The sequence below is a fragment of the Labrus mixtus genome, chromosome 8 (assembly GCF_963584025.1).
Source record: "Labrus mixtus chromosome 8, fLabMix1.1, whole genome shotgun sequence".
Classification (NCBI taxonomy): Eukaryota; Metazoa; Chordata; class Actinopteri; order Labriformes; family Labridae; genus Labrus; species Labrus mixtus.
The window spans coordinates 12,579,012-12,812,854 of NC_083619.1; the positions used below are offsets into that span (position 1 = coordinate 12,579,012).

At 39.2% G+C, this 233,843-nt stretch overlaps 8 protein-coding genes across 12 annotated transcripts in view; 6 read left to right on the plus strand and 2 right to left on the minus strand.

Moving 5' to 3' along the window:
* The window catches only part of LOC132978976 (SPRY domain-containing SOCS box protein 4-like), a 72,576-nt gene extending 67,742 nt beyond the window's left edge, over positions 1-4,834 (plus strand). For all 4 annotated transcript variants that reach the window (XM_061044387.1, XM_061044385.1, XM_061044384.1 and 1 more), the window contains exon 3: positions 2,399-4,834. In XM_061044387.1, the coding sequence (XP_060900370.1) occupies positions 2,399-2,526 (128 nt within the window). In that variant the 3' untranslated portion in view covers positions 2,527-4,834. The remainder of the gene's footprint in view (positions 1-2,398) is intronic.
* Positions 4,835-15,173: 10,339 nt separating this feature from the next.
* clstn2a (calsyntenin 2a) lies at positions 15,174-161,579 on the minus strand. The gene is made up of 18 exons (XM_061044412.1): positions 161,399-161,579; positions 91,711-91,833; positions 60,200-60,395; positions 55,985-56,096; positions 55,710-55,806; positions 47,063-47,212; positions 43,562-43,747; positions 41,703-41,960; positions 39,209-39,330; positions 26,663-26,825; positions 21,445-21,611; positions 20,629-20,777; positions 17,637-17,842; positions 17,241-17,408; positions 16,904-17,049; positions 16,626-16,746; positions 15,592-15,782; positions 15,174-15,443 (listed from the first exon to the last, which is right to left on the minus strand). Exons 1-18 carry the CDS (start codon positions 161,469-161,471, stop codon positions 15,225-15,227), a joined length of 2,847 nt encoding a protein of 948 aa, XP_060900395.1. The 5' UTR covers positions 161,472-161,579; the 3' UTR covers positions 15,174-15,224.
* Positions 161,580-164,270: 2,691 nt separating this feature from the next.
* nmnat3 (nicotinamide nucleotide adenylyltransferase 3) lies at positions 164,271-180,457 on the plus strand. Its single transcript, XM_061043728.1, has 11 exons — positions 164,271-164,392; positions 165,849-165,995; positions 168,031-168,214; positions 169,358-169,440; positions 170,635-171,048; positions 173,256-173,452; positions 174,071-174,172; positions 178,450-178,669; positions 179,077-179,255; positions 180,026-180,127; positions 180,291-180,457. Exons 2-11 carry the CDS (start codon positions 165,884-165,886, stop codon positions 180,342-180,344), a joined length of 1,647 nt encoding a protein of 548 aa, XP_060899711.1. The 5' UTR covers positions 164,271-164,392; positions 165,849-165,883; the 3' UTR covers positions 180,345-180,457.
* On the plus strand, positions 172,699-175,863 carry rbp1.1 (retinol binding protein 1, cellular, tandem duplicate 1). Its single transcript, XM_061044388.1, has 4 exons — positions 172,699-172,856; positions 173,256-173,434; positions 174,071-174,172; positions 175,264-175,863. Exons 1-4 carry the CDS (start codon positions 172,784-172,786, stop codon positions 175,312-175,314), a joined length of 405 nt encoding a protein of 134 aa, XP_060900371.1. The 5' UTR covers positions 172,699-172,783; the 3' UTR covers positions 175,315-175,863.
* Positions 180,458-181,335: 878 nt separating the features above from the next.
* copb2 (COPI coat complex subunit beta 2) lies at positions 181,336-188,402 on the plus strand. The gene is made up of 22 exons (XM_061044389.1): positions 181,336-181,462; positions 181,898-182,035; positions 182,206-182,292; positions 182,586-182,712; positions 182,822-182,970; positions 183,161-183,307; positions 183,529-183,628; positions 183,742-183,884; positions 183,977-184,176; positions 184,276-184,386; positions 184,475-184,563; positions 184,658-184,764; positions 184,971-185,114; positions 185,336-185,466; positions 185,602-185,809; positions 185,929-186,039; positions 186,202-186,416; positions 186,534-186,672; positions 187,018-187,155; positions 187,270-187,347; positions 187,477-187,671; positions 187,912-188,402. Exons 1-22 carry the CDS (start codon positions 181,460-181,462, stop codon positions 188,005-188,007), a joined length of 2,856 nt encoding a protein of 951 aa, XP_060900372.1. The 5' UTR covers positions 181,336-181,459; the 3' UTR covers positions 188,008-188,402.
* Positions 188,403-189,024: 622 nt separating this feature from the next.
* LOC132978980 (segment polarity protein dishevelled homolog DVL-3-like) lies at positions 189,025-203,242 on the plus strand. Of its 2 annotated transcripts, none has more exons than XM_061044390.1 (15): positions 189,025-189,645; positions 191,285-191,354; positions 193,878-193,993; positions 194,531-194,646; positions 195,020-195,155; positions 195,999-196,089; positions 196,184-196,253; positions 196,475-196,614; positions 196,851-196,927; positions 197,050-197,117; positions 197,227-197,376; positions 199,352-199,483; positions 200,383-200,550; positions 200,770-200,973; positions 201,947-203,242. In XM_061044390.1, the coding sequence occupies exons 1-15, from the start codon at positions 189,485-189,487 to the stop codon at positions 202,303-202,305; spliced, it is 2,058 nt and encodes a 685-aa protein (XP_060900373.1). In that variant the 5' UTR covers positions 189,025-189,484; the 3' UTR covers positions 202,306-203,242. The 2 variants fall into 2 exon arrangements, with proteins under 2 accessions (XP_060900373.1, XP_060900374.1); XM_061044391.1 differs by having other exon boundaries at positions 189,026-189,645; positions 194,534-194,646.
* Positions 203,243-203,937: 695 nt separating this feature from the next.
* On the plus strand, positions 203,938-216,689 carry LOC132978981 (AP-2 complex subunit mu-A-like). Its single transcript, XM_061044392.1, has 13 exons — positions 203,938-204,098; positions 205,492-205,613; positions 210,247-210,512; positions 211,491-211,573; positions 212,271-212,276; positions 212,457-212,592; positions 213,164-213,308; positions 213,638-213,655; positions 214,130-214,249; positions 214,450-214,585; positions 214,720-214,817; positions 215,005-215,116; positions 215,531-216,689. Exons 2-13 carry the CDS (start codon positions 205,540-205,542, stop codon positions 215,663-215,665), a joined length of 1,329 nt encoding a protein of 442 aa, XP_060900375.1. The 5' UTR covers positions 203,938-204,098; positions 205,492-205,539; the 3' UTR covers positions 215,666-216,689.
* A 449-nt stretch (positions 216,690-217,138) lies between these two features.
* On the minus strand, positions 217,139-226,593 carry pcyt1aa (phosphate cytidylyltransferase 1A, choline a). The gene is made up of 9 exons (XM_061044394.1): positions 226,249-226,593; positions 223,640-223,753; positions 223,223-223,322; positions 222,785-222,901; positions 221,819-221,970; positions 221,542-221,620; positions 220,926-221,068; positions 220,543-220,731; positions 217,139-219,517 (listed from the first exon to the last, which is right to left on the minus strand). Exons 2-9 carry the CDS (start codon positions 223,751-223,753, stop codon positions 219,296-219,298), a joined length of 1,116 nt encoding a protein of 371 aa, XP_060900377.1. The 5' UTR covers positions 226,249-226,593; the 3' UTR covers positions 217,139-219,295.
* Between the last annotated feature and the right edge of the window lie 7,250 nt (positions 226,594-233,843).

Sequence of the window (233,843 nt, forward strand, 5' to 3'; positions counted from 1 at the left end):
ACGCATCTTTTCCCTCTCTCCTCTTCCATCTGACTGACTTCTGTTGTTGCTGTCCTGCCTCACTGACCTGCAGTTTCTCCCGCCTGGTGCTCGGGTGATTGGGTGCCTTTGTATTGGTGGGGTCACTAGGTTCTGAAGCTCGACATATAAAGTGCAGTTCAGTAAGCTGTGCGTGTGTGTGTGTGTGTGGTGGAAGGGGTGATATAGGATCATGGAGGTCATTACGTAACATACAGGTCCCTCCCACTCCGCTGTTTTTTGTAGTAATATAGACCAATCAGATGTGATGTGTTTGTGTGTTTGTTATGTGTGTTCACACTGAAGCTAGAAGGACACAGAGGAGACTATTGGCGTTTGATGAGCATGTTTACAGTCTGTTTGTTTCCTTTGTTTGTTTACTGGGTTCGATTGTAAAAAAAAAAAAACTTTACGTAAGAGTTTGATCCAACACATGAAAGAATCAACCACACACTTCCTTACAATCACCAAAGGGTTATAAAATAATCCATAACAAGTTTAGTTTTCATTATTTTGTCAGTCATATCCTTCTCATGTCTTCCTTAAAGTTCTAGCTGACCAGGCTGTTTTTTTAACTTTGTCTGCAGATGAAACATTAACACTTTAGGGCTTAGATCCCGTCTCACTGGTAAAAAAAAAAAAAAAAACATATTTTAGAACTTTTCTTTTGGACCCAGACAAAATCATTAACTTTTCATCGAATAATTAAAATAATGAAAAAACCTTTAAATATCTTACATTTGGTATCTTCAGAAGTGTGTCAGAAGTATGTAAAGCTAGTGTGACATTTTATAGTTTTTAAATTGAATTTGTCAGTGCTCTGTGTTCATTAAAATTTGTCGTAATGACACCTAATTTAAAGTTACGCGAAGAAAGAGCTGCTCTCTTGTAAAAGTTGCTGAACGTATGGCAATCCTGAAAAAACCTGCGTTCAGTTCTTGAACGTTTAACCTGCTGCTGAGTCCTGTCAAATATCCTGATGAGTTTAATTGAGATTTTCTTGACATGTAACAGATCTGTAAGCAGTTTTTGTTGTCAGCAGAAGATGTGAAAAGTTAATTAAATACGACAACATGAAATAACAGCTGCAGCAAACTCACAAAAGCACAACGTTCCAATGCAAACTGTAAGCCCCATGAGCTTCTCATATTCCTCTAAAATTGGCATGAAGGGATCAGAAAGATCATATCTGTCGAGAAGAATCGTCGCTCTGTGTGAAAAATGTTGAGCAACAAACTCAGTCCTCTCACTTTCTGCACTCCCAAATGAAGAGCTTTACTAGACAGAAGGTAGCTGAAACTTTCATTTGAGCTGATATGAAAAAATATGTTGAATTAGCTGGTAAAAACAAACAGCTTGTTTCCTTTTTTTTTTACATTGCAAAGAAGGACTTGTTAGCATCACAGCTCAGATAATCTGGTTCTTTTGTTACACTAGAACCAGACCCGAAAAGGAACAATAATCCACTCCACATCTGCTAAGCTAAAAGAGCCTGACTGGGGCGCTGGTGGCGCAGTGGTTAGTGTGCATATGGAAGCTATAGTCCTCAAAGCGGGCGGCCCAGGTTTGAATCCAGCCTGTGGCTCCTTTCCCGCATGTCATTCCCCTCTCTCTCTCTCCCTGATTTCAAACTCTATCCACTGTCCTATCTCTACAATAAAGGCACAAAAAGCACAAAAATAAAGCTTTAAAAAAAAGAGCCTGACTTATTGTTTAGCCTTTATTTTTTCAAAAGAAAATTCTGAAACAGAAACTACTTTGAGTTTGCATCTATGGTGGAGTATTGACTGAGAGACAACATCCCTCCACCTGCTCTCCTCTGCAGTGTGTGTGTCCTGCGGCTCAGGCCGCAGCCTCATGTATCAGTTTCCTCCTTAACCCTGGTGTGAAGATGAAGGTCGAAGAGAGCATGTAACACAAATAAGAGATCTCTTTATCACAAGTTTTTTAAATGTCATGTTTTAAAGAGTGACAAATAGTATTTGTGTTCAAGTGGACTCAAAGTCATGTGACTTTAAGTTGATACAAGCAGGTTTCATTGGTGTGTGTGTGTGTGTGTGTGTGTGTGTGTGTGTGTGTGTGTGTGTGTGTGTGTGTGTGTGTGTGTGTGTGTGTGTGTGTGTGTGTGTGTGTGTGTGTGTGTGTGTGTGTGTGTGTGTGTGTGTGTGTCTGTTTGTGTGTGTAAAGAGGAGGTTTAAATATTTAAAGGTGTCTACTATCACTCTCTTTACCGCTCTACTTCTGTTTCTTTTTCCTTCATGCACAAGAAATGTTAACATGTTTTATGTACGATTTAAAGGCTGAGGTTCAAATTTCAACTCAAACTAACTTATTCTCTCTCTCTCTCTCTCTCTCTCTCTCTGTCTATCTCTCTCTGCAGCCGAGCCTCTTCCTCTCATGGACCTGTGTCGGCGTGCGGCCCGTCTTGCGTTAGGTCGGGAGCGTCTGCAGGAGATCGAGAGCCTCCCTCTGCCCCAGTCCCTGAAAAGTTACCTCCAATACCAGTGACTGACACCAGCAGAGCACACTGGGAACACAAGGACACACACCAGAACACCTGAAAGTCTGAAGAAAGGAATGAAATAAAGAAAGCAGAAAGAAAGAGCGTAGCTGCATAGCGGAAGCTCTACAATAGATGGATTAATGAAAGGATGATAGTGGATGAACAGCACCAGCTTCTTTTTGATCTCCAGCTGCTTTTTCTTTAGTTTGGACTTGAAATAAATTATTGACGATGGTATCACATCAGTGTCTCACTCACCCTGGAAGAAAACCCATCCTGTGAGGGGCATGGTGCGGTTTAGAGGGTGACAGAGACAGTGAAAAGACAGACACCCCCACCTAGTGGTGACAGTAAGAACTGCAACGAGAAAGCACACCCATCTTTCCCTGGAGGCCTTTCTGATACTCAGTGATCATTTCAATGCTGTTGTATGCTAAAGTGTGTATTCATGGTCTCCTCTGGCACAGGTGACAGGCTACAACAGTATCTTAGCACTGAGTTTTTGTTCTGTTGACCTCGGCACAAACAAGACCCCACATCTCACACAGAATAGATGAAAACATGGCTGCAGAGTCATTTATCTCCTTACTTCATGCAGACATTTAGTCCGAGTAAAGCCCTTTTCAGTCACAACTAAATGAACAGTACACTGATAAATTGAAGATTGATGTAATTCAGAGTTTGTTGTATAAAACGTTAGTAGTCTAAATGCATTGGACAATAATGAGACTTTGGAGTGTTAGAAGGAATGGAACAGAAATAGTTTTATGAAGGAAGAAAAATGTGTCGGTGTGGATTTAAAAAATGTTGTCTTCCTTTTAAGTCTCCATCAGGGACCATCGTCAGTGAGCAGGATGCTCAGAATTAGCTCCCAATCATCAATTTATTTCAAATCTTCCTCAATCCTGATTGGCGGAGGGAAAAATATAAAAATGACATTTTTCTAAATGAGGACCACCCACTTAAAACTACAAAACACACATATCACTATTGTGTTATAACAAAAACTGTTCTAACTTTGCATAAATTAATTTTCTTTTAGGACCTCATAAATGAAAGTAAGAAGCTTAAGTTGATTTTTTTTTTTGTACGGGCCTTTAATAAAGAAGCACTACAGCATTTAATCCCTTAATGTGCATGCGTTAATCTGCTGCAGCCTTAATTTGACTGTGATTAGATTCAGTTCAAACTTTCACTTTGTGGGAAGTGTTGTGGAAATGTTGCCAGGTCTTAAATACTGGTCAGGACTTTATCATAACAAGCTGCATGTGTGGAAAGGGCTTTATGAAAGAAACAAACAGCTGTGCAACATTTACTGAGAAGCATTCCTAACAGGACATAAGTCATGTTAAATGATGGTGAGGTGTGTGTGTGTGTGTGTGTGTGTGTGTGTGTGTGTGTGTGTGTGTGTGTGTGTGTGTGTGTGTGTGTGTGTGTGTGTGTGTGTGTGTGTGTGTGTGTGTGTGTGTGTGTGTGTGTGTGTGTGTGTGTGTGAGAGAGAGAGCAGTGTGTTGCCATCACAGTGAAACCAGTGCTAACATGCTGTGCTAAGAAGAGCCTCACCTGCTGCTGTAGCACCCTGTGTAGCTCACCGGTACCAGACAGTATCTGTCTGCTTCCCCACATTTGTCTTAATGACCACAACAAACAAACAAACAAACAAACACAAACAAACAAACAAACGGAACAGAGCAGATCAAGTGTCGCTTGATCTGTATTAGAGGCTGGAGCAGGGTTTGGGAACATCTGCCAGGACAGATGTGTTTCTGGCCCAGAATAGAATTGCACACACACACACACACACACACACACACACTGTAGACCAATCATGTTTTCTTTCCTAAAAAGGCTTGAGTCACTTTTTTTTACGTCTGAGTTTGTATCTTACATTATAAATATTATTATTATTATTATTATTATTACTGTTGTTGTGAGTGTCTGACGATGATGATGATGATGATGATGATGATGATGATGGCAGGATGATGATGATTATTTATCACGAGCTGGTTCTATGTACATTTTTTTTAACGATCATTGATGGTTACATTCAGGTAAACATGATACAAAGATCCTGGTGATGAAGAGCGAAATCAAGAGTTGTATCTTCAATGCTGCTTTTACCTTGTTATTATTTTATTATAATTATTATTGTTATAATTATTATTATTTGTAATGGTGGTGTTTTAACCTCCTGTTTTCATCAGTTAGGATGGAGAGAGAAGGACCGTTCAGAGAAGTAGTGGAATGTACTAACAGACGGTGCAGTTGAGATGAAATGTGAATAAAAGCCAAGTGAATTTGAAAAATGTCTCTAAAGTGTCCCCCGTGTTTCTTTTTCTTCATTTCCATTCAACCTTAATAGATTTAACACTAGGCCTGAGCCTCCTTTGTGTCCAAACACAACACTGCTGACATTTTAAAATACATCTGACACTAACAAAGTAGTCCAAGCTGCAGTAAGATGCAGAAAGTCCTGATAATCGAGCTGGGAGGGACTCTTTTTCAGCATGTTTAAATGTGCCTGAGGAGCGTTTAATATACCGAGGGACACCTTGGCAAGGATATAGGGTCGTAAAGTATTTGGCTGTAAGCTCTCCTCATTGTCAAGTGTGCAGTTTCCAGTTCAGAAAAGAAAGTGCTAATGCTCCGCTCATCAGCTGCTGCAGCTGTAAATACAGCTCACACTCACACTCAGCAAGGAAGATATTGACACTTTGAAAGACTACAAGTGAAAACTGCAGGGGTCTGCAGAGAGGAGAAACAGACATCAGAAGAGACCTGATGTGGACATAGAGTTCTTGTTTCCTATGCACAATGTGGGAACACACTCATTAGGTCCAAACACACACACAGACACAAACACAGTGATTTGTGAGAGATCAATAGCAGACAGACCGTGTAATGAAGCTCCTGCATCTCTGGGATGGATTTGCACACACACCCACACAGACATACGCACATGCGCACACACACACACACACACAGACATACGCACACGCGCACACCCACACAGACATACGCACACGCGCACACACACACACACACAGACATACGCACACACGCACACACACGATAATCTACAGTTGTATTTGTTTTATAAGCCTAAACAGCCGGCCACAAAGGTGTAATTTAGACAGCAACAGTCTGCACACAGCCCACTGTGGGTTCAATCTGATCGTCCTTATGTCTCCCAATAAGAACTGTTCCCAAAGTTTGTCATTTAAGAAATGTTTTTAACATAAATCTTCTCAAGGTAACAATGTGAATTCAAAGCCATAAAACTTAACAAGGGTTGTTACATCTATAATAATCATTTATTTGTGTCTCAAATGAAATAATGTGCTTAAAATAGATTTTACACAGCCACAACATCAACAGCACCGTCATCCAACGATCAATCAAACAGGTGAATGTCAAATTAACATGAAGAGTAAAGTCTTTGCTAGGAAGTTTTTATTGTAACTGAATGCAATATAATCTCATTTAAATCTCTTACTGTAATTTAACACTTAAAAAAACCTTAACATGATGAATAGATTTAATGACTGCTCAAAGAACCTTTCATATAAAATCATCAGTAACTAGCAAAAGAACGTTCATGCGGCTCACACTTTGTGGACATGGTGTTACATAAAGATTTGAAAGTGAAGGGTCAAAGGTCAGTAAAAGAAAGCAGTCAATGATGAATACAATAAGCAACCAACCATCTGAAATATCATACCTGAGATCTGAAAGATTCACTGAAGAGTGTATTAATGTTCAAGATGAAGGGGAGTCAGTTGCGCTGGTGGCGCAGTGGCGCAGTGGTTTGTGCGCGCACCCCATGAATGGAGGCTATAGTCTTCCAAGCGGGCGGCCCAGGTTAAAATCCCACCTGTGGCTCCTTTCCTGCATGTCATTCTCCACTCTCTCTCCCTGATCTCCGACTCTATCCACTGACCTATCTCTTCATTAAAGGCACAAAAAGCCCAAAAATAAATCTTTTAAGAAAAAGAAAAGATGAAGGGGAGTCAACATTGAGCTCTCTGACAAATGTGTGGCCAAATCTCCGCTCTGATGTTGTAAAGGTCTGAAGAGAAAGTTGACATATCTCTGGTTAAAATTAAGAACTAAACTTAAATCCAATTCCGAGATTATCAATTAATCAATCAAACTTTATTTGTATAGCTCTTTTGATACAATGCTGTATCACAAAGAGAAGGAAGGACAGATAGAGTGACTTCATGTCTGTGTGAGGCTGTGTGTAGTTCTGTGCAGGGTGGGTCCATTAGAGGGTGATCGAACATGTAACATCAGTTAAAAACGCACATTAAGCTACTAATTAGCTGATTGTATTTCTTCATCCTCGGGGAGCGTCTGAGTGAAGAGTCAGCAGTGTGAGAGCAGGAGGCCAGAGCGAAGCTGCTTCACACTTTATCTTCACAAACACCCGACGATAAATGACGGTCAATTAAAGGCTTTGTTCCATCGATTGAAAATACACACACTGAAGTTAATACAAAAGCAGTTATTTATTTATTTTTAACTTGCGGATTCTTCAAAACAGGAAATACTTGAAATACGTGTCAGTGCAATGAAAAGACTAACCATTGTATGAAATACACATGTTCAAATAAAGTAGAATAAACATAGTTCCTAAAGATTTGTCCTCTATTTTTGTTAAGTTTTTCTTTACTTGAGATTGTGTTTACTTCCCTTTAGATTTATTTTTTGGGCCTTTTCCGAACAGTGGAACATCGAGGAGAGAGTGTTGGGAGTGACAACTTGGGAAAGGGGCTGAAGGTCAGAGAGGAACCAGGTCACCTTTTATGAGGACTACATCCTCTGTACACTAAGTGACCATCATAACTGCTAAGACCACTGATACCCCAATCTGCCTTTGAAGAAAAGCAGAAAATTAAATATCATTAGAATCTACAAAGCTACCATCTTCATGTCCAAAACCCTGAAGATGACTTTTAAAAACTAAAACTGTAACCCGACTTGAATACACAACATGTTTATTTTATTTCAGATATGTGATGCAGTGAATGCATTTACTCACCAAAAGCTAATATTTGATATTTTAGGGACTCTTAATCATTCCAACAGCACGGTTCAGCAATAGAAAAAAATTGAATGATCGACTATCACCCTGTTACAATAACTCAAAGATGAAATTGATATTGTCCTATACGAGTTAAAACAAACACATTTTCCCAAAATTGTATTTTTACAGTTGATTATTATTTGAGTACTTAATTTGAGCCGTGTTTGCCTCTGATGATCATGCATTTTAAAATAAAGCCTGTTATCCAAAACTCTCTCAATCACTTCATTTAATTGAGCATTCGATTTCTTGATCTTAAAATAAATGATATTTATGTTAATGCATCTGTGACAGACCTCACCATGTTTGTTGTTTTCCTCACACCACCCACATCACTCTGATAAACGATCCAGACACCCACAGTGGACTTGTTTCTTTATGGCTCTGTTGGCCAAACTGTTGCAAAATGTGACATCATCAAATGTGTCAGTGTGTATTTTACAAGAACTCTCTTTCAATAATGCACTAGTTTTTATAAACATATTTGTAATATGTTTTTCACTGTGGGTCTGATGCTGTCCTCTGTTTCTTTTTTCATCATTCCTACCCAGAGACTCAAGTCATCACTGATAATGTCATCTCATAACTTTGACTGATGAGCCATGTGAACAAAATCTATCACTAGACACAGAATCCTGAATTACATATTCAGATGTATGAATGTTTGTTGCTGAAATGCTCAAAATGAGAAAATGACTGAGTCTAATGATATTTATGTCTTTTCACCCGAGAATTAATGATCTAATTTACTTGATGCCAAGACTTCAAGATTGACCACTTGTTGGCCTGATGTTTTTACACTTCACTTTTGTTATGAATGAAGTTCTTAAGTAAAGTAGAGAGTAGGTCTACATAAGTTGGAGATTTATATTTTCAGATTTCATCAGAGGAGCCTTCAACATCCTCACAGGAGGGAACTGATCCAAAACTTTAAACTAAATAACAAATCATAAGAATTCTTGAAAGAAATGGTGTACTTTGAGGTAGATTTCATTTTCATTATGTTGATTTCCACCATCTAACTATATAAATCTTTTATTTTTCACCTGTCACAGATCTCACACTTGTACACATACATTACCGTGTTGCATATTCATTTTGTCACTTATTTAAAGGTAATGACTTGAGAACAAATGCTTCTAAGTAAAGTTGCCTGATCCTCATGCAGTCCTGCAGGGGAACCTTTTGATAAACTCTGGCTGCACTCTAAAATACACAATTTTCCTTTCTTTGTGCTCATACTGCTCTCTACAGTGTTTCCCCTACCAACGGTGTGGCGATACTTTTACTTAAAACTATTCCTTTTGTTCATATTAAAACAATATCTGATCCCACAGGCAGGTTCATTATTGTCGTTGGCCATATTTATGAGGTCAAGGTAGTCCTTGCGAATATATATGCACCTAACTGGGACGATGAAGCCTTCTTTAAACGGGTATTTTCAATGTTGCCGGATTTGTCACAACATAACTTAATTTTGGGTGGAGACTTTAATTGCTGGTTGAACCCTTCATTAGACCGCTCCTCCTCAACCTTAGTGCCACAATCTAAATCTGCCAAAGTGATTGAAGCTTTCATGGAGGAGTTCAATGTTATTGATCCTTGGCATTATTTTAACCCAGGCAAAAGGGAATTCTCTTTTTTTTCTCATGTACACCGGACTTTTACACGTATTGATTTCTTTTTGGTAGACAGCTCACTGCTTACTGCAGTTTCTGGCTGTAAATATGATCCAATAATTGTGTCAGATCACGCATCAGTCTCCACAAATATATACTTTCAGAAATTCACAAGCACACGGCCACCATGGCGCCTTAACACACGACTTCTCTTGGATAAAGATTTTGTCGAACTTATGTCGAAGCGTTTGGATTTTTTCTTCCAAATTAATAAAACTCCAGATATTTCGGCTTCTGTGTTATGGGAATCGATGAAGGCCTTTATAAGGGGGGAAATTATCTCCTATGAGGTACACCAAAAGAGATCTATGAGATTGAAATTGGCCGAACTGTCCCAGCGTATAGCAGCATTAGATTCTCAGTATGCTGCTTCAAAATTACCAGAAATCTATAAGGAGCTGGTGTCTTTACAAACAGAATATAATCTTACTACCTCTCAACATACCACCAGGCTTCTACTTCTTTCAAGGTCAAAGTTTTATGAGCAGGGAGATAAAACTAGTAAACTACTGGCTCACTGATTGCGTCAAATGTCTACATCCCAGTTAATCCCACAAGTGGAAACAGATTCAGGTGTCAAAAGTGGCAAAAGCCCAGGTCCGGACGGCTTTCCGTCTGAGTTTTATAAAACATTTTGGAAACAGTTAGCCCCATATTTGTTAGAGATGTTTATTGAAGCTTCTGTTCTTGGTGCGCTCCCTCAAACTTTAAATCAGGCATGTATTTCTTTGCTTCTGAAGAAAGGCAAGGATCCACTACAATGCAGCTCCTATCGCCCTATCAGTTTGTTAAATGTGGATTTTAAACTCTTATCTAAACTTCTAGCTCTTCGTTTAGAGGGTGTCCTACCGTCAATTATCTCACATGACCAAACTGGATTTATTCGCAACAGACACTCCCTTTTCAATCTGAGAAGGGTATTTAATGTAGTATATAACCCTCCTTCAAAAACTCTTCCCGAAGCCTTGTTAGCTCTTGATGCCGAAAAGGCTTTTGATAGAGTATAGTGGGATTACTTGTTTTTTATTTTGAAAAAATTTGGTTTTGGGGCAAAATTTGGTTCTTGGGTAAAGTTATTATATTCATCTCCACAAGCCTCTGTTAGAACAAATAGCACAAACTTGGAATACTTACGACTGTTTCGCTCCACTAGACAAGGCTGTCTGTTAAGCTCTTTTCTATTTGCCATGGTTATGGAGCCTTTATCAGCTGCTCTAAAGTCTCACCCCGATCTCTGTGGTATAATAAGAAATGGGGTGGAGCTGAAAGTCGCCCTTTACGCGGATGACCTTTTATTGTTCTTGTCCGACTTATCTCGCTCCATTCCTGCAGTCCTCTCAATCTTAGATACTTTTAGTGAGATTTCAGGATATAAATTAAACTTGGGAAAGAGTGAAATTTTTCCTGTGAATAAATTATCCAAGGAATATTCACTAAAGAAATTTCCATTCAAAATATCTAAATCAGGCTTTGTCTATCTGGGAGTATACGTGGCTGACACATTGGCTAACCTTCGTAAGTTGAATTTTGTCGCCCTGCTTAAACAAATCAAGCAAGATTTTGAAAGATGGTCCTTACTTAATCTTTCCGTTGCTGCTAGAATTAATTCCGTTAAGATGAATGTTCTTCCATGCTTCTTGTATTTGTTACAGTGCGTTCCAATTTTTCTTCCTCTTTCCTTTTTCAAAACAGTAGATAGCCTTATTATAGATTTTATCTGGAACAAAAAACAACCCAGGTTGCGATGTCAGATCCTACAGTGACCCAAAGAGTTAGGTGGAATGGCTCTACCAAACATTTTATTTTATTATTGAACTTCTGGCTTTGCTATGAGAATATTGAGAACCCTCCATTGTGGCTGGTTGTCGAAGCAAATTCAGCTCATCCGGTGACTTTGAAATCCTTACTATATTCGCCTCTTTTGTCTTCCACTTCCCCTTATTCAAAAAATGTTATTGTTGCCTCCTGCCTTAAAATTTGGACCCAATTCAATCTTTGGGCTTCAAACCTTTTCTTTCCAGGCTCCAGTCTCAGCGAATCATGTCTTTCCTCCGTCCTTGTTAGACAGTACATTTTCTATGTGGGCTAGGCTGGGCCTAAAAACCTTTAAAGATTTCTATATAGACTCAACATTTGCGTCTTTTCAACAGTTGGTTGAAAAGTTTTCATTACCTCAAGGCCATTTTTTTAGGTACCTCCAGATTCGTAATTTTGTTCGCTCTTTGCGTCTGAATTTCCCTACCCTCCCTCCCACCTCAGATTTGGATATGTTTCTGGAGCCTCTTCCATCATTGAAGGGTGTAATATCTGTCATTTATTCAAATATTCATAAAATCAGCTCAAACTCTTCTTTGGATACCCTCAAAGCTGTTTGGGAGGCTGATTTGGGACAGAAAATTTCAGATGGCGCTTGGGAGGGAATCCTGCAGAGGGTACACAAATCATCTATTTGTGCTAAACACAGCTTTGCTCAGTGCAGGATTTTACATCGAGCCCACTACACTAAAGTGAGGCTGTCCAAAATATTTAATACAGTTTCTTCTCTTTGTGATCGGTGCAAACAGGCTCCAGCTGACTGTATACATACGTTCTGGCACTGCTCTTCGTTGAATACATATTGGTCTGAAATTTTTGTTGTGTTATCCAAGGTCACAGGGAAAACTATTGTTCCAAATGCTTTAACTGCTCTGTTTGGTGTGTTGCCCTCTGCACTTTGTCTTCTCTCAAATAAAAAAGACCTGGTAGCATTCTCAACCCTGCTGGCCAGGAGGCTGATTCTGCTGAGATGGAAATCCTCTGCCCCACCTACACATGTGTACTGGATTAAAGAGGTGCTTCACTTTCTTAAACTGGAAAAAATCAGGTTAACCCTGTCTGGATCTGAGAGGTCCTGAGAGGAAAAACTTGGAACCCTTTTTTGTCATATGTCAAAAGCACAGAATGTCACTTTAATCTAGACTGAGAACCTACTTTTTGTTATTATCAACCCTGTTTGTTTTTTTTTCTCTTTAGGGGATATGTGCCAGGGGAGGGGAGGGGGTGAGGGGTCTAATGTATGTATCTAACATACAATGTATCTGTTTGTTTATCTTGTTCTTGTTGGAAAAAAACACACACATTCTGTATGGACATTGCTAAGTGGAAATGTTGTTAATATGTAAAAGCAATAAAGAAAGTTTATAAATAAATAAAAAGTTTTATATATATATATATATATATAGAGAGAGAGAGAGAGAGATATTTTTTTTTTTAAGATTTATTTTTGGGCTTTTTGTGCCTTTATTGCAGGGATAGGATAGTGGATAGAGTCGGAAATCAGGGAAAGAAGTCATTTAAGGATACCTGTCCGATAGAAAAGGATATCTGTCATTAAAAGTAACACATGAACACCAAGATTTCTTCAAGTGTGTCGTCGTGTCGGCTTGTCCCCACCCCCCCAACGCTGTAAACCTAGGGGAAACACTGCTCTATATGTTTATTATGTAAACACATAAATCAACCAGTCAGCATTCTCCAACATGTGATGAATGCACGCAGCTTTGCAAACCTCCACATTGGTTTGTGCACAAGAAGACAGAGAGTGGTGTAGAGTCTAAAACAAGTCTTTATTGGTCAATATACAGAGAGCAGTGGGATGACCACTAAAGAGAGGGATATCCCAACTGTTTTGTTTACAAAAAGAAAAAGAAACGGATATATAAAATAACTGTCTTGAACATTTTTACAGGGTTTGTTTTTATATGTAAAAGAATCTTTTTTCTCTTTAAACTTTCTGAAGCACAATATGACAAAGGTTGACGAGGGAAACGAGGCAGTTGTTTCACAATGATGACATCACAATCACAGGAGGTCAAAGGTCAACAGAGGGAGGGGGAGAAAGTGAACAGGAGACGTATCAGTCACTGATGCTGTATGGATATGAACAGGTGAGTTGAAAAGGGAACGTGGAGTTACATTTAGGTCATTTGAATGTGGACAAACTCTTGGAAATGTCTGAACAAGTTCAATTCAATCTGCAATTCAGATGGTTCAAGGTTTATTTATTATAAATGGATGATTTATTATTCATCTTGATGACTTTCTAACACAGGGGAAATAGACCACCAATCTGCTTCTTTATTCCGACATGCAGCTCTGTGAGTCCTCACCTTTCTTTAAAGGGTCACTCCGCCAATATGACACAAGAAGGTCAGTTCACTTGTCAGAGTAGCAGTGCATGATAATGTCATCAGGCCCCTGGAGTTTTTATTGATTATATAAAATTTCCTGTGGAGCTGAACTCAATGGACCAGTTCTAACAGGTGCAATGTTTTATGTTGAGTCTTTATCTTCCCAGAATTCAAAGCAAATTCATCTTAAGATGCTAAAGAACCACACAGCTTTAGGTGTCTGTCTTCAGCCTGACTGTCAGAAGAAACTACAGGTGAAGTCTGAGTGAAAGATTTGGCTGTTTGCGTTCACATACACAGCTCCTCCGGGAAATATCCTGAGTTTTTCAGGCGATTTCTGCAAGTGTGAAAGCCCTATAATAAGATTGTAGTCATAGTCTGTTTCAATCTCTGTCAAACCAGCCCACAGGCTTTGTTTCAAAGAAGGGAGAGTTGCATGAGGAGAAGAGTAGGATGCAGTGTTTTTGGTAGATATAACTAAAATATATCTCCCTGTGTTACTTTTTTATTACACTTTTGAGAAACATGCCACTCACAAGTGAGTCAAATGTATTCAAACAATAAAATCTCTTGACTACCCTTGTTTATGTCTTTTTTCTTAAAGAGGACTCCGTTTACTATGACGGAAAAAAACAAAACAAAGAAAATATGAGATATGCTTTCAGCAACATGTTTGTATGACTTCATCTGTTGAAAATGAATAAAGATAACTGATCAGACCTGAAACAGTGCAGGCTACAATAGGCCACAGTATGGATTGATGTGCTACACAGACAGATGTTGTGCAGATGTTGTGTCTCAAAAGTATTTGAACAATAATGAACTTTTTTTAATTAGTTCATTGGCTTATGGAGCAGCGATCATATTAGCTTTAAAATATTTTTGAGGGACCACAGATGAACGATATTAAACGGTTAATTTACCTGATTGGTACATAAATCTAGACTAATGTGAAAGGTTTATGACAAGAGACAACAGATCTATAACATATCTCTTCAGTGTCCAGGCAATAGAAGTTACGCACTGTGATACATGGAGAAACTCTGGACGAGAGAGATGACAGTAGAGGACACACACTGAGTGAAAGTACAGTTATGTTACACCTACTTTACTTCATAGGCTGAAGAATTAGTGTATGAATACATTAACTAATAAATATGTGTATAGATGCTATTTTTTTCAGTAACCCCTCATATTGCAGATCTTTGTTTTAAAATAAAAAAATACAAAAGTAATCTGAAGACATGTGTATAAAGGTTCAGCTAAAAGTTCACGTCTTTGAGTCAATGTGAGAAACTGAGAGAATTGAAATGTAGTCGCTAAGTTTCAGCCAATTCTGCACATGTACTTAGAAACTGTGCTTCTTTCATATTTACCATATATATTTATTTTGTTTTATTGACTGTGATATGGCTAATAATGGATGTACAGACAAAATGTTTGCCAGCACTGTTGGACTGCAGATGATTCTGTAGTTCTGACTTTGTCCAGCAGAGGGAGACATTTACTAAATAATGACGACGTGAGAAGTTTCAGAATGTTTTTTTTTTTCTTCCAGCAACCGATTGTAAAGATTTTTTTCAGAGCTTTGTGCATGTGTTTATGTACTTGTGGTGAGCTTGCAAAGGTGTCTGCATGACAGGTGTGTGTCTGTGTATGTGTGTGTGTATTAGTGTGTGTGTGTTTTGTTTGATAAAGATAGAAGATGTTAGAGTGTTTGTTCAGAAGTGCAGGTTTTGTTGATAATGCGTGTGCATATTGGGTCAGTATGTTATGGATGAACTGTCCCACACAAGCTTTCCCTTCTGCTTCCTCTTTTTCACCTCCTCTTTTTCCTCCACTTCATCTTCATCACTGTTGTCTGACTCAGCACTTGTCATTCCTCCCACTTGTTCCTCCTCCTCCTCTTCTTCCTCCTCCTCCTCCGCCTCATGTTCTTCTTCTTTTACTTCTTCATCAAGCGCCTGAGCTCCTTGTACGTTCTAGAATACAAGCACATGATTCGATAAAAGACCACACAGATCCAGTTTCTCTTCTACCCTTCCCTGTCCTCCTGTCTTTAGACTGATTCACTTTTGGTATACTAAAAGAATAAAAAACACAATAATTCTGATTGAAATGTCTTCAAACCTCCATGGGGTTGATGGTTATAGTGAGTGCAGAGTTGTTCCAGTCTTCCTCAGGATCTTTGATGCCCTCTTCATCTTCTCTGGACCCTTCCTGATGTGTGGCATGGATCCTGTAAACGCCAATCACTACAATCACCACCAGTGCGGCGATACAGACAACAATTATGACTGTGGCTGCTGGAGGGGCTGCTCCTGGAGGAGAAGAAGAGGACAAATAAAACATATTAACTTGTATTATTTTGTATTGTAGTTTGTTAACATATGCCTGTTTTAGACTTTTTCAACTTATATAATATAATACAGCCATGGATGCAACAATGGAACAATCTCCAGTTATAAAAAGTTGCCTAGGATGGTGATTCAAAACAAGAAACAAATACATACAAAACTAGATCTCAGATATAATCATCCCCTACTGTGTGGGATCACAATACGAGTCTGAATATTGTGCAGTGAGAACATTGTAGTGAGTCTTAACTAGTGCTCCTCCATAAATCACAATCTCATCATAATTAAAACATGAGCGTTCACAACAAACACATCGTTAAAGTCTTAATTCACTGCAATGAATATGTTTTTTTTTTTTATGTAAGCAAGCAATGTTGCTAGCTCAATGTGTGTACATTTGAGCTGTTTGGTTGAAGGCCTGAGTATAATGGCCATGCTTTCACAATATTTTGATGCAGTCATATGAAGCTCATCTAGCTGTCAGCTACGCTTAGATTAGTTGACACCAATTAAGTGGTGATAAAAAAAACAAACCTTTTGGATTATTTTTGATTCAGCAGGGACATGTTGCAACACAGGTATTGTGTAACACCTGAGAAACTGAGAATTATACTTAAAACACTCTTTAATATCGCACTTCATATCTGCATTCTAATATCACAGATTTAAATCATACATCTCCAATTTAGTTTCATATTGTGAAGTCAGAGTTTTAAAACCTTACTAAGCACTAAGTAGATCTAATTGAGACACTAGTCTGCCCTATACCTACATCATGACATGTTGATCATAGGATTTGATGGGTACCTGACATGTGTGAGTTGGGAGTGTGTATCATGAGCGGGTGATGGACAGGTCTCAGGTACTGAGGTTGAGCAGCCATGTGATTGACATGTTCCACAGGTGCTGACCGGTGCAGAACGCTGACCTGCAGAGACAAGACACAAGCCAATATAATCCTCAAGAGAAAGTCCAACAAGAAAAAGAAATAAAGAATGTGGTATAAATGATTTAAAAAAAGGATAAAAAAGCAAGAGAAAGAAGAGAAAAAGTGAGTAAGAGGAGGTGAAAGATGTCAAACTGACCTCCAAATTGAACTCGTTGCTTGTGTAACGTCCGTTGAGTTCGGAGCAGGTGAGTCTAAATCTTCTGTCGCTCAGGGTGGCCGGACGCCAGTTCCTGTAGCGCAGCTGTCTGAGCGCCTGCTCATAGTGGACCATGGAGTCCACACCTTGTTACACAGGAAAAGTATGCTATACAAAAGTCTAAAATATGTCAACAGCACTGTGTGTTGGTTTGTAACTCTGATAGATTATGAGTCATTTTTAGAGACCTCTCCAGAGTGTGGATGTTAATCTTACTGTTGTAGGAAGCCTCAGTAACATTCATCGTCCCTCTTATCAGAGTGTTAGCACTTCCTACCGTATATAGATATTCCAGAGGTGGAGTTGGTGGCATCCAGGTGTTTTCCCAGTAAAGCACTGTGATGAATCTCCAGACTTTCTCTCTCAGGATTGAGCTCTTCCCCGATGACCAGCACATCGCAGTAGTCCAGGTTATGCATCACCTCCGTCACACCTGGTCTGCGGGCTGGGCACAACAAATTATAGGTGAAAAAAAAAAAAAGTAAACTAAATGTGTACCAATGTTTGCTGCATAAAGAGTAAAAGAAATCCCCCCTTGGTTACAAAACTTCCAGTTCGAATAAGATTTCTAGTTCAAGGGGAATTTAAAAAAAAAACTTGTTCCGTGATAAAGACTGAAACATTGCATGGCTGGTCTGACATGAGAGCATGATAGCAACACCCGTTCACTCACAGCCACCAAAGCTGTCTCCCTTCATCACTGTGCTGGTGATGTGAAGTTCCTTGAAGGGGGCCACACCCAGCGGGCCCCGCAGGTCACCAGCAGGCCTGACGAGTCGATTAGATCCTACGAGGGTGATTCTGGGTTCACTGGGCGGCAGGACCATGACTACTGACTTGATGTCTGGAACGGAGAGACATGTGTCGTCCCCGAAACACCTGACACACACACACACACACACACACACACACACACACACACACACACACACGTTTTACTGCTTGACTGCTGATATTGCATTGATAGTAGATAAGAAACATGAGCACAGTACACTTTCCGATGTGAGATTCTGATTCAGATGTTGCTAAACCTGCCAGGATAGAGCATGCTCATGTCTCTGCTTTAAGGGATTTCAGTTGTATGAGGTGTGGTGCATGAATTCATCTTTACCCAGCACAGTGTGATCATCAAAACCACTTCCAAAATGAAGAGTGTTACAATTTTAATTTCCTTTTTATTCCCCTACTCACAACATTTGATGTCTTTGAAGTATACTGTTCCCATACCTGCTAATTCAGTTACTTAGCTACTAATTTTGATGGTTCTGGATAACGTAAATACTACTTTCTAGTTTCTAAACAAAATTACATGATTTTTTACTGTGTGTTAAAACTTTCACTCTGTGATAATTATACATTAAAGGAAATGAGTTGCAGAAAACAAAAGTTCCCCGACCATGAGAAAATGATCCTCTTTGTTTAACATCATCTCTCCCAAAGTTTGTCCTAAAAGAAATGGTCTTGTTCTAAGTCATGCAGAGAAAATGTTGATGAGAATGTTATTTAATGGACCCTGAAATTATTTGGTGATCACTTTTTTTTATACTCCCCTTTATTGAAGAGTGAAATGCATACAGAGTAAATGTTGGTTATTTCGTCAAACACATTGCTCGTAGTTAGTTATATTCTTTCCCCATCTTTTTAAAACAATAACAAAGACCCCTCTTTTCTATATTTCAAAAAAGATTTTCTTTTAATATGAATCTGAAAGGTTTGATTCAAACTGAATCATCCTTTCTAAAAATGAGTCGTTATATAACATTTCAGAATAAAACAACCTTGAACTGTTAAGTTAAATAAAATGTCGCAATAAAGTGAAGAATCAGTTCAAAGTTTGAGCTGAGAGAAATATGACCTCCACTTTCACTCCAACAGGAATAAATGTCTCAAAGTAAAAATACTCATATTTAAAAGAAGTGAGTCAGATGTTGGTGTAACCTCCGTCTGATTGAATAACACTGACCCTGTGAAGACTGACGTGGTAATAATCACTGAACTCCTCCTGCTACTATCAGGCGCTTTAAAACAACGCAACACTAGAAGACAAATGTTAAAAGCATCAACAATGCGTAAATGCACTAACTATTATCTTTTTTTTGGCTCCACAAGCAGCAGATTGAATTTATCTGCTGAGTGTTAAGGCGGATCTATCTGTCTTTATCTGGAGGGGGAGCGCTGAAGTGTTGTTCAGACAGCCTCCTCGAGCTCGCCTCACTTTATCGACCCGCGCACGTCTAAGCTGATCTGACCTGCCTGCTCGACAAATGAACAGACTCTGGCTGAGTGTGGAGACGGGAGCAGACACATTAAGTATACACATTCAGACACTCATGCGTCGTACAAGTACACACTCTACAAACTCACAAACACATGCACAAGTTACACGAGGAACAAGGAACACTTTAAGAGAGAGGAGAAGAAAGCAGAGGCAGACAAAGTTATCGGTTCCTGTTTATGCTATGCTAGTCAATAATTATCTGTCTATTACATGTTCATATTTCCTTTGTGTTAATGTGGCTGTAGCATTAGAGAAAGTATCAGGGGTCCACAGAAAGATTAGCATTAATCCCTGAATATACAAAACAAATATAGAGGAAATCCAGCTGTTTCTAAAACAAGTTGGAGTGGATCAAAGTGTTAATTTCATTTCATTGTAATTAGCTGTTCTAAATATATATTTAAATTTGGACTCCATCATCTATAAAATCTGTGATTATTGGGGAAATCAGACAAAGTCGTTAGAAAATGATTAAAACCAGAGATAGAAACTCACAAAGAGGAATATGAGATGAAAATGAAAGAAAGAACTGAAGACAAAACCAGAAAGAAGGAAGTGGACACAAGCGAGACGGTCTTTTGTTCATCATAAGATTTAATGTCCTCAATGTCCAGCTGCACTGAAGCTTCATTTACCATCTACTGGGCTAAAGTTTATGTTTTTTTTAGGTTGTATGTATGCAAGCACTATTTTACATTCATGTTCCAGGGATACATATAGACCTCAAACTTACAATAATAACTCATTAATAGCTAAAAACATCTGCTGAATATGTAAAATACCAAATAACATCCTCACAAAACACAAATTATGCTGCTAAAAATGTTCACTCATCTTATAAAAAGCAAAGGAAAAATGAATTGTCAAATATGAGCTAATGCATTAGGACATAAAAGATATGTAATGATTCTTTGCACTGTGAAATAAAGTCACTCAGGTTTAATCTACTGAAGTCTCTTTAACCTAAGTATGGAACAGCTACAGTTTGACCCACAACAATCTGAAGCAGCAGATTCATAGTTCACATAATTATATTTAGTTAAATTCATGTTTTTTTCCTTTTGTTTTCAGTTGTAAATGAATAATTATATTAAACAATGAAGATGGTGAAATGATATAAAACTGAAGTGTCTCCTCTGCTGTTTTATTTTCACCAGTTTGGATGAAACTATTAATGGTATTTTCTGTTGGAGAAGCTCATTTCTAAAGACTATTCTTCATTTTATAGCTGCTCACATTATCGGCAGCTTCATTTACAGAGTAAACTTCAAGGTCTCTGATTCTAGTCAAAATATGACCGAAGCAGAAAATCTGGAAGTCTTATAAATTGGTAATAAATCAGAGAAAAAGAAAAAAAGAAACATCAACCAAGTCTATTAGCACTTACTGCACTGAGGTGGTGATGTGCACACGTCTGAGCCCCGGCGTGGGGAACTGGCGAGAGTTGATATAGGACACTTTGGTCATAGCTGTGTTGATGCTGTCCACATCCTCTCCCTCCACCACCAGCACAGACTGGGCTGGGTTAAAGTGGAACTGGAAACAAATACAAACAGTTTACATGGTCATATGAAAGTCTAGAGACACAAATACAAACAAGATAAGATCGGAAAAAACCTTAGTGAGCCCACAATGGGGACATTTTCATTGTTGAACAGCAGCGAATGAACTACAAAAAAAGAAAAACATTGTGCCATAGTGCAAAAAAAAGGTCAACAGTCAAAGAGCAGCAACAGAATAGTAATTGTTGCATTTGAAGTTTTGCACATTTACAGAAAAACACAGTGCACAATGAGTTCAACATGGTATGGCATATTGGAAGTTTTTTATATTATTGCATTAAGTAAGACGTTTTTATTATATTAAAACCCCATGGTATATTATTCACCCAAACTACTGGGTTATGTTGTACCTTAATGACTCAATTATTAATGTCTTGGCTTGAGTAGGAAATGTGAGCTAATGGCAAAGTGTAATTGGACTTTCTTTAATATCAGGATATCATGTGTTAGGACTAATATGGGAATATCACTTCAAAATCATCCCGTAGTGATTTAAAATTAGATACATATTCTGCACAGAGCACATTTGCATATTTCTTTTATAGTCTGGTTAACAGTTACTGATCAACTAACCAACCATTGAAAGTCTGTGGGTACATTTTGGCGTTAAACAAACGCTGTCTGTCATTCTCCCCACAAACCTTGATGTCCTTAGCGAGGCTCTCCAGGGAGTTGATATCCAGACCTTCTTTGCACGCCTGCAAACAAGAGATAACCTTCTGGGTTTCGATGCGGCCCGGTCGGATTGTCAGACCTGACAGGCTGCCGTGAAAATACTGGGTGAATCTTGGGGTCGCGACCTCACCACCTAAAGGGAGAGGAGAAGAGAAGAAGAGAAGTGAGACGTGTGACGGTTTCATTCATACCTGCATGATTGTCTACTGGGCTGCTGCTATACCAGCTGGGGTTTTATTGACTGTAATGACCTTTTTCCTGCCTTTTGTTCTCCCTCTCTCAAGCTGATCCCTTTTCTTGATTTGCTCCAGCTCCCCTGAATGCCTGCTTTTGACTTTCGCCTTTTTTCAACCTCCTGTTAACTGAAATTGTTTAATTTTGTCAGGCTTTGGGGATCTAACCTGTTTTTGCAGAGCCTAAAGATACAACAACATGTATTATGAATGTTTCCAAGGGAGAAGCACACACAGTTTGCTGAAAATAACATCGGAGAATCTGCTTCACAAAAAGCTTACACGACCCAACGGAAGGCTGGCAATGAAGAATTTAGAGGTTATTTTCCCACTTCCATGACAGAGGGAAGAGAAGGAACATTGAAACCACTCTGAACATCAGTTTAGACAGGGTCTAAATGTAACTGGATGTCTTCGAAACTAAGATTGTGTTGTCACAGCTGTATCACGTCTAGCAGCATTTTTATCAACATCATTGTTTGAAATCTAATTATAAAAAAAGCACATTTTAAATAAGGGAGCAGGTGTTGTGCGATATAGCTGAATAAAAACAAAAAGCCACCTAAGAATTACTACCATCACATAAATATGACTCAGTCTGCAACACGCACACACACACACGCGCACACACACACGTAACATGATAAACTTCCACACCTAGCACCACTGTAGATATTTGGACACTTCCTGTCAGCTTTACGCTTTGGATTTGATATATGACTCTGACGGATATAATATGTGCTTGACCTGAAAAGTTCTGCAGCTTCAACAGAGAGGGGGGAAAACATCCTTTCATGCGAAATAAATGTAACCTCTACTGTAACACAGTTAGTGTGTGTGTGTGTGTGTGTGTGTGAGAGAGTGAATGAGTGAGAGAGAGAGTGTCCTATAAGAGCAGTGCATTGTGGGGTCAGCTCCATCACAAATTCAGCCAAACCCTGACATCCTCTTTCTTTAAAACATAGCACCAGATTTCCTGGAGAACGAGCCCAGTGTTTCAATGTTCACCACTTTTGATTCAAGTGCTAATACTCACCATATTGAATAGTCCTTATAGACAAACTTCATCCTGTGTGAGTATTTGTAGATAACATAAGGATGGAATGTATCTGAGAATGCATTTTTACTCTCTAACTGATTCAGTCAAGGGCACGTAGAAATAAGTCACAGAGGTGTAATTAAAGCTCCTGGAAAACACAGTCTTTCATGCAATTGCACATTTTCATGATCCTTACAGTAGATGGATTGAAGATGTAATTTTGAAGTTCACATAGTGTGTTGTATTCAGGCTTTTCTGTTGACTTTAATATTTGTTTTTGAAAAGAATGATCAATGATCAATCACTATATCATACTTGTGATTTCCTTCTGATTCACATTGGCATCACTGTTTGTACCCATGAGCTAACACACAATAAACTGCAGTACTCTGCTGTAAACCTGAATACATTTTCTACAAAGTGCCTGAATGGCGACTAAATAATCTTGTTGTTTGACCCACATACTGTAATGCAGACTGCATGTTCTCCTTGTACTGAACTATTTGGAACAGTGAGACTGAGGGGGAATGATGGACAGTAACAGCAGATATTATTGTGAACAGAAGCTACAAGCCAGTATAAGACTGAATGAATGAATTCTCACAGCTCTGTCAGTGTGGATCATGTAGAGGTGAAGACATAAAGAGTGAAAAGATGCTGGAGCGGTGACAACAAAGAGCTGTCTTCAGCATGCAAGGTCATACAAACTGCACTTTACAATGTACAAAAGGTGACTTTACAGTTCAGTAATATCTTCCCGAACAGACACATTTCAATTCACAATTCTTATTGTTTAACTTAACAGATAATTTTTCCTCTTCTTGATCACGACAAGAGCTACAACATATTAAAATAGTGAAGTGTGTAGTTAAGCTTAGTCATTAACTGATTACTGAAATACATTGGTTACTCTTAAGTATTACAGAACTAAATCACATGCATATCAGTCGAAGTGGCAGCCCAAAGTAAGGATATGTCAGGAGGTGTGAGACTGCGCCTACTCAGGGCATCAAAGAAGTTACACTTGGGTGCGTTGGAACTGGAGAAAATTTAGTAAAATCTCAGAGGAGATACTGACAAAAGAGCACTGTACTGTAGCACCTTTATTTTTAATTTCAGAGACTATTTTTGCATCTATCTCACTCTGTGGAGTTTTTTTGTGGCTTTTTAGCTCAGTTAAAATGTGCTGGGTATCTCCTCTGCAAATAGCCCAAATAAAGGAAAATCTACACCTTCTTTATATCGGTTTTGTCTTTGATGTTTGTGGTTTCCTGAAAAATCCTGTTGAAACACTATATAAGTACTACTACTTTGTCGGTAAGATTGCAGCTGCTGTCTTGTGTCAAACTTGCACATATACAATAACAAAAGATGATTGCAAAGCTCTTTGGTTTCATTTAGACTAAAATAAAATGTGTCAATCAGACACTGTGTGCTCCAAAGTGGCACAACAACAAATGGCATGAATAAAGAACAGTCTTATTATATGCAGTATTATTCTGTTTTTTTTATACTTGTCCATGCGTTAGGTAGAGACATGGTAAAGTGAGTGTTTGTGATGACAATAGCTGTAAGAAGTAGCACGGTGAGAGAGAGAAAATAAATGTCATTAAACTTTCTGTCTGAATGTAGAAAAAGTCGTCATTACGATGCCCTTTAGTCTCCTCCTTCATCTCTCTGACTAATGCATTGTTAAAGGATCTCTAGTCAAACAAAGTCTTTGTGATTCAGTGGCAAAGTGCAAACAAATATTTTTAGAGTGCCTGTGTAGTGGGTATATGTATTTTTACAGATCCATTAAAGAGCGACTTGAATAAAAGTACAGAAGAAGAGGAAGGGGAGAGGTCTCGTGTTGTCTGCAGATCTTAAATTAAGAAATTAACAAACAGGAAGCAAACCACAAAAAAGAGCCAAAAACTTTATATACATAGTGCATTGTGGTATCCAATGTGAACATCTTTTTCTCTGTTAAATTTGTGCTTAAAGAATACTGAAGCAGCACATTCTGTTTAAGCTGCACATTAGTTAAAACTTACTGGTGGTATGTGTCGACTGATGATGACTCTCATTATCTAAAAAATATCACCTGAGGCTCTTTCTGCCTCCTCTGTGCTCAGTTTGTTAAGTATTTGTATACTGTGTGCTGTGAGGGTTGCTTTGAAATTACACAACCACTTTTCCTGTTCCTGTTTTCCTGTTGCACAAAAATAAGATGGGAAAAAGATCGCTGTACATCAAAACTCAAGAACAGCTGATGGCTGCAGAAAACTGCTAAAAAACAACGATCCCCAAGTGTTTTTTTGTCTTATATGGTGACAACACACGTCTTCTTTTCTGCTCTCAGGGCAGTGAAAGTACAGTCTGAATGTCTTTCATTCCACATGTCGCATCATTACGTTGTTGATTGTGGTGAAAAAGAGGGGAAGGAGAAATGAGAGGCTGAAAGGCAATCTTGCTCACTAATGGCCTGCAAAGTTATCAGTTGCGGCTTAGTGAAGCTTAAAGCGGCTTCATTGGGATGTAATAGCTTGCAAAGTTGTCCTCCATTCACTCTCACTAATCCCTCCTTCAGGGCTTTCTCTCACAATCACAGATTCATGGAAAGAGGCAGAAAGAGAGGCCTGTGTGATGCTAAGGAAGAAAATGATGACGACAAAAAGAAAATTTGCAATAGGGCACAGGATGAAAAGAAATTTAAACGGGAACCCAAATGTCCTCAGGATTGGAGCTTTGGATGATGCTGGCGGGTGTTATGATTTAGTCAAGCTGCAGAACGGATCACTCCTGTCTCATTCTGCCCTCCCATAAGGCACATTTGTGTAATTATTCAAGTCATAAACATGGCAGCAGGGTAGCTCCTACTCATTCAAATGTGATCTCTACCCGCTCTTGTTCCCTGCCGCTGGAACTGACACACAGAATTCCGGTTTGATACCCACTTAGCTAGCTCCTCTCCATTTCAAAGAAAAATACTTGTAGCCCCAGGGCATAAATCTTAATCTCTTTATTTATCTTAACACTACGACTTGTGCTTTACTCTCTCTCTCTCTCTCTCTCTCTGTGCTTCAAGTGTAATTTTCCACATCTTTTGAGGCTGCTGAGCCTCTTTGTTGATGCAATTTGCCATATGTTGCTTTTGTCTATATATATATGTGTGTGTGTGTGTGTGTGTGTGTGTGTGTGTGTGTGTGTGTGTGTGTGTGTGTGTGTGTGTGTGTGTGTGTGTGTGTGTTACAAAAGTAGATTCAAATGACTGATTATTCAAACAAATTGTTGATGAGAAAAAAAGCTCCCCCCCTTAGAAATAAATCAATCGTGCAAATGAGTCCCTCGTGAACAAAAGGTTACTTGTAACCTTGAATTGTGCATACACACATAACGTAAGGTAACACTTAAACAGAAAACAGCTTAAATGGTTTTCTTTATATTTTCACTACATTCAGAAGCCACTCTTCCAAAATGAACATCCTGGGTTGGTGTTTTTTGATTTCTTTCATTAAAGCTTGTTTTTATTTTATATTAACAAACATCTTTTACACTGACTAAAGCAGTCTCAACAGCCAGTCTGTGTGTATAAACTGTAATAGAATAGACTACACTGGTGGAAATGAAGTGGTAAAAATGATGTACTGATGTTAGTCCCTTTGTTAAAAAATAGGTCTATAAATAACTGTTTGCATCATTTAATGCAGAGCAAATAAAAACCAGAACCTGAACCCTGCTGAAAAGTCTGCTGCATATAAAACAAGTGTCAGATTATAGTGTGGCTGTAAACAAGCCCAACACCAGAATGTAATTGCACCGGTGTCCTTTTCCTGTCTGGTTTCAGTCCCTTTAATGCTTTGAAAGAATATCTGCATTGAAGCTACTCTGTATTTATAGACACACAAACACACACACACATTCACTGACCTTGCCAGCAGGCGCCCACAGTCAGCTGCGTATCAATCTTTGCTGTGTGGATCGGCCAGTCATCCGTCACCAGATAGGGCTCATAGGTCACACCGTCCACGAACAGAGTGACTGCAGGGAACTCAACGTTGATCACATAATAGTGCCATTCTTTGTCACAGATCTGTGAAGGGGAGAGCAGTTGATGCCATTAAGCCACAATACTTTCCTTAATGTGTCCACTTATTATGCATTCAACTGAGAAAATATTCCAGGCTCTCATATACATGGAAATAAGGCAGCTTTAAAAACACATTAGTGTCGTAACTGCGTCCCTTTTTAAGGGTCTTATTTAGGTTGGGAGTGTTTATTTTTTTCTTCCTGTGGAGGATTATGTTTATGTCATTATGAAGATGATGTTTACTGCAATCATGCAGCAGGGACCGAAGGCGAATCCTTGAACATTCTTCAATACCTTCAATGGAAGAGACGCAGCAAGTTCCTCTCTTCATCTCTGCATCATTTGCTCTCTGTCGTCAGATGGCTAATGAGGTTCCTGTCTAATGAGCTGTTCATTAAAGGCACACGATGAGTGACAAACACAGCTATAGAGGACCCCAGTCTCTTTGATTATTCCTGGAACTTGAAAGCACACATACTTTTCTCTCTTTCTCCCCGGCTGTCTACCAACACAAACACTCCCACATGTTCCCCCACCATGGTCTCAACTGCAAGTTAGAGAAATGTATGCTGCTTTGCCTAAAAAGGCTTGTGGGGACAAAATCAATTTGTTTTATTATTAATTGAGCCACAGATTGTTTCTTTGATTTATAAACTATTGATCTATAAATGATTGCCTACACTGTGTCATCCGTTTTGGGAATAATTCCCCTTAGAATTTCCTCAGGTTCATCTAGCCACCTGAGGAAGCTGCAGGCGAAAAGCATTATTCACTCACAATAAAATGCAGTACAGTTATTTTCAGTGTGCCACGGAGTGTTAATTATTTTTTCATGGTATGTTCCTGCAACCTAGCGCACCTGAGAGAACTGTGCACGGGGTACCCAGTTGTCCATTTAAACCGTGAATCATGTCAATAAGATTGGAAAGCAGCATTTGCCATGTGATTGACTGTTGGCCAGCCAAAGGCTCAGAATAGTTTCTGCAGTACCCATTAATAAGATTAACAGATGTAGATCATGGTGAAAGTAAGGGAGAAACTATTATAATTTAAGCATCCAGTGGAGACTGCAGGAAATACATGATGTTATAGTTTAGATTCAATACGCTGTGAAGATGCTATGCAGAAAGAAGTTCTGTTTTCATGTGTTTGGCCCACCGGAGGATAAATGACATACTCAACACAGCATGGGATCCTGAAAGCAACAACACATCAGTCTGATAATACAGCACCTGTGCTACAGTGCCTGTTATCTCAACCACAGGAATGCATGAAAATATTCTGGACTCAAACTACAAGTTTACTTCCTTTAAAAGTAATAGCCAGAGTTTTAATGTCTTTAGCCCCTTGGTGAAGCCTTTAAGGATTTATAAGTCTTCACTTTATTGTTCCAGCTCTCATAGCCACAACATCTGTTTTTTTTCTCCTGTAATAAGTCTGGTGTGCAGGGTTCGGCTGAATGTGCTGTAAGTAATTTATATGCACTGAAGAGGAGAAAATCTGCTTACTTGAAATGCACAGAGAACAGCAGGGAATGATACAACATTCAGATAGATTTTCATTTTTTGAGATTTCTCTCCAAGGCTCAGTGGCTGGCCACACAAACACACACACACAGGCATACCGCACACACAAACAGGAGGTTTATTCAAGCTTTTATATGAACTAATGGGGTTGAGACCTGTGTTAGTGCAACTAGGAATCCCCTGGGATGTTCAATTTAGAGCAGGGAGTCTCACTTAGAGTACGAGAGACAGAAATTCCCCCAGGAGCTCCCAGATACCCTTCCTACACAACACAATGTCTCTCACAAGATACCAGAATACGTATGGATAGTTACTATGCTTTTGCACTGATTGTGTACTGTGAACAGAAGTAAATTAAAAACCTCACTATACAAATTTCTGACAGAATCATTTGGTTGTAGCTTCAGTCCTTTAGTGCTACATTAACATCTGACAACTCTCTTGGTTAAGTGTGAAGTTTTCCCTACAATCCTTTCGGGCCACAATAATGCTGCTCAAATGAAAAATTGATATCATCATGTATAAAACAGGAATAACAGTTTGCATCCACGCGAGCAGTTCTGTGAGGCTGTGCCGACACTTGCTCCGACATCTCCCTTCATTTCTAATTCCATGACAGCAGCAAAGAGCAGTAACTGCTGTCATGGAGATAGTAAGTGATGCAATGACAAAGTGGATGCCAAAATCAATGGAGCTGCCCTTTTTTTCTTATCAATTAGTCAAAGGTTTTTGATACTGTTGATGGCATTTTGTGCCAGAGTTGTCAGAAATGGACCTGTAAGGTGTGTTGGTTTGATGTCAATTTATCTCTACAATTAACGTTTGCAACTTAGTCTTTCCTCGCGCTTTCCTAATGTCACCAAATGTGTGCCACAAGGTTCATTTTGACCCATCCTTCTTCTCATGTATTGATGTGATATGTTGATGTAAATGTACATCCTTGTGCAGATACCACTGTATATCGCAGGACAAGCGCTGTTGCCCTGACACGGACATCCGTACAGTGTAATCTGTATTTGACATAGTTAGGTTCCACCTGTCCATCCGCAGAACAGCTTTAAAGCAACAAAAGTTGTCAGGAATGTGATTGATTTGGCAAGGGAATATGTGTGTAACATTTAAGGCAACGTCATAGTGACATTTCAATCTTTACCAAAATCAGGGGATCATCAAAAGTCATTGGGATTATTCCTCTGAAGATCAATAATGTCGGCACAAATATTACTGCAATCCATTCAGTACATGTTTAAATATTCATTAACATTATTGAAGTTGACGACTGACGATGATGGACAGGCACAGATAACTATAGAGCCACACAGTTCGCAGGGTAAAAGACTCTTTGGGAAATGAAAAAACAAACAAACTATAAAGTTTTCCATTAAAATAAACCATAAGAAAGATTATCATGGAGCCGGGCAGTATGGAAATATGACAACAACAAAGTGAGTTACTTTGTTTCTCCCACACAGGGAGTCTGATTGTTTTTCCATTGATCTTTTATCTTATTGTCCCTCATTGTCTCTGTGTTTGTGTCTTCTGACTGATAACTGGGGCTGGACCGAATAGCAGAAATAGATGACATGAACAAACAGTTTGCTCTATTTCTATATGCTCTTTTAGAAATGCATGCTGGGTGATTGCATGTTTAACACTATACCAGGAAGGCTTTTCTGTGCATGTCTATTAGATTATAATGCGTGACACTTGAAGAGATACTTCATATAATTTTATGATGTACACAGTAACTTGTAAGTATTACACACATTGTTGGCGAAGATACACGTCCTCTTGTTGGAGATTCATTTTATTGAGTGGCTTGCAGTGCAGTTATTTATGTGCAGACACTGTGCCTGACTACTGCAGTTAAAGCCCTGAATCCAATCTAGCAGTCAATTTGTTAACCATACTGACGGTGTGAACTTGACTAATCTAACCTCCACATTTACAAACGCACACACAGGCCAGCACATGGACGCACACACATCATTAGTCCATACCATCAGCAGTACACTTAAGATTTCGGAGGCATGTTTGTTTATACATTGCATGTCTAAAGGGACATCAGTCAGGGGGAATTTGAAAGTATTTCTCCTCTGCAACTAGACAATGAAACACTGTAATGAGCAGGTCCCCGAGCAGGCTGCAGGCCTGTTTACAATGAACTGAATCCCATAACAGTGAACGAGAGAGAAACAGCTGTAGCAGTAAAGAGACTCTGAGGCCATGTTCCTGCAAATAAACATGCATTTCAAAATACATGTTTTGCCCCTTCCATTTCCCTAAAATTGCTGTTTTCCAACACGATAAATGAAATATTTTGAAAACTAGTTCATGGAAGGACACATGATGTGCTAATATGGAGAATAGGGATATTTGGCACAAGCACTTCCAAAGTATTTCTTCTTTATGGATACATAACAGTAATTAATGGAAGGAAAATCTTTGAAGCCAAAAAGGTAAACATAACGTGCCTTCAGAGAAATGTGGAAAATGGCAACAGCAATTTCCCTCTACAGCTGAATGCTACAGTTCACTGAAGGAGCAAAATATTCAGCTATATCCAACTACAACTGAATGAGCAGCTGCTTTTCAGAAAATACCAAAAGGATTACTGAATTGAAAGATTTCAGCAGGTGAATCACAACAGCCTCTCCAGGGCGAGCAAACCTGCTTCCTGACTGATACTCAAATATTTAACCAACAACACTCCCACACAGAAGCCATAAACTGACCTTTTCTGAAGACTATGTTGCACATTTAAGGCCACTACTCACAGCAAACACATTTGACTTGTCAGAGAAAAGCACAGGTATTACTTCTAACACCAAGACCCTGAGACTGAAAAAGGTAAAGGGAATTCAACATTTCATTTATTGAGTTCTATATAGCTGTCCATCCAACTTTGACTTGTCAACAAAGCTTTCTGTGAAATAGAAAACATGTGTAATTGCTGTATTTAAAAAAATACTTTTTTAAAACAGACAATTTGGCATTTAATCCAAAGAATAGCAAAGGATTATTTATCTTTTGTTTTGTGAGCCAGATCCAGCATCTAGTGTTGATGTCGTGTGCGTGCTGCTCACAATGGAACAGAGCCACCTTTAATAGAGTTTGTTAAACCTGTGCTTTTACCGTTTTTACAGGTCAACAACGTCTGCTGTGAAAAGGTCAACTTTGAAGGAGATAGCCAGGTGAGGAGTTTCCCTGAGGCATCCTCAAACTCCAAAAGTGCGAGGGCAAATGTTAACACAATTGATTCTTTTTTTTTTTTTTATCTTGGATAAAACACAAACAGAGAAGAGACAGCTGTGTACTTCCTCCACAGGGGAAAAGGCCATTCTGCAATGTTTTTACATTTGAATATTTCACATATAGAATCGTTTTTCCATCATTTTCCTCCAGACCTTACTGTGTTGCTCTCTTATTATATTCATTTATTAAAGTTTGTATTGACATGTCACTGGTCAGCTCCACTTCAAATTTAGTAATTTGTTGATGATCTAGATTGTGCAAAGTTTTAAGTATATTGGACAGGGTTTAGCACTGTGAAGTTGATATCCAGACACTATGATCATTTGATTCATTACAGTAAACACATGAAAATTCTACTTGCAGATGCTGGTGATTAAACCCCACCTTATCACGAGTGAGAGTTCCTCTGTTGAGTATATTACCATGCAATACCAGTGTTTTATTGCTGAGAGTAAACACAAGAGATAAGCCTGTCTATCTAGTGGTTAATCTGCCACAGTGTACTTACGAGAGGCTATTACATCGGTACAAAAGACAGAAGATAAGAGCCAATCGGACCCGTAAAATACTGTGGAGTCTGGAGGCAGAATTAAGTTTCTTTTAACAAGTTTATCTCTGGATAAACAATTAGACTCTGCCTGCTGCTAATGAAACGATTACAAAACTTACTTTGAGCAAACATAAGTTATACAATTCAGATATACATAATACATCCCTTTTTCACAGACAGCCACGAGGCATTTACATCTGCTGACCTAAGCAGAATAATGAGGACACTCTGCTGGCTGTGGAGAAGCCCTTTAACAGGGTAAGGTTTATTTTGATGCACTGGAGAGATTTGGGTTGGAAGGAGACTTCTTCATATGAATACAAACAATATATAAAGGTCTTACCATCTGTTTTATATGATAAACACCACTCAACAGTTTTTACAAGCCCTGATCTTTGCTCGTCACTAGAAGAATCAATCATGACGATTAGTTTTTTATACCTGAAGTATGAAGTCTGTTTACTAACATATTGACAGCCTTCTTTGTGCAAATTTAGGGAGATAATTCAACTGAATCTGAAGATTTGGCTTTAGCCTCCATTATCCTCCTTTTCTACTCTTCTCATCTATTCATGCTCTTTGGTATGAACGTATTTCTTCAGCTTCTCCATCTCCTGCCACACCACACCTTCATATCACTGCTCCTTCCTAACATGCACCTCTCCTCTCTTCCTTTTCTCATGTTATTTGTTCCTATTCTCATTCCTCTCCTGTCCTCTGCTTTGCTGTCTTCTGCTCATGCTATGTCATTGCATTATTGATGCCAGCCTATAAGTTGTCACCGTGGAGGCAGGGAATAACAGGGATTTTTAAAGAAAGGAAAGAAAACTAAAAGAAAAACTGAGAGAGAGAGAGAGAGAGAGAGAGAGAGAGAGAGAGAGAGAGGAAAAACAAGATACTGCATGTTCAACATAAAATACGCTAACCAAAAGCAGAGTCTTTCTGAGTTATAGTGGTGTAGGGCAATAAGATGCTGTAAACTTTTTATATAGACTCTGTTACACCTATAACTGTAATATATAAGAGTTTGGTACATGTAAAATAGTATTTCTGTATCAAGGTCTCCATGTAGGAGTTTGAGCCTAATGTGTGGACAAAGAGATTCTATCACAACTGAAAAATGAAATAAAGAAAGATGTGAAGAATAGGATTAAATAAGAACCAAGCTGGAGGTGTGCTTTGAAATGTTTCTGTTCTCTTTGTCTGTTCGACCGTCTTCCTGTTTGTCTGTCTGTTGTCTGTCTCATCAGTTCTTGTAAAGGCAGCATTAAAATATCGAGAAACTATTGAATTTGTACCTTTGAGGTCAGCATGGAAGACATTTTTTTTTGTCTAAATTGAAGGCAGAGTTAGAAAAAGAAAAGTTTAAAAAGTGGAGTAATGGAGGGAGTCGAAATAGAACATGAAGAGATGGAAAAAAAAAAAAACAGACAATACATTAGGGTGCTGACTGAATGCTTATGGAGTGCTTATAGTGCACTGAGCATGCCTGCAGAGTGGTTCATAAGTACCAGATACTGTTCCCCTCCTCTTACACACAGACACACAAACACACCCACACAGACAGACAAGATACTACATATATAGCCTATATCCTGTATATCCAAGTAAATCCAAGTGATTTAGAGCAAACAATATTATACATAAAAGTTAGTAAATACAGCAAGGGCAAGAACAGAAGTAAACAAAATAAATGTCACTTCAAGGAGATTGTTTTAGAAAATGCTGAGTGGATTACACGTTAATTTCCCTCTTTAAAAAAGAATGCCACTTTACACACTTAATCTTTATCTTAGACAGTTCAAAATGTACCCATATCTTCACAGATTACAGCTTTATAAACATTATGAGACCTGCAAGCATACTTAGAACTTTTAACACGGTTTCTTGTGTTTGAGATGGATCTAAAGTAATATCTGAATGTGCACTTCAATCTCTCCTGGCATCTTCAACAAACAGGCAGACACCCACAAACACACGTGCACACACGGGAACACCACCAACACAATCCAATGAATCTCTTTAGAAACAAAGAGAGGCTGTGAGTCTACACAGGACAGAGAACAAGCCATGGCACAGATTGTATAGGCAGATAAGGCAGATTAGTTTAGAGGCTGTATTGACAAGCAAAGAGGGAGATTTTGTTCTACTCCTACATTCAGTCCTTATTATCGAACCCAGACACAAATGATTAATCACAGGGTGTCTGCAGCTTTTTGGAGCCGGGTAATTGGTGAAACTGGGAAGTTTATCTGTGATATACAACACGCGATCGATTGAAGAATTGTACCTCAGTACAAATCTCAGGCCTCAGCTGAGGAAAAAATATCACGCCTTTGTTTCAACTCTATCCCTCTCTAGATATTTGTCCTTCTCCATCCACGCTTGTAAGTAAATAGCACCTTATTTCAAAAGATTTAGATCAAGGCCAAATTGCACATACTCCTGTTCTTTATCTCGCTAAGGCGGTTGACTTAAAGGTTATTCATATTTAATTTGAGTAAAGAAAGCAACACAAAGTGAAACTGTATTTCCTCTTGATTCACTAATCTATGTAAGTTTATTCTTTCCCTCCCCTCTGCTTAATTCGATTTTCTTTTTTCATGTTTTTTACGCATTCCTCCCATCCTTTATTTTGAAAGACATTAGTAGAGTGAATCCTGATTTGTACAGGCCCTTTTAACTGTGAAAGACTATCTATTGAACAGCTGGGTTGAAGTGATGCTCTCTCTAGACTCAGGGGTAGAGAATTATGTGCTAAGAGAGGAGTGATCCATCCTCTAGTAGTCCATTACAAGGCTGAAAAAGAAGAGAGTAAATAGGCATCCTCTGTTGTGTGTGTGTGTGTGTGTGTGTGTGTGTGTGTGTGTGTGTGTGTGTGTGTGTGTGTGCTTATACACTAACAGATAAGTCAGTGTCCGTTTTTTAAGATACCTGCACATCTTTCTGTCAAATGTGATATTCCTTCAGCGTGTTCGATCGACGTGCAAAATGAAAGCCTCTCTCTCTCTCTGCCAGCTTCCTCTCATCCTCCTCCACCCCTCCTCACTCGGAGTAAGAATTGCAAAATCAATAGAGCTAAATGGAGTTGCCGCGGAAGCCATTGAGTGTCCTTTCTAAGTGCTGGAGGAACAAGGACAGTAAAGAAGCAGCTGTAACACCCCAAAGTCCCCTCCTCTCCTTCTGGCCTCAGTCCATCACACTCCTTTATCCACAGTCTGTACTGCTCTGTGAGCTCGTTCTCACTACTCTAAACAAGGCTCTGTCGCATCCTCTCCTGTGCTTAGATAAGCCATTATCAGAACAATCACAGGACAAGTTTTCACCTTTTATTGAAATAATAGAAAATAAAATGTGTAAGAAGTTAGACTTGGAGTAAGTTTGAAAAGAATGTACTGGCTGTATTGTGTAGGACTGCCTCATTGTGTGTTGGCAATAAAAGAAAACACATGTGAATTAAGATAACCTCATTCATATGACAAAAAAAATGGTATCATGTTGCAAATACAGCGACACGACCTAATACAGACAACAAAACTAAAAAGCACAACAAAACTGAAAAACAAACTCTTAAATTGGCCTAGTATGCAAAATGAGTGTTCACAAGGCGGGGGTGTCTGAAAGGAAATGAACAAGGCTGGCATGCAGGCTTGCTGTTGCCGAGGTTTTTGGACTTGTGAAGTACAATAAACGTCACCTATCCCTTTTTTAGGCAGAAGAGTTACCATTAAGACTCCAAACGTGAGCTCAGTGTGGTTAATAACTGTTCAGCTGGCTGGAGCCTGTAGGGCTACAATATGCTTGGAAATCAAAATAATATGAATCTCTATACTCTATGGATTGACACATTTTTGGTGTTTAAATGAAGTATTGCTATTTTTTTTTAAATTCTATTGGGACATTTAAAAAAAAAAATTTAAATAGAGTATAGATGCTAAAGATGCTAGCATGAAATCTGAATTGTATAACTTGTTCTTATCACATTTAATTCATGTAATAAACTACTCTACTACGGTATAAAGTACATGTATTAACTGCATATTACGCACATGTTGTCAGTGCACATTTTCGCAAAACAGCACCATCAAAGTTCCTCACAGCAGAACAGTAACAGCAAAGATAATGAAACTATAAAGCCAGTCGAAAAAACTGTTCCTCACAGATGCTTAAAGGACAGCTATCTGACACATTGCCACTTTTAGTTATGCTCCCTAAAAAAAGATAACTGTTAAACACCTATCATATAGTAGTTATCAGAAAGTGATTAGTTATTCCTCAGCATTCACAGCCCCCCTCTGGTGCTGTTTACACCTTGTGAGTGGTAATGTTCTAACACCTTTAAGATCACAAGTTGTGGTGTGTGTTTGTGGGCCAAAAATATACAAATAGATTTTTGTATTTATACAAGGCTACAGCTGTTTTCATACACATGGTTTTACACTTCTCTTTGCTATAAAACACTGCATGCTGCTTCAAGCCAAAAAATGAGGTTTTGATGTCAGAGTCTTAGATGCTTTAAGACCCCCCACACACACCGAGATCAATTGTAAAACAAGTTAGAGACACAAGTTTCTCCTTCGGCAGAAGTCCTTAATCAATAATGCAATCCAGCCACAAGAGACATTTCCTAACAATAGAACTTCATACAAAAATCCAGAAACCACGACAGCACTGCTATCTTCACCTCAATGTTTGCATGTTTCCCTTTTCACAGAATTATCATTTAAAATGCAATAAAATACTATCATAAGAAGTCATACTATTTGCAGGTAAAGCAACTAAATCCAAGGCAAAGGATTACAGAGCGCTAAAAGTCACAGTTTATAAATATTACAAGTTTTTTTTTTTCTCTTCCGGTTGTCCATTTGTTTTAAGTAAGATGTCCCTACACTGGTTAATCTCTGCTATTTCAGACCAGTTCCTATTTATATTTTATGAGAGTCTCTGCACAAGTGATTTGTAGTGGTGAGTAACTCATCACGTATTCTCTTTGACTGCTCTACAAGCTTTCTCCATGCTTCTTTTAAAGATCCGAGTAAAGGAGCAAATGGGATCCCTGCTTTCTTCAATATCATCTGTGTTCGTGTGTGTGATAGAATGAGAGGAAATTAATAAAACACAGAGAGACAGAGGAGAAGTGAGAATGATCAATCAAAGCTAAGTCTTTGGGCTGTCTGCTAAGAAAACTGTCTGCTTCTTGGCTGGCCCTTCTCTTTGTCACATCTGTCCCTGTGATCCTCCAGAGATAAGAACACTAGGCTGAGAAAAACTTTGAATCTCCCTTTGACCTAGAAAAACAACCACCTGGTTAGAAGGTACACACCCAACAGCGCAGAGAAATTGCAAAGACAGCACACTGTGTGCACACAGGAACTAAAGCCTTTTGTTTGATTTAAGAAAAAAAACAAAAAAACAACAACAAATAAAAACAAAAGTAATTTTCAGAAAGGTTGCGCATGATGATACATCATTGCACTCTCACATCCAGAGACCCAAATAGAAACCTGCTTAGTGAGCACACATTTGTGAGAGCTTGCTATAATTATGAAGCATTTTCTAATCATTTCAGTACGAGGTGGATATATTCTGTATGTCCCAAGGGTAAGCGATTAGATTACATTTACATCTACCATCCATCCTATCCATTACAATTACGCAGGGCAGTGTGTGGAAAAAGAAACTTCCCGTGCAAAGGGAATTTATTGGCTTATCATAAAAATCATTTTGACTCCAAGGATTTTTTTTTTTTTTAGAGAAGGATTTTCTCTGCTCAGTGACGGCCTGCTGAGCTGGAGCGACTACACACTGTTCAGTTGGATTATTCTCATTCAAGAGTGTGAATTACTGAGGTGTCCTTGAGTTAGATCTTAATCCTTCCCTCTCCACAGTCACTTGTCTGCCTCTGCAGTTTTTTGGGGGTAAAATCAGATTTCACTTTGTTTACTAAAACTTTGTTATCTACTTTGAGATATAACACACACTGTGGGCCTATTTCCTGGATCATTGGTTCATTGGATACAGCTCAAGAGAGATCAAACTACTAGCACATTTTTGCACCGGTTTCTAAAGTCATGACAACATTGACACTTCCAATAACACTGGATTCTGGGTGACAGAAAACCTGATTTAATGAAAGTGAGCAAAAGCAGCAGCATTAAATTAGATGAAGTCAGCAGAGAATACCAGCATCTGTAGTGGAAGTAAGAAAAATAATTAAACTTTTTGCCATACTCCATAATGAACTGATGATTGTTTGTAACCCCCTTAACACAAAGGCAAAACACAAGTGCTCTTAAAAAGGAATCTGTCACTGTTCATTTTACCCATAATGTACAGAGAGTGTCGTCTTTCTATTGTTTGCTTTAATCACTTGAATGCAGCGCGTCTATAACTTTTAATGTTACATCCTCTGCCGTCGTCTTATTGGTTTACATGACTCAGGGTCAAGTCTCTTTCTTCTTGTCGGTGAGGGATGAGGGAAATCTGACCCACGCTACAGTTTGCTGCAACTTTTTCACTTTCAATGTATTTTTGTCTGGTCCATCTTCTGACCCACAGCCTTTTCACACAGGATAATTCCAGTAAGAAATGCACTGTGTATCATACTGTCAGAACAGAATTCATATTACATGCATGTTTCGAGCTGAGTAGATATTTCCTTTAAGAGGGTTTCTGCAGGACTGAACACAAAACCTCACTGACAAATTAGTTCAACAACTCTCAAGAAGTGTGACAGATAATAGAGATCTGCTGCAGGTGACCTATTACCCATGACTAAACAGACAGTGTGTGTGTGTGTGTGTGTGTGTGTGTGTGTGTGTGTGTGTGTGTGTGTGTGTGTGTGTGGGAAAATAGGGTCTTCTGCCCTCTTATCTCCTCCAGCGTGCAGAAAGTGATGGAAGGCCTCTGGTAATTAGAATGGAGAGCCTCTCGCCTTGCTATACAAGTAATGATAGCCCTTCACCTGCTGTAGAAAATCACCTTAAATCAATGCTTAGACACACACACACACACACACACACACACACACGTACAGGCACGCACACACTTCTCACCTGCTCCAGTTTCCAGTGGAACTCTGCAGGTCTGAAAGTGTCGATCTGAGTGAAATCTCTCCTCAGCAGGAACACCAGGCGACAGTTGTGAACATACAGAGAGTAATGGTGGCGATTCATTTCTGCAACAGGAAGAAATAGACACACACACACACACACACACACACACATATTTAGACATAATTCTACATTGCACATTAAAACATAAATGACTCCTTATTTTCTTGTGGTTCTACAGGATATGTGTTTGTTTTTTAGGCGTCCAAGCAACTAAATAACCACTTCTTTTAATTTTTATTTACACATCAAACAAAAGGATCGGCCTTACTGGAGAGGAGGAAGAGGTTGGTGAGTCACTTTTTGGTGCTTTCACAGCGGTATAAAACTGTATGGCTCATCTAATAATTCACAGGTGCTGCAGTCACCTTTCTATTTAGGGGCAGGGATGTTAATGCACACCTTCCTCCCTCTCCAACCAGCCGGCATTCATTAACAATTGCTCAAATATAACTAATAAGAAAAGACGTTCCATAACAAGGTCAGTGATAACAAAATCAAAATATTTCAAAAAATGATTAAAGCAACTTTTCGGCTTCAGCACACTGTGTAACATTCGACATGACATTAGCCTGCACTTGAAGAACAGTTCGCTGACAGACCTGTTGCTAAAGGTTTTGTTTAGAAGCAATTCAAGAAGCATCCAAACACTGTGAAACTCTTTTCAGAGAATGCAAATGGCTGCTCCTCATCAGTACACATCTATCAGCGTGACACAAAGAGTCCAGTGAGTGACAGAGTACATGCTGCTGGTGTTTGTGTTTTTTAAATTATCCACCAAAGTCTGCATAAAAAGGCAGTTAAAGGCGAGTCCCACTTGCTCTGCTTTGATAAATAAGTTTGAATAAACACATGTTTCAAAAGGACAAAGCTGTCATTTGGACACTTGAGGTAATGATTTAGATTTTCAATAAAAGTTAAAAAGGGTTAGTTTAGCAAGTATGACTTGAGTAATTAACTGTCCATACTATTGGGTTGTGTTAAAAGGGTCTCACAATGATGAGCTTGTCTTCCAGAAGAGTTGCCAGGGGTGGCATGGGCCCCACTTGAAATCTGATTGGCCACCACTGGTGGCATCCCCAAATCCTTAACAATGATTGGCTATTTTCCTTGTCAGATGCAAGACTTGTAAAAACCTGCTATTTGTGCTATGCTGCAACAGGCTGCTAGTATTATTGTTATGTTTTGCATTTCAATGCAGCAGATTTCCATTTATTTGTACTTTTAATTGTGACTTACACACATACTCTTATTGAATCCTTAAAGATTTAAGATTATAAGGTATATGTAGCAGGGCGCTGGTTTAGGCTCAGTTATTAGTGCAGGCGCCCCATGGAGCTACAGAAGCTTTAGGCCTCATTGCACTGGTCACAGGTTTGACTGGATCCTGACTGTGTCTATCTTAAGCTCTCCTGTCCAAATAAAAGCAAAAGCCTCAAATATAATCTTAAAAATTAAGATATACTGTATGTTGCAGCTTTGTAGTGTTATTTCAAAAAGCTGAAAAACTAAACATAATTTCAAAATAATGTAGAAGAATATATCATCTGTAATATATAATGTGTATGATAACTAAATGATAACATTTTAGTAGTTAAAGTAGTTACAATTAGTGGAGAAAAAAAATGAAGATTTGACATGCTGATATCTACATGATAACTAATATAAAAAATGTAGAAAGTTAGAATCTCTCAAATGCAGAAAGTTTTATTTTATGTAAAAGACTCAAAAATCTTTCCTATCGTGAGATCATGGTAATTTCAAATTTATAACACAGGATTGGCAATATTTAATATAAATAAAGTTATATAGAATAATATGGTTATTATGCTAACATGATGCTTTAAAGCTGTAATGTTTTAGAAACCATCATGATGTTGTTCAAGCCATCCTTCCTGTACCAGGCTCACTCTGAAGAATAATGGGATGGCCCTGTGTTGTTGACCAGTCCCTTCCCCTGAGCCTTCTGGTGCCATTTACATCCTTCAACAAGCAGTTTCAAGTGAAAGAAAAGAGTCGAAACGATTCTGATGGTCCAACACAGACAACTCTGAAGTTTTGCATCACAAGATCAGGCTACTCATTTCCTGAGCTAATAAGCCATCTGTGAGAGCACTGTGAGAACATGCAATGTGCAGATGGCTTCTTTAATTACACAGTTCAGAAGGCTCAGTTCAGAAACTTAATGGGAAATGAGTTGTACATTTCAAAAAGCATTTGCCATTCAGGGCTTCAGTCCATGTTTCATTATATTTGAAAGAATGTTTTCGATCATCTTCTGTCCATAGTATGTTTCTGATGGACACTTTGAATTAAAAGTTCATCAATGCTTCAAAAAAGTAAAGTCGGAGAAAAAATGTTGCTAATATGCAGGAAAACTGAAGGTCAAATGTAAATTCCATGACAACAACGAGCATGTGTGAAACAGTTTCCTCACCTGTCTTGTCGGAGTTGCACAGTAAAGTTTCTTTCTCAGCTCTTAGTCCAGGACTGGGCCCATGTTTCATCCACGTAGCTACAGTGAACTGGTCTGTCAGGTTTTGGGGCACCACGTGATCCGGAACATTAGCAGCCTGATGACCGTCGAATCGATAGATGAGGTCGCTCTCTCGGCCGCTGTCAGTCAGCAGAGACGCCGTCCAGTTTGTGGATGGGCCGGGGGCAGGAAGGAGGTCGGTGCTGCCTGATGCTGCACCTGGATGTGTCAGTCAGAAAAGGCGACACGATAAGACAGCTGGACGGCAAATCAATCTCCAGAGAAACAGTGTCTGTTTATTTCCTTGTGATTTCTCTGAGTGCCATGAGGAAGGACACATTTAACTCTGTAAATCAGTGAGTGTTTAGAAATAGATTTGCTGTGATTAAGGCTTTTGTCACAAGCCCATGGTTACTTACTGCTCTACTTAAAATAATATAATATTTGCTTTGCCAACATGTCCAATGTGATGAGTTAAAGGTCATATTATAAGCACTTTACTGAAGATTTAGAGAACATAGCCCTCACTCATTAAAAAAATAGGCATCCATCTTTTTGATGCTTTTCTCAAGACACACTATTCAATAAATTACATGATTGTAGATTTGACTATTAATCATATCAAATCGTGTGAAATGTGAAATAAAGATGAGATGTAAGATGGTCTGAAAATGCCAAAAAGGAAAATGAAATTCAAAATTAAGCATTTCGCAGTTGGAGCTTTAACTAAAACCAAAATATTGAGACACAACGCTCTTATTTTGACTTCTATTCTGTGGCTTCTGGTAAAAAAAAAAACGAGTTTGAGATCATTCTGAGCTTCCTGTTGTAGTATTCATAAAAACATGACCAATGGGTGATCTAATTCAAATTTACATTCAGACTTAATTAAATTGGCAGCCGTAGTGAAAATACTGTCTGATAATGACCCTCTAATGATGGTTACAGTATCAGCCACCAAATCCCAATTTCAGTCAGCTCTTGCCATTTAGCTGCTCCTTAAACTCAGACCAGAAATAGAACTTAGATAATAGAAATAAACTCTCCTCAATGCATCCAGAATGATTTCCAGGACACTTTGAGGAGGCTTCAGAAACTACAGTCCTATTCTCCGGCATTTTTCTCCTATATGAATTATAATCTGTTACCACAGTGACTTAAGAAGCGTTGGGTTTTTGGTATGTGTGGTATTAAAACATAAGATGTTACAATCAATATTATTATCATTCCACTTTCAACCATAATAACTATAAAACATTCTTTAGTTTCCCCTTTTATTCTAACATGTACAGTCTCATCTTAGATGTTTTCATCACACATGATCTTTGCCTTTTTTTTCTTCATATCTAAAAAAAAAACTCCAGAGAGAATACTCTTGCTGAGAAGTTAGAATGATTCGTATTGCACATTTTATCTGAATATGTTTGTGAGGATTAAAAAGTGTACAGTACACTGTGTATAACAGTAAATAGCCGTGCACCAGGGCTATATATATAGAAGAACATAACGAACACGTTTCACAGGTCAGGTTCAGAAATTTAATTAAAGAAGAAAACATTTCAAAATAGTCTTCAGGATTAAATATGCATGGAAACTTGAGTATTAATAGACTTCAGAGGCAAAGATGTCAAGAGGTAATTTCTCCTTTGAATTAAATGTTCCTTGTCGTTCATTAGTGTTACTAGCCTTTGCTCCCTGAAAGTTCTCTACTTGATAATAGTACCTTTATTTTTCATGCCAGCTGATTTTTTTCTCTCTCCATCATTTCGACTTCAGATCCCTTTTCTTTTTCTGTTTTTTCTCTCCATTTCTCTACTTACCACAGAGTTTTTGCAGAGACTTCTCTGAGTATGTTTCCCGGTCACAGCCCTTCCCGATGTGATTCGTCTGCAGCTCCACCATCGCCTTCACGCCAGACAGGGGACCTCCACACGTCTCCAAGTGCATCTTGGGAAACAGCTGTTTGCTCCCAGTACCTGGCTCATAGTCCACCCGCTTGTTCCAACCTATAAGGGTTGGTTTCATAGTTAGTATATAGCAATTACTTTTTTTCACACTATATAACTGCTATTTCCTCCTTTAGTCATCATGCACATTACACTAAAATTAACTGTGTGTAAGGTTACGCATCTGAGTTAGTTATTTTTGACCTTGAGTCTTTTGCATCTCTTAATCATTTTTGTTTTCTAGAAACAATGTGTGTTTGATGTGTTTGATTGAATTAACAACTGTTGATATTCATCTTGTGTTAAACATGGCAGACACCAACATCTCCCATTTATAAAAGTACATCCATTTAAATCAGTCTCTCTGTCTGTGACACTGAGGATGGAGCTAGCTTTCATCTTTGTGTTATATACTTCATTGAGAGGTTATGTTAGATTGCGTACCATTTTGGAAAAGGTTAAGTATATGACTTGTGTTTTGCAGACTTTCTTAAGAGTTTTTTGTCTTAAGGGATTGAGTGAAGGCAGCATAAACTGAAAACTTGATCTAATCAGATATCCAGAACATGAATAAGTAGATACTTTTGAGTGCATGTGAATCATTGAACACAAATCCATTCAAGCCTATTCATATGATTCATCTTTGCTAACCGGCCCTCGTTGTAAATCTAGTGTAATTTCTCCCAGGTTTAAAGCATTATTTGATCAGCTCAGATAAGTGATGGAAATTGAACTGGCAGGTGTTTTTATAATGAGGATATGTGGCCTTAAAGATAGCAACTTTGAAGCATTTGCAGGGATTTTCTCCATGTAAGTTTTACCTGTGTCAATTTAAAATGAGACTAAAGGACTACATTTTCATTACACAGGTAGATTTATCCTCAATGGACAAGAATCTCAGAATCACAGTAGTTATACGGGTTCACAAGCATGAATGTGTGCAAGGATGTGTGTGTGTGTGTGTGTGTGTGTGTGTGTGTGTGTAGGTGGACACCTGGCACGTCGAGCCTACAGAAAATAGTATCAAATCCACTGAGACAAACATTGAGAAAAAGAGAAACAAATTGTGATCAGGTGGGCGAGCAGGAGCAGGAGCAGGAGGTGAGGTGGAGCAGGACACATTTAGCCTCTATTTATGCCAGGGGGCCTTCTTCAAAAAGAACGGCAGAAACACAGGTGACCTTTATCCACAGAAGATAAATAAGGTTACACTTACAAAAGACTTGCTATTTGAATGCATCACTGCTTTATGTTTTATTCATGGTTTAAAGCCACTGTGTGTTAATGTTTCACAGCAGAATTATGCACCACTGCCTGTTTTATGAGCCAAATCTCAAAGAATTATGCAACATTGATGAGGATGTTAGCAAGGTTTGAAAGCAATTGTGTCTTTTTGTGACTCGACTGCAGGAAGTCAATAAAGCTGTGAAATCACAGGGATCTCAAAATGAGGCTCATTGACTGTGAGCAGGAAGACCCAGCTGGTAAATTGTTGTAAATGGCTTTACTGTTCTTTAAATCAGCCTGTTTTTTGCGATATAATACCTCTAAAAAATAAAATCCTTCAATCTTAAGACATACTCTGCTAAAATCGATGGCCCCCTAAGAGCTCCTACTACACCAAGTAAAAATGAGATTTACATAAACTTCTAATGCCATTTCACACTTTCACAGAGCTGTAGTGCCTCTCTCCTTTTCAGTCTCCACATCTCTGTGATGTGCACTGACAGTCTGACTGTCTGCAACAATATGTTTCATTGTTCCAGCTAAATCGTCTTTTTTTACCCTTTATCTAAAGAATAAAATGGTACAATGCACATGGGGCAGGATGTCCAGCATGTGAGTGAGTTGGTAGATTTACAGTCTATATCTACGTTTATACCAATCTATATACAACAGACATGGAAATTAAATTATTTGGCTTATCAACAGTCAGATATACTTTAAACCAATAAAACCTTGTAGTTTATCCAGAGATATGAAGTGTTAAATGTCATGTGCTCATATTTGTTTTTTGATATTAATGGAGTGAATACCTTGCAGATGATGATTGGAGATTTCCCTTGAAATCAGTCACATACCTGTAAGGCTCTGAAGAACTTTTGAAGATTTGATTTCATGTGGACTGTATGTTTGTTAAAGTAAGTATACTCCTATCTTTGCTTTGCTGGTTAAGATGTAACTTTCTCAAACATTAGCAATCTATCAATTCTGTTATACATTCTGTAGAGCAGTATTGCTCTGTCCCATGTCACAGCTAGCAGGCCGCTTTTTGTTGTGCCTATTTATTTTAGCTTTAAGTATTTCTTGTAAAAACAACCTAAGGAAGCACCTGGTAATTATATAGACTGGCATCTTAAGTATAGGGTGCTAACTTGCTAGCTTACTAATGGTACTGCACTCCAGGGTAACAAGCTGAATTTAGACTTTTGCTTTTATTGAATGAAGACTTCTGACATGCCCTTGAGTTTAGGTTAGTTAATCACAATTTTTGGACAAACCCAGCTTGAACATCATTAACATTACCTACAAAACAACTATTTTGTAACTTACTGTTGGGCTACTATGCTAGCTTAGGTCACAATAAATTCAAGATTTATGGGGTAAGACAACTTGAAAATCTGTTATTATTTCATGAAAAATTTAATATGATGTGGCAGAGCCAGATTTGAAAATTGAACACTTTTTCGATTAGTTTCTTTTTTTTTTAACTGAGGGTGAAACTTTAATTTAATAAAAGCCGCAGCTCTGCAGTAGATCAGAGTTTTATGAACTACACAGCATACAGAAAGATATATTCTGGTCTGATCTTTTACCAACTCTGTGAAGACTGTAGGGACAACCTCCCTCCTTTACTGTAACTTTGTTTGTCTCTTTCTTTCCTTAAGTTACCTCTTCATCCTGTCTCCTTCTTTATCTCTCTCTTCCTTCCTTTCCTTCCTCTCCCCTCTTGTCTCTGTCTGTCTTCCTCTTTCATTCCTGTGTGAGCTTGACTTCTAAGATGCTGTCAGCTCTGACAGGTGCAGCAGCAAGGGAGACGGACTTGCTCGAACACCAAGCTGCTAGAGTGTTTAAGGAATGTGGGGGGGGGGGGTGTCTACTTTCCCTGTGGAGATTTTTGTCAGGTCCTCTGATTTCCTCGAGAGACGTTTGTGCTAAAACGAGATAGAAATTCCCTCGAGGGAAAGGATGTGCTCAGAAATTGCACCTGCTCCAATTTTGATGCCATTGCTTTGCATTTGCATTTAAGTATGTTTAAACAAGATGTCAGGGCGCTGTATGGCAGCATATTAATAGGTACACCTTTTTATTTTACGACCTGAGAAAGTGAGATCTTTTGAAAGCATTCTGTCTGTTTCTTTTCTTATTTCTGACCTTGCCATCCGGGTTTACAAACAGGCTTGACATCAATATGCACCGCCACATCCTCCTTTGCTTTCTTCTGGCCGCAGTCAAAGGCCGTCACCATGATCTTGTAGCTCTGCTGCTTGTCATAGCTCAGCCGCTCTGTATTTCTGATGTTACCTAAAGGAAAGAAAACAAATAGAAAACATACTCTTAAAAAATATTCAGTTTATGCTCATTTTTGCATTTAAAAAGAATGGAACACTGTCCACTGAGCAATAACTGAGACTGACTGTGAATAAAAGAAACGGTTCACTGAAAACAAATACATCTCTTTGTGCTTATTGAAGCCTTTAAGTGAAAACTCAGGGTCCAGTAAGCCTGTGCTGCTTTTAAAAGTCGAAGCATCTCTGCAAACAGCCAGTGTAAAATTTGAACGATGGATTATCTTAACATGTCAACCAGGTAACAGAGTGAAAACAGTGTGACGGAGAGGAGATGCTCCAGGCCTGTGGTCTTTACCGCACAGGCACTAAACAAGGTCAAATACAGACAGTACTACTGTTCATGAGGGCTGCCACTCAATATGGACTAATAGGCTAACCTATAAAGCAGAAACTACCTTAAATTATTGTTCGAGAGTGAAACAAGAGATCTGAATCTGAATTGAAACAAATATTCTCAATAAAGCAGCGAGTACTTTGGCTTCTTCTGGACTTCTTCTTTGTTACCCTTAGTCAGTTGTTTAATTTACCAACTAAAAAGTTCTATTCAGAACACTTGATCCCCCCTGGTACTCCTCTACTAAATGACCCATTGATTGTTTACGTGATTTAATTGCACATAAAGCCCAATTGCTTGATTGATTTTTTTCTTTTTACATCAATCACCTCAAAACAAAATGCTCCTCGTGGGAGGAATTAAGCTGTTTGCACTGAACTAGATGTTTAATATCGTCGAGGCTTGTGGTTGTGAGTTATATGGTAATAACTTTAATGTTGAGAATGTGGCTTTTTGACATAATGTGCCCTAATTGTGTTGAATAATGTTGGTCAGTGTCATTAAGACCATTTCCATTGACCTTGTGTGTGTGGGTGTGTGTGTGTGTGTGTGTGTGTGTGTGTGTGTGTGTGTGTGTGTGTGTGTATTATGATTTCATGTATCAAATATTGCCTGCCTTAAATTGCAAGTAAAAGGACTAATAAATTCTAGAAAATTTAATTCCTTTCTAACTGAGGTACGACAGTCTCTTCATCTAAATGCTGTGTTATTGTGAAAAGCAGTCAAGCATACTTAACAGCAATCAAATGAGACAATGAATAGAGTCAATATGAGTAATCCGGAGCTTTATAGCTGTTAATGGTCTTTCTGGTGCTAGAAATATTATAAGTGCATAAAGAAGCTCTCAGAAACCGATGTTTGATACATGTATTAAACACTGAATGACGTCTGTGAGTGAACTTGTTGTCAAATAACTTGCCATGTTTACAAACTGGTAGAATCTGGGATTTCAATTGGCAGACAAAAAGCAAATATATTTGCACATTTGAACAAATCCCCAGGGGGTTGCTAAGTTATTTGGTATTCAGTCTATATATTGACTTAAAATATAAACTTGGTGGAACAGGAGAGCTTTGCAGGATTGAATACTATGTGAATGAAAGATACAGAAGAGAATAAATCTTGAAACGTGGGAGCAGCCCCAGGTGTATTAAGATGTACTCAACTGTAGCAAACAGAGGTTATGGCTGGATATTTATCAAAGCAGACAACAACCGCAAACACAGACAGACAGATCCAAAAAGAAAAGAGGAAGGCCTATCAAGAGAGAGAGAGAGAGAGAGAGAGAGAGAGAGAGAGAGAGAGAGAGAGAGAGAGAGAGAGAGAGAGAGAGAGAGAGAGAGAATCTGATGTATTTCATTGATTACTCGACATTTTGTGAATTGATGCCATATAAACAACCTTCATTTAGAAATAAATATTTATGCATTGAGCTGCAACATTCAGCAGATTTGAATTGATTTTAGCCGTGGTACAATGCATCAGAATTGTCTCATCAGTGTGCGTACTGTATATTTTATGTTGTAAAGTCAATGGAAGTCAAATTCCCTTCATTGATGAATTCCTGCTATGTTTTAGAAGGTCTGACCTGAGAGAAACTGCAGTATGATGATCACCTGACAGTGGCGGCTGTTAAAAGTGTATAGAGATGTGCGTGTTTTTCAGGAGACCGGCAAAGTATGAAAAAAATACAAGAGCTAAATTGAGTCGCTAGGGAATACATCCAAGGAAGACTGGTGTAACAATCGTAAACTCTGCTGCACTGACTGATCTCGATGTTAACAATGCAGCGGAGAGGATACTGTATAGCTAGAAAAACATCACAGTGGAAAGAAAAATCCTTTCAAGAATATGATTAATCACATTATTTATAAGTGAGGCTTTAATACAGATGTTCCTGGAGATAAACAACAGGCTTCAAATAATGTCCTATTTCCTTTAATATTTTTTTGCATCAGTCATTGTCGTCACAATGTGTCTTTGGACCTGACAGGCTAGCTGAAGCTATTTCTGTTGTTTGCATCTGAAGGCTCAGCTGTATGAAAGGCTGTCACTTTGATGGCTGTCAGAGAAAGAGAGAGCGAGGAGAGAAAAGAGGAAGAAAAGATGGGAGACCAGTGGAGAGGAGGAACAGCAAGTACAGAAGGAATCAGTTCCGAGCACAGCACAAGAGAAAAGAGGAGAACAGAGCTGGAAATGTCAGAGGAAGAAAGGTGCTAAGGTCAGAGGCAGACACTTCCTACTAAAGTCTCCTACAGTTACTATGTGATCCACAGCTGGTGTGAAGCAGAGTAACAGTACAACCACTACAAGGTTCTCGATCCATGTTTGATCAAAGTGTTTTTGTCGTTCAAAGGGAGCACATTATGGGCTTACCACTGTCTGTCAGGGAATGCTCCAGCTTTGTCACTTTTGTGACTCTCATCATGGGTAACGTGAGGTACCTGGCGAATAAGATGGACGAGCTAACGGCGTTAACAAGGAGTCAAAGGGAGTATCGGGAGTGCAGCTTGATGTGTTTCACTGAAACATGGCTGCATCAGGATGTTCCCGACATCAACGTGTCCCTCAACGGATTCCAGACTGTCCGGGCCGACCGGGATGCCACCAGGAGCGGTAAGAAGAAAGGCGGGGGGCTTGCCATTCTCATTAAGAAACGATGGTCTAATCCTGGTCACATTACGATTAAAGAATGTATTTGTGGCCCGGACATTGAACTGTTTGCCGTGGGACTCCGGCCATATTGTTTGCCCAGGGAGCTCTCACACGTTGTTCTGCTGGCTGATTACACCCCTCCCTCTGTGAACCCGACGACGGCGTGTAACGTCATTCACGCCGTCGTAGCCAGACTCCAAATGGACCACCCGAGTGCCCTCATCATTGTCTCGGGTGATTTCAACCACGTCACCATGACCAAGACACTACCCAACTTCACTCAGTATGTCAGCTGCTCAACCAGGGGAGAGAGGATCCTGCTGTATGTCAATGTAAAGGACGCATACGGCTCCTCTCCCCTCCCCCCCTGGGAATGTCAGATCACAACTTGATTCACCTCACCCCCTGCTATGTACCTCTGGTTAAAAGGCTGCCTGCAACCAAGAAGAAAGTGAGGAGATGGTTGGAGGTGGCCTATATCACACTGCAGGGGTGCTTTGAGGTGACTGACTGGCAAGTACTCTGCGAGCCCCACGGAGAGGACATCAACGGGCTCACGGAGTGCATCACAGATTACATCAACTTCTGTGTGGACTGCACTGTCCCAGCAAGGACTGTCCTTTGTTATTCAAACAACAAGCCATGGATTACAAAGGACATCAAGGCCATCCTCAACACCAAGAAAAGGGCCTTCAGAGATGGAAATCAAGAGGAGGTGAGAACAATACAGAGGTTCCTGGAAGTGAACATTAGGGAGGCCAAGGACACCTGCAGAAGGAAGCTGGAGTGAAAGTTCCAGCAGAACAACATGAGGGAGGTCTGGAGTGGCATGAGGACCATCACAGGCTTCAGGTCAAGCAGCAGTAGAGGAGTTGAAGGCAGTGTGGACAGGGCCAACGAACTGAATCTATTTTTTAATAGATTTGACATGGCCCCTGTTCACCACCCCACTGACTCATCAGTTCCCTACCTGCAGCGACCAGCCACCCCACAGCCCCCCTCCGCCTCCTCACAGCCCACAATCGTCAGGTGCTGTGGAAGACGTCCTGCCTCGTTCCTGTGCCAAAGACGCCGTGCCCCAGCGACGCCAAGGACTACAGATTGGTGGCACTGACGTCCCACATCATGAAGACCCTGGAGAGACTCGTCCTGGATCAGCTCCGACCAACGGTCAGGCCCCTCTTGGATCCTCTCCAGTTCGCGTACCAGCCCCGACTGGGTGTCGAGGACGCTATCACCTTCCTGCTGAACCGGGTCTTTGCTCACCTGGACAAGCCGGACAGCACTGTGAGGGTCATGTTTTTTGACTTCTCCAGTGCTTTTGACGCCATCCGTCCGGCTCTACTGGGTGAGAAGATGACGACAATGCAGGTGGAGGCTCCTCTCGTGTCCTGGATTGTGGACTATCTGACTGGCAGACCACAGTATGTGCGCCTACAACACTGTGTGTCGGACAGAGTGGTCAGCAGCACTGGGGCCCCACAGGGGACGGTCCTGTCTCCCTTCCTCTTCACCCTCTACACCACGGACTTCAACTACAACACAGAGTCCTGCCATCTTCAGAAGTTTTCTGATGACTCTGCTGTAGTTGGGCGTATCAGCAAGGGTGAGGAGGCTGAGTACAGGGCTGCGGTGGGTGACTTTGTCGCATGGTGTGAGCAAAACCATCTCCAGCTCAACCTGGCAAAGACCAAGGAACTGGTAGTGAATCTGAGGAGGGCAAAAGCACCGGTGACCCCTATTTCCATTCAGGGGGTCAGTGTGGACATTGTGGACAACTACACGTCTACATAGACAATAAATTGGCCTGGTCTAAGAACGCCGAGGCCGTCTACAAGAAGGGCCTGATCCGACTCTACTTCCTAAGGGATGAGGTCCTTTAACATCTGCAGGACGATGCTGAGGATGTTCTATGAGTCTGTGGTGGCCAGTGCTATCCTTTTTGCTGTTGCGTGCTGGGGCAGCAGGCTGAAGGTAGCAGATTCCAACAGACTAAACAGACTGATCCGTAAGGCCAGTGAAGTTATTGGGGTGGAGTTGGACTCTCTGACGGTGGTGTCAGAGAGGAGGATGCTAACTAAGTTGCATTGCATCTTGGACAATGCCGACCGAATTTCCCTCTGGGATTAATAAAGTATTTCTGATTCTGATGTTGTTTTGTCATTCATCATTGTTTGGTTTTTATTTGTCATTGTGGTTATATCTGTATACATGTGTATCAACAATCTGCCAAGGTACTACATATGGAAATTAGTCTATGGCTACAATCTGGTACATTTACATGCTTATGTTCATTAATGTGCACTGGCCCTTTAAATAAATAAAGCTTCTTCATATCTGTTCACATTCATTAAATTACTCAAAGAGTGACATATCAATTTTCATTCAGCACGTTTGGTTTACTAAAGAGCTGTAATGATTAGTCAGTTAAAGGCTTTATATGCTATTGTTCACACTTTATAATAGAAATCAAGTATATGCTCTGAAAATAACTCTGTGAGTCATGACTGTCTACAATGGGAGTCCCACTGTCTGTGATGTTTTCCGAGTCATATTTTCAGTTTGTTGACATCGCCGGGATGGCGGCTGACTCCTCCCCTCGCGAATAAAAGTTGTTTAATTGAGGGACTAGAGAAAAGAAGAATAACATACTGTACTCACTGCTTAACTGTGTTTCTAGATCACGCTCATTTCAGGTAAATTGACATGCAGTGTGAAGATACGAGCATAATAAAGACAATGCATATAAATTGCATATAAAGCCTTTAATCATTCAGTGTAAACAGTAAACATAATTAAGTATTTTGATCAATGATAAACCATTTAATTCAGTTTAAAGCGAAAACATGTCAAATTACAAGTCAAACACGAACCTATAAACACTTCTATGAATAGCAAAGTGACATAAAAAGCTAACATAGGTGAAAGATGTGAAAAAGCTCGCCATCAGCTCTCTATTTTCTCTCTAAGCTAATAGTATGAAAAAAAGGACAGAGCTTTGTTGTGATTGTTTAACTTTACCCTGAAAATTATTCTCAGTATAGAAAGTATTTTATTCAGTGTTTTGGGAAATGTTTTTTCTTAAAAAACAGAAAAACATATGGTTGAGGTTTGTTAAATTTGGTGTTGAGATAACGGGGGGAAAAAAATTACATTATTAGTTACATGATGGACCATCACATTAGAATTTAGCTCACACAATCAAATCAGATACATTGTCCCTCTTGAGTTGTACTTAGATCTCCAGGATGAAAGTAATTGAAGCCTATTCAACCCTATAAAGCATTTAGCTGCTTAACAAGTTGTGATTCCCAGGCCAGAACTTGTTGAACTGGACTTTCCTTATCTCTGGGTAGTTTTAAGGGGGTTTGGTGTGCTGTTTTTAGACATTTTCGAGACTAAATTAATCATAAAAGTAAAGCACAACTTAACTAATGATTAATATAATTGTAAGTTGCAGCTCTGGTTTTTGTTTAGTACGTTTATATATGTAAATGGAATTTCCTTACATACGAATAACAACAGGGAAAAAAGGTGCAAAATAAAATTAACAGAGACTTTCTGGTATCAGCAGAGTCACAAGAAGATAGTTAAATGATCCAAAAACTTGAGCTGCTCACATTCTCTTCCTTGAGCTGAAAATTTAGAGATTATACGTGTGAGGAGGAATTACACCTTGCAGGTGTTTTAACACAAGTGATCAACACCCTGCTTTGAGAAGGGAAATATATTCTGTATAAAGCAGATTTTTGACCAAACTATGTTTAAACAAGTCTGTAAGTCAGTAAGTAATCAAGTTAAGCAGAGAGATGTAATAACATAGAAGTGCTAGCAGTAATCATTTCATCTCTACTGTTCAAAATTCAACAATGGCTCTAAAAGTTGGATCTAAAAGAAGGTGCTGTGTCTTCAGTTCCTCATAAAAAAATAACATTGTGCCCCAGAGGAGATCAAATCAAACTAATCAGACTGTAAAGTACGGTGAGTTAAAGAACAGGAGGTCAAACTCAAAGAGCAATGAGACAAACTAATAAATATGACCCCCAGAGAGATAAAGAATCAGTGTGTTCCACTGTCTAATCTATTGGCAGAAGTTGACACACAGAGCCCTGCAGCCTGCCTTCAGTTTGGATTACACAGCTGCTCTCAGATCAGAAGAGCAGTGTAATCCAAACTGAAGGACGTGGAAGCTCAGGGAGAAGGCAGCACAAAGCCCAACGCTGAAATTGTACATAGGCAGATGTGCTCAGAATAGCTCTCAATCACAAATACATTACTGCTCTCCACCAGGCAACTAGAACAGGTTAAAGCTACAAACACAAGAAAACAGAAACCCAAAATAAAAGAAGAGGCTGCCAAAGAAAGTTGGATCTGTGTCAAGTTACATTTGAAGAATAAGATGATAAAAAGGCTGCTATGTAGATCACAAAGTTATTGGATGAAAAACTATTGTACTGTTATTTGTTTGTTGTACGTCTTTAAAAAGGAGTTCTGGTGCAATGTTTACCTCACATAGAGAAAAATAAAGTTTTATAGCAGTTTTTGTAAAAAACTAAAATATATTATTTTCTTTTAGTTAAATAAACAAGTGTTGACTGTCTGCTTCACTGTTCATCTCCAGGTTCAGGTGTCTCTCTCTATCTCTCTCATGTCTATCTTTAGTAAAGACTTGATATTCAGATGGCTCTGATCATACACAGAAGGTATGAACATTTTGCCTGAGAATGGCTTTTGTTGCCTTTATCAGTTCATTAACCATTCTGTTTGTGTTTGAGTGTGATGTAGGCAGCACTGCTTTAATACATATCTCAAGTAAGGTTCAAAGAAGGTAGAGAAGAAAATCTCACTGCGAGGTCCATTAAGTATCTGTAGATGTTTAAATATAGAATCTGACATCTACTTGGGATCTTCAAGGACTTTTAACCATGTTGGATTAAAAGGTTCATGTTTTATTTAAGAGGAAAACAGAATAGGGCCTTGCATTGCCCTCAGAAAATACTAATTAAACATGTAAGTCAAATTAAACATGAAAAAGTATTAATGTTATTTCTTGAAAACTTAAGTGCTACTGTCATTGAAAAGAGAGGATTTATTATCCAAAGAGTATAGTTTCGTTTCTTTGGTTCGATTCAGGCTCGGGTTAGAATTAATTCAGGAAACATTATGGTCAAGTTTCTGCTCTTGTTCATGAGTTGGTATTATATTATAAAAAAACAAAAACTGGCACCTTCCAGTTCTCATGACCTACATTACAGTTCTAATAAGAGTCTCACCAGTAATGACCCTTCAGCGTAAGAAAATGAATACTTCCAGTCGGCAGGAAATCAAACTGTGTCTTCCTAGTTTCTCTCTCGGAGACTCAGAGTACGTCTCTCCTAATCACATCAGCAATTATAACTACAGTCCAGTCTCTGATTCAGCCAAGACACATTCAATCACACACATAAACCCACACACTCACCATTGCGGTCTATGGCAAATGGCGTCCCTGCAGTGACAATCTCATAGTTGCAGATCTGGCTGTACTGTGGTGAACAGTCTTGGTCCCAAGCTTCCACCTGAAACAGCAAAACAAATGGTGTCATTCCCAGTTTAAACACACTGAATGGAATACTGGTAATGAAAATATCTCACATTTTAAACTGGATGTGTTTTTGCAGAGTTATTAAACCATCTTGACTTAAACATTTATGAGTGAGCCTGGTTGGGTTATGTTCAAATGTAAGATCAATGTACCTGTAAAATGCTGTCATAGATCTTTCCTTCTGTTACTGATGCCTTGTAGAGCAGCTCTCGAAACACAGGGCTGAACTCGTTGACGTCATCCACCTGGATGTGAACCACCGCCCTGTATAGAGGTGCACGAGAGAAAGAAAGAGGGAGCAGGGAGAAAGAGATGGAGCACATTAGGCAAAAAAAGAAGCAGAGTAGGATGCAAACAAAGTGAGGTGGGAATGATTGATGGGGATAAGGACAAGTTAAGACACAAGGGAGTAAGAGATGGATGGAGGAAGGTAGGAGAGAAGAATCTCTTTAAGTCATTAGAGATGATTTAAATTAATTAGGAAGTGAAGGTTTTTTTTGCTGTTTATCCCTAAGACAGTGTTTAGCTAAAGGCAGAAGAGTGAGAGAGGAAAACAGTTTCAATGCTCGAGGAAAGGCAGATTAATTCCTGAAAAACAGGATTGAAAAGAGCTGATTAAAAAAGAAACCACATAAAACAGCTTGTTTATCAGAATGATTCTGTGAAATGGGTTAACATGAGTATGTTCAGTTTGATTCAAAAAGCTTATGTACTGGCTCAGGCTCAGCCATAGCAGATCTAGCAAAGAAAGATCATCTGAAAATACTCTCTCTACTTTCCATTCAGTGTCTCCTTCCTTCACAGTCTGAAACAAATAAACACCAAATCTGCTGGAATCGGCTGCTGAAGATATTAATAAGGCAATCAGATAACATTTGTGCAGCAAAGTGTATAAATGAAGCAATAATTTAGATGCATCGTGAAGTTTTTCCTCACCAGTGACCTTCTCTGACTACAACTCACGGTGTATCTGAAGAAGCACATCTGGCTAATTAATGACATTAGCTTAATGAGGCCTATTTAGAATGTCATGCAGTGATAATGTCACACACACACACACACACACACACACACACATACACGCACACACCTTCATACATCATCCTCTGGTGAAATTCATCACAGATCCCTGAGATGATAAATTTCTCTCCCTTTAGTGCAGAGCCTGAAGCATTTTATTTCAGCAACTCCTCGTCTGACTGAAGCAGCACTGAGTTTGATTTGCTGCTGTCTATGTAAGTCGTCTGTCTTTCTGTCTGTCAGTCTTATCCACACAGCACTGTCATACACACAAAGAAGCATGGAATGTTGATGGGCCATTAGGGGGACACATTCTGAGAACAGAACTGCAAGTCTCAGCTGTCACGGTCACTCCACATAAAAAATGTCATGTGAAATAAAAATAAGAAAGATGAGAAAAAAGAAACTGCAAGACGAATGTAAATAAACCTAAAAGTAACTTTTCTTTATATCTGATGCAAGTTTAAAAAATAACATTTTTTCTTAAACTTGTAGGAAAACACCTTAGAATGCATAAGCATGCTACAATGGTATAAGTGGAGTTCTTCTAGTTTACTATAGCCGTTTTGACATATGCACTCCAGATTATATCTAGATAATTACGGGAGGACTGCTCTGGAGATTCTCCCGACCTGGCTGTTCACATGCAGTATGCTCTCACAGCTGGAGACTTTATGAATATTTTCTACTCTGCACAAAATACATAATATAGCAAATAAATATGTATAGGGCTTTTTCTTTTTCTATAGACACCCAGGAATGAGATTAAATTGCTACAAAGGGATCTAGTCATGAGGATCTTTACTCGAAAACAACAATGTATACAAACAAACAGAAAAAAAATAATATAAAAAAAAGGCAACTCCAAACGCCCGCTTACATGTAAATTAATTTTCAGTTTTACAACCACTACTGTAACTGGACAAATCACTTTTGACCTTCTTACAGTTGAGTAAGCAGAAAATTCAAATTGTGTGTAAATAACAAACAAAAAGTACGAGCAACCTTAAAGGAAGAATGTGTAATTTTTTTTTTTTTTGGGACACTGGTGGCACAGTGGTTAGTGCGCACGCCCCATGTATGGAGGCCTTGGTCCTCCAAGCGGGCGGCCCAGGTTCGAATCCCACCTGTGGCTCCTTTCCCGCATGTCATTCCCAACTCTCTCTCCCTGATTTCTGACTCTATCCACTGTCCTAGCTCTCCATTAAAAGGCACAAAAAGCCCAAAAATAAATCTTTAAAAAACAATGTGCAAATTTTTGATGTCGCTCTTGAGCACCGGCATGAAACCCAAGCAAACTGCTGTTTGGTGACACCTCTGCCATACATCCGCTCTTCTCCAGCGACACACCTCCAAGCCCCCTCCACTCATGTTCCCATGAAGGAGTTTAACACAAGTCCTAAAATTGTCCTTGGCTCGAGCTTCAATTGACTGTGGTCTGCATTGTTGTGACGGCAGGCTAATGTAAGGACACTTTAGTTAGCTTGTAGCTTTACATTGCATATACATCTTCACGGAATGACCATGATCTAAAAACCCTTACGTGACATCCAATTACCTTGTGAGTATGTTATTCTTCTTTGTTCCAGTCGTTAACTAGAACAGCTTTTATACTCAAAGAGAGGAGTCGGCTGTCCCGTTCATGTAAACATGATGTAAACACGGCTCAGACAACAACACAGCAGGCAAGACTTGTGCTTCTCACTCATTGTAGACAGTCATGACATCATTTACATAGCATATGATTGATTTCTGCTATATTTACGTGTAAAATGTTTTCCTTTAACTTTGCATTACTTTACATTCCAGTCATTCCAACATTTGTAATTATAAAGTGGTTTGAAGACAGCAATAACATCATCATAACAATGACGCAGGTTAGCAGAGTAGTGTGCCACTTTATAATTCTGATGTATAATGTTTTTAACAGCAACATCAGACAGATGTTTCTTAGTAGTACTGATAATGAATCACTTGTTTTTCCTTTCTTAAGCTAGACTTATGACTGTCGCTCTTTCCTGATGAAGTTTTCCTGATTGATAACTTAATCAGAGTCATTTGTGCAGCTGCCTCTTGACCATCATTCTTTCAAACTTGAAAGTGTATTATTGTTTTTATCCATGTTTGCCGTTATTGTCCGCCCACTTTGAATGTGAATGACTGTGACAGCTCAACAAGTGAGGCCCGATAGATCATAATAAGCACTATGTGACAACTTTAATACACGATGTGACAGTCACCCTTTACATAACTTGAGTTTGTAGGCAGCTTAAAGAAAGTTTCACAAAGAGAGCAGAACAGACAGATAGTGTATGAAGAGTTGGTGGCGTGACAATAAAAGTGACAGGCTTTTACTTAAAACAATGCCACAAAGTTAGAAAAAAAGCCTTCCCTTTTATTATCTAAACACAAACACATTTCAAATCTAAGACAGGAAGAATTTGCTGTCGTATTTTACACAGTGAAATACTCGTGTTATTTGTAAACCCACAGATACACAGTCTTGTTTAATTTAAGTTCAGATTTAGAAGTTACTGTAGGAGGTTTCTGCAGGCAGGATCCCAAGTGGTTTGTTGGGGAAAAAATATTGCAAACCATTTCAAAAGAAATAAAACACAGCTATGGAAAAGCAAATATTGAGAGTGAACATTTTTCTCGTGTTTATTTTTAGTTCTCATGTTTGCACGAGTTCAGGAAGTTCTCAGTCTGTTTTAAGTCACCACATTGATGTTATGTCTTCTTTGTTTGGTCTTGGTTTGGACCTGGTTTAGATGTGTACTGTATAGAGACTCATAACAGCATGCAGAGACACGAGCAAACAAAACGCTGCTCACACATAAAGAAAGGTAAAGAGATACTTTGTCATGTTTGCTCCATTTATCCTCTCCAGTGGACCAACCACTGCTGAGTGATGGAAAATGTGTCCATTACTGTGCAATGATTGTGATTGTTAACAAAAGACTCATCTTCAAGGAAGAAAATATTTGACATAACAGCAAATGCCAGCACCTGCATCAGTGGTTAAATACTAATTATTACATCACTGTGTTAAAAGACAACATCTGAGGTCTGTTATTTCTCTATTACATCGAAGAACAGACCAGTGTAGGGATGCAGCTCCAATCACAGATTCTGGAGGACTTACTATGATCGTTTCAGTCCGTACAAAGAAAAGGAGGAAACAAAAACAGGGACAAAAAAAGAGAGCGAATGCTAAAGGGTTAGGATTCTTCTTATGTGGAAACTACACATGTCATATACACGTGACACATGTCTGAAAACGTCTGTCTTTTAAGTGGCTGAATCAGCTAAAGCATCGACACATCAGCAGACATCAGCTAACTCACTTGTGAGATTTCTTCCAGTCGGCCCCGCTGGCTCCGGCCCCACAGTCGTAGGCCTGGATGATGAAGGTGTACTCCTTCTGGCTCTCACAGTCCACAGGGCTGCTCGCCCTCACCACTCCTTCTCCTGATGTGCGATTCAACACCACAGCCTCGAACGGAGCATCTTGGCCGTACACCTTGAAGGCACAAATCTCTCCTAGAAAACAACAGAAGAGACGTATGACTACATGATGGTTGACCTTAAAGGACGATGTAGACAATATTAAAATGTGTGAAGAGGAGCATTACACTTTATTTTTCTCCTTTTATGACAAAAACAAGTTCACACTTTGAATCGACTTTATACAGCAATGTCATTAAGTGAGTCAGGGGCAAACATAAACCAAAAGAGACAAACAAAAACAGCATGAAGACAGTTGTGGAGAGGGGAAGAGATAAACATCAAGTGAAAAATAGAGCCAGCACTTTGGAACAACTACTGTGTTTATCAGTGGGACATCTTGAATATCCCTAATCTTTGGCCCAGACAAGTTCTAAAGAGGAAAAAGGGACAAAATGAGAAACCACAGAGACGTAATGTTCTTCAACACGTCTGTTCGTGAAGGGTGAAAATATAACTCGGCATGAGGCTCATTAGTGGACAGACACAGAGGACACTCAGAGCTTTATATGGAGGAAATCAACAGCCTGGAAGTGCACTTAATACAATGCAGACACTTTGTACAAACAGACTCTGAAAGACACAGGCAAAAGAAAGCATTTCCAAAAGCTGGACTTTTAATATTCAGTCATCTTTCTGGAACACTGCTGCTAAAATCTTTGTTCCATTTGTTTCTTTCATTTTTCTCCCCCTGTCATTTTGTCAAACCCTGCAGCAGCTAACAAACAGCTCAGATAGGTACTGGTAAATCAAACTGTGTGTAATGAGGTAAGAACAAACAATACACTGTGTACTTCAAATGTCAGTCCTATTTCAAACACACAGTATACAACTCTGTTTCTATCAGACCATCTCCCCACAGATGTCTTTTTTCAACTGAAAGAGTTTCCTTTTGGCCATTGATGATCATTGAGATGTTGCTAAGCTTCTGCAGGTTGAGTTCAGTTATCAATGATCGGAGATTAAATAAGGCCATCTCAGCAGACATTTAACTTCTGTTGTTGATTATTACTAATGTTAGCAAAGCAACTTGCAAAGCAGAAAGAAGCCAGGCTCTCCAGTGGACGGAGCTCCCACAACCTTCAGCGAGGTGATCTGGCAGAACTACCACCCGACGTCCCTGAAGCCCAGCCACCACCTCCTGATTGTGTCATCCCTCAACCACCGCCTAACGCCCAGCCACCACTGTCGGACTGCGTCGTCCCCACAACCCCCCCGCTGTCCTCATTCACAGCCTGCTACGACCTCCACCTCAGCGGCAAGGAAGTGTGGACAACAGGAACACAAGGGATACAAAGGAGAAATCCTTCCCTGCATATTATCCCATATGCTCTTTTCTTAAGCGTCTCGAGATAAGACTTTTAGAATTTGTGCCATACAAATAATGATTGACTGAAATGACTGATATATTAAAATGAAGATTTTGAAATGTCAGTGTCCCTGTTTTATCCTCTTATTGCAACTCAGACAACACAAACATGTTTCAGATGGCTGCACTGTACTGAATGTCAGAAGCACCATAGCTGCGGGCAGGGCCACGTCATCAGAAAGTCTTAAGTAACCGATCAAACTAAATGAATTGGGTTTTCTAATAGTCATGAACTCTTCTTAATCTGAAATTTTTGCATGCTCATTAAGGCCATGTTTTTGCTTTTTTTTCTATTTCAGGCTACATTTCTAGAGGCTTTGAGACGAAAAGCTCAACGAAAGTGTTCCACCATATTCACTGAGTGTACTATGTTTGCTATACATGTTTGCGTGTGTGTGTTTTTGTGTAGATCTGTTTGTGAGTCTTGCATCATCTGCTGAGTTCATTCTCTGCACAAGTGTTCATTTCAGGGATTTAGGAAATCTCCTTGCAGAGAGAACAAATGCTGCAGCGTTCCGACCCAGTGCTGGCTGATATCTTGGAGAATACAGTGGGACACACACAGGAAACAGAACAGCTACCTTTGCTTTGGGATTTTGCCTCGCATTCTCAAAAACCTTGCTGACAAATACAAATTTCCCTCTCACGCCGACTTCGTTTCACATCTGCTCGCCTCTTCTTCATATCCCATCGTCATGCACAAAGTCTCTCCCCTTATTTTCTCTCTCTGACTTCCTTTTAACCCGATTCAACTTTTCAAATCCCCTTCTTGCTGAAATAATGACGCTGCCAAACACAGTGGGCCTTAAGGTTTGATCCCTAACCAATTTTAAAAGAAATCTGGCCCTTGTATCGGTCCCTTTGAGGTGCTATGGAAATGAAATGGTGCCCACAGCGCCAGAGGGACTTGGTGTGTACGTATAGAAACATAATAATAATAAACAGCGGGTGTGTGGAAGGATGCCGATAAGCACCGCCTTGATCCTGGCTGCTCAAACACATGCATACACACAAACTGAGCAAATATGCTCTAAGATAGGACCAAAGAGAGAGAGGAACTGTTCTGAAAATACCAGAGACTAAAGTATACAGCTGCATCCCCTATGCATAAACATTGATTTAGTGGTTTGGAGAAGGAAAAGGTACCACCGCTTAACAGTTTGGGGTTGAATGCTAATCCATTTTCCGCTCCATCTGTTGCGTCAAATTTATTTTTCTGTATTACAATTTTAACAGGAAAACGCAACAGAGTCATAGAAGGGTGGAAAGATGGAGAGAACAGCTGAAGATGAAGACGAGAGAGAAAGACAGGAAGAGATTAGAAGAAGTTTTATGTGCCAATGTATATGTAAATGGTAATGACAGAAATTTCACACCGATTCCTCCCGTGTCAGCAAATGTGTACTTCACGCACACACTTGTACACTTACTTTCTTGCCACCTAGTTTTCTTCTCGGCAGCCCCACCAGAGGGAACGCTGTAATTTCACCCCGCTGTGGCGCGCGGATGAAATGAAGTCTAATCTTTTGGCCTATACGTCACAAGGGAATGGGGGTCGCTTTTCAAAGTAAATATCATAGATTCTGCCTCCAGGGAGTTGGCCTGTTGCCATGGCAGATTGAGAGTGAAGTGGAGGAGTCAGCAAAATGCTTGGATAATAATATTCATCTAAAATAGATGGCACTCCATAGAAAGGCTGAGCAGCACATACTGCATCAACAGAAAATATCAAGCTGTCAGGGAACGGGTATTTCACGGGCTGTTAAATTGTCAATATAATGGAGACGGACACGATGGATAAAATTAATGAGAAAATGATTCCTCTCAAAGTAACACACTGTCACAAGGAGTCCAAACAATTCAGACCATAAATAACCGTACTTGACAGAGAATCTAAACTCTGGAAAGTTTACGTTTCTGTTTTTCACAATTTCTCACACTTCATCTTAATATTCATAGCTGTTGTTATTAAAGGAATCGAATCACAAAATGTTTCCCTACTGGCTTGTACACTTGTAACACTTTGTTATTGTGAAGCCTCTCTCCATTGCCACTTTCTTTTTGTTTTGTTGTGTGTTATTATTGAAGTGTGAGCAAATGTGAGTGTATAATGATGCAAGGTTAAAACATGAGCTTTATTTTCTCACAATAAGGTGATATGACTTTTCAATTTTCTCTTTTCAAAACAGATTAATACTTCAGAAAAGCTTAAAACAGAACCAAGAATGAAAACAATTGTGTTTTATACCCCTGTTCTATAAGAGTTCAAACTACACTTTTAGTCTTAAGTTGTTCGTTGTTAAATATTTATGTATGATTGTTTTTGAGATTGTTCAATGTAATACTTGAAAATAAACTATTTCCTCTTCTTAAGGTAGATATTGAATATTAAAAAAACGTATCACAAGATGCATCAGTTGTGTTTTATTACGTTAGGTATATTAAGTTATTGTTGGTAATAAAGGACTCTGTATTGACTGTTGTGTAATTCATTGTTTAAAGCCTTTAATCACATTTAAACAACCTGAGTAGTGATCCATAAGTGATTTACTTTCCATGTGTAAATAATATAATATGAAATTAAGCTTCTTATTTCTAAGGCTTGTAAGCGATCTTGTGCTTTCTCTTCATGAAAAAATGTCAAAGAAACACTTAAGAAGAAAGATAGTAATATACTATTCAAAGATAATTACATAAAAAAGACGAATGAAATAAAGATGAATAACATCTTTTCTTTATAGCAGCCATTTCTACAAAGAAGAAAAATCAAAGATATAATTAACATCAGAACAATGACTCTGCTCACTTTAATTGCCTCAGTAGGCTACAGCAGCATGCATAAAGCAACACTTCATTAAGATTTTTTGTTTTTATGATGTGGCTTTAATTCACATCCCTAAACCTGTCATGAGATGACAACGGTGACCTTATAAGAAAAGCACAAACTATAACTACACCAACATGTTCATTAAAATACATGTGATATTCAATGTTCTGCAAGAAAGACAAACTGGGGTCTGGATCTGGGATTGTAGTTTTTCTCTTTGACATTAACTGCAGATTTTTATTTGTGATGGTGCCATCTTCGACCAAACCCTCTCCTACGACAAACACAAATCACCAAAACAGCCTTTTTCCACCTCAGAAACATCGCCCGCCTCCGACCATCACTCTCATTCTCAGCTGCTGAGACCCTCACCCACGCATTCATCACCTCCAGATTAGACTATTGCAACAGTCTCCTCTACGGTTCACCATCCAAAACACCCAAGAAACTTCAATGCATTCAGAACTCCGCTGCTCGTCTCCTCACACACTCCTGCACCCGAGATCACATCACCCCCGTTCTTCATGACCTCCACTGGCTCCCCATCCCCCAGCGTATCCACTTCAAACTCCTCATCATCACTTACAGAGCCCTCCACAACCTGGCTCCCCCCCTACCTGTCTGAGCTCCTCCACCGACACACTCCCACCCACACTCTCAGGTCTGTGGATGCAAACCTCCTGTCCCCCCCCTGCAGGACCAACCTTCGGTCCTGGGGGGACAGGGCCTTCTCCATTGCAGCTCCCACCCTCTGGAACTCTCTCCCTAAAAACACCAGAGACTCCCCCACACTCACTTCCTACAAGAAATCCCTAAAAACTCACCTTTTCATCACCGCCTACAACCACTGACTCTCATCCTCTTCCCTTGACACTATTTCTATTTTGTATTGTTCTCTTAGTTTTTGCTTAGTTTTTTTTTGTTGTTGTTCCCTGTCAAAGCGTCTTTGAGTATTTAGAAAAGCGCTATATAAATCTAATTTATTATTATTATTATCATTATTATTAATCCCCTGATGTCAAGAAGACAATTACGTTAAATGGACAGGCTACCTGACTTTTTTGAGAGACAGAAGAGGTATAGAGAAATATTTATGCTTTCCAATAATAGACCCGAGGGGTAATGTGAGTGGGAAAAAAAAGGAATAAGCTTTGAATTTATATCTGAAATGACTAGCTATAGTGCTACGCCGTCTAGAGCCCTACAAACAGAAACAACTTTTTTGTTTTGATGGATGTAGGTCACAAAGTGATGTGTCAGCGTGCATCACGGTATTGACCCTGAGATGTAATGTTACAGTGAATTTGAGACTTTGAGCCTCATCGGAACAGATTCTCTCAGTGAAGCCTGGACAGAGAAACAGAAACTTCAATCATGTTAATTCCTCCTCTTCTTAATCAAGTACTGGTGTGTCTCCATCTGCTGTGTCTGCGCCTGTTTGTCTGTCTCCACGTAGAGCACTAGACGTGAAAGCTTCAGTGTGGAGATTTGACTGTGTGTGTGTGTGTAAGTGTGTTTGTGTGTGTGTGTGTGTGTGTGTGTGTGTGTGTGTGTGTGTGTGACCTTGATTAAAGTGAGTCTGTAAGTAGAAGGACTATGAGGCGGCTGAAAGCCCCAATTCCTTCATTCTCCTGCTCTCAGTGCTGAGCTCACAGCCAGCATGTTCTTCTTTTTCTAATTAATGACAGGATTACACTTCATCCCACTACTGACCCACAGATACACCCAACTACACTCACACATACACACTTCATGAAAACAAACACATATATTACAATAAGGACAGGGAATCAGGTTGAGTTATTTCAGGGTAGAGGGCTTCATTACAGTGCTTTACATTTGAATAAGACTTTATTGACTCAGCTTTGTTTTTGTCTCTGCTTCTTTATGCAAAAAAAGACTACAGCTTACTCATACAAAATACTCCTGCATGGAATGAGAATGATATTAAAAAACAATAGATATCAAGTAAATGAGAGCTTGTTTCCTGAAAAGTGTAATAAAAAATGTTCTCTTAAATATATCACCAGATCCTTGGTGAGGGATGTGTTCTTCTGTTTTATTCATTTTTGCATTTTGTTGTAGACAAAATCTATTTTCATATTTTCACCATGAACAAGCACCTTGCTCTAAATATCCTCATGGCATACGGAGCACATGGCTGAATCGACTGAGCAAACAAGGGCATGTGTTAAAATTCATCTCTTGCTCTGGAGTTTTATTTGCTCCTGCTGTCCTGCTAACTTCTTTGTCAGATGGAAGTTTAGACTGCAGAACTTTTAGCGTTGTTCCAGACTGAACAAGTTTCTATAATCAAAACAACCTCACATTACTTTGACTGAAGTAAAATATAATGTCAATGTGTTTAGTTTTTTTGTAAAGAAATTGTTCATGGAGTCTTATTGAAACAATGAGTAAAATCTGACATCAACATTGGGGCAAATCCTGTTCTTATTTGATACTTTTCATTACTTTATGTGACAATTTAAATCAGCTATTAGCAATTCCTGCTTGCAAAGTACTCTTAACCGTACAGACAACTTCATCTTGATTACTTTGATACTAAGTAAAACATCTGTTGATGTAAGGGGCATAATAATGATTGACATTAAATATGAAGATAACCCAGAAAAAGGTGTATGGTCCTTGAAAATGGAAGAGAGTTCAAATCCTCAAGGGTTTATAAACTGGCTGAATTTATAAACAAGCTCAGTGTCATAACCAATCCATGAAGCAGGTACATGAAGAAATAAAAAAGGAAAAGGGAATAAAGTGGAGGCACATCTGGAGGAATTTACTCAGTTAAGTATCTTAGTTATTTGTATCAAGAGATGTGGGTATAGTTGAGAGTACATGTACTTTATAATTCATCTGCTCTTATTAACAATATTAAAATGTATTAAACTGGCTGAACATGAAAAATGACTTCTCTTCTAGTGCTGCAGTATTAGAGGGGGTGTAAGAGAAGGCTGAAGATAAAAACAAATGAGCTATCACAACTTTCTACTTCCATTTTTTTATAGTAGCTTAATGTCTTTTTTTCCCCTCTCCTTTGTCTCCAATGTTTCGGTGATGAAATGACAACAAGGTCGAGCTTTGGGTAGAGAACTAGAGGTGAAATCATCAGAAATTATGGCTCTCTGGATTTGTCTTTGATATTTTGTCTGGCTTTTTATACCAGCATTTAAAGCTTGACTCCACTGTTTCACTTCTAAAAATCATACTAAAAAAGGGTATATTGTTAGAAGCAAAACTTGTTGATAAGAAAGTCTTGACATAATAGATGTCATTATTGAGTAACATTCAAAAGTATCCATTACATAAAAATCTACAAGTGCACCTACATAGTCACCCACACATTGAGTAAACAAATACTTACAGTATTGACCAAAAGTTCGGCTTTACAAATAAACTCCCACATGAACGCACAAAAATAAACCACAAGCAGCTTATAGGCACATTTCAAATCATTAAGGGTTGCTATAAACTGAGATAGAGAATGGAAAATAACTGAAATGTGCTGCAACATCTATATTTGTATTTCTATATTTAAAAAGAATCAATCAATATATTTTTTGTTTTATTCTGAAATTCAATGTGATGTGTGTCTGTGTGCCTTTACCCAGTGCAGCCATAGTGGGCTCCAAGTCAGTTAAAGACAGAAATGCAGGAGCAATTTATCAGAGCCCTACTGGGCTCCTTCAGTAGCCCACCACTTCCTAATTGCATTTGGGAGATTGTTGCACCATCCACTTGACCTCAAGGTGATGAATAAACTGCTTGCTCAGAGGGTAGAGCGTACGCACACATGCAAAAAAAAAAAAAAAACACCCACACAAACTTTCAGGCTATCTACTCACCCAGGACTGTGCATGCATTGGACAACACAATATGGTTATGTGGAGAATTCAATATTGGAGAAACTAGAAATTCATTCTGCTGGGAGCTTTGGTGGGCTGCAATGCAATTAGTGTTAATTGCAGCCTCTGAAGTTGTGTGATTAGAATTCATCAGATGAACTGTGACTGTCGGTGTTGCCTGTTAATTGAACTGTGCGAAGATGTAGCTGTGTGACTTAAATGCTTAAGAGGACAGCCCAGAGAAACATTTGGCTGTAAGTGTTTTAAGCTGATACAGAGTGGAGTGTCGACCGCTGAAGTCAGACACAACTATGAATAGTTTAAGTTGCTGCTTTTAAAGAGGCTACTTGTGGCTCAAGGATCATGAGTTTGAGTGTCAGGAGTGACTGGGATATAACTCCACTTTAGCGAGGTGCTTAACCTCAAATCTCTCCAGTGAAAATATGTAAACAGAAAACAGGTAAATTAGGTATGAGCAGGATATCACGCAGATTGTGTGTATGGATCCAGCAGAGTGAAATGAAAGACGAAACACAAAGCAAGTGCATGACTTTAAAATAGCAGCTGTACTTTATTATGGACGTGATATGAGTACTAGCATCAATATTGCTTATCTGTTGCCTGCTAATGAATGGAGAAATGTATGTTATTATGATGACATGACAGTCAGTCCTATCTGAGAAAGGACATAAATAAATACATCTTAGAAAGCCTAAAATATATAAGATTTATTTGACACTGTCTAATTTGTGTCTCCTGAGAAATGGAAAAATAATGACTAACTAACAGACTTGCTTTCTTCAGTGTCAGTGTCTTTACTTTGCAGAGGAGGAGGCCTCTATGTAAATCTGTCTCTTGCTCAACAAGTAGAGTGGCTACAAACAAGCTAAGCTAAAGTGAGTGACAGCCTAGCTTGCATTTTCTTGGACCTGCTGTGTCAGCAGAAGCATTGAAGAGAAATGTGAGATTACCTTATTCAGAATAGGCAATCTTATTACATTCTCTGCTAGCTCCTAGTTTTTGTTGTTTGCTATTGTAATGACCAGAAATCATTCCTTATTTGCTGCTCCAAAGCAGCACCATCTGCAGCTATATAACCTCCATGGTGGAAGCTCAGTGCAGCTTGCTGTGGAGGCTACTGTTTAAAAGCTACAAATAAGAAATTATATCAGATGTAACAACAGATGTTATTAAGGGCTATTATGTACAGTTATATTATTATCACTTACAGTAAATAGTTATATTAGTTATTTAGTAGTTATAGTTACATTAGTTATAAAATTACATTAATATAGTCATTTTATAATTATATATTGTGTTAATTAATCTATAGTATACATTCGGTTCACATGCCGCTGTACTTGTCCATCCTGCAGTCCATCCAGTATTGGAGGCATTTCAGATACTGCTATCTGTTTCAAAACAAGTATTAAAGATGTCTCAGAGATACAAAGAGATGGAATACAAAAGAGGTTGAGAGGAAAGGAAGCTGCAGGGGTGATGGAAAGAAAAAAGGATATATTGAGATATATTATTGAGTGAGACAATGTATTCAGGTTTAAATATCTCTATCATCACTTTGAGTACCTCAGTGTGATCCCCTCCTCCTCCTCCTCCTCCTCCTCCTCTTCATCACCTTCTCCTCCACGAGTTACGTCTCCCTCTTGCTGCTGCAGATTCATTGAGGGTAGCAATTATTCAGCTCTTAACATCAGTACTCAGATGCACTGCTCAACCTTGTCCTGCCTTACCCCCTGACATGCCTCACCCACTTTCGTCTCTCCCTTCTCTCTCACCTCCCTCCCCTCCTCCTCCTCCTCCTCCTCCTCTGTCTCCTGCTGCTCACCCTGGCTGACAGTTCAGTGCTCCACGAGGGTCACCGGTTGACAGGTAAATGGCTTCTTGAACAAGAGGGAATTCAATTCAATTCAATTCAATTCAAACAACTGTATTCATCTTGGGGAAAATGGTTTGGAGCAGCTTGGACATAAAAAAAACATAAACACAGAGACATACAGTTTCATTTATAGTTAATTTGTTGTAGAAATAGTATTGACTAATTATGGCTATGGCTTTATGCAGGGATACTACAATGCAATACAAACCTGACACTGATTTAGCGTTACGTAATGTCTAAAAACAAGTATCTGCAAGTGCAGCAAAAAATCTGCTTTTGGACAGTCAGGCTATCTTCAAGTTACTATTTGGACGGACATCAATGGTAATGAATTCAAATTGAAAGTCTTGCCAGAAGTCCTTTATCTCTCAGCTCATAAGGGTTGGGCTTCATTTTCAGAGACGATATCATTGTCAGATAACAGCCAATGCATTTCAAGATCGATTTCTTGCCACTGCATGTAACTAACTCTAGAAGTGTGACAGATGTATCCTCTGGAGACCATGCATGTCTTTATAAACCGTTTGAGCCAAGCACATAATGCTGGGATCAGAAAATGTAATCCTCTGGGAAGCATGAATGTCTGTACAGACTTTAAAACCATCCACTAGTTTGTTAAGATGAATTTTCTTAATTCTGGACCGACCAAACGGCCAACCAATCAGCATTGCTATCCCAGAGACCAAGCAAGTGCCTTAGCTTTTAACAGGCCTTATCTTCTCCACACATTGAAGGTACAAGATTTGGCGATTTTCATGGTAGAAATACTGCGTTTTTTCTACTTGAGTTCTCATTTCGAGCCTTGCTTGGTGCTTGCATCATCTTTTGTCACTTTAAATGCTGTTTTGACAAACAAGCTCTGCCTCTCTATGATACAACCTCACTTTGACCGCTCTCTAAAGTCAATCTGCTCTCCTTGTCCACTTACACCCACCATCATCCGTCAGTTATTTTTGCAACCAGATCTTCCAACCCTCCTTGGAGACATTCAGAATATGATTTTAATTCTTGTCTTTCTATTTTCCTACCCTTCTGGTGGACTGCAGGCTTCTAAGATAATCAGAAACTGTCAGGTGCAGCAGGAAGCCTCTATGAGCCTTTGAGCTGAAAATGTCACAGTGTCTCTGACTACGACCTCCGTCAGCTCAGCTGCTAACTGAGAGGACGTTGGTGAGGTAAAGTAGAGAATGACACAGCCCATTGGTTTACAAGACAAACACTCACATGCTATGTTTGTTAGAGTTATAGTTTTTAATAATGTTTTATTACTATTTGATGTTTTAATTATGACCTGCCGAGGGACTGCAGATGTAAATGAGCTCTAAGCTAACTCTGGTACAATGCATCTAATAGCAATATTAATGTTTAATATTGTACATGATTCTTTCACAAATAAAATAAATAAATACACACAATTTCTGTGTCATGCACTCATACAAAAATGGATACACATACACAATAACCAACAAACACATTTACATGATCAGACCAAAGTGATTTTATAGGATGAAGGAATTGTAGCTCATTTTTTTGCTGAATCAAGCATTTTATGTGACAATTTATTATTGTTTATAAATGAAAACATCATTATTAAATTATTTAGATATTTGAAGGAGAAAAAAAAATGTAATGTCAAACCATTATGACACATGAAATCATAACACCAGTTTATTCTGCAGCATGATTAAACTCGTACAAACACCCATGCTGTAGCTCCACCCATCATATCAACACTCTTCTTCTGTGGTATTTCATCTTGTGGGATAACTGAGACTTAATGTTCATGGAGGCCTTAATTAAGAGGAATTAGCTCCTTCAGCAGAATGCTTGTTGCTGCCTGGATTCATTAAGAGACTGCCTTAACAGCAGAGTGTTTTTTTTTTTTTTATCTAACAACAAGTGTGCTATAGATGGTACGTTCCTTTATTTAAATGTTTTTACTAACAATGTTCACAGTACCAGTCAATTTTTATAAAATCAAGAATGTCTCATAAATAATGTCATCAACCTGTAGGCATCACACAAAGCTGAAGCAATGATTGAAGATACATAGCATCCCTGACTTCAGACCATTGAAGTGGAATGGCTTCTTGAGTCTATGTCTGTTTCTTAAAATCACTGTGACTACAGTCCGTGGAGAAATGATAAAGTCAGCATTTCTAAACTCAACTACAGGACATTTATTTATGACATAGGGACAGAAGATGTTGTACGCTTGTCTTTGGAAGTGTTAGTGACTTAACTTGACTGTTCAAGTATTAATATTGACCAATGAATGAAAAACACACCGGTGCCTGCATAATGTGGATGCATCTACCTTTAAGCAATGACAGACACCAACACTACATTCGCTAATCTCAAACATTAGCTCTGAAAAGTGTTGGGTCTCTGTTTCATGTTTATTGACAAATTAGTAAAGCCAAAAAGCTGTTGAGCGACACGAGTCTGTCCAAAGCAACAGCTGTTTAATAAATTCTCTCTGAGCCTGTTGCCAAATTGTTACTTAAATTGGAAGAGAAATACATGACTGCCAAATAGTATTTTAAGACTTGGGCAGCTCCACAAAATTATAATCCTATGAACAACATTCCACACCATAAATAACAGAACTCAATTAAAAACTACAGAATACCTGAGCTGTTGTTTAATATTCAGCCGACTGCGGTAATATTTCGTTGGAAGACAGACCCTATAATTATAAATATAAAGTGTCTGCTCTGTGTAGCAGCAGAGTCAATAACAGGAGTCACGTTTAGCTCATCCATTTATAAAAGGAAGGATAATGTATCTGCATCTTTTCCCCTTGTGTAACGTAGCTATGCGGCATACGGTGAGTCATTTATGTTAATAAAAGGCAACACTTTCAATTTGTCCTTTTTTAACTGTCCTAATCCCACTTTGTGCTTCCACTGTCAGCCTGAATCCATGTCACTGTAGTGGAGCTTTTTTATGATACACTGATCATTTTCTGTGACTAACAATGATAAAAAGTGATCTTTTGAAAGATCCAGCATGAACACAGGTACAGGCGGTGTTTCTGGTATGTCAGTTCACAAAACCTTGAGAAAAACTTTACTTGACAAGGATACATTTTATTATTTTAAAAAAAAACACTCTGTAACAAGAGTTGGGTAAACATGCAGATTTGTACAAACAAAAAAAATAAGGCATCAAAAAAGAACCAAACAAAACTGAAGTGTTTGTCTGCCTATTTCACATTCCCCTTTTTCTCCTCTGATTCTACATCAACTTGTTGGGAACTCTTCGCGGTACACAACCATTGTCACTTTATATCTTATAGAAAAGTAAAGATCACCAGGTTCATACTCACCATTATAAGCCTTTCATTATGATGATACCATTTATTAGCTTTCACCACATTCTTCAAGTAAGACTTATAGCAAACACAACATCAAAGAAAACTAATGGCGGTTATTTGAGACCTTTGATTTTTTCTGCACGGTTATTAAAATGACACGACTGAACAGTGAGTCACTGGGGGAAGCAGCGGTGTGTGCTGTGGGATGAGACACATGCAGCATTCATCAGGAAGTAAATTCAGAGAAAACGTCTTGAGAGGAGGTAATGAGCGGTGTAGTTTTGATATGCTGCGGAGGTTAAAACAACCTAATCTGTCATCTTCCATTTATCTCTGCATGCTACTAATGTTTGTCACAACATATGGCAGGAAATATCTCTGTGGTGTGTGGCTGTCATGTCTGATCATTTGTCATTTCTTCATGTGAGGTAAATGTGATAGTGTCGTGTTGTTTTCAGATTGAACAGGGCTATTCATTTATATTCATTAGCTGCCAGGACTCAGTGTGAAACTAGAAAAGAGGAAATGTTTGGTTTACAATGAATTTCAGGCCTGATGTACAGTACATCTACAACAAACTAAAAAGATGTGATCTCTTATTTGAGAGTTTCATGCTTTATTTTTCATTTAACCAGGAAAGAAACTCATTGAGATTAAAAATCACGCACGCACGTGCGCGCACGCGCGCGCGCACACACACACACACACACACACACACACACACACACACACACACACACACACACACACACACACACTAATGAGGGAAAAACCATATTTGATATAAATACGAACGCAATATTAAAATGTCCCCCCCCCCCCCACCCCCCAAACTCCACTGCCCAGATATCGTGTCATTCTGTGGGAAACACTGTAGACCCTAACCTCTTTACAAGTCTATCAAAAGACAGGAGAGTAACGTTCAGAATGATCAAGCAGTGAGGTTGATTTTTTGGTTCTTTCACTCGTTGAAAAAAACAAGAACATGACAACAAGACAAGGGAGGGAAGTTATACCTGTTAATAAAGGATGAGTTTTTTCTGTTGATAAGGAGCTGCAGAATTATCCCGATCGCTTCCAGGTGTATTTCAGGATGTTAGTGGTGCAGTTTGATACGCTGCTGTCTATACTGACTACTGTACACACTGAAGCAATTGATCCTGAACAGGGGCTGACAGTATGGTAGGGACACACACAGACACATGCGCTCACACGCATGGATGGATGCGAAAAAAAAATGCAGAAAATGAATCTGTTCTGAAAATTTTCTATCAGCCTTCTGTTCTTATGTTTGTCAAAATGGGGCGGCAGTAGGTAAATTTGTAGGGACTTGGGTTGGGAACTGGAGGGTTGCCGGTTCAAATACCGGTTTGGACCGGGCACTTTTCGAGTGCTGCCGAGGTGCCATTGAGCAAGGCACCGGACCCCCAAACCGCTCTGCTGTGCTCCCTTTGTAGCATCCTCCACTAATGCATGTCCACAGGTCCTGTTTGTTCATGTGTGTGAGAAGCATGTGTCTTTAAACCACAATTTCCCCTTGGGGATTAATAAAAAACTAAAACTTTTTTCTCTTTCATGTTGTAAAGAACAGAGTCAGTGTGCGAAGGCCTTAACCAAAGGAAGGTGAATGGTAACTTTAACATACATCGAGTCAGATCTAAATTTTCACTATAAAATATCTCTATATACACTGTATATTATCCTGTTGTTATATGTTCTGCAGTTTGTATGCATTCACTGTGTTTATTTCCTCCTGACTAGATCCTTCTTTGTGCTGTACTTACTCTCAGATGTATGGTTTTTGGTATTAGTATCTGCTAAGTGAAATTGTAACTTTGTTAGATTGTAACATAAATTTAAATCTATCCACTGTCACTTTGTTGTGTAATAACACTTACCAGATGGAACAAGAACAATACAAATTTAAAAAATACATGTCAAAGAAATATTGTGAAACACTACTCATCAATGTAATGTAATCCTAGTTGGTTAACAGTATTTTAAATCTTTGTAAAAGACCGTTATTCTTTACCTGTAATTAGGGAGTGTACAGATCATGTTGACATAATATGGAAAAACATTTAAAATATATATCATCATCAAAAGTGGATTTATCTTTTTTTCTCCCTGTACTCTCCATCACACCAGACTCCGTCGCTGTAATCTCTCACCCATATGGACTATGAGCTGACAAAATCCTCACCTCGTAGCGACAGCCCCGCGTGTGATAGAGTTAAAGGACACAAAAAGGTCAACAAAAGGTCTTAAAAGGGCAGGAAGGGTTTGGTATTAGACTGTCTTTATTTGTTTGTGTCATGGGAGCTAGGAGAGCACGGATGGGGTAATTATTCATATTCCCCAACTCGTCTTTTTCCCACTCTGCCTTTATGATCTCTTACTCTCTCATAATTAGCAGACACAAAGACATGCTGGGTTGACACTGGTTCAAAACTGTTAAATCATACTAAAAACACAAAAATTCAATCACATTCAAGGGCAGCAGCTGTACTGCTGTAGATCCTGAGCACATGAGCACAGTATTTTTTCATTTTATTCTTGTTTTTATTGAGGGCCAGAGAATAAATTTGTCTTTTATGCGTTTGTCTGACTGGAAGTGAGGCACTCAGAGGACATTGGGTCCATATTTCCCTCAAAATAATGCAATGACCAGCATAGATTTGTGATGTGAAAAAGCAGAAAGACACTTGTTTTTTTACTTTTTCTGTTTAGATTCACTATCCATTGCTGATGCATGCATACAAAAGTTGAAGTGATGGTGACGTTCATTTTATAATAATTTATACTTTATTGATCCCGCGAGGGATGAACATGCTACACACATAAATGCTACACAAACATAGGCCGAAACACACATACATGCACAAACAGGATCCTATGGACATGCATTAATGGAGAGGTATAGGGTGAGGGGGCTGCCCACAGCGAGCGCTCCAGAGCAGTTTTGGGGTTCGGTGCCTTGCTCAAGGGACCATGGCAGAGCTCAGGAAGTGGACTGGCAACTCTACATCTACCAGGCCAATTTTTCGGACTTGGTCCGTGCCGGGACTTGAACCTGCGATCCTGAATCCAAGTCCCTACAGACTGAGCTACTTCAAAGCGTCAGGCTGACATTAACAGCCTTGTCAAAATATCTAATTGACATCTTCTTCAGACAATCTGTGTGTATTGTGCACTTTTCAAAGTAATTTCCTGCTGCATTGTTCTGTCTGAAGGGGGAGAGTGAGTCATTTGAAGTCGTTGCAGCGGCGGCAGGAGAGTGGCTGTAAGTACATGTTAGCTAGAACTCTGACTTAGCTCTGTTCAGCACTTGACTGATGGCCCTGGCTGCCCTCATCCATTACTCTGTCACTCGTTTGAAATTGCCTTTCACACGTTCTGGCACTTTTTGGGAAAGTGAACGCTCCTCCTTTTTTGTCCGGATTGCTGAGAGAGGACAGAGTGGCAGGTAAAAAGCATAAAAATCGTATTTCACTTGCAAGGCTGTCAGATCCTGCAGGACCACTCAGAGCTGATCTTAGCTCTGCACTGTGAGTGGTAGGATGATACGTGAGCAAAGTACATGGAAAAAAAAGAAATAGGAAGACACTTAAGAAAAAAGTAATGCAAATAGGTTCTGCAAAAATTAACTAGAGAAGACATTTAAGTAACATTCCCATGCAGGGAAAGATGTCAGCATAATACTCCCTGAGATATCTACAAATGTATGTTGATGAAATCATGAATATTTTGTGCAGAATTTTGAATCCATCCATGTGAAAAATCAGTAAATTCTGAAAACAATGCCTCGATCTCCAGTAGCATCAAGGGCAGCCTCATCCTCCCCTCTGTCCCTGAGTGTGGGCCTGCTTATATGACAGCTCATTCCTCCACACTATTAATGACCGAGCTCCCCTTTTCTAACGCCAACTATCATCTATCACCCTGAGCTAGACCGGCCATCACTACTCCACTAAATTACAACCTGCTGCATGAGACATAAAATAGGGTAATGGGCTGAAAATTAGCCAATTACAATCGTTACACTGCCATAATTGACCCTGGAGACCCATGTCCAGCAGTACACACACACACACACACACACACACACACACACACACACACACACACACACACAAACATACAGCCTTAAAGTTATGTGTGTGTGTATGTGTGTTTGAGGCACTTAATTAGGAGAAGATTGGACCACAAGGATGAAATCTAATTTATTGAACATCAGCTGACTAGCAGTAAACAGGGGGACTTTTGGAGAGCTGTAGAGCTGACATGCTTTCAAAGACCAAAAAACACTGGAAGAAAAGTAAAAAACTGATGCTCTTTGAGGGGAAATACACATTTATTCAAAGGAACGAAATGACAGACTTATAAAGAAGGAAGAGGGAGAAAAACAATAATAAGTATTTTCATAGATCATGGTCTAATTTAATATTAAGTAAATAATCTTAATTCATATGTGGCTGGGTCTCAATGGTCAAATTTGCAAAGGAAACAACATAACTTTCCATTTCTTCCCCAAATTAAACACATGATATATTAGGTATAATGTTTTGTTTCATGTCAGGGGGAGGGACACATCACACTGCGCCATCAAACTGGCCTATTCCTGTTTTGGCAAAGTATATATGTGACTCATGTATACCCCAGTAGGGGGAGACTCATGGACCAGGGTGTGAATAATATCAATCCAGCAGCATACTGTAACCTTTGAGCCAAGAGTGAATGTTTTCCACCAAGTTTCAACCCTTTCATTATGATGGTACCAGTGAGGTAGAATGAAGATTCATGAGTTGTTATTACTCTGTTATCCACCACCGTGAGAAGTCTCTGTTGATTGCCTCAATTAGGTGACTCTCTTTAAAGCCATCTCAAGGCAGCAGGTATCTGTTTCATCTGCAGTCTCTAATTGGAGTGATGTATTATGATCACAAGCTGCAGTCAAGAACAGCAGATCTGCTGGTTTCATTGTGTGAGGGAAAATAACCTCAGCAACCAGAAGGTAAAATGAAATGTACCTTCCTCATTTTAGTGAGTTTTCACCTTTACACTACCTGCACTGTTGTCCTAATTTTTGACTGCAGACCAACAACAATAAGGTGAGCGAGCCCCCCCCCCCCCCCCCCTCCAATCCCCATCCAACCTAAAACCAACCCCAACCCACAAACCACATGTATGGAAAGAAACTTTTAGGGGTAATCATTTAAGAAATTCAATTAGGGATGAGACTATTAATACGTTACTCATTTAGATGACCACAAGTGACCAATCCAGTTATTTCTCCTCTACTCATTAGTCCTTATTTGACCCCTCTGTCTCTCCCTCACGGTCTCCCTTCTTCTTTTTCCCTCCAACTCAGATGTTAATCTCAAGGTCTCTCAGGCTGAATCATCACTGAATTAAAAGGCAGTTTTTCTCTATAACCTTGCCTAAAAACTGCAACATCCATCATAATGACAGCACTTTTTTTCAAATCTTTGACCCAGTGTCAAAACCATAGATCAGAATCTGAAGATGTACTGTAGATCAAACAGCTGTTTTACTCAGTAAAAAAATAAAAATGACATCTTAACTGAGTCCTTTTACATCCTTTATGCAAGGTCTACTTGAATACTGAGATATTTGTATTAAAACTGTTCCTCCTAACATTACATGTTGAGGCAGAACTTGCTAGGTTCAAACTGTTTGGAGGTGGGATGGATTCTGTAAATACCTAAAACAATCACTTTCAATCAACTGTATCCACCTGTGCTGTAATGAACAAAACACTGGAGCAAATTTGTGGAGCATTTACTGCTATACTATTCTTTAATTCTTGTATTGGTGTGACGACTGAGGGTACATATGCTGCACTTAACTATACATATTCAATATTTGTTTTGTTTTTGAAGGATTCTTTTTGGGGCCATTTTTGCCTTTGTTGGATAGGACAGCTGAAGAGAGACAGGAAGTGTTGGGTGGAGAGAGTGGGGAATGACATGCAGCAAAGTGCCATTAATTGCATTCACACAATACATAGAGTTTAGCTTTTAGCACAAGATGGACAGAAACTGTTATTATATTATGAATTGTTACAGAAGGATTTCCAGGAGACAACGACATCTTCAATTAGTAAGTGAGGGAGAGCCCCTGTTCTGTTTACTTTTTTAATTTGGATGCTGACAATGATGAGAGAGGAGAGGAAGCTACAAGGTTAGCACTGAGGCTAAGATAAACTGAAATGTAAAAGACTAAGGTGATAGCATAGCAGAGCTCAGAGCCAGTCACAATGAAGGAAAGATGAGGTTAAGTTAAAGGTGCATGGGTCACACATGATTGAGGACGAAGTCAGTCTGTGACACAGAGCGACGAGTGATGTCGTACACAGGTCCAAAAGCCAGATTATCCTATTTTATGCTCACATGAACAAGGCAAATGGAGCAAGGAAGATATGCAAATTGCTGTCTAATTGGCCTGTCAGGATACCGAAGCCTTGTCAAACCACTGTCAGAGAGGGAGAGAGCAGGAGCGAGAGAACACAGAGAATTACTGGATTCGTTTTCAGCTGCCATTCACGGCACATTTCATTAAGTCATTCCAGCTCACATCACCAACATGGGTCAATGCGCTTCTCTTCAGGAGAAGGTTCTATCAGCCATCATTTTCAGAAAAGAGAGGAAACACTTTATCCATTGCTCTACCTATACCCTCCTATCTGCCTGCCACAACTGAAAGACTGAGACTGAGCTGGTACACAAGGATTTACTGACCACTGCCCACTGCTAAGGCCACAATAAGTCAGATTAGTGGAGGGGACAAGAAACTTCATGGAAACAAAATGTTGGAAGTGGGGTAAAAGAAAAGTGTTATCTTAAAGGTCAACCATTACACTAAATAAAAAAAACAATGTTTGTACTTTCCTTACCTGTTAAGGGAAAGAAAATGTCAATTTAATATTAAATTCACTCTTTTGATGCTGTTGTTATAAGAATTTTTTACTTTCTTACCGAGTGGATTATAATAGATAGATAATTTTTCTCCTTTTGGAAACCTACCTATCTTAAGAAACACGCCAAGCACGTACACAAAAAAGCTAGAAGCAGCTCACAGCTGCTCATTATTTATGTCCACTAATGCGCATCCGAACAGGAAACTGCGTTATGCAGTGCTTTTACCTGTTTTTTTTTTTAAATCAAACCCCTGTTTATCTTAAAGAGGTGGTGTAATGATCTCCCTGTAAAATCTTATGAATGATAAAAAAAACTTTAGAGCTGTTTGAGTACTTGTTTTAAAGAGTTTAGTCTATGCTGTTGGTCCTGCATTACTCTTTGTCTGATGTAAAAAATCAAAAGAGAGTGGAGTGCCGGTGGCCTGATGGTTGGTGTGTGCGCTCGATGCGCAGAGGCCAGAGTCCTCCAGGCTGGTGGCCTGGGTTTGAATCCAACCTGTGGCTCCTCTCCCGCTGTCTCTCTCTTCTTGATTTCTGACTCTATCCACTGTCTAAATAAAGGCATTACAAGTCCCAAAATAAACCTTTAAAAATGTATGTCAACTTGAGTTCCTGTCATTACATTTTCAAATTGAATTTAAGTGGGCAACACTGATTGTGTTGTGTTGTGTGTTGAAAAAGGACACCAAAACATTTTTTTTTAGTGCGGACAGTTTTTGCATCCATCATTACTGCTCTCCCTGATAGATAGGTTATGCATTACAACAGGTCTCAACATATTTGCTTAGTGGAGTCACAGATCCAACCCCTTTGTCATAGAGTAGGGATGTGCTTGTCACAAACCAGCCAACAATTCAATTTGATTTATGCATCTTAAAAATAAATAAAACCTTTGATTGAATACACAAGCAGCCAGGAAAAAAAAGAGAAATTAAATCAAGAATTTGAAAATCATCACATGGTGTCAACAAACAAGAGGCAGAGGCAGTGCAGAATAGAAAAACTGTATTAGGTTAATAAGGGAAAGGACTTGGTCCACTAAATCAATCCCAGGCTACAAGGTGGTTTGACGCTGTGAGCAACTTGACAATGCATCGATGACAGAGCTCCAGTGGAGCATTACTGGGCATGTAATTACTCTGAACATCTCATATGGATCCAATTAGCTTGGCTCAACAGTGCAGAGGAACGATGATTACTATCACATAAATGGATTTCCCCATTTATCACCGTGTTCAAAGAAATGTGTTTTACCAGACTCTTTTCACAAAATGGTAATGGCTTAATTTACTCTTTGACAACTCATTTGATGTGGTTTAAAATGGATATAAAATACAAACATAATTATTAGCAAATTAAAAGAAAACTTTCATATGTATGTTTATTGTCTTGGTGAGAAAATCTTCCTCTTTGTGTTTGATATGACCTGAAAATTATACTCTAGTTTCAATTGAAAGTCAGTCAACATGACGGAACAACAACAATAAATAATAATAAGAAGAAAAAAACAATAAATAATAATATGATAGTACAAATATATAATATGGGTTTTAGAAGGACTGAAGTGAAAGTAGGCAATTATAACCTGTTGACAACAAGCCACAATAAAAATGTATAAATGATATACATACTCAGGCAAACACAGTTTCACCCACACACAAACATCAACTAAGAGTCAAGCGTGTTTTAGAGACTGGGGACTCAAACCCACTTATTGTTGAGTCAGTAGAATCTAATTGAGCAGTATTTCGTCAGTGTTGTGTGAAATTGGCTTTTTAATTACTAACTTACACAAAATCATGGCACCGATAACTAATTATATATAATGATGATCAATAACAACAAATACAATAATAGCCAGTTGATACATTTTTGAAGATGAAATACACATAAACAATACGATGCAACTCGATTTTTGGATTCATCTGATCAAGCATGAGAGGATTGGAGACTTTGACTTGTGCAATGATTAGACACGTTTAAGTTTAAAATTTCATCAGAAAAAAGTATGCACAGGAAAAAAAAAATGTTATACTAAACTTATACTAAACTACTTAATAAATCAAATGATAGTTTCTGCTATTATTTTAAGAGTTGGAAATAGCTAGTGCAGCTGTCATACTAAATATGGGCTCACCCATCTTTAGCCTACATTTAAATCCAGACACTCAGACACCAGGGTAATCACATATTCAACACTTAAAAATATATATGATGTATTATTTATCATGCATGTCCCTGTGCTTCTTTGTTTTTCTTTTTTCTTTTATTTCTTTTATTATTTTATCATTTATTGCCTTGACAGAATGTTAATGTCAGCACCCCTCTCTGTTGTAGAAAAGGGACAAACATGCCGGTCAGATAAAAGGTCAAGTAAGAGCAGAATCAATCAAATGGGACAGTGAAGTTCAAATGGGGATGAAGGAGTTAGAAAAAGAGCAGGAGAGAGAGGGTGACAGCCAGGTTGAGGAGGAACTAGAAAAAAAGGACTGAGTGGACTGACCGGGAGACAAAAAGGGGAGAAGTATCTGTCCTGTTGGAAGCAAACACTGAGATATGGCTGTGGAGGCATAGGACTGAACTTCATGTCCTCAGGTAAAGAGGAGATATCAACACACACACTCTGACAGCAACAGAAGCAAAAAGGAGGGAGATCCAGTTTAGATGAAGGCAAGAGGAAGGCTTGCTCAGACAAACTTGTACTGCGACTCCAAAACACAGTGGACAAATGAGTGTGTGTGGGCCAGGTAAACAAATCGCTTTTTTCTGAAAAGCTGAAAGCATTAAATGTGTTAAACAAAAAAAAAACATGTAATATAATAAGGGTAAAGTTATATTAAAGCAACATTATGTAGGAATTTGGTCTGGTGCGATTTGGTACCAACCAACGGTCTCTGACTGCAACTGCAAACTCAAATGCACAGCGCTGTTGTGGCTCACCATCACAGACAATGTGCATTTGTTGACAAACAAAGAGAGGGATGGTGTTGTTAAAGGCCAAAGAGCCATGTCCACTGACAGTACAGTAATATTACCAGATTTTGCGCAAATGACGGCAAGTATCAACAGCCCGTTGTAGAGACAAACTTATATTCTATTTCTTATTTGGCTGCACCACACATGGTCTTAGTTTGGGACCAGGTTTAAAAAGTAGAACTGGTCATTTTTGATGTGGACTTTATTAAATTATAGATGTTGTGAATACTGCAGAGATGACGCTCTGCTTATTAGTGCATGCTGTTGTGGTCCTTGTCTAATGTTATTCTGAAATACATAATTTTTTCTGAATTCTTTTGCTTGTTTATATTAATATTTCCTTCCTTCAAAACGCAAATAACAACACACCGTGCTTAATCACTTTATTCAGGGGTCATCCTACAACACAGTCAATATACTAACTTATGAAGTTCAGGATGGTCTTCTAAAGCCGTTGGCAGACACGAGAGAGAGAGACTCGGTTTGCAGCCGGGTGTCAGTCCTCTAAAAGAGCATACTGAATCTTTGATGTTCTGCATCTGTTTCATGCTTCAGACCTCTTTCACCGTTACCTCACCACTGAGGAACGGCTGCAGATATTTAGCAGCTGCTCAAGGGCAACAAGGACGGAGCAAGAAAAAAAAAAGAAAGGAGGAGAGAGAGAGTCATAAAGATAGCGATAGAAAGGGAGGGGAAGAGGCAGAGGAGGCAGACAAAGTGATACATTTCTCTTTTCTCAGTGGGGAAGCAGGGCGATGGACAAAAACCTGTGTGGTTTGATCACACTGTCACAATGCCCTCGCTTATCCTTTGATGATCTGTCACATCATCCCTTTCTATTCCCCCTCTCGCTTTCTCTCCTTCTCTCACGTGCACACAATATTTCCCAGGTCTACCTTTGTCTCCCTCTTTCATCTCCTCCTCACTCCCGACCTCCACTTTTTTTCTCTCTTTTGCCTTACAACCTTTGAAGTGTGTCATAGCTGCTGCTTTGTTGGCTCCCACAGTTTAATTAGCACCTCTGCTTTTGTCACCTTGGTGCAGTGTAATTTTCAGGTAGGTTGTGATTTAGCAGAGTGAGACTGTTATTTTTTGAAGATGAACAACTCTGTGGAAGAGCTGTACTTTAATACAATCATGTAAAAATGTCTCTTGTTTATGGATTCCTAATTTCTCTTCTCTGGGCTTATCTTTTTAAATCAGAATAGTTTCTCCTGAGCAGTTAAAAACATTTGCATAATACACCGTACTGAACGTGAAGGCTACTATTGCCATGATAGCATTGTTCTGCATAGAAAAGAAGGAAAAACAAGCATAAACAAAAAGGCTTCATGCAGCCGTGAGAACCTGTCAATGCACTTTGAAGTGTAATTATGAGCTGAGTAGGCATCAAAACACAACAGTTTTTTTGTTTAAATGCAGCAACTTGCAAAAAATGATGTGATCGTTCCTGACAGAACTACAGGAGTATTACAATGTCTCACTCATTTTATCATCCATCATTATGACTCATTAACTAGTCAGATGTTGTAAATAATGCAGACTCAAATGATTCAAATCGTATTTTTTCATTCTGAAAACGCTACTCACCAAAGGCTTTGAACTTATGATAATAAGGTTGATGTTTTCCACATCACTCTAAGAGAAAAACATGGATTTTGACTGTGGGCTTTGTACAACTCAGATGATTGACACTGACAAATATTCTATTTACTTTAATTCAACCAAACTTTAGCAGGAATATTTCCACTGAGATACAAAATCTGTATTTCAAGAGGAGTCCTCGCCAAGACAGCAGAATAAAAAGTTTAAAAAATAGAACAAAAAACAGACTTTTACAAGCAGAAATCACAAATCCGTAAATTAGCAGAATTCATCAATAAAATCTGCAGGTTAAAATAAATATTGATATTGTCTTTGTACTATTCTGCCCCAAATAATGTGCAAGAATTGCAACCTGACATTCCAAGTCATAACTAAAGCCCAATTCACACATACTCTGTGCGCGCCGCAGTCCGTCAGCGGACCTACGTCGTACTTAGCTGTCACTCTAGTCAATCATTGTGTTCACACGGGGCGTGCTGCGGTCCGTCTCCGGCGCGTGCCACCGACGGCACTACGCTCTGCTCCGTTTCAAACACGCAGCGAGTCTATTTTCGCCGGAGTGCGCTGCAGGCACGCGTCAAGCTGGACAGAATATGACAGCCCGGACAGGAAGTCAGACAAGGAAACACACAGAGCATCCGGTCAATTTCAAAATAAAACACAATATACGGACTCGCGATCGTATTTTTCATCACTTTATCAACATTACGTCAAAACAGGAACCGAATTAACAACAATGCATCATCAGAAAGACAAAGCAACATGTTGTTTGCATGTTTTTCTCTTTATTCCCGCGGGATCTTGTAGTTCTCCTGTGATGTGTCATGGGTGCACTCCGCTGCGCTGACGTCCCAGAAACGGATCCAGTGTGAATGGGCGTGAGCCGTCCGACGGAGCAAAACCGTGGTGCTGACGGACCGCGGCGCGCACCCTCATAGACCCTCAAACTATCCAGTAAGTGTTTCATCATGATTTCTACTAATATGTGCATGTCTAATTTTAGGCAATAGGGGGGCCTGGACTCCAGGTGGGGAACCAATGTCTTAAAGTAAAGACATAAAATTAACTCCCAGTGCTTTGGCAAATGATCTGTGAATTTGGAAGCTGTAGTCAAACGCCAACACATCAGAGCAGTTAATAACACTAAAAGCCCCTGGAATCCTGACTTGAAATATCAAAAATGTATCAAAATGTAATGCATCATTAAGCATCGACAAAAATATGAAAATAAACATACTATTAGAAAACTTTGTTCAAAAACAGTTTAGATCATTTCTCAGTACTGTGTGGCCGTGGCAGCTCCCGTTTTAATCGACATATGTCAATCAAATTTTGCTCCCTTTCACTGGGTACTGCAAGCGTCCGACTCGCTGCTCAAAGCATCCTGGGATACCTACCCACTCTTACGGAGCTACCAGCACCCCCTTTTTTAACATATTTTCTCCCGTGTTATGTCAAAATCATCCACTAAAAGAAAACACTGATGTACATAAAATAAAGGTTGTGCAGTGTGACTCCCTGATCTGTTAGCTTTCAGTGGACAGAGGGAGGCATATTCACTGTTACATTATCAAAGTAAACATGAAAAATACACCTTTAACTTTACGTTAAGAAATTTGAGTCTGGTTCAACTTTTTTAGACCATGAATCTTTCACATACCTTATTTGAAAGAATGATAGAGCTGCTTTTTCACACCCTCATAACACCTCTTTAGAAATCAATGGGTGATGTCGGTGGGACTACATCCATGTTTTATACAGTCTATAGGATGCTTATCAAAGTGTTACTGGACTGATGGTAGATGTAAACATAATACATCCACTGTAGAAAGATTACTAATGAATTATAAGTACATAAGTTGAATGATACTTCTGAAGCTGATGATGAGCTACAAAGTAAGAAAGTGTGTAAGTAACTGTTAGAATTATACGCTAAAAAAGTTCAAGAAAACTGTTTTGTAATAAATGCAGGGAAATGTAGTTCACAAAGACAACTTCAGACACACACACACATGTACACACACACAAACACACACAACCTTAACCATCCAACAGGAGTAATCAAACACGTTTTTTAGGGGTACCTGCTCATGCTGACCCTACTACCATCTTCATTGTCCACCAGTCTCCTCTGTTTTTCTCTCAGCTCTCCATTTTCTTATTTTCTCTACCTCAAAAACTATTTATGTTCCCTTAGCCTGTGTGAGTTCTGCAGAGGAAACAATGTATCGCATGGCACATTATTCTGGTACTGTGATGAATGGGGAGAATCCGTGCCTGTTGACTGTGGCCTTGAGATAAAGAATAAGCAAATGAAACTCCCTTCCTGCCTCGTAGCACCCAAGAGTCCACCACCACCATTCCTCATGCTCATTTGATTGAGAACGCTCGATCAGCACATATACTCCACGGCCCACATATACACCTTTGCTTCGAGGGAGGTGTCGGAGGATAGAGGATGCCATCATGTCATGGAGTTATAACAATTTATCTCCAGGATGCCTGTCTCAGCATATAATATTGAAGTTAGGCCCACTGTGGGTAGTTTAAATCCAAGTGAAATGTGGGACCACAGGAGAGAAAAGAGAAAAATGAAGGATAAAAAGGTGAGGTTTAACAAGAAGAAAAGACGAGCTGGTGTATGTGGATATAATGCCATTAGGGAATAGAGATTGACATGTGTTTGTCAAGCTTATAAACGTAGGACACTTTCCTGTCATTTGAGGAAGCCAACTGAATCTGCTCTACCACTGTGACTACCATTGTACACAGTCAACTCCTCTTTGGAGTCAAACACAAAATATACATTGTGTAAAACTTACTATAACATTGCAATTGTAAATAAATATGTCAGTATGCATTACAAATTTGAGAAGAAAACACTGAATTCACTGTAGGCTTTCTGATCCTATGTTTTACAGTTATACTAGGAAAATGGAAAAAAGGCCTTATCTACTTTACTGTGTTTTTGCAAGGATTAACACAAAACATTAACACTCTTTAACTTGTAAATATTAAAAAACTAAGCGGAACTTTTTGATGGGATTTTTAGAGAGAGAGAAAATTATCTTTCTCAGTTACATATGTTGTAATTTACCACTGAACGCTGGTGTAATTGGAATATCCTATCTCTCTATTTGTTTTTGTCTTTTTAAGTGAAGTCATAAAAGGATCGACGATAGCCTAGCGGTTATGTTGGGCGCCTTATGTAGAGAGGCTTTAGTCCTCGTCGCAGCGGCTGTGGGATTGAATCCGACTTCGGCCCTTTGCTGCATGGCATCCTCTACTCTGTCCTCCCAACAATCAGCTGTCCTATCTAATAAAGGCAAAAAGGCCCCAAAAATATCTTTGAAAAAAAAACAAAAAACACTGAATGTTACAGGGGGCAAAATAAAAATATTGTTACAGTTGTATTAATTTATAGCAAAAAAACATCCCAACCAAAGCCAATTTGAATTTTTAAATTTAAAAAACAATGGTCTCAAGAAGTGATCGTGGTTGTTTGTGTTTTGTCCGTTACAGTTGTTTTTATCTATATATTAGAGGGGAAGAGCCATTGTAAAGCGCAAGTAATACTACCTTCAAGCAAGAGTTTAGCTTGTTGAATAGGCTCAGCTCCTGTAGTAAAGACAACATAGAGGCATCCAGAGGAGAAGAAATAGTGATGGATGGCTGGATGGAAGAAGAGTACGAGATAGGAGAAAACAGGCAGATACTTAACAATCCTGCTTTCTGTTCCCACACTGTAATTAATGTGGAGCCAGGAGGATGGCCTGCTCCTTTCTGCAGTAAAACAAAACCAGGATTGATGAGAGCCTCTGTGGTGCATAACAGACTGTCTGTATATGGGCTTGCTGGGAGCAAAGTGTCAAGACCAAGACGAAGACAAAGGATTGAAAAAGAAGAGATGAGGAGCTCAATGGAGAAAGGAATGACGGATTAAAATTAGGATTTGAGGGAAAAGTTAGAAGAGGACAGGGAGGGTATGTGAGAGCTGAACTAGTAGACAATTGCAAAGGGAGATAAACTGGGACGGAGCAGCTCTTTTGATGGCCATTTTTTCAGTCTCCTTGGTAGCGATTGTGTGGGTTTCATTCATTAGGCTGCATGCAATGAAAAAAAAAACAGAGAGAAATATCACCAGTCAGCAGCCAGCATGGCCCTGCTTCTTTTGTCCCAGGCGATATTTCACCCGGCTCGACCTTCTCAAGTCAACAAAACAAGCGTTAATCACGGAGGAAACCAATCAAATTCATTTCCATTCGTAACTGGGAAATGAATGCAAATGTCTGTGAATTGTGCTGTGTACTGTACTGTACTGACTGGAGAGCAAAAAGGTCTGTAAAATATCGTCAAGACATCTACTTTATTCTCATTTAAAAACATTATTGTAGTTTCTCTAAAATGTTCTGTAAGGTTTTATTCGTCCTTCATGTTTTTGCTGACTAAACGTTAACCTCAAGTTTTTCAAAAGGTAATTCAATCTTCCCTGCAGTAAATCTACATATAGGTTGTGTTGAAGAGCTGTGTATATGTACCGGGACATGCTGTTAAAAGCCATGTGAGAAAAAGCAGAAGATAAAAGCTTTAACATTGATCCGGGCTGTACAGTGCTCCTCAAGGTCAGCTACAGCATACTGTATATACCCATTATTAACAGAAGAGCTCACATGGAACTGAGAAAAACACAATGCTGAAGCTATGCCATTATCTCTCACACACACACACACACACACACACACACACACACACACACACACACACACACACACACACACACACACAGAGAAAAAGGGGAAAGAGATGAAGAAAAATAGCTGAGTATCATTTTTTCACGGTTGTCAGCGCTGGGATTAATAGGAGCCATTTCTCTATAATGAGCTGTTAAGCGTTAGCTGCCAAAAAGCCTCTTCGTTTGCCTTTGAGTCTCAGAATACTCTGTCCAATTAAAGCAGCTCTCTGTCGCTCTGCTTCCTGTGACTGTCAGCGCTGCTTCACCTGTGTGACGACTGTCTGATTCCAGCTCTTGTTAGACAACATAATCAGCAGATGAAACAGTCATCTGGAGACATCGTGTGTGGATGTATGCTACTTTAATTGTTACATATGCACCTGCTCTGTGACAACCAGAAAACATTTTTGGTCAGCACTGGGTAATGGAAACTGTTAAATACTGCGTGGTTATGATCCTCAAACATAATTCAAGAAAAAATGAAAGGAGCAAATGTTGTTGTGGTGTTGTCTTTTATATATCATTCAAGGAATCTTACAGTTTAAGGCTGCAGAATCCTGATCTCATGCAGGGGACTCTCGGACACTAAAACTTACTGAATGTGGAGCATCTTCAAATCTAATACTAAAGGAGACCTCTATATGTAAAGTCCCCAGATTTTTCTGTGTATGACAATCTACAGTATAATACTACACATGCATTAAAAATTAAAAAATAATAATATACATGTCACCTCCCAGGCCCTGTACATGTGTAAAGATTTATGAAATAAAAGTGTGCTTTGGATTTGTTTTATCTGAAAAATACAGAACGATTAGAAGATTAGGACAAAGTAGGATTAGGATTTACGGTAGAAAATTCACAATGTCACTGCGAAGAGCTCTGATACTCTTTATAACAGTAATCTTTCGTCTTCGGGTTAAATGGGATAATAAGCTGCACATAAAAGGATGACACATGGCTGTTATTAGAAGGAGAAGTGAATAGATTCTTGTACAGAGGAGTGGAGAACATGAATCTGAAACTTAAAACCTTAAAGATGACAAGATTAGGAAAATGAATGCATTTTTAGAAACTGCAGGAGACTTGAATCTGTCACCTGTCTGTCCTCTATTGATTTTAAACCCTTACTCTTGTGTATTTAAACCACTAAAACCCCTAAAATCTTAAGGTAGGCCAGAGAGATTGAACAATGAGGTATCATAACCTTTATAAGAGCAGGTATAAAAAAGAAATGTTGATTAAGATTTACTTTTATTGATCCCCACAAGGGGAAATTTCAGTTTTTACACTCTGTAAGTCATGAACACACACATAGGCTGAAATATACACACACATGCAGAAACAGGATCCTATGGACATGCACTAATGGAGAGATGTCAGAGTGACGGAGCGGCCCACAGCGGGGATACAAATACATAATAGAAAAAAACAAGTTTTCCTGTAGGGTTTAAAACTTTGTTCTTATTACAAAAACAAGAGGAAAGTACTGTTTAATAAAAGAGGAGAAAAGCATTTGTTTAACACTGCTAAGGGTGATAAATGGAATTCAGTCTCCATGACAAACAGCGAGCACAGAGAACTGTTGGATCATCTGTTTCTGTCTGCTGGTGTGAAGTTGCCACAGTTGCCTGCACACAGCTCTTAAGCATCCTCGCATAGGCACGTGTGTGTGTGTGTGTGTGTGTGTGTGTGGGAGGACATGTTTATGTATGTTTTTTTTACTTGTATGTGTATCTAACTCTCTAAACGTGTGTTGATCCTGGAGTGTAGGACAGATTTTTTTTTTTTTGGTCTTTGTGAGTGTGTACGTTTGTTTTTCCTACCAGCGTAGGGAACTGGGGCGTCCTTGTCCAGAGCTACAAGCGGCGGGTCCAGCAGCACTGTGTCCATGTTCTCTGTGATCACACCGTGGTAAGACGCCTCAATCCACGGCTTGTGCTTATTCACTGTGAAAAGAAAGACAGGAAGAAAACATTGAATTAAACTGCTTTTCTGTCTAATTTTTCTTTTCACATTACACATTATGCTACCATGCTTTTGTTGCTTCAATCGTATGTTAATGTGCTGAGTCTCTTTGAAGGACTGACACGATCCAACAGAAAAGAAACCTCCAATATTTAAAATCCATTTTGTTGAAATCATGCTCTTAGTTGGTTATTGATCTCATGGTTTTTTTTTTACAGATGACAGGAGGACTAATGGAAATCAGAAGACAAAAAATGTGAGATAAAGTTATTGATGTTAGTTGTGTTTGAATTTAAGATTGCCTTGCTTTTGAAATGCCTCAAGGCAGGGCTGGGAAATGAATCAAGTTTCAATTTCAACTGCGATTTTAGCGTCTCGCGATCATGAGAAGAGTCAATCGAGATTAAACAATTACTGTGCCGCATGTCGTGTTGCCCTCGGTTTGCCCATAGGTTTTGTCATGTGTGGTAAATGTTTCAAAGTGTTGGTATATTTTGGCCATCATCACCACCACTACCTGGCCTGTGGAGTGTCCAGTTGGCTCTTGACCAACAGACTGAACCAGGGCTTTTCTGGAAAGCTGTACACTTCTTATACCTTGATGGGAAAACAACAGGGCAGCTGAGACTTTAACAAAAGTAAGAGAGGAAATTCCTGAACAATGGTGGTGTCCAGTTTCTGGGGTAAACCATGTTCTGGGATATAATTATCCATGTTTTTGGACTCTAATTTTGCATTGACATAAAAGTTTCATGAAGTTTTTTTAATTATAATTCTGAGCTGTAATCTCAGTTGACACAAAAAACTCTACAGTGCACTCTTGTTTCTTTTTTTTCCTACAATCTATGCAAGTGTTCTACAACATTAGAAACAACAAATCTGATTGAAACTCAGCAGGATGAGCGGGAGATTAACGAAGATCAACACCACATAGAAACAGACACTATAAATTACATTTCTTACTACTTCCTCATGGCAGTACCTCAAAATTAGATAAAGAACACCCCCCATACACACAAACACACACATAGACAGGCACACACAAATACACACACTCACACATTCTCATTTCCCTGGTGTACAAGTGTCACTCTTTGCAGCGAGCTCGGATGCCGACTTGACCTTTCAATCCACTGAAGAGGAAAGCTTTGTCTCATGCCAATGAGCAGATGACATGTCCAGCTGGCAGTGATTTAAAATGCATCAAACTGTTCCTAAAACCTTCTCACAGCTTTTCATCTGTTTGGACAAATTTCAGTGCTTTTGTCCTCCTATTCCATTTTCTCCCCCTGCGTGTCGCCATGCTGAGTTTACAGACCAGGGTCAGAGTCAAATAAAAAGAGAATGTGTGTTATGCCTGTGTAACGGGAACATGTCGGATTAAAGCAAGGGAAAATAATGAACTTTTAAGGTTGAAAATTGGTTTGACTTATTCTCTATTTACAAAATACCTCGCATGAGTGTATTATAGCAGTTTTGAAGATGAAATATAATTAACTAGACAATACATATCATGCAGCCTCATTACTTCTCATTCACACTTGCCTTCCACTCCTTCAATTCACAGACAGAGACTGACGACTAGTGATCCGTCTAGATGGGACTGTGGCCCTGCTGGGACCAAAGTAGAGAGTGGATTATAGGGAGCGAAAGAGAGCCACAAGGGAGGACATTATTCATACTTGGAGTCTCATCTCATGCTTGTGCAGGAGAAAGAAGACACTGCAGCAAACAGCAGGACTCTGCTCTGCTGGAAAGTACAGAGACATGGTCTGTTTTCAAGTGGTACAGCATCTTTACCCCGGGAATATTTTACTTGAAATGGTTGAAAATCAGTGCATTAAAGCACAGTAACACACACTGGTTTACTGTTTATTGTAGGTGCAGCCTCAGGCTTTGTACTCACTTTCTTGGATTTGCCTTTCTGTTGCACTCAAAAGCACCAAGACATGAACTGAATCAATCTTTCAAAGAGACTCTTCAAAAGCAGCACCATATTAGACTGAGACACTAATGTTATGTGACCATAAAACAGGTTGTAAAAATGAGAGTCATAGAAGTGAGTCTTCATTTCTCTGTGCCTGCACTTGCAAATGTAAATACATATTAATCCATCATGCTCTTACAGCATTTCATTTACATTTAAAAGATGTCTTCACTAAGTCTAACAGCAGCCCACAGCTAGAGCACTTTACTCATGGGTGGCAGGTTCAATTTCTGGCTCAAGGTCTTACATTTATCCCAAACAAATTGGGTGTTGGAGGCAGCAGAGCTGTGCTTCTTTAGAGGAAGTTTAATAGAAGAGCTGTTTTGCAGAAAGAGCACACATCAGACCATGGAAATGGGCTATTTCCAAAATGGCTTTCATGACATGTAGTACTGTAAAGCCATTAGCGATGCCTTCAAGGTATTCATCACTGACATACTTGAACTGATCTAAAAGAATAAAAGAAAAACACTTGAGAAGAGCTTGCATTTACTGAGAAAAAATGTAGCCTATAGCAGACTGTCCTGCAAGAAAATATATTCCACAACAGTTCAGGATTTATCTTAACTAAAGATCATCTCGGAAACTGAAACAAGAGACACTAAATCGAATCCATGCCACTCTATGGGGCTAAAATTAGGCAATGTTGCTTTGAGCACAATGCTAATATCATTATGCTAATATGCTGATGTTAAGCAGGTGTAGCAATACTCAAAACTTGCAACATGGGATTAAACAAAAAGTACAGCCAGGGCAGATTAGCATTGGGTTGTATCAAGGATATTGTTTTCGAAACAAATTGCTTGTGACAAAATGTCTAAAAATGCATTAGATAGTTGATGAGAAATCTCAAGCCAAAATGGAAACATTTCTTAAATTATTGGACGTCCAATACAATTACTTGCCCACCTGCTTAGTTGATGGTGATCTATTTGAAGGGTTAAGTGAAAACCTTTATCTGCTTTTGGTGCCGCAAGAAAGATCCGTGGACACCAACATTTTTAGTAATCATCGTCTGGGAACCATTAGTGTCCATCCATGATAAACTTCAGTTTTGAACAATGTGATGGAGGCACATTACAATCCATGGAGCCATCATGCTGGTTCAGGTAATTAAAAACATTGTTGCTGCACACGGTCCTTCCTTCAATACGGTCATAAGTGTTATGGAGTGCAATATGCGTGGCATCTCAGGCCATTTCCTGGGGAGCATCTGCAGCCATTATTACAACATTAGAACATCAGACTGCACATTATGGAGGACTAATTCACTTAGTAGAAGAAATGTGGATAGAATATAGCACTGGATGAGATCTGATATGACAGTTATATGAAAACAGGCATCCAGGAACAAGAACGTGCTTTCCTGTAAATAACATTACAGCAGGGGATTGACAACTTGTCCATCCTGGTATTGAACTCAAGATATCTGTTTGTGTTTTCTCCGGGGACTCAGGCTCATGAAAACATATTACTGTGGGGACAGAGCTGCTTGATAATCTATATTTAATTTGGGTCCAAGCTCATAGTCTATGAGTCACTGCAGCACTGTGTTATGCATTTATCAATTATGTCAATTTCGTCATGTCAAATCAATCTCTGTTTAGCCTTTATTTGATAACAATGACTTAAAGAAGAAAAGAGCAAACCCTCCATAGGCTACAGTAAGGCAAGAACAAAAAAACAAAAGGGACAAGAATAAATTATAAGAAACTTTTACAAGATGTAACTGACTGTGAAAGTCTACCTGTGTCATCAAAACACCCGAACCAGCACACTGCCTGATAAGAACTAGACATTAAACATCAATTTATCATACTGGATTAAATACTGTAACCAGCATAGAAAGACCTGTGAAAAGTAGAAAAAACCTCTTCGGCCTTCATGCAAATAACATGAGGCACTTGACTTTCTATATAGAATATAGAGGTTTTCCAAAGCAGTGTAAATAAATAAAAATCCTTCACCAGGATCACATGAAATGAGAGAGGAGGGTGGAATATGTGTCCTTAAGATAATAAATGCAAGATAACTCAATAATAAGGAAACATTGATGCCAGTAAATGGTTAAGGGAGCAAGATAAGCAGGAGCACCTCTAACTGCTCTGATACAGTGATCAGTTATTAAACTAAGATACAATACGATACGATGTGATACACTCTATTGTCCCCATGGGGAAATTAGTCTTGGACTCAAAGTTGCCAAACATTCAGCTGCTTCCACTAGAATCAATGAATAAAAAACACATCCACATGTTAAGAGAAAGGCACATACCAATGTGCACACACACACACACACACACACACACACACACACACACACACACACACACACACACACACACACACACACACACACACACACACACACACACACACACACACACACACACACACACACACACACACACACACACAGTTCAGGTGATAAAAAGTTGTGCTTGAAAAAATACAACTCTGCAATAATGAGCAAAAAAGTAGATCAAACAGATGTATAAACTGAATAAGCAAAATGAACATGATGAAAGTATATGAAGGTAGGGGAGAAAGAGTATTCTATAGTTGATGCTGGCTGTAATTGGAAGCCAGTTGGAGGTGGATAAGAGTTGGGTTGATGTGCTGCCAGGGCTTGGTGCTGGTGAGGACCCTGGCAGCTGAGTTTTGTCTCGGAGCCTGTCCAAGGCATTGCTGGGTACCCCAGACAAAACTCCATTGCAATAGTCAAGACAAGAGGTCAAAGGGCGTGAGTAAAGGTTCCTGCCACGGAGTCAGGCAGTGATGGCCAGAATCAGGAAATATTTTTTAGTGAAAGAAAGCGGATTTGGTGACAGATTTAATGTGGGAGTGGAATTAGAGGGTGGTGTCTAAAATGATGCCAAGGTTGCGGACCTAGGAGGATAGCAGGTACATGGAGCACCATTCTAATTCCAAAAGGAGATCTCCAACCTGCCGTAGCCACACCTTGGGGGCCACATGAGCTCAGTTTTATAACAGGCATCACAAAATTAAAGAGTATCTTTCATCCTTGGTGTTTCTCTAATGAGGCATATAAAAGAACTCATCTATTTCCTGACATGTCTCTTCCAGTGATGTGTCCTTGTGGGAAAGTGTTTATGATGCTGATAAATTAACATTAATAGCAGACTCAAAGCCATTCAGCTCAGTCAGGAGGTGATAATAGCTTCTGTGGCAAAAAGTGAATAACAGTGGATAACCCTTCTTCGTAATTGGCAGCCACTTAATAACTAAGCCATAAAAAAAGTAAATTATGAGTAGTAGTTGTTAAACAGAAATATAGGAGCAGAAATGTCCTTAAAATTACCTAACATATATAGATCTCAGTGCTGCAGGACTGATAAGTATACAGTGACAACACCTCTATGCAGATGACATGACATCTACAGCATGAGAGTATAAATATAGAATTATTTTTTTCCTGATCTGTCCGTGTAAATGTATAACCCTCAACCAACCAATGTCCAACATAAGTCAAGTAAGATCACAACATTCACTCCATTTACATCTCCACACCGGCCTTCCTGTCATGTACCGTCAGTCATTTAATTCCAGACTCAACCACATTCTCCATCCCGGCAGTAAAAAAAAACTAAGACATTTTCACTACCTGATCTCACATGCAAACGAACTTACTTCCAATTTGTTTCTAATAAGACTGGCCAAATCAAAGTAAAATTGAGTTAACATATTTTTTAATTTGCGTGAACACCCCCTCACATTAAAAGTACAACTTGGAAGGTTTGTGAAACTTTGGTTGACAACTTGCCAATTTATGCCAAACCATTCTGAATAATGGCAGTTCAAAGTAAATGTTGACTCCAAATGTTGACAAAGATGTGTTGCTTGCATTAGGGCTGGGCAATATAAAGTATATAGAGTTTTTAAGAGATATTGATATATTTTAAATTGAGATAACGGAAGACGTTTCTTCAGTTCATTCACCAGTTTGCCCATTTCTTCCTTCCCTCTTTACCGCCTGCATAAAAAAACACACAGCTTTATGCATTTTGTTATGCAGGAAAGGAACATTTTTGTAGTTATTTTATTTTAATCAAGGATTATTTTTATTAAATATTGTAATGTTTATATATTTCAAAAATGGGTTTATTTTTCATGCACATCTTAGATGCAGAATTGAGGGCTGTATGCAACACACCATCAAGAGTGGCTATTGGGATGTGAAGACTGCTGTACTAATGTACACTGCAGGAAACAAAGCGGACCACCTCAAAGCAGCTGCAGAGCAGTGGCTATGGAAGTCTGTGTCCGACATCTTCTTTTTTAAGGTAAGAAAAAACGCTAATAAATAATAACTGATAAATGGTTCCTATGGTATGAATATAGAAATTACTGAAAATGTCCATCCCTGGTTTAGAGAGATAAATTAAGGTTAAATAATTGTTGGTCACTGATGTGATTCAGATTTGCATGAGAGTGAATTGCATTCTGTTACTTTTCTCTCTACAAGGACTTTTCTTCTGCTGCCAAAGCCGTCTAAAACACTTGGTGGACGATTCTAATTGGTCTAAAAATGGAAACCAGAACACTTGCCCACAAATTCTGTATTTATATACAGAATCTGTAAAAGGAGATTTCTTTCCAACAACTTAGACGATATTTTATTTTAACAATTTAGAGCCCATTCATCAGTGGGTTCAGAGACGAGCACAAAGATACATGACATATTATATAATAACACAACATCTAAATGATTTACAGCAAATGACCAAGAAGGGAGAAAACTACAGCAGCAGTAGACTGCATATCATAAACTTCAACGCAATGAGCATCCTCTGACTTTAACAGTCTCAGTGCTGAAAAATAAGACGCCGTTAGCTAGAACAGAGTAATTAGGCATATTGACTGCTGTGTATTAGTCCTGCACTTTGAGCAGATCAAGGTTGCAGCTGATTATTCCCACTTGCTCTCTCCCAGAGACCTTCCTTCTTGTTCAGTTAGATTTGCAGGCAGTTCTGCTTGTTATTTTATAAGTGTTGTTTTTTTCCCTTAACTTATTAACTGGGCCATAAACTCTGATCTGCATCAACCGAGAGCTATAAAGGCCTCCCCCGAATTGTGGAGGTAATTCGTTTTACAGGAAGTATGATTTAATTTGGCTTTTGCACACAATCTCATCAAAACATTTTCGAAGGTCGATCCCCTGTCTGAACAACAATATATGAAATATAGATGTGCTAATTGCTCTGGGAAATACGACAGCCTGCTTTCCTTTTTTTCCTGTGCGGGTGTTGACTGCATCTAAATCTACTGCACAGGGAAATTAAATCACTGTGTTTAACTGGCATCACATATTTTGCACATAGCAATCTATAGGCACAGAAAATAAATAACTTCAGAGTTATTTCGATATCTCTGAGCACAGACTGTGCAAATGCCTGAGTGTGTTTGCAGATTAGACTGCCTTGGCTTGAATCTATTCAGAACAAATACAAATTCTCATGGTGGGTTGAGTGCTGAAGACAAGAGATAGAAACATATAATCACAGAGAGAAGAAAAGATGTACGGCAGGAAGTTAATGGTCCGTGGTTGTGTTGTATCTCCTCGTGAGTGTGAGATGAAACACAGCAGGCTGCTAATTCTGGTGGATGTGAAGAGTCTGCTAAATCCTATGGAGAATACGGAGGGTGAGTGGGTGTAGTTGTTATAGAAAATGACAACAACTCTAAAGTGAGCCAAAACTGAGAAAAAGACATCCATGCTCTGCTGTTTGTTTAAATATGCTATGCAGGATTACAATAACAAAGAACATTTCGTATTTTAGTCTTCCTTGCACTGTAATTAATTTACTGCTCTGTGTGCCTTTGAATTGCCCCCCAGGGACAAATAAAGTTTTTTTAATTGAATTGAATAGACTGAACTTGAACTTAAGGACAGAAACACAAGGCTTGGTAGATATTATCATTTTTCAAATCTCAGAACCCATTGCCTAATTGTTGACAAAGACGTAGTCTCTGAACTTGGGGGCGCCAGACAAAAAAACTATAGTTAAGTCTTCATTGGATGATAGCAGAGCGTTCCAGTGTTGAATTACAGTCACTACTTTTTGCCTCTATAGATCTCCACACATTTGTTTTTTCTTGTGTACAGCCAAAGCCAGCAGAGACACTTTTGGATGATACAACCCAGATCACTTCCAACACCAACAAGCTTGTCCCTCACCCAGAGATTCTGTTTTCATATGCAGGATGTGTTAATAGAGATTATCATCAGACCAACATTGTGGTGACATTTAACTGGAACAGTTACATGAGCTTGGATGTCAATTACAGCTGAAGACAAGTCTGCTCATTTGACTGATCAGAAACACCATTTTCATAAGCAGCAGTTTGCACAGAAATAATCGGTACCGTTTCACTTAAAAACCACATTTCAAATTGTTTAACTTACTGATTATGTTTTTTTCCCCTCTGGTTTGGCATTTCAACTCCAGAACTAAACGATACCCGGGGAGTCTGAAAATGTCAATTGTTGCCATTAGAGAGCTTGGCATTCACAGTAAGGGATTATTGAGCCTTGCTAAAAGAAACTCAGCTTGCTGCCTTCCAGAATTTCGTTCAATAATAAATCTTATTTGTTTTTCTTTCTTGTATGCCACTTCTACTCATTGTGAATCATTCCCTGATTTACAGTACAAAGGGGGAGCGCGTCTTGGATAACCAATAATGGCTGTGATTAGTTTTTGCAGTAAAAAAAAAAAAAGGGATTCAGAGTGCACTTAGCGCTGGCTTACTGTCAATTAGTTTCACCGAGTGGGCCGATAAAGAGCCACAACAGACAGATTTGAAAGGAGCGAAAGTGGAGGTGGAGTGGAGGGAAAAGGACAACAAGGAGAGAAAAGAGAAGAGGGAGGAGAAGGCAGGAGGTGATATCTCCATTACCAGAAAGCAGCAGGCGGCAGAGGAGAGGAGAAATGGATGATTGTGTGACTGACTGGATTGAATAAGAAACAGTTCCACTCTGTCAGCTTGGACCTCGCGTGAGGATCAGATGTCATAAAGCGTCTACCATTTGCATTCATTTCAGCACACTTCACAGCAATCTGCTCCATGTCAAAATTACGTTGAATAAAGATTCCACACCCTGTCTGGCTGGATTGACTGATTCCTCCATCTGTTTACGTCAAGTTTTTCATCATATAGGCAGTGACACTTTTTAGCTGACCTATGCAAAACAGAGTTTAAAGACTGTAGTAACGGAGAGAGAATTTTGACATTTTGGACAGACTTAAACACTGTGGACAAATTAAATTGCACCAGGGAAGACGCAAGTGACAATACTGTAAATTGGACATGCCAGCTCAGAATATGTTGGTAAATGAACAGTGAAATGTGAAATGCCAGCATCACTGAAATCTATTTACTGATATCTACATCGTATGTAGCAAAATCATTTCACAATGCATGAATGCACATCCACGGCTTCTGATAATATTTGTTTGATTTTGGTGTTGTGTCAGTCACTAGTTTCAGTTTGGTTTCAGTTTTGTGGAGTACTGAATTTGTTTTGTGAATAAAAAAAGACATATAATCACTACACATCAGCAAGGACAGTCCACTTCCTTTTCTAACGGTCAGCATCAAGTTTTCATTTAAAAGCTACACTGTTAAAAGGGGAATATCTAGCCTTAAGAAAATAAAATGCTAACAGTGCATGTTTGCTGGAACTACTAATAACTCGTGTATTTACTTTTAGATAGTTTTACATTGCTTTATTACACTCTTTGTATATACACGTTTTAACCATTTGTTGACTTAACCCATTTTAGCATACGAGTGAATAGTTTTCCTGGGGTCATCCTTTGTATTTCTAATAACACTTCAATAACAGAAAATACACTGATACCCATCTACACCATTAACATACTCACATAAAATGTTACATGTCACAAGCACTATGACTCAAAACAACCAACACTGACTCAGCCCCGTCGTATACATTGGATAGTGTTTATAATAACCTAATCCCTCAAATAACTTAGAAAATAAACCAAAGCTCTTCCACTCAATCAAAAAATAAGAAGGGGGGATTACACTTAACACCCATGTGGTATCTCCAAGGACGGGAAAACAAACAAACAAGAAAAAACAAGGTGAAGTGTTCACACTAGTCCATAGTTCCATGCAACTATTAATTCAGGTATTAATAATGTATTACACTGCTTACATATTGGAAACAGAAAACAACCTCCTAATTATGTCAGAGTTATAGGTTATTATTAAGTATTTCTTAATACTTAAGGAATTATATTGTATTAAAAATGATGCAGCCAGCTTTTTCAAAATAAACCAAGCTAAAACACAAGTTTAGATCTCACAAAGCATCAATGAATTCACTTGGCTCTTTTTGTCCACTTGTACTGTAAAACTCTCTCTGGATGGGAATGGGTTTCAATAACTGGTTCCAGTTTGAGTCCAGGTCCTCGATGGCCAAAAACAGAGATCTCTGTTTGAATCTTTTATCTCAAATTTTATTTTCTTTTTATTAGCAAAGACCAGTGCACAACCGTTTATGTTAGCAGGCTAGGCAGCACTGATCATTTTCTTTTATTAAAAACAAATATCACTGGCAGCACTTTACTCATTAACTTATACTCTCAAAGTCTCTGTTCAGAGATAGAACACGTTTGATACAGCAACATCCACAGAATCACTAAACAACCGGATTGGTGTTGTTTTTCTCTCAAATGTGAGTCGTGTAAAAGAAAGTCAGGCCACACCTAAAATTTCTGTTTTTCTGATACAAAAAGCATCAAATGTGATTTTTCCATTTCAGGCTTTAGTTAACGTTTATTTGCTTCCAGTCGAAGCTGTTAATCAAAGGCTCATGACAAATCTTTGAGTTCAAAGGTGGGGTAGGTAGCATTGTTCGTGTGTAAACACAACATTCAAAATGGGCCCCTCCTCCTGGGCTTATCGCCCCAGAAGTGCACACTCACTGCAGGACATAGTGTGTACGTTATTGCTTGTACCTACACTTCAAGATACCGCGGGTAAAAACCTAACACAAGGTTATCCGTTGTTTAGGAACGAGCTACGCTTGCCGTTTCGCCTTCACCCTTCTTTGCCACTACGTCCACATCTGTCATATTCACTGGTTTAAATTACATCCAATTGAATTGTATCCGCGCTCTTAAAATCCCCTGCCATTGTCATTGGCTGGGGGAAACACATCAGCACACATACTGCACGTCCCGTGTCAACCAAAACAAGACAAAACATCAAAATCACAGGCAGAGGACGGGCTCTCTGCAAACACAGTCACCACCACACATGTTTGGAGGCCTATTAGTGATGATTGAGCGGATTTACTTCTGTATAAGTCTTTATTTTAGTTTTTAGGAAAAAGCTTCTGACTCTACCTTTAAGATATTTATTACTGAAGTTAGCTGCACATGCTAAACTAAACCTACTGAGATCAATTTGTATTTTGAAAGAATTCAGATCTGCCAGGTGACTTGAACTGGATTTGATTAAAAGTTAAGTAGCCCCAGAGCTCCTCCAGGCTGATTTCTTAGTTTAGCTACCTATGTCCTTTATTTCTGTCAGTGGTCTTTTGCAAGTCTTTCTGCACTGCCAGTTAAGTTTGACATTCACGACAGCACGCTAGCTGAGAGGCATATCACTTGATCTCCTCCAGTCATGGCAGTTGTACTCTGGCAGACAGGTGTGTGGTTGCTGCTCTTCTTATCCTCATTTGGTGCTGACTCACATCTCGCTTGTGTCGGCTGCAAGTCTGACTCTCTAACTTTTTCCACCGTCTGTCTTAGATCTTATATCTGTCACTGTCTGCAGCAGCAAATCTGCCATCTAAACCCACTTAACCGTGTCTTTCTTCCCTTCTCTCAACCTGTCAGTGGTATCAGGTTAACATGTGTTGTTGTCAGCCTGTCAATTTGTTGGGATTTTTTTTTCCTGGATTCCCGGTGAAGGCTTAAATATCAAATGTCACTTGAATGAGTGAGCTGGAAAAACTCAGTACGGTCGAGGGAGAAGATTTTTATTTGAAACTCATTATATTTACAAAAAAGACAGAGGGGTTGTGGGTTAACAGATGAGAATTAGCAAGCAACCAGGAGATCTTTTTTTAAACTTGATGAACTACAGCCGCCCTCACCAAGTTTCCTCTGTTAAGTTTTCTCATCACAATGTCTAATGTCGAAAAAATGTGCTGTTTTCAATAATAGACTGAAGGGAGCCCGACTTCTCTCTTAAACTGCAAGATGTCTGATTCAATTACAGCAAAAAGTCTGCTCCAACAGTGGGCCAACAAGGAGTAGGAAATTACTTCCACAATTGAGTCCTCTAGATAAGTTCTGTCCCCTAGTCCTCTGATAAAGACTCTTCTATTACTTTAGAGCAGAAGATACATCCTGAAGATACACCTTCCCTTAAAAGAGATGTGTTTTCTTGTATAAGCAATAAACTGCACAGGAAGATACTCTCATTTAATACATTTAAAATGTGCTGTTCTCATGAAAGGCAAAATCTCTTGAGTAAATATTATTATTTCTTCAGAAGTGCTGACTGCCCTCAATAAACCTTTAAACAAATTTACTGCCATAAACTGAAATAATATGCTGTCACAGGTCAGGTGGGTGCAGTTATCCATATATGAGAAATAGTTGTATCCACAACGTGCCTTTCCTTGTTCTTTTATGTAGGAGGTATGACATTCTGGACAACATTGTTGATATCAGTCTCAATGTGTAAGAAGTGGACTTAAGCACGGGACTAGTATTACCTGGGGACCTCTAGTAATTTGTAATAAATTCGGAGGTTGTCTGTGATCTTAATCCCGTGCGATCTGCCATGTCCGTATTTTGTAAAGTAAAAATTCCACCGCAAATTACCTACCATATTTCGCCAAACACAGAGGTTATGTGATAATATTAGTCCCGTGCGAATCGGCATCTCGTGATTTGGGGTAGTTTTTGTTTTTGTTGTGTTCTCCGCACCTTTTTTCTGCCTTTTTCCCGGTCGAGAATTATGCAGGCTGCGTTGGCAATTTTATAAATGAAAGTTTTGATAGTATTTTGGGTGCAAATTCAGGAGGCTCATCTAGCTACACAGCATGGGGACCCATTCGCAGAACGAGCAAGCTCAAATCCATCAGTAGAGAGAAATCTCCAAAGATGATAAAATGCATTACATGCATGGAACATTTTTCTATATTTTACGCATAGTTTACGCAGAGCCTTGTGTTATACGAGTATGTCTGTTTGTCTGTGAATGGCTCAGTGCGAGTGAGGAAAGAGAGAGAACGAGGGGAGTGTGTGTTCGGCAGGTGTGTGCAAGAGGCACTTTACTGATGCCGGGGATCGGAGTAGAAAACGCGCAGACAAAAAATTGTCAGCATCTGAAGTGTATGTACAGTTCGAGCTCTGTGTGCGTAATAAACGGCCCGACACCTCAAGTTACAAGCCGGACTCTCTGTCTGTTTACAACTTGCAGCACCCCAGTTAAAGCGAGGGCAACAACTTCGGCCCTAGAGCAGACCAATCAGTCTCCGCTGTGCGCTCTGACCACGAAGCAGGAAAGGTTAACACGTCATATCTGGGGGATAATGTCAGTAAATTCGTGTTAAAACACAGACTTCGCTTATCCCGTGCGAATGCGCCGCACGAAACACAGACGTGGTGGGGTAATTTCTAAATCACATGAGGTCCCCAGGTAATACTAGTCCCGTGCGAATAGGGCTTTAGACTGCTCAAATGGGAATCAAATGCAGAGTTGCCTTAACCTGCAGTCTTACTGAAAGTCAGCAGGGCCCTGCAAAAAACGTCTGATGAAACTAAAAGAGAAAACAACGCTACTTCATAGCGGATTTATTACCTTATATAATATTTCACTAAAAGGTTCATGGTCTCAGTGCCATTTAGAAATAGGATGACATTTCAGTATTTTAAGATGTAATTTTTTTTAATACTTTTTGCAGACTTTCACACACTTACACACACCCCCCCCCCCCCCCCCCTTTTTTTTTTAATGGGTCATTTTCACTATCTGGAGATAAACATTGTTGGTACATGACCAGTGTGGAGTCTTTAAGACGGGAATGATGCTCTCACTATTGGAAAACAATTTTCTTTATCTGTTAATAAATATTTCAGAGTTTCCACTCTCTGTCTCCATATGTCCGTCTCTTTCTTTTCTATCAGGTCATTCGATGTGTATTCAGTCACACTCACACATGCTCTCACACACAAAGCCTGGGGCCACATCCAAACCACCCTGGTAGATGGACCAGGGGTGATGGACTATTGACTGATAGGGTTCAAATAGTCCATGTAACTCTTGGTGGTTATCCAGTCATTTCAGCAACAGCCCTGGGTGTTTGTTTCTGTGAGAGTGTGTGTATTAGGATTTTTGTGTTTGTTGTTTTTGCCGAGGTATGATGGAATTCCCAGAAGCCCCTGAGGGTGACTGGGAGGATTTCTGGCAGGTAAAGATAAACTGGACCAACAGTCATCAGCTAGCAGGTGGAAGGCTTTATAGGAACAACATGTTAAAGAGAACAAAATTATTATCTGTATAAAAGTTGTCAATACTTGGGATTCATGTGGTATGAGATGTGTCATTCATTTATGTGCTGCAGCACATTACCAAAGCATACAAGCGTTTATAGGTTATTAAAGTGAGTGTGCAGTGTGTATGTTTCAGTATAGAAGTGGCCATATGGGAGTGATGTGAAAGGGAGACAAAGAAGGAAAGATACAGAAAAATGACCAACGCAGCCACCGACATCACACTGAGGATGGGGAGCTCAAAAAGCTGTATGTTGTCGTAGTTCTGTGTCTTAAAGGAAGAATGTTTGATTTTTCACACTTGAATGTAGCAGAAATCAAGTATATCCTCTTAAAATAACTCTGTGAGTCATGACTGTTTACAATGAGTGTAACATCATGGACGGATCGGCTGGCCGGCTCATCCCCTCGTGTATAAAAGTTGTGAGGGACTAGAGAAAAGAAGAATAACATACTGTACTCACTGCTTAATTTAATGTCACATAAGCGTTTTTAGATCGTGTAAATTTACATGCAGTGTGAAGATACGAGCTAAATAAAGATCACTAGCATTAGCATGCTAATACAACAATGCAGCGCGAGTTGTTATGGTTTGATGCTGCTGCACAAGGGCGACATCTGCGGGATCAAAAAGTCACATTTTCTTCCTTTAAGGTTGTAACTAAGATAATTTATACAGTACATCAGAATAATTTACAATTACCTAATTTGAAAGCTAAAAGTCAATGAATATTGGGCAATACTTCTAGTTACAAAAAGTTTACTATCAGACAAATACTGATGTTAGCCTGCTGTCACTTCTAGTTTCTTTCCTTATATCATTGTAGCTTTGAGAGTGTTATAAGCAACGTTTGGAGTAACACATTACTGTAACACCATTTCAATTTACTGTCGCTATAGTGAATCTACAAAATTTTCAAATTCAATAACGCTGTTACAACTACAAAAATGTAAAAGCACTCGTTACTTTTTGTGAAATAGACGACAACTACATGAGATAAAGATTAATTGGCACCATTTTGGTAGGCAAGGTTACGCTAACGTCAGCACAGTAGCATCCTAGGAGAAAGAATGTTGCGCACAGTAAACGCACACACAGGCTGATGATGATTCAGGTGTGAGCTCTCTGTCTTGGAAGTACTGACATTCTTTTTCCCTGCTTGAGTTCAGGGAGGAAAACCTTTGTCCACCGCCAAGAATAGTAATTCTAATCACACAAAGCACCTAGCTCGATAATGTGTCTATAGTAACTATGAAAGAGTTAGAAAAATAGATGCACTGACAAAATAATGTATTGTGAAACAATATTTTGGATTACCTGTTAGCAACCATCCAATTACAGCTTACATTAGCTTTCAACAACAGCCTTTTCTATTGTATCGTAAAACAAATTAAAAAAACTCTGGCTTCAAGCTGCTTTCCAGTTAACAAAAATATAAGCTAACAATCGACTGAATGCTAACATAAGATGTCTTCTGACTGTAGCTACTAGGTTCTCAAAAATGTTGGTAAATCATAAAATATTTCCATTTGTTCCTTTGTATTTTCATTTTTGATTATCTTTCGTAGTTCTTATAAAAATATGAAACTTTTAAATTATAATTTGATTATTTCATTTTCATTTTACCTTTATTTATTCTCGAGAAATCATTGAGGGCAAGCCCTCATTTACAATGACGTCGAGAGTACAATTAAAATGAATAAGAGACAAAAAAGACAAAAAACAACGAAGACAAAATACATAGATTATAAGACCAGAAGAATAAGCAGTAAGCAGGTAACTACAGTTAATAACATTTACACTCATGAGTACAGTGAGCTGTGATCAAGTTTTTAAATTGATTGCAATGATGAGTGGAATATTTGTCACCAGTGATAAATCTGAGGGCGGAGTGATAAACTGTGTCTAATGATTTTAGGGTGGAGGCAGAAGCATGTCTATAAATGACATCCCCGTAGTCCAGAACAGATAAGAAGATGGCTTCAATTATTCGCTTTCTACTCACTAAGGGGAAGTTCACTTTGTTTCTGTACAAGTATCCAATTTTCTGTCGTAGTTTAGTGGTTAATGTATCAATGTGAAATTTAAATGAAAGGGATTGATCCAACCAGATGCCAAGATATTTATAATGAGGTACTCTTTCAATATTGTGACCTTCCAGAGTTGTTATATGCAAGTCATTGTCTGTGGTATTTCTGGCTCGTGTAAAGAGCATGTATTTAGTTTTCTCTGCATTCAGTAATAATTTTAAAACAAGGAGTGCATTTTGTAATTTGTGAAGTGCTTCTTGTAAAGTTTCCATTGCTAAGTGTGCAGTCTCAGCAAAACAATACAAAACTGTGTCGTCAGCGTAGAGATGGGCATTACAATTTGTAAATACAGAAGCAATATTATTAATATAGATCGTGAACAGCACAGGACCCAATACTGAACCTTGTGGAACCCCTTTTGATAGTGGTAAGTATTCAGAGCGATCAGATTGTACAGTCACACATTGCAATCTATTAGACAGATAATTCTGGAACTATTTAAATGAGGAGTTGTCAAAACCAACATCATGTAGCCTCTGCAGGAGTATGGTGTGATCAACAGTGTCAAACGCTTTAGTTAAATCAACAAAGAGGGCAGCACAGTATTTCCCTTGATCAACAGCAGATACAATATTATTTATGACAAAGGCAATTGCTGATGTGGTGCTGTGTTTTTTTCTGAACCCAGACTGGTAAGGACTTAATACAGAATTTCATGAAAGGAATGATTTTAGTTGATTGTTGACTAAAGTCTCCAGGATTTTAGAGAGGCTGGACAGTTTGGAGATCAGCCGGTAGTTGTTGAGTTTGTTTTTGTCGCTGCCCTTATGCAGAGGGACGATTTGTGCTGACTTCCAAACCTGAGGGACAACTCCAGTGGTGATTGAAAGATTAAAAATATAGGAAATTTGTTCCTTGATTAGAGGGGCACAGAGTTTTAAAAAGTATGGCTCTAGATTATCTTCTCCCCTTGCTTTCTTAATATCTATAGAGTGCAGAGCCTCCATTACAGCAGAGGAAGTGAAGGCCTGTATAGTAAATTTAGGGGAATGGTTGTGGGAAGTAGGAATATGAGCCAGCGGCCGGATATTAACAGTGTTTCCAGAGTACAATGTTTCAAACTGACTCCCAGAAGCAGCAAAATGGAGGTTAAAGGCACGGCAAATATCTGAAGTTTTATTTGTTTGGCCTTCATTTAAAGTAACATAAGAAGGGAGAGATGGGGAGGATTTATTTTTGTTTATATTCACTGCTTTCCAGAATTTTGATGGGTTTGAAGAGCAACTAGAAATCAACTCCTGGTGATAAGAGGTTTTAGCTTTTCTCAGTGAATATGTGCATTTATTTCTGAGTTGTCTGAATAAAAGCCAATGGGCTGCTGTGCCTGTCTTTCTTGCTAATGCCCAGGCTTTGTCCCTTTCCTTTAAGAGTAATGATAATTCAGTGGAGAACCATGGGCTTGATCTATCTTTAACCCTTAACTTTTTAAAAGGTGCATGCTTGTCAATAATTTCAAGAAATGTATTTGTAAAATATTCAAGTGCATGATCCACATCAGGTATTTCAGATGTTTGACATATATTACTGTTCACAATGTCATTAAAAACCTGTTCATTAAAATTTCTAAAATTTTTCTTAGAATTATAGAATTATATATTCTACACTTATACAACTTAAATCCTGGACCACAGCAGTATGACATGAAACAGCATTTGGCTCCCTACACTGAGTGTCATGTCAGAGGGAAATGCCATGGTCAACAAAAGGGAAGGTGAAAGTATAAGATTTGAAAATGGGGGAGAATATGCAGGGTTAGCTACAGACAAGAAGGTAGAGCAGTGATCCCTCATTATTTTTGATTGTATATAGAATAATTGGTTAAATCAATTCAAAATGAAGAAACAGACATAATGAATTATACAATAGCTAAACATCAGACATCTTTTAAACTGCTATTCACATCCTGCAGCTGATCCTGTTATCATTTATTGTCAAGTGGCTGCAAGGAATACAAAGAAAAAGAAGAATGATGAAAGACCTGGCATAGCAACAGGCTTTAGCTGCTAGTGTCATGGCGATAGGAGACACTCATGTTCTGCTCTATCTGAAGTAGACACTCTGATACGTCTAATCCATACTACAGCGTGCTGCTCTTCTGCCACTATTTCCCCTACCCTTAAGTACCTAGGCAGATAAGAGCAGCACCATTAGGTCCTTTCCTGCAACAGAGGTTGTCCCACACTCAAACAGAAGACAATACCAACAGACGAATAGTGCACTTAGCTATGTCTGTAATAAAAGTGCAATGTGTGTGAGATATGCATGCACCATTTTTTAGTGCCTCTCTGTAGGTTTGGCCCTTGACTAGTGGATAATCTTGTTTACAGAAGCATTCATTAATTCCAAAAATAATGAGAGCTTTACACGGTAAAGACACATTGCACACAAATGTGTTGGTAAATTCCAGCTTTTTCTTGATGTGAATTGAAATCCTGAAAATGTAGGCGAATTTAAAGAAAGGGTAACGATTACAGCTGTTACATACCTATTTTATGTTCCCGTTATCTCAGTTATTTATAGCTTCCCAGTGCAGAACCTATTGTTGGATCCCACAAATCACTGTAAGCCAAAGGAAGCGCTTTCATAGATTCCAGGATGTTTTGTTTCAGTGCCAGTATTTCATCTTCTATCACAATGTCTTCTGGTTAAGCCATGTGCAGTGAGGAAGTTCCCCACACAGAATTCTTTCTCCGGGGCATTACATTTGAGTCTTGGACCTCTCATACACAAGTGTTAGGCAGTTATTCCACTTAAACGATAGGGGCACAAATTCCTTTACATATCCTGTTCTTTATTATAAGAACCCTTTTTTCAGCTTTCTTAGTAATATTTTATTTCCTTCAACTACATTAGCCAAGAAAAACCATAAGATATGATGACAAAGGCTTGTGGAGAATGACAAAAACAACTCATAAATATAAAAAAATTTACTAGATCAAACAACTTTAATACCCAATATTTATCAATTTGATATAAATTCCCTGAGAATCGGCACCCACGCTGGCCCGGGTGTGTGCAGACGGAGATAGTTAGAGAGACAAAGGAGAGGCAGGGAGGGAGGCTGGGTCATGGTAAGATCTATGGGCTGTCAGTAACACTAATCAGGCTTTCCCCAGCAGCATTCATCTCTGGAGCCGCACCAAGAAAGAGCTGGGTGCTGACCAGCAGCCGTTCAGAAAGCCACGCTCACTGCTGTGCTGCAAACGCCCAGTGATAGCGATGGAAAAGGCAGATTATCTTTAAAGGAATGACACATGCTTTTGGGTTTGAACTTTTTTTAAATTCATTCTACCTTTGATTTCCTCTTTAAAAAAGAAAAGAAAATGTGCATTTCCCATGCAAATACAGAATCCAAAATCCTAATCTGTTAGGTTACAGGTGAACTGTAGCAAGGGATTTGTTTTGCCTGTTGTAGATCAATAAAGTTGATCTTATCTTATAAGAATCTGCGTCTAGAGATGAATTTTTAAGAAAGAGTAAGATAGACAATATTATAATGATGCCATAACGGTTATGCTTTTAGAAATGTGTGACTTTAAAGAGTTGAAAAACGAAATATTCAGACTTTCATTCTTTCATTCTTGTTGCACATTTGACTTTGTCAAAGTTGTACGCATTACATTTGAACGGATATGTCATTGGCATAAAAAGGCATGTGGGAGGCAGGGCGGGGGCCAAAGTAATCAAGGGAGCTGAAAAGCGTGAAAGTATCATTACTCATAATGCCAGATACACATAGGAAAGATAAATGACCACAAGCCATTGGCAACCCCTTAATACTCGATCCTGTTAGGCAGAAAGGAAGAGAAAATGCTTCCCTTTGCTTACAATGTTACATTATTTCAGATTATTGTTGCACATTTTGAACTCATACTGGAAGTCCAAAATGTAATGGGAAACAAGAAAAATGCAAGACAACCGCTGCCTGCAGCTTTACGGACAAAGGTCAGATTTATTTCACATAAACTCGCTGTGACTCTGTTATAAACATCCCAACATTTTCCTCTGTGTTATGGATGCTGTATTTGCAGAGTTGTGCTTGTCAAGATGAGGCTAGAAGCCTCGATACTGGAAAGACAAAACAACAAAATAAGAAAAACAAAAAGTGAAGCTGAAACGGCAGCAGGAAAAACACTGACTTTTTCTTCAATGCTGTGGTGGCTTTACAGGTGTTTTCTCCGCCTCAGGCTGAGTGCTACAGGATCTTAGACAGCACATCAGGATAGACAACATGTTCTGGGGGGGAGTTGATCAATTTAGGGAGAAAGGAAGTTGAACAACAACACACTTCACTACCACAACACTTCCTCTCCCCAGGAAAAGTAACATTTTGTAGGAATATGATAATAGAAATGGGAATGCAGCATATTCTGACAGCTTTGTCAAAATGTGTCTGTTCATACACAGTACACTGCTGAAGGTAAAAGGTAGCTATAATACAGTACTTTTTAAGTTATGTTACGCTAAACAGCCTGCACAGGAAAATCCAGTTTATTTTCTTTAATCTCACAACAATGCATGGGTTCAGAGGATATATCTTAGATTTTATTTAATCTGCTGTGAGGAGTTTTAATTTTGATATGAAACAGACTGAGATATACCGAGATTGACTTTTACTTCAGTTGTTTAGAGCCACGGAAAAGAATGGGGGATCGACATCCTCTTACTCTTATCTTTGGGTATATTTTAATATTAGGTTTGTATTTATATCAAATGTGTTTTCCCCACTGAATTAATTTAGCTTTTGCAACAAACAACTTACTCTGCCCGTGCATGGATAAATGGAGCACGGACACAAACACCAGGAGTAGGCTACGCCTCGCGTTTTGAAAAGTTCCACTTGATATTCCGTTATTTCCAGGATTTCAGCATCAGCTGTACATTAACAATATTAAAACGAAGCCATGAGAAGCTTCAGTTTGATTGGAGCAAGGTGCATTTACAAGAGGGCTGTACGGACAGTGGACCCTCTCTCTCTCTTTCTCTTTCTCTGAAGCTGATGTGATTCTGCGCTCTTGCAGGAGTCGAGAGGGAATGTTTTTTAAAAATGTAGTACAACAGCTATGTTGTACGGAGCCCTGAGCTCCTTGCACACGCCTGCACTCTCTCTCTCTCTCTCCCCCGCTTTCTCTCGCTCACGCAGCAATTTTATGAATAAATGAAAAATAAAGTAACATTTTCAGAAATATAGTTGGGCGGCCATAAATGTACAGTACTTACAGTAAATGTACACTGCCCAGGTATCATCTATGTGTGGGAAACACTGGTTCAACTACCCACTCACATGTACTGTCAGTTGAGATAGACTATGCAGAGTGTAACAAGTAATACCCTCTGTTTATCAGGTGTAGTGTGTGCATGATAATTCCATGTTGCTGCAATAAAAATATTGAAATGAGATGAACGCACTACTGACTTCTTTTTATTAGATAAAACAAAAATTAATGAGGTACTTCTTCACAGAGACAGTGCTTCAGTAAAGAAAAGGAGCACAACGTATTGCAACAAGTCACTGCAAAATAGAGTACATCTTTAAATTTTACAATATCAAATGTTGACTTAAGTACAAGGATTATATAATATTAAGATAAGATATAGAATAGGATATATTTATTCTCACTGTACGATGAATTACTGTTGGAGCAAACCAGTCAATGCCTGATAAAAAATAAATATAGAAAAATAAATACAGTACACATTCTATACCGGTGCAAAGCCTCTACTGATTCCTGACCCTACTCCTCACTTGTCATCAGGGTGGTCTATTTAGGAGCACTAAGTTGTCTGCTGCCTCCAAAAAAAACATGATTTAAGGCCACATTCAGTGAAACACACTTTTTAGAGGCTTTAACTCTCATGAACATGCCGTGCCAGAGCCATGACGGATGTCAATACATTTTCATGGCCAGCATGACATCGATCATAAACAATGATTTCTTTTTACTAAGGCTGGTGACACATTCACACTCCTCCCAGTGAGATTTCACTCTCCTGGCAGTTTTCTGAAGTTGTTTGGCTGCTCAGAGAGCAGGGGGAGCTGCAGAGAGAGGAAACAATAGCCTAAAGCAAAGAAACTCTGGGAAATAAAAGAAAGAGAGGGAGGTAGAAGTTAAAGGAATTACAGACACAGAAGGGGTGGAGCAGAAAAAGGGAGAACAATAAGAGTTAATTAGGGATCTTCACTTGGAGGAACCTAGAGGTTCATGTATCAGCACTAAAAGGCTGAATAACACTGATCTGAACAAATGTCAAATACTGGATATTACAGGCAGGATCAGTAAGAACCCTGTATGTAATGTTAAAACAGGTTTCTGCTGTGCCATAGCAACATCTCAGTTAGAGTTTCACATTGAATTCTGGCCATTCAATTATTTGGAAGAATCACAACATTCTTCTCGTGGATAATGAAATCTACTGGCCTGACTATGTAGCGATACTGCTCAAAGTATAATATATATATATCACTATTTCTGTCAGGAGATCAAAAATGTAAGTAACTGTGAAAAGAAGCAAATGTACAACATGATATCTAAAAAAAAACCTTAAGAGTTATACATCCCGAAGACTACTTTAGTAAAAATCCACGTCACTATGTTTTACCGTTTTGCATTTAGTAGGTAGGGTAACAAACAAGGAGTCGGGTCAACATTTCTGTGATAAATGACAAGCTGCGTCCATCATCAAACAACGGCTAGTCTGCTAAAGTGAGTGGGTGGGAGTGTTGTGCAGTTTTCGCAGGTCTCTGTTGAGTTGTGAGGAAACATTTGGCCGTGCGAAGGAAAGCTCAATGTCTACTTGTGATGAAATCTTAAAAGCGAGTGAAATTCAAGAGCAAAAGGACTTTACTATATGCTCACCTGGGGGCTCATTTATCAACAGTGTGTAAGCACGGTTCTGTGTAATGTGTGCGTAAGAACATTCCCACGCAAACAGTGGGATTTATCAACTTGTTCTTTTACTTAGAAATGTGTGTAAATATAAGCACAGCTCTGAGCATGCTTACGCACAGAATCTAGCAGTAGAACATTGGAAGAACTACGAGTGTCACAGCGCGCCAGAATCAATCCCAACGTAGATGCATGTTCAGAGTTTTCTTTAATTAAAACCCCCAAATAAGTGATTTGTCTAGTTTGAAACAGACGTGTTGCCTTAATTTGTTCCAAAACCTTAAAAAGTCCGCTGTGACAGGCGTTTGAAATGTTACATTATGGCTCGTTTTGCCTTATTAGATGATTTGGCGAACCGCAGTAAGGGCTTTTCAAAAGAGCACACTGATCTTTTTGGTCCAGCCTGTCCTCTTGTGAGCGTCACTGTTTGATTTTTTTCCCAGAGAGAGCTGTGCCCCCGATGACGCTGTAAATGCACCGTTCTTGGGTGAAATTGTGGATTATTCTGTTATGCTCCAGCTGCAAATGCTTCTCGCTTTTGTGCCGCGATGCATTTTATTTTTTGCACTGAGCTTAATATCAAACTTCATCTTAGTCTTTTCTCCTCTGACTTGTCACCTTCCCTCATGCATCATTTGTTATTTTGTTAGTAACTTCGACTAAGTGAAAAGACTAATCATTTATCTGGGTCACTTAGCGCGAGAGTTACTAACCTACTTTATTTATTTATTACCATTTTTTGTTCAACCTCATCCACTTCCATTTCTGTTATGTAGCCCCTTTTCTGTGCTCTCGTATTATTCTGCCGAGGTAAATATGTTCACGTGGTTTTTAAAGAGGTGTGTTGTTACCATAAATGGTTTAGTGGAGGAGTTTCTGAATGCAAATGTCGCCGAACATGCACGAGCCTGCTGGTTAAGAACATGTGAGATTTTGTAAACACTGATTACCTACCGATGTGCGTACGATCGCCGTCCGCATGTTTGATAAATACAGATTTTTTTGTAGAAACATTCTAAATTTAATTCATAAGACAGAATTTAGAACACGTTTTACACACTGTTGATAAATGAGACCCCTGAAGTCTAGAATCAAAACCATGATTGAGCAGGTGAGGTCAAAAACAAAATGAAACAAAAAATGAAATTATCGCTTCTGGCTTCAGGTGACGCCAAAGACAATAAAACTGAGAACCCTGAGAATATTAGTAAAGTTCAAATGTGCCAGTAGGGCTTTCGTTTCTGTAAAGTGGTTCCTTTGAATCAGCCATAAGGTTGAGGAAACTAACGTGTAATTTTCATTTAAAGCAGATGGAGGGGGGAAAAAACCTTATATCCTTATATTAGGATAATTGTGACAAAAAGATACCAGAAGTAAGAATACTTGTACTGGATGAAAAGTTTGTATCTATTGCCCTGCTACACAATTAAAAGTTATCTTGTTCCCCACTCTGGCATCACTTCATCAAGCAAAATCATATTTCGACTAGCTACTGAACTAAATCAACAAAGACACAACCACACATTACTCTGCTGCTATATTTGGCAATGTCATTCTTACAAGAAAGGGTTTGTACAATACAACTTTCTCCCTCCTATTCCCATGGCAACACCAATACACACACATCCATAGATTCTTTTTTTTTTTTTTTTTGAAGACAGCATTTTCACTTGACAGTCTCTCTCCTGCCACAGTGAGTTCTTTGACATGCAGACAGGATAACACAAATGACCAACCTGGATGTACAGCTGTGTTTAAAACAGCCAATCACATTACAGCAAGACAGAACATCTTTGTTTCTTCATGAGCAGAAGAGAAGCAAAGATTTTGCCATTTACCACAAAGATGTTTTTATCCAGATAAAATAAGAAGCATGTTAAAAGTCAAATTCTTTTTTTCAGTTGATTGATCTGAGCCTTTACTTTCCTTATTTTGAGTTACTACAAACACTTGTTTTTAAAATGAAAACTCGCATTCAAGGTGCATTGAGTTTTAACTGCATGATTGTCTGTATTAAGGTTTAAATCATTGCTGTAAAATAACAGATTGGAACCAGTCTTGGTAGGAAGCATGGATAGATTTTAGATAACGGTTGTCTTTGGTTTAATAAACTATAGAATATTTCAAGTTGTAATTTTTTGCGAACACCTCCCCTTTCATGTCTCCCCTCTAAAGTGCCATTTACACATTTACATTTTATAAAACTAATTTACAAGATGTGAAACACTTTTACAAGCGCTGAGAAAAATTTACATGTGGCAGAACACTTTTACCAGTCCCCAAACAAATTTACAAACGACAGAAAAAATGTAAAAATGTGTTTAAAAATTTAAATTTGTCTAAAATATGTAAAACTGTGTCACACTTTGTTATTTTGCTTAACACTTCCCAGCAACATTCCCCTCCACCTTCTTTGTATCAGCAAAGAAAAAAGTTGCCACCTGGCTGCATTTCTTCCAGCATAAGGTTTATAATTGGCTCTCACTTTAAAAAAATGTGATGTCCAGCAGGTGTGAAGTGGCAGTCCCATAAAACAGCTGGGCAGCAAAGACATTTCAATAAAGCAGAACATTTTTTTCTTTTCAAAATCATTTCATGATTGATGGAAAAACTGGAAATAGTCAGGCAATAAAGATCCATGGACTTGACCTCCGTGTCCTCAGTGGTAGTCAGCTTTTATACGATATATGAAAACAAAAAAGGGCCACAGCACAGTGTGCAGACCAGTCAATAATCCAATAAGCAGAAGGACAGATGAGACAAAGTCAGTGACGAGTGAGCTGGTCACACTGAGGCTGTGTTCATCACCAGAGTGTTTTATCCAGAGGAGTTCCTGCTCAAAGAAAAATGTCAAAGCCAATGCATTTCTGTTTGGCACAGCAGAGACTAAGCTCACACTGGCATAGTAATGACTCTGAAACCCATCTTGTGCTCAGACAAATGGAAGACAATCAGGCTTATAGAGTTGGGATGTAAGAGGGAAGACAGCGGTGTGAGCGTACTCAGTGAGTCGTGTGCAAGTGGTCACTGAACTCAGATCTACCTTTCCCTTCTGTCAGTGCCGATCAAGGCACTCAAAAATGACTCACAAGACTGGCATAACACTTCGGAGGATTTAGTTTGCCCCGATATGTTCCATACTTTTGTAACAGTCCTTCCACAGTTGACTATGTGACAGAGGCATGAGCAGGAAACATGGATAAACTTGAGGAAATGTTTTACATCTTAACCAGAGTTTGATAAAAGTGTCATTTTTATGTTGCAGGAGACGCAATTAATTATAGTTTAAAAGTAGCAGTGCCTTGACATTCTGTATGGACTAGGAATATGAGGCAGAGACTGCTCACTTTCAAAGCTATAATGACACCTATAAACGGAAGTAAATTTACAAAACTAGTGGTTATTTGACAGCTGGAAAAGCAAAAAAAAATCTTGGCAGTTATTTTTCTCTACTTACTATAACTGCGCATTTAGTGCATCTCATGAGTGCTCTGTTTTTGCTGTAATAAAAGGCTTTCTGAGTAGCTGGCTTTCTAGAAACTGCTGGTGATTACTTCCTTTCAGTTCAAGATAGATAGATGTAGGATGAATTAAGAATCACCAAAAGCCAATGATAATGCTCTATATATAAAAGGTCATATAAGATCTCTCTGAAGAAGCAGAAATGGAAAGTTTAAGACTATGGCTTCAAAGGAGAGACAAGAACTTGAGGAACCTAGAAGCTACTTAGCATGATAGGTGGCAGGGAGCGGCAGAGAGGTGTCCCTGCCACTATCCCCACCATCCTGAAGTGTTCTGGAATGAATGGGGTGAAGCATCACTGAAGGATAGCTCCCAGTTGCAGACCATGCACCAGAGATGCAGGTATAAACACAAACCTGTTTACCAAACTTAAGCAGGAAGTGCTGGATGTAAACCTCCACAATTCAAAGCCGATACAAGAAGGTCACTGGAAGCGTTATTCTAATATAATTTTCATTATACATAAAAAGGTTTACATCTTATAACCCCATTGAAAACTTCCTAAGTACCTTCAGAAGTCAGACGTTTCCAAAATCAATTATCTCACAATCAAACAAATCTATTTCGTTTACATGGGTGCATTGTACAAAAAAACTTGATCAGAAGTCACTCAAGAAATTGAGCCAACCACAATACCCATAATTATCCCACCCATAATTATGGCACTGTAATTATATAAGAAAACTGAAAAAATAACAATAACTTGACTCAAAGCAAGTTATTTCAGTGGTATTCATGCTGCTGCTTCTACCTTTGAAACTTTTTAGTATAATGCCTGGCCTGCTGACACAGGAACCCAGCGGTAGAGCAGAAGTCATTAGCCCTTTGTTCCAGTGAAGACTGCACAGCATCACTGCACGGAAACTACTCCACAGCCACTTGACAAAGGCATCAGGGCCAGAATGTAAAATAGCTGCAAATAAGGCCAGATTTTTCTTTTTTTTTTAATGCTGTTTATGTGCTGCTGTGGACACTGATTTTATACATGCTCATAGTCTGCTGAGCAGATGACTCACAAAGTCTAATGAGGGGAGGACAGCCTCTTTCATAGCAACAAATATGGTTTAAAATCTGCAGAGCATGACTCTGAGGATGGGGGTCTGCTGCAAAAAAAATGAGGTCAAGTCAGGTCTATCAAAATAAGATGATTCCCTCATTGGGCGAGTGCATCTCAAACAAGCATAGAGTGTAGTCAATCCAAACTAGCTCACTTCTTCCAGTACTGTGCCTTTCCATTGAGATTTGAATTCTGACATCTGTGTTTGTTTTAATCTCAGAGCAGAGGTCTTTAAACACGTCTCTGATTGGTGAACATTTATGCTTACTGATTTGTTGTGTTAGAGCTAAAGTCAGATAAGAAGAATTGAGTTTTGTTTCAAAGGTATCTGATCCAACCTTCACAACAGAGTCCTAAGTCTCTGACTAGACTCTTCTCCTCTGTTGCCCCCCGGTGGTGGAATGAACTTCCAAACTCCATTCGATCTGCAGAGTCACTCTGCACCTTTAAGAAAAAGCTAAAGACCCAGCTCTTTCATGAATACCTACTTACTTAATGATGATGGTCTCCATATTATTGATGATGATGATGGTTGTGACGATTGTTTTTGTTTGATAACGACGACTTATAAGATGGTTTCTATACTGATTAGAGCTCTCAAGAACTGCCGTCAATGTTGTGCTTTGCCTCTGTGCAATGCCTGTCAGCACCTGTGTGTCCAATCAGACTCAAAGCTGATCGTTTGCTCTTACTGACATTGTTCCTTTTTTCTAGATCCTTGCTTGTGTTGTACTTACTCTCTGATGTACGTCGCTTTGGATAAAAGTGTCTGCTAAGTGAATTGTAGAATTGTAGAATTGTTTCATTTCCATATGAAATAATTTCAAACCAAAAAAGGAGGACAGGAGATTCACCGGCTAGTTTCAACTACCGTTGCATTCAATTGCATCACTTGTACTTCACCTTTGCAGATAAACACAAATACATTTCATTTAAAACTTGTTAAAAATAATTTTGTATTAACCTGAGAAAGAAACTAACATCTCAGTCTATAGAGAAGGTGGAAATGTCCTTTTTCGGTCAAAATAACGTGTTTCAATTAACAAAATGAGTGTTTTGCCTGGAAAGCCAAACTAGAAACTCCAGGGAAAATGCCAGAGTGTAAATTCCTCTGAAATGAAGCCTTCAACCATGGTAAAAGAAAATGAATTCAACAGCGTGACAAAACCACCTGACACATACAGTGTGAGGTGAAGGAGCATGCAGACCGCAAGGGTCGCTGAACAGTAGGAAACGATTTAATAGAGGAACCATTTAGGAGTGAATGAATGTGTACATGTGTGTTAAAAAGACAAAGACATCAGGAATAGGGAGAGGGACAAAACTAGTCAGTCAAAAGATGAAACGGGTCATTTCCTTTTTTCCCCGCATAGAATTTCCATCTCTCTGCACTATCTCCACACCCACACTCAGCCCCATCACATTTTCCTCGGCTTTTGGTTCTTGATTTGAATTTAGACGGGGTACAGTGAGCAGAGCACACGGCTGAGGTTTACGGCGGTTGATTTGTCCTGGCTACCCTTGGACTCAGTCAGAGGGACAGAATTCTGTTGTTTTTTTCCTTCCAGGTGGGCCGGGCAGCAGGCAGAGCAGAAACAGAGAGTGATGTAAAGGTTAGTTTTGTGTTTCCAGGTAGCCTAGATGTTTAAAACACTGCTTATGCATTCACAACACCGTTCAAGCCCTTATTCAATCGCTCTCTTCTATCTACTAAAAGTAAAAAATGCCCCAAATTATAGTATATAGTGTATATATATATAGAGTATATATTTGTGTGGAACTTAATGTCCCTAAAAATGATGTCCATTTTGCTCATATATCATGCAAACCAGTGGGTTCAAAGCTTTAAAGTAAGGTCATGATGGTCATGCAGTTCATAAAATGTTTGTAAAATGTCCTGCTGCAGTGTGTCCTCACAGGGAAAGTGCTGGAAGTGTATCCGTCTTTGAGCATGGAAGACAGTGCTAGCTATATCAGAAGGAAGCAGAAGTCTCTAGCCTGGTGATAGCCATCAACGGGCTTCAAAAGCCCTGTGCAGTAACAGATGGGTTACGTCCCTCAGGCTTCATCCACTATTATTAACAGTCTATAGTCTCTACCTAGTTCAGTGCCGAAGGTCAAGCCAAACTTCAGACTGTGCAGAACCTTGCAACCAGGCTGCTGAAAAACCTGTCTTAAAACCTTCTCTTTTTCTTTTACATACTTGCCCATGCTTGACAACTACTCTCACTTGCACTGACGATCTGTGAAGAGGATGTGTGTCAGCTCTTTCAGAGACAGAAGATCAGGAATGCTCCAGGACCAGACGGTGTGTCTCCCTCCTGTCTTAGAGTCTGTGCTGAGCAGCTGGCCCCCATTTTCACACAGATCTTCAACACATCTCTGGAGCTGTGTAAAGTGCCCTCAAGCTTCGAAAGCTCCACCATCATCCAGGTCCCCGCCCCCAGAAACCCTCCATTACCGGAATGAATGACTGCAGGAGCGTCGCCCTGACGGCTGTAGTCATGAAATTGTTCGAGACTGGTGTTGAGCACCCTGAAGGACACCCTGCTGCACCCCCTGCTGTTTGCCTACCATCAATCAATCAATCAATCTTTATTTGTAAAGCGCCAATTCAAGTGTTATCTTGAGACACTTTGCAAAAAGCAGGTAAAAAGACCATACTCTTTGTTATGTTACAAAATGCAGGTAAAAGACCTACCAGGTGATGCCACTGCCACACTGGACACCACTGTTTGGAAGAAGCAGACAGGTCTTGTTGCTCTACCGTGTCATGTTGCTACTGTATATAACTCTTCTTCTTCTTCTGTGTGTGTTTTGTAATCTCTACTTCTTACTTTGTTGTTAAATAGCGGTTAGCAAACAATTACGAGAAGATTACCACCACCTGGATTAGGGTGTGAACACTGCTATGTGTGATTGCCTTTTTTCTCCACTAGATGTATTAGTCGTGTGACAGCATGCAGCGATACGTACCAAAATAGTTCAGGAAAAAAGACAATAACGGTTACAGGCCTAGGCAACAGTAAACAGTAAACAATTGTAAAACCTTCAATGAGAAGTGATGCTCTAGAAAACAAAAGGAACTGTCCGGCTTTCTCAAAAAACTTTTTGCCGACAGTTTCTTAGGCATCATGTCATAAAGAGAACAATGTTTTGCATGAGCTAGTGGTTTTATAATTGAGAGTAAAATGAGATGTTTGTTCTCCAGAGCCTCTGCGACAGAACATGAAATAAAACATTTTGTTTCCTCTTTGATAGATTACCATCTGCCCACTATTCCCACAGCACGATTCTTCAATCAGACACGACCATAGATCTTTCCAGATAAATCCCCCGCTCTAATACTGTAAGGGCTGGATGGAGGGACAGAGAAAACAAATCTAAAATCTAATTTAACTCACAAACAGTACAATGTGTACATCAGATTACGATCAAATTGAATTTCCTACTCTCTGTCTCCCAAGTTGCGTTTTTCGAACATCCACTTATACACAAACCTCCCTCAGTTCCTATGTTTGCCTCAATATGACGAGATGTCAGCAGGGGCAGTCTGTCACTTCCATCTTTTCTGTGTCTTCTGACATTTCCATTTCCAGATGGGCGGCTTCACATGCATTTGCAGTAACAGTGTTTCTGAATAGAATAGACACTTATTATCAGCATGTAATTTCCCACGTTAGAAAGTCATACATTTCCCTTGGGCTGGCTCTCTAAAAATGCTCCTTCAGTTTTACATACTCACATGTTTTCATCTTTCTTTTCTTGTGGCACCCTGACAAAAAAAAAAATGCGTGCAGGCTTATGATGTTATTTGCAAAAGCTCAGTTTTCCCTGCAGGCCTGCGTTTTAAGATTCATCCCTTCTAAAGGGATGATGGAGGGGCCATTTTTTAGGTTAGATAAACAAAAGTGTATCTCGGTTAAAGAAGCTGTCATAAAGAGGAAAATGCGTGTTTATTTTGTGTTGTTCTTTTCAGGTTAGAAAGACAGAAAAACAAAGTTTAAGTAACCTTGTTAATCTGAACTCAACTTCACCATCAATAAGTCTTGACATTAATTAAACCTTATCCAATCAGGAGTGAGTATTGTGTACCTTTAAATCCGCCCTTATTCTTTGTGAGTGACAAAGGGTCATCGGGGTCGTAAGCTTTATAGCAAAGCCACAAGGTTGACCAGCTAATCTCACCGGTATTGTTTTTATTGGTTTTACACACAATGCTTTAAATCCTTTACGGTACTTTAAATAAACTATAAGTATTAAAAACCGAACAGAAAAATCCTCCACACAGAGCAGTGGAACCATGATCCCATATTAGTAACAACTAAAAAGCTGGTCAATTACAGTACTTTTGTTACAATTAGTTCTAGTATTGGAGACAGCTGCATCCTTTAAGTTTTTTTTCTTAATACTAGTACTAGAATATACTTAAAAACTGCGTTTACTTTCACAACTCAGTCTATGATATTATCTCTTAGTCAATGATCATCTCCATTCGCACAGTCTTACCCCTTCAGTAACACTCTCTCATACACTGTGTTCCCTCTCTCGTGTTTTGTTCTCTCTGTCTCCCATTAAAGGATGATGACATTAAGGTTTCCATTAGTTGAGGACCAAAGAGAGAGAGGGGGAAAAACAGCTAGCGGACAAACTGTTAACACAGCAAGGTCAGCAGATAGCCATCGGACTGTTATCAGGAAAGGTCACAGCCATAATGCCTGTGTGTGTAAGTGTGCATGCTCATTCAAATCTGGATAAATGATGGTTATAAGGGCAGGTCAGCCAAAGCCCTCGGATGTAAAGGATAATTCTCAGATCTACATTATTCTTCACAATGTTTAGTCCTCAAATAAAGCTTGTGTTTCTTTAGTTGTGTCCATATAAGCTGATAGAATCCGAGCTGTGAGGCAGGACGTTGCTGAGGGATGGGACCATAAGCAGTTTGTCTTTATCACACTTTGTTCCTCGAGGCTTGAAACAAACCAGACAAATAGCACGGCTGGAACACTTCACTATGGCAACATGAGCAAAGCAGAAGGTGAAATTGTGGATGCTGTAGAGGTTTGAGTTCGAGTCATATCATTCAGTACAAGTGATTATTTGGCTTCACTGTTGCTGTAACTTAAAACAAAGCAGCCACGTCTGGAAATACTGAGATCATTTCAACGTGAAAAGTGCCACAAAAAAAAATGCAGTTCCTCAAATGGCCACTAGAGGCTGGTTCCAATTCAAGTCAATCCCCATAGAACCTAATGTTTAAAGGACTGACTTTAGAGCACAACACAATACGTTTTCAGCCTTGTAAATTGATTATTGAGACATTGTTTTGAGTACATTGTTTTGTATGTGGTTTAAGAGATGTGTCTATGAATAATTGAAACAAATCTGCAAATGACTGTTCTGTTCTGTTAACAGAGCAGCAAAGAAGTCTGTGATACAGTATCATTTTTTTTTTTCAAGCCCATATTCGCAGGTATCGATGTCTGTTTTCACCATATTCAACCTTGTCAAGTTGCCACTAGCTCTAACAAGAAAGATGGCCAAGATGTTGGTTGCAGCACCACAGCACCCATAATCACCCAGAACGACCTGAAGGTTATTGCAGCTTTAATACCAATGCTGCAAAAAAAAAAAACCTGGCATGTTTGTATAAAATCATACAAACATTTTGCTTCATAAAGCCAGTCAACAAAACAATGGGTTACAGAACAGTTGCTTTGTCCACTTTCCCCCCCCCCCCCCCAAGTCTTTAATTATACATATGAACTAATTTGATGATAAACTGCTGTTCCTTTCCTTTTTTCTAGAGCTGGGTCTGTTATTCATTTGTCACAAGAACAACTTACTCTCTGTGAACCTAGCAAGTTCTTATAAACTTTTAAAGAGGTTCAAGGGGAGGCACTTCAGGAGTGTGCTTCTGTTGTGTCTCAGCGGTGTCGTAATATGATATAAATGTACCCCACAGGCAATTAAAGAGAGTCAAGTTAATTCCCACTGTATAAAGGTAGCTTTAGTGTGCATGCTTGTTTACTTTGCAGATGCTCAAGTTTGCAATGTCCCATACACCCTCTTCTAGTACGTCCTTAGTGCTTGGTTTCCTTTCACTCTCCTGTAAAGTGTTTTCGTCCTCTACCTCTTTCAGTCTTTTTATCGATCCTTCTATTTTCAGCCTCATCGTCACTCACACACTCCAATAGCATCAGCACGGGTGGCAACCCTGCCATCTGTCCTCTTCACCCTCCTTGGCTGTTTGCTGCTTGCTAATTTGCTGCTTAATTATAGAAATGCAGCAGTACAGTCTCTTCATAACAGAGGCTGTGTTTATTGTCTTTGGGAAAAGCTGACTCTAATGAACTCATCAACCATTTGGCGTATACGCCAGTCAGTCAGCCAGAGTGTCAGGGGAGAGATTTAAGGACATACATAAGTACCTTCAGTGCAGTTCTTTATTCTCAGCCAGGCAGGTCATTACAGGGAGAGATGAGTAGCTTCTGTAATATTGCTTGGGCAGCTGAATTGCCTATGGTGTTGTGAAGCTAGTTAGCTCATCTGTGAAGGCCTGTATATGCCCCCAGACGGGTTTATTGCAGATCATGTATGTCTTCATCAGGCCATTATGAACAAAATGACTCAAATTTTCGGTGAGAAAATGCAGTAAACAGAATTCTCTCTTGAGATTCGTCTTTTACATTTAGACATCACTCATGTCAATTTTCTGTGAGAAAATTTCATTATAAGACAAAAAGATAACACCTAGTAGAACCCCAACAGAGTGTCTGTAACTCGCAATTAACACACACACATTAACTCCGTGCGCGCCGTGGTCCGTCAACACCACGGTTTTGCTCCGTCGGACGGCTCACGCCCATTCACACTGGATCCGTTTCTGCGACGTCAGCGCAGCGGAGTGCATCCATGACACATCACAGGAGAACTACAAGATCCCGCGGGAATAAAGAGAAAAACATGCAAACAACATGTTGCTTTGTCTTTCTGATGATGTATTGTTGTTAATTCGGTTCCTGTTTTGACGTAATGTTGATAAAGTGATGAAAAATACGATCGCGAGTCCGTATATTATGTTTTATTTTGAAATTGACCGGATGCTCTGTGTGTTTCCTTGTCTGACTTCCTGTCCGGGCTGTCATATTCTGTCCAGCTTGACGTGTGCCTGCAGCGTACTCCGGTGAAAATAGACTCGCTGCGTATTTGAAACAGAGCAGAGCGTAGTGTCGTCGGTGGCACGCGCCGGAGACGGACCGCAGCGCGCCCTGTGTGAACACAATGATTGACTAGAGTGACAGCTAAGTACGACGTAGTGCGCAGTGCTGACGGCACGCACAGAGTATGTGTGAATTGGGCTTAAGTGTAAGAAATAAACAATGAGGTTTCTTTATAAAACAAATCCCCTTATTGTGCTGAAATCTCTAGTAATATGATTCAAGTTTGGCATTTAAATGAAGTCTGTAAATTGTCTGGAAAGTATTTAATCAGGAATTAAAAAAGTAAACAGGGGGCGCTGGTGGCAAAATCGTTAGTGCGAGCGCTCCATGTATGGAGGCTGTTGTCCTCCAAGCGGGAGGCCTGAGTTCAAATCTGACCTGTGGCTCCTTTCCCGCACGCCATTCCCCACTCTCTTTCCCTGATTACCGACTCTATCCACTGTCCTATCTCTACAATAAGGAACGAAAGCCCGAAAATAAATAAAATGCAGTAAACAGAATTCTCTCTTGAGATTCGTGTTTTACATTTAGACATCACTCATGTCATCGTATTATTTCTTGCAAGGAATAATAAAAAGAAGTATCTATAAGAGTATCAATAAGCAGTGGGAGGACAATAAAACATTACAAATCCATAATATACAACACTTCATATTTTATTAGACAGTTTGTCCAAGAAAACTAAACTAACTATTAGTTTTGATTGTTAATAAATTAGACACATATTGCAAAAGAAATGGTGATAAAAAAGGGGTGAGCCAAAAATAAGTTTCAACCAAGCGGCAACCTCCGGTCTTGAAAAATGAAGCCAATGCGGAAGAGCAAAATCCTGCGGTACGTTGAGTGTCCACTTGAGGCCGGCTTCTCAGCATAAATGAACATGTTTACAGCCTTGTACAAATAACAAAAGAAGTCTGATTAGTTATTGTTATCACTGGCAGACACTGTACCTGGGGTGAATATTTTTTAAACCGCTCAGTTATGATTTTATGGACCACACATATTATCCTTAGTAGAGAAGCTGACATGATTGATAGGTGGGCGAGATGTAACGGTTTGTCGAGAGGCTTAAAACCCGACTCAGGTCCGGCTCTCAGCCTGTCGTTAGGTTGACGTTAGGCTGAGAGACGATTTCCAGCGGCTGCTGACGATGAGCCTCCGGAGCCCCCGTTGTAACAGATAGCTGACGTCACTCTTTGTCCATTAATATTTACAGTCTATGATGTCAACACAAAAATATTAACGTATTAACGTCTTCATTTTCAACAAGAAAAACAATTCAGCCAAAAAACAGACTGAAACTGTCTTAAATGGCATCAGTAGTTGAAAATGCAGTAACACTAACTTAAATCATTAACAAATCATAATAATGTTGAAGTCTCTTTTGGACCTGTAAGAATAAAGACCACACATCTTTCCACTTTGATAACATTGTGTTTCAGCTGAGGTTATTTAGACCTTGGGGTGCAGGTGGGGTGGCAGATGTCTGACGATGCAGCTAATCAAACATCATGCTCGGTCTAATGGCTGAATAATTGTCCCCGGCTTAGCTGAGGTCTGATAATGCCCTATCAGCCCGGAGTCGTCTTACAGAGCAGACAGGCAGAGAAAGTAACGCAATAGGGAGAGCGCACAAATTTTATTAGAGATGATAAAGAATGGATTCATAAGTCAGGCTGGAAATAGCAAGAACCAGAGAGCTGCAAAGCTTGTCGCTGTGAAAAAATGGCTCTCATCCTCTGACCTTTTAGAAAAGGAGCGGGAGAGAGAGAAGATCTCATTGTGTGTGGTGAGGAAATGTTCCCTTGTGTGATGAATTATTGCCCCACCCTCGGTTACATTTAGACTTATGAATTTCCCTTCCATAAAAGCCCAGAGAAAAGCTAGCAAGTGAACACAAAGGCAGACTTTAAGTGTTTAATGTTCAGATCTTTAATTAGTTAAATTATTTGTTAAGCTAATAAAGAAATGCATTAAAATGCTGTTAAAAGGCGCCTTTCACACAAGTTGCTCAAGGCAGTTACCCTTTATTCTCCCTGGCTGCTGTGTTAAATGTACAAACACAGAAAGAGAGTCTTTAACTAATCTGGCAGTGGAGATAGTAACAGAGAAGAATGAAGTTCTTTGTAAATGGTGTAGCCAGTAGGACGAAAAAGGGACTGAGTGTGGTTGTACAGTGGTAGCATAATAATTCAGTCTGTATTAACAAGGGTCATAACGGTTCACAGAGGTCCAGTTCAGTTTGAACCTGGTAATGTCTTCGACTGTTACATGTTACATGTATTAACAATTTCACAAAATGAATAAAATGACACACAAATAAAGAATAATAGGTAATAATTCAAAAGTTAAAACATCTCTCTTCTGATTTGATGTGTTTAGCTTAGTGAAAGTATCAATTCATTCAAAAGGCCCTGTAGCTCCAAAGTGAAGCATATGAGTGGTGATGTCAAATTGTATTTGGCTGATTTATCAATATTAAAACTGTTTACTGATCAGAAAAGCTAATTGTCTCTTTCACACTCACAGGTTTTTGTAAATGCAATAAAAATAAAAGAAACTGTCAGAAATGCTTGCCTCCTCAAAAGCTTGCCTCCCACAACCAAAAGAAAAACAGTGCAAATCAAAAAGAGACTGATTTTGGAGCTGGGATTTCCCCATGCTGAGTAAAACTGAAATGTTTCCTCCACTTTTCTCTGGTAAAAGCAAATTAAAATCCCCTTGCTTTCTGGCAACATGCCACAAGCGCTTTGATCCAATAAGACATTTTAAATAAGCTTAAAAGCATCTTGGTGAAAAAGCTTACAGTGTTTGTATAATAAACACTTTTTGGCACTGAATATTAGATCACAGTGTCAAGTTGTGTTCTTCAGATCCCCTATAAAAATCCACAGCATTTAAAAGAAGAATGGGACAGAAGCCTCTGTGCATTCTTTAAAACAGAAACTAATCCTATTGGCTGTTCTTTACAGTATTCACTGGTACACAATCACTGTGTTTGCTGCATTATTCACAGTGGTGAGTAATGGTTTGTGCAGCAGTATAATGCATAGTATCGCTCTCCAACAAACTACACATCATGACACATATCTACAAGCAAAAAAATATTTTCAGTCAGACAATATTTTTACTTTTAAATGAGCAGATATGACAGAGTAGATTTCTATTTGTGCAGGTCACAATGTGTTTAGTGTGTTATGACTGTAATGTGTGTTTTTATTATTATTATTATTATTACAGATCAACAATATATTATATTATGATATAATATAATATATAATAAATAATATATTATATTATTGAACTGCCTCAGTGGGATTTGTGCTGTTTTCTTGGTTGTAGGTGTCTCTGTCTTTGTGCTGTTCTGCAGGTGCCTGCCTGTGATTGGACAAGACCTGACTGTCCACACCTTCTGAATTTCTGTAGTTATTTAGATTATAATGTACAGATGTCACTAGGGTTATTCACTGTTCTCTAATGTCAGTCAGACCTGACATAGTTCAGTTGTTATTAGAACACCAAGTACAGCTTGGAGAGTGTCAACTGTTCTTCCTGATATCTGCAAGGATGTTTGGTAGACTTGTTGTCTGCTCCAGTGTTATAGACGTCACAGCTTAGTCTAGGTGGGTCAATGTGACCCTGATAATGGTAATGTCTTTAGGATATATGCGATGCCTTTCGAGAAGTTCGGGAGATGTGATTGAGCAAGACACGAGAACAGAAGTGTGATGTTGAATCATGTCTCCTCGAGTATTCATCTGATGTATAAACTTTCATCAACGTAAGCCATCTGAGTCATCTGAGACTTATTGTATGGAGTCAAGTCTTAGTAATTTCTTCAACACCTTCCAAGGATTAAAGGGGAGCTGTTGCTGCGTGCTTGCAGGTGAACGGGAGCTGATGGCGCAAACTTTAAAATAGAGCTGGGAAAGCCAACATGCATCTTCTTCTTCCTCACATCCAATGCGACCCTAGAGAGAATTGTATTCATTGACAGCGTCAAGCAGATTACCTTCTGAGATTTAGTTTCATGGTATAAATATTGTTATTTTAATTCTGATTTCTTGAAGCAGTCCTGGCAGGTGAAGGGAAGATATTTCTTTTGATTAATATTTTCTTCTGTTTTTCTTTTAGGGAGTTAAACGATTGTATTTCATTTATTTATTTTCTTACGAGGTGAGATAGTCTGGATTTTGGTGAAGACATTCTAATTTATTGTTTTGGCCTGTGCTCACCCTGAAGTTTAAGTATTTTTGTGTGTAGTGAGAAAATACATTAAATAAAGGTAGACTGCAAACTTGTTTTCTTTTGGGTGATCATTGGGAGTAAGGAAGGAGAGGGTGATTTTTGTGCTGTGTCTGGTTTCCCTGAGGCCGGTAACACACTGCAAACACATTTACTTTTTTTAACCTCAAAATCAGCCGCATAAGCTTTACCAGCTAATTTAATTCAAGACAGTCATCCTGATTTGAGCAGGACCATTTGAAAATGAAACACTGCACATAATCAAAGCACTTCCAAAGTGCTTTTGGTAAAGATGATTTTACTTGTGTTTTTACTGCATCCCATCGACAGTTTAGAAGTGGCTTTAAAGTTTTGTAGCCGGTGGTGAGTCACGCTTCAATAGAGTTCAGGCAGCAGCTTATTGATGCGCTAAGACTGCCGGCGTCACTCACCGGCTCCAACGGCCAAAGGCAAAAAGCAATGGTGCAGGATTAAAAGAGGACAAAACTGAACTCTATATTTCTAACACAATGGAGAGCGCCTAGGTCACGTACCTAGGTTAGCATGTGGGTGGTTTTTGTTCACACATCTTCACATCATATTCTCCTGAGTTAGTTGTAAGAGATCATAAACCCAACTCTACATTAATCCCAGTGATCAGTGTTGGATGATGGCTGCAGTGAGTTTCTGCATCTCAAGCATACATTTTATCAGCATATGTCTATTTATAGTCAAACATAAATATAAGTCAGTGTGTGACTGCCGCCTGATTGGCATCACAACAGATAGCAGCAACTTGCCTGGCAGGTGGTGTTCTATATGCCAGCAGCTCTGGAGCTGCACACTGTTTTCATAAGGCTACAGTATAGTCCAAAAGCACTCGCACAACCTCTACTGCTCAGTAAGATGCCAGCAGAGGGCCCCTTCTCAAGAGTCTGGGTTAAGTTGATCACTGCAAAGGTTATAGCTATTTAAGGATCTTGAAAATGCTCTTAGTCTGGCTCCTTTCCTGAGACCAATTTGCTTGAGACCTACAGAAACAGTTGCTCCAGAACACAGCAGCTAAAGTACAGAAGCAACCTAACACCTTAAAAAAACAAAAATGTGGATCTTGGAGTGAGCCCAAATCCAGTTGGAACCATATAATTGGCTGTGATTATGGATGGATGTATTGTAGAATGCACCAATACTTATTTTATTATGTACCAATAAGCTATCTGCATTTTAAAACACAGGAAACTGTGTTGACAAAATCTGCCTCTATATTGTTTATGACCACCTGGGGTTTCAGTAAACTACAAAAAGTGATAATGAATTACAAGGTGGTATAACATTATTTATAAAACAGCTGATTATGTTGGGTTTTTTTTGTTATGATTTGTGGTCATGTAGCAGGACAGACACCACTGTAGAAAAGTTGGGGTATAGGCAAGGGGAACCTTTTTGTATTCATTTACATTCGATGCTGCAGAGCGGTGGAGTTAGTTTCCTAAAATCCCTGTTGGGAAGCAGACTTGAAAATGTTATTAAACTTCAGCAGCACAGTTTTCATGGAGCCTGATGATTTTAGTGCTGTGTCTTTCTACCTGCCTTTGTAGCTCCTCTTTCATGCAGTGATGTTACTTATAAAGGCTAATGTTCTAAGACATTATCTTAAAAGCTGCCTTATCAAATTCTGCTCTACGGCTGCCTGAGGGGGGAAAACTGTGTCCTGTGCTGTGTGTGTGAGAGAGTGGGTTTGTGTGTGTGTGCAGGCGTTGTGTGACTTTATGGGTTGATTCCAGCCTTGTCATCACAAAAACACATGAAAAGCATGTCCCCAAAGTTTAGGGATGCATTGAGAAATGTCAACCCTTTTGCATAGTTTAACATGAATAAATCAAATCCTACCTATTTTACCTGGGATCAAAATTTTAGCAATATACGGTACAGTATTGTAAAGTACAGTATATTGTTGTCTTCGACAAATTTGCCAGTGCTGCACACTTTCAGCTGCCTCTACAGTATAATCCATGAGTTAAAACAATAGAAACAAACAACAATTAATTGACACCCATAACTCTAATCTGACCAGGGAAACAACAACACAATATACAAAGTATATTGTATGCAAACCAATACAGTAACCAATGCTGTAATCGGACACTATAACATACCATTATATCATCTAAAAATGTAAATCACGTACCAGTCAAAAAATATCAGTTCTCAATTCCCATCCCCTTAACATCACCTTCTATTTTCTGCATTATGTTAGATCATTTCTTAAAGGTATGTGCAGGTATTTAAAATACACACTATGCCTGATTGACCACGATGTTAGATACATTAGTAAACATCCTATGTGTATACATGCTGATAGTGTTTATCGGCCCTGCTCTGCCACCACCCTTGATGGAAAATAACGTGTCATGTTGCTGCAATAGCATTAGTGTGTTTGTTTGCTTGTGATAATACCTACAGTGTATTCCCGAGGGCACAAAAGACTCACTGGCCATCTGAAGTTCTATTTAAAAAAAAAAATGGATTTGATGCTACTACTGGAAGACCAATAGACAGTGACACTTTCATAATGAAATGGCCATGTAGAAACTACACAGCTGGGGAAATAAATGTGCTTTTTATAACTCCTTAGCTGATTCACACTTTGGAAAGGAAACTGCAGGAATTTGAAGGAAAACAAGAACATTTTGTGTTTCATGACAAAGTAAGTCTATTCATGCAAAGATTTTTTTCATCATCGAAACTGCTTAACAAATTTCTTCCTGTGTAGTTTGTCCATACCTGCAGCAAATATTTAACAGATTTGGTCTGAAGTTTTGCAGACTTTTGAAATTACAGTATAAACTGTAATTTTAAAGAAATCAATTTCTGTTTGAAACAACTTAAGACTGTCCACTGATTCTTGATACTGATTAACTCTGCTTTATAGTGTCCACACTCAGTCACCACAGCTGATAACTGATCACAACATTTAACTATGCAACCTTGTTTCCATTTTAAACACAGCTCATTTAAATGTATTTTAGTTTTATTTTATCTTATTATTATTAACCTAAAATCCTGGGTGCACATTGTGAAGAAGATACAAAGCCAGAGCAACACTGTCAGCAAGCCGCACCTGTCAGGCGTTTTGAGATCTCTTACTGTAAAGTTTAATCTAGCTGCACACTTCTCCTCTGTAGTCAAGATAAACTCTTTCTTTCCATTTCCACCCTGCCTAAATCTGCACCAAACATGCACCACTTGCCTGTAGGCACAAAGTTACTAAACTTCCGCTGCACACTCTGCACTTCTCTGCACCTTATGCTCTGCCCCTTGATTTAGAAGATTTACACCCGAGGACTCTTCCAAACTAAATGCATGCTCATTATTTATATGCATGTATAAAATTTCCCTAAATATAGACTTGGTTGCAGCTATAAAGCGATGTAGTTTAAGAGCTTTAGGCTGCAGAATGGTACATTAGTAAATCCACATTACAGTAGATGAACCATACTGGCACTCCAGCATTTCTCTCAATCTTCCTTTGAAGCGCCCCCCATCAAAGAACTAATAGAAAGTCCTTGTTTCAAGGTCTCATGATTCGGCTGAAGAAACTCAGGTGAATCTGCACGCGAGTACAAGAGCATGTCTTTCTATATGTATGATTAGTTCAGCATTAGTGGAAAAATATCATAAGAGGAAAGAATACAGCACTGTTGAACAAAGCCTTTTCCTTACTATTGAAATATTGTTGTGTCATACCCTGCATTCATTTTCACTGGACTACCCTCCTGTTGTTACAGTCCAGTGTGATGTATGGGGGGTTCTGCTACACTAATGGAGTGTATGGGCGACTCTGAATAAACATCCTACAGATGATAAAGCTCTTGCGTCCAGCGGTGATCTATTCCTGGATAGGAGGAACGCATTCTTCTTCTACTGTGACAATGCACACAAACACACAAACACACACGTTTTCACACCCAAGGTATTCCTGGACACTCCGCCAGGCAGAGGCGAAATTTGGCAAAACCAGCAGCTCAGCTCACAATGCAGGTTGTCTGTGGCAGTGTGCGTTCTCTATGTTTGTGAGGTCCAGTTTGAATGCAAGGCTTTGTGAAAAAACAAATCTTTTGATTTATTTGTTTTGTAACAATGTAAGCTTTTTTTTTTGCATGGTATCCTGTGTTTGATTTGTTTGTTTTGTAGCACTGTAATCTATTCTTTTTTTTATTTTGCATGGGGTTTTCTGTGGGACCATTGATTCGTTGTGGCAGAAAGTTTAGATTAGGTTTAGGATTCTGACATTCACTCTAGCATGAACAACATATAGTTCAAATGCAGCTTTTAACAAACATGGATAAATGTGCGTTCTGTGAATCAGGATTTGAAACAGGATCATGACGCAACAACCCGCCCGGGGGAAATCAGATGCCTTAGATTTTCCTCTGGCTACGGGGCAGAAAATTAGGACAGTTTGGAAATCCCTTTTTCTCCTAAAAGGTTTTTGGAGGCTACACACTTTAGTTTTAGGATAACAATTTAGGTTAAAGTAAGTGTTTGAGGCAAGAAAATACAGTAAAACAAAGGACCTTAAAAACATAGCTGAGCAATACAAATGAGTATGCATGTATTCACGTATTTAAGCTTTTGTTTCCTTGTTATAAGGCACCTACAGTAACATCAGGGCTGGGGGTGCAATGTCCTAGATAGTGAAGGTAGGCACAGTCTAATATGCAGAGCTCAGTGAAAAAGTAAAAATGGAGCAGAAAATAATTTAAATTTTAATGAATACAGAAACTTTACACTCTAATGAGCAATGAACCTTGCAGTTGCAAACATGTTAAACCTACCTTTTCAACACTCAGCCCAGTAACAGTATATGAAGGTGGTTTTCAACAAGACAAGGTCTACTAGCTTTTTAGTGAACCTGGGACACAGACAGACTGTTCAAATTTACAGGGAGGCAATTACCGACCTTTAAGTCCTTATTGTGTCTCATTTATATGCACAAGTGACATTAGTGTTGTGACAGGCTGACACATTAAACAGAGGGATGTCACCTTATCACTATGTTTTCATTCAGTCCCAACTCTCAGAGCGGCTGTGAGCTCTACACCACTGCACAATGATTGAAACACAGACATGTCCTTAACACAGCAACAGGAATAAACCTAAAAAAAATACAGACAGAGGTTAGAGTATGTGCCAGCCTCAATGAAATGCAGGTTTCAACACCTGAGGTTGCTGCTTGACCGCGACCCATGTATGATATGTATCATTTCATGAGAGGTGCTTAAAAAAAAAAAAAAAAAAAGCTGTTTTTAATTAACCCACTAAAATGATTTTAGTTTGTGAGCATGCAGGCTAATTATTTGAGTAAAATCTGAATTTTGAGCTCAAGTTGTTGTAAGCAATCATTAGCATCTTCTATTTCAGTGTTTCCCCATTATATTGGGGGGGGGGGGGGGGCGGCCCGCCCTTTTTTTTGTAGGGACAGCATGAAGGTCTGCAGGGTGTTAAAACAACAGAACAGATGTGTAAATTCCAATGAAGCAGAATAAAAGTTGTGTCCCAGCAGCTTAAGGGTTCAAATGTAGGGCAACAAACAGTCCAGCTGGGGCTTCTTTTTTTTTTTTTGCTTCTTTTTTTTTATTTTTTATGTTAACGCTGCTGGTGCTTTCTAATGATGGCATCATAAGGGTTACAAATCCTTTACTGATTTTTAATGAAGATGTAACAGTCCTCAAATCATTGGTGAAACGGAAATTCAAAAGAAAATTCATCTTTTTTTCCAATGACTTGAAAAATGTGTCGCAGTGTGTCGTCCCCCTCATGAGAAACATTAACGTAGTTAATGTAGACCTCTGTCGGAGTCCCTTACAACAACACCTACATCAGTGACAGCTAGCGACAAGCATCGATGAGATTTTTGCAGGAGGGATATGTCACGACTAAATGAGTGATGTCAAACGAACGACAAGGCAGTCTGATAATCAAAGTCATACTACAAATCATTTTCGGTCTCTGTGCTACTCTGCATGTTCCCCACCTTGAAATATATTTTACTTGTGCATTTGGTGCTCAATGTCCACACTGTGAAGGAGGGAAAAGTAAAAGAAAGAGACAGATGTTTCATGTACATGTTGTCCTGTTAGCTAGATGATCATAATTTAGTCTTTGCTGTTAAAAAGAATATGGGACAAAGCTGGAATTAAATATGTCCACAAACTTAAGCTCAGCAGCTGAGATTTGGTTGACACCGAGGCAGAGAGAGGAAACGAGGATCCGGACTGTAATGTTGACAGATAATCCGACAGTCTTCAGAGCATCCAGGGACACTCCCGTCTTAAGTCTACTAATACCACTTACTTCCAGCAAAGATTCTCCAGGGTATCAAGGCCCTATGAGTATAGATGACAACTTAAAGAGTGTGATGCTGTGGGGCGCACGTGAACTAGTGGTCAGTACACGCACCCCAAGTACGGAGGCTGTGGTCCTCGAAGTGTGCGGCAAGGGTTTAAATCCGACCCATGGCTCTCCTTCCTGCATGTCATTCCCCAGTCTCATTTATTATTATTTCTACTGAAACCAATCCTTACTACTTCTAAAAGTAGTGAGGGTTGGTTCATACTCAAAGGAGTACACTTTACCTCCACTCCATTCAAAACTTAAAGATAATGTATTCTTCCATTTCAGCGCTGCTTTCATGCTCGATTAAGGTTGAAGGCTTCAGAAGTAAAGGTACTTTTCAAAACAGCTTGTTAACAATCTTTGTTAAATTTTACATTTTTCTATCAATAGCACCATTTAAAGGCTTTTAAAATAACAGAGCCATCAAAATAGAGAGCAGTTTGGTCAAGCAACCTAAAGAGTGAGTAGTGGAAGAAAGCTTCTCAAATGAGAACAAGCTGTAATTCAGACTTATAAAGTGTAAATTCATGATTTTTGTCTTCAGATTGATTAGAGCAGAGGACATAACATTACCACAAATAAAAAAAGTCAACACTTCTGCTGAACCCTGGGAGAGATGCTACACCTATGGATGAGGCTAAAGCACATGCTTCTATTCATTGTGCCCTCTGCGTGTGCTTCATCTCTGCTCTGCCCTCGGTCACAGCGGCAGCTCTTTTTACATTTAGTAAACAGCAGGCTGTTCTCATTCCAGAGTCCTACATTACTAATGCCCTATCACCAGCCTTGGGCATCCGTATCTGCAGATACAGACCCCACCATACACTTCTAGTGTGTCATGGTTTTTATATCAGTCTAAAGACGGCAACGTTTCTGAGAAACATCCTGTGCATTTTGCCTTAGCCAGTATCCGTTATTACAAATGTGTTGCTATGTACTTGGTGATGTATGTATAGAAAGAGACGTTTAAAGAAATTCATATTGTGACTGACAACACGTACAAATAAACCGATGGAGGTAAAAAAAATATAGATTTCAATAGTATTGGTAACGTGCATGATATATGTTATATGTGCAAAGGCAAAACACACTCATTTTAAACAGCGTTTGACAGAATGTGTAATTTATGTGTTTGTATGTCTGTGTATGTTTTACAGAGAGCGAAGGAGGTGACAGAGAGGAAATTAAATAAAGTGAAAATACATAATGACAGCAAATATGAGATGAAATCAATCATTCAAAACAGTACAGGCTCTAACCAAATCTCCAGACTTGTAATCACATTATCTCTGTAAGTGTTATATTTTTCATTGTGGATCATTAATCATATATATATAACTGTATTCTCTGTAAACTGTCTCAGGTGATCAATGGTCCTGCTCTACAATTCTGCCCTCTGTGTTGATTCGTTTTCTTTCTCTCCTTTCAACGTTTCTTTTTTGATAGAAGAGTCTCAATTAGACCACACTCCCATTTAAACATTAACTGCCGGCTGAAGAGATGAGAGAGGATTTTATCAGGATGACTCATACACCTGGGTACAATCCAAATGTTAAACAGGCTGAATTAAAGAATTAAATTCAACTTTTCAGATTGTCTGAAAAACTTGAAAAAGTGAATTTGTCACCAAAAAACGGATTATGAGTCATTTCTGAGAATCTATTAAATGGAAAATTGTAGCTTTATAGAAATATATAAAAATGAAATTAACTTCATTGTACAAATCAGTCCACTTTCCCTCTTGTGGGTTTCTGTGTGTTCATAAATGTTTGACATGGTTTTCATCATGTTATGTCTTTCCTGTAAGTATCAGATATGATGATGGCCAATAAATTATGTTTTTTATGTATCACTGTCCCATCCATTGTGGTTGAAATGATCCTGATGTTTAAAAAAAACATATATCTACTGTTACTTCCCACCTGACATTGACAGCACTTTTCAAAATATTGATAGCTTAAATAATAATGAAAAATTATTTGTATGGCTTACATTTTCAATTATACCATACTTAAGCTTTGAGTGGCATCACACATACTGTTGGTATAAGTTAAAGATGTGCAACAACAATGGAATTAACATTCATGCTGAATAACATTTAGTAAATCTATTGCATCACTCTTTCCAAAGAAGCCAATTATATTCTCATGTGTTAATTTAAAAAAAGGTCCAGGTGTACAGGTGACAGTCATTACATTACTTTCAGTGGTTATGTCTGAAAAGATCTCAAGGATGGGACTGAAAGTGTCAGCAGAATCTCTCAGTCAGTCTGAAAATGAAGATGAACAGACTTATGTCTCATCAGTTGATAGATTTGTCCGTCTTTTAAACAGTAATGCTGGAAAGCCTTGTGGAACACTTAATCACTTAAGCTCAAAGCTGTATCGACACATTCATTATCCCCCCAATCAATACAATCGATGCAGAGAAGGGAAGTGAATGTTGTCTACTGCAGCACTGTTCTACTTTTTGTGCTTTTTCCAGAAATACACTAGAAAATGATAATAAAGCTTTGGCACATAATTAGATTTTGTGACATAAGGCATTAACAAACGATGTAATGTGAAGCCAACAGCAATCATCAAAGTGAATTATTAAAGTTAAATTCTGACATTCATATCTAAACCAAACACTGAATAAATAAAGATTTCATGTTCAGACTTGTGTGGAGATTTACTGATGTAACGAGAATGCAGAACAGTCACAACTCTCTTGTGAAAATCACCCAAGGACTTCATACAATTCTCTTAAGGCTCCTTTGTGTTTCATCCTGTTGAAATGTGTGTCTGCGAAGTGGACCGCTACAATGCATCAACAAAACGTAAAGAAAGAGGCCACCTTCACACACAAAGACAGATTTTTCAATTTCAACCTTTCACTACTTCAACAAAACATTTTAACAAAAGCACTGAATGGCAACCAAACACACACATCTAAACTCCAAACTACACGTAGTTAGGCAAGAAAAGCAAACTATATGGTCGACTGAAAATATTTCAAGAAATACATAACCCTATTTGAATTATGTTAGCTTACATATGCTCTGTGCTCTGTATTCTCTAACTTATATTAATGTTTGTTTTCATACGACTTTCATCTGCTCAACTTGCTTCCCCTCTGTTCTCTTCCCCAAACACAGACACACATTTTTTTGTCCCAGTCCAGCCTGGCAATTGGTGATTAGCAGGATACACATGTTTTTCAAATAAAAAACAAACAATAAAAGAGGAATGAATACCTATAATTAATAATCATAATAATCAGTTTGGCCAAAATGTTGCTGCCCTCAGTGAGAGTCTGAGATGAAGTTAACAACTTCCTTGAAGGACAAGGAAACGATAGATCATTTAACGGATGGTAAAAAAAAAGAAAAATGGGAACGTTGATGTTAAAATGCATTATTTTCCAGAAAGACTTGTGAGACCAGGCTCAGACAACAGAACTTAAGATCCTAACACAGCAGGTCACATCACACACATAAAATGAAATTAAGTGTTAAAGATGTTAGAAATTATCGTGACAAATACAATGTATCTGTGAACCATACAGGAAGTTAAAGATTTAATCGGTAAAACCCTTACATGGCTGGATAATATGGACTGAACAGTGCTAAGTAAATCCCAGTCTATCTGTAGTAGATATGAATGCAGCACATTTAGGATACTGATGTTTCATGTGGATCTGTATGTTAATCAGCAGATCATTTAACCTTTTTTTGAATCACTTCAGTCTGTAGACATCCACTACTCTGTACCACTTGTGCTGCATCACAGTCTGGTATCACCATTTGGTCTTTTTGAAGTGGTATGAAGGTGAATGAGGCTCCAGGGGGGTGCAGGGGGATCCCATTTTCCCATTTATTGAATTAGAAATCAGCTTAACTGTAATGTCATTTGGCTTATTTAAAAGATATGTTCAGCATAGAATCACGATTAATCAACACTTTTTATATATATATCATGTCAGTACTAAATATATTTGAATAGTTTTCCAAAAGATTGAAACAAACAAGAAAATGAAAAAATAAAGCAGCAGTTTACACAGTGCACCTATGCAGGCAGCCTGCTGAGACAAAGACAGGAAGACTTTTATTTTACTTTTCATAATATTAAACTTGAATGATGAGCGAAATAAATCTGAGCATCTGCAAATGCTACCACAGAAAGACATTCATCACACAAATACTAAATGTGACAAGCCGCCCCCACTGCAGTCCCTGAGTTGTTCAGGGTGAAGGAACAAAGAGAGACAAAGGGGAGCAGGAAAAAAAAGAGTTTAGGAAGAAGGGAAAGTAGAAAAAGAATTATTTATTGTTCTCTCTGTTTTAGCTGCTTCTGTCTGACTAACTCATTTTTCCAGGAGTGACATCAATTTCTGAAATAATTCTGTTGTCCAGTAAAGTATTTCACTTTTCTTGTGATAGAGTAGAGACGGAACAAAATATACAGATTGTAAAGCACATACAGTCAAACAAAATGTTTCAATTTTTGTTTGTTTGTAGAGATATGCCATTTTTTTTTGTATGTATGTGGTTGCACATGTCTCCAAGTTTACTGTAGCGCTAAACAAAATATACAGAGGACAGAGCAATATTTCCCTAACACAAATAAAGCCCTTTAATACTGAGGCAGTATGATGATTCATGAAAATGAACTGCCCTGCCAAAGACAGCTGCCCTTGTGTTAACCTTAGCTCATTATAAATCCACCCAGGTGGTGCTTTCGCCAGAATACTGCATCAAATTCACTGCCTTTATTTCTATCTAATTAAGGCTGTAATGCATACTTGTTGACTGCCAGACTCACAGTGTAGACTTGTTAGCTTGTTATTCCTGCAGTCAGCATTTTGCAGCACACAAAGTGAAACTGGAAATGCCTGAAACAGAAGTCCAAAGTGATGAGCCCAAGGCGAGCCAGAGAAAAACTCTTAATGTTCTTCAAAACAAAAACTAAAGCCCCAGAAAAAAGCAGCAGACGCATGCATCAGGAAAGATATCTCAGCTGACAAGGGCAACCCTAAACTAGGCAGGAGGCTGGGACGCCTTGATCTAGAATGGGATCCAGTTTGGCTGGAAAGCCCTACATGGATAAAAAATGAATGAGATATATAATAATAAGCTAGGTATCGAAGGTATCGTTTTTTGATATTTGTGAAATGTATGAGTATAACAATCTTTGAAAGGAATGGCCTGGTAAAAAAAATGTCTTTGAAAATCACTGAACCTTTGGAAAAGTCAAATTTGATTTCTGTTAGCTTGCTACAGTGCTTTGTGACCTAAACAACAAATCAGCATCAATCAATGAAAAAGTGGTTTCAACTGTTGCTTTCCTACAATACCTTTATACTGCAGACACTGCAAGTAAACTTGAGTAAACTAGATTCTCAAGACAAAGATCAATTAACAACCCACCATCTACTGTGGGTCACAAACTGAACTCAATCTCACCTCAAAATACCTGAACTTTCCCTTTGAGAAGCATTTTCTTATCTTGCCGTTGGGTTTATTAAAACCTATAAACAGAACTCAAAGATTAAAAAAAGAAGGCTGCTCTTTCATGTTTTTTTCAAAGCTTTTGTGTTTTTTCTAAAAGGAATGAAAAGGATTTTAACATTTTTTACTTGGTTTTGGATCAAAAAGTTAAGCAATTACTGCCCTGAAATCATTCTGATGGGAATACTTATCCTTGAAGTGTGCCGATCTGTTTGTTTGTTTGAGGTTGTGAGAAACTCTTTATCTGCTTGTTTATCTGTCCTTCAGACTCTTTGAAAGTCACACACTGGCTGCCTTTCCCTCCCTCAGTTTGTGCTTTCCATTTTTCTCACCACCTGCTGGCCTGCCTGTGCCTCACTCAGTTTGTCAGCCTGTCCTTATTTTTGGGTAATGGTTGGCAGGTTTTGTGGAGAATACATGCACACACAATCTCTATGTTTTATTTGGTGTGATTCTAGTGTAAGAGCAGTGATGTTGACAGGATTTCAATCAAGTGAATCCCTGGGACCCACAGGAGGTCCCTGGGAAATTCAATGGGTTGCCAAAAAGGGTGTCAAGCTTCAAAATAATAAAATATCTGTTATTTTTATGTCTGATAGTATAGAAGCTATGAAAGAAACACATATATACAGTGCAGTTTTAGAAGTAGATATGATTAGTAAAGACAGTGAGGGCGAATTAAAAATGTTCCTCCGTTTGCACACAAACTTCATGCCACCCCTGCATTAGTTTGGGCCCACAGATTTTTTCTGTTGAGACAAGCACATCCACAGACAGCGCACCACTCTCTTATTAAAAGTCAATGTAGAGAGCACAGCGAAGCGACGTGCTCCAATAATTAAAAGTATTATGCTCTGATGGTGCCTTAGAGAGAGAAAAAGAGTGAGTAAAAGGGAGAGAGAGAAAGTAGTGCAACTTGTAGTCCCTAGTTGCCCCAAATACTACAAAATTACAATTAGCAGAGATTTTGAACAACACTGTCGGCAGTTTCAGTCTTCACAGCCGCTCTTTTAATGAATGCAAGACATAAGTTTGAACACACCTTTAAGCAGGTAGACCTGTAATGGAGATGCAAATCTGTTCAAGTACATAGCATATGTCACAACCCCATACGGAGAGAAAGAGAAGCACTGCAGACGAGCAGCACACCCACTCAATGTTTCTGTTATTTGCTGAAACTTGGAGAGTAGGGAATGCAAGTTGTGCCATAATTCACATTCTTTGTAAACACTGACAGGAGGAGGAGGGGGTGTCCTTTGATCAGCGAGCTGCTGGCTCTGCTCTGAATGTGAGAGCAAAACATGAAGAAGACTCGGGGACTCAGTCTGAGCTATTGTCTGTCACAAATCACTATTTCATTCTACTTTTATTTACCCGCCACTGTGGCTGGTAGGTTGAGCAATCTGTGTTGCCTCGTGTTTACTCCACAACCAAACTGGATGTTTAAACCGACGATGACGGTATGGCCAAAAGCAATGTTGTGGCAAAAAGGGTGACAGTGCTGATACCGGTTTACTGCACACCTGTAGTGGAGGAGACAGACTGAGTAAAATAGTGGACGAAGCTTTAGTGACATCACCCATCTGTCACTGCAGGGGGCTTTAGAAGCCCATCAATGTCGGTTACCATGCAGGAAATGCTGTGTCAACCTAACTTTCGGTCAACCTAACGACCGGCTAGGAGATTGAGCTGAGGTTTTAAGCCTGTTGACAAACTTTACATTGCACCCACCCCTCAATTAGTTCAGCCACGTGCATAACTATGCATAACTAACATTTTTGTAGAAAATAACTCAGACCAAAACATTTTTTGTAACAGGAGCTCTTTTACTTAAAAGAGAAGTCTATGTCTGATTTCCAAAGCTCTAAAGAGGTGAAATGTGAGTGTGGAGGTATCTGAAATGTACATCATTTAGCCATATACAGACAGAGGTTAGCCCTTGTCTCATATCAGGGTCTGCCATACTAAGTCATAAATGCTATTTTACTGGTAAAACAAGATCAGAGAATTATCTGTTCATCAATTCTGATCAACCTGACAGCACCTACCTCCCCTATAAAAACAATGTAACCAATTCATGAAGAGGGTCCATGTTTTATAGTTTCTTTATAAATGTCAGCAAAGTTGCAAACCTTAGAGACGAACAAGTGTCCAAAAGACAATTTCAGGTACAAACTGTTTTGTTCTTCCATGTTTTGTCCTCTGGACAGATCATTTTAACAGTTTTAATGTTGCTAACACTTTCTAGCACGTAAAGAAAAATGTACTTATTTAGCATATTTCATTTTAATTAAGCAAATGTTCGAGGTCTAAATTATTGTTAACTTGTTATTATTGTTACAATATTCATTTTTTTAACTGTTAAATCTGAAAGTCCATTGTGTTCACCAAAAAAAAATGAGACCCCTTATCTCAGAAGTTTTTCTCAAAGTTATTAAAAGAATAATCAACTTTAACTCAGAATTCCAATTGTCAGGATTATCCAGACAACTAAGATTACTTTGATTTTAATAAAACCTCTCCAAAACACCTCTATGTATGTGTTAAATGGATATTTCACCCATTTGCATTAAGAATTGTATCAGTAGTAAACTGGTAGTATTTTTGAATGGTCGTGCATCCAGCCCTCATTTCCCCCTGAGACTGGAAAGTTCTGTATTTCTAAGTCTGAAAAGGAGTATCGTTATATTGCATCACTGGAAGCTGTTGCGGTTAGCGGTGTGAAACTACAACGCTAGTTCCTCATATTTCCGACCACTGAAGCTACAGACCAATCACAGATCAGTGGGTGGGAACTCACTCCCAGAATTGAAACTTAACGTCCGCCATATAGCTTGCAAGCTATGCTAACGGGCTCTATGGAGAAAGCTGATAATAATAAGTTCATGTCGGCTTATGATCTCGTAATTATGACATCCAGCCCTCTTAAATACAAGATAAGAGGACCAATTTTTGTTTTCTTTGAGGAATGTAATGTGCGTCCATATGCAACACAATGACAATAACTACACAAAACACAGTAAACACTAGAGAAAGTTCTATTTACCACAAGCAACACTATAAACACTGTAGGGAATGATCTCTGTGGAAAATCCAATGCTATAAATAACATCACAGACAGCCTAGTTACAGAAATAAACAAAAGTTTTCACAAGTATCATATAATGTATGCTATAACTAGGCCACTAAATCACTTCCAAAGAGAATTTTGAAGGAAAGCCTCATACCACAGCTGCTACATTAGTTTTAATGAGAACTATTTGTCAAACATCACTCTCACCTTGAGTTCAGTCGTTAAGTGTACGTTAAGGATGGCTGTTTTCCAGAGTAATTCATTATGTCTAGTGTTATCCAGAGATGTGCGAGTGAGCTAATTCTAGGTGTTGATGATGGTGTAGGCTGGGTGACGGGGGTGTTGATTGCAGCTGTTATGTGTATCATTAGAGAAACTAAAAACATAGCTTCAAGGTAAATAATTGAAGAAAAATAGAAATTATCTTGATGAAATGTCGAGCACCCAAGGGCCCTTAATAGCAGTATGCTTACACACTTACTAACACTTTTCAGTAATTCCCAGTGTAAGAGCACTGTGAAATATTGTCAACGAAGTTTTAATAAGGATCTATTTATTACTTTTCATCTCCTGTGCTAAGTAGTCATTTTGTTCACTGTTCCTTTAGAAACTATTTTTCAGTAAAGAAAGTGTCCATTACTGTGACATATGGACATCACTCTATCAATTTCACATGTGAAGTTCAGTCTACCTGTCAAGGCAACCTATGACTGTTTTTGATGTGCTTTGTGATTTTGGTGAAGCTTTCAAATATTTTATGATGTCATCATTGGGGTTATTGATGACATCCTTGTCTTTTAAAACAATCGACACACATTTCTAAACATTCCCTTGAGTTCATGTAGTTCACATCCTCCTACCTCGTTTCTTTCCTACAGAGTGGCTGAGGCTTGTTACAGTGCCTTTATATGTCGATTTGGCATTTTTTAGTGTGTTTTATTATTTTTTCAATGTCTTATAATGTCAAATGTCTTATTTTCTTCAATTTGTAGTTGTTGTCATGATGGTCATTTATCCCATTTTCCAAAAATGAATGTTCTTCTAGCTGTAAATGAAAAATACAACATTTTGGCCATCAAATAATTTGATGGAAGTAATTCTCTTTAACTGGGAACAGCTTCAGTTAATATTGCAATAAATAAGTAGGCAAATGTAACAAGTTAAAAAAGTGGTTTCCTCTGAGCCCAACCAACTTGTATGTATATATATAAAAAACATTAGCGCTCCGAACAAACATGACAAAAAGGCAATACACTGCTGTCAAAAGTGAACACAAATTTTACTTGATTTCATCATAAAATGAGTCACAACAGTGGCTCACTAAGTAGCCAGATATTTTTGTCGAATGAATCCCCCCATTTTTATCTCGGGATGGGTACGAATACTCGAGTACTCGCCGTTGACCCCATTATTCGAGTAACATTTTGTTACTTGCGCACCTGTGCAAGCGCTGCTTTTGGCTACAAAACTTGAACTCATACAGTGTTACATGTGTGACCCAGCTTTTTGTTTTCGCCTAACTGAATATACTAGGTAGGAAAATAATGAACGGGATACAAACGTATGACTTCTCCGGCCAGGGCTTCAGCTTTCGTACACACCGAGCCAGATTTCAGCAAAAACAACTGTTTTATGGCAGCTACGGCAACTCTCTAGGAACATATTATTACACCGAAAAGCAAAAGCACAACAAATACAGAACCGTCTGCTACACCTGCAACATGTCAGTCAAGAAAAGTGATGTCTGGAAGTACTTCGACAAAAACGATGAAGTTAATGTGCAGTGCAAGATATGTGGCGTTAAACTTTCATACCATAGAAATACTAATTCAATGCTTAACCACATGCGCTTAAAGCACAAAGAGAAAACAGCGGAGACAGAAAACAGGCAGTCTCGCATCACGTCATTTACTAGCCCTGTTAGCACACGTCGTTGTTAGCGACATCGTTGAAATTGAAATCGCTTTCTGTTGTTGGTTATTTATGTTTAAATATTGGATGAAATGTCATTTTACAGGCATAAAGTCTACAATTCCGGTCCGGGAGGTCCGTGTCCGACGGACCCTTTTTTTGTTTACAGTTAAAAAATAATAATAATAATCTGCAGGTACTCGTTCATTAGGTAATTCGAGTAATCGAGTACAGGGATTACTGTAAATTCCTATCCCTAGTTTTATCTACAGACCTTTGAATAAACTATTCAGTAATTGTGTTATCATTCTTTTAGTTAATGTGTGAAAATGTAATTTTGACAACCTTGGAGCCACCTGAGTATGTAGGTTTATTACCTGGAAATCAGATACAGTAAGTAAATAATTGACTAGAAAACAATATATATTACAACATGATTTGTTTGCAGTAAATACACAGAGCCAAACTTTTCTTGTGAAACTAGTAAGTCCGTAATATTTACAATATTCATGAGTGACAGCAGGAAGAGAGAATGGAACTGGTTTTAGCTGCAGCCTTGGCAGACACACCACAGAGACGTTCATTAATCATTTACTTCCCTACCACCACACACACCCACAACTATGTGATGAACAGGAAAAGCTGCAAGCTAAGTTACAAGCATCAGCATGTGTTTCACAAGTTTAAAGGCTTTATATGCAATTATTTTTGATCCAGCAGATGTCGCCCTTGAGCACCATGAAACCAAAACAACTTGCACTGCATTTTTGTGTTAGCATGCTAATGCTAGTGATCTTTATTACTCGTATCTTCACACTGCATGTAAATTTACACGAAATGAGCGTGATCTAGAAACGCTTACGTGACATTCAATGAAGCAGTGAGTACAGTATGTTAGTCTTCTTTTTCTCTAGTCCCTCAACTAAACAACTTTTATACGCGAGGGGATAAGCCGAACCGGCTGTCCCAACAATGTAAACAAAGTGAAGATAGGACTCGGAAAACTCGGAAAGCATCACAGACAGTGGGACTCGGGTGTTACACCCATTGTAGACAGTCATGACTCAGAGTTATTTTCAGAGGATATACTTGATTTCTATTACATTTAAGTGTGAAAAATCGCATATTAAGCCTTTAAACAGACACATTCACATGCATACAGAATAAACAACAGCATCAACTTTATATATAAAACTGCTGACATTTGCAGGAATAAGAGTTCATCACTGCACCGTGTGGGCTGTTTGTGGAAGATCCCGACTAGAACCAGTAAAGAGCTAAATAAATTACTGTTGAACCCCTCGAAAATAAGATGATTAATCTCAAGGGGCTATCCGTCAATACATGTACTATAATTAAAGAGATGTACATGGTCAAGGTTAGAACTGACAGCAAATGCCACAAAGAAGTCAGAGACACGAGAAGGGTAAATATAGAGAATCACAGAAACATGGGGAGAGGGGGAGAGAGAGTGGCAGAGGAGGTGAGAGCAACGCAGACGAGAACAGAAACTGACATTTACAACATCTTTAATGAGTAGCTTAAGCATAGTGTGGCACATTTAGAAGGGAGCAGGGTGTTTTTTTGTTTTTTTTTAATCATTTAGCAATAAGAGCCCTGAATCCCTTTAAGTTATGAACATAACCATGCACGTTTAAATTCTGAATCTCACCAGTTAAGCTAACATACATCATAACACTTTGAACTTACAGATGCCTGTCACATCTGATAAGAGGAATTAATTTAACACTTATTTTAAAACATATTTTACCTTATATATTGTGATAGGCACCTTATCATATGCTGTTCACAGTTCAACTTCCAGAGATGGCACATTGGTTATGCTAAAATATCTAATTAATTACACACTGTGGAAGGGGGAGGAAGCAACAGGCAGAGCATACTCAATGCAAAGGCATAGGTAGTGGGGCATTGATTGATTGACTGCAAACTAAAAGACAGATATAAGCCCAACTATCATTTTCTAAAGAATTATAGTTTTGAATTTGAATAAATAATTACAAAAATATATTTTCATTCTGTAAATGTCTTTGCATAAAGTGTTCGTAGTTCAGAAAGTTTGGCCAACAAAAATATACTTAGGCTACAGAATTAGTAGTTTCGATACCCTTGCTTGAAAACATAAGCACCTGTCGTTGGTGTGGCACAATTAGCACTATGAAGAACAGAAAGTGGAAAAGAAAGAGGAAAAAGTACGGAGTGATATCCAGAGGGCACATCAGAGACACAAGGCAGGCTGATGTGAACAGCTAGCTCCTGGCTGGCAAAAACAGATGCCAGGAAAAAGCCGCCCCTGCCTCTAGTTTGCCTAGCTCTGCCTGCTGTGACATTACCTGCCCACAACCACATAATCATGATGAATCGCTGCGGGGCCAGTCGTCGACCGCTCACACCGCCAAACAATGAGTGGCAATAGCAAACATCATAACATTACACAGCCTCGCTCCCTTTATCTTCTCTCCTTATCTCTACCCCTCTCTGTCTTTCCAACATTGCTCCTGTGTCCTTGACTTGTGTCCCCTCTCCACATCATCTCTCTGCTCTTCTTCTCTGATTCTTTTCTCTCTTTTCTGGTGCAATGTTGTCCTCCATCTCATCTTTCAACTTCAAGGGTAGCTGACACCAAGGAGAGAGACAGCAGGACGTTAAGTATGTGGAAGGCCACAGGGGGTGACTTGTAAATGAAAACAACAGGCAGTTCAATAGCTGCTCACCAGCAAGCCCAATGCATATATGGATTGTTAGAAAGCACGTACATTGTTTTAGCCTGCTGCAATATGAAAGACTGACCATTCTGCTGTGGGCATTTCGTAAAAATATACCACTTATTGCTTCATAATTCGGTGGTTTTCCAGATACACTCTGAGGCAGGAAAGACATTTATGTAAAATGTCATTGTGTTGCCAATACTGCCTTCATGGCATTTAATTCCCTTGTATTCTCCTAGTGTACGAAGGTTGGATATGGTCGCTACAGGGGTGTGTATGATATATTTTGGGTATTTATCTCCCTGTGTTACAAGTTGAGACAGTGGAAAGCATCTTCAGAGTTTAACAATTACCCACTACACATTACTCTCGGCAGTTTGTTTTAATCTACCACAGGGATCAGGGAGAGAAATAAAAACATAGTTTATCATCTCTTTCTCCTAAAATCAATATATGAGAACAGGAATGAATTAAATATTCTGCTATAACAAAGAGGGTCGTATCACCGCCTTGTATTTTTTCAAAACACACCATGACTACAAAATCGGCCTAATTTCTTCGACGGTGTCTGAGCACTGCAGCACTCAAAGAAGAGTCTGAATATAATGGTACTACTCAACAGAATGCCCTTTAGAGCCGCTAAAATCCAAGATGGTTTATTTCTGTCATGACATCCAAAGCACTTACCAGTATTTCCCTTTCACTTTGCTCCTCTGGGCTGCTGTCTAAATAAAGAAATGATGCTCAAGAGGCAAACAGCACCATGAGAGGTAAACAGTGTAGCAATTTAATATTGTATGCTGTCCCTGCCTCATTGCTGCCAATGTGAACAATCCTACAGTGTCAATCGTTCAAGTGGGAGAAAAAAGTGGAGAGAGAAGTCAGGGGGTTAACAAGACGAGGACACTGGCCATCTTCTCCCTGATTTGTCTCATTCACAAACATCAGTCTGATCCTTTGCCGTTCCGTCTTGGACAACTCCACATATTACAGAGGCTGAGGAGCTGCTAAGTGAACAGCATGTGTGTGTGTGTGTGTGTGTGTGTGTGTGTGTGAGTGTGTGAGTGTGTGTTTAATTGTGCATGAGTGGAGAAGGAGGGAGTGAAGGGGCCATGGGGGAAAAGGGCAGCTGTGGATGAAAGAATGTGAAGGAGATGTGTAGAGAAACAACACTCGTGCCCAATAAAGCTAACAGCCATTACATCCCTAAGCTACGAGCCTGGCGCTATAATATCTCTGAAAAGGGCACTTTCCTTTCTGATGACAACTCAGAACCATTTCCTGACCAATTACTTTAAATAAAGTATAATGGGTGAGTAGTCAAAAGGGGAAAGGGGACAGCAGAGGAGGAGGGAGAAGACTGATGATGTGTTTAAGAGCTACGGTAATACATCCCAAACCAATACATCAACAGCCTGATCAGTGCTCTCTTTTTCACTTCCACACACCCTCATTCTGGTTACTTCACCTGTGACCCTCTCCTCCACCCTCGTCTGAACAAAACTGCCTCAGGGACTTGTATATTTTACAAAAACAGTTTCTCTCATCAAATATCTATCTCCTGTGAAAAAAGATTTCATGTAATTATGAGTTGAAAACACCACCCAAACAAGTTTTCAAGGTGAAAGATAACTGGTATTCAACAATATGAAACAGGCTTCTATATATGATTCTTTTATCATCTAAATGGGTTCCACTTCGATCCATTGCTCTGTAAATGTACAATAACAGTTTCCAGCTGAACGCATAAATGGTAAAATGAAAGCTTTAAAGTTTTTATTGCCTGTAGAGTTGAATTTACTCATCCAATAACTGAGAAGAGAAAGCACATTCATGGCGATAAAGTTCAGAAGAGAAACTCAAATATTTGGTCTTTGGGGGATATTAAGATTATGTTTCCAAAGGAGGCTGACGTTTGAAGTATTTCCTTGTTTTCAACTATCAAAAGTAAACCTTGTCCTTCAATCTGATGTTTCAGTATGTTGACGCTGTCTATTCAACTCAATAATACTTTTAGCGTTTGCTTGTGAGGAAAACTGACAGTAATAATAAAAGGGAAAGTGCCAAATAGACACGCAAGTGATCAATCCACAAACAAAAGCCTTGGCATTTTAAAAGAAACTTTATAGTTCAGCTGAGGGTTAATTGTCAGGGACATTCTTACTTCTCATTGCAAGGCTTTTTGTTCAGAGGACAAGTCATTTATTTGATTGGATCAATTTGCCTCTGAAAATCAATTCATACTTATGTATCAAGTCATTTCACAATCTACATATCAGCAAATATAGTACAAACATCTAAGATAGGCCCTTACCAATAAATCAGCCTGGTTAAAATAAATCAAGCTGGACATCTAGCTTAACAAGAGCCACTCTCAACAGATCCCAAAATAGAGTGTTATCAATCTACCAAAAGAAAATTGAGATGTTCCAATACCAGTTTCCATATTGTCCTCTGACACTGCCTAAAATGCATCTGGTATCTTCACATACACAACTCAGGGTAGTGATCTAAACCAACATTACTGTCAGAGAAAGTACAGTATGAACCAAGTTTCAATTAAAGCAAACATTGCAAACAACCCCCCCCCCCCTCCTCCACACACACATGCACAGAAACAAACACACACATGCACACATTAAGCACTGTGTTATCCACTACAAATACAAACTTCTTTTCAATCTCTCCTTTGCACATTGAAGACAGAAATGTCATCTCTGACAAAGATGTCTGAGCTCCGTATGTGAGCATACGCTGGTTTGCGATTCTGCACATCAAAATGCACAGGAGGATAAAAGGGATGTTTCATTTTGTGTCTGTGACCACAATAATCGATCAACAATAATGAGCACAAAAAACAGCGGTAAGCACCATTATAAGGCTGGGAAAAAGCAATGCTGAAAGTGCAGAAAGATTAATAGGATTTTTTGCTGACAAGGAACAGAGTTGTAATAGCAAAAGCTTTGGACCGTGAATAAAATAAACAGAAAATGCCATTACACCAGAGTGAGTAAAAATTAAAACTCATCTGTTGTGACGTGGACTTGATGAGAAATGTTGCTGTGTTGACACCAGAATAGTGGGTGGTAAAATAGTGCTTACAGCAGTGAAATAAGGGTAGAGAGGGAGTGAAATAGAGGTGATTATATGAACTTAACAGCTTGGTAGAGGACCAGCAGCAGGATGAAGTCAGCTGTCAGGTTTTGGATGAAAGGTCAGGTCAGCGTATAGAAGTGTACACAGAGGAGGAGGAGTAAATGACTCTGAGGGCAACAACAAACCATATATCAAAACACTGCAATGAAAAAACAAAAAGAAAAGGAAAAGCTGGGGAGTAAATTACAAATCGGAAATTGAGGCTCTGTTGTGACATATAGGAATTTATGGATAAGGGAAACATGCAGAGGGTGACTCACAATCACATTACGTGTTTCAAGGAGATATAGTGTAAATGGTCTCCTAAGCCCAATGCCCATTTTTTATCATTTGAACACTTTGAAAGCAAATGGTAAAAACACCCCAAAAAGACCATTAACTACCTAGATAGTGCTTGGTGTTACAGAAACTAATGATTCAGGAAGGTTCATATTTGAGCAGGTGTTAAATCATAGAAGGTTCTAATATGTATATAATCATTGTTATAGCTGCCTGTTTCTGTAAGGCCATGACCGTTACTGTGTTCAGACTATTACTCACTTATTCAACAGCAACAAGGGAGAAATCCATGTGCCTTTCTATGCCTCGTTATAAAAAACAATCATTTCCAGCCTAAAGAAAAGTCATAACATAACCACCTGTGCTTTACACATTGACATTTGAAGAGCATTGACAAGCTCAGCAAAAGAAAGAGGGCACAAAGCCAAAAGAAAATGGAAGAAGAAAATAATGTTTTTATCCTGAAAAACACCTTTTGAAGGACCTCTAATTTAAGAATGAACATAACCAGTTTATTTTATTACAACTGGCATGAGAAAAAAACATTTCCATATAAGAACATTTTAAAAAATGTACTGCTCATTTTTAATACAACTATAGATTGCTTATTTTATAACTTATAATTATACAGTAATAAAAAAAAAGTATTAGTTCTGCTCTCAGAAGAGACAACAAATCTACATTTAATTTGACCTTTAAAATAGGTTTTCAATTACTTTAAAGCAATACATCATCGCATTGTTAACGAAAGCCAGAGAGGCATGAAGAAGGTAATTAGCGAGTGTCTCAGGTATTCATAATGAAACAGGATTAGTCGCCAAGATGGATTTTGCACAAACAATTTATTAAACACACAAAGAGACAGCAGCTACAGACAAATTTAAGATATATTTTTGGTCTTTTTTAAGCCTTCATTAGAGCTGTAGGACAGTGGACATAGTCAGAAATCTGGGAGACAGAGAGAGAGAGTGGGGAATCACATGCAGCAAAGGAGACACAGGTCGGACTCGAACCCAGGCTACCCACCCAGAGGACTGCAGCACATGGGGCAACACCAACTACCAGGCCAGAAACTAGCTACAAATGTTGCCATGCACAAAAACACAGATTTGGACGCTGCAATGTCACCTCAAAGCCGGTCACACTTCTTAACTATGTAATTTAAATGATTTATGAATGTAGAACTAAAAGAGACCAAGTGCGAATGGCGAGGGGTGATGAAGGGAACAAAAGAGGAGACATGAAGGGTAGTGGCTGAGGTGAGGACATACTCTCTGTAGTGAGGTGACTCCAGACTGGCAGTGTTACAAAGGAAGGAGAAATATGAAAGAGATCTGAGAGGAGAAACTGGGATATTTGCTCTGACACACACAAGAATCCAAATACCTGATATCTCTTTCGTTCTCTGCCGGGAGAAGAAGAAATGCACAGACACAAAAAGAGAAGGCGGGTTGATGGAGAGAGTCAAATAAACAGAAAGATTGTCAGAAAGAAACAGAGATAACTGGTCCTGACTGATGACTCACGAAAATTAATACCTTTCTTCTGGAGGACATGCTTTCATTTTCCCTCCCTGCTGTGAGTCCTTTCTTCCTCAGCAGTAACTCTCGCTTCAGGTACGCCAGGTGCACAAGTCTGTCTATGCATGCTGCCGAGACTGAGGTATGAGCCAAACCACACACTCTCTTTTTCTCGTCTTTTTTTCCCACACAAACACACACACAAAGACTCAGTCTCAGTCATGTTTTGTCTCCTCTGAAAGATTTGTCTTTGTTGCCTTAAAGACGTGTTGTTTTTCAGTCGCACATTGAGATTCCTTGTAGGCAAACTATTAGAAAACTTAAAAGAATTCCCTTTGGCATGACTTGCTGTGGCACCTGTGATGTCACACTGTGTAGTTTCACTTTGTAGCCTACCTCTCCAATATCCAAGAAAACCGGGGGATGTAAAACATCATCAGAATCATATCTCATGTTGGAAATGACATGGCTCTGTTATGGTTATTGCCATGAGGGAATCATAAGATATAAAACATATATAAAGCCATTTCAAAGCATATAGCCCGGCTTTTGGCTGACTATACAAGAGACCCACACAGAAGACTTGAAAGGGAGATGACTCAATCCATGTGTGTGTATTTGGTTGGCAGAGAACACACACACAATGTTAACACATATTATTAGGTGTAGAAATACACAGGAGACTAATAAGTTTGCATTGAACTTATAACTAAAATAGTGTGCAGTGGCACATGTCTTCATTCAGGCTTTATCACAAGTCACAACAGACCAGTTCTTATTCAGTCAAATATTGCAAGGCCTGGGTACATAGAGATCATTTATTAAATAATGAAGAGTTATATACAGTATAGTATACATCTCCTCTGCCACACTGGAACTATGTTTGTCAGCCGAAGACTCAATCAAAGTGGATAGTAGAAGGTTGTGATGTAATGTTACATTACCACTCACAATGATCACTGAAGCAGAGAGAAACAGAAAAGTAAACAGACTGTAGTGCCACTGCCTCGCCTCACATTAGCTATCTATGTTAACATACAATATTTCTTCAACCTGATTTAGATCATTCTGATTATGTATCCCTATTGACTGCTTGCATGGACACATAAATAAAGTGAACGGATCAAGACATATATGCATCAATCATATGCATGTAATCTCTTTTTCTTGAGGATGCTCAGGTCTTTTGATGTGTGCAGTGAAATGTTGAAAATGTTCTATTAGTCAGTGGTGGAGAGTAGTATCAATGTATTCATACTGTCTTGCCATTATAGCAGGGTATATGACAGTACTTGTAGCAATAACATTCACAGTTCATCACCTGGTTGCCTACCTAGGTGTTGCTTTAGCTTAGCTTTTGAAGGGCTCAGCAGCACAGAGAGCAAAGCCGGACAGCTGGATTGCAGAGACAAAGGAATTCCTGCGGTATTTGACAGATTCACTCGCGACAGCGCGAGATATTATGTATGTGGTATAAAACTGTATAAAACCGTTTAAAACACAAAAAGAAACACACATACATATTTTTCTGAACTTTCAACACGGGGAGTTTTATTCAGGAAAATAAGCGGATGTTTTAATATTGTATATAGACATGAACAATGCATTATCAAATTTACTAATGTGGGCATGAAGCTGCAAGGAGGACCGAAGACTGGTGGAGCTATTACTGCCACATTCAGCAAACCAATAAGACATTGTTTACCCGCCGCAGTACTGTGTTACCACCATTCAGTTTAAAACGTGACACAACTGTAAGACAATAACTGCACAAGATATACTTCCCCTACACTTATATAAATTGTGATCTTTTTTTTCTGACGTTTTTATCAGCACATACAGCAACAGAAGCTTGAAGTAGCAGTTCCCACTTGTAGCAGTCTCATGGGGGCTGCCACAATAAAAATTACAGATTTCTCTGGCTTTGATAATTGTGGTAATATGATGAATATAATTTAGTGTAAAATTCTAATACAATTCTACATATTGTGCTTTTAACATTAACAGCATATTTTTTAAACTCTTCTCTACTTCCATTATGGCTTTTTTTTTTGTCCCTTCTTAAACCCATGTGATCAATATTGTTTGTTTTCTAAGACAGTTTTAATTCTTTCAGTCCAATTTCTTTTAAGGTCTCCTACATTTGTGTTCCTGGAGCTAACAGTGTATAATTATGAACAAATTAAGAAATGAAACTAAAAAAGGATATGAAGGTTTTGGATGGATTATGATTATGAATTAGAAAATGATCCAAGGTATAAAACATTGTGTTTTTTTCCTTTTTTGCCTCTATACTCTTTCCTCGCCCCTTTTCTGCCGTTTCCTTCGTACCACTCTGTCTCCTCGAAAGTACCAGCTCAGTCTTTTGCTGACAACCAGCCACCTGGACGAGCTTCAAAGGCGAGGATATGTTGGTGTCAAAGAAATAAAAGTGTTTATCGAGATAGTTTGAAATTACAGGAGTGTCCGAGGGCGTGAATGTTTGTCTGTGCTTTGGTGAGAGAACAAGGATGAGTGTGTGAGGGTGTCTCTCAGAAGTCAGCGCTGCATGCAATGTTTATCCACCACATATTGAGCTGTGCTGACCAGAAAGCCCCACCGGGGGCCGTTGGACCAGCTGGTGCAAAACTGGCAGACACACACAGCCCTAAACACAAACACCTTTCTCTCTCGCTCACATACATCATTCTGTGGCAACAATTCCATTTCACTCCTCTCTACCACCTTACGCCTCATCAGACATATTATAATTAGCCGTGCTGCGTAATTAACATCCAAATTAGGACCAGCATTTGCATATTCACCCTTAATTGCATTTATTTCCAGCAGCAATTACACCTTAGTCCTCCACACACCACTACCAGAACAAAGCACAAGGGTACTCTTGTCGAACAGTGTCCTGCCATCATCACTCTTTGACATATAGAAAACGTGTAACTCACTGCTATGTGAAGCATCAGAAAACAAAAACTGGAAAGGAGGGAGGTTGAGTGTGTTTGGGTAAAGGTACAACGGGAGTAAAAAAAAGAAAATCAAACCAGGATAGGGAAGAGAGGGAATACAAATGGGAGAGAGGGGCGGTAATACAGGTAGTCTGGATACTGTGAGAATGTGACACTCTCAGATGAGAAGACTGCCTCACTATTTGTACAGCTCACTTAAGCCCAAAAAACTTAAGAATTGCTATGGCTATAAAGAGAAAGAAAGAGATTGAGGTCAGCTCAAGCTTGGAAAAAGAACAGAGAGGGAGAATGACGAAACACTTCTTCTCTCCCTCTTTGTCTCTTCCTGACATTTGCCCTCTGAATGGCATCAGCTCAACAGAGCGGCGCAACCTAACACTGATGTGGACTCAAAGGAAGAGAGACAGAAAGCGAGTCGGGGAGAAACCCAAGTGAAAAAGCAGAGGAAAGAAAGAGAACAGAAGGGGCGTGAATGACAGTAAAGAGGAAAAGAGAGACAGTAACGGCAGAGCTGCTTGTTTTCACAAGTCATTGCACAGGGGAGAAAACGTGAGTTATGCGTCCTCGTTCCACATTGCTTTCACAATTTATGTTCTGGCAAGAAAAAATGCAGCTCAAAAGACACCCATAAATCTGATCTTGTTTTCCTTTTTTTATTCCTAAATTTGTCTTGCAGTGCCCCTCTAACCCTCTCATTCTGTTGTTCTTTGGCATTTACCTACTCTGGTCTTCCTAACTTCTTATGTAAAGGTGTTCTGCAGCAAGCCTTTGTCTGATGTACTACTGTATTCTGCTGAGCTTGTAGAGCTTGGAAATATCTACACACAAAAAAAGCTCACTCTCTGTATCTCCTGCAGTGAGCAAACACTCAGCCAGCACACAGCGGCCTTGATCTGTTCCTTTTAAAAAGGAAATAGCTGTAACAATACCATGTCTTATCAAATTTAAGGGAATAACAGTGGTTTTTTTTTTTTTGAATGGGTCAAAGCAAATCCAGCCAGTTCATAATGTTTGGTTGCATAATATACTCAAGATTATGCAAAGCCTAGTTGACACATCACATTCACCTTTGGCCGTTGGATGATTCATTGAAATCTCCAAAGAAAAACAACTTCTTCTCTAAATTAAGTCTAATGCTAGTTAGACTTAATGGCTCACAGCCACATGAAGGTCTCTTTTAAACAGGAAAGAAATGATAATGTTTGGTTGACTGCAGACAGAAAGTCAGCCCTGCACTCTCACTCTGGAGACCCAATTAATACCAATGTAAACCACTGCTGCCCTTACAGGCAAAACCAGTACACGCTGTTTGTGTGAGTGTGTGTGTGTGTGTGTGTGTGTGTGTGTGTGTGTGTGTGTGTGTGTGTGTGTGTGTGTGTGTGTGAATGTGTGAGTGTAAAAGAGAGTCAGAGAGAGGAAGATGTAAGGGTATCACAGGGTGAGGATTAGGCTGAATAAACCGCGCTGAGTATGGATGATATCCAAAAAACGCTTTAAGATTATACCGCAGACAGAAATCACCCTCACATAACAAACAAACAACTAATCATAAGTATTACCTTTACCCTTGACATACTCAATAAATGTCCTTTTGATGGTGTTAATCAATTTGCATATGAAGTCATGTAAGGTTGCCTCTAAGACATGAGGCTTAAGGGCGGTGAGTCTTCAAATCACCTTTGAGGGTGAAATTGACTCTTACTTGCTAACAAGTCATGTTAAGTTTCTTAGGTGTCCATCATCAAGCTTGTAAGATTTATCATCATTGATGTATTTTTTTTAAATACCAACTCTTCTTCAGTTCTCAAAATGTTAGGGTTATTTTTGCCTAATGTATTATTAATTAATTAATTAATTTCAATGTATTATGCTATTAGTAGTTTTTAAAAAACGAGCATGTTTTTTTGTAGCTTATGGAAAATGTGTTTTTGACACTTTTATGCCATAGGCCTACATTTTCGTCCCCTAGTTTAACAGGCTACATAAATTACATCTCTTGGGTTTCAGTGTGAGCTCTAGACTCCTTAAAGATTTTTTTTTTACAGTCCTGTCTTCATATAGCCTCAAGCAATCATACAATAAATCAGCCTAATAGTAGAAAATAATGATCTTGTTGCAGACCTTAAGTCTACATTATCGTTATTTAAGTCACTCAGCCTTTTATCAGTTTATTTCAACCTGCAACACAGACGCTGTAATGTCCCTCCAAACTGAACACCTGTCCTATTAACTGCCGTGTCCTCCATTACCTGAACTTTCACTAAACAGTAAATAAATCTCCAGAACATAAACAGGTTTTCACTGAAAATGTAGCTTCAACTTAGCTGGAGTCAGAAAAAAAAAACCTAAATGGCAACCAAGTTTTCTGACGGTCCGTCGGCGCTCTCCTTGCCAACTTGTACAACTCAGACACGATAAAGCGACCAAACATTCCGATGCCAAGTAAATATCTTTCTTAATCATGTTCCTACCTTTTCCGCCGACAGCGCAGGAGTGGCCCCACATGAGCCAAAACAGCAAAAGAGGGACCCCGAGTGTCTCCATGGTGGTCGAGTTGTGTGGCTGATGTCTCGCAGTTCCCCTCTTCAGAAATCCTGGATCTCCTCCCCGGTGCGAGGATCTCGTGTACTCGGTGGATAGAGAGACTGTCAGCTGGTGTTGTAAGCAGAGAGAGAGAGAGAGACGCTGACGTTCAAACAGCGTCTATAAAACATTTATATCCGGTCAGCGGCTTTCAAAATAAAATAAAGTCGACTGTTTCAATTGATTTATGTTTAAAAAGATTAACAAAAAGGGTTGAATTCACGAAAAGTGAAAACTGCAGTATTTTTTTGTATTGATAAAAACGCAGACCATCTCTCTATTGAGAATTGGTGCGCAAACAGATTTCCCCTAAGCATGACAGGTTGTATGATTTTATGCTGAAGATGAAAACAACTTTTTGAGCAAATACATCTAGATTCGTGTGGTACCTTGACAAAGCTGCTGTTAAAGAGAGAGAAGCAGCAAGTGTTGGAGAAGTGGGGAAGTATGAGAGGGAGGTCTGTTTAAGATGAGTGTTGTGTGGGTGCTAAGTAGGGAAAATTTGATTTTGACACCCCAGGAAATGAGAAATAGCTACCACTGACTGCATTCCCCTAAGGAAATACAACTGTACATGTTTCATAATTTCAATAAACCCCACGCTAAGGCAAGTTCGAACACCAGCAGCTCACAAACAGCTGACACTGAAGCAATGACTAAGTGAGAGCATCAAAATAACATGTGCATACAGGGAACATCAATTAAAACAATAAAAGGCTTTATATCCTGTTTACTTTGCCACTAGTGACACTCAAAATAAGCTGAACTGTTTCTCTTTACTAATTGGGACTATTTCAACCATTCAACCATTCCTTAATTCTTCTTTAACTGTACAATTGTAATTGCCTGGAGAGGTAAAATCCAGCTACCCAGTCATTTGCATGGAAAAAAACAAAGATTAGTTGGAATTTTGAATAACTAAAACAAATAAGTAACTAACTGTATTTAATAACATTGACACTGACATTTTCTTTTGCTCATAATAATAAAAGATACAAGATGTGATTTCCTCTTAGATCCATAGCCACATGTTGTTGATGCCTACCTGCTGGCTATAGACAGATAAGTTAGCAATGTGCATTCTTAATTGTTTATTTGCAGATACCCTTCATAAACTGCCTGCTAACTTACTTTGAACATTTTTAAAGAAATATCCCTAATTTAGAAAAAACGTCAACGGCATATTTCTTCATTTTCATACAGCTTTCATAATCAAACGAAACAGCTGCCACAGAAAGCTGTTTTTTGTTTTCAAACTGTATCCTCCTAACAAGAACCCGAACAGCTCAGCCATCCTCCCCCTCACAGATTTGAGTTGTTCAGTTTTTACCCTGTGGCACAATCACTGGTTTTCTCTAACGCCCGTATGTTCTTCAATTATTCCCCCGTGCTTCGTCTTCTACTGGGTGTGGGTGTGTGTTCGGGGATTATAGAGAGGGAGTGAGGGCAGACCTCAAGTGAGTTAAGAGGATAACAAAGATAGAGTGCATACACACATGCAAACACATGCAAGACCACATTTACATACACTTACAGTCACTTGTACACACACATACTCCCGATTGGCTGTTGTGGCGGCTAAGTTACAGCAAAGCAGAGACACATGAAAGATGGTGCAATCAGCAGACTGTCCCTACGCATGGTCTAACCTTAAATTCACAAACCATCAGGAGTATAGAGGACACTACATTTTTATTTTAATCTCAAAAGCACAGAAGAGTTTTATGTTAGTTATTGCTCAGTAGTAAACTGGTTGCTTTTTTGTCTTTTATCAGCATGTGTATTCTCCAGCAAGCCCAAACAGTTCACAAATTATACATTATTCAAAAGGTATATTAATTCTGAATCATTCATCTTTTTTTATAAACAGACTGATTAATTAGAGACAGAACCATCCCTTTTATAAGAACTCATTTCTTTTTTTACAAGAATTCATCTTAAAAAGCACAATCTGAACAAATGCCAACCATTCTCTTAGTAGGTTTTTGTAAACATGAAAATGTCCATTTAAACTGACAAAATCTAAGTTGATTTCATATTAAATTAATAACCCACACCCACCCACACACACAAATAACAACAACAGCCCTGTTCTTGCATCATTGGCTCTCCACCTGAGCACCAAGCCAAACTGCTCAGACTCCCCTCCAAGGCCACAGTATAATCAAGTCTTCAGTGCAACTCATCAGTATTTTTTTAAATAAATCTCCTCTTCTCCTTCACCCTGTCGGCCTTGCTACTGAGTCCTGTTATGTACAAATATCCCAACACTTACATACTTAACAATTTACTTACAGTACTTCTTTTCAGAGTTTACTCTATACTCCCTCATACATTTCATCTGTGATATGTAGATACTTTCTTGAACCTTGACATACAGTAAGCTATTCTTGTCCCTCTTTGGCAAAGCAGAGCAAATTGAAAACATATTAGCAGTACATCCATTTCTTCATCTGCTGCCAGCTGCACTACACACAGTCAATTAGGGATCGACAAAGCTTCTCCTTTTCGCCTGACAGGCAGTTAGCATCAGCGGACTGAAAGGTTACCAGGAGCATGTAGGTGTTTGATGCTCCACTTCTGTAAAGGTCAGCTACTGATTATAGCAGTTTTTTTGCTGGAAAGAAACTCAGTGGCACAAAACACATGTGAGACTAAAACTCCTGTGCATCTTAACTGTATGTTATTACAGATACTAACCAGCTGCGTGTCCTGTGCATGTCAGGACCACGGAGAGCTCCTTCACTTTCACTCGGAATAAGCGTCGTCCAGCAGCGGGCGCAGTTGAGCCAGTTTCTCTGAGCGGAACCATCGAGCTTCTCGGAACGGGGGAGTGTAAAAAGTGTAACACACTGAGCTAAAAGCAACAATGTGAAAAGAAGGTAATCAAATTAATTGAAATTCATACTTTTAACGTGGGAAAATGTACAATTTGACATTTTATATCAACTACTGTTCATTTCATTTAAACAGTGTTATGTGTGTTTGTCGCTTTGTACGTCTGTAGGTTTTACGAGGCTAATTCATCGTAGCTGCTTTTTCAATGTCAAGACTTCGTTGACAGAATATTATGTGCTGTCCTCTTACTGATATGTCGTCTTACTCCTAGTTTTTACGTCTCACTGCATGAAACGTTTGATATCATTTCTGTTATGAAACAGGTGACAGTCTCTGCTCTCGTGTATTCGTCATTCACCTGTCATCCGTACACTTTGTTTTGACTAATAAAGTTTGCTGCAGGAAGTTTCCACGATTGAAAAAAAAAGGGTAATCTCCATCAATGCAGTTTTTAAATGCCATTTCGCTGCGTTGTTGCACGACGTTAAAAGACATAAAAAAAAACAAAAAAACATTTGGTTTCTTTTGGATATTATTATCTTAAGACATGGAGCCCACACATTAGATAATAAACTACAGTAGTCTTGTAGGTTAATCCATTAAAAATGACTATAAAGAATGAGATAGTCTGGTTATACAAATAACTGCTGTGGATGTTATAAAAATAGAGTGACAAATAATCTAGTCACGTCTCATGAACAAACACATAATCAGATATATTGAGATGTATCTTGCCAGAGCTTTTATTGGGTTATTTAAAGTCTTGATTAAGGCCCGGCAAGTTTCTTTACAGAGCACAGTTCATACATTAAGCGATTCAAAATGCTTTACAGCGTTAAGGCATTTATTATTATAAAGGCATTATAAAAACAAGTTAGTTTTTTTAATTCTACTTTAAAACCTGCTGCAGAGCCTGTTTTTTTATTTAACCATATTTGGATCTAATGCGTTGACAGGGATTGTTCAAGGCTTGTTTCTCATATGGGTACACAGTAAGACAAAAATAACACTGCAGTGTTTCTCAACCTTTGGTGACTGACTGTGGTAAAGTGCAACCATATTTATTGTTGTTGTTTGTCATTTCTTTGGGTGTCCCAGTGATAAATGGGCTGAAAATGATGATAATAAAAACTACCACCAAATGACAAATAGTTTTTTTATTTTGGTTTATGCAACTGAGGCAACCTTAGCCGATTTATTTGAAAGTAAAAACTGACTTTCGGATACGTAAAACTTTTCTGCACAGCTTCCTGTGGAAGGTTCTGGCAGAGGAATGTCTTTAACTGCTTTTACTTTCTAGTTCTCAGTCTATTTCTTATGTATTCATATTCTCCAAAGTCAGTATTAAAAACACAGAAATGTAATTAGTCACATAAATCTTAATTTTTACCTCCTGGATACTCATACCTTCAAAACCAGCATCACTGGTAAGAGCCATAACGGTTCTCTTTTTCTTACTCCCATAATGTCAACGACTTTGTCTTCTGTTTTACCCCCAAGGTTCTTCAACAGTGAAGTGGGAGGTTAAAGCAGGGATGGCGACTCGCCGTGTGCCACTAGTCCTGCTGGCCTGCGGCTCCTTTAATCCCATCACCAACCAGCACATGAGACTGTTTGAACTGGCCAGAGACCACATGCACAGCACAGGTCAGATCCAGACTTCACAGATGCTGTGTTTGCTTTGTTTGTGTGTTTTATTTAACTTTACAGATGCCCTGTAGGGTCACAGCTCCTCCTGATGAAGCTTTTGATAATGCCCAACATTTGATATTCTTTTTTTTAAGTTGTATTTTGGGTCATTTCACCCTTATTGGATAGGACAGCTGAAGAGAGCCGGAAATAGTGGGAGGAGAGAGTGGTGGATGACATGCAGCAATGGGCTAAGGGCCTATTTGAACCTACAGCTGGACTATAGCCTCTGTACATGCCACATAGGATGTGCGACATAACCACAAAGCTATCCGGGTACCCCCAATTATTATTATTTGAATTAACAGTGCATCACATGATAATGTGTACAGTGAGAGAGAGAGGTTGATCATAGTAATTAACCTAAAGAGAGTTATGACCCAACTCTGAAGCATTACTAGCTCATTGTTTTTCTTTTATGGTTTATAGATTTACTGTTTGGCTTCGCTGCTTTCATCAAAACTTGTAACAGCAGCAGCAGGCAGCTGCTACCTGCAAACACGCCTTGATAAACCTACTGTCTCTGATCCTTATAGCACCAAGCAAACACAGTAAGAGCGAGGCTGTAGAAGAAAATTTAAAGTTAAGTTACTATTAATGCACAGATTTATTTAACGAGCCGCTTGAATATAAATGCTCAAAGGAGGATAATACTTGCACTGGCATTCATGACAGATGTCGTAAATATAATGAAAAATCAAAAAAGACATACACATTCAGTGGGTGCTGGATCCAAAAAACACGAATAGATAAAGAAAGCAGAACAAGATCATCACCCCAAGAAGCTCCCGTATGAAGGATTTATTAAGTGACATTTCAAGCCGACATGCTCTTCCTGGATGTTGGCTCGAAACGGCACTTTATAAATCCTTCAAACAGGAGCTCCTAAGTGTCATAAGTACAACTCCAGATGAATGCTTCTGTTCTGTATTATGCTCTTTGTAGTCCTAACCCAATATTTCTGATGCTGGAGACCAGTAGCGGCTCGTGCATTGTTCCCACAGGGAGGGCACAATTTCTCACTGATCGACAGGGATGTTTATCTTAGTAAGCTTGATGCTAAAACTTACCGGAAAATGCTATTAACTGGCTAACCAATTTGTACGTGTATGTATATCCTTTATTGAAAATGTAATAAGTTTGAATAATCTTATTCAGTGAAGGTCTGTTATTCTCTTCGTGGGGAGTAGGTGGGCGGTGCCCTCTATTGACTATGGCCACCACTGCAGGTTCACACCTAATTTGCACTTCCCTTGTAATCTTCTTGTATGAATTTAAAGCTCATTCGCCCTCGGGTAAGTTTCTTGACGTGTGGCCACTAAGTCGTATGTAACAATCGTGTCAGCAGACACAGGCTCCTCACCAAAACTCGGCCAATTTACTTCCAAAGCTGCTCTTAGCAAGAGAACTGCCTGGTCACATGTTCATAATGACATCGTTATACCTTTAGAGCTATATCGCCCCTGAGTCAGCTCTCTCTAAGGTACTTTATGAACGCATGCACAGAGGAGCGTTTGAGTGGGCAGGAACATCAATAATGCTCTTAGAGTTTCCAGTTGACCCCTCACCAATAACAGATCAGCTGACTGATTCCAGGGTGATCAGAAATTCTGCTTTTATCATGCCTGTTGCTGATTGTCTTGGCTATAGAAGCAGATGCAAATACATCTGCTTTTTAAAAACTAGGGTGAGCACTATTTACAACTAGTTTCTCCTACAAAAATTCAGATTGTTTTAATACTTTAGTAACCCATTTATTAAAGCAGTTTCTAAACCAATAGAATTAATATCACAACATGAGCTGTTGATAAGTATATTTTTTTGTGCCTTTATCACTCAGTTTAAGCGATTGTGCTGAAATGTTGGATTTAGAAAAGTACTGATATATGAACACCAGTATCTCTATGAGATGACTCTATCTACTGATTTACATTCCATTTCTGTATCGTCTGACATGACCCAGAAAATGTGTTTTGATCCTCTCTTCCCTCAGGCCAGTACCAGGTGGTGGGTGGCATCGTGTCTCCAGTGAGTGACGGTTATGGAAAGCAAGGCCTGGTACTGGCTAAGCACAGAATTGCTATGGCTAAGTTGGCGCTGCAGAGCTCAAACTGGGTCACAGTTGATGAATGGGAGAGCCAACAGCCAGACTGGACAGAGACTGTGGTAACCATGAGGTATAAAACCTAGTCAGAGCACCATCAGAGTTAAAAGAAAAGATTCTTTGAGACAATAAGGCTGAACGTAGCAGGGGAACATGCAGAGGACTTTGGGATTGAACTCAGCCTTTAAGAGGAATATTTGTTTCTCTTCTGATGCGTCCTAGTTTTACCACAGAACCAGCACCAGCAGAGCTCTGGGAGATGTGCTCTCCTTGGCTGCTCCTCCATCCGTCCTGCTGCGTGCCAACCTCAACCGATTATTTAACAGAGTGTTGCCAGGCTCCCTGAGTCTCAATTACAAGCTCTGAGTTGCCAGACCAGACTGGACCCTCGTCAGGTCTGGGTTTTCATGAGGTGAAATCAGGGGCACAAGCTGCTAAATTCATTGGCTAAGTCGGATTTGTTGATATGCAAAGGGCTGTCTGGGCACATGAATATGGGGGTGAAAGAGGCAGCAGAGTTAATCTGAATGATATATGAATATCTCAGTATTGCAGAAGTTTTCAGTGCAGCAATAGGAAATGTATTTGCAGATTGGTTTTATTTAGGTTTTCCCTTAGGGAATTAATCTTATATTTCACACACACACTCTGTGTGTAGTTTGACATTTCAGATTATTTAAAAAAGGTATCTCACTCTTGTTTCATTACATTTCTTCCATATTTCACTCTCCTTCTTGTCCACACTGCTGACAAAGCCCCTTATGATTGCATCTCAGCCAGCCCCCACATGTTTGTGCAACATGGGTGATTATCAAGGCATGAAATGGCCTCTTGTCCGGAGGCATTGACGAAGCCCTGTCACACGTAACCTTGCTCTCTAATGCATAAACTGCACACACGCAAATGGACTCACACATCTTTAAGAAGCTTAACATGAAAACAGTGAAGTTTTTCATTCATCTCTCTTACATGTTCCTGTGTGACTCGTGGATTATTATATGGAACCATTACAGATAGTTTGATGAAGCTTCACTTAAATTGACAGAGTAAGATGAATAATGAATGTACAACAACTAGTTAGTGGTTACATCAGCAAATAAATGGCGAAATATTCAATATCAAAATAGAAAATAATGTACTTTTTTGTTATGTAAGATATCAAAGGAATACATTCTCAGCCTTTCTGTATCTGTCATTTGTTCTGTCTTTTGGGCAGGTATCATTACGGGCGTATTCTGAAGGAGTATGAAGGGCATATTGAGCAAGACGACTTCAATGGAAATTCTATTTCCCTCCCAAGTAAGAACCTCTTAATGTTATGAATTCAGGATTTGTGGATTTGTGTTGTAATTGATTTCTTCTCATGTTTAAATGGCAGTGTTGGCTGGTCTGTCCACTGGTTTGGTCCAGATATAATTTAAATAGAAATAATGCAACAACTGTCAGGTGTGTTACCTTCAAATATTCTACAAACTGTCTTGTTCTCAACCAGGTGAATCCTAGAGCATTTGTTGACCCCTCATTTTTCCTTAAAAGCCACCAGCAGGTCAACGCTCGACTTTGTCCAATACTGTTGGCTATATCAGAGTTATTGCTTATTACCACGTGTTTACATGTAAACATACTGCACACATTCTGAACATGATTAACAGTGTACCTGTGGACAATAAGCCTGTTGGCATACCATCGTCAACATTTTAGGGCGTGTGCTTGTGTGTGTTACAGCATGTATGAATACTGTGTTTTTTTTTATAACTGAAGGCTGGCCAATCATCGTCTAGGAACATTCTTTAGGGTTATTCGTGAATTGTAAAAATATATACATTATTATATATTCATATTCATTTTTAAAATTATTTCAAATGTTTTGTTCACAAAGAATGTATGTTTGCTTTGTTTGTCTCTCTTTTTTACTCTGCATTGTCTTATTTTCACAATGTGTACAGCAGCCTGCATCATTAGGTAAACATAGAAACCCAGCAGTACACTGTGCAACTCCAGCCCTATAAATAAAATGATTATTACAAAAATATACATAATGAATAAAATAAGCAAACTTATGGTATATCTATCTTTCCCATTGAGCTCATGGCTTTCATTTTCCCATGAGAGTTCATTTTTATACAGAAAAGGTGAACTAGTTGGTAATGATGTTTAAAAAAACACATTTTTGTTTTCGTATGTTTTTTTCCAATTAAGCTTTCTTTAAATCAAGAAGCATCATAAAACATCTTAAAGAATAATTAATGACTGCCAGCATTAAACTGAAAAGAAAACATGTGAAGCAGTCGTTCTGTCCTTTACTGCTTAGAAACCTCCCTCAGTCGCTTTAGAAATGTTAAACTGACCGACATCTTTGCATCTTTTTTCATGCAGCCTTCGTGTAGAGCATATGTCATGCCATGTTTTATCCTGTCTGTGGTAAAACGTTCAAGGAAAGCGCAGTAAAGACATACACAGTGTCTTCCCCATCTTATCCTCCTCTCCATTCAGGCCCCCGCCCCCAGCTGAAGCTCCTCTGCGGAGCTGATTTCCTCGACACCTTTAAGATCCCCGGCCTGTGGCAGGACGACCACGTGGAGGAGGTGGCCGGACGTTTCGGTCTCGTCTGTGTTAGTCGAGGGGGTCTTCAACCCGAGCGAGCCGTGCAAGAGTCAGACACTCTTTCCCGCCACAGTCAAAACATTTTCCTGGTGAGGGAGTGGGTGAGGAATGAAACGAGCGCTACCGAGGTCCGGCGAGGTCTTAGACGTGGTCTGAGCGTGAAGTACCTGATCCCAGATTCTGTGATAGATTATGTTCACCAGCACAACCTCTACACGGAGGACAGCGAGAGGACAAACGAGGGCATGGTACTGAGGCCGCTCGCCAAACAGGCACAACAGCCTGTGAAGAGTCTGGATGACTGATAGCTAGAAGGCTGATCATGAGAGACCTTGATGTGAGAGTTCACCCACAGATCAGTGCTTCTCTTCAGGGATGGGAAGCTCTGTGTAATTCAACCTGACTGCAGCGGGATAAAAATGTACACATGCTGCAAACATCTATAAAGAAATAATAGTTTGCCAAAAACAAAATTCACCTTATTTCAGTTAGAAAAATCTAAACAGTGGGAGGCTTATTTTAAATAACGCCCAGCAAGAGTGCAAAATCTGAGCCGCGTCTTTGTGCCAGCATATGAAAGAACATTTTTAGCAGAGATTTTTTCATCATTTATAGCTTTATTCATTGCTCATCATTGCAAAGTTCGACACATTCAAATAAAATTCTGTATATTTAAAGATTTCTGTCTGATGAGTGTTTATTTTCCCTTTCCAAATCATGAAAACAATTTTCCCTCAAAAAGTTTGTACAACACAATACAAGGGTTTTATAGTGCTGACAAAGTCACTTTATATACTGACTGTTTGTGAAACATGGTATAAGGTGCATTAATCCATCATAATGTTAAGGAGTCTTCATATTTTGCTGTTTTAAAGCCGTGTGCTTCTGGTAGAGAAATTCTGTGTTCTAAATGGGTCTTTAATATCACCATGTTTCTTTGTATATATGTCCCATTTCTATTAAAGGACGTGCACCTACCAGAACACCCGCTGTGTACATTTTTAATTGTAGCAAACTTAATCCTGTTTTTACATTCTTTGTGTTTTTTACTCGGCAGAAGCCTCCTGACAGCAATTAAGTGTGGATCTTTCAGTTTCACATTATCATCCACACACAGCGTCTGTGTATTTCCACCAAAGGATTTAAAGTAATCTTGACAGTTGCTCGGCTACAGGAGGTGCATTCTCACTGAGGCCAATGAGAGTGAGAGCATCGCTGCGGGTGATACGAACTGGCATCCTTAGAAAGATGCTATGTGTATGCATGTCTCGTCTGTGTGTGTGTGTGTGTGTGTGTGTGTGTGTGTGTGTGTGTGTGTGTGTGTGTGTGTGTGTGTGTGTGTGTGTGTGTGTGTCTTTGTGTTCAGTTAGTGGTGGGATTGAGACAGTGGGTTGGCTGCAGCTGGGCCAAAAGTAGAGATTATCAAATTAAGTTATTTAAGCGAAACAAAAGCAGTGACAGGCCCATTGTGCTTTATTTAATTGTTGCAGTTGGTTCATTTTAAGCTCAGGTGATTCTGCTTTTGTACTTTGAAAATTATCCACAATGTGTGCTCCAATCAGACTCATTAAAAGACTGTTCAATGTTTTAATAGAATGGCTCTGAATTGTCATTATAACCCTGATTTGTCCATGATTAAAACAGCTTCTTTTTATAGAACAGGGCCAGGATGAATTTGCCACATTTGGAGCTCTGTGTAAGTGTGCCTCTGTCATTTAATAATGGAAGTGTTCACCCTAATCCCACATACACAAGAGCAAGTGTTTTCCACGTTATGTATGCATGCCACATGTTCCCAGCATACATTGTGTGGAGGGGATTGAAGGGGTTACGTGGTGTCAACCAGTGGGAGGGAAGAGGGAGGTGCAAGCGGCATTTCCCACTAAAAAGAATGAGACCCGGCAGGTAATCGGATTAAAGTTGGTTTCATTCAAATTGAGGCTTTGGATAGCAAGTTCTGCACTCGTTCACCAGTAGCCGTCTACAGCGGACCTCCTCATTCACAGGAAAGTAAGGACCGCAGCAGAGAACAGTCACCATGCCCACTGATCTGAATGGATATTGGAAAATGATTTCCAGTGATAACTTTGAGGAGTACATGAAGGCTCTTGGTGAGTTAGTGGCAGAGGAGAGTGGAGGTCAAACATTTGAAGGTTAAAAATGTATACAAATTTGATATTATAAACATGTTTATAACTGTCTGCTACTCATAAAAGCCTCATCTGTAGATTGTAGTAGAGCAAGACTGCAGATTGCTAGTTTTTTGTTTGATTTCTCCTATTTAACAGTTTGGAGCATAGTGCATATAGTTTCAATACTTGATTGCTTAAATTTGCTTCAAGGTAATGACTACATGAACCATACTTCATTAACAAGATCAATTAAAAAACCACATGAATGAAACTGTCTTTAAATCAGTACATGTTTATCTGAAACCGTGTAAATGCATTTTGAAAAATCTTATGGTCCTGTTTCTTTTAACTTTCCTTTTTTGGGGGCTCCTGTTGCAGATGTAAATGTAGCCATCAGAAAAATCGCCAACTTGCTGAAGCCTGACAAGGAAATCGTCCATGATGGGGACCACATTACCATCAAAACCCTCAGCACTTTCAAAAACTACAACATGGACTTTCACGTGGGCAAGGAGTTTGAGGAGGATCTTTCCGGAGTGGATGACAGGAAATGCATGGTGGGTATTTGGACTGAGGTACCAAGACGAGATTAAATACAAGTTATATTGATGTTTGAAACTGTTTTTACAAACTTCTTCAACCACACATTTAGAGAAGTGCATCGCTACAGTTTAGTTTGAACAGCTTACCCTTGGACTTTTCTGCAGAATTTAACAAGCATATGATGTGCTGGAATATGGCCTCTTCACCTGCTTAAAAAAGTTTCCTCAACATTTTTTAAACTCTTCTTAACAATTTGACTCTTTGACTGAAGACTAGTGTCAGATACTGCTGGAAAGAACACACAGACTCACATTTATTTAATCCAAAATATGTCCCTGAATTCTAAATAGGATGTAAGATTATCCGTGGTGGTGCTTGACCTTTTTTGTGTGCTGATTATAGATAATCTATAAGCTGTTTTTAAGGGTAAGGGTCACATGTGTCTTTTGTGTGTCTGTGTGAGTTTGTGCAGATTATATTGAAACACTGTTTATAGAGGGTTGGTTGGGGAAAGACTGCATATAGATATATAAGTGAGTTTACACATTTTTAATGTGAAAATCCATCACATGTTGTTACATCTAAAATAAATCCTGCCCTGGTGTTTCCTGTATTACATTGACATTTTCTTCATGACCTTTGACATGCAGACCACAATCACCTGGGAGGGAAACAAGCTGGTGTGTGTGCAGAAGGGAGAGATTGAAGGTAGAGGCTGGACCCACTGGGTGGACGGAGATGAGCTTCATCTGGTGAGAAAACATCAGCTCCTGACATGAATAGTAATGATCGCAATTTGGACACTTTAATCCAAATCCAGAACGCCTCCCAGCACCGTATGTGCGTTGCATATATTTTTATGTGTGACAGACTTGCAAATTGGCCCTCATGCTGCAGAAGTAATAACTGAGTGAGTTGCATGCACACTATCTTTGGAAGTATGTGGATGTGATTCATGCACAGCCAAATAAGTCATATTATTTTGCTTAAAAAGAACTACCTCAAAAGGGAAAGGTAGCATTATATTTTTTACTCGATCCCCCTCTGATCAAACAAAAAGATTGATTGAAGATTTTACAAAAGAAAAGGATTTTTATCGATTATGAGAGGAAAAACAATCCAGATCTGCTTCTCATTCATCTCCTAATCCTTAGACTCCTGCTGATTGAGCACATATCATCATCATCAGCCTCCTCCTTGACTATTTCAATTAAATCTCAGTTACAAGGACTTCATTATCTTCTTCTTTTAAACAGCTCCTCTTTGAAATTCACAGCGTGGCCCATAATGGAAGTAAAGCCTCTGAAAGTACTTTAAAGTAATGACTTGGGCATTAACATTTTCATTAGCTCAGCATTATCAGATTTTCCTCTCTGTGATTACTGCTGTAAAAGCAAAGCTCAAATAATCTGCCAAATTATTTTGCTAAAATGATGCGAGCAGATTTTTTTTTTTCTGATCAGCACCCGTGAAATTAGTTGGAAGCTCTGAGGAGCTGGAGGAGGGGTTAAATGTAGAGCAACAGTGGCCTCTAGTGGCAGAGAATACCCTTCAAGGCTAAAGGGTAAAAGGGTTAGGAGGCATACCTGAAAAACTGCATCTTTCCCTCAGAACTCTAAAGAGCTTCACATTCATTTTCTTCATCAATTACTAATAAGTGACCCATCTTAAGCCCCTCCGGCCCACATGACAACTTGTTTTTTTGTGTGTGATTGAATGATTCAGTTAAGAAATTTTTGAATTTATGATAATTTCATCCGTCTTATTTTCTTTTTTTCCAATGTATATTCTGAGTCTGTCTTTTTTTGTCTAAAAACACTCATTTGTCGTCTGTTGTCTGCAGGAGCTGAGAGCTGCAGGAACTGTTAGCCATCAGGTCTTCAAGAAGTCCTAAACTGGTTCTTGTACTGAGCTGGACGGTGCCCCCAGCTGGGATTTTCTCACAAAGTCCCAACAGTCACACATACTTCTCCGTCCAAAAACCTGATCAGTATTTTTGTCCTGGAGAGAATGTTATTACTCCATCAATCATTGCCTTACTCTGCCGAGATGAATTAATGTACAGCACAATAAAAGGCGAGTCTAGGCGTGTATCATATATTATCACTAAATACTAGGCTGTATATCTGTTGGACGCATGCATACTGTTACTGCAGGTGAAGTGTATTTCATTGGTGAGCTTGTCTGATGGAAAAGTAATGGGGAAAGTGAGGAGAGCTGCAAGTACACAAATTAAAAGGGTTGATCCCATTTAAGCTCTCGAATGATTGCTATGGAGTGAAAAGATGAATGTTCGAGTGAGTTTGAAGGTTTTAAACTCCTTCTCTCAGTCTGCATAATGGAAATCAGTTATGACATGTACATATTTATCCTCCCATTGTCTCTAGGACTCCATCATTAAAAGTCAAATGAATGAATCAATAAAGTAAAGAGTGCACTATAATGTCATTTGTCTTGTGTTTATCAGGCTTGTTTTGTATCAAATGCAGGTCAAAATGAAATGACTTATGTTTACTTGAGTTTCATAGACTAACAGATCAGGTATTAGAAGCTTCTTCTGTCTGAAAATGCCTCTCAAGACATGCACTAAAACTCAAAGGGCCTCTATTTGAGAATTTCAGAAAGTGAAGTGAAGCCTGCAGAGCTTTAGTCGGACAGCTGCAGCCCTGCTGTGCTCTGAATCAGCTAATCTGTCAGCTCACTTCGTTCATCACCATTTCCAATTGGGCAGTCTTTATAAGCTGTCCAGCTCACTTGCTCATTCTTTACTGCTGCTGCTCGCCCTGCTGTTCTGTCTCTCTCTTCTTTATGTGCATTACCCTGCCACCTGCCCATCTTTTATACCTGCAGGCTCTGTTTATGCATGCTTCTCCAGGGGACCGTTATTGATCCCTCTCTGCCTTGACTTTAGCTGGTTTGAGAAAATGATGCACTCAAGTAAGGGTCGAAACAGAAGTTTGACACCAGAGAAAATCTGCATTTAGTCTCAGTGAAAAGTTTCTACCAAAAGAATGGATCAACTTGCTGACAGTCATTTACTCAAATTTCTTATGGATTTGCAGAAATGACAATAAAGGTGTGGTTTCACATTGGTCTGCTGAACACAGAAACTTTTCTTAATCACTTATGTAATGTAGTAGTTTAAATTCCAATCCAAAATCACATGATTTAAAGCTCCTGTGAGGAGTTCTGTGTTGTTAGCTGGTTATGAAACAAACTGAAATTAATACTGACGTCTCTTTATGAACTACAAGAGCAAACAAGACCATCAGTTTGGCTATATCTAATTAACTAAGATTAATGTTTTAAACTGCTGCTATCTGGACCTTTACCTTTTCCACTACAGGGTTCACAACGAGGGATACATTAGTATGTTAAAAGAGTTCAGGATGAGCTTGTTTGTCATTTAAACATTACCGACACACACAGGAGACAAGAGGAACTGCTTTGTCCACAGGGCTGCGCCAAAATCGCCACAAACTGAAAGATCCTCCAATCTACACTTTTAATTAGATGCAGTTAAGCGCTGATATTTATATCCAAAATAAGCTCATTTATTTATATTAATTTCAATTATAGGTATAGCTGTTTACACCCTGCATATCTGCAAGTAATCATTGATGGCCACAGATAATTATTAGAAGGTTGAAAGTCTTGACATGAGTACACTGTGGGCGTTCATGAACTTCTTTTAGCAGCCAGTGTCAACATTGGCAGAGACAGTTCAATTCAGAGCAAATATACATGTAGCGGTAAGTATTGCTTCACAGCCATGATTTAGCTTTGCATTCATAGTCTGAGACCAAATAGATGAATCTAAGTTAATGCCTCATGCGTATAACTGGTAATGTGATATGGATAGCAAAGTGATTTGTAACACACCAATTAATTGACCTTTAAAACTGATTGTTTCAGATGAGTGCCTTTTGATCCCTCCTCTTATTCTAAAAAAAAAAAAAAAAGCCTAATACTTGGAAATAAGAATGGAAGATTGATATGTCCTGCACACACTACACTTTGAATGGACTGTAAAGGAAGTTGAAGACACCATGCGCCCAGCAGTTTGTTTTACTTGATTTATTGTAATCCCTGATTTTGTGACACCAGTGGTATGTGGTGGTCATGCCAACAGCATTAGATTTGGCAGTTATTAGTTATTAGATTAGTCTTTAGGCAAAAATATTTACAAGTTTTAATAACATTTAAGTCATTTAGCATCATACATTTTATCATGCAAGCCCCTGAGCTCCTATAGAAATGCAACTTTTAACATTCACTAGAACCAGAAAATGGACTGTGAAAATGTACATGGATAATATAGTTTTCTAAAAAAATCTCTACTGCATGTGCACTTCTGTTTAATCCAGCGTGGGAATGGTGGACTATACCATTAGCAATGCGACATTATGTGGCTTGCAGAAAGGCAATTAAAGTAGCATCAGGAGAATAGATTATTTTCATTCATTCTCTAACAGTTTTGGTTTGCTTTGATAAAAAAAATCTCAGGGGTCAACCTTTTAAATAATAAGACTTACAGTATGTATTAAGAGATTATTGAATGCTCATTTAAATATAAATTTTTATAGCAGTAAATATGAGAGTTAATTGAAATAAATATAGACAGAAAGTGATATTCACTGTGCATAAACATCTGTTTTGTTTACATTTGACAATATATTGAAAAATGCCTCTTTTTTAACTGACCAGTTGAACTATATTAACCTTCACGCTGAGTGTTCCTGGTTTCTGCTTGAGTTTGAGCTTGCACAGTGTACAGAAAAGTTCAAATAAAGAGTACACACTGTTGGCAGACGTTACAAAATAGCTTCTCCTATCTGCACATTGAACACTGCCCATCGCAGTATAGTGTCTGCATGTGTGCATAAAGAAAAGCTCTTGTGATTGGTGTGTAGTGGTGTGTGTGTGGGTGTGTGTGGACCCTCATATATGCCCTTTCTCCCCCAGTGATCGTGTAAAGACTGAAAGAAAAGGGTGAGTTTCCTCCCTCCTCCAAAACAACTGACCCTACCAATCCCCTTCAAGCCATAAACTCACTTATCAATCCTTTTCTGCCCTCATGCCCCATGACTCATTTAAAAGCAGGACCATTCCTTGCACCGTCCCCCTACTGGCACTTTTTAAAGGTCTACACACAGCAGTGTCACCAGCTTCCAGCATGCCTGCAGACTTCAATGGGAGGTGGATACTCGAGACCAGTGACAAGTTTGAGGATTATTTAAAAGTCCTGAGTGAGAAACGTTTCATTTTTGCTCTGAGATCTCTTACTTATGTCTTAAAGTAGTGCAACAGAGTAATGTGACAGGTTGAATGACCACAAAATGTAATAGAATCATGCCATTTCATGCTCATTCAATCTTTTTGCAAAGAGTGTTTCTGATCTTGTTACTGTTATATCTAACCTGAAGCTAATGCAAAAAGTTGTCAACTAAGGCAGACATTTTATAATACATTCTTAAGTATCAAGTAGTATCAATCAATGATGTTGGATTTCAAAATCATGCAGAGTCTTCCTCATTTTGAATAATCATGGACAGTAATCAAGACCATATTTTCAGGATCAACTTTAACCTTTTCTAATCCATTAAAACAGCTCAAAATTATATTATCACTCTCAATCTTTTTTTTCTGGCTCTAGATATCGACTTTGCTACGAGGAAAATTGCCATTTCCCTATCTCAGACCAAAGTAGTCACTCAAAATGGAGATAAGTTTGACTTCAAAACACTGAGCACCTTAAGGAATTACGAGCTCTCCTTCACCGTAGAGGTCGAGTTTGATGAGTACACCAAGGGACTGGACAACAGAAATATCAAGGTAGGTTGACCTCACATTTAGAGATACGAGGGTTGAGAAGTTTTATTGGATGAGTTAGTATTTCCCTGTTTTCTTGCTGCAGCTGATAATGAGGCTGCTGTTATCTAACTGTGCCGGGGGCAAAGATTGGTCTGTGGTCTCTGTGGACTGAAAGCTACAGTAGATGGCTGATGATGAAATGAACAGAGATTAGCGATGATGCACTTATGTTAAATACCAATGAGTGGAGATATTTATTCATTTAAAAAGTCAGCGGTAGAAAAAAAAGGCCTTAAAGTATTTAATAAATCCAATTAGTTTGCTGCAGAAAATGATGCTAACAAATAATTACAAGATACCTACAGGCATTGTTATCCATGCCGTTATTGAGTTACATGGAAAATAGAAAATGTGAACCAAATTGCTGATTTATTCTTGCATTAAATGAATGAAAAACCTGGAGTTAAAGGAAAATTAAAGCATCAACAATAATAAGGTAAAATGTATTTCAATGTATTGAACGTGTTTAACATGTGTGTTCAATAACTGTTAAACTTTATATTCATATTGATTAATGGAAACGATTTCAACCAACCAGTTTCACTCATTGCATATTATTACACGTCAGCATGACAGCAATCCTAAACTCATTAGCCTTAATGGTAGCAGTAACCTTTAGCCTCCAAAAGTAGAAACAATTGAAAAGTGGAAGTGGAAAATTCATCAGAATGAGAAAAACATACATTAATGACTATGATTACAGTAATTGTTAAATGAATCTTGTCTTACAGAGTCTGGTGACCTGGGAGGGGGACAAGCTGGTGTGCACGCAGAAAGGAGAAAAGGCAAACCGTGGATGGAAACACTGGATCGAGGATGGCAAACTTTGCCTGGTGGGTTGGCTGTATCTGACATGTTTTTGTGTTTTGATTTTGATTTTTGTGTTTGTAACAAGAACATGGACGGATGTGCTTGTAAAGTTGTAATAACCGTTTTAATTATGAAATTATCCTCATTTTACCCCCTTATGAATTCAACTCAATTTTCCTCCCACAGGAGCTGACGTGTGAAGATGTAATTTGTCTTCAAGTGTTCAAAAGAAAAGACTGAATGCATATTTCTGTTTTCATTTACTTGGTTAAAAAGGTTTTTGTTTTATCCCAAATAATATGTCTTCCTTAATGTATGAACCAGATGAAAAAATAAAGGTGCTTTTCAGATAATGTGTCTTCTTGTGTGCGAATAAAAAGGACAAACCTATGAGGCTAAGAATATGTATCGACTTGGACATTGGTCAAAATGGGTCAAACAGTACAATGAGCAGAGTTATTTAACATCTCATTTGGATTTCTCTGCTTCCTGAAATACATAATTGTTACCAAAGTGGATTATTTTATAAAGCAGTGGTGAAATGCCATCTGTTGCAATAATCTGGTCACATGGAGGTGAGATGAGCTATAATTTTTAATCAACGGATCTAAGCCTCTAAGAATAAATCTTAACACTATCCACTGGCTATACCCTAAACAACCAGAAAAAAAACTTACTGCAATTACCCCTACTTACATTATTATTGTTATTGTTGTTGATAATGATGATGTCGTTTTGGGGGTGGGGGGTAGTGTGTCACTCAAATATTTCTCGTTTTGTCAAGACCAAGTTTGTTTTAAATGTGCGGCAATTGCACGGTCCTCATTTTAACAACCCATCTATAATACAAACAAGATCTTTTTCTCAATATTAAGATATGTATTGGGGTTTCATTCATTTTACGGACTAAAATGATTGCATTGTAATTGAGTCAGATTTATGATAGTGTAGTAGGCCTATTTGAAAAAATTAAACCTATTTTCGGTAACCCCTAAACTTCTTAACAGGAATGAAGTGGTGTGATGGGCCTCTCAAATGCATTCACTGCGACGAAATCTCAAGAAACGCTGCAAAAGAATCAATTAGAAATCTAAAAATGTTTTAGTAACACAGTATAGAAACTTGTCAACCGTGGAAACTGACAACTCAAAGCCTAATCGTGGCAGCTCTGTAGTTCTAACCTAACAGATGAATGACTTTCATGTCACGTCACCACTCCCGAGCGCAGCTATCGCGAGATTGAGTATCAGGAACTTCCACGTCAGTATCATCCAGTGCTCTGTTCACTGAAGTCCTAACATTTGGATAACACATCGTATTTATCGGGTTTTATTGCGACAACACGGGGATTAATCATGGTAAGAGGCTAATTCAGCAATTCTTTGTGCGTTTTGTTTCCTCATCTGTCATCCAATTGTACTTATTAGAGAGTGTAACAAAGTAAAAAATAATGAGCTATTCTTGTAAATAGCATAGCATAGCTACCTAGCTCAAGTTAGCATGAGAGCTCTTTGCTGACGGATATTGAAATGACATACGATGGCTGGTACCAAATGTAATGCGTGTTGTAGACAGTTGTAGTGATATTATCGTGGGATGTAAATACACAGGGCCTCTGAATTATTTAAATAAACAAGGAACAATGTAGCATGGCAAAGGTTACACTAGCCTGGCTAACTCTCATACTACTCCGGTTTCTTACATTGACACTACAAAGCTGTTGTCATCTGACTGGATATGTCCATAGAGCCACATCTATAGATACGTTGATCAATGTTTTAATGTCCTTTCAGCCTCTGAGGCTGGATATCAAGCGGAGGTTGACAGCCAGGTCAGACCGAGTGAAGAGTGTGGACCTTCACCCGACAGAGTCGTGGATGCTGGCCAGTCTTTACAACGGAAGTGTGTGTGTTTGGAACCATGAAACACAGGTATGACCGCAATTCAACGCACCATCCATCCATACATACAGATATTAATACAATTTGACAAGACATCAACACTTTAGTTACTAAATGTGCGATCACAGACTAATGTGACAAACACATCAGGAGGATCATGCTGGATATCCTTCACAGGGCAATTGTTTCTTTTTTTCCAGACTCTTGTCAAGACCTTTGAAGTGTGTGACCTCCCTGTCAGAGCCTCTAAGTTTGTGGCTAGGAAGAACTGGGTCATCACCGGAGCAGTAAGTTGCATCCATTTTTGTGTTGGGATCACGTATACACTAGCAGTTAAACAAACAAGTAGTTTAAGACTTTATGAGTTTGAATGTATTTATTTTGGTTTTTAAGTTAAATCTTGAGCAGTGTTGGGTCCCTGTTTATATGTAGGCTAAGCATCTGGTATTATTGTGTTAGATTCAAACAGCATAACATAAGAGCATATTTTTAGTTTTACTTTTTTGTACTGATTTGTTAATTATATTGTACTGATCTGTGAATTCAGCTAAAATTCAAACATTTATTTTCCCCTGCCTAGGATGACATGCAGATCCGTGTGTTTAATTACAACACCTTGGAGCGGGTTCACATGTTTGAGGCCCACTCAGATTACATCCGCTGCATTGCAGTCCATCCTACCCAGCCCTACATCCTCACCAGCAGTGGTACACTATCATGCGAGACGCTCTGAATTTATCAGTTACAAAACTAAGATATTACAGTGTCCTAAAATCCTCACACATGCACAAATGCATTTCTGTATTTTCTGCACAGATGACATGTTGATCAAGCTATGGGACTGGGAGAAGAAGTGGTCATGCAGCCAGGTGTTTGAGGGTCACACTCACTATGTCATGCAAATAGTTATCAACCCCAAGGACAACAACCAGTTTGCCAGTGCCTCCCTGGACAGGACTATTAAGGTTTGGATCACTGTACTGATGCTAAATTAAAGTAGTTGTTTGGCAAATGCCACAGGACATCTAGATCCTACTGCAGTACTGAAGCTTTAATGTCCACAGTAAAGCGTATTCTTACATCACATATGTTTAAAGTGAATGGGCTGTGAAGTGCATTCAATGACTCTCTGTCATGTCATCTGGGTTGTTTCAGGTCTGGCAGCTAGGCTCTTCATCTCCCAATTTCACTTTGGAGGGCCATGAGAAAGGAGTCAATTGTATTGATTACTACAGCGGAGGGGACAAGCCTTACCTCATCTCAGGAGCTGATGACCGCCAAGTAAAGATCTGGGACTACCAGGTTAGTACCATTATGAGATTCTCAATATTTGATCCTGGATTTGATTACAATTTTGACTGGGTGAATTCTAATTTCCTGCAGAAAGATTTTCCTTTAACTAATAAAATGCGCAATATATAGTTGATAGTGTTGAAAAATAATGCATGCATTCCTAATAGATTTTCTAAATGAACTCTGTGAATGTCCTTTAACTTTATATATACCTCCTGTTTGTGTTGTAGAACAAGACGTGTGTGCAGACTCTGGAGGGCCACGCCCAAAACGTATCTTGTGTCAGCTTCCACCCAGAGCTACCCATCATCATCACCGGCTCAGAAGATGGTGAGTAGGAACCCCACTCATCCTCAACTCTCCTCACCACCTGAACCAGATTGCATCACATCTCATAGCTCATTGAACATCACTATACACAATATGTCCTCCTCTGTCTGTAGGTACCGTGCGTATCTGGCACTCAAGCACTTACCGCCTGGAGAGCACCCTGAACTATGGCATGGAGAGAGTGTGGTGTGTGTCTGGCCTCAGGGGCTCCAACAATGTAGCACTGGGCTATGATGAAGGAAGCATCATCATCAAGGTGAGCCGAAGAAAGAGGTTTTGAGGAAAAAGTGTGTCTCAAAGAAATCTTAAGACACCACAGAAAATCTCTTTTCCTCCTCTTCTTTGTAGGTGGGTCGAGAGGAGCCAGCCATGTCTATGGACACTAATGGAAAAATAATCTGGGCTAAACACAGTGAAATACAGCAAGCCAACCTGAAAGCCATGGGTGACGCTGAGATCAAGGATGGAGAGAGGTTGCCATTGGCTGTCAAAGACATGGGCAGCTGTGAGATCTACCCCCAAACCATCCAACATAACCCCAATGGAAGGTATGCATGCACTTAACAGAGGCATCTTTACTCAATTTTCAATATGATATCTGTTAGAGGAGCTATGCAACCCGTTTTTGCCATTTTTGTTTACACCAGGTTTGTTGTTGTGTGCGGAGATGGAGAGTATATCATCTATACTGCCATGGCTTTGAGGAACAAGAGCTTCGGCTCAGCACAGGAGTTTGTCTGGGCTCATGACTCATCTGAGTAAGTGTTCTGTTTGAAATGACTGTTTTGATTTTGGTGAAATACTCCCTGCTGTAGTTGACTGTGACACTGTTTTTATTTACATCAGGTATGCTATCAGAGAAAGCAGCAGTATTGTCAAAATCTTCAAAAATTTCAAAGAAAAGAAATCTTTCAAGCCGGACTTTGGAGCTGAAGGTAATGTTGTTTGTTGCACAATAGACTTGTGGTTTTGGAGGTGGAGTTTTGCCACTGTCTTACTCACTGGATGTGTTCCATTTCTTTCTTTCAGGGATCTATGGAGGTTTCTTGCTTGGAGTGAGATCAGTCAATGGCCTTGCATTTTATGACTGGGAGAATACAGAGCTGATCCGCCGTATTGAGATCCAGCCCAAACACGTAAGACTGATTTACCAATAATATGACTTGAGTCTCTGGAAATAAAAAAAAAAGTGTTTAAGTAGAAAAATAGCATTTACATCACATGTGTAAATATTTTAATATAGACCTATCATAAGTCGTGGTAAAGTAATTTCACCAAATTATCGGATTTTGTCTCAATCTCTTCTTCACCTTTTTTTCTCTCTCTCTCATAACTTTTTCAGATCTTCTGGTCAGACTCTGGTGAACTTGTCTGCATCGCTACAGAGGAATCCTTTTTCATTTTGCGTTACATGGCAGATAAAGTAGCTGCCTCTCAAGAAAACAATGAAGGAGTGACCGAGGATGGTATTGAAGATGCCTTTGAGGTGAGTGTGGAGTACACATTTATATTTATGTCATTTTGCATGTCATATTGGTCTTATCTATGTACTATTGGATGTTGTGTATGCCCACAAGGTCCCCCCCCCCCCCCCCCCCCCCCATAGCAAATATATTCCTTACTCCATATTTAGAAGCTAGGAGTGTTTCTTCACTTTAAAACCACATCTCACTGTTTCACCTTTGTGTCCCTCCTCCTTGTTTCCAGGTCCAGGGAGAGATCCAGGAGATTGTAAAGACCGGACTCTGGGTGGGAGACTGCTTCATCTACACCAGCTCTGTGAACCGGCTCAACTACTTTGTAGGAGGAGAGATTGTTACTATCGCTCACCTGGACAGGTACAAATACAGATAGTTCTACTTGAATATACGTATATCTGCTTTAATGTTTACTTTAGAGACTGTGAGCACTGTGTTTATTATCCCAACAACTTTTAAACTTTATGCTACATCTCCTGCATTCTCTCTGTGCAGAACCATGTACCTGCTGGGTTATATACCCAAAGATGACCGTCTGTACCTGGGAGACAAGGAGCTCAACATTGTCAGCTACTCCCTGCTGGTCTCTGTCCTGGAGTACCAGACAGCCGTCATGAGGAGGGACTTTGGAATGGCTGACAAGGTGCTACCCACTATTCCCAAGGAGCAGCGAACCAGGGTGGCCCATTTCCTTGAGAAACAGGTTAGAAAATACAGTGGGGCTTCAAAGTTCAAGATGCAGTGTTTTTCAACCCAGCTTGATAAGAGGAATAAACCTTTAGAGCTTGAAAAATTACAAATGTTCTTTCTTTGTCTCACCAGGGTTTCAAGCAGCAGGCGCTGGCTGTGTCCACTGACCCAGAACACAGGTTTGAGCTGGCGTTACAACTGGGAGAATTGAAGATTGCTTACCAACTGGCTGTAGAGGCAGAGGTAAGAGCTTTCTAGATGGCTTTTAAGGCAAATTATTTGGCATCACATTGTGTTTTTCTTCCTAAAACATGACCAGAGATTTGAAAAAAAAAAAAAAGACAGAATAGTCATATTATTCTCCGCCCGGCACATTTCTAACATTTGTCCGCCTTTCACCTGCAGTCTGAGCAGAAGTGGAAGCAGTTAGCAGAGCTGGCTATCAGTAAGTGCCAATTTGGTCTGGCCCAGGAGTGCCTGCACCATGCCCAGGATTATGGTGGCCTGCTCCTCCTTGCCACGGCCTCTGGTAACGCCACTATGGTGGGCAAGCTGGCTGAAGGGGCAGAGAAGGACGGCAAGAACAACGTGGCCTTCATGACCTACTTCCTGCAGGGAAAGTGAGTACTGCAACAGTGTAAGGTGGTGACATTTGTGGACACGGGGGGGAAATACAGAAATTTGTATGGATCACATTGGGGTATGTTGTAACTCTACATATCTTCTTTTCTCAACAGACTGGATCAATGTTTGGAGCTCCTGATCAGGACAAACCGACTACCTGAAGCAGCCTTCCTAGCTCGCACTTATCTGCCCAGTCAGGTGTCCCGTGTGGTCAAATTGTGGAGGGAGAACCTGGCAAAGGTTAACCAGAAGGTTAGTTTGGTTATCACGGTGATTGTTTATCAGAAATATTACTGCTAAATTCAACTGTTGAAGCCTTAGCTCTCAGAGTAAAATTTATGGACACAGGATCTGTGTTATCTATGAGATGTCGCAGATAGCCTACTCTAAAGCTACAGAAAATATGAAAAGATATATGATAACCTTAACCTATTGATTAATACTGTATATGCAAATGTGTAGTTATTTAATTTTACCCATGTATTATTTAATGTTTGCTTATTTCTAAGTTATTATGTTAATCAAGTTTAAAATAACAGGATGTTGGCGTTTGGCCTTAATCTAATAGTTCTACCATGTACTGAATCTTCCTTCCAGGCGGCAGAGTCCCTAGCAGACCCTACAGAGTATGAGAATCTATTCCCCGGGCTGAAAGAAGCCTTTGCAGCTGAGCATTTCCTCAGAGAGAGCTGCTTGGGTACCACCAGGCCCGCCAAAGATTATCCTCTTGTCACAGTGAGTTTTTTTAAATCAATAGATATGGTAGCTGTTCCGTATGCAGACAGTATATTTTATAGTTGTATCACAATCCTATTTTTTGTATATTAACAAACTCCTGCCATTTGTCAGCTCAATGAAGACAGGAATATTCTTGAAGAGGCTCAGGGATATGAGCCCAAAGGAATCTTCATTCCTCATGGCACCAAGGTTGGTTTGGAATATTCACCATTTTTTTTGTTGAGACTATTTTTACAGGGCTCTTCCAAGAGGTTAAGAAACTAAAAGGACCATCGCTCAGTTATACTCAAACTCTTTCTCTACATGTTTTTATGACAGACTCAAGATAGTGAGGAATCAGTGGCAGCAGCTACTGTTGCTGCAGCAGCAGCAGCTGTGACGTTTGCACAGCCTGAACCTGCTGCTGCCCCAGCAGTGGACAAAGAAGAAGAGGAGGAGGAGGAAGAAGAAGAGGAGGAGGAGGAAGAAGAAGAACAGGAGGAAGTCGCTGAATTCTCACAGTCAAAAGAAAAGGTTGGAATTCATTTGTCTTTCATTTGTCTAAATAGTTAAATATTGTTTATTTTAAATTAAATAACCATCTACTTCTGTAGCATCTGATGAAATCAGTTTGACTTTTATAACACTATAAATATCAAAAATAAAACCTTCCACAGTCCCCTGATACAAAGATAAAAGACTTATTCATAACTGGAATGTGTTTTTTATTCTTCTTGTAAAAACTATGTTTCTTTCATGTGTGTCTCTATTTAGATTCTGGACGAGCTGGAGGTTGACTTGGACAACATGGAGCTGGATGACATTGATACAACAGACGTTAACCTGGATGATGACTTTCTAGATGACTGAGATCTGCCTGACCACTCTGCATCTGCTCCCAAGCACTATTCAGAGCTTATTTAAAAACAAAGAGAAAGAGACCAAACTCCCTTTTCCCCTTTTTTGTATTTGTATCTTATTAATATTATGTTGTCATGTCAACCTATTGCAGAGACACGGTTCAAGTAGAAGATGATTATATTGATGATGATGGTGATATGAGAAATGTTTTATTCTGTTAAGAAAAGTAGATACTTCATGTCTATTTCAGACTCCCCATTTTGTACACCATTTATTGATTGTTTGAGATACTTGACTAACTATCCATTAAGCAATACGTTGTATTTACTCTCCGCTTTATGTTGTCTGTACTGGCAAATCAAAATTCATTCTGTCCAATAAACTGCAGTAGCTGTACATATTCACATTTGACTTGGGTGTTGCATATTAGAAGCTTTAACACACAGTACTAATACTATAGCTTCATGTGAAGCTTTTCAAGAAAATGCATTTCAAGTGGAATTAATGTTGCACCATTCAGTAAAGATAATGTTACCTTTTATTTTAGTCATTTCATTATGAAGCACATACTAGCATATAGTCGTAGAAATGCTAAAGGAATGGATTTCCCCAAATGAGAACTTATGGTCTTAGATCTCATACAGAATCTGTCAATAGAGATTAGAGCTGTCTTGAAATGTGATCTGAATCTGATGAAAAATATAAATAAACAGGGCAAATGTATTAGAAATGGGCAATTCAGAGTTCCAACTACCATGTAAAAAATACCTTTAAATGGCCCTTCTATGACACTTACAGATAAAAAAAAAAAGAAAAAAGGAATAAAGCTATTTTAACCAAATGCATAAATTTACAATTTACAATTTCACGGCCATTGGCAATAACCCTACTGTATAACTTTCCGTCCCATTTGCTGGTCGCCCATCTGTGCCTTTGTGAGTATGCCCTCCTCTGTTGATTCGTGGAGTGATGCACTGCAGCAGGACACTGTCACTCTCCTCCTCTCCTGTGGATGGCGCCCTACCGAGACAGGCTTGTACGATTCTGTGCATTTTCGAGTCGTTTCGTGTGCAAGAAAGTACCGAGCTTGGCTGGCAGCTAGCGAGAAGAGAAACCCCTATACCTCTAGCAGTGTTTATCCTTCCCACGGCTTTGATCAGTTTTACAATTATTTCCTCGTTTCCAGCTGTTTATTACATTACATTAAGTTTAATACAAACTGGAACTTACGCGGTCCAATCGACGGACGGGCGCTTTGGCGAGGAGCAAGGTGCGTTTTCTAACAGAAAGGCAGGCTGAACATTTGGGAGCTGGCGTAGAAAAGAGAGAGCCAGGACTACGCAGCGTGTCGGTTCAGCCGGGGAGAGCCGGGGGGGAACCACGGTACAGTCACCGCCAGCGCCACGGGGAGTCGGGGCCCGAGAGGGAGCCTGCCAGGCCCGCGGCTTGATGCACCCTGCCTGCCTCGCCTTAGCCGCAGTCCGGGATGGGGGAGACCAAAATTATATACCACCTCGACGACCAGGAGACACCGTATCTGGTGAAGCTGTCGGTGCCGGCGGACAAAGTCACTCTGGCAGACTTCAAAAATGTCCTCAAGAAGCCAAATTACAAATTCTTCTTCAAATCTATGGACGATGACTTCGGGTAACTGTTATAGGGCTTATTGTGTAGCATCATCCTTCACTGGTTTTCTCTGCTTTAGTGAAGCTTGGTCGACTCTAGCTTGGTAGTAGCTTCTTCCAGCTGGCGTGTCATCGTCTTTTACTTCACCTGTGTATCGATGTGGAGCTCGCGTCTTGCATTACAGCTCCTTTGTTAGCCGCTAGAAGAGCTCGCAGTGTTAGCAGGGTCGTTTGTTTACATTGCTTGTGTGGCTAGGTTACACGTATCGCCTTGCCTTTCTCTCACCAAGTTTGGTATTTGAACACTGGTGAAGGCTCTAAATGACATTTTAACGTGTTTTAAATACAATGGGAGCAGGGGCAGTAGACAAAACACCGATATTAACCGGTTAGTGACGTTTCTGCTAACAGGCTAACCTCAGGATGTGAATGGCCGGCTTCAGTCAGCTCGTCGCTGGGTGCAGCAGGCCCCTGCTGTTGTTGTCTATTAGCCCGAGGAATGCAGAGTTCAACACAGGAATTCCCTGTTCATCACTCTGGCAGTTTTATGAGCATGTCCTTTTGTGTTAAAACATGGCTGGAAAAGTAGACGTTTTATATTCCCCCAGACAGTGTGTCATCTTCACAGTAAACATGAGGTTGTGCATTTTTTATTCCTTACAGCCATGTTTTCCAAAGTTGTGTTTGGCTTAAAGGGCAAACTAGGGTGGGGCAACAACTTCTTAACATTTTCAAGTGTGAAAGACCTATTCTAAAAAGATCCACATCTATGTATGCTGTGAATAGACCATTCTGCCTATTCAACAATTATTCTGGTGGGGGGGGTTTAAACCTTTACTCCAACCTATGGTGTAGATCAAGACAACCTGTCAGACTGGTATAAACATTAGTTGTCAAAATATTTACCTCAAAGACAGTCTCACTGAACATCACCATTCAATTCTTCACTGAAAGGAGCCGCTGATTGTGTATGTGTTGTCAAGGTAACATCCGACATCTGATTCTCTGAAGGAAGCCGTCTGTCTGGGAGGGTTTTCTGGTAATTCACTCAGTGAAATTGGTAAAAAGTTGCACTAGAAAACTTTTAATTCCCCGTTTTTTTATTTACAATAATAAGAGCTTTCCCTTTTTTTTTTTTACCAGATAATACCAATGCTTCTTCTTTAAAATGTACAAACACATTTCAGTCTTACTTGTAGTAATGTAGCAATGTTGGCTGGCCCCTACTATTTGGGGATTTTGTTAAACTGTTAAGTCTTAATTGGCAGATCGTGTGTTTGAAGCCAAATTGCAAATAGTTTCTAATCTACATACATACGATTGTTATACACTTAAGCAGGCAGAATTGCTGCATTAGATTATCAGTTTTCTTTACCAACCTTACCAGCTAGCTAATTCTGCTATCAGCTTCACATCATCAAGAACCATTTATATAGACAATAATTAGCGCCGATATTTTCTTTAGGCAGTGTCGGATATTCCTAACTGCCTGTGTGTAAAAATAGGTGTAGTAGGTGTGCTGTATGAGGTGCACTTGTTTTTACGGTTGTCACTGTCTGTCCTGGGTGATGGAAGCATTGCCCAGCCTTATCTTTTATTGCCCTGAGAGTGCTTTTGTGTTGGTTGGGGTTTACTGAAACAGAGCTTTGTTCTCTTTACAGGGTGGTAAAGGAGGAAATATCTGACGACAACGCCAAGCTGCCCTGTTTCAATGGACGTGTGGTGTCATGGGTAGGTTCAGAATACATCCTGGGATGATTTTGTGTTTGTTCATTTTTTATTTTTTGTGTTCCCCTTTTTTTTTTCCACTCTATTGGAGTGGTATTTGGCAACAGCATGCAAGCGTTTATAACAATGACTCCCATCTGTTGACTAATGATCCCAACCATACTCTGTCTCCAGGGAGAGACCCTCTGCATCTCTGTGATAATGTTATTATCACATAATGATCCTAGAGGCAACAGACACATGCAAACACCCTTATATGCTGCCTTGCTTTTTAATTTCTAAGCACTTCTTAGAGAATTAGAGCTGTGGTTGCATAGTTTTAACGTAATAGCCTTCAATTTGAAGTCCCTCCACATACTAGACTGAACCTTTCACATCCATGTACATGTACTTGCACGCACTACCTCATTTCGAGGCTCTGAGCAATAATTCTCCTGTCTCCATAACACAAGAGACATCTGGTCCCGGTGCACAGCCTGCCTTCCTTTCTCATCGACATTGGAATTGGATTAAGAGCAAGTGAAATCACAGGATAGTAGGGAAAAAAAAACCCAATAACAAAGAGCCTCACTGCGTGCCATCTAACAAGAAGATTAAATCTCACAGGAGGAGGAGAAAAAGTTGAAAGAAAGAGTGTTCTGTTTCTTGACGTAAAAGGCTGCTGATGCCTTCGTTTAATTTAGCACAGTGTGGTTGTAATTATAGGTTTTATTTGAGAGCCATCAACAAATTGCTATCACTAGGTGTTTGTGTGTGTGTTATCCAGTGTGCATGTCCTTATGTGTCCCTTTTGTTATGGTATTTTTCATTTGTGTGTGTGTGTGTGTGTGTTTTGGAACATGTTTTATCTCTGGGGGGACATGGAAATGTTCCATGTGCAGGGAAGAGTTATCTCTGTTATAGGTCTTACATTTATTTGTCTTGACTGTTCATCTGTTATTTGGATGAACTGATTGATGGCTCTCTTGGGTGTGGAGGCCTGTTTCTTTAGCACCACATCATAACAGGCCAGTCCCCACAATCTGGCCTGTTGTACATTATTTTGTCAGATGAAAAACAGATTTTGTCTTTCACAGTATGTTTTACACCTCGTCTTAGTGCTCCCCTCCTGAACTAAAGTAGCCCCTGTGCAAACTAAGAATAAAACATTAGAAAGTATAAACACCTGGTACATATTGGATAAAATGATATAAAGACAAATGTGATATTATTTTTTATTTAACCTTTATTTAACCAGATAAATAACCCATTGAGATCAGGATCTCTTTCACAAGGGTGACCTGGCCAAGAGGGCAGCAGCACACGACAAAAAAACATTACATGATAAAGAGACAGTTTACAAACAATAAGTTAGGAGAGAACAACAATTTACAATGTGCAAAATTGATTTACAGATAAAGTGCAGAATCTTGATCACAGATTACAATTCAGAAAAGAAAGAAATATATATGATATATTTTCAGTGTCCTGGACAACATATTTGGTTACTGGATGGGTCCCACTTGATTTTTCTGATATTAATCAGATATCTTTAGACAACCCTGTCACACCAGAACCCCACCATTCTTATTGATCATGAATTGTCATGCATTTACTGACACTGGTTAAAAAAAGCCTGTTTCAACCTTTTTATCTGTTCATTTTTTTTTTCAATTTTCCACCACAAGTAAAAAGCATTCAGTCTGAAATGGTTAGTCAATAAAACACTAAATGATGTGAGCTCCTCAAATCTTTCTCATGGAAGTGGAGTCTAAGAAGCTGAACGTGTGTTTAATCTTAGCATCTAAGAAGAAAACAATTGAGATCATCAACATGAGCACTTTGTAGTCTATTCCAACTCATAATACAATAATAAAAACAAATGTTACTAATCAGCCCAAAGGCTCTAGGAGAATTCTTCTATTTTTTTTTTTTAGCCTGTTGGGTGTGGTAATGCAAACAAGGAATGTGTGCCTGCTGTGTAGAAAGTGAAATCAAACTAAATTCTTTGCACTGGACAATGGTATGCTTCTCATGGTCACACCAATTTCACATCAGCTATTAGACTTGTTTTTGCATGCAAACCATGCACGTTCAACTCTGATTTTCTAAAAAGGAAAACATCTAAAATACCACAGAACTCAAAATCCATTGTAGAATGGAGGAATCAAATAGTATCTTGAGAGAACAGGACTAAATATCACTGGTATATACTGAAATTAAAAGGGAAAATGGGGGGTTATGGAAATGTAAAAAGTAAACAATGTAATGTTAAGATCTACCAGTGATTTAAGCTCCAGTCACAGTCCTAGACCATTGGATACTATTTCTTTCATTATAGTGTAGTTCCTACAGTTCTGGCAAACCTGGAGTCTTTGACAATGAAACAGGATATTCCCTCCACCTCTTGGATACAGTGTAGTTTAAACACAATAGTTCTCTGACATAGGTCTTTTGCCCAGTTGCTCTGTGTCTTTTAGTTTACTTTTCCCTCTGAAGTGTTTGTCTCATCCCTGTGTCTGACCTAATTCTCAATCTGTCTGACAGCTGGTCTCTGGAGATGGTGCCCACACAGATGCAGGCTCAGTGGCAGACAGTTTAGACGCGCCACCCCCTTTGGAGAGAACCGGGGGCATTGGGGACTCAAGACCACCTTCCTATCAGTCAGTATATTCTGAAAATATTCCTGATGTATTCATAGTGTGCAAAATGGAAATACTATTTCATTGTGTGTGAAAAAAATGGACTCTGTGAGTTCTATAAATGAGTCCCTCTTTCTTGCGGGTCATAGTAGCAGAAACAGCTCATGTAATGGGAAAAAAATGACACCTTGTGACTGCCCAGCAGAAAACCGAATCTACTTTTTTAATGTTATGTTTATTTTAAGTATCCTTCATGCTGGGAAAGAATCACTATGCCTTAGACATGAAGAAAATTGAATGTCCTTCTTTTAGGTTGACATTTTTTTTTAAATGATAAAGTATAGTTGTTTCAAGTTTTTAGTGGCAGCCAGGTCAATTTGTAAAGTGTTTAATAGTTTGTTGAGTGAATAAGTAATGTGATGATAAACAGCATGTTTTACATGATTTTGTGAGGTTAGAGGTCACATGAGATTTAATGTTTAGATACTGACAATGTCGGTTCTATCTGTCTATCTTTACTTGACACTAACTTTGGCTTCATTGCATTGTCTCTGTCTGGAGTGGGAAGGCAGCAAGTGTTCGAGATAGTTTGGACAACGACACAGAGACTGGCTCCATGGTGTCGCAAAGGAGAGAGCGGGAGAGGCCGCGACGGAAACACACCAACGAACACGGTCAGAAAAATGTTTGCTGAACACTGTTTTTGGCTGATGCAGAGGTTTCTTAACTGTGGTTTGAATAAAATGATGTAACAAGCTTTCACAATACTCTGAATTTTAACTTCATGTATCAAACATCAAAAAAGGAACCAGCTTGGATTGAAGATAGTTGATTTTGTGGTAGAAAAAAAAGAGAGTTTGAGAGATTGATAATAAATGAAATAAGATATGCTACTTTTTTTTTTTTTTTAAATATAAAATTGTGCATTAAGTTTGTGTTAAAATGTCTAGTGTAGGCTTCCTCTGAGCTTTTATCTATGTTAACTAAACAGCTTTATTTTTTTGGCCCTTGCATGTATGTATCATCCTGATTACTGCCCTGCTGCAGGTGGAAGGCAGAACGGTTTGTCATCGCGACCTGCGGGACGCGGGGGCCCCGACTACGACAGCTGCTCATCCTTTATGAGCAGCGAGCTGGAGTCCACTTCCTGCTTTGATTCAGAGGACGATGACGCAACTAGCAGGTCAGACATTTTGCAAGATTGTTTAGCTTGTTCATGAGTGCAGTTACTAATAACAATAGGAATTCTGCCTCCAGTTAGGCATCTGGATTAACTGTTGATGGTTGATGGATTTTATAGTCTGGTGGTTTCTGTGGCTACCCCCCTGAGTTCTCCTCCAGGAGTGGTATAAATATCTGCAGCCCAATGAATAGTTTCTGCTGTTCTCAATCTTCAGGCATCTCACGGGGTTGTTTTTCCTGTTGATGCAGCTCTGAGGAATCCGGATTGAAGCTTCATTGTAGCTTCTGAGTTTATCTCCAATCCAGAAAAACACTAGTGGTTCGATTTGAACAAACTTTCTGTCTTCGTCAGTCAGTTGATAACTTTAAAATGTGTGCTGTTCTATGCTGTTATTGCACTTTTATTATGGAAAACTGTGCAAGGAGTCCTTATGTTGATGTAGGTAACAGTGGGGCTTTCATTTTATGTTTGTAAAGGAACTTGTTGAAAATAGATTAAGAACACATAAGAATCAGAATCAGGTTTTATTGCCAAGTACATTTACACATACAAGGAATTTGACTTGGTGTATTGGTGCTAAACAATTAACAAAGAAATAACGCAGAACTAGCAACAACTTAAATACTACAGTATAACAAGCTATTACAATATATAAAATAGAATTTAAAAATGTAAAATATAAAATATAAAAATGAAGCCTAATTGAGGTAGAAATTTTAAGAACAGACGTGATATGATTTTGATTGGTTTAGTTATCAAGCAGCAGTACATGTTTGGTCATAAGTAACTCGTATATGTGTGTGTAAACGTTCTAAAAAGATCTTGAACTTTTCTTATATCCAGATTTAGCAGCTCCACTGAACAGAGCTCCTCTCGTCTAATGAGACGACACCGCCGTCGCCGGCGGAAACCCAAGGCCTCAAATATGGACAGGGTGAGACGACAACACCCTTTGGACTAACATGGCTCTTCTTGTAATTTTTTAATTTAGTTTTTATTTTCTTAATTGTAATTGTTCTTCTCAACAGTCTTCATCATTCAGCAGCATCACAGACTCCACCATGTCTCTGAACATCATCACTGTTACTCTCAACATGGGTAAGTGTCATGGCCGTATGGAAGCTGCACACAGAAAGCATTTACATACGTTAATATGAATATATTCTCTTTATAATACCACACACTGAGCCTCACCTTTAAATGTCTTACAGAAGACAGTATTGTATGCAGCTGTGACCAACGGTTTCCATATTGAAGCTGGTCTTGATTATCTTCTCTCTCTCTTGTTTCACCTGATTCTTGTCCTCTCCTCCTCACAGAGAAGTACAACTTTTTGGGCATCAGTATTGTGGGTCAGAGTAATGAGAGGGGAGATGGAGGGATCTACATTGGCTCTATCATGAAGGGTGGAGCTGTGGCTGCAGACGGACGCATAGAGCCTGGGGACATGCTGTTGCAGGTGTGTGTGTGTGTGTTAATGTCAGTATAAGACAAAGAGATGGTGCTCCATAGCCAGTTTCACAATCTGCTTCAAGTTATGGGATTTCTTAGTTAAGCTGTTACTCTGAAAATATGTTACCTCCTAATGTGACTATGCAGTGTAAGAGCCATCCTTTATTGTCATACTGAATCAGAATTAGTAGAAATAGAAGTTTACAACTTGACTGATTGTTTGGTTTTCATTTGTCACTGCAGGTGAACGACATCAACTTTGAGAACATGAGCAATGATGATGCAGTACGAGTGCTGAGGGACATTGTGCACAAACCAGGGTAAGCAGCAACCATTAATACGTACTTGAATATTTTTCATCAAGTAATGAAAATAAATGTTCTGGAATAAAATCCAGGACATATTGAAGGGGACTATAAATTGATTCTGTGCTTGTGAACAGCCCCATTACTCTGACTGTGGCAAAGTGCTGGGACCCCAACCCTCGGAGCTGCTTCGCTCTACCCAGGAGTGAGTCTCTGTCTGTCTCGTGTGTCTCTTACTATATTTCTTCATGCCTAACTTTGGCTTTGGAAAGATGACCCAACTCTGACCAGGTAATATTCTTTTCATCAAACAGGCGAGCCAATCCGACCCATTGACCCAGCTGCGTGGGTGTCCCACACAGCGGCTATGACTGGGGTTTATCCTGCGTACGGCATGAGCCCTTCCATGAGCACTGTCACCTCCACCAGCTCCTCTATCAGCAGCTCTATCCCGGAGACTGAAAGTGAGTCACATCGCCCCTTGCTGTTATGGCTTGTTATCAGTGCACTTAAACTCAAAACAACTTGCATCTGACGCTGACTCGCAGTTACTTACTTTACCCTACATTATCCTCAGTGTTGTTCTTTTTATGATCAGTTTCTCTGTGATGACCCTCAGAAAAAGCACTTTTTACTACGTATGACCAACACTTTTTTGTGTGGCATTTTTTTTTTGTTGTAATTAGTATTTTATTATTTTTCCATGAACAGTGTCACATTGTGGTAAACAAATCAAATGACTTAATTATACTTATACACACAATAAAAATGAAAAATATTTATATATAACAAGAAAATAAATGCAATAATAGACAATAATATATGTAGGCATTTTATCATTTGTTGATTAAAAAAAGCTTAAGAAATACAGGAAAAGTGAGAAAGAGAGAGTGGGGTAGACATGCATGAAAAGGTTGTGTCTGGGATTCAAACCCACCAACCATTGCATCAAGGATGATAGCATCTGTATGTGGGTTGCCTGCTCTATCAAACTGAGCTCAAACAGACCAGTCAACCAGAATTTTTTTAACACTTGTCTTTCTGATTGGAGCCCCACCCTCTAAACCTCTAAAGATGCACTAACATCAGTATCTCCCTGGAACTTAGTGAATCTCCATCTTAAGTGTTGCCCTTCCTTTTCACTGCATTCCTGGGATGACTCTCTGTTCCAGTTTTTTCTGTGTTCAGCCTCACAGACTCTAACTGCTCAATAACTCTTGTCAAGACTAAGCCATAACTCACAACCTTTGTACCCCTGTAATTTTGGTAAAAGACACCAACATGTTTTTTCTGTCTTGAGAAAACGTACCACTCTCTCACAGCGTCTTGACCGAACTGATGTGGTCCACATTTTTGAAGACTTCTCTTTAAAATAGATCATGAACTTCTTGTGACCGCATGAAAACAAAATTAATCACATTAGTCACACTGGGAAAAACTCTTTGAGTTTGGATTGTGGCTACAGTGTACGGTTAAGTAATGTGCTTTGTTGTGCTTTTGCAAACTGTATTATTGCAAAGAGTCATTTCAATAGCAGCTACAGTGACATTTAGAGCAGAAAAGCTCTATAATCATTGTATCTGTTTAACAGTTCAGGTGGGGCTCTTAAAAATTAGAGCCTCACATGTCTTTCTGCACTCATATTTTGCACCAGTGACCAGCCATCATACAGGGTTGGGTTCAACAGTTTCTACAAGATAAAAGCTTCCACGGTGCATAATGTGGTGCAGGCACTTGAAAGGTTGAGTTTTGGATAAAGGGTGCAACTGCTATAAGTGTGCACCATCAGGTCAGGTTTATGTGAGATATGTTAATCAATCTCAGTAGTGTTTATAAACTAGAGGTGGGAAAATTCCTTAAGAACATATATATACTCTTTAAATAATTTAGGGGTGGTCACAGGTCATTGGGAAATTAAGGAAATCACTGATTGAAGCAGACATAGATAAGACTGATAGAAGGAGGTTGATTACACCAAAGGTGGATTAAAACACTTGATATGAAAAACATGTATTTTAGTAATGCAATGAACCTCCACGACATGTTATGATACTTATCCAGGAAGGACATTTACTTGATCATGATCAGGGGCTTGATAGGATTCATGATAAAAAGCTTAGCTGTTATCCATGTAAAATAAGATCTGGTGTTATTCATACTCAGGACTGCACAGAGGTCAAATCACAGTCCAGACCACAAGAAACCAAATATTATCTGTGGTAAATTCCAAAACTGACCAATATTTTTGTACTTGTGTAGATTTGGTAACAGCACAACACTTGATTTTTGAGAAGGACTATTCAGGTGATCTTGAAAACATGTTCTGTGGTGTACACACGTACAAATCTCTGACAGATTTGAAACTATATCAGCCCTTTTCAGGAGGAAGTGGTTCAGCCCTTGTGGTAACTTGACTGTGTGTCATCTGATCTTTCCCAGGATTCGATGACTTCCACCTCTCCATCCACAGCGACATGGCAACAGTCGCTAAGGCAATGGCCTGCCCGGAGTCGGGTCTGGAGGTGCGAGACAGGATGTGGCTCAAGATAACCATCGCAAACGCCTTTATTGGTACGTCTGTCGGAGCAGAAGCCATGGTCCCGCATGGTCCTCTTCATCAGTATGCAGACACACATCTGCTCTTTATTAGCTTAGTTCAGCCTGTATTAACCATCAGATCTTCAGTGTTATGGCTATGGTTAAGCCTATTGTGTCAAAAAATACATTATCAATTGTTATAGTGCTAAAATGATTTTTGATTATTTCAATAATCCATTGCCCTAGCTTTTCATATTGTTCCACACCAGAGTAGTGTTATCGTCATAGGTAAAAATGATGTGAGTTGAAGTTGAAATCGATGCTAACTTGTTTTAGAAAAAATTGAGACGATGGCAATATAAAAATGATTAAAAGATTCAGACAATCCGTAGAAATCTCTGTAGACAAGGGACAAAGCAGAAAATCAACACTAGGCGATCGTGATCTTCAGGCCTTCAAACTGCCATTCATGAAAAACTGTCCTGAGGTCTAATGGGTCAACATTTGACTCTCTCATGGTGGCCCCATTCTCCAGGCTAAAGAGTAGAGAGAGCATTCAGCTTGTTCTCAGCGCACAGTTTGAAAGCCATAATCTGTGATTGTGTGCGGGTGCATTAGCGTACATGCCATGGGTAACCTGCACATTTCTGAAAGCTCCATTGATGCTGACAAAGTGTTGTAAAACCAAAAAGTATTGCAACTTCATGAAAAACATGACCCTGCCTCAACTTTTATGAAACGTTTTGCCGGCATCAAATGCAAAATGGGCATATCTTTTTCCAAAAACACTGATATAAGGTATGATTGTAAGATAGTTTTTAGTGAATATTGGGGTGCAATGTTTTGCAAATCATCATTTTTATTTTACATTTTGAGTATTTTACATCTTAACTCTTCATTAAAAGGGGTTGTAAAATGTGTATGTCCTTCAGGTTCTGATGTGGTGGACTGGCTCTTCCATCATGTTGAAGGGTTCTCAGATCGCAGAGAAGCCCGTAAATATGCCAGCAACCTGCTAAAGGCTGGCTACATCCGACACACTGTCAACAAGATCACCTTTTCTGAACAATGTTACTACATCTTTGGAGATCTCTGTGGCAGTAAGTGGACACTCAGCTCTTTTTAACCTAACACCTGCTTTGATTTGTAGCTATAATAACAAAGTGTTAGGGTTAAGTTGTATCTGTGTTTCCTGTAATGCCTTCTACTGCCATATCCACTGATTACAGTGACGATTATAGGCACTCATTGGGGTGTTTTCTACGAATAGGGTGTAAAGCTGAATGTCTAAATCAATTTTTTCCTTCCATCTCCCACAGACATGACCCACCTGTCTATTCATGACCATGATGGTTCCAGTGGGGGCGCCTCAGATCAGGACACTCTCCCCCCTCTGCCACATCCTGGGGCAGCCCCCTGGCCCATGGCCCTTCCTTACCAGTTCCCCATTCCTCACCCATATGACCTGCCACAGCCATTCCATGGAGGACCAGGAGCTGGTAGTGCAGGAAGCCAGCACAGCGGTGAGTACAGCAAGCAAATGGTGTATGTTTTACATCAAAATGTCTGTAGATTTTTTTCAATGGCTACAGAGTTCTCCTTTCCTCCTGCAGGCAATCATTTGTTTGACTAATTTTGACTTACATGAATCCATGTAAGCTATGACTGCTTAGCTCGTAAATTAGCAAACTACAAACCTCATGAAATTACTTTTCAAGCTACAGAGATTTTGTTTTACGTGTCCCTTATAGGAATTTAAAGGACTTATTCCCATGTTGTACTGCATTGAAATATTGTTTGATCTCTTATCCAGAAAACAGGCTACCTCTGTTAAGTTACATTTCCCCTCCAACAGCTCCGAAACGGTCTTATTTACATGTTTTATTTTGTGTATTTAATGTGTAGAAATAGAAAACCAGACATTGTGGTGTAAAAAGCTGTTTGCTTAACGCAATGGAGATATTTACTAACAGCTGGAACCAATAGCTGTGCAGAACATCCCAGATGTCATGTCCTAATTTTGTGGTCGCACACTTCCATGTAGTCATAAATAGTTTACCTACTTATGAGATACAACATGGTACAATTTTGGAGCTTTTTCTAGGTTAAAGTTTTGATGCTTAGCTTGTCCCATGCCTACTTTTGTATAAGATGCAAATAGATTTACATGAAAATCTTTTGCAATGTCCGATTGTTCTTTTACAAACTGTTATAGAGTTATCATTAGACTGAAGAAAGCAAGAAGACTGTTTCTGGTAATACAATAAAGACATGTAATTGCCTTTGGCTGAGTATTTCAGCCTGTGGGAGTGATTGCTCAGTGACCATGTCTGCATTAGTCATGCAGCTCTCATGAAAGTCTCCTACAAACTGGGTCAGTACTGCCTGCCTCACTTCTCTCTCACACAGAAGGGAGTGAGAGCCACTCCCTATGTAGACATTTTATTTTAAATGTTTGTTAGATAATAATCACAGTGTCTTTACCTCTGTCCATAGGAAGCAGCGGTTCCAACTGCAGTAAGAACGAGGGACGGAAGTCTGGTGGCAGCGGCAGTGAACCAGAGATCAGGAGCCACCGAGCTCCAAGCGAGCGCTCAGTGGCTCCCCCTAGTGAGCGAAGCGTCCGTAGCTCTGTCAGCCACCGCAGTGCCAACTCCCACTCAATAGCCTACGGTCCTGGCCTCATCTACGGCCCCCCTGGCCTGCCCCCCCAGCCGCAACATCTATCTACAGCAGCACCTGGCGCCCCACCAGGCAGAGAGCTCGCCACTGTGCCACCTGAGCTCACAGCCTCCCGCCAGTCACTGCGCATGGCGGTGGGCAATGCAGGAGAATTCTTTGTTGATGTGATGTAAGACAGCATGTAGGCAGATAACAAAGTAGCAGAAAGGGCTGTCTCATGTCACTGCAACAACTGAGAAGGACAGCGTGGGATGATAGGAGGGAGGGAAGATTGCAAAAGCTGTCACCCACGGCCTTGATTCATCTCCCCTGAAAGCAGAAATAAAAACAACCATTTTGTGCATGTCGAAAGAAAATGTTCCTCCTATCTTATGCTTTTCTTCCTAGTAGTACTGGCCACACTTTCTTCAATGAAGAAACCCCCCTTGCTCAAGATGGAACCAAAGCACCTCTCTCTGTTTCCTCTCCTCAGTGGGGAAGAGTTTGCATGAGGACAAAAAAGCATGAGAGGGAGGGAAGCGGTGGAAACAGACAGCTGGGGAAGATGACTCAGCACTTTGCTACATGGATGTTTTTCATTTGTTCTTCTTTTCACTCTTCCCTCCTCTGCCTTCCTTATCTAACGTTCTCTGCCTTCCTCCACCCCTGCTCACCACAAAACCGAATGAAAGAAACCTCTTCCCTCCTTCCATTGTTTCAGTCCCCTGACCTTTTAACAAGAAAAAAAAAGTGAAAGAAAGCCGAAATGAACACTAACTTTTAACTTTATCCAGAATGTTTAACTGTTTGCTTGACTTGAGAGAGAAAGAAATTGAAGTTTGTATGTAGTGTAAGAGAATCACAGTTCTTCCTGTAAGAAAGCATTTGTTTTATTTTATACGTAGTTGTTTACAACTAGTTTCATTTATCAACGCTAAACATGAGCATCCAGCTGGAAGCGTCATTTTTACACTACATAACTTAATTTTCATCTGTTTACCAGAGCATTTTCAGACTCTGTGTTGCGATAATGTATAGTTGAAAAAAAGTTTCTTACCATGTCTTTCACACTTCTCTTTTATCAAGGAAAAAAATGTCTTTTTATTTATAAATATAGTTTTATGACTTAAACCTGCCGTTTTGTCTGAAGTTTTTATTTGCATGAATGTGTATATATGCTTGTGAAACAGAAACACGCATCCTAGTTTGTTTATTTTTCTTCATGGAACCTGGGTTGACTTTTGCATTTAAAGGGAGACAGTCCAAGTTCAGGAATGTGAAGGTTAGGCAATGTGGTGCACAGATGTGTGTGTGTGTGTGTAGTGTGCAGTGTGCAAGAGGATCTGTGTGTGTGTTTTAATATGCCTCAGACCTTCTGACCAAATGCTCAATGTTTCATATGGTTAGACTGGGAAGATTCAAAGGTGGGTTGATTCAACATGTAGAAAAAATCAGATGGACTCTGCAGTTAAGCATTCAAATGAGCTCACACATACGGGACCCTCAGCTGACAGGACAAACATATTAACCATTTAAACTCTATTGTGCGTCAAAGGTCGTTTAAGACAAGTTATGTGCCTCTAGAACTTTATTTTTTTCATAAGAACATTTAATAAAGAAAAGTTGGTCATGTGCCAAATGGTCCTAAACTCATTTTAAACCCTCCAGTAGCCCACCAATCAGAACCAAATAGTTACACAAACATAGACAACATTAAACGACCATGAAACTTATTAATAATTGACCAGTTGCCCATGTAGCTTATCATAACAAGGCCTGGGTGCGGTTTACACATCGTCCCAGCCGCGCCTTTTCCTGTCACAGCGGAACGGTCGTGCGTAAGGACGGCGGGTCAGCTGATCAGAGGACCGGGAGGAAGCAGCCGAATCAGCGGGTGTGTAGAGTGGGAACCTACCGGATACTGACATCGGTTAGAACCTGGGATAACCGGGAGCAAAAGACCGGTGGCGTTCGTGAGAGAACTAGGGTAAGCTCACCTAAGTCGAAACGGTAACACGTTTCTCGTCAAAATGTATCAGGTATAGTCCGGTAAACGTTTCAATGCTAACATTAGCAATGTTAGCTGCCGCTCCGTTAGCTGACGTCAAGCCAGCAGCAGCAGGTTGAACGTAAACGGGAAGTGGGCGACTTGTTACCGTCAAAATAAAAGCATACAATTCCCAAATTGTACATTTTTTGAAACTGTCGTTATTGTCGAATATGTATTTTTTTATTCTTAATTTCTAATGTATAGTTGGTGAGAACAAGCTTAGTTGAATGTGAATTTATCGTCTGGCGGTGTCATTTTCTTTTTCACCGGAAGTCACTTTAACATCCTGCACGGCTGGTTTGCTGAACATCTCCGCCAGCTAGCCTGCTATCGTGAGCTAAATTAGCTAGCTATCCCTCACTCGGTGTATTCTCCATCACTTTGATATTACCTGAAGGTCAAGCACCCATCAATGCTGTAGCCACGTTACAATGTTGTAAAAACTAAGCATTACAAGCAAACATTTCTCTGGGAGGAGAGGAAAATGTGGAAATATAAGAAATGTATGAACGATAGGAAATGGCCCGAGTGAGCAGACATCTTGACTTCGGCCAATAAAACGAGAGATTAAACCCACTCGAATCGTGTGAATGGTTAATCACGACATGGGAATGTTAATATAGTGGGAAAATAAAATAATTTAACCAGTCTTGAGGACATGATGGTGTAATCTGAGCTCTCTAAACACCGTTTGTTTTAAATTGTCTGGCCTCTGTCTTAGAGGAATTTAAAGCATGTCCTTCATCCTCCCGGGTTTCCAGAAGCTTCATTCTTGAATGGGGACAAATCACTAGGATGTTTGTAATCTAGAAGTATTACTGTACTGCCTTTTAGATCAAATCGACTGTCTGTATGTTTGAGTCTTAATCTGGATTCTATTTAAAAACCCTGAATCTGGTGGTAAAATCAGCAGATTTGTATCTAACTACCTGGAGGCTGCTAATCTGGTGTTAATCTTACTTTGGAAAGAAACAAGGAATTGGCTGGGAGGGAGGTGGATTTAAAAAAAGATGATTAGAAGTGTATATATATTTATTTTTGCAGTGATGGTTAATGCATATACGTGTATTCACTTGCACTCTTCAAAAATGAGTCACTACCATGGTCCAGCTGCAGGGTATATTCAGATGGCAATAGTGGTATGTGTGTGTGTGTGTGTGTGTGTGTTAGAGAAAAAAAAAGGAGAGACAGGGAAAGCGGATGTAAGGGACAAGCGACTCCCTGTACTTGGTCCCCCTCACATTTCACTGCTTTCACTTCTCTATAACCCCTCTTTCCTCTCCCCTTTTTCCTTCCTGCCATCGCTCGCTCAATTTCTATCTCTTCTCAGGCGTGGTTTTGTTCCACCATGGCCAGTTGGGACTGAGGAGCCGCCACAATGATTGGAGGATTGTTCATCTACAACCACAAGGGGGAGGTCCTTATCTCCCGGGTGTACCGAGATGACATTGGGTATGTTTCAGACGAGTAATGCTCCTTTTAACATTTTCTACATTTTGGGTTTACTTGTTGTGTGTGTGTGTGAAAAGGTCCTGATCTCTTGGGGGGTGGACAGCTTGGGACTTATTCTTAGGGGATGAAAGAGGATTATGTCTCTCTAATTGTCATCGCCTCTGAAATTGGTCTAAAAATAGTTATGCCAAGATTACCTCAAGGACGATGACAAAAAAAAAATCAATATATGTATCTAGAATAAAATGTTCAAAGATTTGTGTTTCTTGATGATTTAAAAATAAGACTCACGATAAGTTAATGACACAATGCAGATGACAAAAATTGTCTCATATAGTTGTCCCAATGTAATGAGGTAATGATTCAGTTCACTCATGCTACCGAACCAGTTACTCTTATTTTTATATAAGCTGCAACTGTATGAAAACATCTTCCAAACTTTTTTAACTAATGTCAAATAAACTACTTTTTCTGGAGGATGGCATGAATAGATGCATTTTACTGATGTTTTCTTAAGGTAAATCAAATTGTAAAAAAAAAAAGCATGTTAAGAATGATTATTGTCTTTTAATGTCTCACTTAGCTGTACTCCAAAAAAGAGACTTCAACCATAAAATAGCTCAGGTAGTAGTCCTTACAAAAGCTCCAGAAAATCAAGTTTTTTTAAAGCAGAATTGTACTGATGTTTTAGATGCACAGCTGAAAGAACGAGATTTGGATTATTGCCCGAAAACTTTTGATTAACCACTTAGTAAAAGAAAATGTGGGTCAATGTTTGGTAGTTCACATGTTTCAAGTAAAAGGCTACCACATAAATCCACAAAGATGGCATTTGGTATGTAATCCAGAGTAACTCAGTTTGGTTTTCTTTCTATCCTCTTGATTATTTGTTCTATGTGAGATGTTGCTAATTTGATTGACCTGTGATGTAGGTCTCCATGCTTACATCCACACATTCTGTTTTGTGTAAACCCTTCAGCGAGTTGAAGGTAGGGAGGAGGAGAGGGGAAACTGTTTTTCTAGTGCTACTTCTGTGGGTACACATCAGCATTGCTGGGTCAGTGGGTTATAACATAACAGAAATAAAACATATAACATGCTGTATATAACGTCATCTCTTGGACAGTTTTTGTTGTAGCTGTGGAGTAAGAGTCATAGGGTAGACTACAGGAAATAGGCAGAAAGAGAATAGTACAATAATCTTAGAGCTGTTCAGTATTGCATCAAAGCAGACTGAGCCAATGAGACAGCGTTAAACACTGTTTGAATTAGATTAACCTGAGGTTGGCAGGTTTGTTTAAATGGAAGAGGGACTTGTGTGTACACGGATCTGTTCAATGTTTTGTCCTGCTTCCAGGCTGCAATTAGCGATGACATTGTGATTACTTTATGAACACTCCTTCCACGTCTAGCACCAGAACAATTACACTACAACCCAAGACTCTACATTATCCATTGTGGGAAAAAGAAGCAAATACAATTGTGTGAGGCTTTTCATTTCACACAATTATTGTTTTTTCCCCACATTTATCCATGTGATTACTTAGGGTGATCCTCCTTTTGCTGCCAGAGTGCAGAATGAAACCTGATAGTGGAGAAGCGGTCATGCAGTCCTCCCTCTCTATAATCCTCTAAACCAGGGTCGTCAAAATGATGGATATTTCAATTCCTTTTGATACCACATGCTGTGAATTGATACAACCTCCATTACTGTTATGTCCGATAGTATCAGTTAGAACTAAGCTAATGAAATAATCGTATTTGTCACCCAAGCTGCAGGAAGCAAAAGAGAGAGAGAGAGCAGATGTAGTCGAGACACAGATAAGAAGAGGAGAGAGTGAGGGCCTTGAAGCTGTGAAACAGAAATAAGATGTTACTTTCTGATTGTTTCACAGGGGTTACGCTCTAAAGAAGTTCTTGTTGTGTCCACGTATCTGTTCATTCGTGTGGGAATGTGCTGGATTTTGTTTGTCTGCAGCACTTGTTTGGGCATTTCAACATAGCTGTGTGTCTCTGCTCTGCTCTCTGTCACACCGGCTGCAGCCACAACACAACACAAACTGTTCTTATTCAAAGGTCGGCAAATACTGATATTTTGTCAAGTCCTTTTGGCATCTCAGACATGCACAAGTTACGTTTGTCTGAGGAGAGAGACAGTGATGGTCCCCAATACATATTTTATTTGTCCCGACCTTCAGACTGTTGAGAGGAAGCTTTAAACCATTGCACAATAACAGACGCCTGTAAAATGGGAACTAGACACCACCACACATTTCTACTGGATTATGAATAATTATTCAGAGGAGGTATTTTATTTTTGCTCTAAATATTATTTTCCAAGAAAATCCTATTTATTTTTCCTATATATATAAAACACATAATTGATTAATGAGCAATATCAATCTGCTGATATATTTCCCGAGCTTTAGTCTAGTTCTGTCACCATTCTAAACACCATGTTACTCACTCGGTCTGTGTACGTGAAGCACGAAAATGTCTCTTGTGCATTTTTGTCTCTCCTCTTCTTTTACATCATCCTATGTTTCCTCTCAATCCTCCGTATCACCATTTTCCTCCATCTGTCCATCTTGGCCCCTGTAGGAATAGGTAAGAGATACTCCAGCCTATCAAAGCATGACCCCTTCCCCTCTCATGGCCATCGCCAATCAATTACCCCCTTGAAAACCCTGAACTGCATGCCCATTGATTCCACAGCAGACCTTCCCAATACTTCCTATAAGCATGAGTCACCTGTCATGACATTTCAGTGTTAAATAAACCACTGAGCTACGACATAACAGCAAAACAATCAACGCCAACAAATTCAGCCACCAGAGCCTTAGAGATGCTAAGAAAACAGCGCTACCAGTGCTTAAGCATGTAGTCTGAGCATGGGATGATATGATGGGATGATATTTTCAACTTTTGATTCTGCCCTGATTATTTCACATCAAAAAAGTTAAGTTCTAGTATGTTGTGGGTTCTGATTGTCAAAGTTTATCCTTGACTTGAGAAAAGTAACGTAAGCCGTTTTCACAAGTGCATGCTCCTGAAATTCTCCTGACCTGGCTGTTCACATATGCACCTCCCAGTGGGAGACTGCCCCTCTGGGTCTCCTATGGCAATACCTGATGAAGTAAAAAATAAAAAAAATAAAAAAATGACGCAGACGAAGCAACACAGCGATATAATGGGAATATCTGCTTTTATGTCAATGCTACGTGTAGTTCAACGGAATCACAATGTCATAAAAAGAGCGGAGATTAACACTCTGGAGGACAGGAAACATGATGCAGGAGTTCAGTCACGTGCACAGTCTATGCACAGTGCACTGGTCACAGGATAGAATCATCACCACCCTCTCCTATTGGCTCAAGGTGAATTCTGCGGGTTATATCCTGCAGTGTTCTCCCATCAGCTCACCTGGACTTTATGTGGAACAAATACTAGGAGGCTGGCAGGAGAAAATCAGGATAAAGTCAGTGAAGAATTTGTCTGTTTGCGTTCACACATACAGCTCATACGGTGTCAGTTAGAAAGCCCAAAAAAACTGAACTGTCCAGGAGTTTTTTAAAGTGAAATAAGACATTCAAAGATATAGCAGAGTCATTCTTTCTTTTTTATCACTCTGACTACACAGACACTGGAGGCTTATTCATGGTGGGCCTGAGAGGAAAATAGCATGCAATCAATCGCAATTGAAAAAACAGTTGTACAATACACGTAGGAATCAAATTTGCATTACATGAACTAAGAAAAAACAAATAAGGCATTTCTAAGCTTCCTGAAATATTGTACCCTCATGGCCTCAAGGGTGTTTATAAAATGAACATGTTGACTTCCTAAACTGTCTCAGTTTTAACATTGAGATGCTTTGCAGACATCACAGAGATCTTCAGGCATATGTTAAAACGCTTTTGTAACAATTTCTTTTATTTTTTTATACATACAATCAGATGACAGTATCTTAACAATTATATAGATGTCTAAATAAAAGATAAAAGTAGTCTTTAATTCCACAGAGATCCACTTTCCAGAGATTACCTCTAGATTTTCTCTGAAGGATTTGGTATTCTTATGGGAACGTGCTGAATTCTTTGCCCTAAGCCTTCTTATTTTACACATTAATCAGGGCTGGGCTTTACAAAAGTATCAAGATTTAATCTATTCTTAAAGGTAAACTTTTTCACATTTGTTTAAAGATTCAATAGAACTAAATGTAACCTACACTCTTCTTTATATATGTTCAAATGGTTAAGTTCCCATGGAGTCCTGTTAGTTATTATAATACCGTTTGGGAGCCAACCTCACCACTGAGAGCGTTCACTACCCTCTAATTATCTCCATTTATACAAAACAATTTTTGTTGTGTTTTTCTGAATACACCAACACAGGCTGTGCTGTTCCTATTGTTGGAAATGTTTTGGTAATTGCAGATTTTTAAATGGCTGGATTCTGTTTTTCTGAACTGAATATTAAACATTTCTACAGGATGTCACAGGGTGTTGTTATCCAAACTGTCACTGTTATGTAAAACATTCTTTTAACTCTCAAAATGAATGCGTCTCCCCCCCCCCCCCTCACTTTCTCTCTTCTTCTGTTTTTGTCTCTCTCATCCTTCCTCCTGTCTCAGGCGTAATGCGGTAGACGCATTTCGTGTGAACGTGATCCATGCCCGGCAGCAGGTTCGATCCCCGGTGACAAACATCGCCCGTACAAGCTTTTTTCACGTCAAGCGCTCCAACATCTGGTTGGCGGCGGTCACCAAGCAGAATGTCAATGCTGCCATGGTGTTCGAGTTCCTCTACAAGATGTGTGACGTCATGACAGCCTACTTTGGCAAGATCAGCGAGGAGAACATCAAGAACAACTTTGTGCTCATCTACGAGCTCTTGGATGGTACGAGAAGATATTAGTTGTTTCTGTGTGAACTCGGTATCATTTTCCAAAATATACTGAGATAAATCGGACAACTGAGCAGCTCTGGAGCGTTTAGAGTCAGAACCAGATTATTGGGTTTTAATGGTGTACCTGAATTCAACTCATATTTCGATCTAAACACATTTTCCACTGACGTCCACGCTTAAGATGGAACACTCAACTTCAGTTTGACGTCGTACTGCTGAGTTTAATGTTTACAAATTGTTCAAAAGTGGTAAATCTTAGAAATGCTAAAAAGACAACACTTTTCCATTTTTTTCATCAAAAAAAAAAAAAAAAAAAAAGATTCTGAGAACCCAGACAGACATCGGGTCCTCTTTCAAGTTGAAAAGATCTTACATGATAACCCTTTAGCAACTGCCTGACAACAGCTGCCTTTAGTATTCCATCATTTGCTAGCTTAAAGTAGTGTTTTAATGTTGAGGGTTACAAGATATGATAGTACAGGCTTTAAATAAGTATCATATACAATACAACTGCAAACATTTGGGCGTATTACATGCTAACTTTCTAGCTTCTGGCAGCTAAGTCAGAACAGTTAATGTTACTGTTCAGCGTAATCCTAGCGAACACTACCCATTTCTAGTGAACTTCAATTGGGAAGTGGTTACCTCTTGACAAGCATTAACGAATGTGTAATAAAATATGTTGCTTGACCTTGAATTACAGCTGGTTGTTCCTCCAGATGTTATCAATCAGTTGTATTTTAAATTGATGATCAATTGAGAAACGGTGAAATAATAATAATTTTTCTACAACTTCAAACACGTCTGTTCAACCTGAGTGTGAAGTCAGACTGAAAGGGGCAGCAGTGTGGACATTTGTGTTTCAGAGCATGGTGATCCCAGCTGAAGTTTGTGTTTGTCCCCACAGTTGAAGGGTTATTGTTGTCCCGTCTTATCTCTTACCAACAGTCATCTGTTTGTGTTCATACAGAGATCCTGGACTTTGGTTACCCCCAGAACTCAGAGACCGGAGCTCTGAAGACTTTCATCACCCAGCAGGGCATTAAGGGACAGGTCAGTGAGACAAGTTTGCTCTCAAATCCAGAGATTAAAGGAATCCCACTAAGATGCCAGTTAATCAGGAACACTTAGCTAACACCCTCACTAACTGCCCTCATGGAGGATGTAATGTTAATTTTGGCGCTGTAGCTTGAAGTGGCATTGAATGTATCATGTAATTCATAGAACCCACGTATACCAGTGAGGGTTGACTACAAAAACAAACGCCTCTCATTGCAACACAGTTCCTCAAAGCAGATTCATGGTGTATAGTAATTTTATTAGATTGGGGTCTAATCTCTTTCTAATTCGTTTGTGTATCACAATCCATCAGATTTATTACTAGCAGCCGATAAGTACTCTCAACGTTTCATTACACTTGTAGTGCTGCAATAAATAACTATGTTATATTTGATTATTTTTATACTGACAGTGACTGCAAGTGACACTATGCTATTCAAAATAATCATTGTCCAAGTTCTTTTGATCTATGAATCATGCAGGAAAATGTAAATGCTGGATTTGCAGTCATTATTATCTCTGAGATTGTGAGGGGAAAGCCCTTCACCTAATTGGCACCTGCCTGCTGTATTTAGTAAATAAATGTGTATTTGTGTGAATACCTAAAAAATGCTTGGAAATAACATCCTTTTTTTTTTTCATTTTCCTCTGTTGTTTCCTCCAACTTCGATTTGTTCCCTTCAAACTCCAGCACCAGGTAATAAACAGTTCCTATCTTGAAAAAAGGCATTTCATCTGTCTATGGAGCCCTGTCATATTTGTTTCGCTCCCTCCCTGTAGTGCTAATGATCTCCTTTTCATAGCTTTCTTTCTCTCGTCAGTCTGTCAGCCCCCTCCCTTTGTCAGTAGTGATACAGTTTCTCTGCCTGTCCTGCAGACAAAAGAGGAGCAGTCTCAGATCACCAGCCAGGTGACGGGGCAGATCGGCTGGCGCCGAGAGGGCATCAAGTATCGACGCAATGAGCTTTTCCTGGACGTACTGGAGAGTGTGAACCTGCTCATGTCGCCTCAAGGTCTGTTTTAAGTGGCCGCACAAACTGGGTGGGGGGTTTTCTGACATGCATGATTTATGGAAACTGTTTCACTCTGAACAATAAGTAGTTGTAACAATAAGACAGTAGTTCATTTCTGAAGGGGTTGTGTTAATGTGTAGATCGATTATAGTTATCATTTAAGAATAATGCAAAGCTTTTATTTTACCACATGCATTGAGTAAATTCTCATGAAAAGAGAAAGTGTTGTTGAGTTTATAGAATTGTTAAAATAATGATATACATATATTATGGTTATATTTTACATCCATCCATTTTCCATTTTGGTGTCACGGGGGAGATGGAGGGGCAAGAGGTGGGCTACACCCTGGACTGGTCGCCAGTCAATCACAGGATATTATACATATCAGATAAAGGCAATATAAGAGTTTCTTATGATTGCTGTTTTGTTTATTTTACGTTTGCCTAATTCAAACTTCCATTCTGCTCCTTTTAAACACCACAAGACAAAATAATAAATAAAATAAGGGTAATATATATTCTGGTCAATTTTAGACTCTTGAGTCACTTTTTTTTGTCCTCTCCTCTCCAGGCCAGGTCCTGAGCGCTCACGTGTCGGGCCGAGTAGTGATGAAGAGCTACCTGAGCGGGATGCCTGAGTGCAAGTTTGGCATGAACGACAAGATTGTCATCGACAAGCAGGGCAAGGGAGGAGCGTCTGATGATGCAGGGAAGAGGTGAGGAGGGTCTGCTGACCACAAACCTATTATCTGAAATCAGCCGTATTCTAATGAGGGAGTCTAAACTACATAAATTTGATAACTTGCTTTCAGTTTTTTTAATGGAGAATGTTACTTTTATATAATTTCCAACTTGACCCAATGAAGTAAATTGTTGAATGGACATATTTAAAGACCACCTTGTCTGTTAGCCCCTTGTCTGTTTCAATGAGTGTTGTCTTGCTGTTTACAACAAGACAGGCTTTACTATTTATTTATTTTTCTTTCCTTTTGGATGCATCTCTCCTTTCTTTCCCTCTCTTTCTTTTCTATGTGCCGTACCTCAGTGATTTAGGGGGAGGAAGGTACAGTACTGACAGAGTCCTCACCCTCTGCCATATCAACACACACATATACAGACACACTCAAATAACACACCTGTCATGTCAAAGCCTTTAAGTACATCCCACCACACTCAACACAAATCTTTAATGTTCTACCCAGTGGTTGTTTTCCTACTTTGTGTTATGGTTGGTTTGTGTTATTTCCCTGCACCTTCCTGCTTGACTTTTAGCTCTTTGCTCTAAACACTTAACAGGGTTGTGTGTTTTTTATTATTATTATAAAGTAGTCATTTTCATGTTTTAATTAGAAACACAACTGCTTATATAAAGACATACAATGTGTACTTATATGTTTGTTTGTATTATTCTTTTTAAATATGGGCATTAGTTGAGGGAGAGTAGTAGTTAATCTTTTTTAATTATGTTAGAAAATATGTGTAATCATGAAAAGTGTCTCTGTGTCCGTGTCTCTGGTATGTTTTTTTCTACCCCCAGTGGGAAGCAGTCTATAGCCATCGATGACTGCACCTTCCACCAGTGTGTGCGCCTCAGTAAGTTCGACTCGGAGCGTAGCATCAGCTTCATCCCCCCTGATGGAGAGTATGAGCTCATGAGGTCAGTGGAAGGAGTTTTTAAATCAGAATTTTAAAATGTAAACTTCACTTTTATGAAGCTGTGCCGGCAAGACAAGAGCAAAGAGACTCGAGCAAACCTTTATAACATGCTTGATTGTCTACTGATGACCTGAGTGTTTCTGTGTAAACTGCTTGATAAACTTTGAACAAACTGTTTTTCCCTCTCCCCACCTCCTGCAGGTATCGCACCACTAAAGACATCATCCTGCCGTTCCGGGTCATCCCTCTGGTCAGGGAAGTTGGTCGCACTAAACTGGAGGTTAAGGTGGTTATCAAGTCCAACTTCAAACCCTCACTGCTGGCCCAGAAGATCGAGGTAGGCCCCTATAGACTTACCATGATAAAGAGTTTACATGGTGACACATGCAGCAAGCAGATTATCCTCATGTTCCAGCTAATATATGATCAAATGTAATCCCATTGCCCTCATTAACATTATACCCTCCTCAGGTGCGTATCCCAACACCTCTTAACACCAGTGGTGTGCAGGTGATCTGTATGAAGGGAAAAGCAAAGTACAAGGCCAGTGAGAACGCCATTGTGTGGAAGTGAGTAGTAGCTCTGTCTGTATATTCATAACACACAACCAAACTCATTTGAATGTTCCCTATGACAAGTTAATGATTAACTGCTTCTCTCGGGTGTCTTTGTTTGTTAAACTTTACGTATGTACTTACTCTCATAAGTATTCAAATAAGTTTGTTATAGCTGAAACCTTTCCTCGTTTGTGTTCAGGATCAAGCGCATGGCAGGAATGAAGGAGTCACAGATCAGCGCTGAGATTGAGCTGCTGCCGACCAACGATAAGAAGAAATGGGCCAGGCCTCCCATCTCTATGAACTTTGAGGTCAGAATGCATTTCTTAATTCAGTCTCTGCCTTTCTCTCTCTCTCTCTCTCTCTGTCTCTCTTGCTTCAGCAAATTACAAGACAGGACTATTGTGAGTGTGCCCTAAAATACATTTTTTCCATGAAGTTTCTGAAACTTTTTTGTTAGAAACATTTTTTCTAAGTTAGCTTTACTGCCTGATTAAATTGGAGATTTTCTGTTTGCTCAATGCACAGCTGAGCAGAACTTTGCAGCTCAGCAAATGGACTAGGGATTTAATGTGATCCCAGTATCAGTAGTGCAAATCCCAGCCTGCTTACCTCATACACTTCCTGTCTGCCTGTTTTTTCACAATCACAGTCAGAACCAGCAAACAGGTTTGGCCTACAGCTCCCAGCATGCCCTGACGTGTCTTAACCGTCCTTCTCTGCAGGTTCCTTTTGCTCCCTCTGGGCTGAAAGTGCGCTACTTGAAGGTGTTTGAGTCCAAGCTCAACTACAGTGACCATGATGTCATCAAATGGGTTCGCTACATTGGCCGATCCGGCATCTACGAGACCCGCTGCTAAAGTTCAACCCCAGCCAGGCAGCGAACTGACCACTTTTTCCTCCCATCTATCTTGTTAAGATTTTTTTCTTCTGCCCCCTTCCTACTTTGTCCGTCCCCTTCCCTCAATCCTATTAGCTTCTCTCATACACCCCCTTCTCCACCCCCACCTCCACCCTTACTCCTTCTAACTAGGTGTTGGAGATTGAATTTACATCCTTAAAAAAAAGAAAGAAAAAAAGTATGATATAATGCACAGATATATGCAAAATGTGAACCATTGTATCATATATATCTCGTAGTGATGAGTTAACCTGTAAACCAACTGGTGTCTGAGGAAAAAAAAAACAAAAAAAAAGACGAGCAACACAGGTGGGGACCAGGGGGAGAGGACTGGAGACGGTCTTTAAAGGACATTGTGTTGTGTTTATTCAGTGTTATTGTTCCACTATCTACCCTCCAGTAACGTTAGAAGCTCCACAAGTCCTGAGTTAATCTCTGGTAAAGATGATTTGTAGCTGTTGTGGTTAAAAATGAATCCTGATATAGTTCCTGTGTATGAACTTTTGTCTCTGTAGAGTTTACCCTTCAAATTAAGATGCATTGTCTGATTCTGTATTGTAGACCTGATTGATATTTGATCTGTGTTTGTGGGAGGCGGTCATGTGGATCAAAAGTGTCATTTCAAGATCTCTGTAAAGGAAGCAAGGAAAGAGGACAAACCAATAGTGAGCGAGCTGTTTTGTACTAAATGGAGAGCATTGTTCCCTTGCTATTTTTCCATTATTAGTAAAGTATAAACACAGGGGAATCATTCCAGACAGCTTTGAGGTTTGACCTTCATCTTGATAAGTATCCTGAAATTTCCTTCACTAAGATCAACTGTCACACTATTTTGATTTTGAGAAGCTCTGGGCAAATCTTGCAGTGGGAGTGTATGCAGCGAGGTGAGGTCTCCCCCTGGTGTTCGCCTCGTCACTGTCCGCTTCTTCATGTTTGTAGCCCTGGTGACCGTTCTGTCCAATAAAATCTGACTATGTAACCAACCTGGCATCCTGTGTGTATTTTCATTTGGCTCGAGGTATTGTAGGTTGTTGAAATGCTATTGGTACTATTTCCTTTTGCTTTATTTTAAGAAGGAGGAGGGGTTCAGGAACAATGGATTTGCTGAGACATTTGTTAAGTTTCATCCAGTTCATTCACTGGACAATTGTAACAAAATTTTTAAATGAAACAAAGCTAAGCTGCATGGCTCTGAAAGAATCAATGCACGTAGCAGAAAGCAACTGTAGGATAACTTAAAGTTAATCCCAAACTATTTTATTAGTTGCTTAGTATTTGGGTTGTTGAATAAAGATTCTGACTCTGATTCTCGCCCTCTGAAAGTAAACTAAGTTCTTGACAAAAGACACTTTCACAATTTTTGAGAATAAACTAAATAAATTAAGAAAACAATCCAGAAATAAGGAGGGGAAATAACAGTCAAGTCAAGAAGTGCTTTGGCCAACATGTTTTAATACATTTTTCCTGTCTTGCTCTTCCTCTACATCCAGGACATAAAACAAAGAAACCCCAAACAGTAAATAGAACATTGATTAAAACGCTTACTGTTAAAAACATTTATATTTGTATCTTGCGGTTGTGGCTGTCATTGGCTTGCCACTGAAGTTTTTCTCCCACCATGAACTTGTGCTGTGGACTTGCTGTAAATGAGAAGTTCACGCTGATTTAAAGGAAAAGATTCCACAAGAATCGAGACGAGGCTTCCAGAAAGTAGCTTAGCACCAAGATCAAGGCTGGATTTCTCTGCAAATTATACTACTTTTTCACTTAATACCAAAAGTTGGATTTTATACCTGTGGGTAGTGATTTCCCACCTCAACATCTGATTTTTCACACGTGAATAGAGGGAGTCTTTGTCCCTGCAGCCAAGATCAACTTCTACAACAAATTCTTTAAAGAAGCAGAGCTGAGAACACATCAATCTGACATTACAACATTCATATTTGAGTTGACTGACAGTGATGCGTTACATCTTCTGATCACCTGTGAAGGTTCATTTTATGATTATACAGGAGACACAAGAACTGCTGTATCATTGAAGATGCACACACAAACAGCCGTAAAAGCTCAAATATGTGACCCAGTCACATTGCATCAGTGCTGCAACAATGGCTCTTTTCAGGAAGAGGAAAAATACATGAACTTTGTGCTCATCTTGGAGAGAAAAAAAAAGGGAAGGAGGTAGCTATAAACAGTAAATGTTGATCTGGATTTTCACTGATGCATCTACAGAAACTGAATCACTCAAACCACTCAGTGTTTTTACATCTGCCAATCAACACTTGACTGAAGATTTGGAAATGTTTTGGGGACATGCTTTTGTTTTGCCTTCTGTATGCTACAGGTCTTATTCATCCACTGATCAAAATGATTTAATTTCTCTTAAAAAGTAGGGTATTTAGACAGTTCTCAGGTCACCTTGACAAGGTCATTCTTTCTACTGTGATTGCATGTAACAGGTAGTTGTTTCCCTACAGGCCGAGATGACGCAGCATCTCCCTTACAAAAAATATATAAAAACTCCTTCATCCTTACTCATGCTGATTCACTGCTCAGCCTGTAAAGCACTTCTAAACAGGGATCATAACGAATACTATCTGTACAGAACTAAAGAAAGGAAAGAAGAAATCTACAAAAATAAGTTTTTCTACATTGAAATGGGTTATTCTTGCATGACTTTCTTAAATGCCACAAGAAAGGCGTCCAGTTTCAAATGAGTCCTCCAACGAGTCTTCCAAGGACAAGGATTTTGTCAGCAGACATGATCCTTTAAAAGCAAACTCATTAAGTCAAGACAAAGCTGAACCCAGGTCTGTCAATAGGTGGAGCATGTTGACAGAAGACATTTCAAACATGCCAACACAGGAGCTTGCACGCACAAACATGACATGCACACACAGACACAAACAGCCCCAAAGCAGGCGGACAAACATGAGAAAATGCAGCTGTTTAGAAGACGCTTATCACTTGACTCCCAGATTCAGCTCAGATTGTGATCTGAAGTTTCCCGTTATTTAAAAAAAAGAAAAGTTGGTTTGTTGTTAGTATGAGTAGAATGAAAGTCTATCATTTAGATGTCCAGTTTCTGACCTGCTCTGAAAATCTTCCCTACAGAGATATTCACCAGTGCCTCTACGAGGTAACCTATCCAACACCAAACTTCATGTGTGGTTACTGTGGGTTAGGGTTAGAGCCCTCCCACTGAAGAAAGCCGTGCCAAAACAATGAAAACAAACTTCTGCCTCACTACAACGTCACCCTAACGCCGCATATAATCCCTAGTGACGATAAAGAACAAAAAAAAACCTCAACATTAAAAGTGACTGAGATAAATGAGACGTATCTTTCAAAGAACTTAGGTGACTAGTGGAAACTTTTACTGTTACACGAAAACAAAAACTCCCAACAAAATCATTGGGAAACTGGCTGCTACAGTTAGAATGAAACTGAAGTGTTAACTAACAAAGTAAAATCATAAACCGAGAAAGAAAAAGGAAGCAGGAGCTTGGTGAAAATTGCTTTCCTCGATAGCTCAGTTTACTGGTACAACTGACTGCGGCCCAGAGAAGAGTGAAGAAGTCAAACGCTTTTAGTTTTCGTCCTCTTCGTCATCATCGTCATCGCTGATGAGGTATCCACGGGCTCCGCTGTGGTGGGACGGAGGCGAGGGAGGTGGAGAGGTCTTGGTGAAGAAGGGGAGACGGAAGGTGGGAGAAGGGGAGCGCTCCTCTCGGGTGGGGCTGCTGTTGGGGCTCTGCCTGGGACTGATGGCCTGCAGCATGCGGCCTTTTCCTTCTTTCAGCATGTGCTTCTGTGGAGGCGGACAACATGAAACGTTTATCTCTAATATCAACTAGTCCACAGGATAAGGTCAAAACAGTCCTTCAAACAGTCTGACATCAAAGCTCTGCCACATGTTTGTAATGACCTTTATATCATTTCAGCTTTGTCTGAACGCAGACCTTGAAGAGGGTTAAGCAATAAAACCCAACAAGTGTTTCAATCCATAACATCTGCAATATCTGAAAAGCTGTTAAAAGCCTAGCTTAGCGTAAGACTGGAAACAGGATTGCGTCTTTCTAAAACCACTTAACACGCCGACACATGGGTACACATTTCATGACGACAAAATCATTAAATAGATCCTGAAGATACAGTAAGCCTTTATATTTTACAGCAGTATTAACCTTTATCTTGTTCAGTGTAGTTTTCGTTTGTACGGCTAATAACAAGGGACTATCATTTACAGAGCGTCTCCCATGACGAACTATGAAAAGAATTAGACATGGTTATGTATCAAACTTACTTGAATCTCAGCAAGAAAGTGAATTAACTTATTTTCCAGAAGTCCAATTCCAACTTTCATAATTAAAGTTTGATTACAATCAAATTGTACTGAAACATTATCAGCTGGTCTTTGTTCATAACTTAAAAGAAGTAAAAATGGAATTCACAGAATTTGTGTCAGCATACCAAAGGTGTTGAGGATGATTAACACCTTTTGGGACCGTTATATGACTGTACAGGTATGAGCCACTGACTACTTGAAGGTAAAATAAACAGAGGTGGAAAAAGTGAATGCACTGAAAGGCTTACAGGTATATCTGAAGTCTTTGTTGTGAAGGTCAGGGTTTTGTCAAAGTCCTTAACGAGCTTGTCAAGCCCTGAACAAGTCACCATGTGCCCCTCAGTAACTTATATTTCATTTTATAATTTCAAATAGAGTAACAACACTATATTAAGAGCTCTACTAAAGTTCACTCGAAGGGATCATTTTTAGTGGCTCTTTCAAAATAAAAACAGTGATTAAAGACCAAACAAAACCAACATCCTCACCAGAGCTCCCTCAGGGCCAAACATCTGCAGGAAGTTGCCGATAAACTCCCTGGATTTCTCCTCCCATTTCTGGATGAGGTCGATGCTCTTCTCCTCCACCTTCTGGACGAACTCTTTGCTCTTCTCCTCCACATCACGGACCTTCCTCTTCACCTTGTCTACACGCTCCTGCAGGTGGTATTTCTTCTCCTGAAAATATCAAGAGCAGCAGGGGTTACAAATTAGAAAAGAAGAAATGAACTGTCAAATGTCAACATGAACGACCAGACAAACTAACAACGCATTTTCACTGCTAACAGCTTGGGGCTCTCACTGCTCCACTTTCTTGTTTTTTGTTTTTTTCTCTAACCCTGACACAGATCATCCAGATTTAAGTCTCATACATTTATGAAGCTGACGTTGAGCTCCTTGGCTGTGTATCCTCTCTGCAGGTTACGTCTGACGTACACATCGTAGTCACGGACTATGCGCGTGATGATGTCAGAGGTGGAGATGCCCTCTGTCCGCTGGGTGGGAGCGAACATACCTGACAAGAACAGAGAGGGGTTCATTGAGAAGAAAAGGTTACCAGATACAGGTGAATGAATAAGAGGAAAAAAAACGAGAAAAGGAACAAAAATGCAGTTTGAATGTATTCATGTAATCAAAGAAACTTTTTCAAACAAGGCAGATTCTTTTTAGTGTGTTTGACAAATCATTCTTTCCTTGATGTCCTTTATTTGACCCACAACAGCCATGAGTATGTTATTTGACCCACAACAGCCATGAGTGTGTGTGTAAACATTGTGTGGCTGCCTGCAGTGATTTAAGTTCCCAATAATCCTCTGCACTAACCCATATTCCATTCAAAGTTCAGCCGTCTAAAAAAATGAATCAAAATTCTTCCAAAAGATAGCATTATTCTGTTTCCTATGTGAGCTGAAGCAGCAGTAAATACTGAACCATATCTTGTAATCATGTGTGCACCACTCTACTTCTCTTGGTTACTTTTACACTCACCAGCTTCCTTGATGTGTTTGTACACGTCGTCACTGCCCGCTGAGATGTATGGGATGTCATCATGGGCCACAAAGTCAATCTGGAGAGGTCATTTCAACAAACATCAACACACTAGAATCGAAATTCCAGATTTAAAATACATATAAATTAGGGGGACATTTTTAGAAAAACAGGAAAAAAAAGACTACAAGGAATCTCAACTAAAGAGTTCCGTAAATGCAAAAGAGTCTCTAAATGATCATTATTATTTTTATAGAATTCTGTGTAATCCACTCACGCGATGTCTTGCGAGGAACTCTGGCGATAACGTCCAGGGAGCGTTTCGCACTACTTCATCTACATAGCGGCAGTGTCTGATAGCATCGTAGCGCTCGTCCTCGTTCATCACTGTGAAGCCCTTGTATTTGTGGGTCAGGTCATCACTGCACACTGGAAATGATTGTTTAAAAAGGATATTAACAGAAACACTCACCCTAAGGCAATGGTGCTGAATCCTCAACCAAAAAGTATCAAAAAATATTCCAGGAAAGCACAGAAGTATCTTCAAAATCCTCTTTGATTTCCAAAATAAAAGTGGATATTTAAGATATGTATTTAAAATGCCTTTTCCACAAATTCATTCTAACCATTATTGTCATTGTTTTCACTAAACAGGGACGTGATTGACAAAAGGACAATAAAGCAGGATACGGTTCTTGTGTTTCTGCACTATTTTTAAGTCTGAAGAATTCTTATAGCTTTAGTTTTATACAAGTTTATTGACAGACAGAGCACCCCTCGTAACCATAGTCACTCAGTCCCACCTGTCTGCCTGCACACTAAAACATAGAAGTGCAAGAGAGAGAGAGAGAGCTGCTGACTGACATTTCAAGCAGCATGCATGGAAATAAATGACACCGTCCTCCTGATTATACTGTTAAATAACACACTTTTTTAAATTGCTGACATCCTTGCCGACATGATCCCCTCCCTCTGTTTTTTCTTTACCTGTATGCTTCTTCTCCTTTGACAATATTTATCATTAGCATGGTTCAGAAAGTTGCAAAATACAAATCCTTTTTTAAAAAGTTAAACTCATGATTCAGTCACCACAACAGGCGAGCCTCATGTAGGAAGGCCTGTTATCAATGTCAAAATATACTTGTAAACATCTCAGTAATCTTTTCTCATTGTGTGATAGTCACTGTAAGTCCTCTATCTTTGATCTACATGTCTGAATGCATCAGTCTTGTCAGGTACTTACCTCCAACAATTAGGTGTGTATTTGGGAACAAGCATTTGGCCTGCATGAGTGCTCTGGCATGACCTGAGTGGAAAACATCGAAAATTCCATCTGCATACACCCGCACTGGTCTGTTAGCTGAACAAAGAGAGACGTAGTGAGACAAGCAGGAATAACAGTTTTATTCTGTTTGGACAAGATCTAATATTACACTTATTTGTTTATATATATCTGAGTGAACTGGACAGTAACAGTGCTGTGAAAAAGAATTTCCCCATGGGGAAAATAAATTCTAAAGTCTAACTGAAAACTGAGAAGTTTTCCAATTGATGTTGGAAAAAAAATAATTTATAGGAGAAACACTAGAAGAAAGTTATTCTGAGATTTGTAAACCAGGCTGGACATTTTTTAGAGAAAGGCATACAGTATCAACTGAAAGAGTGAAGCAATAAGACTCACATGGTGTTCCCCTCTTGGCCTCCTCCATGCTGACTCTCTCATAGGGTTTACCATCAGCTGGCTCTAGCTCATCTGCAAAAGGTGCGGGGTGCTTCAATCCCTAAAAGACCAACACAAAAGGAAAGATTTTAGTCATCAACAAAGTTTACTATGCATGCAGGCACCTTCTTATGTGAACATAAAGTGTTTATCATAACATTTAGAAAAGTTTCAAACCAACAATAGCCAACAAATGTTTGACATTTAAATTGATGGTTTAACTGAGGGAACTTTCCCTCCTCCTTTCAGTATATCACAGGCATGTAAAATAATGGTGGGCTCAGGGGAGCATTGGGGTGATAGTCACAGTGTTGAATGCATCTATGATGATGCAGAATACATTCATGTAACACATTCCTCAAAAGACAGCTGACTCACCACAGTACATCTGGGGACTTTACCAAGCCTCTCTCCCTCCTCAGTCTCCCCGTTGGAGCCATCTCTTCTCCTCTTTCTGGACATCAGCAGTCCGCTAGAGCTTTGAGCCTCCATCTGTGTCAAACGACAAGCAAAGGCAAATAAAACACAGTTTAGTTCAAACACACCATACACTGCATTGACCTCTTCTAGTTTAATTTGAAAGAGAATCACTCTAATTAAGTCACCCAGATATACTTTAGTTTGTAACATATGCCCACATTCTGGACGTGAACTGTATGTTACATAGTTAGCATTATATAGTATACAGTGCTGACAGACTGTAAATCTAGACAGGAAGGTTATGTGCAGATGAGATGACATATACTGACTCAACTTTGACCTAGTAACGGTGACAGAGTGTCAGCTCAAGGAAAAACGACTGTCACTGGATCAAAAACTAGTGGATTTCAACAGCAAACATATAAAGGTCAGCTGGAAATTAAAAATACCACCTGTTGATACATGAAACCATTTTCTCTATCACAGAAAAATGTACCTGAACTTCATACTAATTCTGACCAATTGCAGTTCTGAGAAGATTTTTGAGAGGGGGAAAAAAGCTCATTTGTAGGTTTTTAAGAAGTTCATCATCAAGGATATCTGTACAAGTCATGATATAAAGAAAGACAGAAAAATAACATTTTTGTTCATTGGTTAAACTGCTGGTGAATAGAACATCAAAAACAAAACAATATAAATGAAACCCATTGTCTTCCGTCTAACACTCAGAAACCATAAGACAGTTTGTTCAAACATTAATAATGAGGAAAGCAGTGATTCTTCACCATTGCAGAAGTAAGAACAAACACATGTTAGTTCTTGATTAAAAATGACAGATTCATAAATTATCATACAGATTCATTATTGACACCTACAGAGAGTAACAAATATATATATTTTTTTAAACAGAAAGAAGTTCAATGACCGGTGTCTTGGTAGGGTCTATAAGTGTCCTCTGTGTATCCAGGAAGAACAAGACTGAAACTTTAAAAAGTTGTTGAACATTAAGATCACATTACATACACTCAATAGAGTTTCAAACACTTTCAACAGCGATGATGTACCACCTTATCTTAAAAATGATGGAACATAAAAAACTACGGCTTATGTCCTATTACAAGGGTTCCTGTGTTATGGGTTCAGGCTCCTCTGCCCCATTCCTCACATTCCATCACGCCATTTAAAATTGAGCAATCAGGTCACAAAAGGGAGGGGCCCTTCATTTTTTCATTTTATAACTTTGCCACTTCTTTAACTTGTGATTAACTTTCGCTAACTCTGCTGCATCACCAGTTATGAAAGTGTGACTCGCTACAAGGAATAACAGGCAGAGCAGTGCGCACAATCCAAATGGTGACAGATACCTGATCCAACACTGGGCACTGGTACAAGAAGCGCCCTGCCTCTTTCTCTCTCGGTTAACAGCTGAGCAGGGAGGGTGAAATCCCTGCAGGGCTCTCACACACTGACAGAGAAGATTTACATGAGCAGCACATGTCATCATAAGTGGAACAGGTTGCTATAATAAGCAAGCAACAAAAGGACAGGGCCGAGTCTTGCATAACCAGATGATTTGTTACAGTGGTTCATAGTATATTCGCTGCAATCTTCTTAGGTAAGACAATGTCTCAAAAATTGCAATGTGGGGAAATTGTTTAGTAAATTGCTTCTTCATTGTCACCAATAGTCATAACACATGTTCTCTTAACAATCATGTGGATATCAATCAATCAATCAATCAATCAATCAATCAATCAATCAATCCATCAATCAATCAATTTTTATTTGTATAGCGTCAACTCATAACAAGTGTTATCTCGAGACACTTTACAAAAAGCAGGTAAAAGACCTTACTTATTGCTATATTACAAAGATCCGGCCTATCCATCTATAGATATAAGAGCAGCAGATCCTCACATCTGAAAAGATGGCACCAGAAAATGTTCAAGATTGCTATATGAATGGTATGATCAAAATAGTTCAAAGATCCGCTAATTTATTCATCAACTAGGTGTGTCCACTGTCCACAGCTTTATTGACATTACGAAGTCAATGTGTGAACGAATTTGGCAATAACACGAGAAACTGGTTCCAACTTAAGAGGAAATAGAGATGCAATAACAGGACACTGGTGTGTTGTGTTATTTTGCTCAATGATAATCTACCTCGAAACACACACAAAAAAGAAAACAGCATTTTAGAAGTTGGGCCATTTGTGATCCTTTCCCCGGCACCCTGTTGGTTACAGCAACACTTTGATGACCTCTGGCTCCAGCTGCACATTTCACAAAATGTTCTCATGTCTGCGCTCCAGATAACTTCACAATGTCGTAGGCGAGGTCACATCACAAAAACAGTATGTCAAGAGTAATAACACAAGAAACCAGTGACTGAACAGCTGACAGAGGAGTTGATATGTTACTGGTGACACTGGTTGTGCAGCTATCTTTCTAAACTCCAGCACACTGGACGCTTTTGCACAGAGCTTTAAAAATCAATATGTAACCCGGCTAGTTACGTCAGCTAACAGTAGATTGCTAACGTCAGCCAAGTTTCTGCTTACTTACCGATTACTCTTTTTTCCTGTAAACTGCTTTGCAGGAGTGGGAGGATTCCTAGCCTCGCACGGCCAGTACCCAGCTAGCTATCAGCAAAAAGCCAGCTTACGCTAGTATCTACCGTCAGATGCTAAATAGCGCGCTAGCTGTCCAGCTTTTGGCTAACTGTAGCCTTTAGCTCGCTGGTTAGCAGCAGCGGTAAATATAAACGATCCTGTTTGTCAGAGTCGCTCAATCTGGTCGAAAACTGCCCCGACCCGACGGAGTAACACAAATTCAGCAGTGACAGCTTGTACTACAACGCTGACAGGTCAACTATACAAGAACTACAAAACTTCGAACTTCCTCAGAGGAACTGACAAAACAAGTTGGACTTTTTCCGGTTTTGTATCGTTCGCCACCTGGTGGACATAAGAAGAATGACCTTTCAACACAGACATCAATATTTCATTGTGAGCCCCACCGCCATAACTCAACTCTATGGAGGACTAAAAGTGCCAAAATGAAATATATAAATATATAGGAATGAAAATTTAAACATTTTTTTAATTATTTATGTATTTCATAAATTATTTATTTATTTATTTATATATTACCCATTTTAAATAATTATTTAATTATTTAATAACACATGCATTTAATTAATTAAATAATTATATATTTATTTATTTATTTATTTATTGATTTATTTCCAATATTAAATAATTGATGACACATTTAATGATTTAATTAATTATATATTTATATATTTCATTTTGGCACTTTTAGTCCTCCATACAAACGAACCACTATAACCAGTTACTATAACCACACCCCTATTCCACTAGAAACGCCGAAAACTGAGGATTAATAACAACAAAAGCACACACAATCATTACACGCATTATTATCTGTACGGAAAGGTATAGGTAAGTAGCCTACACTCAATTTCCCCCCAAAATAACAGACTTCTTTATTCTCTCAACTAAACTTGTCGCTAACTCATTCACTAAAGGAGTCGGCCTATCAGTAATATCAAAGTAGTAGCCTAAGTCTGTCAGTAGTTTTAGTAATAATCAAAATCATATCAATTACAAAGCCAATGGGCAATGATGGCATAATGCATGATATCATGAGGAGTTAAAATTTCTGTAGCTATGGAGCCAGACCCATACATGATTCAAAAGCGGGATCAGTAAAATCTTAAAATCAATTATATTGCCTAAGTAACCGGAAGCCAATGTAGTGAAGCTATTGGGATGGTGAACATTGTCTGTTAATATTTACAGTCTATGGTTAAAAGCAAGAAGCCTATAGCTGCTGCATGCTTGACCAATTGGAGTCAATTTAATTATGGAAAGGAGGAAATTACAGTACTCTTATCTGGAGAAGTGTGGCTTCTAACTTATAAAATTAACTCTATTTTAGGTGAATCTATAACTTAATTTTTTTCTGAGAAAAAAAATCAGATTACATCTAATCAGAGTACTTTTCTAAAGTAATGAGATTAAATTAATTAATTCAGATTTTCAGTACAGAATTTCGGAAAGCTGCCCACTTTGCCAGGGTGTGCAGAGGGTTACTTCTCCTGCAACCTTTCTTCACTCGACCTACACTCCCTGCTCTGTCTCTTCACTCTCCCTGCTCTCCCCTAACTCGCTCGCTTCACTTGCCCTCTTTTCTCTCTTCACTCTCCCTGCTCTCCCCCTGACATCTATCACAATGGATTCGAACCCAAAGCCATCTTGTTGGAAGGCATCTGTGCTAACCACCACACTGCTGTCCCTTACACTGTTCCAGTTATAAATCTCCAGTTCATGTTGATATTCAAAAGCAACGTTAAGACTCTTGGGAGGAAGCTCCACAAAGGAAGGTTGATTCTTTTTCAGTTAATTACAGTAGTTTAAAGGCACTGTCCCATTCTGGTGAGAGAAAGCCAGGGTATCAAGGCTACACAGGGAAAGGCCTGTAGGGAGCAAAACAATCCAGGCCAGTCTGGGAGGTGTGATTAAAAAAGGAAACCAGCTATTCTGGGTCTGAATCCTTTACAGGGACAGAACCATCTCACAGAGGTAAGGCCCTGATAGTCATTCCCTGTCCCATGCCATTCAGTAACATGTCCGTACATGATATCAAAGTAAGATGCTCTCCAGAGATACAAAGGTAGAAATAAAGTAAAACTTTAAACAATACCTAATTATTGATAACCTATCACATGTAGATATGCAATAATGACTCTAGATGACTTTATACAACAAATTCTGCCATAACTATGAAAAACTTTGACTTAGATGTCATTTTATTGATTTTCTGGACTGTCCGAGAGCTTGTCATTCTTTACCTTTGTTTAGTTAGTTTATTCCTTGGTTTTGTTGCTTAAATTTGTTTTCCTGTTTTATTTTGTCATTTGTATCATTATGTGTGTATTTTTATATTCATATTCCTGGGTTAAGTTTTTAGTGTTTTCTGGTTTATTTTGTATTTTCCTTCCTCATGTAATTCAATTTCCCGGGCTAATTTTTCTGGTCTTGTCTTCAGTGTTTCCTGTTTTACTTTGTAGTTCTTGTCACCAGTGTTTCTTGTCTTGTCTTACTTCCTCCCTTTTTCTGGTTTCCCTCCATTATGATTGCCCTCCCCAGTTCCACCTGTGTCTTGTTTGTCACACCTGTGTCCAATCACTCCTGGTTTGTGTGTTTTACCATCTGTGTCAGTTTGTTGGCAGACTTCCCTGTGGATCTGTTTTTTTTTTTTTTTTGGTTGGATTTGATCTCTGACTTTTGATGGACTGGAAATAGTAGGCTCTACTTTTGTTTTTGCCTTTTTGATCTTTTATTAAATAAGTAATTTTGTTACACTGCTTTGGGTCCTCCACCTCTGTCTTTGAAACTCAGACTTGTGACAGAGAAGTCTTGCATCAGAAGTATTTTCATTTTTGTATTTATTCAAACTATTGCACATTAATTTTTGCTTATTGCACAGCAGGCCCCCTTTCCAGTAGGGGTAGAAGTCATGAGAACTTTCTTTAAAACAAGTACAGCCCTATCAAAACATAAAATAGTCTGTTTCAAATAAAAATCGAACTTTCACTATCCTGGATAGAAAAACAATCATGAGTATTAAAATGAACTGTTCTAAGGACTCAATTTACTAGTACTTGATGGAAACTTATCCTAATTAGCAGACTGCCCATGGAGCCACAATATTTCACATCTGCATCTGGCTCACAAGACAACTCAATGATACCGTATGAAATCCTTACAGACGGGTATTGGCGTCCTATAATGCTCACAACTGACACACTGTGTCATATCCCAATGTTCAGACTAAGTTATATTGTTCTTTTTTCAATACTTTCACTTTTTCTTAGAGCTACTGACTTCCCTCTCATTTCAGGTTCTCTCTGCTGCCCTCGTGTGTCTTCCACCTGTTTCACAGTCCTCCTCAACCCTACTGTGTCAGTGTCTTGGTCCCAGCTGAAGCTCATCACTAATCAGCCCAGCTGTCTTCCCTTGTCTTAATTACCTCATGTATATTTAGTCTTTGTGCTCCCTACTTTCTGTGCAAGTTTGTCTCAGTTCCTTGTGTGAGTAGCGTTCCAGTCTTTATTCTACGTCATAGATCTTGTGAATGACCTTTGACTCAATTTTGGACCTGTTTTTGTCGAGTCTGACACACTGACTCAAAGATCAAATCAGCCTGTTAAGTAACACTTTGAAACTATTTAATGAATAAAAGACCTCCTTAAAATGTTTTAAATGAAGGAACAATTACTTATAGGGGTAATCTTTGTTGGCCATGCACCTCCTCTCACCAACTGGAGCTCTTGTTTTGCTGCTGGGTGATGGGTGTTGCGTGGGGGGGCTGGTCACTTGCTTCTCTGGTGGCCCAGTCCAGCCTCACCCCTCAGTGCCTTGTCGGAGTTATGGTGGTAATTGTTACAATGTATGTAACATTGTGGTTAAGATAATCGCTCATACACTTATAGTATATATTATACTGCCTTCATAGTTTTATACACCATTGTCCTTGATATTTATCTAACTTGAAAATGTTGTAACTATTTTAGGCTATCACCATTATTCCTATTTCCTTGTATATAAAGTAAACTGTAAAATATTACAATATATTTATTAAAGTGCTCTTACGTACATCAACAGCACATAGTAAAATAAAATATAGAAGTTATTATATGATGACTGTTGAGCACTGCCTCCTGCTCTGGCCTTGTATTAAGTATGACTTAAGTATGTATTTCAGCCTATGTTTGTGTAGCATGTTAACTAGACAGAGTGTAAAAACGAATTTCCCCTCGCGGGATCAATAAAGTATAAATTATTATTAAGTAACATCGATTATATAACATCTACTTCTATTCAAACAAACATTTATTTATACATTTATTCTACAACATTTTCTACACATTTAAATCTGTTGAAGTAGTATAGATAAACAATACTTTTTACATGATGTTCATATCTGTTTTTACCAAAATTATATAAGGAACTTTTTGCTATTTTATGACTTAATGTGAGTCTTTTAGTGTGAATGTTTGTATGTTTTTATGTTACTGAGACTCAACAAAAGTTAATTTTCTGTCACTGTGATTAATATTTTGAGTCTTTGAATCTTAAACATTGAGACGTATAGATCATTTCTTATGTATCTATTTCAAGTGTATGGAGAATATGTCTACACAGAGATGATTTAACAGATATGAAGAGAAAACGTAACAGAAACATGTATAGATGGGTGAATGTTTCAGCTATTTCTAAGCTGAAGTTTAGCTGAGCTCTAACCTGTGTTAAACTTTTCTGGTTTCTACAGGACTCATTTGGGGCTAGCTGTGTTCATCCATGCTTGCTATGATTTTTACACCACCCATCTTGTCTCCAGAACTGTAGGTTTCGTTCTTCAGGAAAAATGCGACAAATAATTCTGAATAGATTTCCAACAGAGTGAGTCAAAGCTCAGGTTTTTTAATATTTGTTTGCTCAGTAAAGACAGAGGTGCCCAAGATGTGGAATGAAGGATAAAGAGCTGAAAACATCCGCTCTGGAGCTGATTCCCCTGTTGTCCTGCAGAGAGCTCAAGGACAGGGTATAATTTCACTCAAAGATCAGAGGGGCACTGGTTACAATAATTGATACCTTGGAGGTAGTGGTTGAGTTGTGCAAGAAAAGCTGCTGTACATTGATGTAATGTAGCTATTCCATGATCTCCTTCATTAGTGGTCTGACTTGAGATAAAGAACCGAGAACAGTGAGGCTATTTGCTGCAAATCATATTTTTCTATGCCACCATGGAGACCGGTTGCAAGTCAAAGGTAATCATTTCATTTAAAAAGTATCTAAATATGATGTGACTAACAGTGTAGGATCATTGCAATATTTATTAATTTTCTTTCTAAAAGTTACAGAGATGATTAAAGCTCTCATTTAACACTGTGAAGCCTTTGTACCATGTAATGTTTTATGAATTGGAAAGACTGTGCAGTGTGTGTTTTAGTCTTTAAGCCTATCGCTCTAATTTACTATCAATGTTTGTAATGTTATTCTAGAAGTGATCTTCCATTAGACAATACACATAGGTAGTAAGTAAGTAACTTCACACTGATGGCTTGTGATTTTTCCTTTTTAATAATAATGCCATTTTATAGATATGCAAGTGTAATACTGACAAGAAAGAATGTTAGATTTCTTTTAGCACTGTTTCTTGTTGTACTTACACCTTCTTTAAAGCAACTTGATTTATTTCTCAAGCCAGCTGGTTATCTCAGTGCACCGGTTCAATAAATGTATAGCATTTAACAGGTACCCCTACCCTTCCATTTTTGTGCTGTCACAGAGCAATTATAGTATGATGATAACCATTAGCCACCTGGTAGCGCCCCTATAGACTCCCTGTCTCCTTCTGGCACTCTTTAATCGCAGCTTTACCTGCTGGTTTAAAGGATAGAGTTTGCTTAAGTGTTGAAATGACAAACACTAAGCATGCAGGGAGACACACATGAAAATGAAAACAAAGACAGTCAAAACGTGTTTTAAAGCTGACCAGGGTATGTAGAGAAATGCATATTAGTCAGAAGTTTATTTTAACTGTTAAACTGTTGAGATCCACCATTACCATTTTTTTATCATTTACTTCCTTTAATAATCATTGATGTCGCTTGTAGATAATCTGAAGACTTTTTGTGTGATTTTAACTTGTCCACAGTTACTGGAAAACATTCATCTGTTGTATTTACACCACTTAAATCCTATTCCTGTCACAGTACTTGCTCCATGACATCTGTTTGCATGGCAGTGTGTGTGTTTCATTTATTTTCAGTTCAGAGTTTTTTTTTTTTTTTTTGTGAATGCTGAGTGTTCGCTGTGTTTTTTGCTTCCCCATCTCCCTTCCACCCTGTCACCTTCACTCTTCTTTGCTCACCAGCAATGGATCTGCAATCAACACACCTACCTGCGAACAACACACTGGCCCGCCATCAAGCAATCAAGTACTCCTACAAGAAGATTGTTAGGCCACTCGTGGTTTTGTCTGGGTCGCAAATCCAGCGCAAGCTTAGGCTAGTTTCCTGCCTTTAAGACTATACTATTTGTTTGCCTGCCTGCCTCAGCGTCTTACACCTGTTTTTCTTGTTTTCAGGGCAATCTGGCATCATCGCCTACAAAGGCCCGCCAGCCAGAAAAACTTCAAACAGGCAAATGCACCCTGAAACCAGCCTTTTCCTCTCCTCCGACACAGACTAAGGCGGCTGCCTCCCCATTACCCCCAAAGTACCATGGGTGCCCTCACTTGAAAGGTATGATGAGATCCCAGATTGTGTCATTCATTCCTCATCCAGTATGACCCTGTGTTTGAACAGGAGCCATTGCCATTTGAATCACATTCCTCATGTGCCTCCTACAAGGGAAAGACCTAGCCTCAGTAAGAGGTCCTCAGTAACCTGGTCCTACTCAGTCCCCCTTCAGAGGTGCGTAAGGTGTTTGATTCCTTGTCAGAGCTGGTCTCATCTGGCCCTGGACTTTGTCTCTGGTCTACCTGTCTCTGATGGTAACACTGTGATCCTAACTGTTGTTGATCAAGTCAGTAAATCTGAAAACCACCTGCCTATGCCTAGCTGCATCCTGCCAAGGAAACCGGAAGAACGTCTTCCAGGTCCAGGGCCGCCCTGTGATATTGTTTCCGTCCATGGCCCTCAGTTCACATCTGCTGTCTGGGAAGCCTTTTGCTCAGCCATACTGTAGGTGCCACCATCAGCCTTACCTCTGGGTTTCATCCACAAACTAGTGGACGAGCGCAGAGAGTGAACAAGAAACTCCAAAAGACTTTTCCGTTGCCTGGTGTGCCTGCTTCCCAGTCCTCCCAACTACCTTGGGTAGAATATGCCCATAATATCCTGCCATCCTCGGAAACAGATTTGTAACCATTCCAATGCCTGTGTTGTTATCAGCCACCGCTCTTTCCATCTCAGGAAAAGTCTTTCCATACCCCATCTGCTAACTAAATGCTTGGAGACATAGTATGGCCCTTATCTAAGGATCTGACTTTAAAATCTGATACCAAGAAACTGTCTACTAGATTCATTCATTCTACTGTTGAGAGAGTTATCAACCCCATGGTGG

What these genes read in the sequence shown, in the direction of transcription:
- clstn2a (XM_061044412.1), bottom strand. Translation starts at nt 161,471, where the DNA reads ATGGAGACACTCGGGGTCCCTCTTTTGCTGTTTTGGCTCATGTGGGGC. An exon ending in ATTTGCCATAGACCGCAATG is followed by an intron (nt 47,213 to 55,709) that starts GTGAGTGTGTGG and finishes TCTTTCCTTTAG; the next exon opens with GTAACATCAGAAATACAGAG. An exon ending in GCAACGAGTTCAATTTGGAG is followed by an intron (nt 16,747 to 16,903) that starts GTCAGTTTGACA and finishes TTGTCTCTGCAG; the next exon opens with GTCAGCGTTCTGCACCGGTC.
- nmnat3 (XM_061043728.1), top strand. Translation starts at nt 165,884, where the DNA reads ATGGCGACTCGCCGTGTGCCACTAGTCCTGCTGGCCTGCGGCTCCTTT. An exon ending in GAGACTGTGGTAACCATGAG is followed by an intron (nt 168,215 to 169,357) that starts GTATAAAACCTA and finishes TCTTTTGGGCAG; the next exon opens with GTATCATTACGGGCGTATTC. An exon ending in GGATTATTTAAAAGTCCTGA is followed by an intron (nt 178,670 to 179,076) that starts GTGAGAAACGTT and finishes TTCTGGCTCTAG; the next exon opens with ATATCGACTTTGCTACGAGG.
- rbp1.1 (XM_061044388.1), top strand. Translation starts at nt 172,784, where the DNA reads ATGCCCACTGATCTGAATGGATATTGGAAAATGATTTCCAGTGATAAC. An exon ending in GGAGTACATGAAGGCTCTTG is followed by an intron (nt 172,857 to 173,255) that starts GTGAGTTAGTGG and finishes CTCCTGTTGCAG; the next exon opens with ATGTAAATGTAGCCATCAGA. An exon ending in TGGATGACAGGAAATGCATG is followed by an intron (nt 173,435 to 174,070) that starts GTGGGTATTTGG and finishes TTTGACATGCAG; the next exon opens with ACCACAATCACCTGGGAGGG.
- copb2 (XM_061044389.1), top strand. An exon ending in TTGAGATCCAGCCCAAACAC is followed by an intron (nt 184,765 to 184,970) that starts GTAAGACTGATT and finishes TAACTTTTTCAG; the next exon opens with ATCTTCTGGTCAGACTCTGG. An exon ending in TCATTCCTCATGGCACCAAG is followed by an intron (nt 187,348 to 187,476) that starts GTTGGTTTGGAA and finishes TTTTTATGACAG; the next exon opens with ACTCAAGATAGTGAGGAATC.
- LOC132978980 (XM_061044390.1), top strand. Translation starts at nt 189,485, where the DNA reads ATGGGGGAGACCAAAATTATATACCACCTCGACGACCAGGAGACACCG. An exon ending in TCAAGACCACCTTCCTATCA is followed by an intron (nt 193,994 to 194,530) that starts GTCAGTATATTC and finishes TGTCTCTGTCTG; the next exon opens with GAGTGGGAAGGCAGCAAGTG. An exon ending in GACGATGACGCAACTAGCAG is followed by an intron (nt 195,156 to 195,998) that starts GTCAGACATTTT and finishes TCTTATATCCAG; the next exon opens with ATTTAGCAGCTCCACTGAAC.
- LOC132978981 (XM_061044392.1), top strand. Translation starts at nt 205,540, where the DNA reads ATGATTGGAGGATTGTTCATCTACAACCACAAGGGGGAGGTCCTTATC. An exon ending in GTGTACCGAGATGACATTGG is followed by an intron (nt 205,614 to 210,246) that starts GTATGTTTCAGA and finishes CTCCTGTCTCAG; the next exon opens with GCGTAATGCGGTAGACGCAT. An exon ending in GGAGAGTATGAGCTCATGAG is followed by an intron (nt 214,250 to 214,449) that starts GTCAGTGGAAGG and finishes CACCTCCTGCAG; the next exon opens with GTATCGCACCACTAAAGACA.
- pcyt1aa (XM_061044394.1), bottom strand. Translation starts at nt 223,753, where the DNA reads ATGGAGGCTCAAAGCTCTAGCGGACTGCTGATGTCCAGAAAGAGGAGA. An exon ending in TACACACCTAATTGTTGGAG is followed by an intron (nt 221,971 to 222,784) that starts GTAAGTACCTGA and finishes AATCATTTCCAG; the next exon opens with TGTGCAGTGATGACCTGACC. An exon ending in CAAACACATCAAGGAAGCTG is followed by an intron (nt 221,069 to 221,541) that starts GTGAGTGTAAAA and finishes TGTTCTTGTCAG; the next exon opens with GTATGTTCGCTCCCACCCAG.